This window comes from Pongo pygmaeus, chromosome 16 (assembly GCF_028885625.2).
Source record: "Pongo pygmaeus isolate AG05252 chromosome 16, NHGRI_mPonPyg2-v2.0_pri, whole genome shotgun sequence".
NCBI lineage: Eukaryota > Metazoa > Chordata > Mammalia > Primates > Hominidae > Pongo > Pongo pygmaeus.
This window is the reverse complement of record NC_072389.2, coordinates 107,060,256-107,347,445: the sequence shown is the minus strand read 5'-3', so window position 1 is coordinate 107,347,445 and position 287,190 is coordinate 107,060,256. Positions and strand designations below refer to the sequence as shown.

At 47.7% G+C, this 287,190-nt stretch overlaps 3 protein-coding genes and 1 pseudogene across 7 annotated transcripts; 3 read left to right on the top strand and 1 right to left on the bottom strand.

Moving 5' to 3' along the window:
• The first annotated feature begins 69,778 nt into the window (after positions 1–69,778).
• Positions 69,779–260,423, top strand: PCSK6 (proprotein convertase subtilisin/kexin type 6). 3 transcript variants are annotated; one of them, XM_054450430.2, is made up of 22 exons: positions 69,779–70,162; positions 116,405–116,509; positions 128,137–128,247; positions 128,771–128,914; positions 130,173–130,249; positions 132,255–132,343; positions 158,265–158,437; positions 163,397–163,609; positions 167,247–167,347; positions 172,689–172,792; positions 174,889–175,006; positions 186,566–186,754; positions 190,750–190,886; positions 231,767–231,946; positions 232,109–232,147; positions 237,321–237,423; positions 238,728–238,924; positions 241,179–241,266; positions 245,361–245,464; positions 250,257–250,386; positions 256,998–257,110; positions 258,999–260,423. In XM_054450430.2, exons 1-22 carry the CDS (start codon positions 69,794–69,796, stop codon positions 259,094–259,096), a joined length of 2,982 nt encoding a protein of 993 aa, XP_054306405.1. In that variant the 5' UTR covers positions 69,779–69,793; the 3' UTR covers positions 259,097–260,423. The 3 variants fall into 3 exon arrangements, with proteins under 3 accessions (XP_054306405.1, XP_054306406.2, XP_054306404.1); XM_054450431.2 differs by lacking the exon at positions 116,405–116,509; XM_054450429.2 differs by lacking the exon at positions 232,109–232,147.
• On the top strand, positions 255,644–256,845 carry LOC129013766 (uncharacterized; annotated as a pseudogene).
• A 6,324-nt stretch (positions 260,424–266,747) lies between the features above and the next one.
• LOC129013911 (uncharacterized) lies at positions 266,748–270,291 on the bottom strand. Of its 3 annotated transcripts, none has more exons than XM_063653080.1 (2): positions 269,375–270,291; positions 266,748–268,518 (listed from the first exon to the last, which is right to left on the bottom strand). In XM_063653080.1, exon 2 carries the CDS (start codon positions 268,498–268,500, stop codon positions 267,205–267,207), a length of 1,296 nt encoding a protein of 431 aa, XP_063509150.1. In that variant the 5' UTR covers positions 268,501–268,518; positions 269,375–270,291; the 3' UTR covers positions 266,748–267,204. The 3 variants fall into 3 exon arrangements, with proteins under 3 accessions (XP_063509150.1, XP_063509149.1, XP_063509148.1); XM_063653079.1 differs by having other exon boundaries at positions 269,357–270,290; XM_063653078.1 differs by having other exon boundaries at positions 270,020–270,290.
• Positions 270,292–270,334: 43 nt separating this feature from the next.
• Positions 270,335–284,433, top strand: SNRPA1 (small nuclear ribonucleoprotein polypeptide A'). Its single transcript, XM_054450428.2, has 9 exons — positions 270,335–270,526; positions 272,809–272,956; positions 273,920–273,998; positions 278,249–278,295; positions 278,940–279,042; positions 279,657–279,736; positions 280,149–280,224; positions 280,871–280,964; positions 284,161–284,433. Exons 1-9 carry the CDS (start codon positions 270,445–270,447, stop codon positions 284,217–284,219), a joined length of 768 nt encoding a protein of 255 aa, XP_054306403.1. The 5' UTR covers positions 270,335–270,444; the 3' UTR covers positions 284,220–284,433.
• Positions 284,434–287,190: the final 2,757 nt, after the last annotated feature.

Below are 287,190 nucleotides of genomic sequence, written 5' to 3'. Positions count from 1 at the left end.
CTTGCTCTATGTGGCCCTGGCAGTGCAATCCAGCCTTCTTTATTGGAGGTACCTCACGCACAGGAGACCGGCGCTCTAGAGCAGGCTTTGCTGAAGCTGTGAGCAGAGGAGGGGTGATGCCGTGGACCAACGTAGCTGGAACCTGGAACCCAGAGCCCTCTATGCCCCAAGACCCTGGTGGCTCTGCCGCTTGGAACCTTGCTGGGCCACCAAGCCTGTGACTGCTAATCATCTTTGCACTCCTCAAGTTTTCTAACTGCTCTCCCGCCTCCCCACACCTGCATCCTGTTGGCCACCAAGCCTGTGACTGCTAATCATCTTTGCACTCCTCAAGTTTTCTAACCGCTCTCCCGCCTCCCCACACCTGCAAGGTCCCTGGCTTGTTTAAGCAGAGAAATTTCACCCCCACTACTCACTGCACCTACCTTCGTGTATCTAAATACTCACCAATGGATGCTCAGCTAAAGTAGGGACAGCATCTAGAGGAGTTGGGGGTACAGCAGAAGCTCTGAGGAATCCGTTGTTCCTTCTCTCTTCCTCCTACTGTCCCTGAAAAACAGGTAGAGATCTGACTCACAGAAAGGAAGGATGACACTCCACATCAAAGGTGGAAGTGGACAGGTGTTTTTAAATAATCATTTCCAGCTGGGTGTGGTGGCGCACGCTTGTAATCCTAGCACTTTGGGAGGCCGAAGCAGGCAAATCGCCTGAGGCAAGGAGTTCGAGACCAGCCTGGCCAACATGGCGAAACCCCATTTCTACTAAAAATACAAAAAATTAGCTGGGCATAGTGACAGGAGCCTGTAATCTCAGCTACTGTGGAGGCTGAGGCAGGAGAATCACTTGAACCCAGGAGGCAGAGGCTGCAGTGAGCCGAGATCTCACCATAGCACACCAGCATGGGTGACAAGAGTGAAACTGTGTCTCAATAAATAAATAAATAAATATAATCATTTCCTTTCCCACCCAAATATCCTGCTACATCTTTTAATGCATTTTCACATTCTCTGAATATTTCCATTTACATCTGCCTCTTTCACCAGACTGTAAGTAAGCCTGGGATAGTGCACAGTTCTGGAAACACCAGAGGCCTCCCTCAGCCTTGAACTAAAAGGGTAAAGTGCAATCAGGAGAGACTTCCTGGAGGAGGAGGCAAGGCGAGGTGTGAGTTAGGCCTTAACAAATTTAGATTGGCAGCAAAGAGGGAAGAGGCGAAAGAACGCTGTGAGACACAGAGGGCATGGAACTATTTTCCCTGAGTCAGGGAGGCTAAACCACAAGGCTTGGATTCACTGAATTGGGGGCCTGAATTAGAAACATGTGTCTCCCCTCCTGTGTAGGGCTGCCAGATAAAATACAGGATGCCTGGTTAAATTTAAATTTCAGACAAACAACAAATAATTTTTTGTGTAAATATGAAGCCATGCATTTTTGGAAACATACACTAAAAAATTATTCATTGTTTCTCTGAAATACAATTCACATCAAATTTAGCTGGGCGCAGTGGCTCATGCCTGTAATCCCAGCACTTTGGGAGGCCAAGGCGGGTGAATCACATGAGGTCAGGAGTTCAAAACCAGACTGGCCAATGTGGTGAAACCCCATCTCTACTAAAAATACAAAAAAAATTAGCCGGGCGTGGTGGCAGGCGCCTGTAATCCCAGCTACTCGGGAGGCCGAGGCAGGAGAATCCCTTGAATCCAGGAGGTGGAGGCTACAGTGAGCCGAGATCGTGCCACTGCACTCCAGCCTGGGCAACAGGAGCAAAAACTCTGTCTCAAAAAAAAAAAAAAATTAACTGGGAGTCCTGTTTTTATTCCGCTTGAATCTGACAACCCTCCTCTCGGAGACACCAACAGGACTCGCCGTGGCTCCTCTCGGGAAAAGAAAGTCCACCCGCCTCGGAGGCCCCTGGAGGACTTGACCCTACTGTGTTTCCTGTATTGCCCTGCTGGATGGCGACTTGACATCTGAGGACAGAAAGCAGTCCTTTCCCGGGGCTGAGTTCCAGGCTCTGTTGTGCTGTGGCCACGGCGATGTGCTTCACGCCACTCCATAGAAGAAGCCTCCTCTCAGGCTGAATACGACTGCCTCACTCCAGCAAGGTGGGAGTGGGGTCGCTCAGAACTTTTAAAATTTTTTTTTGAAAATTTTTAAAGACACATGCACACGTATGTTTATTGCGGCATTATTCACAATAGCAAAGACTTGGAACCAACCCAAATGTCCATCAATGATAGACTGGATTAAGAAAATGTGGCACATATACACCATGGAATACTATGCAGCCATAAAAAAGGATGAGTTCATGTCCTTTGTAGGGACATGGATGAAATTGGAAATCATCATTCTCAGTAAACTATCGCACGAACAGAAAACCAAACACCACATGTTCTCACTCATAGGTGGGAATTGAACAATGAGAACACTTGGACACAGGAAGGGGAACATCACACACCGGGGACTGTTGTGCGGTGGGTGGAGGGGGGAGGGATGGCATTGGGAGATATACCTAATGCTAAATGGCGAGTTAATGGGTGCAGCACACCAGCATGGCACACGTATACACATGTAACTAACCTGCACATTGCGCACATGTACCATAAAACCTAAAGTATAATAATAATAAAAAAAAGAAAAGAAAATTTTTTTATGAAAGTTTTTTACGGGGGCCCCAGTGCACAACCTAACAGCTTCCACAAATGCCACTGGGATCTGCAAGTCACACAGAACCACGTCCGGTTCCTTGAGAAACGTGTCATCCTTGGCAAATAGCAGCTCGAGCCCCTGCCTCAGCGGTGGGAGGCAGCTACGTGGGCCCAGCCCCACAGCCTCCACCTGAGGATTTCATGACACTTAGCAAACACTGAGGAGTAAAAACAGACTTGGCCAGCTCAGCATTTATAAACAGCAATTCCTCAGAAAATTCCAGGTCTATATTAAGGTTTCAATATTGTCTTTAAATAAACAAACCAAGAAGGCTCATAGTTTTTGCTGAGTTGTGTTACTCATGCGGACTAGCCTTGGCTTCTAAACCGCTGCTCTCTGCCTCACTTTCTTCATCTGCCAAGTGAGGATAACCATAGTATCTGCCTTGTGGATTTGGGGCTGGGGCAAAATGAGATAATCCCTGTAAAATGCCCAGTTCAACACTGACAATAATAGCAGCTGCTCAATAAATGGGAGTTATTAGCATTGTGGGAAGTGGAATCATGGCCCCCTAAAGATGCTGCCCCCAACCTTATTCCCAGAGACAGTAACTAAGTCATGCCGTGAGGCAAAGTGGGCTTTGCAGACGCAGCTGAAGTTCGGGAGCTTGAGGTGGGGTGGTGATCCTGGATTTTTCAGGCAAAAACAATCCAATCACACAATCCTTAAAATTGGAGATCTGTTCCCAGTCGTGGCCAGGAGAGGATAGGACTGTGGACGAGAGGCACAGAAAGACTTGGAAGGTGGATGAAGGGGCCAGGCGCCAAGGAATGAGGGCCGTCTCTAGAAACTGGAAAAGACAAGGGCCTGGATTCTCCTCCAGGACCGCCAGAGACAGCACAGCCTGCCAAGGCCTTGCCTTTGTTCCACTGAGACCCATGTCTTTTGACCTGTTGCACTGTAAAATAATAAATCTGTGCTGTTGGCTGAGCAAATGGCTTTTACCTGTAATCCCAGCACTTTGGGAGGCTGAGGCAGGAGGATCACATGAAGTCAGAAGTTCAAGACCAGCCTGGCCAACATGGCAAAACCCTGTCTCTACAAAAAATACAAAAATTAGCTCGATGTGGTGGCACACACCTGTAATTCCAGCTACTTGGGAGGCTGAGGCACGAGAATCGCTTGAACCTGGGAAGTGGAGGTGGGTGCACAGTACAATCAAAACAGTGAACTAATCCGAGTGTTCACAACAAGATAATTTTTAGAACTATCACAGGAAAGAACAGAATAATTGAGGGTCAAGGGCAAATGACTTTTCAGAATAGTTTTCAATTTAAATGTCCAACAACAGAGTACTAGCCTGATTGTAATAATTCCAAATACAAAATACTCTGCAGCCAAAAGTGTTAAGAATATTGAATAATGTGGAATTTTCATGCTATTGAATGAAAGACGCAAAATATACAACTGTGTGTAGGGAATAAGTTCATTTTTCTAAAAAAAAAAAGCATAGGGATTTTATACGTACACACACACACACACACACACACACACACACACACACACGAAAAATCTCTGGAAGGAGAAATAGCAAAAAAAAAATTATGAAGAATTTATTCTTTAGCTTGCTTGGGGCTTCTCCACATTTAAAATGTTTTCTACCATGATCTTGTAATGCTTTAGATTGAAGGGAAAGTTTATGAAAAGGCGCATCCCCGAGGGCTACAAAATGGAATAGTAAGGACAGGCTGCGATGGAACCAGAGCCCCCTGGGTGTGTGCTGGAGAGCAAGGGTCGCACTGGGGAGGCTGGTGTTAAGGGAGGGGCCGGGAGGCTTCCTCTTCTGAGCTTCTGCTGTGGGTCCCTGCGTTAGGAAGGAGGAAAGAAGAAGCACCCCTGTGCCACCATCTTTCTTTAATCAATTGTATTGATTTTTCTAAACCCTGGGCAGGAGAACCCCTGGGAGAAAGACAGTTCTCTCTTACTCCTCTGGAGGCCAAAATGCCACAATGGGGTGCCAGGCAGAAGGAGAGTGTCCCCTTGAGGACTCTCCTTGGCTCACAAGTTCACGGGCCCACAGTCTGAAGAACTAAAAACTGCACTCGTCCTTTATTCTCGGCATCCACCCCCTCTCCTTCGAGCCACAGCTCAGTCACTGCTGGGTGCTGGGGTGCCCAGGCGTTCAGACCACTCCCTGTTCTCCTGGGGTTTAAACTCCTGCAGAAGCAGCCCTGTCTGCAAACCGTCACCTCACCATGGTGCAAGTGTTTGGGAGCTGGAGGGCCCCAATGTCCCCGACACCCTGAGGATGGAGCGGCTGCACTCAGGCTGTTCCTCTGAGGGGGTAAAGGGGCCTCAAGTCCCATGGCAGAGATTGCTCCAGCGCTAGCCTCCCTCTTCTCCTGGTTTCAGAGGGTTCATGGGCAGCCATGGGGTTTTACAGTTACCCCCGCTGGCAGAATTTAGCAGCACAAAATCCGATCTCTCTTGATTCTAGTTAAAGATGCATAATGCTTGACTTGCCTCTGAGTTGCTTTGCCCCCGCTGGTACTACCCACATGGGTGTGCGATGCAGATCACTCTGGATGCCTGCTCCCTACCTCAGGGTACAACAAGAGCCACAGGGGCTTGTGGGAGTGCCCTAGGAGCTGCTCAGGCCACGTGTGGGGCTGCTCTGTGAGGCCACGCAGAGCTGCTGTAGGGTGTTGGTCTGCCAACACCCGCCTGGCCCTGCAGACTCACCTAAGTGGCAATACTGCCTCGCACTGAGCTCAGCCACAAGAGTCTTGCCTGGAGCTCAGGCCCTTACGGCCCCCACTCAGCCTGGACAGCTATGCTATTTCAGAGTCACCATTTGCACAAGGCACACTCCTGAGAACCTCTTCTGTCCCAGGCCCCGAGCTCCAACAACATCCTGGGATTCAGGCGCTCCCTACTCCAAAAGGCCAGCCGCGCTGGGTAAGGAGAGAGTGGTCAAAATCTGCCCAGAGCTCATTCCCTTCGTCTCAGCTGTGATGACACCACCCGACCACCTTTCAAAAATCCTCTGCACCCTCTTCTGAGGCTAGAGGACTTACCTCCACCCCTCACATGCCCAGGTGCCCTTCCAAAGTCCAGAAGAATCTCTCTCCCTTGAAGCCAGGAGGCATCCGTGGATTCTTCTCTTTCTAGTCTGAATCGTGTTTTCTGATCTCAAGGGAGAAACATTCACTATTTCATGATTAAGTATGATGCTTGTTGTAGGGGATTTTGTGTAGATACCCTTCGTAGCCCAAAAGGTGTCTGAGAAAGGTCTCAATAAATTTAGAAAGATTATTTTGCCAAGGGTAAGGACACACCTGTGACCCAGCTTAGGAGGTCCTGATAACACGTGCTCAAGGTGGTCAGGACACAGCTTGGTTTTACACATTTTAGGGAGACATGAGACATCAATCATGATATGTAAGATGTACATTGGTTCGTTCTGGAAAGGCAGGACAACTCGAAGCAAGGAGAGGGCTTCCAGGTCATAGGTAGATAAGAGACAAATGGTTGCATTCTTTTGAGCTTCTGATTAGCCTTTCACTCAATGTACAGTGTACAGGGATAGTCACTTATGTCTTAGTCTGGCTCAGTGAAACCACAGGGAAGAGGAAGCAATAGGATATGCATTTGTCTCACGTGAACAGACGGATGACTTGAGTTCTGTCTGTCCATTGTCCACAAGGGATTTCCTTGTGGGCAAATGGTGAGGGAGGGAGGTAGCTTTTTATTAATCTTTGTAGCTATCTTATTTAGGACTAGAATGAAAGGCAGTTCCCAGCTTGACTTTTGCCTTTGTCTTAGTGATTTTGGGGAGATTTATTTTCCTTTCATGCCTCTATGATTAAGGAATCCCCTTCCATTCACAGCTTCTGTAGTTTCCACTATGAACAGGTGTTGGATTTTACCAAACCCTTTTTTCATCCAGTGATATAATTACTATAGGACGTCCTTTTTAATTCTGTTAATGTGGTGAATTCCATTGCTTTCTGAACGGTAAACCAATTTCATATTCCTGGAACACCTTTTTATCTACCTTGGGTTTGCTTAACTAATATTTTGTTCCAGATATTTACACCTATGTTTGTGAGAATGATTGACCTGCCGTTTTACTTTTTCGTAATGACCTCATCAGATTTTGGTATCAAAGTTATGCTTGCCTCATGATAAGCAGGGCAGTGTTTCCTTGTTTTCTATTCTCTGGAAGAGTTTTTATAAGATTAGTATTATTTCTACCTTAAATATTTAGAAGAATGCACTAAAGTCATCTGGGCCTGGAGTTTTCTTTATAGGAAGGTTTTCTAATTATACATTTAATAGATATAAAATTATTCAGATTTTCTATTCTCGTGTTCATTTTAAAAACTTGCTTGGGTGAGAGGATTTGTTCATTTCATCTAAATTTTCAAGCAGATAGGCCTGAATATGCCCACAAAATCCTCTTGCTTTCTTTTCAGTGGTCTGTAAAACCTTTCACTGTCCCCCATTGCTTTCCTGATATTGGCAATCTGCGACGTCTTTCTCCACACCCTGCTCATGAGGTGAAGAGCTACCAGAATCCCCCTTCAGAAATGAAGTGCTCATTGCTCCAGCTGCCCAGAGTGCTGGCAACTCCCAGTGTCATGCGTCCTTTCCAGGGCAGCCTACAGGGTGACTGCTCACTATGGGACATAAAGATCTGCCTCTGGCCCCGACTTGGGATGAGTCTCAAGGGTCGTGTCAGCTTCCGTCCTCCCTGAGTAGCTGGCTGAGGCATCCTTTGAGGCTGAGTTACAGCTCAACCTCTTCCTTTACCCAATCCTGGTTTCTTCCCATGGTTTTCTCTTCTCTTCCCTTCCCTTTCCTTGGATTCCAAGAACACTCCCTCACAACCGTTCAGCATTGTGCTCTTCATCTCAGAATCTGCTACCCAGGAAACCCAACTTACTACCAACTGTATTGCTCGTTTCAAAAAGAAACTTTAACTTTATTGAACACCTCTATTTGCAAATTTGTTTTCTATTTCATTAATTTCTGCTATTACATTTTTTACCCCTTTCCTTTTATTTTCTTTAGGTTTAATTTGTTATTTTCCCAATTCCTTGAGATGGATGTTCAGCTCATTAATTTAAAAAATGTTAATTGTCAGATACACATAACATGTATCATCTTAACCATTTTGAAGTGTAAGTTTCAGTAACAGTAAGTACATTCATAGTGTTATGCAGCCATCACTACCATCCATCTCCAGAACTCTTTTTATCTTGCAAAACTGAAACTCTGTACCCACGAAATACTAACTCCTTTGCCCCCACCAGCCCCCAACAATCGTCATTCTACTTCCCGTCTCTATTAATTTGACCACTCTAAGTACCTCATATAAGTGGAATCACTTGTGTTTATCCTGGCTCATTACATTTTAGCCTCTTTACTTCTCTCACGTATCCACTTCAGCATAGCTTTGTTTCATCTCAAGGTTTTATATCACATATTTATCATTCAGTTCAAAAAAAATTTTTTTTTTGAGACAGAGTCTTGCTCTGTCAGCCGGGATGGAGTGCAGGGGCGCAATCTCGGCTCACTGCAAGCTCCGCCTCCCGGGTTCACGCCATTCTCCTGCCTCAGCCTCCCAAGTAGCTGGGACCACAGGCGCCGCCACCATGCCCGGCTAATTTTTTGTGTTTTTAGTAGAGACGGGGTTTCACCGTGTTGGCCAGGATGGTCTCGATCTCCTGACCTCGTGATCCGTCCACCTCGGCCTCCCAAAGTGCTGGGATTACAGGCTGGAGCCACCGCGCCCGGCCTCAAAATATTTTTGAATTTTTATTTGAGTTTCTTTTTGACCCGGGGTTATTTAGCAACGTATCACTTAAGTTAAAAACATTTGAGGATTCCTAGTTTTGATTGCCGGCTTAATTTTAATGTGGTGAAAGAACACAGTCTGCATGATTTCAGTCATTAGAAATGTACTGAGGTTTGTATCATTTCCCTGAATATGGTCAAATTCAGCCAATGTTCCATGTGCAATTAAAAAGAAGGCACATTCTGCAATTTGTGGGTGCAGAGTTCTGTATATATCTATTAAGTCAAGTTTGTTAAATGTGTTGTTTGAATTTTCTGTATCCTTGCTGACTTTTTTTGTCTACTTGTTTTTTCAGTTACTAAGAGAGTTGTGTTAAAAATCTCCCAGGATAATGGTGGATTTGTCTATTTTTCATTTTAGTTTTGTCAATTTTTTTCTTCACAATTTTGAGGCTAATTTAGAATTACTGTCATACAGTCTTCCCAAACATGATTATTGTTGCTTTGTATAATCGGTCTTGATTCAGATTTACCTGCATATTAAATCTTTGTATTTCTCTTCATTCTTCTCTGCATCTCTGTGCTTTCATCTAGGATCATTTTCCTTCTGCCTCAGGAGCTCTTTTGCTAGTTTCTTTAGTGCAGGTGCTCTGGTGAATAATTCTTCTAGTTTTCACTTGTCTGAAAAGTCTTCACATCACCCTCACTTTTGAAGGATATTCTTGCTGTGTCTATAATTATATGTTGGCAGTAATTTACTTTCAGTGCTTTGAACATATGGTTCCATTGTCCATTAGCTTTCATTGTTTTCTTTGAAGGAAATGTGGCTTTTTTTCTATGGCTGCTTTTGGAGTTTTCTTTTTGGTTTCCAGGAGTTTTACTGCTATGCATCAAGGTGTGTTTTTTTAAATCTGTACTGTTTGTGCTTTATAGCTCTTCTGAAATCTGTAGTTTTCTGTTTTCCATCATTTTTGTCATCTCTCAGCCATTATCTCTTCAAATATTATTTCTATTCTCTCTCCTCTCTCCTTCTTGGACTCTAATTACATATTTTCTCTTAAATTCTTTTTGTATTTTTCATTTTTTTCTCCTTGGGCTTCAGTCTAGATATATTTTTCTAACTATCTTCACAATTACTTATTTTCTTCAGCTATGTCTAATCTGTATTTAAACTTAACTATTCCCATAAGTTTAGTATCATATTTTTAAGTTCTTAAATTTCCATTTATTGCTTCCAGGATGCTACTGAAAATACCTATCTAATTTCTGGAATATACTAATCTCAGTTATTTTAGTTTTTAAAAGCCTCATAACACCAATATCAGAATCTCCAGAGGGTTTTTTCTATTGTTTATTTTTTCCCTCTTGCTCCAACCTTATCATTTTTCATACCTGGTTAGTTTTGATGGAATGTTAGCTATTGTGTATGAAAATTGCAGAAAAGACTCGAGACCCTGGGTGTTATCTTTCCCCAGAGAATATTTACTTTTGCTTCTAGTCATCATCAAGGAAGGGCAGATCACCTAACTTAATTAGGGCCTGAGAGGATTTGAACCTGGGTGTCAGCATGAGTTCCAGGGTTTATTTAGGGTGACCATCGTCATATGTTCTCTGTTCCTATAATAGAATACTCAGAGTGGGTAATTTATAATAAAAATAAATTTATTTCTTACACTTCTGGAGGCTGGAAATTCTAAGGTCAAGGAGCTGCATCTGCTGAGGACCTTTTTTTCTGTCTTGTAATATGGCAGAAGGCATCACAGGGTAAGTGGGGTACACAGGGTAAGTGGGGTGCACAAGAGAGAGCCAAATTAGCTTTTATAACCGACCCACTCTCAAAATAACTAACCCACTCCTATGACAAGCCATAGTCCATTAATCCATTCATAAGGGCAGAGACTCATGACCTAATCACCTCTTAAAAGTCCCACCTGACCCCACCTCTTAATACCCTCACAAAGGTAATTCAATCCCAGCATGAGTTTTGGAGGGGACACTCAAACCACAGCAGTTACCAAGAACCCTGGCTTGCCTTGGACTGAGGGGATCCCTGGGACAGGGGACCTTCAGTGCTAAAACCAGGACAGTCACAGACAAATCAGGGTGGCTGGTCACTCTAGCTCTTTGGGCCTCTGAAATGAAGGCCTGGGGTATCTACCTTTGACTCCTCCTTTGCATACCCTCTATGCCAATTTTTGTTCCCTTGTCTTATGAGATTGTCAGCAGTTCACCCACTCTTTCAGCCCCTCCATCTCTGCTTGTTGCTTAGCTTCTCAACCTCTCAGCTGCAGCTGAGAGAGAACCAGCAACTGCCTTGAGAGAGAAATAGGTACGAACTTCCAGCTTATCCTCCTGTGTTTCTCTTCTCTCCAGGACCTGGACTTTTCAAGTGCTCACTGCCCTGGGGCTACTCCCACAACTTCAAGCAGGTGATTTCTACATTTGTCTACAGCTTTTCTAGTTGTTCTTGATAGGAGGGTTGATCTGAAATAAGCTAGTCCAACATTGTTGGAAGCACACATTGGTTCACATGTTTTTAATGCTTTTGAAAACAGTGCCAAAATGCCCTCTGGAAAGATGGCATCCATGTTTACTCTTAGTTGTGGGCAAGAGAAGCCGTTTCTCCACATCTCACCAACACTGGGTGTCACCGTCTATACCAAAGACAATTTATCTTTGTATCTTTTCCACTTGCTAGCTTCAGAATGGGTGAAGCTTTAGGGACCACCTGGTCCCTAGTGAGGTGGGGCTTTATTTTGTGTGTTTAATGGCCATTTGTATTTACTCAACAGAATGTTTTTAGTGCAAACCTTCACTTGGATCTTATGCATTGAACATTGCCCTATGGATACGATAGATGGAAATTGGAAAACACAAGCTGTTGATGAGTTTTTGGCCAATAGCCTCTTGGTTACAGGTTCACCCAGTGACCTGGGCAATTGAAATGTCTCCAGACTTCAGGGCTCACTCCTTATTAAGGACTCCAACATCAGGTCCCCTACTGATGGGAGCCACTTCACAGTTAAGTCTGTGGGTCTCAAGGTGGGCTCAGGGTGCTGCAATCCTGACCACAAAGGCTGGGTCCTGACACAAGTTGGGTGCCAGGTTCTGGAGGGTCAAGGACTCTAATAAATGCGGTGATAAGAGAAGAAACAGAATCAATATCCCAAATCCTGTGGAGAAGAGAAACAAACCAGCCTCAGAGTGGACAGGCATCCCCATTTCCACTCTTCTTTCCATCTCAAGGACCATCACCACCGCGGGCAAAAGGAGTGCTGCTTTTGCGAGAGGATTGTCTTAACCCTGACTACATCCTATGCCAAGCAACATGCGTGGCACATACAGTCTCAGAAACCCGGCTTCCTCACTGTCTCACGCAGAAGGTGTATCAGTAGCATCTCCTGCAGCAGAATGAGTTTGTGACTGGGCTTAATTTCGGTGTTTGCCTTCTAAACAGTTTCCTGTGCCAAAGCGCTGCATTTGGGCATTTAACTAATAATTTTTACAATAAGAGAGCAGGTCAAAGCATTCTTAGTGAAGGAGGGGGAGAAAGAAACCTTTCTGTTCTCCTCAATCCCACAGCGATTCTCTTTGGGCTCCCTGCGGTCACAAAGGCAGCAGCTCTAGGGCCAAATTTGGGCATCCCACAATGATAGGTTCAAAGAGGGATTTTCACATTTAATAACCCCCCCCCCCCCCCAGGTAGCGCCTGTATCTTTATCAAGTAAATGTGTAATTGGGAGTTCCTGCTTGGAGACTGGAGTCTCTGTCGACAAGAACTTAAAGACCAGCTTCCCACTGGTTCTAAATGGTCTTTTATAGCAGGAGACTCCCAGATACAGGGTTTTTTCAAAGGCTTTCTACAGCAATTAATGGCTAAAAGCAAATAGCCAAACCTCAGCTCCTGACTGTGTGCCAAATCCTTCACTGCTGGGGGAGTCTCTCACAGCAGTATTTCTTCTGTTAAGTTGCTTGAAACAGGGACTTTTACACCCAGAAATAACTGTTTTTGCTGGGGAAGGAGGGACAGGTGAGCTACAGCAATATTTTTTTTAAGAAAAGGAACAGTAAACTTATTATGCCTCAAGAAATTTCCAAGGATGTCCCATATTCCTTGCAGGAAATACTCTGTAATTTTCCTTATTCCCATGCCAATTTTCCTTCCTCCTTATTTTAATGAACGAGGCTTGCAGGGATCCCAGGTTAGCCCTCGCCTCTTTAACATATTTTCCATATTGTTATTTGGAGACTGGCTTTGCCTTCAGACTCCTTTCCACCCACACATATGGCCACTCGGAAATGGCCGTCCAGACGGTCTCCGTGGGCAGGGAGGGCCGTGACACTGGGGGACAGTGGGGAGAAACAGAGGGGAGCAGCCACAGGCTGAGGCCACACGGATGGGTGGGAGGTGGGGTGGGGGCTGGAGGGCAGCAGACCCGGGAGACTAGGGTGGGAAATAAAGCTCCCCCACCGTCCTGCCAGGCGGCAGAGGGCTCTGGGCCACCTGTTCCTGCTGGGAGCAGGAGCGGAGCTGGAGGAGGTGCTGTGGGGACAGAACCGGGGAGACCTGCAGGCGCGGGGCAGGGGGCTCCTGGGCAGTGCCAGTTCTGTGCTGGCTGAGAACGTCCTTGGGAAGTCCTGCTGGCCGCAAGCAGTGCTGTGAACCCGGCTTTCTAAAGTGAAGCCTTCCCTGTTCTCATCAGCCCGGCGGCATGAACGTGAGCTTCTCCGAAGCCTGGGTCTTTCGGGTTCCAGGTCGTTGCTGAAATTCTCCATCGCGGTGGAACAGGAACAACCTCGGCTCAGCTGCTGAGGCCCTCGGGGACAGGAGCCCGCTCAGGACCCCATACAATAGAAGGTGGCTGGCCGTGACCTCTAGATGTTTTCCTTTAGAGTAAAATCAGAAACACCGCGCACTAAGCCCAGGCAGTGTGGGGTCTGGGTTTGCTGCGTGGGCTCCGGCCTGCCTGGCCCAGATCCCATCTGTCCCACCTGCTAACCCAGATCCCATCTGTCCCACCTGCTAACCCAGATCCCATCTGTCCCACCTGCTAACCCAGATCCCACCTGTCCCACCTGCTAACCCAGATCCCCTCTGTCCCACCTGCTGGCCCAGATCCCATCTGTCCCACCTGCTAACCCAGATCCCCTCTGTCCCACCTGCTAACCCAGATCCCATCTGTCCCACCTGCTAACCCAGATCCCATCTGTCCCACCTGCTAACCCAGATCCCCTCTGTCCCACCTGCTAACCCAGATCCCGCCTGTCCCACCTGCTAACCCAGATCCCGTCTGTCCCACCTGCTAACCCAGATCCCATCTGTCCCACCTGCTAACCCAGATCCCGCCTGTCCCACCTGCTAACCCAGATCCCCTCTGTCCCACCTGCTAACCCAGATCCCGTCTGTCCCACCTGCTAACCCAGATCCCCTCTGTCCCACCTGCTAACCCAGATCCCGCCTGTCCCACCTGCTAACCCAGATCCCGTCTGTCCCACCTGCTAACCCAGATCCCGTCTGTCCCACCTGCTAACCCAGATCCCGTCTGTCCCACCTGCTAACCCAGATCCCGTCTGTCCCACCTGCTGGCCGAGCCGCTCCCCGCCCGACCTGCGCCTGCACCTCCCCAGCTGCAGAAGGACGAGGGTAGCAGGTTCTCCCTGTGGGGAGCGCGTCAACGTTGGGAAAAGGGCCTGGCACACCGTATGTGTCTGGTAGATGTCAGCCGTGGCTTGTGTGACTTCCTAGGATAAGAGGAGGAACACAGCACCCGGTTTGGTAAAGGCACCGAAGGCGGGAGAGCGAGGGAAGCGGAAGGAGGGAGGATGGGGTTGCCCCCCAGGCCCTTCACTCCTGTCGGCGGAGTCCCTGCAGAATCCAGCTCCGCGGGCCTGGCAGACACTTGCCCCTTGGCTCTGGCTGCAGGCTCAGGTGAGGTCTCCTGTGCCGGGCAAGGACCCCGGTCCCGCCGCCGTGTGTGAGGCTTTGGGAGGAAGGCGGTGCCCGAGGAGTCCACCCCCTCTGAATACACCCACTCCCAGACACACTCCAGATGTGGGTATTCCCGGGGGAGGCCTCATTACGGGAAACTGCACCCTGAGGGACCACAGGCAGCGCACGCCCAAGGCCAGTGAGGACTACAGTCCCTAGAATCCCCCCGACCCAGGCTCCAGCGCCCCCTCCTCCTCATGTCTGCAGACAGCAACCACCAAACAAGAGTCTCCCAAGTGGGTCTCCTCACCCCAGGACGGTGGCTTTAGGTGCAGGAGACGGCAGGGGAAGACTGGGAGAGCAGTGCTGGGGCTGGGTGGGGGGTGGGGGGAGAGCAGTGCTGGGGCTGGGTGGGGGGTGTGGGGGAGAGCAGTGCTGGGGGGTGGGGGGAGAGCAGTGCTGGGGCTGGGTGGGGGGAGAGCAGTGCTGGGGTTGGGTGGGGGGTGGGGGGGAGAGCAGTGCTGGGGCTGGGTGGGGGGAGAGCAGTGCTGGGGCTGGGTGGGGGGTGGGGGGAGAGCAGTGCTGGGGCTGGGTGGGGGGTGTGGGGGAGAGCAGTGCTGGGGGGTGGGGGGAGAGCAGTGCTGGGGCTGGGTGGGGGGAGAGCAGTGCTGGGGTTGGGTGGGGGGTGGGGGGGAGAGCAGTGCTGGGGCTGGGTGGGGGGTGGGGGGAGAGCAGTGCTGGGGTTGGGTGGGGGGTGGGGGGGAGAGCAGTGCTGGGGCTGGGTAGGGGGTAGGGGGGAGAGCAGTGCTGGGGTTGGGTGGGGAGTCGAGGAAGTCCTTCAGCCTCAGGCGGGGGAAAGAGCAAAATCAAGTCCCTCAGCTGTGTGTGAGGACAGACACCATGGCCGGGACCCAGGGGCTGACAGCTGCAGAGGTGGGCTCCCCTGCAAACCTGGGAGTGTGGGCTGTGGCGGCTCTTCAGGGGCCGCTGGGGTTCCCCCAGTTGTGGGGAAAGTGCGGTCCTGGGGATTCCCGTGAAGGCGTAGTGTCCGGCAGGAGGACAGCGAGGGAACCTAGGAGGAGGAGTAGGATGGAAGGGAGCTTGAGGGTGCAGGGAAAACAGCGCTGGAGGCCTGGAGGCTTAGATGAACCCGGGTGGGTGGGCCTCAGCCTATCCTGTGCTGTCCTGCCTCCGTGCCATTTCCACCCTACAGCCCAAAGTAAATGCTCTTTCCTTTACTATGTCCATCAAAACCTTACCCAGAGGCCATGTGCAACCCCGCCACACCCCTGCCTAGTGCCTGAGAACTCCAGCCAGAAACTCCTCACCCACAGATCTGCCATTTGTTGAAGGTAACTGGGTAACGTGCACAGCCTCCTGAGCCCTTTAGGACATTAGTGGCTGTGTTTTATTCATTGCCACATCACCTGCACCCACCTTAGAGCCTGGGTCACCCACTGGCTCACTGCCCCCAACAAAGATGGTGTGGGCCCTACCAGGCTGTGTGGGCATTGAGCTGTGACAGGCAGGCCCCGGCCCACAAGTCCTCATCTTCATCAAGCTGACATCCAAGAGGGAAGACGGATGATGGACGAGCAAACAGGTGGACCAGGGGATTTCAGAACACTGGGGTGCTGGGGAAGAGACTGGGCCTGGGAAGCCAGATAGGGCCTCCCTGGGGAGGTGGTGCCTGAGCTAAGGCTGGCATGGAGAGATGGCAGAGACAGCCTTCAATAAACCAGTCAGGTGAAGCTGACGACAACAGGCAGTGCTGGGAGAGGATTGTGGATCTCCGGGCCTCGGTGCACTTGCAGGGACCACCACTGTCTCCGTGCCAGGCCCTGTCTCCCGGTGCCCTGCCAGGCTCCCTCCTCTGCCACCTGGAGAGATCCCAATCAAAGGGGAAACCGAGGTGCTTTCAGGACGGGATTACGTGAGGCTAGGATGCTCGCATCCTGGAGAAACCATCTCAGAGCTCACTGAGCCCAGGGAGTCCCCGACCTTGGGAAGTTCCTCAGGCCTCAACCCCTCATCAGAGTCCCAGTGCTGAGTCAGGTGGAAGAGGGGACGGGAGGCCCAGCCTGACTTCCCCGAGACCCTGATCTGTGCCTCACAGGGAGGAGAGGCTCCAGGAATGAGATGCCAGCCCCACCAGGAGCCTTGGGGTCTTGGGCCATGCCCACTGGAGAGGACACCAAATCCCACGGGTGACTGCACTGCCATGGAAAACTTCACCCAGTTTCCCCTCCAGAAGGGCCCAGGAGCATCTGGATGGTCTTATCTCAGAGACCCCCAACCCTGCTCCCAGCCTCCAGGCTCCCGGGGTCCTGGTGGTCTCTCTGTACCAAGGGCCATGCCCTCCTCACCCCCAAAGAGTAACCTGGATCTCTTCCTGTCTGTCCACAGAGACCCTGGGCTGCCCTGGGAGCTCTGCTTGTTGTAGGCACCAGACTTCTGTGGTATGTAGGGTGCATGGTGGGCGTGGGGAAAAGTGTCCTCAGCTGACTCCTGCAGCTGTTCCTGGACCCCTCCTCCCCTCCACGTGCCCCCACACCCCCAGCAGCCCAGGCCAGTTTGGGTTCATTCTAGTTCCTGCCCAGGGAGTAGCACCTCCCCAGACTTTGGCTGCTCATGCCTGCATTCTCAGCCCCTGCACTGGCCCTGGGCCTACAGAGAGCTCCAGCTCCCCTGCTTCTCCATGGGATCCCTGATCCCTGATGCACCTCAGAGACCTGTGCTCCACTCCCAGACCAGCCCCAACTAATGAAATGTGATGCCACCTGTCTCCAGGCTGGATCCCCGGGGCTGGCTCCAGACCTCCTCTGTGGCGGCGCTCATCCTCCTAGTTGGAGAGCCATGACCCTGGGCACTCTGCACTGTTACCCTCCGGGGGCCCCTGGTGAACAGCACTCCTAGCATCTGGCCGGAAGTGGACTTGCTGATGGGCTGTCCCCAGCACCCCCACATCATTGCCTGCAATCTACCTTGGGAACCCCGGGTGGACACCCACTTTTTAAATAGGCTAGGCATGGTGGCTCATGTCTAATCCCAGCATTTGGGGGGGCCAAGGCAAGAGGATCACTTGAGGACAGTTCAAGACCAGCCTGGGCAACATAGTGGGACCCTCGTCTCTAAAAACAAAAACAAAAACAAAAGAACCCAAGTACTTGGAAACCAAAGTATGGTGTTTCTCCCAGGCTCCATGCCTCACACCAAGTGCTTAGGTCAAGAAGCAAACCCACCTTGATTGGTTCAGGTTGTTTGGAAATTCCAACCTGGGTAAATGAAGGAGGGCAAAGGAGGATGGAAAGACAAGGAGGCTTCAGGTTCCTCTGTTCCTACTAAAGTGTGGATCCTGAGCAGAGGCTTCCACGGTTCATAAGCTTTCAGTGGCTATTCGACCTTTGAAAACTGCGAGGGTGGGATGCTAGAGGGAGCTTTAGGAAGCGGGAGGCAAGGACAGGGATAATGAAGAGTCCGTACAAGACGCCACCCTGGCTTCAGGAATCAATGGCCAGGGCCCGTTGTTTCTCCAGATACTGCAAGGCAGGCCCTGGACCCGACTGTTATTTCACGACCAGGGGCATGTTGAACACACTGTATTTTGTGTTGAAGTCTCTTTGAATCATCACCCGGTGATTTGCATTCCTAAAACTCAAGATGTGGGTGTTTATATGAATATTTTAATACTGTTCTTAGAGGTAGCGTTCAAGGTCACCCCTTAATTAATTTGATTTTTGGAATCTGGAGAGAAAAAGTTTTGCCAGGAATGCATTATTGGCCTAGCAGGGGCCGCCTTCCACCTCTGCAGGCACAGGCACATGCACCCGAACCCCCTCCACAAAGGCTGCTTGCTGTTCAACAAACACAGGTGCAGAAGCCACTCCAGCTGGAAGCAGGGTTGCAGCAGCGTCCTCTCGGCCAGAGCTCACTCCGTCCTTCCCAACACTTCCATGGACTTGTCCCAGCGCCTGGAGGGCAGCAGGGCACAGGCTGACCTGGCACAGTATGCTTGAATCCCCGCTGCGGTCCTGTTTCCATTTGAGAAGTGTATTCACGTTGTTTAAGTTTTATTTTTATTACATGAATAGTACCAGCTTATTGGAGAAACATTAGAGAATAGGAGAAAACAAATGAACAGCAACTCCAATTCCTCTGTCCAGATATTCAGAAATTTTCCTATGTGTGGCCATAAGCGTGCACGTGCATGTGCACACACACTTCCAGTTACAATAGCTGTGTAACAAACTATCCCCAAAACAGAGTGGCATAAAACAACCATTTATTATCCTATGAGAGGAATTTGGATGTGTGCAATGAGGATGGTTCTTCTCTGCCCAGTAATGTCTGGGGTCAGCAGAGACACTTGGAGGCTCAGTATCATCTGAAGTCTCGTTCAGGCCAGTGGTAGGTGTTGGTGGCCAGTTGGTGCTGTTGGCCTCTTCAAGCGGCCAGGGCTTCCTCACAACAACAGCTTTTCTGACCTAACTTCAGGAGTAATGGGCATCTCTTTTATCACCTCATTTTAGCTGAAAGTTGCAAAGACCTGCCAGGCTCAAGGGGAGGGAAGAGACACTCCACCTTCAGACAGAGAGTGGCAGAGTTCTGGAAATGCATTCAGGACCAGACATATTGTTATAGCCATTTTTGGAAAATACAATCTGCCATGTTAAAATTTCATAATATTTTCATGCTACACTTACAGCTTCTCTTCTGTTGAGGTATAACATTCACACAATGCAGGGCTCAAATCTTAAGTATACAGCTCAATGATTTGATAAGTCTGTAATCCTTTGTGTCCCCCCACCCATCAAGACAGACAACATTTCCGGCATCTGGAGGGTTCCCTATGCCCCTTGCTAGTCAATAGCCACCCTCTTCCCCACCCCTGCACACTCTCTGACTTTTGTCACTAAAGATGTGTTTTCCCCAAATGCATTATTAATGGTTAACCATGCCAGTACTCACTTTGAATTGCTGTACGGTTCACACGCATATGGAATTATCATCGTTTATTTAACCAATAACTTGTGGTTGGGACTCTAAGGGCTTTACAACATCCATGAGGGAAAATCAAATGATCGTATACCATGGCTCTGCCCAAGGGCCCTATCACCACAACCACCTCGTGAAAACAGTTGGCTGCCTTCACCCCCAACCTGGGGTTTCCTGGGGACAGCAATGGGGACAGCTGCTGGCCAGACAGCGCTGGTCACTAAGGGAAGATGGGCCCTCCCCAAGGCATATATATGGCTTGATCCTCCTGGGGTTGGCCTGAATGACTTGGAAAGGGGATTTATTTATCTGCCACCATTTTAACCATCTGTCCAGTAGGAAGACCATGTCCCAGAGGCTGAACATACGTGGTGGCACGGTGGCCTGCCTTTCATACTGCTCTCCTGTATCTCTGCTTTCTCTGAATGGATAGCATTTCTCATCTGTCTGTGTCCCTTCAGAATGCCTGGGCTGAAATGTACTTTGCAATTAAGTGGCACGGGCTTGCTTTATAGACTTTCTTTGTCTGTTAGTTCTAAGTGTTTCCTATAAGGGTGTCATCATATTTGCCCACAACCAAACAAGAAGATGAAAGGGAGGAAAGGGTAGAGGCATGAGGAAGAGAGGGGGAAGGAGAGGGGAAGGACTGGCGGGAGGAAGAGAGGAGCCACTGTTCTAATTTTGCTAAGGGGGAAGTCAGGGTTTTGTGGGGTCATATATCATCATGTTGAGTTTACAAATAAAGACACCAGAGGCCACTGGTGCTCAAACACAGGATGCAGACGCTCTGTCTGCAAGGCATTTTTTTTCTAAGGAAAATTAAATTCCAAAAATATTTGCACTGACTTGAAAAAAAAGCTTCTCCTCACGTCTCCCAGTTTCAGCTGCATTCCTCATTTGTATGTTGAGTTTGAATCACTTTTTAAAAAGTTTAAATAAGAAACAGAAGCTATCCAAGATTGGAGAACACATTGTGTAAATGGAAAGAACACGCTAAATGGGAAGCAAGAAAAAGTGGAGAGAAAGCCCCTTCCTTCCCCATTAAGTGGCATGGAAAGGCAGCCCCCAGAAGCTCCCTCCTGATCATCCAGCCATCGGATGGCAAGGGAGAGGGCTGTGTAAGAAGTGCTGTGTTGTTTGGGGCACAGGTGGGGCCAGCATGAGCGAGGAGCCCAGGCAGTAACTCCAGGATGGGCTGAGAGTGCCATCCCCAGAGGCAGAAGGCAGCAAGCCTGCAGAGTTTCACTGTGGCCCCTGCAGATTTGTCAGAATGGCATCTGCAGGCAGCACATTGTAGGAACACAAGTGATCGACTGATCCTGGTGGCCTTCCTCAGCTGGGAATAACAGCAGAAGGGAATGTCTTGGGATTCAGAGATGGGACCAGCTAGCTTGCCAAGTGCTTCTCGGCCTCCGCCTGCCCGTGGAGCCATCGTCCCTCCCGGGTGCCTGCAAACCTTAGGGCAGTGCTGGGTGGTCACTGAGCTCCTCTCCTCTGCCAGACCCTGAAGAGCTGCCTCCCGGGAGGGACACCTTGCCATGAGCACATCTGCTGCTGCATCCCTGGCTCTGCACAGGAAAGATCTGCTCGCGAGGGCCCCTGGGTCTTATGCCCCATGACGGCACGGCTCTAGGAGGGTTCCCTGTAGGCAGCAGCAGATGGGGCGGGGACAGACCTCCAAGACTAAGAGCCCCAGGTGTGGCCTCAAGTCACCATTTCTGCTCCGTTAGGTGAGGAACTTGGGGAAACTGATTCACGTCAGGGAGATGAGAAATGACAGGCATTCCACTCCCGTTAGCTCATTGAACTCCTCGCCACTGCCCTGCGAGGAAGACCCAGACAATGAAGCTGGGGCCCAGAGGCCGAATCACTGGCCCCAGGACAGCGGTGAGCTGGGGACCACCCACCACCCGACTGGGGTTCTTTCTCCGCCACCTTCCCCGGTTCTGTCCCCACACTGCTCCCACAGCTCTGGGCTGGCCTTGGGCCCACCTAGCAGGAGGCTGTTCCATGGGACCTTCCAGTGCCAGAGGAGGCTGTGGACTCCAGGCCACCCCTTCTCCAGGGTCACCGCGAGGCCCCTCCGGTGACTTCCTCCCACCACGCCTGGTCTAGGGTCCACTTGGGACACCTTCCTGTGAAAAGAGAGCTCACATCCCACAGAGTGAGCAAGCTGTTTGGGGTTCGGGGCGTGTCCCCTCCTGCCTCCTCCTCTCTCTCTGCTGATGAGCCTTCCCCTCTCTGCCCTGGGAAAGCAGAGGCCACTGGAGAAGTCCCCACACCCCCAGTGCTGCCTGTGGGCCCCAAGGCTCTGCCCTTCCCTCTGTGTCTGGGTTGTGCCGTCCACCCCCGCCCCCGTCCCACAAGACCAGCGGCTCCTCCTGGCCTCAGATCCTGCTTCTGGAGGACAGCCCTCCATAGGCCCAGCAACTCCTAACCTTCCCCTGGGCCACGGCCATCAGCTAGAAACACATGGTTATTTCTCTTTTTTCATGTCTTAAAAGACAAACATCAAACAAGAAATCCTCCCTTGAGTCACTCCCTACCAACCCCCCCAGTTACTGCCCTAGCTCTCTCTTTCCCTTTCCGGAAAATTCCATGATAGGCTGTCTATCCTGCTGTCTCCAAGTCCTCTTCTTCCTTTCCCTGTAAAAAGCAGCCTGGCTTTCACCCCCACACCACCCAGCGGCTCTGGCAAGGCCAGCACTCGCCCCCAGGCTGCTCCACCCAGCACCGGTCTGGTCCTCATCCTTGTCTCTGCCTGCCTTGGGCTCCACTGGCTGCTGGTCTCTCCCTCCTCCTCTCCCCACTGAGAACCGGGGACTCCATGGGAGCCACTTCCCATATAATCAACACTCCCTCTACCCATGAGCCCAGAATTCTCCTGGCTTGAAACACCATCTGTGCAAACAACCCCACACGCGTCTCCCACCAGCCTGTCCTGCACACCTGGGCCTTTCAGGTCTCCGGCCCCTGTCTCCACCAGAGAACAGCAGTTCCTTCGCACACGCCATGCATTCGAGTCCTCTTGGCTCCCCTCTTTCCACACCATTACTCTAGGACACGGAAGTGTGCCCTCCATGGGACCACTATTGCCCCATGATTGCCACCACCCTGGGCCCTGTGGTCACCACCTCCCGCCTGGAACATTGCAAGCGCCTGGCCTCACCTCCCTGCCTGCACACGTGCCCCCTGCAGCCTCAACACGTGGAAAGGGTGGCTCTTTCACGTACAAGCCACGTGTCCCTTTGCTGTTTGAAGGCCCTACCCTCTGCCAGCTCCCTGTCCCATAGGAGACAAAGCCAAAGTGTTGATGCTGTGGCAAAAAAGGCTGCGAGATCCGGCCCTGTCACCCCAGTGCCCTCGCCTTCGTCTCCTCTGCTCCCAGCTTCGGCTCTTCCTCTCCTCACCCCGACTCCAGGGCCTGGCTGTTCCCTCGGGGTCCCCCTTCCTGGGTTTCTTCAATGTTTATGTGGATTTCTCCATCTTGCAGATGTCTTCTCTGGCCCGACTGTGTAAATTGCAACCCCTCAGCCCACCCCAGGCACTTCCTATACTCTTTACCTGCTTGGTTTCCCTTCTTATCTGTGTGTGTGTCCCTCTGTTCAAGTGTAACAGAATGTCCTCTCCATGGAAACAGGGGGCTGTGGCTGTCTTGTCTACTGCTAACCCCGGGGCCCTGATGAGAGCGGACACAAAGCCGGCTCAGTGAGGAAGTAAACGACCTGTACAGTTAGTCCTGCTCCAGCATCTCCAGCCTCTCGCCCTGCCCGTCACTCAGCGTCAGTCGATCTATAGGAGACGACGCCCGGATCTCATGCATGGAAGAACACAGTGTGACCTGGGTGAATCTATTGAAAAGCAAAGTGCAGAGTGGGCAGAGCTGCTGGGGTCACACACGAAAAGCAAGTCCAGGAGGCAGGTCAGTGACAGCCAAAGAGGAGAGAAGTGACGAAGATAGTGGCTGGCCCAATGCGCACTTCCGAAGGGAGCAGCTTCCAAGACACAGCGTCAGAGAGGGCCTGGGGAAAAGCCACGAAGCCTTTAGGGTTTTGTGAGATGACCCTATTCATGATCAGATGCCGAAGTCAGAAACTTAAAGGACACAGCAGAGCCCAGGGGGGTACGTGCTCAGACCCCAGCCCTCCTAACACTGGCTGTGTGACCTGGTAAGGCACGGAAACTCTCTGTGCCTCAGCTTTCTCATCTGTGAAATGGAGATAGAAATGGGATTTGTCTCTGTGAGTGCTGTGAGCATTAGATGAGTGTAGATACACATCCATGGTGCCTGGCACATAGTAAGTGGTGTTAAGTATTTGCTATTAATTTTGTAAGAGCATATACAATTATGCCAAAAAAACTAATTAGTAATAGCTTCCTTTCCTCTTTCATTCTAAAAATTGGCTCAGGGTTGCATATCAAGTAATTTATTTAAATACAATTTTTCACAATATATTGATACATAATATATAAATTTTCACAAATGTGCTTCATTTTTTACGTAGGTTCCAGTCAAACACTGTGTTTTGTGTTTTTTTTCACTATTGACTGTGAAATTTGCTCTCCATTTAAGCAGACTCACGTTAGGTGACTTGACTCAGGTCCGGCTGTCCTTTGCCTGGCCAGGTAGGTGGGAGCTGATGGAGGAAATTAGTTTGCAGAAGAGGACGGAGCCAGGAATGAGGGGATGAAGAGGCCCAGTGTAGGGAAGGCCCTCCCAGGAGTGCTAAAGGTGGGCTCAATGGGGAGTCCTTGCTTCCTTCCTTCTTTCCTTCCTTCCACCACCATTTGGATGAACAGAAAATACAGGTGGTCCACAGGGATCCTGTCAGCATCCACCATGGGCTTGAAATCGGGTCAGACTCAGTGGAGGTACCGGAAGAGCCACAGGCTTCAGGGAGAGCACGGGCTGCACCCCTGCCTGGCTCCACCCTGGAGACACCTTGGGGAGAGGGAGCATGAAACCACAGAGCCCCAGGGAAGCCTGAGGCCACTGGGACCCGTGACGGGTGTGGGTGGGAGCAGCCCCAGGGCCAGGGTGGGGAGCAGTGGTGGGGAGAGCTTGGAAGTCCTGCTCCTGTGTCCACCCCACTTTATTCCATTCCTCTGGGATAGCAGCATTCCCAGCCCAGCCGCCTTGTGTTGGTGAGGGTCCAGTCCCAGGCTTGCATGGGTAGAGGCTGGGTATATTCCTATCACAGCCTTCCTCGGGCACCCCTCCTGGCTGCCCCCCTCTGCTCCCCAGGGCTGGTGGGCTACAACCTGAAAAACCCACCTCTTCTCAGGGCCACCTACAACTGTGAGTTAGGGAAAGTGCTGGCAACAGAAGCAACCTCATGGTCTCAGGGCTCATCCCCATCTCATAACCCCCTTCACGGAGGCCACAGACACCCCGGACCTGAGCTTCAGCACCTTCCCCATTACCTGTCCCCAGGAGGACATGCACCTAAGACCAAGGAAAATGCAGGCCCCGGAGCATTTCTCTCTCCCAGGGAGAAAACTCACTGAAACACAGTCACCCATGGAGCAGAAGCGCCAGGCGGGTCGGAATCTAAACTAAGTGTAATAAGTATTCTCAGCTAAGGGGCAGTATTAATAATGGAAAGCAGACAGAGGAACCGTAAAAGAGCCAAATGGAAACAAGAAGGATGGGAAACATAAAGCACGGAAACACAAATAACGATAAACGAGACCTGCACACTGAGGCTTGCGGCAGGAACGTCCCAGGCTGGGCGCCTGTGTCACGGCTCAGAGGGGAAGTCAGGTGCAGAGGGCACCCGGGATGCCAGGCCCCCTTAGAAGCGATGGTCTAGATGTGCACAGAGACGGAAACTACTGTGTGGTTCTGGTGCTGAGTGAACATAGAAACCCATCAAGGCCAAGAGTGAGATAGTCCTTATGTAAGTCAAGAGTACAAAACAGTACTGAGTGACAAGGAATAAGTGGATAAGCAAAGCGTGGTCTATGCAGGCAAGGGAAGACGATTCAGCCTCGAAAAGGAAGGAGATTCTGACAGGTGCTACAACATGGACAGACCTTGAGGACCTTATGCTGAGTGAAATAAGCCAAGCACAAAAGGACAAATACTCCATGATTCCACGTATGTGAGGTGCCTGGAGTTGTCAAAATTATTGGGACAGAAAGTAGAATGGTGGGGGCCGGGCACGGTGGTTCACACCTGTAATCCCAGCACTTCAGGAGGCCAAGGCCGGGGGATCACCTGAGGTCAGGAGTTCGAGACCAGCCTGACCAACATGGTGAAACCCCATCTCTACAAAAAAAAAATACAAAAATTAGCTGGGCATGGGGGCGGGTGCCTGTAATCCCAGCTACTTGGGAGGCTGAGGCAGGAGAATTGCTTGAAGCTAGGAGGTGGAGGTTGCAGTGAGCTGAGACCGTGCCATTGCACTCCAGCCTAGGCAACGAGAGCGAAAGTCCGTCTCAAAAAAAAAAAGAAAGAAAGAAAAAGGAAGGAAGGAAGGAAAGAAAGAGAGAGAGAGAGAGAAAGAAAAAAGAAAGAAAGAAAGAAAAGAAAAGAAAGAAAGAAAGGTGGCTTTCAGGGGTTGAGCGGAGGTGGGATGAGGAGTTAGTGTTTAATGGCAACAGAGTTCCAGACTGAGAAGATGAAAAAGTTCTGGAGGTGGATAGCAGTGACGGTTTTACAACAGTGTGAATATACTTAATGCCACTGAACTGTACATATGAAAATATTTAAAATGGTAAATTTTATGTTACATATATTTTACCACAATAAAAATAAAATTAAAAAGATTCAATCTAGTAAAGAAATAATTTTAGAAACCGAAATAGAATAGTGTGTCTTATACTGGGACACAAGCAAATAAAAGGATACACATTAAAATACTAGAATGCTGAGGGGGGAATGAGCACAAAGGAAAATTAAACCGGCGAAGGGGCCACGGACCGCAGCACGTGGCAGACAGTGCCCTCTGCCCAAGGCCAGAATGCGGGATCAGGACTGAGCAGTGGGCAGTGTGGTGACAGGTGATCTCAGGGTAGGCTCCCAAGGCTGCAGGAGAGTCACCATCCCACAGCCTAGCCGCTGCCCCAGCACACCCAACAGCCCTTCCAAACCCCCAGCTCCCAAGAATGCCCTGACAGCTGTCTGGGTTTCCCCTTCCCCTGTGTGGCCTCGTGGAGTAGAGTCCAAATCCCAGCTGCCCTGGACACTCGTCCCAGCCTGGCTGGCCCGTGGCCCACCCACACTGGGCTCATGCACACAGTAGGTGCTCAGAGAGGTTCTGTTGAGTGAGAATAAGTGATGGGAATTGAGAAGGCGGAGACCTCTCTTAGCCAGGAGAAATGACACAATGCCCCTTTGGGGAAGCCCAGTGGATGATCCTGCAGATCCCCGGGGGGATAAACCTCACTTCCGATCTCAGGAGCATAAAAGTGGCCCTTTCTCTATTTTCAGTAACTGAACTCAGTTTTAATTTTAAGCGTCTATACCACCAGGTAATGAGGACTTAATCTCCACCAGTGCAGGGGCTCAAGCTCGCAGGCCAACCGGACCCTCTCTAAGCCGCCTTCTTCTCTGACCAACTGTCTGTGGCATGAGGCTCAGCCGGGGACACAGTGGCCCTGCAGTAACTGTGAGTACGCCTCGTCACCTGGCCAAGCATGAGGACCGCTGCCGCAGGGAGCAGAGCAGGCCCTGCTGTGGCCTTCAGAACAGGAAAGGTGGAAAAGCCGTTTGTACACTGGCTAAACCCTGAGTTTGCGAAACCCCTTCCAGGCTTGTAATCCACACTCCAGCCCACGGTGACTGACAGCTGGCACACAGCAGCACTGCGGGCGCCACCCGCCCTCCATGAGTGTGCTGCTGGTTTAATTGATGTGTGCAATTTTGGGGACCACTGAGTCCATCAGAATGCCAAGAAGGAAGGGGGTGGGAGGGACGGCAGGGCAGGGTGTGCCTTGCATTGGCAAAGAGGTCAGAAGTGAGCATTACATCAAGCAGGCCCGCGGCAGCTTTGAAGAGCGCTGTCAGGGCAGGAGACAGTCCTCAAGCAGCAGCACAGGGCAGACCCTGACTGTGCGCACCAGGCTTCCCGCCTGCAAAGCACTTCTGGTTAATCATCAGAAAGGGAATATTGTAAAAGGGTATCAAGTGGCTCACAGACAACTCCCTGCTGAATCACTGTGGGGAAGGGTCAGGAACCCGGAGGTGCCAAGTGGCCACAGCTATAGCCCCAAGACATGTGGCTAGGACACTGTTGGTGCTGAGCATGCACTAGCCACTGCTCTTTGCACCCAGGACACTGAGGCACTGCTCTGGCCACTTGGGAATGGGGGGATGGACCCTGAAGTCTCCATGCTTCCTGGGCATGTGACTGCAGAGCCCTGCTCCCCCCACCCAGGTGTCAGGGAGTGCACATTCTTGGCCTTTTAGGCTTCTGTAGAGGGAAGCAGGGTTTTGCCTCCCACCAAGACAGTTCAATTCTCAAATGTTAAAAGGCTGTCCTGATGCTGGATAACCACAAAATAACAAGCATCCACAAGGCCAGGCATGGTGGCTCACGCCTATAATCCCAGCACTTTGGGAGGCCGAGGCGGGTGGATCACTTGAGGTCAGGAGTTTGTGACCAGCCTCACCAACACAGTGAAACCCCATCTCCACTAAACATACAAAAATTAGCCAGGCGTGGTGGCTAATGCCTGTAATCCCAGCTACTTGGGAGGCTGAAGTGGGAGACTCACTTGAACCTGGGAGGCAGGCGTTGCAGTGAGCCGAGATCACGCCACTGCACTCCAGCCTGGGTGGCAGAGCAAGACTCCATCTCAAAAAAAGCATCCACGAGAATGGCCAAGTGACTGCTCAATGGCCATGGATGCTTCTGGACCCTGGGGGCCCCTGTTTTGCTGAGATGGAAATCATTGCTGACTCCTTTAATGTTGTTTAATTTTTTAAAAACCTCTTCAAGCATTCCTCTAGATTTCTAGTATTCAGAACTATGCTGTGAACACAGAAAGATTAAGGACTGTTCTTCAAATGCCTTAGACAGCCTTGTGCCAATTGGTCTCAGAGTAGAGAAAAATATATTTATGCTGTGAAACCTAAATACCCAAACTAAATTCATTTTAGCAAAGATTAATACGCAGAGCCCCAATTCTTGTACAGATTCCTCAGAGCAGCACGTGCTGTCCAGCGCTTCTTCCTTTTAATAAATGGCCAGGTGTGCAAACAACTGTTTGAAGAGCCATTAGAGAGTCAGTCAGCTGTGGTGTGGGCAGAGTGGGCAGTGGCATGCCAGAAAGTGCCCAGGGTTGCAGGTCTAGGGCATTGTGGAGAGAGCAGCAGCATTCCTTGGTCCTGAGCTGGGATTCTGCATCCAGCTGGGCCCAAGCGTGATCTGTGTGTAGTTCCATGAGGCCTGGGTGGAGGGTGCTGGGAGTGATCGAATGTTTGGAAGGAAGTACATGGGAGTGAGGCCTGCTTCAACCAGGCTATGGGGCTGGGTGAAAATGGCCAGGCTCTTGAAGGTTTGGCACACAGAGGAGAAAACTGTCATGAACAAGATTCGCATCTCACAGCCCCTGAAAATAGGCAGCTTGTCTTCTCTGTGAGACGGCCTGGCTGGTGTCCCTGCAAGCCCAAGTGTGAGCTGGACGATTCGCAGGCAGGCTAGTGATGCTTTCCGTCAGTGGGAACCCCTCTACTTTCGAGCACCTGCCCCCGACTTCATGCAGGGAGTGCACGAGGAGTCTGCCTGGGACTGTGGATGGGCCTGAAGGACAGCCCAGACTGGGACTGTGGGACGCAGCTGTCCAGCGAGGTGCTGGCCGGCCGGCCAGCAGCCACCACCCAGGCCCAGCTGCAGGGCTGGGTTTCCTGCAAACCGTGATTCTGGAGCAGGGTAGGTGACCCCGAACTGCCTGTTTACAGTTTTCATGCACCCTGGGGACACCATGAGCCTCCCCAGCCCTGTGGCCTTGAGCTGCTGTAATCTAGAAATACCGGCAGCTGCCTGTCCCCTGAAGCCTCCCCACAGCTTTGAGCAATGGTGAATATTGGTTAATCTCTCCTGTAAACAGTTGTTTTCCCGGCAACTGCCCAGCTCCTGTTAAATATTAACAAAGAGCCGCCTCCACAGCCGCTCACAGGGTGTCTGCTTTAAATATTTAAGAAATTGCTGTTCCTGTCCCTGAGTGACTCTTTGGCTCAAACTGTTCTGTAAGTGTTCTTGCCTCCCTGGCAACTGCGTCGTGTGAAATGTCCGACATCCCTGCTTGCTTGCTTTTTCTTCACCCATTGCTCTCTTTGTCTCTGTCCTTCCGTGTCTCTATCACTGTTTCTCTGTCTCTCTCTCTCTCTGAGTGAATAGCACTAAAAAATGTAAACGCTGAGGGATGCACTCAGTCCTGGGTGCTCAGCCAGGCTGCCTGGAGATGCCCCGGGCAGGCTCCTGCTCCACTCAGATGCTGCGGAAAGCAAGTGGCCTTTAAGTGTTGCTGCCTCACAAGCTCATGGTTAGGTGTGAATAGCTGGGGCTCCCCACCCCTCGCCCCCATCTGGGGGTGTGTCTGCACACGTGTACTCAGGTGCCCAGAGGGTTGTAGAAATGTCGCGACTGTGTGTAAATCCTTTACGTCTAAGTCCTTCTCGCTGTTGGCACTTCCCATTCCCTTCGGGGTTTGTGGAAGACACGCCTGTTTTCTTCCCTGGGTTAACTGTGAAGCTCAGAAGAGGATGAAGGGCCCCAATGGCAGATGAACCACACAGGGCTGTGCGGCCTCAGCCCCACAGCTGGGGAGCTCAGTGGCCTCCTGGAGGAGAAGCTGACTTTGGGAGTTGGGGCTGTGTGGGAGGCTTCTGTCTCTGTGTGGCATTTGGTCATAACCACTGGACTTTGGAACATTCTGCTTAAAACCACAACTTTGGCTGGGCTCAGTGGCTCACGCCTGTACTCCCAGCATTTTGGGAGGCTGAGGTGGGCGGATCGCTTGTGCTCAGGAGTTCAAGGCCAGCCTGGGCAACATGGCAAAACCCTGTCTCTACTAAAAATACAAAAATTAGCTGGGCATGATGGCTCACACCACTTGGGTGGCTGAGGCAGGAGAATCACTCGAACCCAGGAGTTGGAGTCTGCAGTGAGCCGAGATCACACAACTGAACTCCAGTCTGGGCGACAGACTGAGACCCTGTCTCAAAGAAACAAAACAAAACAACAAGAAAAACCCCCACAGCTTTACCTAGACTCATCTGTGAAAACTTCAGGGAATCCGGCCTCAAATTGTCACTATGGAGGGGGGCCACTGGCAGGTGAGTTTGTTTAGATTCCTCCTTCCTGGGTGAGACCTGGGGTTGGAAACACCATTGAAATTCCCTCTAGAAATGGGCTCTGTCGTCCAGAGGAAAGGGCAAGGTTCCCCCACCCCCACTTCTCACCTCTTGCCCGGGGTCTCTTCTCCCGTCCTGACCAGGAGCCTAAGGAAGGCCTCAGGTAGAAATAGAGAATCATCTTCCTCCACCTGGGGCCAGAGATTTCCCGCTGAGTTTTGTGAGACTCCAAGACTGCCATGTGTATCCTCAGAGCTACTGAGATCATCTCAAAACAAAACCCATTTAAAGTCACTTTCATTTATTTCAAGAGCTACTGTGAAGCTCTCAGGGTAAAATGAAAATGAACTTCAATTCACTTTAATTTTTAAAAGATATGTTCTTTTAATATCCTTTTTAAAATAAAAACAGGGAAAAAGAGGTAGTGGTTTCAAGTTTTGCGATTCCCTTCCGGCCCAGGTGAGGCCACAGGGCCATCTCCTGTGAGAAGAACATGGCCTCAGGAGGGCAGGTGGCACAGTGCACGAGCCTGCAGCGAGTCTCGGGCTCCACCTGGGGCGGGGGGAAGGGCTCTCTGCATCTCACTCTCCCCAGTTCTAAATGGAGAAAGTAGTAGTACCTGCCTTAGGGTGTTGGTAGAGAACTGACTTAGATCTTGCCGGTAAAACTCAGTGCCTGCAGGCGTGACCTTACAGCAGGTGGGCTACAGGCACAGTCCTGGCTACAATCTGGGCAGCTGTCTTGTCCCAGGAGACCAGGAAAGCCTCCAAGACACCATGGGACTATGGGTAGGGGACAAGTGGGCTTCCCTGCCAGGTGGCCTGGTGACAGGGTCATTAGCAGTTGAAAATTTTGAGAAAATGATTCTGCGAGTTGGAGGGCAAATGAAAAGGTGAGGATGGAGGAGAGAGACAGAATCCGCAACTCAGATCACTGTCAGGGCGAGGCTGGGGGTGGGGGAGTGGGGATCCCTCCTGAACCCCAGAGGAGCACAGGCTGCAAGCTGGTGGCCTGGAGGCCTGGGGGAGAGGAGCGCAGCCAGTGCAGGACTGTTGCTGGAAGTCTGTGAAGGAAGCTGCCTTGTCAGTCAGCCTCCCCACCCCAGGCACACAACGACTATACCCTCGCGCCAAAAAAAAAACAAAAAAAACAAGGCTCTTTTGAAAAGAAATTGAACAAACTACCAGACTGGGCCCCATCCTTACACCTCATTTAATTTTTTTTTTTTTTTGAGACGGAATCTCACTCTGTCACCCAGGCTGCAGTGCAGTGGCATGATCTCGGCTCACTGCAACCTCCACCTCCTGGGTTCAAGCGATTCTTCTGCCTCAGCCTCCCGAGTAGCTGAGATTACCGGCATGCGCCACCATGCCTGGCTAATTAGTATTTTTAGTAGAAACAGGGTTTTGCCATGTTGGCCAGGCTGGTCTCAAAACCCCTGACCCCAGGTGATCCTTCTGCCTCGGCCTCATAAAGTGCTAGGATTACAGGCATGAGCCCCCACATCCAGCCTCATTTAACTTTAATTACTTTTAAGAGCCTTGTCTCCAAATACAGTTGCATTGGGGGGCAGGGCTTTGACATAAAAATCTGGAAGGACACAAACATTCATTCCATAGCACTCAGAGAGCAGCAGCTACAGGAGGCCACTGACCCCCTATAGGACTGGAGAATGAAATGGAAAGTGGAGCTACGAGAGCTCCTGAGCACGACTGCCCCTCATCCAGAAACCAGGAGTCACCCTCTGGCTGCTGCTACGGAGCCTAAACATCAACAGCTCCACCACTACTGCAATACCCACCACCAATCTGCAGACTGCAGTCACTCTCAGCTGCCAGCTGCTCCCGGAGCTGGAGAAGGGGACATGCTTTCTCCCATGATCCAGCCTTCCAGCCTCCAGTGCCTCTCATTGGCCAGAAACTCGCATCAGGAGAAGCTGGGAATATAGTTCATCAGCTTCCAGCCCTGGCAGTTACAAATGGGAGTACAGAGTGACAAGTTAGAAGCTATGTCGACAGATAAACAAACAGCATGGATTGCAAGACAGAGAAGCACAATCAAGAGGCAGTTATTCTCCGTCCATGAGAAAAATGAAAGGTAAATCAAACATGGGGGGGATATCAAAAAGTTGTCTGTGAAAGCCACAGTCTAACCACGAAAAAACTAAAAATATGTTATGGTTTTCTGTTTTGAGATGGAGTCTCGCTCTGTTGCCCAGGCTGGAGTGCAGTGGCGTGATCTTGGCTCACTGCAACCTCCACCTCCCAGGTTCAAGCAATTCTCCTGCCTCAGCCTCCTGAGTAGCTGGAACTACAGGCACCTGCCACCACGCCCGGCTAATTTTTTGTGTTTTTGTAGAGACGGGGTTTCACTGTGTTAGCCAGGATGTTCTCGATCTCCTGGCTAACAGGATCCTCGTGATCCGCCCGCCTTGGCCTCCCAAAGTGCTGGGATTACAGGCATGAGCCAGCGCACCCAGCCATGTTATGGTTTTGAGCAAGAAGAAAGTTTGTGAGAGACAGAACACATTCAGCCTTGAGGCTGAAGTCATTCTCTCGTGTGGCCCCGGGAACGCCATCATCCACAGAGAAGACCACTTGGCTGCTATGAATGGTACTTACAAAGCTGTAAAAATGAGAATGCCGTTGACTTGTTTTCAGCACAGATAAAACTTAACAAAGAACAGAAAACTTAATTATGCTCATCAAACAGAATGTTATGCCATCCTTGGCGCTGCAAAAGAAAAACCCACAGGATCGAGGAAGAGAAGGGGAAGAGGGGAGGGGAGATGGAGGACGGGACGGGGCTCCAGGGGCCTCCACGGTGTGCTGAAGATTCAGCAGTCTTAGCTGGATGGAAAAGCAGTAAATGCTCAAGTCTCTATTGACAGGTGCGAATCTAACAAACGTGAAAACTAACAATCATGACTGAGAGGAGGTGGGGGAGGGTAAATGAGGGAAATTCTCATTTTTAATAGTGCAGAATCAGTAGATACTATTGAAGGATGACAAATGAAGAGGTGATGGAATAAGCATATTGACTAAAGTTATGATGGTGGATATATTGATTTTTTTTCTTTTGAGACGGAATCTCACTCTCTGTTGCACTCGGTGGAGCTCTTAGATGTGTTGACAGAGTCTAATCGCACCCCTTTGACCTGCAAAGCTCTGAGGAGGGAGGGTTCCAACAGCCACCTGTGACCAGAGTCCCTGTCTCAGCACCCTGCAGGGTAGGTGACCTTATGGCCGATGAGACACAGGGAACATTGGCTTTTCCCTCCCTGATGAGCAGGAAGGAGCAGTTTGAGGCCATGATGCAAAGAACAAGGTGGCCGTGCTGTGACTGGCAGGGAGGGAGGAGCCACCAGCAGCTGATGGGACAGAGGAGAAGGATAAAGGAGAGGTTCTGGTGACAGTACTGGGCACTGTGCATGGCGGGGGACTGCCTGCCTCCCAAGTTCTTGTTGTGTTGACAGAGATGACAAAATGTCATCATTGTTTAAGCCGCAGCTCACTGGGTGCTTGGCAGACCACTCCCGCAACGGGCCCAGGAGCCTGGCGGTACCATGGCTCCTCCTAGCACAGGCGCTCGGCTTAGTCTTCCTCATGGAAGGGCTCCAGCGGGCCCTGGTCTCACAGGGTGTCCCAGCTGGCTGTCAGGCTTGCTCCTGGGGACACCTCAGGCAAGACAGGAGAGGTGCTCTCTGCCCTCAAGCTTTCACTCGTGCTCTGGTTCTATTGGCAAATGTGTTGACACGTGCCACACCATGCTGTGTGGTGTGGACCCCATTACCTGTCGTCTTCCTAAGTTGACTGCAAACTTCATGAGGGGAGGACAGTGGCCTGTGTGACCCAGATCCTCAGCGGCCAGCCCTAGGAACTGCTCATCGTCTAGGGGAGGAAACAGACTCTCGTCAGATCCAAGCCCAGCTCCTAGGGGTGGTGATGCTGCTATCTAGGCAGGGCCCTCTCACACACCCCCACCCCCACCCAGCTGCATGGCTGAGCCACGTGGCTGGTGGCACTTTGGCCCCTCCAACAGGGTCTCCTTTCTTCCAGGGCCCTGACTTCTCGTGGAGACACTGCCTCCCACATCTCTCCTTGTAAGCAGTTTCCCCAGCCCTTCCTTGCTCCTCTCTCTCCTCTGCTGCAGTGCCTTCTCCTAATACCGTGGGAATGCTGAAAGAGGTCTCTGGGGAAGCAGTGCCTTGTCACCTGCAGGCCCAGCAGCCTCAACTCAAACACATTGGCACGAAGTTGCACTTCATTTACTCCACTTGATTTCTGGGATTCCAATTCCAGTCCAGGAAGACGTGTAAACAAGGACGTTCAGATGGTGGTTGCCCTGGAGGGTGGGTGTGGGGACAGGTATTGATGGCAGTGGGGCACAGGGACGCCTCCTGGGAGCTGCTGATGTCTTTCTTCTGTCTTGGTCTGGGTGCAATTTACAGGGGTGGACTCGGTTTGTCAAAATTCATCGAACTGTACTCATATGATGCGTGAACTTTTTTTGCTATATGTAATATGTCAATAGATGGAAAGGTTTCTGTGTGTGTGTGTGCTTTTTTAATTTTCAATTTAAAAATAAGGAACACTCAGAGTAGCATTTCACATTAGTGAACGAAGGTAGCACAAGGCAGTGCTTCCCTGCAAGTTGAGTCCTTGCCCTTTTCACGGGGGCCCTGCCTCTGTCTGTACCCTGGCTGGGGTTCCCACTCCGTGGCAGCAGCTGGAGGGAACCTGTGGGTACCCGTCTGTCTTTGCCGTCGTCCTTGCTTTTCTTTCCCTGGCCGCCTGCTGGGATTGTCGCTGGATCTGAAACTGGCCTGTTTACTGCTCTGGAGTTTCCGTTTTGATCATTCTTTGGGGTGGTTGCTGCAGTCCTGGGGCCGTTGGGCGTGGGTTTCACCAAATGCAGTAATGTTTATATCCATCCATGCCTTTGCGACATTTATATGAAGGGAATGAAAACCAAAGCATCTGCCACGAAAACTGCCATAGCCTTGGTTCCTACCAGACCTTCCTGTAGAACTGGAGCCTGGCTCAGTTCCAAGAAGGATAAACTTAATATTAATGATAATAATACTTTGCACTTGGTCTAGTAAAAACATTTTGAATATAGCAGAGGCAAGGATATGAATGTTTGCTTGGCGCTATTTATCAGGAAGTTCTTCTGCTTGTTTATTATGTTAGGGCTTTGTATACAGAAACTATTTTTTCCTCTCTTACCACTGAGGGCCATATTTCTTGTTGGTTGCTACATCCAAAGTTTAACAGGAAGTTGCTGTTCATATTTAAATGGTATGCTTCTAAAACATATCTGTAAATAGCTGAAGACGGAATGGCTGAAGGTGTGGAGTTAATATTCTCACTCACAGACATTTTTGCACTTCAAATTACCTCTCAGTCGTTGTGAAACAGGAAATTTGAAAGCACCATGTTCAGGAGGTTGTGACACTTTAATGCTTATCTGTCCTTGAATCTGTGGAGGTTTAGAGATACTCAGAAAATAAGGAAGTTGTTTTGTTTAATTGCAGGGTGGATCTGAAGAATTACTTTGGTTATATCTGAACATATTTCACGAAAGCAGAAGAAATAACTTGGGAGAAGCAAAGCCAGTATCTATATTCTTTCCCAGTTGACGTGGGAAAAAAAAAAAAAAAGACCTTTTCTATGTAGCATGGTAGCTGTCTTCTCTGCAATAATTATTATAGAGTTTTCTTGCAGATCCCTCATTTCCTCCGGGGGCCACCTCCTCGGTGTGTAATGCATCACCTGTGGGGACTCTCTGGCATCAATAAAACAGCAGCACTGGGATGATGGGATGGCGCTGCTCTCAGGCAGCAACAGGTCCCTTGGTTGTGTATTGCAGCAATCTGTCTCCAGCACCAGGCCTTGGATAATATATTATTTGCAGGGTAGAATCACCCAGGGAGCAATATTCTCAGGCTCTAACTCAGTTTAATTCTGTGATGCAGCTTCGGGTTGCTCATTGGGTCCACACTGCAATAATTCAGTATTTGTAATCCTTTGGAGTCCCAGATCCTGCTACAGCAAATTTGGCCTTAGATCCATCCCAGGTGACTATATTACTGCCATAAACTAGTGGACATAGAGTCTGTGCATCACAGACCCATGGCACCGGCTGGCTCAAGAACTTGGAAAGCCTGTTGAATCCTACTTAGATGTCTCTCTAGGTTAAGAAAAAAACAACTATGGGTTGATTCTGCAGGAGCTTAAGGGCTTGTAAAACTAGGGGTAAAAAGAGTTCTGGTTTAAGATGGTGGATTTTACACATGGATTTTTCTTTTTCCTTCCAAATCCCACTAAAGAAGTACAGAATGAAATAATCTCCCAAAACAGGAAGGAGAGGTGAAGAAGGGGTTATATGAAAGCAAGGCATGGGCACAGGGAGGTGGAACGCAGAGGGTGCGGGTTACAAATGTGACAGAGCCAAGGACAGGGTGCCAGATCAGAGACATGAGCAGCGGGGGCACAGCAGTGGCCAATTCTCCCCACAGAGCTCAGAGAGGCTGCAGGCTAGAGCTGGGAGTAAGGGAAGGGATCACACAGAAGGTTTTAGTAAAAGGTTGTCAACAAAACACTTGTGCCAGGCAGTCCTTTCCCTAAACCCCTCCCTACTTCACAGAGAGACTGACAATCAGATCTTTACCCCCAGGCAAACAAAGCAACAAACTAGAAGTCTCTCTTCTAAAGACACAGACCATGGAAATCCAAGGTTCTAGTGGAGGGGTTGGTGCACTCCTGTTCTAATATCAAAGGATGCTCCCAAGACCATTAAAATCCTACAAAGTCTACTGGTGTGCAAGCGCCAACACCACACATGAGCTCCCATTCAAGTGTTTTATTAGCTCAATGGTGAGGCCTATGGAAGACACATAGCATGCCAGCTACCGTGAGTGTGATCCTTCATCCTCACATATGAACAAAGGACAGAGGACCACCAGGCACACGGGAACAGTGAGCCATCCGAAAGAAAAAGACCAAGAATATTAAACAGAATAGCTGACCCCATAGGAAAGAAAGGTAATCAAGGGAACATTTATACAAAGAGATACAAATAGGAGAGAAAACATAAGAGACCCAAAGGATTACTCCAAGAGGGGGCAACACCCAACTAACAGTTTCAGAGACAGAAAATGGAGAGAAAGCTGTTATCAAAGACAAAACAGGGATTTTTATAAAGAAATCTACCTTCTGGCTTAACATGGCAAAGACAACACCCAATTTACGGCTCCCTCTAAAAACTTCAGCAAAATGACAATGAGAGGATAAACCTGTGAAGACAATGAGAATGGGAAGACAGTCTGAAACCACCCACCTGGAAGCTGGGAGGCAGATGGATAAGTGGTGACTGTTAACAGGGCCAGGAAAGCTGAAGCCCTCACTGGCTCTGAGGAAAATCCAAAAATGGGAGAGCCCTAAAAGCTGGAAGCGTTAGTTAACTGAAACCGAAGGGGTTGAGTGAGGCTCAAAAGAGGAAGATTGACTGAAAATCTGAACAAGAAATAGGTAGACCTCCCGGGATCCACTACAATAAACCCATTAAAATATAAAGATACAAACAGGTTCGAAATAAGAGTTGAGAAAAGGCATAAAATAGATTTAAAAATATATACTATTTGAGCACTCATTCAAAGAAAGCAGCAGGTGCTAACAGGTATAAAATTTCAGAGCAAATGATATTAGCAGAGGTAAATCAGGAAACTTCATAAAGACAAAAGAGGCAATTTACCAAAAACATATAAAACAAACCTAAACATTTATGCACATCATAGCAGAGTTTCAAAATACATGAAACAAGAGTGAATAGAACTATAATGAGAAATTAGCAAGTCCAAATTGTAGTTAGAGATTTCAACATTTTATTCTCAATAATCTGTGGAACAAATAAATAGAAAAATCAGTGAAGATACAGAAGAGTTGCAAAATACTTTCAACCAACATGATCTAATTGATATTTATAGAACATCCTACCTAACAACATAAGAATACGTTCTTTTGCAGTGCATATGGAGCATTTACTAAGATAGACTATATTCTCAGCAGAAAAAAAAAAAACCCTCTATAAATGTATAAGGATTTGAATCAAATAAAGTATGTTATCTGGAATAGTTTGTGGAGAATTAGTGTTAGTCCTTTTTTTTTTTTTTTTTTTTTTGAGACAGAGTTTTGCTCTGTCACCAAGCCTGGAGTACAATGGCACAATCTCAGCTCACTGCAACCTCTGCCTTCTGGGTTCAAGCAATTCTCCTGCCTCAGCCTCCTGAGTAGCTGGGACTATAGGTGTGTACCATCACACCCAGCTAATTTTGCTATTTTTAGTAGAAACAGAGTTTCCCATGTTGGCCAGGCTGGTCTCAAACTCCTGACCTCAGATGATCCACCCACCTTGGCCTTCCAAAGTGCTGGGATTACAGGCGTGGTTAGCACTTTATTAAATGTTTGGTAGAATTCAGTAGTGATGCTATTAGGTCCTGGACTTTTCTTTATTGAGAGACTTTTTATTACTGCTTTAATCTCCTCTCTCACTATCAGTCTGTTCAGATTTTCTATTTCTTTGTGATTCAGTCTTGGTAGGTTGTATATGTCTAGGAATTTATCCATTTATAATTTTTTTCTAGCTTACATGGCTTTTTGGCATATAATTATTCATAATAGTCTCATGATCTTTTGTATTTCTGTGGTGTCAGTTATGATGTCTCTTCTTTTATTTCTGATTTTATTCATTTGAGTTTTTCTCTTTTTCTCTTGATTAGTCTAGCTAAAGGTTTGTCAATTGTTTATCTTTTTTTAGAAAAAACAACTATTTTGTTGATCTTTGGTTTTGGTTTTCTAGTCTCTATTTTATGTACTTCTGCTCTAATCTCTACTATTTCTCTCTTCTAATCTTGGGCTTAGTTTGCTCTTTTTCTATTTGCTTGAAGCGTAACGTTAAGTTTTTAATTTGCAAACATTTTTTCTTTTTTGGTGTAGGCATTTATTGCTGAAAACTTTCCTCTTAGAACTGCATATGCTGCATCTCATAAGTTTTGGTATATTGTGTTTCCATTTTCATTTGCTTAAGATATTTCTAAATTTCCCTTTTAAGTTCTTCATTGACCCATTAGTTGTTCAGGAGCATGTTGTTCAATTTTCATGTACCTGTGAAATTTCCAAAATCTATTTTGTTATTGATTTCTAGTCCAAAAAATTAAGAAGAAAGAATACTTACAAATTCTTTTTATGGGGCCAGCATTACTTTGATACCAAACCAGAGAAGGACATCACAAGAAAGGAAAATTACAGGCCAATATCCTCAGTGAACATAGTTGCAAAAATCCTCAACAAAGTTGCAGCAAACAGAATTAAATAACACATTAAAAGGTTCATTTACCACAATCAAGTAGAATTTATTTCTGGAATGCAAGGATGGTTCAACATATGCAAATCAATAAATGTTATACACCATATTAACAAAATAAAGGACAAAAATCATATGATCATCTCACTAGATGCAGAAAAAGCATTCAAAAAAACTCAGTGAAATTTCATGATAAAAACTCTTAATAAATTAGGTATACAGCTTTATAAGCTATTACCTCATACCTGTTAGAATGGCTATTATCAAAAAGACAAAAAAGGCTGGGCATGATGGCTCATACCTGCAATCCCAGCATTTTGGGAGGTCAAGGCAGGTGGATCACAAGGTCAGGAGATCGATACCATCCCAGCTAACACAGTGAAACCCCACCTCTACTAAAAATATAAAAAATTAGCCGGGCACGGTGGCACATGCCTGTAGTCTCAGCCACATGGGAGGCTGAGGCAGGAGAATCACTTGAATCCAGGAGGTGGAGGTTACAGTGAGCCGAGATCAGGCCACTGCACTCCAGCCTAGGTGACAGAGCAAGACTCTATCTCAAAAAAAAAAAGACAAAAAAGTGTTGGCAAGGACATGGAGAAAAGGGAACCCTTGTACTTGTTGGTGGGAATGGAAGTTATACAGTAATTATGTAAAACAGTTCAGAGGTGCCTCAAAAAACTAAAAATAGAATTAACATATGATTTAGCCATCCTACTTCTGGGTATTTACCTGAAAGATTTGAAATCAGTATGTTGAAGACATGCCTGCACTCCTATGCTCATTGCAGCACTATTCACAATAGCCAAGTTATGGAATGAACCTAAGTGTCCATCAAGAGGTGAATGGATTTTTTAAAATGTGGTAGAAACACACAATGGAATGCTATTCAACCTTTAAAAAGGAAGAAATTCTGTCATTTGAGATAACAGGGTTAGAATCAGACAACATTATGCTAAGTGAAGTAAGCCAAACACAGAAAGACAAATGTCACATGTGCTTACTTATATGTGGAATTTAAAACAATTGAACTATAGAAGGTAGCAGGATGGTGCTTATAAGAGCCTGGGGTATGGGGGCAATAGGAAGATAATAGTCAAAGTGTACAAAGCCTCAGTTACACAGGAAAAATACATTTGATTTGTGTGTATACAAACAATTGCACAGCATAGGAAAGATAGCCCATAATTAAGTCCTGTACATTTTAATATCACTAAGAAAGTACATTTCTAATGTTTTTATCAAAAAAACTTCAAATATTTGAGTTGATGGATACGTTAACTAGCTTAATTTAATCTTTTCACATTGTATTAAAAGATAATAACACCACTTTTTCTCCCATAAACATATACAACTATAATCTGTCAATTAAAAATTTAAATTAAAAAAGTGTTCTCTGACCACAGTGGAAGTAAATTAAAGGTTAGTATTACAAAAGTATCTGGAATATCCCCCCAAATATTTGGAATTTAACTAATACATTTCAAAATAATTCATGGATCAGGAATAAATCAAAAGAGAACTAAATCAAAATGAAAATTCAGCCTACCAAAATGCATGGGATGCAGCTAAAGCAGTATGCAGAGGAAAATATATAGTCCTACAGGCTTATATTAGAAAAAAAGAAAGGTTTTATATATACAACTTCAGTTTCTAGCATAAGAAATAAGAAAAAATAAGAGCATATTAAATTATTAAACTTAAATAAAGCAGAAGAAAGGAAACAATAAAGGTAAGAGTATAAATAAATAAAATAAAAAACAGAAATACAGTATAAAAATCAAGGAAACCAAAAGTTTACTATTTGATAAAATCAATAAAATTGATAAGCTTCTTGACAGAAAAATCAGAAAAAAGAGAGAAGATACAAACTATCAACAAGAATGAGAGATGTGACATCACTACAGACTTTACAGATATTAAAAGGAAGATAAGAAAATATTATAGATAAAATTATGCCAATAAATTCAACAACTTAGACAAATTTCTTGAATGACACAAGCTATCAAAGCTCACCCAAAAAGAAATCAAGAGCCATAAAAAGGAATAAAATTTGGATACATGCCACAACGTGGATAAACCTTGAAAACTTTATGCCAAGTAAGCCAGACACAAAAGGACAAATATTGTATGGTTCCAATTATATGAGGTACCTAGAATAGACAAATTTATATAGAGGAACAGAGATCACTAGGGGCTGGGAGGAGGAAGATATTGTTTAATGAATACAGAATTTCTGTTTGGAATAATTTTTTTAAGTTCTGGGAATAGTGGTAATGGTTACAGAACATTGTGAATGTACTTAATGTCACTGAATTATACACTTAAAATGGTAATTTTATGTTAAGAATATCTTATCACAATAAAAAAATAATCTGAATAGGCCTGTATCTATTAAAAAATAAAATTTGCAAGTAAAAACCTTTCCCGAAAGAAAACTCCAGCTCCACATGACTTTCCTAGTGAATTCTACCATACATTTTAGGGAATAAATAATACCAGCTCTACACAAACTCTTTCAGGAAATCAAAGAGGACAGAATACTAACTCATTCTATGGAGCCAGCATTGCCCTGATACCAAAATCAGAAAAAGACAAGAAAATTAAACCACAAGCAAATATCCGTCATGAGCATAGATGCAAAATTTCTTAATGAAACTTAACAAGATGAATCTAACAAGAAGTAGAGTGAAACTACTTCATTACCAAGTAGGGTTTAACCCAGAAATGCAAGGTTGGTTTAACATTTGAAAATCAATTGATGTGGCCAGGGACAGTGGCTCAAGCCTGTAATTCCAGCACTTTGGGAGGCTGAGGTGGTAGGATCGCTTGAGCCTAGGAGTTTGAGACCAGCCTTGGCAATATAGCAACACCTCGTCTCTACCAAAAATTAAAAAAAAAAAAAATTGACTGGGTGTGGAGGCGTGTGCCTGTAGTCCCAGCTACTCAGGAGGCTGAGGTGAAATGATTGCTTGAACCTGGGAGGTCAAGGCTGCAGTGAGCCGTGACCACAGTGCTGCACTCCAGTCTGGGAGACAGAGTGAGACCCTGTCTCAAAAAAAAAAAAAAAAGAAAGAAAGAAAAAGAAAAAGAATTAATCATATTAGCAAACTACAAAAGAAGAATCACTTGACCATCTCCATAGACGCAGGAAAAGTATTTAACAAAATCCGACTTTAATTCCTGATAAAAACTCTCAGCAAACTAGAACATCATACTTCATGGTGAAAACAGACTGTTTGAAACAACAAGAAGATAGCACTGCACACCTAGAAGAGTGGCGCAGATCCAGCGCACTAACATCACCAAACACCGCTGAGGATGCAGAGCAAGAGGAGCTCGCTCACTGCTAGTGGAAATGCAAAATGGTACAGCCATTTTGGAAGGTAATTTGAGAGTTTCTTACAAACTAACCACATTCTTACCATACAATTCAGCAATTTCACTTCTTGGTAGGTACTCAAATGAGGTGAAAATATTTACGTTGGTACAAAAACCTGTGCACACATTCATAGCGGTTTTATTCATAATTCCCAAGTTAGAAGCAACCGAGATGTCCTTCAGTAGGTGAATGGACAAATAAACTGTGGTACATTATACAATGGAATATTATTCAGCACTAAAAAAAATGAGTTATCAAGCTATGAGAACATTTTTTTTTTTTTTTGACAGTGTCTCACTCTGTCACCCCACTGCAGTGCAGTGGTGCAATCACGGCTTTTTGCAGCCTTGAATTCCTAAGCTCAAGCAACCTCCCACCTCGGCCTCCTGAGTAGTCGCAACTACAGACACGGGCCACCATGCCCAGCTAATTTTTATTTATTTATTTATTTAGAAATGGGGCCTTGCTATGTTGTCTGGTCTGATCTCAAACTCCTGGTCTCATGTGACTCTCCTGCCTCAACCTCCTGAGTAGCTGGGATGACAGATGCAAGCCACCACGCCTGACCGAAGGAAACTTAGATGCATATTACCAAGTGAAAGAAGACAATCTAGAAAAGCTACATACTGTATGATTCTAAATATATGACATTCTGGAAAAAGCAAAACTATGGAGACCGTAAAAATGATCAGTGGTTGCCAGCAGTTCGGGGAGAGAGGGACGAATATGAGAAAAGCGGATTTTTAGGATGGTGAAGCTACTCTGTATGATTTTATAATGATAGATACATGTCATCATACACAACTCTAAGCCCACAGAATGTACAGGGGTGAATCCTAATGTAAACTATGGACTTTCGGTGATAATGATTTGTCAATGTAGGTTCATGGATTGTGACAAATGTACCACTCTGGTGGGGGCTGTTGATAATGGAGGAGACTGTGTGTGGTGTGGGGGCAGGTATATGGGTAGTCTCTATATTTTCTGCTCAATTTTGTCTGTGAACCAAAAACTTCCTAAAAAATGTCTTTTTTAAAAAAAATTAAAAGCAGCCACCATGTTTCAGTACATTGTGTTGTATCAAATAAATTCACCACTCCCTCACAAGATTTCTTTTATGATTATGACTTTGTACCTCTAATAAGAATGATCTTTTGAATGAAAAAAAAAACCTGAATGCTTTTCTTCTAAGATTAGAAGCACACTAGGATGTCTGCTTCTGTGCTTCTGTTCAGCCTTGTCCTGAAAGTTCTAGACCATTAAATAATGCAAGAAAAAGATAGATGGGAAAAAGGAAGAAAAGTTGTATCCAAATGGAAATAAAGAAGAAAAACTGTCTTCATTTGCAGACATGATCATCTATGTAGAAAATCCTGATAGAACGTACAAAATAAACTACTAGAACTAAGAAGCAAGTACAGCAAGGTTGTAAGATATAAGATTAGCACAAAGCAGAAACTCAAATGCGTTTCTATACATTAGCAATTAATAATTAAAAATTGAAATTTTTAAAAATAATACCATTTACAATAGCATGAGAAATACAAAATACTTAGGGGAAAATCTAACCAAAGTTGCATAAGACCTTTCCACTAGAGACAATAAAACATTGCAGAAAGAAATTAAAGAAGATCTAAATCAGTGGAGAGACATGCCATGTTCATGAATCAAAAGACCCAATATTATTAAGATGATACTTCTCCCCAAGCTGATATATACATTTAGCATCAAAATAATCAAAATCCCAGCAGACTGTTTTGTAGAAATTGATAAGCTATTTCTGAAATTTATATGGAAGTGCAAAGGACCTGGTAAAACCAAACATATTTTGGAAAAAAAGAACAAATGTGAGGACTTTCCCTACCCAATTTTAAAACTTACTATATAGCTCCAGTAATTAAGCAATTTGGTTCCTGGCGTGAAGACAAACAAGCAGATTAATGGCAGAGAGTAGAGTCCAGACATAAATTCATGCCTATAAGGGCAACTGACTTTTGACAAAGGTGCCAAGGCTATTTAAAGGGAAAAAGATAGCTTTTTCAACAAACGTCATAGAAACAGTGGATATACACATGTGAAAAAATAATGAATCTTGATTGTTGGTTCATATTGGATCATAGATCTAAATATAAAACCACAAATCTTCTAGATGGAGAAAACAGAGAAAATTTTTGTGAGCTTGAGTCAGGCAAAGATTTCTCAGCTATGGCATCGAAAGCACAATTCAGACAAGAAAAAAACTGGTAGTTTGCACTGCGTTAATGTTAAAACTTTTAAACTTTTCTGGTTTTTTTTTGAAGAAAAGTTAAGAAGTTCTTAACTTTTCTTCAAAAGATGTTGTTGAAAGAATAGACAAGGCACAGACTTGGAGAAAGTATTTGCAAATTCATATCTGATAAAGGCTTGGATCCAGAATATATAAAGCAGTTTCAAAATGTGATAATAATCAACCTACCCATTTTATTTATTTATTTATTTATTTATTTATTTATTTATTTATTTGAGACTGGGTCTTGCTCTGTCACTCTGGCTGGGGTGCAGTGGTGCAATCTCAGCTCATTGCAGCCTCAACCTCTCAGGCTCAAGGGATCCTCCCACCTCAGCCCCTGGTGTAGCTGGGACCACAGGCATGCACCATGACACCTGGCTAATTTTTTATTTTTAGTAGAGATGCGGTCTCACTCTGTTGCTCAGGCTGGGTGTCCAACTCCTGGGCCCAAACGATCCTCCCATTTTGACCTTCCAAAGTGCTGGGATTACAGGCCTGAGCCACTGTGCCCAGCCCACCCATATATATATATATATATATATATTTTTTTTTTTTTTTAATGGGCAAAGGCTTTAAACAGACCACCATAGAAAATATTCAGGCCAGGCGCTATGGCTCACGCCTGTAATCCCAACACTTTGGGAAGCAGAGGTGGGCAGATCACTTGAGCCCAAGAGTTTGAGCCAGCATGGCTCACATGGCAAACTCACTGGCCAACATGGCAAAACCCCATCTCTACGACTAAAAATATAAAAATTAGCCAGGTGTGGTGGTGCGTGCCTGTAGTCTCAGCTACTCAGGGGGACTGAGGCATGAGAATTGCTTGAATCCAGGAGGCAGAGGTTACAGAAAAAAAAAAAAAAGAAAAAGAAAAAGAAAGAAAGAAAACATACAGATAGAAAATAAGTACATAAAATTATGTTCAATATCATTCATCATTAGGGAAATGCACGTTAAAATCCCTAGTAGATACCACTACACACTTTTTAGAATGATTAAAATTAAGTAGTCTGATGACTCAAAACGTCAGTGAGGATAAGAGCAACTGGAAATCTCAAAAGCTTCTGGCGGGAGTGTAAATGATGCAACCACTTTGGGGAAATGTTGGCTGTGTGGGAGGTGTCTTCTGACTTGACTCCCAGTGACCCCAGCACCTAGTATTCATGGCTTTGTGTAACCCTCTCCTTGAGTAACTTTCTCCTAACCAATATAATACAACAACACTGAAGGGATGGCACTTCCATGTCTAGGTTACAAAAGATGGTGACTTCTATCTTATTAACAGACTGTCTCCTCCTAGCTTTCAGGAAGCAAGTCACCGTACTGGAGAGGCCTACGTGGGAAGGAACTGAGGGATGTCTCCAGCCAACAGACAGAAAGAACTGGGGCTCTCAGCCCAACAATCCTCAAGGAACTCAATCCTGCCCACAATCACGAGTGACTTTGAAAGTAGATCTCTGCTCTGTTGAGTCTTCAGATCAAACCTCAGGGCTGCCTAACGCCTTGATGGTACTCAGCTAAACTATGCCTGGATTCCTGACCCACAGAAATTCTGAGATAATGCATGTGTGTTATTTTAAGCTGGGGAGTTTTGGGGATAATTGCTTATGTAGCATTAGATAATTAATATAGGCAATTTCTTAAAAAGTTAAACACACCCCTATCATATGCTATAAGCATTGTACTCTTGCTATTTACCCAAGAGAAATGAAAACACATGTCTACACAAGCTCTTGTGAACAAATGTTCATGGCAGCTTTATGTGTAATAGTCTAAAACTGGAAACAACTCAAATGCCAATCAACAAGTGAATGGATTAAACAAATCGTGGTATACACAATATACAATGAAATATCATGTAGGAATAAAAAGGAATGAAATGTTGATATGTAGAGCATGGATAATTTCAAACTCATTAGGCAGAGTGAAAGAAGTCAAATAATAAAGAGTACATAGTGTATGATTCCATTTATATAAAGTCTAGAAAATGCAAGCTAATCTACAATGAAAGAAAGCAAATCAGTGGTTATTTGAGGATAAGATGATGGGGGATGGGGTGGGGAAGAAGATGTGAGAGGGATTATGAAAACACATAAGAAAACTTTGGGGGATGATGAATATGCTTACACTGATTATAGGGATGGTATTATGGGAATATATAAATATACATATATAATATGTCAAAACTTAGCAAAGTGTACACTTTAAATGTGGGGAGTAACATATTAGTATACATCAGTGAGGCTGAAAAGGGGAGTATTGTTGTAGAAAGGGACATTGAGAAAACAAAAATGATTTTGGAATTTTAAAATCCAAAAGCAGAAATGAAAAATTTAGCAGAAACCTAGAAAATTGAGGAAATTTCCAAGTAACAAAAATGATTACAACAAAGAAATGGAAAATATAAGCTAAAAAGCAAGAAAATTAGACTAAACAGGAAATATGTCTTAAATAATAGGGCTTTCAAAAATAGAGAAAAAAAATGGAAGGGAGCAATTCACCAAAGAAACAATTCAAGAAAAATTTCCTGGATCCCAAGGACATCAATTTCTAGGCTGAGAGGTTCACCAAGTGCTCAGTACAATGAATGAAAACAAAGCCACACAAAGCACATTCACATGAAGTTTCAAAACACTGGGAACAAAGAGAAGGTACTAATGCTCTTTGAAAGAAAGAACAAGTCGCACACGAAGGTCTAGAATTAGTTCTGCGTTAGGCTTCTCTAAAGCAATGGTGAGCGCTAAACGATAACAGAGCAAGGCCTTCAACATTCTTATTGAAAATGATTTCCAAATTAGAATTATATATCCTCAGCCAAAGGAGTAACGTGCTCTTGGGCTAGAATAAAGACTACTGGGCATTTTCAGAATGCAATGTCTCAACTTTTAAAAATTGTTCCTGCTTTTTTTTTTCTCAGGAAGGAGACTTTTCTCTGTTGAGGAATTTGGAGATGGATTTGTGATAGGTACATAGTGAAACCAAACAAATGGGATAAAGGTTGACTCCAGTGAAAACAAAAACTATATAAGAAAATAAAGGAAATTAGAATGCATATAACTATAGCCTCAAATAGTATTTCCATGGGCATAATAAAATAAATGCTAAATATTGATTTGCCCTAAAATTGTGCCATTCTATTAGAGGAATGGGATGGAAAAGAAATATATTTAAGGGTGTGGGAGTAGAGTGGAAAGCTAAACCCTTATTGTCCATTGCCTGAAGTAAACATATTCTATTTAAAACTAAAAATATTAATAAACAGGAATTTAAACTTGCTATTTAGAAATTTGGAGGCAAATACAAGAAAACTAAAAGCACTGAAAGTCATGGCTTCCAGGGAGTGGGAGGAAAACTGCTAATATCACTTGTAGATTTATAGAACTGTTTAATTTTTTTAATTATATAAATGTACACTTTATTAAATTTAAAAGAATAGAGACATGGTAGAACAAAGTTTTCCAGAAATGAAGAAAGATAATTATCTCTAGACTAAAAGACTCTCCAAGTTCCAAGTAGAATAAAGAACTAAAGACTTATGCCCTGACACAGACTCAAGATATTTTAGAACGTTGAACATAAAGAGAAATTCCTAAAAGCTTCCAGGAAACAAGAAAAGTCATTCTCAAAAGACCAAAAATAATCCTGGCCTCAGACATCTTGTCAGGAACATTGAATACTAAGAAGAAAAAAAATTCTGGGAAATGTGATTTAAAACCCAGAATTCTATACCTAGAAAATTGTTAAGCATGTGAGCAAGAGTTTTAATTTTACAAGTACTCAGAGAATTTGCCTCCAAAGCACCCTTTCCTTTCTGTGACCGCAAAATATAGTCCAGCAAAAAGCTTCAAGAAATAGTATGATTAAGAGGTTCGGTAATTCTGAGGATCTGACAAAAACACAAGTAGTGCAATTTAAAATCCCAAGAAAAACAAAAAGCTATTTAGGATATTTATGTCTGTGCCTAAATATAAAGGAAATAAAGATGTGACATGAATTTAATAATTAACCTTTCATGTCACTTATGGTTAATGATACTGGACCTAGAGAAAAATAAATAAAATCCTAACATACTGATTGACTTTGAAGGAACAATATTTACAAAGTCATAATTATGTACACAGTGTTTTTTTTTTTTTTTTTAGATTTTTAGAATCAACCGGTGGACAAAGCATGAAAGCCTTATGTTTATAAGACAGTATATAAAATGATCACCTCTGACAGTATAAAAGTTAAGGTATGGCTAAGAGAAACTGATCTATTATCTGAAAACAATAGAACAAGAAATGATAGTTAGATAAGAGATTGCAAGTTACAAAGGCAAACAACAGAAAACTAAAAATAACAGTGTAACTGTGAAAATTTAGGGGAGGGTGTAGTGTAAGTCAGCTAAAGCCTTGTGTTTCATGGCAAGGAGTCAATAGACAGAGCCCAAGTTGAATATCAACATAGAGATGTTAGGATGCCATGCAGAATGAGGATGCTAGCCACTAGGAAAACAAAATGCAGAAATGCTGAAAGGTGGTGGCCTCTGGGACTATGGGTAGGACAAGGGAATGGAGTGGATGACTTTCGCTTTAATAATATGCCCTTCTCGACCATGCATATTCTGAGAAACATTTTTTAATGCTTTAAATGAATAAACTAAAATGTTGAATTGTGAATACATTTATGTTCTGAAAACCAGATATGAAAACATGCTGATAGTGAAAAGCAATTTTTTAGGCAATCAAGACAGGAGGATATTCAGCATCTGTCATGCATTTGTCATCAGGTTCCAGGATGGTGGCCTTGCCAGAGGATGGGAACAGTCCCTTCCTCATTAGTACTTCCAGCCCCAAAATTCAGCCCTAAAATTAAAGATAAGCTTACAGTGGATATGAAGTATTAGTTTGATGGCAGTGTGCGTGTGTGTGTGTGTGTGTAGTATTAGTTTGATGGCTGTGTGTGTGTGTGTGTGTATTAGTTTGATGGCAGTGTGCGTGTGTGTGTGTGTGTGTGTGTAGTATTAGTTTGATGGCTGTGTGTGTGTGTGTGTGTAGTATTAGTTTGATGGCAGTGTGCATGTGTGTGTGTGTGTGTGTGTAGTATTAGTTTGATGGCTGTGTGTGTGTGTGTGTGTGTCTGTATAGTATTAGTTTGATGGCTGTGTGTGTGTGTGTGTAGTATTAGTTTGATGGCAGTGTGTGTGTATGTGTGTGTAGTATTAGTTTGATGGCTGTGTGTGTGTGTGTGTGTGTAGTATTAGTTTGATGGCTGTGTGTGTGTGTGTGTGTGTGTCTGTATAGTATTAGTTTGATGGCAGTGTGTGTGTGTGTGTAGTATTAGTTTGATGGCAGTGTGTGTGTATGTGTGTGTAGTATTAGTTTGATGGCTGTGTGTGTGTGTGTGTGTAGTATTAGTTTGATGGCAGTGTGTGTGTGTGTGTGTGTGTGTCTGTATAGTATTAGTTTGATGGCAGTGTGTGTGTGTGTAGTATTAGTTTGATGGCAGTGTGCGTGTGTGTGTGTGTCTGTATAGTATTCGTTTGATGGCAGTGTGTGTGTGTGTGTAGTATTAGTTTGATGGCAGTGTGCGTGTGTGTGTGTGTCTGTATAGTATTAGTTTGATGGCAGTGTGCATGTGTGTGTGTAGTATTAGTTTGATGGCAGTGTGCGTGTGTGTGTGTGTCTGTATAGTATTAGTTTGATGGCAGTGTGTATGTGTGTGTAGTATTAGTTTGATGGCAGTGTGCGTGTGTGTGTGTGTCTGTATAGTATTAGTTTGATGGCAGTGTGTGTGTGTGTGTAGTATTAGTTTGATGGCAGTGTGTGTGTGTGTGAAGTATTAGTTTGATGGCAGTGTGCGTGTGTGTGTGTGTGTTTGTGCAGGAAAATTACAGGAAAAATGAAGCATCTGTATTTTGAATCAAAATTGCCAAGTTGTTTTTGTAAAATGTGATTCAGAAGACCTGAAAAATATCAGGTATAAGAGAAGTTCCATTATTATGACCTTTAGCGATAGAGCCAACTAGCAGGTGTGAGCCTCCATTCTGACGGAATTCTGCAGAAGCCTCTGGTCAAGAGAGGCCCTGGTGAGCTGTGCTGGGCTTATGAGAGAGTTGTGTGATGGGCCCCGGTTTCATTCAAGAGACTTAGCATCCTTTTTGTTTCTCCTTTACGTAAGCAGTTCGCCACCACTGGGTGCCAACAGACAGACCCTCTATTGAGTTGTCCACCTGCTTTCCACCTGGCAGGTGCCAATAGCTTCTTGTTCTCCCAGTTCTCCCTGCCCTACCCTTGTGGGAGAAGGATACTATTTTGTATTACTTATGAACATTGTGAGCAAAATGTTCCATGGACCTCCCAAGCAGTGCAGACCACAGGCAGCGTCCCAGGGACCCGGAAGCAGCAAGGACGCGGGTGCAAACACCCAGGGTGAGCCTACCCCATCCTTCACACCCAGGGTGAGCCCACCCCATCCTTCACACCCAGGGTGAAACTACCCCATCCTTCACACCCAGGGTGAACCTACCCCATCCCTCACACCCAGGGTGAGCCCACCCCATCCTTCACACCCAGGGTGAGCCTACCCCATCCTTCACACCCAGGGTGAACCTACCCCATCCTTCACACCCAGGGTGAACCTACCCCATCCTTCACACCCAGGGTGAGCCCACCCCATCCTTCACACCCAGGGTGAGCCCACCCCATCCTTCACACCCAGGGTGAACTTACCCCATCCTTCACACCCAGGGTGAACCTACCCCATCCCTCACACCCAGGGTGAACTTACCCCATCCTTCACACCCAGGGTGAACCTACCCCATGTCTTCACACCCAGGGTGAACTTACCCCATCCTTCACACCCAGGGTGAGCCCACCCCATCCTTCACACCCAGGGTGAGCCTACCCCATCCTTCACACCCAGGGTGAACCTACCCCATCCTTCACACCCAGGGTGAACCCACCCCATCCTTCACACCCAGGGTGAGCCCACCCCATCCTTCACACCCAGGGTGAGCCCACCCCATCCTTCACACCCAGGGTGAGCCCACCCCATCCTTCACACCCAGGGTGAGCCCACCCCATCCTTCACACCCAGGGTGAGCCCACCCCATCCTTCACACCCAGGGTGAACCCACCCCATCCTTCACACCCAGGGTGAACCCACCCCATCCTTCACACCCAGGGTGAACCTAACCCATCCTTCACACCCAGGGTGAACCTACCCCATCCTTCACACCCAGGGTGAACCCACCCCATGTCTTCACACCCAGGGTGAGCCCACCCCATCCTTCACACCCAGGGTGAGCCCACCCCATGTCTTCACATCCAGGGTGAACTTACCCCATCCTTCACACCCGGGGTGAACCCACCCCATCCTTCACACCCGGGGTGAACCCACCCCATCCTTCACACCCGGGGTGAACCCACCCCATCCTTCACACCCAGGGTGAACTTACCCCATCCTTCACACCCAGGGTGAACTTACCCCATCCTTCACACCCAGGGTGAACCCACCCCATCCTTCACACCCAGGGTGAACCCACCCCATCCTTCACACCCAAGGTGAACTTACCCCATCCTTCACACCCAGGGTGAGCCTACCCCATCCTTCACACCCAGGGTGAACCTACCCCATGTCTTCACACCCAGGGTGAGCCCACCCCATCCTTCACACCAGCTACCCTGGCAGCCATATTGCAAGAACAATGAGGGCAGCCTGGGGAGCCCCCCAAATTTCAGCATCAGTGAGTGCTCTGACCTCACTGATGACAAGATCCCATAGATCACTTACACATGTCACATAGAAAATGTTCTCCTGTGACCAAAAATGCAAGCCATCTGACAAACAGTTTCAGGCTATTTTCAGTATCATTATCTTCTCCACCAACACTGACAAATTTACCATGGTTGTGGTTTTCTTCGTTTTAATGACTCTTTGGTTGTGTTTTCCTTTGGGGGCTGGTGGCTCTGCTGGCATCTGTGGCAAGGCCCTAGGAAAGTGGATTTATGCGGTGGTCACTGTGCCTTGCTGCATTGTTTAAAATGAGACTTCATGGGACACACACAGCGAAGATGAAAGAGCAGAACCGTGGCATGTGAGGGACGATTAGGGCCAGGATGGGCCATTAAGGCCTGGTCTAAAAGGTGCCCAGACACCTACTGACGTGACGTGTCCTACCTGCTCCCCAGACACCAGGATTAATCCACTGTGTCAGTTTGGTTCGTGTCCCTAATGTCTGTCAGCAGGAGCCTCTTCTTGCCTGATGGAGCTGGGGGAGGGGAGGATGTCAAGGTGGATGCTCTCGGCTGGAAATCTCTCCAATGATGGGCTGTAACTAAAGTTTGTGACATTTTGATAGCTCTTTGCCTTTTAATGTGCTCATCTGGGGACAGCCCGTTACCTGCTTTTCTGCCTTGATCCATCATTTTTCTCTGGACCAAATCACAAAATAATACAGAACAGAAAGAACTCTGGGTTTGAGATGGCAAATGCAGCCTGCTCTCTGTTAACCTGACAAAGTGTTGATGAGTCAAAACTTCTGGGTAGCACACAACACTGCTGTGTATGGCTGACAAAAATGTCCAGCTTGTAAACAATTAGGAAACAGTTCAATAAAATATTCATGGGTACAATTTAACCCATGACTCGGGCAGATTCCTTACAATCTTGACATTGATAGTCTGAACATTGTCATTCTTCTATACATCTCCAGAAGGGCTGGTAAATATTGAACTACAGTTAATAGGTTGTCGGATAAGCCAGCTTTGCAGGCCCTTAACCTCACCCTTTCTCCCTTTACCTCCATGACCTGATGTTTGAACCTAGAAGACAGGGTTTTCAACATCTTCTCCACCGTGCCGGAGCCCTCACTGCAAAGAGTGGTGGGCGTCCCCGTGGCCTCCTGCCTGGGGTCTGAGCTGCTGCACAATCCATTTCTCACCTCTGAAGTGTATCTCACCGTGGGCACTGGGAGCAACAAAGGTTGTTCTGTTCTTACCTGCTTGATCCACACAAAGCTGGGAAGGTTCGTGGGTGCCTAATCTCACAGGACAGACATGACGACACTGTGAATTCGCATAGGGTCTCATCAGGGATTTCCCTGTTCTTCCAGAGAGGACAAATATCTTACTGGCCACCAGAAAACATTTTTAGGGGAGGGGGAAATAACTAGAAAGTGGAGCAAAGGTAAAATAGAAAATTCAAGGACAAATAAGATGTTAAAGAAAATGATGAATGAGAATGAATGAGAACTGTTTGGAAGGGGTGCCTCTGGCTTGGATGGCTGTCCATTTTGCTGACGTGTCTGGGGTTGAGCACGGGAAGAGGAAAGAAGGCTGAGCGGGGAAGACCAAGCATACCCAACTAATGGTGTGGGTGACGTGATATTCCTGCTGGCCCTCATCCGTCCTGGGGCATGGCTCCTTCTCGCCTTTGCTCTTCCTGTCTTGGAGCAGATTGAGGCTGGGACGAGAAGGGAGATGGGCCAGCAGAAGGGCTCTTCCCCTGTTCCCCCAAACCCTTCCTGAAATACCAGCTGGCAAAACTTCTCGAATGTGCAGTTTCGGAACTATCACAGCTTCCATGAATATCAGATGTTCCATTTAGTTCTTGATCTTTCTCCCCTCTGTCTCTTTTGTCACTTTTATTTTTGTTATGTTTTAATCTTCCTGGATGCCTAATGGACTGTATTTGAGATCAGTAGGATACTTTTAATGGTTTAAGTTGCCATGATTCCAGGCCCCAAGAGAAAATGTTCTGTATTTTTTCAACCAAAACCTGCGCCTGCCACTTCTTTTTAAAATATTAGGGATGCATTTCCCTAGCCAGTTCCAGCTCGAGCATTTGGCTCTCCTGCCCACCCAGAGTTGCCAGATTTAGCAAATAATAATACAGGACAGACACTCAGGTAAATTTGAATTTCAGATAAATAAAACATAATTTTATGAGTGCAAGTGTATCCCAACTTTTGTGTGAGTATGCTTAAACCAAAAGTGTTTTCATTGTTTATCTGAAATTCAAATTTAACTGGGCATCTAGTATTTATCTGGCAATCATACCAGCTGATTCCTCAACCATTCTTTGGAAACATTTAATCCCAAGTTCTTACACAGCAGACACATTTAATCATGTTTTGTTTTGTTTTGTTTTTTGAGACAGAGTCTTGCTCTGTCGCCCAGGCTGGAGTGCAGTGGCGTGATCTCAGCTCACTGCAACGCCTGCCTCCCAGGTTCATGCCATTCTCCTGCCTCAGCCTCCCGAGTAGCTGGGACTACAGGCGCCCGCCACCACGCCCGGCTAATTTTTTGTATTTTTAGTAGAGACGGGGTTTCACCGTGTTAGCCAGGATGGTCTCGATCTCCTGACCTCATGATCCGCCCATCTCGGCCTCCCAAAGTGCTGGGATTACAGGCGTGAGCCACCGCGCCCCACCCGTATTCTTTGCTCATGGTGTCTCTACCTGGATGCGTGCAGGGTGTCTCCGACAGTGAGCTCCAAAGAAAGTCCCTCTGAGTGGCTTAGAGGGCTGTACTCACAGTAGGGGCTGATGGCACAGATTGCTTTAGGAAGGTGGTGAGTGGGAGGTGGTGGTGGGGAAGAAAAGACTTACCAGTTTACCAGAGGCAGGGATCAGGGTGGGATCGGGAGGGAATAGGATTTGGCTGTGTTTTCACTGAATTCTGGAATTGTGGTCTGGCCCTGGGAATCCCCTGGAGGGGAAAGGCAGCCCCTCCTCAAGGTCTGCGACAGGTGCCCTCCTACGCTTCCCAACCCCTCCCAGTGTGGGCAGTTCCCCAGCTCACAGGCAGCACACGCAGGTGGAAACAGCTCTACCCGTTGGCTTGCCCTCTGGGTCCAATTCTACTTTCAGACCAGGAAAGCAGCCGAGAGGGGTGGAGGGAGCCTCGCTGAAGTCACACCTTTCTCCACTGGACCCCGCTTGTTCTTTTCAGCCTGTGAGAAGGCCACAAACAGTTGCTACTTTTTCAAGCCAAAAAGGGCATGTGTCCCAAAGACGTGATCAGAGATGTCATGAAATGTGCGTGCGTTCAGGGCGGAGTGAGGCCCAGGAGGTGGAGTGCTGCGGCTCTCAGGTCAGGGACATGGAATTCCTGACTCTGCACGCTCCCGGCGGCCTGCTGGCCTGTCAAGGGCAGAGCGCAGTGAGTGACAAGAGGATTTATTTCCGCCAGCCAGAGAATGGCTCATAATTTACAGCCCGCTGAGCCAGCCTCTACCACGGCATTAGAGCCTTCCTTTTGTAGACAGTAATAAATTGTCTTATCACCGGTGCTGACACAATATGCTCCTTTTTAAGTGTGCCATAATTTTTATTTTTAAGAGAATATTCATATTCGATGGCAGAGCTCATGGGCATCTGAATACTTCTCTGGAGAGAAGCTTTTTTTATCTTTTTAAAAGAAGATATAATTCAGCTCCCAAATGCCACTAGCAGGGATAGGCTTGACTTCTAAAGCGACATTACGGGCAGAATTTGGGGACATTGTAGACCCTTCATAGACAGTGACTTGTCCCTCATCAGCAGGCATCAAAAGGATCAAGCCCCTGGAGGACGCACGTCCTTCGACTGTCCGCCTTGCTGCCTTTGCACGATGGTGGCCAGGGAGCTGCTGCGGCCTCGGGCTTTTCCATCCCAAAGCACGGGCTTCCCCGCCACCAGCGGGGACTCACTCCCTGGAGCTCCCCCTGGCAGGAGGGGCCTGGGGGTGTGACAGGCAGAGAGTAAAGGAGTCTGAAGCCTGCCCAGGGGTTCCCAGCTTGGGATCGCGGGGCTGGCGAGTCCGGGCACCGTGTCTCTCTTCTTCTGCATCCTCCAGGGGGCAACAGTGCAGCCTGCTGATCCCCAGGGAGCTGTTCTTCCCGGGGCACAGTCCTGGAGGGGGATGCCACAGATGGTCCCTGGTCACCAGGGAGTCCTCAGGCCTGTCTCCCGTTTCTGCCGACCCGTGGGGATGGGCCAGCCGGGGTGTCCTTCTCCCCTCCCGTCGAGGCTCTTGTGCCTGGGTCCTCATCTGAGGATGCCCTCACGGCGTGGCAGGAAGAGATGGGGCCGGGTGGCTGCCCAGCCTCCTCCCTCTGCCTTTGCCTTGTGCCTTTACAGCCACCCATTCCAGAACCCTAACTGTTCACCTGACAAGACCTTAGGCAAAGCCCTGGCTCCCTCGGAGGATCGGGCCTTTCTTGTTTGTAAAACAGGAGACAGGGGCTTTAGGAGCTCAGACATGAACGGATGCAAAAGCCTTACAGAGGGTTCAGGAGAGGTGAGATTTTGTCTCTTCCTTTGCTCTTTCTTCCTTCACTGCCTGTTTCCCTCCCTTCACCAGGCACGTACAGGAAGGAGCTGAGGTCCCCAGGCTGTGCAGTCCTTCTAGGTCTGGGCTGTGGAGGGAGAGGAGAGGCTGGCCTGGGGGTCTCTGCTGGGGGAGATACAAGGCTGGCCTGTGGGGCTGGCCAGCCTGGGGCATGTCTGTGTTAACACAGATGCACGCACACAGACACTTCCAGAACCAGGCATGTTTACAAGTAGCAATGAGGTATTGCTAAACCTCTGGCCTGATGAGAACAGCTCTCACATAATGCTGTCTGACTGCCAGGCCCAGGTCAAGGCACTGTACACTAATTCATTTAAGGTGGACACATATGCCCATTTTATGCTCAGCTGGGAAGAATGAGGCCCAGAGAGGTCAATGGACTCATCTGAGGTCAGGCACCTGGGAGGTGGCCGAGCTGGGATGAGAACCCAGGTGGTCAGCGCTGGAGTCTCTTCCCTAACCACAGTGCTCCTCTGCCTCTTCTCTTCCTGCCTGAGCAATCCCACTTCACTTGGACCATCCCCTGCCTATTCTAGGCAACAGGACTTGAGTGTCACTTCCCCTCCTGCTGTCTCGTGGCCCTGCCATGCACTGTGGCAAGTCTCCTGTTATCTTCCACCTGAGAGGCCGTGACTAAGAAGGTTCCAGACTTCCCGTCTATCAAAGGTGAGGACTGAATTAGACTTTCTTCTTGACAGTGGTGATCACCTGTGACCTGTGACTGGTACATGCTCAGGAGGGAGTATACTGTTCCACTTTGCTGATTTCTAATGAAAGATTACTTTTACAGGATGGAGGGAGAAAGGGCTCAGAAGGAGAAGGAAAAAGAATAAGGGAATTGGCCCCAGTCCAGATGAAAAGACCCAGATGCAAAATCATTTGGGCCACATATGTGTTGTTTGCTTATCCAATTTTCAACCTTTGAAAAATCACAATATTGGATGGTGGGAATCAGTAGCATTGCTGGAGTTCCTATGGGTGGCAGGAGTCGGACATTGTGGCAGGCGACCCTGCAAAGGATAAAGACAGAACTTGTAGAGGGTAAAGGATTTCCCAAGTCTCACTCCTGGAGGGAGGGGAACAGGCATGAGCAGCCTGTTGGGCCCCATGTCATGCAGCTATGTTCTCTGCTGCTGGTGAGCTTGGCATCAAAAGAAAACATAGCAGGAATGATTTTGCCTGGGTTGGGGATTTGGGGGAGTTTAGACTATAAATAGTGAGGAGGATATAAAAAGCCTTAAGAGGATTTTTGGAAGCCCTAAATCCACCACGTAGACCCAAGCAAGTTAACAGGAACCACTTAGGTTTTAGTGAGGTCTAAATGTAACTCAGCATAGCGCCGTCCCCTCCACTGTTCCCTTCCAGCTGTCATGGTTCATGTGTCCGCTGTCACCACAACCCTTGCCAGCATCTGCCAAACCAAGGGCACGTGTGTCAGGAGGTCTGCTGCCAGCATGCCAGCTGCCAGGTGCTGCCTAGCCTTGAGTTACGGCCTGGCTCACTCCCTAAGGGAAAGCATCATTGGCAGCCTCTTCTACAGCAGAGAAAACGGAAGCATAGGAGGGTAGGTGCCTGGTCCAAGGTCACACAGCCAGCAAGTAGTGGGCTGGATTCCACACTCAGCCGAGGCCCACTCTGCTGATTCTAACATAATTTCTTCAGGATCACCTTTTGAGTGGGCCTCCACTGTGTGTGGGAAGGAACCTGCTTGCCTCTGTGCCTTGCTTCTTGGACAGCTGTGGTCCCAGCCTTCTCTTTTCTGTGGGCCCTTATTTCATTTAATACATGGACTCATCATAAAACCCCTTTGCACTCCTGTAGCCCCAGCTCAGGAAGCCTGAAACCCACCCCGGTCACCCAGGTGCTCAGAATTGATGGAGATCCAGAGTTGAAACCTCCCTACCTTTGGTCCCGTGTCCCCAGGGTCTGCTGCCGGCTCCTAGATACCTACAAACAGGTCTTCTATTGTTGACTCTTTTAGGAACATCACTGTGGCCTAATAGTGAGGGAGTGACATTTAGGATGATGGCCGACCATCTCATTTATAGGAAAGATCCAGGGCTCTAACACATATTTTAAAAATCACTGCACTGCTGGCACAGCCCTGCCACCCAGCATTGCATTAGCCAACTCCTTCCCAAGGCTCTGGGAGAGGCTGCAGTGGGAACATTCCAGATCAGAGGTTCTGCCTTGTTTAAATAGGGGTGGAGTGAGATTGCCAGGTCTGAGGCTTCGTCTTGCCAATGAGAAATAGGGGTGCAGGGAGCTGCTTTAGATGGGGGTGCAGGGAGCAGCCGCTGAGGCCTCACCGTGAGTCACACACAGGGCTGGCAGGGAGGCCACAAATCACAGTCGGGACCCCAAACATAAGGTCCTACAGCCAGGGAGAGCCATTCTGCCTGGAGACCGAGAAGAATCCAGTCAGGAAGATATAGTGGAAGCTAAGGTGCCCGGGCCTGAAGGGCCAGTCCGTCTGGGAGCAGCAACTGGCCCTATGGTGGGACAGGAAGAGCAAGAAAAACAGTGCCAGCTTGCTAAAGGCCGTGCCCCTGAGTTTCATCTCCACCCTGCTGGCTGAGAAGACTCACTGATGGTCTAAGTCGTCTCACGGGAGTGCCTGGGAACCAAGACTCTGGAGACGGCAGGGAGGGTGATGAGGGGCAGCGGCTGCAGCCAGAGAGACCACCCGGGAAGTTAACACCACAGACAGTGCGACAGGGCCCTCGGCTAGGGTGGGAAGCCTGGGGACGGGTGCGGGGACTGGTGAGAGGTGGGAGTCAGGCCGAGCCCACGCTGGGTCAGGACATGAAGGCAACAGCACGCCCTTGAGGCCAGGGTCTGGTTCGGGTGGGGGTGAGGAGGTTAGAACAGGCTGCTCTGGATTTCAGAGGCCAGAGAGAGTGGAGATATTGAGTAAGGAGGTGAAGATGTGGGAACCAAGGTTCCTGGCCTCCTGAAGACAGCGTGGAGCTGCTGGTGCCGGTCTGAAGGCCTTGGAGGCCAGGTGGGTTGGAGCTGCGGGAGTGCCCCTCCTCCGCTTTCCATCCTTCTTGGGATGGAGTCCAAATTCTCGCCAAGGCTGATGAAGGTGTCACAGCCTGGCCTCTGGCCGTGCCTCTCGTCCCCTCTCCCACTATCCTCCTGTCACTGCCAATGCCCCTGCCGCCCTGCCTGCCCTCTAGCTCCTCCACCACACCAGGCTTCGTCCTGCGCCGGGGCCTTTGCACACGCCGGTCTCAAGTGAGCCCTTTGCCTGGAGCTGGGGGAGGGATGCCTGCACCCAGGGGTGGGAGAAACTGTGCTCCTTCATCCCTGAGTCACCAACTCCCTGCACTGCAAATCCTCAGTGTGATCTCTGTTTTCTTGCTTAGTCCTGACTGATGGTCCACCCGTCTGGCTACCTCCTGTTTATGTCTTCAAATTCAGGTTAAAAGTCGCTTCTTCCAGGAAGCCCTAACCATCTTGCTCAATGCTCTTCTCGTTTCTGACAGCCTCCACTGTGTGCTTGGGGGAGGGTAGAGAAAAATCTTGCATTTTTCTCTGTGTGACGTTGGAAGCCATGGAAGAACTTAGAGCTGAGGAACGGCCTGATCTGACTTCCATTTTCACGCAATCCTCTGTGTTGAGGATTGATGGCAAGAGGCAAGGCCGGAACAGGGAAGGCATTTAGAAGGCTGTTGAGTTTCACCAGGTGACAGGTGGGGGTGGCTTGGCCCAGGGACGTAGCAGGGGGTGTGGTGAGAAGTGGCCGGACTCTGAATGGATTTCAAAGTAGAAACAACCAGACTCACTGACAGTCTAGACACGGGTGTGCTGGGGTGAAGGGGAGGGGTTAACAATGACCTCAGGCTTTAGCCTGAGCAGTGGAAATGTGGAGTTGGCATTTGCCGTAGTGGAGAAAGCTGGGGACAGGGCAGGGCGGCGGGGGCGTTCTGTGGTGGGGATGGGGAGGACCAGGAGCTCAGCTTGTAAAGTGCCTTAGACATCCAAGGAGAGAAGCTGCCGGCCGCCTGGAGTTTAGGAGTCCAAGCCAGTGACAGGCACCGGCAGTCACCCACACATAATGTGCACCTAAAGTTAGAGAATGACTGAGAGTGTCGCAGGAGTGAGGGTGGGTACAAAAAAGAAGCCGCCCAAGAGTCGGGGCTTGGGGCACCCCGATGCTAAGAAGGAACCAGCTATGGAGACCGAGGAGAAGCAGCTACACAGGTGAGAGGAGAACTGGGATAGCAGGGGCAGCTTGGCAGCCACAAGAGGAATGTGCTTCCAGGACAAGGGGTGTCAGCTGTGTCAAAGGTGCAGGAAGGCCTCCAACAGGAGGTCAGAGAGCGGCCCCTGGAGTTAGCAGCGTACAGGCTGTGGGTGATGGTGATGAGCTGTGGGTGGGCAGTGAGGGCGTGGCTTGAGTGCAGGAGAGACTGAAACAGTGGGTGGGGAGACTTGCTTGAGGAGTTTTGTGTTGCTAAAAAGGGAAGAATGGGAGAGTAGCTGGCGAGAGTCCTGTGGGTTTTTAAAGATAGATGGTATAACCACATGCTTATACTTGTACGTGCATGGAGGTAACTCAGCAGGAGAAAGGGTGATATGGTGAAGCGGTGGCTTTGGGGAGCTGGGGGAGCTTGGGATCCAGCAAGTGAGGGAGGGGAGGTCCTCAGTGGGCCCCACCACCTGCAGCAGTGCTGTGAGGCAGAGCCCGGCGCAGGCACAGGTGCAGATGGAGGAGGAAGGTCTCTTCCGAGAAAGGAGGTAAGAAGGAAGCAAGGCTGTCAGCTGAGGGTGAGGATGGAGGACGCAAGTTGGACAGGAGGGGTGGGTATTTGGAGAGACTGCCAGAGGTGTGTAATGACGGCTGCCAGGTGACAGCCGCCGGGGTGGCTGCGTTTCTTCTCCACCTGCACTGAGTGCAGGTGCTGAGTGGAGGGAGAGGCAGAGGAGGACACGGAGAGGCCCGTGAGTGAACAGCGGTGTCATGTGACCTTTCCTGGAACCCCGGGGAAGTGAAGGCAGGAGGTCAGAGGTGATGTGAAGGGGCGGCAGGGACAGGAAGGTATAAGGAGCCTCCTCAGAGTCGGGTGGGGGAGCTCTGGCACACGTCCAGCTAAGGGGGAGGATCTGGGGACAGGAAAAGATTAGAGCGTTAGGAGTTTGGGGAACGGCCAGAGCAAGACCCTGCAGAGGACAGGATTCCCTGGGGACCAGGGCATCAAGGGAGAGGCAGCTTTGGAGAGGGACAGGGCAGGGGGATGCGGAAGCAATGGTGTTTGTGCCTTCTGTGCTCTTGAGGAAAGAGAGCAGCTAAAGGGCGGGGTCTATAGGAACTCGAAATTCCTCAGCCCCACCCAGCCTGGCCACTTCGTATACACCACAGCCCAGCAGGTCCCCCGCAATGCCCATTTTCCCATGATGTATTTCTACACTCAGCTTCCCAAAACCAGACTTTTGTAGAAAGGGATAACCTGCCAGCTCTTCTCTGCTTGTCACTGCAAAGACCCCACTCCCATCCCGTCTTCTGCTTTGCTCTTTGCCGGGACTAGGGAGGGAGCCCCAGCTCCCAATTCACCCTCACTCGGGAAGAGCACTTAGGCCACAAACCCGAAACCCACCCTGGAGCCAAGGGGTGTCTTCACACAGGAAAAAGGCACACCCCGCTGCTGGGCTTGCGCACAGTGCAACGCCATCCTTGCGCTGCTGGGCATGGGGGCAGGGAAGGTGGGTAAAGTCAGAGTCACCGCTGCTGAAGCTGATTTATGTTGTATTTAATTTATGGGACACATTAATTCTAAATAATACTTGAGCCTTCCTTCCCCTTCCCGCTTGTTCTTCCCCTCCTCCCTTCCCTTTCCCCCTCTTTCCCTCCTTCCCTACCTCCCTTCCTTTCCACTTTTCGATAAATATTTGCTTGGAGTCTGCTGTGTGCCTAAGAAAATCTATATGAAGGTGATCCAACAGAAACAGAGAGCAAGAAGTAGACCCCCAAGGAACTCGCCCAGCAGCCTCCACCGTGCTGCCCCTCGCTAACAGCATCCTGGTTTTGCTCAATCTGGGGCAGCAATGTACTCCGGGAGTGTTCCCCAGGAGAAGAGCTAAGAACAATCGAAAGCAACCTGAGCCGCCCTGCTCACCTTGTCTACGATTACCTGGTAGCAGAGGGTGGGCCCGTGACCCAGATCTGGTAGGTGGGGCCCGAGAGGAAGTGGACTGGAGGTTTAGGTGCTTCCTGCCCAGGGAGATGAAGACATTCAAGAGATGGAAAGTCGCTCCTGTGCTTCTTCCCTGGAGACTGTCTTGAGAGGATATGACCCTCCCATCTGCGGCAGTCATATAAGAATAGGAGAAAGGCAGGTAAAGTATAGAAAAGCTACCTTGAGTCCCGGCATCACTGAGCTGCTGAATTAACAACCCTGGGTCCACCTACTACCAATTTCTTGTTTGCAAAATAATGAATTGTCCTTATTGTCTGCACTCATTTCAGTTGGGCACTCTCGTATTTTGTAACCAAAGGCATCTTACCTATTGCAGCAAAGAAGAAATAAAGAACTACGATTTTTCTATCACATGTGGCTCTGAGCCTCCTGGATGCTGAGGTGAAAAGGGAAACGAGATGAATTGCCAAGCTCTCATTCTTAATCAGGAAGAGCTTCTCAGGGAGTTTCAGCTTTTTTGCCCCTAAATTCCTTGTTTGACACTAAATTTCCACATGGGAGTTTAGGAAAGGAACACTGGGATACATAATTGCTAGACCCACGGTAATTGTTTCACAGGAGAAGCAGTTTTCAACGGCTCTTTCTTAAGAAAACTAGGATCTAAAGAGAGTTTAAGCAGAGAGGAGAGTAGAGTGGGAGCTGCTCCATGCCCTCCCCACCCCAGATAGTCACATGTCCCCCCACCCCAGCAGGGAGTAGGGCTCAGTATGAATGAGCAGATACTGAAGAGGCCGCTGAGAAACTGTGAACACCGAGCAGAAGGCAGAGCCCAGAAGGACGCCGCCTGGAGCTACAGGGGACCAAAGGCCCCTGACCCACCACTGCTCGGGGCAGCAGCTGTGAGGGGCATTTGGAGTGAGTAAAAAGGAGAGAAAAGAAAAGCGTGAAAGGGAGAGAAGAGGACCTGGCTGGGGAAACCCCTGGTTTGTAGAAACCTGGGCTTGGGTAAAGGTTTGTCGGGGATGGTGGGAGGGGCTGGTGGGAGGCAGAGGTGTAGTCTGCCCCGGATTCTCCATGTCTTAGGCCCACTGGCTGTGTGCGACCTGCATCACACCTCCTGTTCCTGGGGAACTTGGGTGTTTGTCTGGGCTCAAGAAGCACTGTCAGGTCTAAGGAATGACTGTACGTCCCATCAGTATCTCGCCTCTGAGTGCTGTCTGCCCAAAGTATCCGAGGGTTCTCCCAATAGAAATGTATTTGAAAATTCAACTGAGCCAGACAATTACTTTGAAAAAGCCTTTACCTTGCTGAGGATTCACAACAGATTTTCATGAAAAATGCTGTACTCTCTGTACCTTTTCTGTAGGATATCAATAGATGCCACACTCACACATACACAGACACAGCAAATATATTTGGAAGAATTCAACAAGTTTCTTTACTGCAATATGTCTTGAAGGCATTAATATCATATGTCATCAAATCTAAGATATACCCTCAATTGGAAGATGTGTCATTATTTAACATATTACTAAGAAAAAAAAATGTCCAAGATGGAAAGTCTCACAGGAGATGCCTCTCTAGAGATGGAACAATGAAAGGCTCTACTGTTGGCCGGGCCTGGTGGCTCACACCTGTAATCTCAGCACTTTGGGAGGCTGAGGCAGGTGGATCAGCTGAGGTCAGGAGTTCAAGACCAGCCTGGCCAACATGGTGAAACCTCACCTCTACTAAAAATACAAAAATTAGCCAGGCATGGTGGCGGGCACCTGTAGTCCCAGCTACTCAGGAGGTTGAGAAAGGAGAATCACTTGAACCCGGATGCCAGAGGTTGCAGTGAGCCAAGATTACACCATTGCACTCCAGCCTGGGTGACAAGAGTGAAACTCCGTCTCAGGAAAGAAAAAGAAAAAGAAGGGAAGGGAAGGGAGAAAGAAAGAAAGAAAGAGAAAGAAAGAAAAAGAAAGAAAGAAAGAAGGAAAGAAAGAAAGAGAAAGGAAGGAAGGAGGGAAGGAGGGAAGGAAGAGAGAGAAGGAGGAGGAGGAGAGAGAGGGGAGGGGAGGAGAGGGAAAAGAAAGACTCTACTGTCAGTACAGGAGAAAATGATAAATAAACCCACTAGGGAGAGGAACAGCAAGGAATCATCAGGTTTCTATCTTGGCCCTGGCGAGGGGACGGAGAAATAGGGAGATGTCCTGCACTGATCATTAGAACCATAAGCTGGTTCTCACTCTGGGGTCACACCATTCAGCAGATCCCCAAGGAGTTTCAGGAGCTGTGTCCCCAGATCACTGGCAGAAGCAAAAATAAACCCTCTCTGGAAGAACTCAATTTCAGCCCAGGCCAGCGGCGATTGCAAAACACCAACTGTGAGATGTTTCTTGATTTGGGGATGTTAAGATGTGAGAAAGTGTGAACCCAGGCATAGATGAGGACAGTGAGCCCTCATCCAGAGAAGGTCAGAGTATTCAGCCCTAACTACTCTATCCCACTGGAGAGCTCCTGGTCAACAGTGGTCACTGTTACCACTATTTACGGAGTGCTGACTTCATGCCAGGCTCTGGGTGCCAGGCTCTGCTCACATCAGCTCCTGTCATCCTCACAGCACCTCTGTATGGGGACAGCAGCGTTACTATTATTTTCAGTAGGGCAAACTGAAGCAACTTTACTGAGGCTGCACACGAGTAAATGACAAAGCTGGGCTTTGAGTCCACGCTCATCTCCGGTATCCTGAAGGTGGTGTCCATCAGATATTTTTCAAGGGATGCTACTCTGGCCGGCTGAACCTAGCGTATTGCCAAAAATGTAATTTTTCAGTAAAGTGTCTACTCCCTACGCAGAGGCAATTTCTGCATCAAAGTCTGTCTTATCACATCCTAGAAGGCTGTGCAAACGCTCTTGCTGTCCAGTGGTCTTGGCTGTATGGGTGTTCCCGGGCTCTGGCTGGACAATCCTGTGCTTGCTGTAAAGGGATCAGTGGCGGGCATGAGAACACATCATTCAATGTCTTCTCCTCTTTTCTGATTTTAGAAGATGTTACTATAAATATCACAAAACTTCTGAAATATGACCAGGCTCCAATCACCTTTCTGGTCCATGTCCTGTCCCTCCTGAGGCTCAAAGACCTCAATCTAGGAAAGCAGCACCCCCCTCCCTCCCCACAGAGCTGTGTGTACCTCAGGGGCCATGTGGAGAGCCAGAGCCTGAGTGAGTAATAAATCCCCTCCCTGCAGGACGACTAGCCAAGTTTTATTACAGATCCTATCACAATGAAAAGGGCTGGTACTCCTGTGATTGAGCTAATCCTGTCACCGTGTAAATCAACAGGAAACCCACAGGAGGCGATTTGATTCAGGATGTTCATTTTGGGAAACTGGTCTTCCTACAACATTGGAGTCAAGATATTGCCAGGGCACTTCCATGACAAATGGAAAGTTCAGCCCAAAAGGACCAGACTTGTTAGTAAAATAAATACAGATCTCTCCAAATAAAAATTCAGATGCATTTTAGTCTCCCCTCAGTACAGCAGGCTGAATCCCTTAATCTACCACATTATTATGGAAACACCCTTATCTCTGCCTGTCAAAATCACTGCCGTTGTGGGGGCTCCGTCTTGGGAGGCACTAGCTGCTTTATAATTATTTAGCTGATGTGCAGTGTACATTATCTTGAAGCAGGCCACATATTTGAAGAAGAACAGCACCAGATCCAGGATGAATCTGAGGGCCATCCAGCCAGCAGGGGAAGGGGAAAAGAGGTAAGACATGTTGCCCAGACATACTACTGCTAGGTGACAATGCAATGCCTCCAACCCTGTCCCCTTGATTCAGGCCAGTGTCCCTCTTCTGCAAAGCCAGTTGGCTAGGCAGCCAGGGCCACGTCAGGCAGAGGCAGACTGAGGGTTCTGGGTACTGTTTCTGTCCAACAGGTATGGCAGGTTCTCCTCTAGGGCTGCCAGTTTGCATGAGGGCCTCATGTCTCTTCATTGGCAGGGGCTGGTGACCATCCAGTCCATCTGTAGGAGGGACAATGGCTGTCTTCCGCAGCGTGGGCAGGCTTGGAGTGACTGCCCAAGCAGCTGACCCCACCTGCCAGGGGAACGCAGGGAGGTGAAGTTACATCTAGCGTAGCAAAGCGAAGGCCGTGTGGGACGTTGATCTCCAGGTTCCAAGATGGGCCCTTGGCAGGAGCCCTTGTGAACATGGATGTGGCCTGTTGGGATGGGGCCTCCCACCACGCCTCTTGTTCTCCCACCTCCATTAGGGGTGACTCACACCTGCAGAAATGATGAATCATGTGGGTTACGAAACCAAAGGGCTCCTGAGAGGGAGGCTGGAAAGAGCCTCGGAAAGCATCTATGCAGATCCTGTCCTCTGCCCATCCCCTCTTGCCCCAGCCTCTCACCTCCAGCTGCCAAGCCACAGACTCCAAGTGAATCCTGCACGCTCAACAAGAGACCGCTCCTGGAACTGAGCATCAGAGAGGCAGCTTCCTCCCCACCTCAAGGCCTTCTCGACCTTTTTGTTTTACTTCCTATATTAAGCAGGTGGATGGCTTGCTTTCTGGAAGTGGGCCAGTAGGACTAATGGGTCCTGGGAGGGATGACGGAAGAGATCTAGCAGCGATCCTCACCCTTCACAATTCCTTGGTTATGGCGTGAACATTTCCATACACCCCCAGGGTGCTTCTCCAGGGTGCTTCAAATCATTATCCACTGGATACCAGGCTGCTCCAGGCAGCAGGGGTGAGGATGATTCAACTGACGTTCCCACTGCTGGCCCCAGCTCAGTGGGTGCTTTTAAGAGTGGACATCGTCTAGTGAACACCTCCCACATGGCAGGCCCTGGGCTCATAAAAACCAACGTTTATGGACAGCTTATTGTACAGCAAAAGCTGACCTCATCCTCAAATCAGCCCGACGGGGTAGATCCCACTGTTCCCCCCATTTTACAGGTGGGGCGCCTGCCCTCAGCCAGGACAGTCATTTGCCCAAGATCACAGCGATGCTAAGTGGACGGCCTGGGGGTTCACCTGCACGGCCTCTGCCTCCTAGGATGGGCTGTGGCCTCCGCGAGGGGCTCTGGGCGGTGGTTTCTCGGGTACACGCTGGGGAGCCCGGCTAATGCGCCACACGCCTCCGCCCTGTTCAACAGGTCCCTTCAGCCAGGCTTGGTCCCGGGCGATCCGCCGTCTTCCCGGCAGCCGCTTCTCCCCGGGACCCCGCACACGGGCGAGGCCTCTGTCTCGGGAGGCGGGCGGGGCCCCGCCAGGTGAGTGCGGCCTCCGGGTGTCCGGCCGGTCTCGGGAACAGCGGACTCACCTGCGACGCCAGGGCCTCCCCGCTCCCGGCACAACTCGCGGGGCTCGAGGGCCCCAAAAGTCGGCGGAGAAGCTCCCCCGGTGGGGGGCGTTTCGGGCCTCCCGGACGGGTCTCGGCCCCCGGAGCTCGGGCGCAGGAGCGCGGGCCCGGGGGCGCCGCCGGGACGCGCGGGCGGGAACGCGCCGCGGCCGCCTCCTCCTCCCCGGCTCCCGCCCGCGGCGGTGGCGGCGGCGCTTCCCCGGCGCGGAGCGGCTTTAAAAGGCGGCACTCCACCCCCCGGCGCACTCGCAGCTCGGGCGCCGCGCGAGCCTCTGCCGCCGCTATGCCTCCGCGCGCGCCGCCTGCGCCCGGGCCCCGGCCGCCGCCCCGGGCCGCCACCGCCACCGCCACCGCCGCGGGCTCGGGGAGCGTGGGGTGCTCGGGGAGCGCGGGGGGCGCGGGGCGCGCGGGGGGCTCGGGGCGCGCGGGGGGCGCGGGGCGTGCGGGGGGCGCGGGGGGCGCCGTGGGGCCCGGGCTCCGGCCGCTGGCGCCGCGTCCCTGGCGCTGGCTGCTGCTGCTGGCGCTGCCCGCCGCCTGCTCCGCGCCCCCGCCGCGCCCCGTCTACACCAACCACTGGGCGGTGCGGGTGCTGGGCGGCCCGGCAGAAGCGGACCGCGTGGCCGCCGCGCACGGCTACCTCAACTTGGGCCAGGTGAGTGCGAACGGCCCCGCGCGCCGAAAACTTTCCCGGCGGCCTCCGGCGCGCGCGAGGGGGGCGCCTCCGCAGTCCTGTCCGCCGGGCCCCGGCGCCGCGCGTGGGAAGGTTCGGGGACCGCGGGGGGACGCGGCCGGGGCGCCCTGCGGGGGGGGGGGGTCTCCCGGGAGGGCGCGCGCGCGCGGGACACTCGGCGAGGGGGGGACTCGGGGTCCCGCGTGGGCGCCCACGCAGGTCCGGCTCGCCCACCGCAAGTCCCCTGGCGGTGCCGCCCGACCCTGCGCTCGGAAGTGTGGCCTCGGAAGCCGGGGCGGCGCGGACACCTGCCGGGCCCCGGGGGAGTCGGGGCGTCGCGCGCCGTCCGCCGCTGGGTCCTGAGCGCCCACCCAGCTCCCCCCCGCGGGGACCGGCCCCTCTGCCCTCGACGGGCGGCGCGAGCTCTGGATCCTGTGCGCGCCGGCGGCTGCGTGGGTGACACGAGCGTGGCCCGGCGTCTCGGGGACTCGCGCTCTCTCGGTGTCCGCCGCTCCCGGGGGGGGATGGCCCGGAGCCTGCACGCTGGAGCCCGGCCACCGCCGGAGAGGCTTTGGGACAGCGCAGGGCCGGGGGTCCTGGGTTTAAAACCTCTCCAGGAGCGGAGGGAGGGCGCTTCGTTTTCGGGCTTCTGCCGCGGTTCTGATGGCGGAGCGGTGTGACCTTTGGCAAGTCGCTTCCCTGACAGGCTCCTTTGCAGTCAGTGGCGATGTCTACACTGTTGGGTCGTCGGAAAGATCGAACGTTGCATTGCCACAGAGCCTGGACCGGGGCCGGCGAGGAGCCCTCCCAGCCCCGCACCCGACGGGCTTGGCTGTCACCTCTTCTGTCAGTGAGCAGGCCGGCCACGCCCTGGGCACCAAGGCGGCACCACCCTCAAAGGCCCCCCCGGCGGGTCCCTTTTTCCTCTCTCAACCAGCTGCCGGGCTGAGGGGCGGTGAGTTGGGGTGGATCCAGGTGTATGGCTCCTGGAGAGGCCATTATTTTGGGGTCACACCAGGGGACCTCTCAGTGCAGTTAACAAATCTACAAACTACACACGCAGAGGATTAAGTGACAGGGAAGCACCGACTCCTGACTCTAAACCTTAGTGCCAGGCAGTGTTAAATTTAGTTTCATCGTTATCCGTGGCAGAAGCCAGCAAGGTGTGGTGGCGTCCCTGATAGAAATGACATTTGTTCTGCATCCCAAGCCCCACGTTGATGTGCTGTTAGGTGTGTGGCCTGCTGGAGGGGTAGATCTACCATTTGAATAATAGAATCTTCACAAGGCAGGTTCGAGTTTATCTGAAAGAATGCTAGCACATCTTTGGAGACCTTTTAAATATATGCATATATATATAAAATGTTACATATATACACATGTACGTACATACATATGCACACATGTATATCCATATATATATTTATTTTTTTAACCACTCAAGTCCCTCTAAACATTCCTGTGATTTCAGATTTTGCCTTTGGGTAGCACTGACTTCGTTTGTCTCTGTAGTTCCCGACTCTCCCTGGCTGCTTGTCCAGGCTAAAGAAGGTGTTCCTCATGTTTGCGTAGTGCCCCTGGCTCCTGCCACACTTCGCTGCTGCGCCCAGGTGGCCCAGCAATTTGTCTTCGCTAAAAGTGACTCTTAAACTACATGATAAATTACAAAGTGCCTGGGTTTCGGGATTCTAAAATTAAATGAGCAGAATGGAGCTGAAGTTGAGCTGTGAGCTCACACTGCAAGAGAGAGGCAGAGAGGCACAGGTAACTCTCCCCGGAAATTTCTGTCTGTGGGAATAAAAATGCCTAACCCTTGGCCATGCCGCCCCTTTGAGACAACCTCTGTCAGACTCACTGAGTTCTTATGTGCAGTCTGCTCTCCTGATTTTGCAGATGGGAGAGAAGATTCCCCCCGATGCACACTCCGTACCCAGGATATTCTGGGGAGTTAATCGGTGTCTCCCCAGCTCTGTCTAGTGCAGCCAGCATGAATGCCACGCAGCCTGGTCACTCAGGCATGGTGCTGGCAGTGGCACTGCGGTGACATTCACTAACAGAGAGATTAGCTGGTTGGGGATAGGAGCTGTCTCAGAGGCTTGTGTGTGATTACTCACGGAGGGCCTATTACTCTTTATTCCAAAGCAAGCTTTTCTTTCCCCACTCTAAGTGCACTGCTAATGTGGAAAAGGCCTGGAGCATTTGAGCCTCTACCCACTCAATAAGAACTCTTTAAAAACCTTATTTGCCTTTTTTTCAGCCAGGAGAATTTGTGACTCATAAATAAGATGTAGATATTATTAGCTTTGACTTACAGATGAGTAAATGGGGCTGAAGTGAGGGAAGGAAGCTGTTTGTGTTCACATGGTATGCATATGTCACCTCTGACAGTTCCATCCCTGCTCATTTTCTTCTGCTGTATTCTCTGGTCTGAGATCTCCTTTGTGAAACTCTTTCTTCAAGCTCTTAATGGGCAATTAGTGTTATGTTCTGTACTTGCCTGAATCACAGCCCTGGTTTTCTCCCAGATAGTTGCTGTGCTCCGAGTTCTTGCTTGCTTGTTTTACTTTCTTCCATACAACTAATAACTGGATTCAGTTTATTTTACATGGTCCAGAGGTAATTTAGACTGATGGTTATTCACCTTTCTTGAGTCATGGCTCCCTTTCAGCATCTGATAAAGGCTGTGGATCCTCTCTGTTGTAAAATATGCATCACCAGGGACAAGACAAGATAGCCTCTCTTGTCCCTCTACTCATCATTCCAGGTAACACCACAAGATTTCAAAGGGAATAAAAACGTGGAAATTTCCAATGTCATTATCGGCAGATGACATAACTACATGGATAATCCAAAAGAGCCTGGAGATTAACCCCCAGAACTAATAAGGGAGTTGATCAGCATCAGCCACCTGCATGTGAGAAGACACATCTGAGAAGCACATCTGAGAAGACAAAAGAAACCATTCTTCATTCTTGCATAAAAGCTGTGAGATACTTTGAAATAGGTCTTTTAAAAAGGTGAGACTTTTATAGAGAAACATAAAATATTTAGAAGAAGGACTGAGAAAAGAAAGTTTAGGTTGGGCATGGTAGCCCATGCCTGTAATCCCAGCACTTTGGCAGGCTGAGGCAGGCGGATCACCTGAGGTCAGGAGTTCGAGACCAGCCAGACCAACATGGAGAAACCATGTCTCTACTAAAAATACAGAAATTAGCTGGGCTTGGTGACACATGCTGGTAATTCCAGCTACTTGGGAAGTTGAAGCAGAAGAATCGCTTGAACCTGAGAGGCGGAGGTTACAGTGAGCCGAGACCGCACCATTGCATTCCAGCCTGGGCGACAAGAGTGAAACTCTGTCTCAAAAAAAAAAAAAAAAAAAAAAAAAAAAAAAATTTAAATAAATGGAGAGATGCGTTGTGTTCATGCATGGGCGGGCTGGCTCTCAGAGTTGCCCCAATTTAATCTGCAATTTCAATGTAATCTAGTTTAAGCCACGACAAGATTTAATGTGGAATATGAAATCACACAAATGACTTATAAAATTCATATGGAAGGGTAAGGTCCAAGAATACCTCAGACAACTCTGGGAAAGAAGAGGAGGAGGGGAGTTGTGGTAACGATAGTCCAGCAGTAGAGTCAACTCAAACCCGAGCATGTGTGGGAACTTGTACGTGTGAGCTGAAGAGTTACAAATGGATGGGGAAGGACGGGCTATTTACTAAATGGTGCTGGGAGAACAGGCTCTCCCCGTGGAAAAACAATTAGATCCTCACATTACACAACAGTACATTCCAGATGGGATTAAAGACTGTATATAAAACTTTTAGAAAGAACTACAGTGGAATACCTTTGTCACACTGGGAAAGGAGTTCCTAAACAAGTTATGAAAATAAACAAATTTTAAAATGAAGAGATTGATACATTAAGATAAAAATTCTATGTAAACAAAAGCATCATAACAGAGTTAAAAAGCAAGAAATAGACTGGGAAAGTATTTACAATATATAACAAATAAATTAGTACACAGATTATTTTGAAAACTATAAATCACTAAGAAAAACATACATGCCAGGTAGAAAAATGGGGAAGTTTATGAATAGAGAAGTCAATGAAGATAAATCCAAATGACAAGTAAACATAAGAAATGATGCCCAGCTTCACTCAAGCTCGCTGGGGGTTATTGGAGCCCTGCAATTTAGCCGACGATGAGATACCATTTCACACCTATCGGATTTCCCGACACGGAAGAGTGTTAGCATCACGTGCTGGCAAGGATATAGAGCAATGGGAACTTTCAGATGCTGCTGGTGGAGATTGGTATAGTTTGGAGAGCAATTTGGCAATACACGGTGAGGCTGAACTGCACCAGCTGTGGACAGCTAGACATATCCTGGAAGAACTCTCCCGCGTGTCCGCAGAGAGACTTGTATAAGAATGTCCATGCAGGCATTTTTTTTAAATGAAGGAAAACCCACCTTCCTTGAAGTAGAATAGATAACTAAATCAAAATAGTCACACCATGCAAGACTCTCCAGTGGTTAGAGATGAATAAACCGGATCTAGATCTACACAGATGCATCTCTCAAATAGTGTTGAGAGAGAAAAAAGCAAATTGCAGATGTCCAGTGTGATCATATTCATGTAAACGTTAAGAAACACACAAAGCAGGCCGGGCGCGGTGGCTCACGCCTGTAATCCCAGCACTTTGGGAGGCCGAGGCAGGTGGATCATCTGAGGTCAGGAGTTTGAGACCAGCCTGGCCAACATGGTGAAACCCTGTCTCTACTAAAAAAAATACGAAAATCAGCTGGGCATGGTGGTGCGCGCCTGTAATCCCAGCTACTCAGGAGGCTGAGGCAGGAGAATCGCTTGAACCCGGGAGGTGGAGGTTGCAGTGAGCTGAGATGACAGGACTGCACTCCAGTCTGGCCGATGAGTAGAGTGAAACTCTGTCTCAAAACAAAAACAAAAACAAGCAAAAACAAACCACAAAGCAATACTGTATTAATTATGGATGCTTATAGATATAGTAAAAGTATAAAAGTGTGGGCTGTAAGGATCTGCATCAAATTCTAGTTAGCAATGGCCTCCAAGAATGGAAGGAGAGGAGAGGAACTTCAAACTTTATCTGCAGTGTACTACTTTACAACACACGCTTATGTGTGTGGGTGTGTGTATAAACATACATGGATTATATACAAAATTGTGCCTAGACATTTTGTACTTTTTTTCTTTGTATCAGGGTATATTACATATGGTGATGTGTACAAGCGTGTATATATACACACATAATATATAAACACATGTATATTGATGCATATACCTATATACATAGACATAGATACACATAAAACATTAAAGAGAGAAAAAAGAAAAGGGAAATGCACATTGTACACATACCCCATGGTGCTTCTGGACCATCTGAAGCGCACTGTTGGAGACAGGTGCCTGCAAGCCCAGGTTAAGAAGTCCCTACTTTAGATGTCCAGACTGGGCCGATCCACTTGTCAAGGAAATGGTGACAGAGAAACAATGTCTGGCTGCAGGTCGCATGGCCGTTTGGACAGAGCTGGACACGGAGCCCAGGAACCCTTCCCTTCTCGCCTGCTTCTTTCTCCTTCCAGTCACCCTCACTCTAACCTGTGTGCATTATCACCTTTGACATTGTGACTCAGAAAAGACAAGTTGCTTGTGTGAAGAGGATGGCAGCAAGGTATTCTCCACATACCAAATCACAACAGCTCAGCGTCTGCTGCTCTTGGAAATGATGTTTATCTTAAGGGTGGTTCTTGGATGCCATGCTTTCCCTTGGGTTTTTGCCTTGCCTGGGGTATTGAGCTAGTTTGTTGCTTCTGAGTCTGAACATAAAAAGGCAGGCTGGCTGCCAGGGCCCTAAAAGATCTAAGAGCCTTAAATGATCTTGAACTTGCCTTAAATAGTTTTACTTAAAATAGCTACTGAGCAGGACATACCTGGCCCAGAATTTCAGGTGAGCCTGCACGATTCATCTGTCAGCAGAGGAAAATTGTCATGCTGCAGACAACTTGTTCTTGCAATGAAAAACAAGCCGAAGCCTTAACCAGGTGTTAAAAAAATGGGCCAGAACTTGTTCCAGCCAGAGTGTCAGGGGTTTGGTGGGGACAAGGGGAAACCCGGAATAGCAGTCACCTGTGACCTAGTTCTCTGGGATTGATTTTCGGTCTAAGGCTGTCTTGGTTTTATGGTCTGAGCCAAGCTGGACTGGCTGTGCACGGCTGGCCTGCAAGAGGTTCTGGGTGTGAACTGAGGGACAGAGACAGATGAGGGTTGTGAAGCTCGTTGTCTTAACCCTCCTGTCTGACGTCTTCACCCGGATGGTGATGCATTTAGGTGGGCAGGATTTTAATTGACCGGACTGCCCTCCTGAGTCATTGGAGCTGGAGAGGGGAGTGGTGATCGAAGCTCAGCCAGCTGCCATCTGTGGAGCCAGAAAAGCTCCAGAAGGCAGCATCCAGGGGCAGATGCAGAATCAGGACTGAGCAGGTGGCTCAGCTGACTGGACCATTAGAAAGGCTTGAGTTTCTCTAGGTGGAAACCAAGGAAGCAAATGAGAAACACAGAGCTGTTGATGGGCTGGGGGAGGCTGGGACACTGCCTGATACTCCTGCCGGCTTTGAGCTTTGGGTGGTGACAGGGACACTCAGGGCTGTCCGGACCCTGTTCTCCAGTGTCTGCCAACTGCATGCCAGCTGGGGAACATCCTGAGCTTTTTTGGCTCTCTCAGCCTCTGCACGGATTTTGCCATCTAGAAAGTAGTTCCTCTGATCTTCTGCAGCTCAGCCAGGCTGCCAACACCTCTCCCCCTCCTTTTACCAGAGCCCTGCCCTGGGAAGGCTTCCAGGTTGTACTTGCCGTGGGTGGCTGGCCTCCTCCTGGCTCCTGGGACTGGGTCTTGGCCTTGCCACTGACCAGAAGCCCTGGCCTTGCTCCCCCCAGCTGATGTTTCTCCTGACTACTCTTGTTCTGAAGGCCCTCACCAGCCCTGCAGGGAGGTGTCACCAGGTCTGTTTAATGGTGATGAGGCCTTAGATCCAGTTACCTTCTGACAAACCAGTGACTGACAGGCCAGGGCCGGACCCCACACCCTCTGACTCACCTTCTACTGCTGTCACCTTGTACCTGCTTCCCAGACAAAGGTAAATCATCAGACAGAAAGCCTTTCAGCTCTCTGCCAAAATGAACAAATGAGTGACATAGGAACCTCCTCAGACCCCACCAGCCACTGTTTCTCCCTCTCTCCACCTGGTGCGTGCACATGCGTGTGCCTGAACATGCACAGACTCAAAAGGCTGCACACGAGCATCGCTCTGTCTCAGAGAATCTACTGGCTCCTCATCAGCATTGAAACCACTCACGCCTCTCTCTATTGGAGGGAAAAAGAAAAGCCCTCCAGTCGTTCTAGGAAGCCACTCAAACTACACATTTGAGTCACTCACATTTCAGTCACTCAAGCTGCACATTTATCAGCTGGACTAATCATCTTTTGCTGAAACCTCCTCCTTGTGTGGGTCCCTGTCTACGAAAAGAGACCCCTGTCTACCTTAGTGGCAGAGCTGGAGGCCTAGAGGCCACCATCGCCTCCTCCTGCTCCCGTGCTCCCCCAAGCCTGTCTCATTGTCTCCTGAATGGCTCTCAGGCTCCCTGCGTTGCCCCTGCCACCGCCCAGCACAGGCTGTGGCCTCTACCTGACTGCACTGCCTCAGGGCCTCCTCCTGCCGCACCGCCTTGAGCCCTGGTTGTAGCTCCAGCTCTGCCGAACCCCTGTCTTCATGCTTTTGCTTCCTTTCAGGCTTGCTTCTGCTGTTCTTCCTGCCCAGAACGGCTTTACCTGTCACCAGGTTAGCCCCTCAGCCTTCCCAGTTCTGCTCCACTGTCAGTTCCATCAGCCGACTCATCCCGATTTCCCCAGCCCACCGGATGTGCCCTTCGTCTGGGCCCCCAGGCCCCCTGCCACCTTGACGTTGCCTGCTGGCTTGCCTGTTTCTGACACTGGGCTCTGGGCTTCCTGGGTGAGTCAGCCCAAAGTTAGTCCTCTGGCTGCTCTCTAAGGTTAGTTCTGATTCTGCCACCTCTCTGATGGCCGGCGGACGTGCGTTCATTTATTCAGCAAGTATGGCTGTGTGCTCTCACTGGCGTGGGCACTTCGCGATAAGAAAATGTGGCCCCTGCCTTGCAAGAGTCTTAAGAGACTCTTGTTTATGAGTCTTTGTGAGGGACCAAGGCCGGGCTCCTGTGCTTTAAGTGTCATTTATTGAACCACCCCCACCATCGCTTTCTCATCCCGATCGTTTGCTTTTTAGAGTCACTTGATAGGCCCTCCCACGTACATACTTGTGCATGAGGCATGAGGACACCCTCTTTGTGATGCTGTAGTTTGCCTCTTGGCCAGGTCAGCTCCACACTGATCTGAGAGCCCTGTGTACCCTGAAGGCCCCACTAACGCCCTGGAAGCCCCACTAGTGCCCTGGAGCTCACTGTGGATGCTTCAGACCCTGCGGGTCCCGTCATCCCATTAAGCTGTGGTTCTTCCTGATGTCCTTGTGCCTCTGCCCTTTGAGCATCTTGAGGACCCAGCAGCAGGTGCAAGGCCCCCTGTCTAGTCCCGCAAGGAAGGGGGATGAATAGCCATCAGCTGTCAGGAGCCTCACGCTCCATGGGATGGGATCAGCAGCCTAGGGTTCCCATGGCAACCAGCCCATCAATGCCCTCAGTGTCAAGACAGTGGCACCGTGGAAAGGAAGAAAGTCTCATTGTCTTGCCTTGGCCGCTTGGGCATAAACAAGCTGCGCTCCACAGGGCCCGGCAGCCACGCCCGACCTGTGGCTCTGCCCAGCCGCACACGGACCCATTTACTGAATTGGGCTGGGAAGAGGCCATCACTGTTAGTTCTCTAATCTTCCTTGGGGGCTCTTGAATTTCTGCCACCGGCCAGCAACCATCACTTCTAGAGTCCTTGTTGGGAAAATCCATCTTCTCGGTGAGAGTGGGCAGAAACAGCCCAAATGGAGCAGACTACCGAAGCTCTGAGTGATCAGCCAGACCGCCTTGCGGGGAATCCATCAGTGGGTAATGGCATCACTCGCGTTCCTGCAAAGAACCTGGACTTCCAGACTTTCCCCCTTTGGTTTCAAACACCCTGATGACAACTCTCAGACACATCTCCTGTGATCATTTAAGCGGATCACCTTGAGATGACCACTGCTGGGCTCGCCACAGGCGGACAGTCCAAGAAGGTCCTGTCCCCCTTCCTGGACTGTCCACCTGGGAGGACCCCAGCAGTGGTCATTTACAAGAGCTTCCTTCTTGCCTTCAAAAGGCCCAAGTTCACCTCCATAATCATTGCCGGACTCTTCCCTGGGTGGAGATCTGGGAAGGTGGTGGAGGGGAAGGGAGGAGCTGCCTCTTGGATAAGGGCCCTCCCACCAGAGGTCAGGCCTGCTGTTCCCTGTCTAGTAGAAGGCTGCATGGGGGTGCTCCTGTGCCCCAAACCGGTTCTGCTCACCTTTCTTGTACCCTGTCCTCCAGATGGATTCCTCCCACCAGCATCTACATGCACCGACCACAGCCCTGTCCGACCAGCCTCTGGGTCTTTCTCCCCTGCCACCCAGCCGATGGCCGCAGCCCAGGCCAGGCCTGCTCACTCATACTCTTACTGTTGGTGAGTGTCCTGGTGACTGCCTCAGTGGCTTCCCTGACTCCCTTCCAGGCCATTTCCCACACTGCCATCCGTAGGATTCTTCAGAGCCCCACTGCTCTGTGCTCACCCAGAACCCTTCACTTTTACCACACGCTTCTTCATTAAGTCCGGGCCTTTGATGTTCAGGAAACTTTCCATGTGCTTTTTCTTTCTTTTGCACCTATCTGTTGCTGTCGTTTTAACCTGGGGGCCCCTTCCTTGTGTGGTCTACCCGGGCCCTGCCCTTCTTTGGCATTAGCCAAAATGCTGCTTCCTGACCTGCCTGCAGCCCTGTCCTCTCCGAGCTCCATGGAGGGGCTCGGCCATGGCATGTGGGGTGTCTCTCTCCCCTCTAGACCCTCTGGACCACAGCGTCTCATAGTCCGCATCTTTACGTGACTCATTTTGCTTCCTGAGGCCCTAGCGCAGTTCCTGGCACTGAGAAGGTTTAATGAATGAGAAATTGTTAGAATTTTTTATATCAAGACCTGTGATGTCCTGATTCCATTCACTAAAGACAAGTGATCCTTACAGCGTGAGTATGGAGAAAATGCTGACCTTGTTATCTTCACTTCTGCTGAGCTCTAGCAGGTTTGTGGGCAGCAAATATTTGTGATGTTTCTGTATAGTCAAATATCGCTTGTGCTTTCCACCTTTTGACATCTCTTGGTACCTTGTCTTTGGGTTCTGTGTTTCCTGGGACTGAGTCTGGCTGAGTGATTCCAGTGTCACCTGCAGGGACTCTGCTCTCAAGGCCAAGGCAAATGTTCAGTCATCTGTGCCACGTGGCTACTCTGAGGCAGAACGGGCAAATCTGGACAAACCTAGCATCCTAGCCTAGTGTTCTGTGAAGCTCAGAATGAGCATCTTGCTCCTTGGTGGGCAGAAGAACAAGAGGAAAGGAGGGAAAGTGGGAAGGAGGACTGAGGCCAGGCGGCATGGGTGTGTCCTGCAGCCTTGGTGGAGCCTGTCCTCTGGAAGGTTTATTTTCTATAAAGAAGCAGTCTGGCTCGTGCCTGTACTCAGCCTCTCTGTCCCCACACATGACTGTCCTTAGAATGGCAACTGGGTCCTCGGATTCCAGTACCCCACCGTGACTGCCGCCAGCCGCTCCTATGTCAGTCTTGGCTGTCTGTCAGGCACTGCTGATGATTGCCCCCAGAACCCTACTGTTAATCCCATTACACAGATGAGCAAACTGAGGCCCACAGAGGCTGAGTAACCTGCTGTAGTAGGAAGGGTCAGAGCAGGGCTTTCAACCTGGGCAACTTGCATTCCAGGCCGTCCTCATAGGCAGAGTCCGTGTCTATCAGGAAAGGCTACAAAGAGCAGGTGGCATGTGAGCCGCCGCAGAACTTGGCGTGGGGCTTTCTGAGCGGCCATGGCAGAGGGGTGCAGTCCAGGCAGATGGAGGGCTGGGGCAGAAGGGACCTGTGAAGGAGTCCTACTGTACTATGGGATCCTCCCTCCTTATCAGGGCTTCCGGCCTGGAGCTCACTTCAAAGGCTTATCTATGCAGGAATGAAGGCAGCATTCTTGATATGGAGTCTAAGAGTCTGAAGGTCGGGGAACCTTTCTTGGATCCCCTCCTTTCTGCCTACAGAACCCTGTGTTTCCCGCCTGCTGGGAGGCAAGTGGAACACAGTAGAACCAGATCCCAAGAGGTGAGAAGAGGCTGGAGGGGGACCCGCAGTGCATAGAGGGTAACATGGCCTAGTTATAAGACTGTTTACACTACTTGATTCTTCTCAGTATAATACAGAAAGGATATGTGGATACAGAATATTTTTGCAACACAGAAAAGAACAAGAAAACTATACAAATCACCCATAGTCCCACCACCCCAAAATAATCACTGTTGACACTTTGGGCCATGACTTTTTGTTTTTTGATTCTGTGTCTGAGTGTGTGTGTGCACACTCATATGCAGGCTGAATATCCTGTATCTGAGATGCTTGGGAAAAGAAATGTTTTGGATTTCCAGTTATTTTAGATTTTGAAATATTTGTATTATGTTCACTTGTTGAGCATCTCTAACCTGAAAATCTGAAATTGGAAATGCTTTGAGTGTCCTGTTGGATTTTGGAGTATTTTAGATTTTCAGGTTAGGGATATCCAACCTGTGTAGGTATGCATGTACACACAGACACACAGACACACACACATGCACACACATATGTTCACCAATGTCTTATACAAATAGGATTGTCTACTTTTGCAACTTGTACCTCCCAAGTCAGTAAGTCTTCTATGGCGTAACTTGTAATGGCTGCTCAGTGTACCTTTGCGTAGCTGGCCCATCATTTATGTAATTCTTTCCTGACATTTAGGTCAGTGAGTTCTTTATCACTGCTTGGGGAGGTGGATAGTGCTGCAGCTGCTCTGGAAGGTCAGGACCATGCAGGGAAGTGGAAGAGGCTCTGCCACTGCGCTGCTCCCCGCCCCACGTGCCCTGGGTCGCTGGTTATGGCGTCTCATCCCACCTCCCGGCATCTCCCATCTGGCGTCACCAGCCTTGCAGAGGGTCCACACTTGATAACATTTGTTCAGTTCAACTCATTAGGATTTTATTGAGCATTTTTATTTAAAAAATTATACATTACATATAAATTTATAAATTTAGAGTATTATATAAATGCTCCCCCATTGTAAAGAATTCAAACAGTGCAGGTGTACAAAGCAAAATCCAAAATCTCCTTCCTCCCCTCATCCGACCCCTGATTTACTCCTTCCCTGAGATGTCACCGCTGTTCACGCATTAGTATATGTGTCCTGTTTCTGTGCCTTAACAGACAGATACGTGCACATATACACACAAAAAGAATCTTTTTTTTTTTTTTAAATATAAATGGAATCACACTAAACATGTTTTTTTTGGACCTACCTAGATTTTCTTCACTAACAGTGGGACGTCTTGGGAATCTTCCCATGCTCGTACATAGAGACCTACCTCATTCTTTTTAAATAGTTTTATGTCATCTTAGAGATGCAACATGTTTAGAGATGCAAAATGTTGTTGCATTTTAGAGATGCAACAACCACACCTATGACTGTTCCTTTGATTTGCCTCCAGTTTTTTCTGTTATAAGCAGTGTTGCCGTGGTCATCCTTATTCATGACTGTGTACTTGTGAGAATTTCTGTAGGATCCATAATAACAAAACAAATACTAGTTATAATAATAAATGATGATTGCTGCCCCTTACTGTGTACCAAGTAACTTTTCACATGCTTTCCTTGTATTGACTCATTTAATTGTAGAAACTCTATGGGGAAGGTGTTATTATTACCCCATCTTACAGATGTGGAAACAAAAGCACAGAGAGGTTAAGTAACTTTTTCCCAGTTACACAACTTGTAAGTGCCAGAGCCAGGATTTGAACCCAAATAGTCTGGCTGCAGAGAGGGGACCTGCTGAGTCAATGTATGTGTGCAAGTGACATTGTGTTAGACATTGGCTGTGGCTCTCCAAACAGATAGTGCCGGTTGACACTGCCCCCAGGAGTGTGTGTGGGCCCCGCCGATTTTGTGTAGTCATGACCAATTGTCGTATTTGCCAGTTCCTATAGGTGACAAATGAGATCTGGTGGTTGTTTTAATATGCTTCTTTTCCCTCATTGTTATTCAAGTTAAATGTTGTTTGGCCGGCACAGTGGCTCACACTTGTAGTCCCAGCACTTTGGGAGGCTGAGGCTGGAGGATCACTTCAGCCCAGGAGTTCGAGACCAGCCTGGGCAAGATGGCAAGTTCCTGACTCTACAAAAAAAAAAAAAAAAAATTGGCCAAGTGTGTGGTGTACACCTGTGGTCCCAGCTACTGGGGAGGATGAGATGGGAGAATTCCTTGAGCCCAGGAGGTTGAGGAGTCAGTGAGCCAAAACCACATCACCGCACTCCAGCCTGGACGACAGAGCGAGACCCTGTCTCAAAATAAATAATAAAGTTAACTGTCTCTTTATATATTTATTAGCCATTTTAATCCTTCTCTGAATTGCTTATTTATATTCTTTGCCCATTTTTTCAGTGGGGCTGTTTGTCTTTTAATGATTGCTTTCTCTGTATTGGAGATATTCATCCCTTGTTTTTAAGTACGTTGCAGATATTTCTTCTGTCGCTTTTCATTGAACACTGTTCAGAGTGTTTGTTGGCTTTGCCTGTTGTTTTTTGAAGTAAAATCTGCAGCACCATTTGTTTGCCAGGCTTTGGGCTCATCACTCTGTGTAATTCAGAGATGAGTAAGACAAAGTCCCCACCTGAAATAGACAGCATGTAACTCTTGCGAGAGGAGTAGTGAATGGAATATAGAGGTGGAGTCCAAATGCTTTAGGATAACGGAGGAGAATGGGGCAGCCTCTCAACTGGGGATTCAGGGAAGCCTTTGTGACCAGTGGCATTAGGGCCAGACCTGGAGGGGTCCATAGAGTGTCCACAGAGGAATGGGAAGTGGGGATGTGTTTGGGCAGATGGATCGTGAGTACTTTAATCTGCGTCCCATCCGAAAACAACTCACCTTCAATGACCCACTGGAAAAGAGTCTCGTGAAGAGGCTACTTACAGGGTGTGCATGGGGACAAGGGAACCAACAGAGGGTGTTGAGGTACCCGGAGACTGGGTAGGCAGTGGTGGGGAGCTGCTGCAGGGATGGAGACAGAACAGTGTTAGCAGATCCTATGGGAGCTGGAGCTGAGTAGGGTGCAGCCTCCTTCTGATGCCTCCATTGGCCTGGGCAGTACTGCCTGGAGGGCTTAGTCTTCTGCAGCACAGAGCAGGGCAGAGAATGGTGGAGAGTGGGTCAGAGGTGTCGGGGGAGGTGGAGGGAGAAAAATCAGCTCAGTAAGGATAAAAGCAGAGATAGAAGTTCTGGATGTGTGAAGGCCTCAGCAACCCTCGATGCCATTAGAGGGTAGGGGGTTCATTTGCTGCTGCTTTTACTTAGCAAACATTTATTGGATGCTGGCTCAAAGCCTGGCCCCGGGCGAGGTGCTAAGTTATAAAGATGGGTCAGGCAGGCTGCGCACCCCAGTGATCACCGCCGTGGCGCCAGTTTTAGCTTTCCACGTGTCCTCTCCAAGGGTCACGGCAGAGGCCTGTGGTTTTATGTCTGTTAGAACCCATGTACCTGGATCTGTGCCTCCTTGTCCCAGTTGGAGTTTATTTAGGTGTGTCTGTCTGAGGACAGATTTTAACATGGAAAAATAAGTCCATTTTTGGCCGCCATTGAATTCAGTCTAACATACATCTTGATCTTCTGCTGTTTTTTTCTAACTTAAGCAAACAAACAGAAATCCCAATTTGTGTTCCTCTTGATAAAGCCCAATTTCTATAGAAAGAAAAGAAACCTTATTGCTGTCCTATCAAAGTAACCATTTATGACTGAGCTCATTAGCGGTCTTATGCACGGCCCTGTTTCTCATTTGCAGGAATATGATACCGTTAGCCAAGAACAAGAAGTTAGATTTGTTTCAGAGGCTTAGACAACTTTATGTATCATCACTTTGATAATCTAAGACCCTCACAACCATTCATTCATTCATTCATTATTTATTTATGTATTTATTTACTTACTTACTTATTTGAGACAGAGTCTCACTCTGTCACCCAGGGTGGAGTGCAGTGGTGTGATCTCAGCTTACGGCAACCTCTGCCTCCCGGGTTCAAGGAATTCTGCCTCAGCCTCTCTGTTAGCTAGGATTACAGGCGCATGCCACCACATCCAGCTAATTTTTCTATTTTTAATAGATATGAGGTTTCACCATGTTGGCTAGGCTGGTCTTGAACTCCTGACCTCAGGTGATCTACCCACCTCGGCCTACAACCATTCATTTTAGCACAAGATGCAAAAGCCTGTTTGTGGGAATAGATGCTTTCTCTTCCCCATGGAATTTTGTGAACTCATTAGTACTTTCTAGGTTTTTTGTTTGCTTGCCTGCTTTTTCAAGGAACTTGCTATTCTACCTTGTTCTGATATTTGGTCAAAACAGAAATGTTAGAAAACCACATTGATTCTTTCTTACACTAAATAATCTTAAAATCCAAATGAAGACTAGGCATGGTGGCTTATGCTTGTAATCCCAACACTTTGGGAGGCCGAGGCGGGAGGATCTCCTGAGCCCAGAAGTTCGAGGCTGTAGTGAGCTGTGATCATGCCACTGTACTCCAGCCTGGATGACAGAGTGAGACACCCTCTCTACAAAAAAATAAAACAATTAGCCAGGCATGGTGGCATGTGCCTACAGTCCCAGCTACTCAGGAGGTTGAGGCCAGAGGATTGCTTGAGCCTGGGAGGTCAAGGCTGCAATGAGCTATGATCACAGCGCTGCACTCCAGCCTGGGTGACAGAGCAAGACTCTATCTCTAGAAAACAAAACAAAACAAAAACCAATCCAAATGAAACCTCAGAGGTAGGTATGGACACATTAGCTCTGGGAGACTGTCAATATGAGGCTCACATTGAGGGACCGGAACTAACAGACCCACACTTATCACAAGCCAGGTCTTAACAGCCTTCCTTTTCCAACCAGGGAAGAACAGCTCTAAAACCTAACCAGAGGATCTTTCCACTTTCTATTTTGTTTCTTACTCATAAAGAGCCCTGGATGTATTTTCTATTTTCTTCTGTCAAAAGTTCAATGGCTACAGAGAACTATAGAAAATCCTGTCTTAACCCAATTTATTTTCTTACTTCAAGTTGGTTCTACTTTCCAGCAATTGGTTCCTTTCCTGGAAGTTGTTGCTTTGTGCTTGGTCTATGCTGATGGCTGTGCCAGCCCGGGCGTCTCATCATGCCAGGGAGCTGCTCAGCCTCCTCCCTGGTCTCTCCTGAAAACTGACCTCCTCAGTGGAGTCTCAGTGACCGGGCGCCACCATTGAGAGATCCTTTTGTCACTCCAAGGTTGAGGGAACCTGTTTGTGCACTTGCCACTGTCATTCTCCCCACAGCGTCAGTTTTGTTTGAATCGTGCTGTCAGGTTGCATGAATTAGATTGCAAGTCTCGAGCTTGGGCCATGTTTCTGCATGCACCGTGGGTGTGAAACTGATGCCCGGCAGATTGTCCCATCGTTAGAAACAGTGGACACAGCCGGAAGGGAGCGGCCATGCTGCCCAACCCATTTTCAATGCCATGACTTTGTCCTGAGGCCTCTTCAGGGAGCTGTGTTAACATTGAGCCCAGTTTGATTTCTGCGTCGGCCCCTTCATAGCAGAAGACGACCTGCTGACCGGTGTGGCCAGGCCACCTGGCCATGGGGCTTTGAGGAAAGAACCAAGCCAACAAGTGCTGTCAGTCAGAGCATGTCTCTAGTCTGCCTGTCCCCTTGCTGGGTTCTCAGCAATCTGGGGTGATGCTTCCATTTGATTTTTTTTTTCCTCAGAGGATTATGGAGTTTTCTGGGTCATTTAGCTTTTTTTATCACAATTTTATGTTTCTTAGGTCCATCCATAGGAGAATGGAAAAACAAACGTGATACATTCATTCAATGAGCGCTCTTTTATTCAGCAATAGAAAGGAACAGACAACCAGCGTGCATAACAACGTGCATGCGTCTCATAGACAGGCCAAGTGAAAGAAGTCTTATGTGAGGGTGGCCTGATTCCATTCAGAGGAGGTTCTAGAATTGGCAAAACCAGATGTGGGGGAATGAAAGCTGGAGGTTGACGGCGAAGGCACGTGCGAGACTTTCTGGAGTGATGGCTGTCTTCTGAATCTCAGTAGGGGTTTGAGTTATACAAGTGTGTACATATATCCAAACTCAACAAATGTGTAATTTACATTTGCTTGTTTCATCATATCTAAATTTTATCTCAAAAGAAATAAATCTATAAGCAAATAATGATGTGTATGTTGAAATCTTTAGGGAGATGTATGTTGTATTCTGATACTGCAGTTTACTTTGGAATGCACCAAAAATAAGACGTGTTGACAAATGGATAGAAGTATGGATGGGTGGAGAGAAGTTTGATCAAGTGATTTTAGTGAATATGTTAATGATGGATAGAAGGATGGATGGACGGAGAGAAGTATGATCAAGTGATTTTAGTGAATATGTTAATGATGGATAGAAGGATGGATGGACGGAGAGAAGTATGATCAAGTGATTTTAGTGAATATGTTAATGATGGATAGAAGGATGGATGGACGGAGAGAAGTTTGATCAAGTGATTTTAGTGAATATGTTAATGATGGATAGAAGGATGGATGGACGGAGAGAAGTTTGATCAAGTGGTTTTAGTGAATATGTTAATGATGGATAGAAGGATGGATGGACGGAGAGAAGTTTGATCAAGTGATTTTAGTGAATATGTTAATGATGGATAGAAGGATGGATGGACGGAGAGAAGTTTGATCAAGTGGTTTTAGTGAATATGTTAATGATGGATAGAAGGATGGATGGACGGAGAGAAGTTTGATCAAGTGATTTTAGTGAATATGTTAATGATAGAAGGATAGAAGGATGGATGGACGGAGAGAAGTTTGATCAAGTGATTTTAGTGAATATGTTAATGATGGATAGAAGGATGGATGGACGGAGAGAAGTTTGATCAAGTGATTTTAGTGAATATGTTAATGGGCATGTGGATGTCTGTCATACAGTTCATTCAACATTGGTGCATGTTTGAGAAATTTCATAACAAGCTGTTGGGAGAAACCCCATGTTGTCTTTGAAGACATAGTCATAAATTTATGTTTAGAGATGAGGATTAGAAGCCTTTCTAGGGATTTAGTGGGGCAAATGATGTCATCAAAGAAATCTCCTGGAATCTGGGTTCAGGGGCATTTGCTTTTGTGGAGGATGTTCTGGGGCTACACTGGCATCTGAAAGGGTTACTGTGGCTCTCTGAGCCGCTAACTTGCTAGGCTTTCCCCAGGCAGAGTTTCAGCCCCAGGGAGAAGCTTCCCAGTAAATGTAAATGAGCGGAGTCTGCGGTTTAAGGACCTTCCTGCCGAGGAGGGATAAGCCTGCTGCAGACACCCCTGGCACGGCAAGGTAGCCTGGGTTGCTTGCCTGCTAATTATCTTCTCGGTCTTGCTCCGCGGTGTTTCTCTAGTTTCGGAATTTGAATTACTGACTTTGTGTAGAATTTTCAGCCTCTTGAGTTGTTGAATTGAAGGGCAGCACCGCAGCCATTCCCTACAGAGTCCTAACGGACAGGCGTCCTATGTCGGAATCCTGATCCTGTGTAACCCCGGGGATGTACCAGGGCAAATGCAACGAAGACACAGCAGTCAGACTCCTTGTGGGAGAACCCCTGCCTAGGAGGAGCTGCTGGTAAATTTAGGGCACGTTGGAGAAGTGGGGGTAGGGAGTGAAGAGAAGAATGAAAGCATTATTCTAAGGAGCTACTTTTATTTATAGATTCTCCTAATTCTATTAAAATGAATGCCAGAGGGATGTAAAACTTGGAACACATAACACATAATAGAAATGAAAGGACATTAAACTAAAATAGGGAAAAATGGTAAAATGAGAAGAGAATCTTAGTACCAAGAGGAAGATGTGACACTTTTCTGAAATAAAATAATCTTACAGCACAGTGTATGGGGAAAGTGAATTAAATAAAGTAAGGACTTGGTTAGCAGAAAACTTGGAAGGAAACAAAATATTTCATAATGAAAAGGAGAAAGTGTTAAGCTGACTCAACGGGAAAACACATACAGATATTACACTAATTACATTGTAAAGACAGATAAATAAGATGTCATTGTTGTAAAAGGAAATAAAACTAATTAAATATTTAATGTGCTTTAAGAGACATTGGCGAAATAAAATATATTAAATATGGTAAAATATGTGAATAGGCATAATTCGCCTGCCTTGTCTGGCAGCCAGCACAGTACCTCATCTCCTATGTACAAAACAAGGGACTTTTGATCCCTGAGTTGGCACATCAATGGGACAAGATACAAAATAAATAGGCACTTATATTACAGAAGCTGGAATCAAACAAATGCTTTTAGATGAATGCATTGATAAATGAATGAGGATTCTATAAAGTGAGGAGTTTAAAAACACTCATTCAAAGGAGAAAGGAATGGAACTACCTTTTAAGATTTAAAATCCAACGGAATTAAGCTATGAAAATGGTTCAGCTCTTTCTTCAAAAAAATGGCAGTTAGGAGCACCTCCAACAACTGAATGTTTGCAATAATGCCAGTCCCGAAATGAGCACTCAGTGCGTGTTGTTGCTAGTCATATTAATATTGTCATGGTGATTATCATTAGTCCTGGATGAGAGAGAAATAGCATGTCCTTCCAGCGTCAGGCCTTGGAGTCAGACTAGGAAAGCACTATTTTTAAAGTAGGAATTTAAAGCTAGTAAAAAGTGTCACGGAGAAGATTTCAGATCCACTGTTTCTTTTACCTTTTGTGTTGGCCGATTTGAAAAGCTTAGGATGGAAAAGGCAGAAGTTAAGCCAAACTAGGAAACAAACTGCTGAGCCATGATTCAGCAGCTGGGACATTTCCAGCGTGCACACCATCCTCACCGGCTCCCAGCGAGGCGCCTGGCTCTGGCTGCTCCGTTCAGCAGCAGGTGGACACCCCTGTTCAGTCCTTCGCCTGCCCGGCATGTTCTTCGGGGCTCGTGCCCACTACCACTGATGCAAAAGAGGACCCTCTTGCCTGAAATTAGTTAAGGATTCTCTCTTAAAGATGAAAGAAAATAAAACTTTGGGTTAAGATGACAGACAGAGGGTCTCTCAGCAGTTCACCCATGTCGGCATCTTGGAGCCAGCATAGGAGGCTATGAAGGAATGGTTTCTCGCCCGCGCACAGTCACACAGGGCATCATGTAGCAGCTCTCTACACACGTGCATTTGCCTGTAAACTACAAATGCTCACTTTCTTCGTTCCCAAGAGACTGATGTGCCTGGAGAGGCTGGATTATTATCCTTTCCCCCAGCTTTTCTTGCTCTGGGCATCCCTTGGGATGGATTGTACAGAAAACTGACCATCTTCATTATGAGTAGGAGTTGTAAGGCTGCTCTAGAATGGGAGGGCAAAGGTGGGAGTGTTTTTTCTCCCTGTAATAGTCAAATTTCCCCAGAATGCCTTAAAAAAACACATGTGTTTCTCATAGCGCTATTTTGATCTAGTAGTTCTTGCAAAAAGAGCTAGTGACAAAATGAGAACTTTGAGATCAGAAGAGCTGGGTACGAATCCTAGCACTTTTGACTACACATTGATCAGCAGTTGGGAAGCCTCTAACATCCTTGGATGTCAAATCATTCATCTGTAAAATATGATTGCAACAATCATTGCCAAAATAGAATTCTATATCCAGCTGTTGTGAGGATTGCAGCATCAACTTAAACCTCTGTGAGACGAGCTGTCATCATTAGTACACATGTGAGGTCTGTCTCCTTGCCTGACAGGCACACTCCATGCTGATCCTAGAGAGAGCTGTGCCTTCCCGTGTGGACACCTAACAGCAGTCCATACTGTGACCACTGGCCCAGCATCGAGGACGTGGATGGCCACTCCCAGTTATTAGTACCAACTGCTGTCTCCCTCATCGACATTTTGCCTGGGACGGGAACCATAGAATTCTGGGTGTTTGTGGAGTCCTGGAGTCATGGCCCACCTTCTGACACAGGAGCTGAAATTTGGAAGGATCAGATTTCTGCAATTTTATTTAACCAGTAATCTAAAAGCTCCTGCTGGAAGTGGAGAGTTTGCATCCTGCTAAGGAATAATATGCTGGATGTCACCCAATTCCAGAGCATCATCAAATAGTAGCTAGGAATGTATTCAGATGCAAAAAGTAGATGATAGTGGCTTAAACGAAGTGGGGCTCACTGTTTTCGCGCAGTGAATATGGAGATGGACCATCCAGGGCTGGCGCTGTGACGGTGATGATGATGGTGACAGTGACAAGGATGACAAACTTACTGGGCGAGAAACTGCTCTGAGGGCTTGATCTCATTTACTACTTACTGCTACCCCACAAACTAGGTACTTTCCCTGTCTCCACATCACAGATGAGGAAACTGAGGCACAGAGCATTCAGATGACTTAACCCAATTAGAAATGGCAGAGCCAGAGCTGACACCACACTTTTTTCTCCTTTGTTATCTTTAAAACATGTTTAACATTTAAAATCTGTTATTGACACATATGAAATATTTCCCACAATATATTTGTTAGTTATACAAAGTATAACAATAGAACCTGTGAAGCCACCACCCCAACCAATGACTAGGCTATTACCGGTATTACCTACGCATTCCTTACACCCTACCACCTGCCAGACACCTCCAGCTCCCACAGGAAGCCACTGTCTGCGTGGCTTGTGTATCTCAGGGGTAGATGTGCATAGACAATGTGTTGCTTAGTTTTGGTTTTGAGCACTGTAGGAATGATGTACTGTGTGTGGTATTCTTAGACTTGCTTTTTTCCCCCCAGTTTAACATCATGTTTCTAAGGTTTAGCCACAGTGTAGCTATAGCCCCAGCTTAGCTGTGGTTCTCTTATTTTCACTGCTGTGCAACGTTTTTTGGCCAGCAAATCTCAATGTATCTGTCCATTCTCCTGGCATGTTTGTAATTCTTTTTTAAGAATTGTTGTTGGCCAGTTGTGGTGGCTCATGCCTGTAATTCCAGCACTTTGGGAGGCTGAGGCGGGTGGATCACCTGAGGTCAGGAGATCGAGACCAGCCTGGCCAACATGGTGAAACCCTGTCTCTACTAAAAATACACAAAATTAGCTGGGTGTGGTGGTGGGTGCTTGTAGTCCCAGCTACTCGGGAGGTTGAGGCAGGAGAATTGCTTGAACTGGGAGGCAGAGGTTGCAGTGAGCTGTGATCGTGCCATTGCACTCCAGCCTGGGCGACAGAGCAAGACTCTGTCTTGAAAAAAAAAAAAAAAAAAGAATTGTTGCTAAGAACAGCCTTGTACAAGACCGCTAGTACACAAATGCCAGAGCTTCTTTGGGGTATATGCCTAGAATTGGGATTACTGGGTGTACATATACTGCATATGAATCCTTTGTCAGTTACAGGAGTGGGAAACCGTGTTTCCTAGTTTGTGATTTTTTTTTTTTTTTTTTTTACCTGTATGGGTGTCTTCTGATTAAACTGGAGAGTTAACTTTTACATAACTGTATATAAAAATTTATTCTCTTTTAATAACAATTCTATTAAGTTGTAATTCACATAGGATGCACCTATTTAGAGCATGCAACTCAGTGGTTTTTGGTATATTCACAGAGTTGTACAACTGTCACTGCAACCAATCTGATAACATTTTCATCACCCCAGAAAGAAATGCCATACCCTTATTAGCAGTCACTCCCCATCTACCCCACTCCCTTAACCCTAAGCAACCACTCATCTACTTTCTGTCTCTCTAGATTTGCCTATTCTGGACATTTCATATAATGGAATCATACAATAATATAGGGTCTTTTTGTATCTGGCTTCTTTGACTTAGCATGTTTTCAAGGTTCATCCATTTTATAACGTATTAATATGTCATTATTTTTATCACCAGATAATATTCCACTGTAATGAAATACCCACATTCATTTGTCAACTGATGGACATTTAGGTTGTTCCCAGATTTTTTGCTATTGTGAATAACGCTGCTGTGGATATTCACATGCAAGTTGTACATGGACATATGTTTTTATTTTTCTGGGGAGTATATCTAGGTGTGGAGTTGCTGAGTCATATGGCAACTCTATGTTTAAATTTTTGAGAAACTGCCAGGCTGTGGCTCCACCTTTCACGGTCTCACCAGCCATGTCTGAGGGTTCCAGGGTCACCACATCCTCATCAACACTTGTGATTATCTGTCTTTTTTTTTGTGCCCGTCTCATAGATGGGGCAGTTTGCATTTCCCTTATGGCTAATGATGTTGAGCATATGTTCCGGTGCTTGTTGGTCATTTGTATCTCTTTTTTACAGAACTATCTGCTCAGATTTTTGTTCATGTTTAGTTGGTTTATTTGGCTTTTATTGTTGTATATTCTAGATATGAGTCCTTTATCAGATACGTGACTTGCAGTCATTGTCATCTATCTGTGGGTTGTCTTTTCACTTTCTTGATGGTGTCCTTTGGAGCACTGACATTGTTTTTTTAATCCACTCTGACATTCTCTTTTGATTGGTGTATTGAGACCATTCACATTTAAAGTGATTGTTGATGTTGTTGGATTAATATCTACCATGTTTGTAACTTTTCTATTTGTTACATTTGTTCTTTGCACCCCTGCCCCTCCCCAACCCCACTCCTTTCTGCCTTCTCTGGTTTTAATTGAGCCTTTTAGATAATTCCATTTTATCTCCTTGCTTAATGTATCGATTACACTTCTTTTAAAATTTTTTTAGTGGTTTCCTTAAAGATTACAATACAGTACATACTTACTGATTTAAATCCACCTTGAAGTAATACCGTGCGGCATCACGTGTAGTTCAGGTACCGCAGAGCATTACCAATCTCCCCCTCACTGCCCCGTCTCTTATGATACCATTGTCTTCTTTCATGGTTAGTTCTTCCTCTGTTCTTGTTTAAGAAAAATCCTTCCTACCTCACGTCAGGAAGATCTCCTCTAGTGCCAGTCAGTGTCTCAGGAGGCAACAGGTGGCCCCTCTGCCCTCTTCCCACCAGTTCAGAGCCAGAGTGGAGCCTCAGCCGTTCCTGGGTGTGTCCGCACACTCTGCTCTGGAGCTGGGGAATGACCTCAGGAGGGGCTGAGCTGCACTGGACGCACCATCAGATGGTCCTGTTTCCATGAGCAGAACAAGACGTGCTGTTTCCACCCAGCTCAGGACCTGTGCGTCTCAGTAGCACATCAGGGCTGTGGAATCAGTGCGGGTTCAGGGCCTGTGTTTAGTAGCCAATGGGAGGTCAGCATGTCTCCCTGTCCCCAGCACACAGCCGCCCGGCAACAGCCGCCTGGCAAGTGGCCGTGCGAGTCTGGGGAACGTGTGAGGACAGGCTGAGGACAGGCTCGCCACACACGCTGATTGCCCCTCGCAGGGCCCCTTCTTAAAGAGCCCCAGCCTCCCTGTCATTGGTCTGGACACTGTGGATGATGTTGCAAATCCCCACTATGGTTCTGCTCAGCAGACCCAGTAGATCCCAGCTTCTGTGTGTCAAGCAGCATCTGATCAGGCTTGCCCTCTTTTTCATCTTGGAGCCTCTCCCCAGGTCCTGCGAGTCAAGTACACTGAGTAGCCCTCTGCCCCCTTGCTTAGGTGATCACTCTGGTGTGCCCGCTGCTGGCCTTTACTTCCCAGGGTCCCGCTGTTCCGTGGAGAGTGGGAACCTGGTGCTGTGGGACTATCCCTTGTCACCCACAGGATAGAGCGGACGCCTCCATGGAGTTCTTCAGGAGGCTGCTGCCCCTCCCCCAGGCATTTTCCTAACCCCTTGGTGAGGAGACCGGCCTCCAGGCCTCCTCAGGGAGTATAGGTCAGGTGGCTTAACAGGTGTCACGCAGCAGATCCCTCCAGCCTCCCATTTCCCTGCATTCCCAGCAGATCGGCAGCAGCTACATTTGGGACCTTGTTAGAAATGAAAATCCTTGGACCCCACCACAGCCTGCTCGATCACAGACTCTGGGAGAGGGCCCAACAATCTGGCTTTAATAAACCGTCTGGGGCTGGAGAACCACAGCTCTGCAGGATGTCCGGGAGGTCCAGTGTACTGACCTCATCAGCGATTGGTTTTTATTAATTCTAGACTTGGATTAGCCAATCTTGTAGACTATACACACCCCTCGATGTTCAAGGTTCACATTAAATGACCAAATTGTGAGGGAACCACCTTGTCCACACATGTGGGTACATATGACCTACTTACATTTTGTCCCCCTTGGAGCCCACCTCCCAGGCTCCTGCCCCCACACAGAGGACATCTCCTTCCGACGCAGTTCCCGTGCCTCGGGATCTGTCTTGTTTTATGGGCCTAGGTGGAGCAGGATGTGGGTGAGTCTGTGGAGAAAGGGCACCAGCTTGCAAGGCAGCAGCTCCAGGAGCAGCCTGGGCTGGCTTTGTGCAGAGGAGGGCTGTTTCCTCCTCCGTGTTGGGAGAGTTGTCTCTGCAGATGGTGGGTGAGAGTTCGCTGCCAAAACCACTGTCTTCCCTGCCCCACTGATACTTCTTCCCCACCTTCCTAAAACTGTAAGAGACCTGGAGGCGTTGAGCATCAATGATGCTTTGACTCAGGAATCTTAAAAAATCACACCCTGGGGCTACCATGGGGACCTTCTGGTTCTCGTTGTGTATTACTAGTTGAATGTTTATAGCTTTCAATTTCTTTTTCCCCTTATATATGCTCTCTAAGGACATAAGAATCTACCTGACCTCACAACTTTGGTAGGCACCGTTATTACCACACCCTCTTCTCCCAGTGGGCACCCCACACCCCAACTCCCCGGCACTTTGTTCAATGGGACTGCCAGTATCGTGTATAATCATGAATGCTGTGGATTTGCATATAATCCAAAATGCTGTGGATTATCCTTATTCACACACAGAGACTCACACACTCACACCCAGAAAGGCAGCTATCCCAGTGCTCCCAGAATAGATGAACAACCTAATCCCAGAATCCCTTTGTGAGGATTTATTTGAAGACCACTTTCAGTAACAATTACTTTATCAGTGGAGTCTCAGCAGGAAAGATGCGGCACATAGTGGAGCACTTTGAGGAAGGTTACTAGACCGGTTCCCAAGGCATGGGCGGAGTTCAGAGAAACCACCAGGAACTGGTAGCAGCAGAATTGTTTCAACCCTTGGCCCCAAAGGAAGAGGGGAGGGAATGTTGATGGAACCTGGAAGGAGAGGTTGTATTGACAAGGCTCCTTGATAGAGCAGTGATATTCGGGGAGAAACACGGCCAGCCAGAAGTTACCCTGTAGAAGGAGGCAGGGGAGAAAACAAGCCAATTTTACCCTCCTCCCGACCCGCCTCTCGTCTCTCCCGTTTTCTGTTTCCAAAACCAACCCACAGCCAGAGGGCAAAGGAGCCAAGCAGAAGGCCCCCGTGTGTGATTTTTAAGATTCCTGAGTCAAAGAGTCATTGATGCTCAACGCCTCCAGGTCTTTTACAGTTTTAGGAAGGTTGGGGAAGAAGTGTCCGCAGGGCAGGGAAGACAGTGGTTTTGGCAGCAAACTCTCACCCACCATCTGCAGAGACAGCTGCTCCTGGGGCTGCTGCCTTGCAAGCTGGTGACCTTTCTCCACAGACTTGGGCCCCCATAGCCATGTGCCCGGGGCTGAAAGCAAGGTAGAGGAAACCGGAAAGTGGATTTAGAGGGACAAACAGAATATATCTAGCCCACTCTCAGATGTCCTCCTGAAAGTTTTAGTTTTACTTCTCACACTTAAGTATTTAATCTAGCTCAAATTTGTTTTGTGTTTGATGTGAAGTAGGGATTTTATTTTATTTTTTTCTCATATGAATTACCACCTTTTCCCAGCATCATCAGTGGATTAGTTCCTCCTTTCAACACTGATATTCTATCAATAAATCAAGTTCTGTATTTGCATACAGAGCATCCAGATTTGCACACAGATTGTCTCCCTTTTCTGTTCCATGAGTTAAACTTGTCTGTCTCTGACCCAGTGCCTCACAGACTTCAGTACTGTGTCTTCATAATAAGGCTTGATATGTGGTGGGGCAAGTCTTATTCTTTTTCAGGAGTTTTAGGCTATTCTTGGCCCTTTGTTGTTTCATATTAACTTTGAATCAACTTGACAAGTTCCACAAAACAAAAACTGTTGGGATTTTGACTGAAATTTTATTTAATATATACATCTATCTATCTAATGTATCTTTATGATATGGGACCTTCCTATCCATGAGCATGGTATCTCTTTATTTAGGTCTCCTTTAAGTATTAGTAAAGTTTGTAAATTCTTGTATACACAACTTACACATCTCCGATAAAGGTATAGGTACCTTAAGTGTCTAACAGTTGTTGCTAGTATATAGATGTGCCGTTGAGTTTTTAGATTGGTCTCACATCTAGCCACCTTTCAACAAAGTCCCTTATTTCTTCCAATAATTTGTCTATTTTTTATGTAAACCATAAACCATAGATTTGATATGGTTTTCTATGTAGATAGTCATATCATCTGTGAATAATTGTAGTTTTGTCTCTCCCTAATCAATCTTTAAGCTAATTATTTATTTATCTTGGCTGTTGTTGACTAGAACTTTCAGTATAATGATGAATAAAAGCATTGATTTTGGGCATTCTTATCTTGTTCTTGATTTTAAAGGGAGTGCTTTCAGGGTTTCCACATTAAGATTGATATTTGCTGTTTGTTTTTTGTAAAAGCCTTTTTAACAGGTTAAGAAGGCTTCCTTCTTGTTTTAATTTGCTAGGAGTTTGTAATCATACGGGTTTTGAATTTTATCTAATGCTTTTCCTGTATCTTCTTTATTCTGCTACTGTAAAAATTACACTTATTGACTTTCTAATGCTAAAATATCCTTGCATTTCTGGAATAAACTCACCACGGTCATGGCAGACTATCTTTCTTCCTCATTGCTGAATTTGGCTTTCTAATATTTTAGTTAGGAGTTTTGCTTCTATATTCTGGGTAAAGTGGACCTAGAGTTTCCCTTTCTTATACTGTTCTTGTCTGTTTTTAGGATTAAAGTATTCTGGCCTCATAAAATTTTACTTTTTCTATTCTCTGGAAGAGCTTGCTTAAGACTGGGATGATCTATACCTTGAAATTTTGGTAGAGCTTACCTGTAAAACTGTCTAGGCCTGTTCTGTGTGAGAGAGATGGGTGTTTAAGCACTGTTTCAGTTTCTTTAGTGGAAAGTTTGACAAGTCCTGTATTTGTTTTTTAGTTAGTGGTTTCATAAATTACAATTTTCTAGGAATTTTTTTATGTCGTCTGTGTTTTCAGAATTATGAGTGTAATGGCGTTGGTAGTGTTTCCTTATTGTTTTTAAACCTCTGCTTGATCTGCAGTTACATCCTTTTTCCACTTATCATGTTATTTATTCATTTGTGCCTTAATTTTTTTCTTTATCAGTGGTGCCATGGGTTTGGCTCTATTGCAGATTTTTAAAGAACTGCATTTTGCCTTTTAAATTCTATTGTAAATTTGTTTTCAATTTTACAGAGTTCTGGTCTTAATTATATTACCTTCTTCTCATTTTTTTTTCTTTTAACTTTTTAGTTTGATGCTTAATCCCATGAATTTTCAGCATTTCTCTTGCCATGAACACCTCAGGTTACACACATCTTTTCCGGGGTCATGTCCACAATGCTCATGAGTTGTCCTAAATAGTATTTTCGTTATCATTCTATTCTAAGTATTTTTTAATCCCAATTATGATGGTTTCTTTTACCATGAGTTATATAAACATGTGTTTGTGAATTTCCAAATGTGTGACATTTTTAATCTTTCTTTGCCCTGTTGACCTCCAGCTTAATTGCATTACAGCCAGAGACTATGCTTTCTTGGACATCTTTGACATTTGGGGGGTTTGCCTGAAGTCCTGGTACTGGGGTCAGTCTTTGAAAACGTTCTGTGTCTCTAGAGAGAAATGTTATTCTGTTGTTGGGCGTGGAGTTCTAAGTCTGCTGGATTACACCTCTTGACAGAGTGGCTCAGACCCTTTCCACTGCTACTGGCTTTTTGTCTAGGTGGCCCTCTGCTACCCCTGTCCCGTGTGGCCCCTGGAATCAGGGAGCTTATTTAGGAGGAGCAGGTGTTTGGGCTGGCCCTGGAGGGTGAGGGATTTGGCTTGATGGAGGTAGGCAGGGGGCCTGGGCAGAAGGGACAGAATAATACTGGTGAAGGAAGGCAAGGGAATGGTGTCGCATCTGGAAAGGGCCAGAGGGCAGGAAAAGGCTGGGGCAGGGACCAGAGGCCCTGGGGGAGGCCCCTCTTTAGAAGACGGACAGGAGAGAGTTTTCTGAGGGGAGACGAGAGAGAGCCCACAGAGAGGAGGACACGGAGGGGTGGGGTTGGGTAGGCCCAGGCCATCGTGGGGGGTCTTCCTGGGCAGGACAGGGACCTGTGTGACGGTTCACAGGGGCATAGTGGTGGCTATGTGGCTGTGTGGTGAGGAGGCCCTCAGTTCAGTGTGGGGCCTGGGAGACTGGGTGGCAAACATCAGATGGAATTTCGCAGAACCTAACACACATCTCTCTCCCTCGAGGTGAATTTTTCTTTACAGACCTTTGAATCCAAGAGATGATGTAACGCCTGAACTCATTTTATAACATCAGAAGTTTGCGACTTAAAAATGTTTCAGAAGGTGGGGGCGTGGGCTGTCTAGGGTTCTAAGGAGAACATGGTTGAAACAGCTGCCTAAAGGGACTGAGGGGGTTGGAGGACCCGGTGGCAGGGGCATGGATGGGTGGGAGGCTTCAGGGTGAGGGAGGGGTGTTGGTGAGGGGCCCAGCTGGGGCTGTGTTCACAGTTGCTGGGATGGAGGGGACAGGGCAGGATTCAGGGTGTCAGTAGAGTCAGTTACCTGGGATCCATGGCACAATGGTGATGGAGGAGGGGGAGCCCAATGACAGTGCAGTGAGGAATGGTGGGGGGGACGGGAATGGTGGCAGCAGGTGGTGTGGAGTTAGGGAGAGGAGACGCGGAGCAAGCCGTGAGAACTGGGTGGGCCTGGATTCGTCCTTTCCTAATAGGATTACTGTGCCCACAGAATTTATTGTGCAACCAGGATGTTTCTAGGAAGTAAAAGGGAGAGCCTGGACACTTAGAGCTGGGCAACAGGATGGAGGAAGCCAGCACACACATGATTCCCTGTGTAGGCACGTAGGGGCTTTCAGCTAAGCCAAGGGTGTGTGAGGAAGTACCAGAGGCGCAGAGGAGTTTCTCACTTGCTTGGGGCTTTAAAATATATGCTTGTATATAATAGGGATTCCCAAGGGCTCAGTGGGTGGAGCTAGCAGTGAGGCTGGGAGAGGAGAGGTGGCCTGGAGAGGGTTTGTCTTCTGTCCGGAAGCCTTTCTCCCTTGGCTGAGAGAAGCTACACACACACCCCTTCTCTCTGAACACGTGGCTCGTGAACCACAGTCCTACAGCTGTCAGTAGTGAAATCCAGGCCCATCCAGCACCCCTGCGAGATGTCAGGGTCATTAAATGAAATGGAAGGCAGTTTGTTTCTTCCAAGTGAGATGGATGTGAAGGAATTAGGTAGAAGCTGACAGAGGTATACCCAAAACTGCTAAATTTAGCCTGGATTCAAGAAAGAGGTTAGAGAGGTGGCATTGTGAGTAATTAGACGCGTCACTGAGAGCGTGAATGATTGACAGAGTTTGTGTCTGTGGTTGCCGCTGGGGAGAAACAGAGCAGAATGGGAGTCTTTGGAAGGAGGGAGGAGCCAATCTGCTGGGTATGTGGAGCCTTTGGGACTGTCACGTGCTTCGGGTGCTGGGGTCTGTTTCTGCTGGAGAAGAAACAGCGGTGAAAGGGAGAGTGAGGCACAGTCACTGGAGACAGACGATGGTCTGTAAATGGTGAGCAAACAACAGTCAGGAGCCTTGCTGGAGTCTGTACCAAGGGCCCTCCTAAGAAGCTGGGTCCTACGGGGGTCCAGTGACTGTATAGCCCGGCCACATTGCCCAGCTGGGGTCTCTACGGCATTTGGGTTTGTGCCTCAGCTCAAAGCCTTGCGGAAACCCCTTTCAACATGTGTGCTGTGTGCTGCAGAGACTCAAACCCACTGTGGCAAAGCGACCACACAGCCCTGGAGTTGGGTTTCACGTCCCTATCACCACGACCTGTGTCCACCCACCCAGAAATAGTTGGGTGAACTTGCTGGTCATTTGCTGAGATAGTGCACATGGCAGTCCCCTAGGTCTTTACTGAGTCTTGCCTGATAGCCCAGCATGAGTAAAACAGCCATGGAGCCCTCTGAGAGCAGAATGAATGTGTCTGACCACCTTGTTGGAAGCCACCTAAAACGTGGCTGGGCCCAGCTCCACCTCTGGAGGGACGTACCTCGGGCAACCATCCGTGAGGGTATTGGAGACACCAGATGTCAGCGCTGGTAAGGGGTGGGCAAACATCAGATGGAATGTGAGCATAAGAGATGACATAAGGCCAGAATGTGTTTTACAGAATCAGAAGTTTTGGACTTAAAAAACGTTTCAGTCTGGAATTGGACAGATAGTGCAGGCTCATTTTATGGATAAGAAATAAGTTAGTTTCAAGAAAATGGATTGCTAGACACCAGTGGTATTGCACACCCAGAGGGGTGGCCAGGGCTGCCTGTGTGTGGACTGTCCCCAGCACAGCTCCTCGGATCCCACCTGCCCTGCACCCTGTACTGTTCACCTTGGCCCTTTATGGCTCTGTCCAGGTGGGATTATCTTCCCCACAGGGACCACTGATAAAGAAGTACTCTATATATTTTTAAGAACTGAAATCAAAGGGCAAATGGGTTTTCTCTAACTTTGCAACTAGCTTTATTGCGATGCCCACAAAGTGAGCTGCATCCTTGTTCCTTTCTTTAAGAAATACTATGAAAAAAGCCAGCTGACCAGCCTGCGCCTTGGGAGGCTGGGGCTGCTCTGTGTGTGCCAGGCCCTGAGCCGAGCATGCCATATGCATCACACCTCATTTATCCCCCCAGAAACCTTGGGCAAGGGGAATGCTGCTAATCCCAATGCATGGAAAGGGAAGCTGGAGAGACATTTAGGAACTTGCTCAGAGATCCTTTTCACTTAAACAGGGGAGTTGGGATTCAGATCTGGGTAGTCCCTGGCTCCAAGGCCCAAGACCTCAACTGCTGAGTTGAGATTTTTATTTATTTTTATTTATTTATTTATTTATTTTTGAGATGGAATCTCACTCTGTTGCTCAGGCTGGAGTGCGGTGGCACGATCTCGGCTCACTGCAACCTCCGCCTCCTGGTTCAAGTGATTCTCCTGCCTCAGCCTCCCAAGTAGCTGGGATTCCAGGTGTGCGCCACCGCACCCAGCTAATTTTTTATATTTTTGGTAGAGACAGGGTTTCACCATGTTGGCCAGGCTAGTCTCGAAATCCTGACCCCAGGTGATCTGCTTGGCCTCCCAAAGTGCTGGGATTACAGGCATGAGCCACTGTGCCTGGCCCAAGCTGAGATCTTGATACTCCCTCTGGAGTGTCCTTGGTCATGCAAGGCAAGGCCTGGGGTCCCTTCATTGCTACCTCCTTGTCTCCCTTTGGCCCTCACCTTGTGTATTCCCCCTTTCTCTCCCCGGCTCCGTCTTGCCTCAAAAGACGAGTAGAGAAGATGTTCTCTACACTGCTAGGATTTCAGCCTCTAAGAATGTGGGTCCCTGTTTTTATCCAGGGGTGTATCTGGCAGATTGCAGTTCCTTGTTATGCCCTCTGAGAGCCCGGTAGGCAAAGCGGCTTCCTATGTGCCTCCTTCATCTTGCTGTGTCATACTCGCTGCTATCAGCCTGTCCCCTGGATCCAGGCCCTGGGCCCATGTGGGCCCTTCTGGGTCCCTCATGTCTAAAATACCTGGCTCGAGCAGCTGCCCAGATACTTGTTGAGGGAAGGAATGAGGGAATGGACAGACGCCTCTGGAGATCTGCAGTGGCTTGAGAAAACAAGGACATGGGTTCCGGACAGAAGAGGAAGGAACGGTTGGAGCTGCCCAGGAGTCAGGGTGGGCATCACTATTGATAAACGCACAGACAGTGACTGCACAGAGTCTCGTCATTGTTGGTGGGTCTTCACCAAGTCCCTGTTTATAAGCTGCTGTTACGTGCAGTCTTACTGAATCAGCCGTGGAGGGGACCATCCATCCTTCCATCCCTGGAATAGGATGATCTGTCTTCTCCTACCCTCCTTTCAAGCAGTTACTTCTCATCTGTAAATTAGTGCTGCTGAAGTTTTACTTTGAGTATGAAAGTTCTGTTGAAATCATTTATTGGCAAATATGCCATAAGCCACAGATGTTAGTGCAAATGGGATGGAGAGAAAAGGCAATGTAGCGCCTCCCCGATAGAGTAGAAACTGTGGCCAGCAAGGGTGCAGAGATGGGCAGGGACCTGGTCCCCTGACTTCTTAGCATACAGCTTGCGGAAGTCCCAAATGCCATTTTTAAAGAGCCGTATGAAAATTGCACAAAGTCTATTTTTAGTTTACAAACCAAGATATGCTTTGCAACTGGGAAAGGGTGTCCCTCAGTTGTATTTTGGTGAAATCATGACAGCTGCCTCATCAGTAGCTTCTTCATTTTTAATTACCAGCGTGGGGTTCAGTCACAGAAGCCGAATGACAGTGCATGTTTCTCTACGCCTGTTTTTAATTGGTGTTATTGAGTTGGGGCATTGATGCAGCTGGATGAAAGCTTTCTGTATCTTCATGCCCTGGGAGCTGCCAGTCTCAGCAGGGCAAGCTGTCACAAGGTCAGCAGCATAGGAGCTTGGTCACTGTGCCACCTGGTCAGCAGGCCTTTGAAGCCATCATTTGGGATAGGCTCCAGGATAAAAGGAAGCTGAGCTTGCATGGTGTTTGGCTGACACTCTCACCACCCATGACTGTCAGTCCCGGTCAGGTGACTCTGGCCGTCCCTGAGATGATTGCCACCTCCTTCCTGTGTCCTTGTTCCCTTTAAGGGACACCACACAATAGAGAGGGGCCAAGGATGGGAAGCGCTTCCCGGAGCTAAGAGCTGTTAATAATCACAGTTGGGCAGCTCTGCCGTGCTTGGCTATGCCTGGGGGTCGGCTGTGCCTTCTCCCTCTCAGGCCTCCAGATGCTGCTGGCACACTGGAGCCATGGTCCCCACATCCTGAGTGACACAAGAGAGGTGGGAAGGGTGGGGGACAGAATGCAGAGGAGAGTTTTTTGTTTGTTTGTTTGTTTGCTGTGGTCAAATACACATAATAGAAAATATGTCATCTTACCTGTTGGTAAGGGTATAGTTTGGGGCATTTAGTATTTTCACATTGTTATGCAACCATCACCACTGTCCATCTCCAGAACTTTTTTATTTTCTCAGACTGAAACTCTGTACCGTTTTATGTATTTATTCATTCATTCATTCATTCATTCATTCATTTTTTGAGATGGAATCTTGCTCTGTTGCCCGGGCTGGACTGCAGTGGTGTGATCTTGGCTCACTGCAACCTCTGCCTCCCAGGTTCAAGCAATTCTCCTGCCTCAGCCTCCCAAATAGCTGGGATTACAGGCGCACACCACCATACCCAGCTAATTTTTGTATTTTTAGTAGAGGCGGGGTTTCACCATGTTGGCCAGGCTGGTCTCGAACTCCTGAGCTCATGTGATCTGCCCACCTGCCTCGGCCTCCCAAAGTGCTGGGATTACAGGCAGAAGCCACCGTGCCTGGCCTGAAACTCTGTACCCTTTACACACCAACTCCCCGCTCCTCCCTCGCCCACAGCCCCTGGCAGCCACATTCTGTCTCTGAATTGGGCCATTCCAGGTACCCGCATACCGGGAGAATCGTTCAGTATTCGTCCTTAGTGCCTGGCTCATTTCACTGAGCACAGTGTCCTCCAGGCTCATCTGTGTTGTAGCGTGCATCAGAGTTTCCTCCCTTTTTCAGGCTGAACCGTATTCCACCGTGTGTCCCTGCCAGGTTTTGCTGATCCCCTCAACCAGCCACAGACACCTGGGTGGCTCCCACCCCTTGGCTTTTGTGGAAAATGCTGCTGTGGACACGGGTATGCAGATATTTGTTCAGAAACCCGTTTTCACATCTTTGGGTACAGGAGGTATATATTTTTAAGTAAAAAGTTTGAAGATTAATTTTTCTGTGCAGCACACCAGCATGGCACATGTATACATATGTAACTTACCTGCACATTGCGCACATGTACCATAAAACCTAAAGTCTAATAATAATAATAATAATAATAATAAAGTTTAAAAAAAAAAGTTTGAAGATTAATTTTTCTAAAATTCCTTTTGATTTCCCTTGGGATAACTGCTCTCAAGTGATGGTGTTTTAGGTATTAAAATGTGAATTTCCAACATTTCTTTCATAAAGACAAAATCTTATTTTAAAAAACCTTGTAGCCTCCTCCAACGTGACCTCCCTTGGTCAAGTAGCCATGAGCTGCAGCCCAGCACTGACCCTTCTTTCTGGGGAGCCCAGGAGGGGGACTGGCAGGAGCCAGATGGGCTTCCCCTGACTGCCTTGGGTGCTCAGTGTAGCTTTGTTCTCTGATCCGTGATGTAAGCAGCCTGCCCAGGTGTACTGTGCACAGCCTTTGGTGCTCAAGGTCACAGACACAGTCCACTCTTCACGAGCAGAGCTCGTCCACAGTCCACTCTTCACGAGCAGAGCTCGTCCACAGTCCACTCTTCACGAGCAGAGCTGCCCTGTGCTGAGAGCAGACCTGGACTCGTACTGGAGCCTCTGTCCCCTGGCAAATTCTCTAGATGAGACTTTCTTGAGGCTAAGGCACCCCCTACTTCTCGCATACGCAGAAAGAAAAAAGTAAACAGTGGGCCTCCTCAAGTTGGGAAAGTCTGAACCAGATGTCTCGATCCCCACTTTCCAGGACGACAGGCTGCCCGTAGCCTGCAGGCATGTGTTAGGCAGGCGACACAGTGGTGGTAACATGTACAATGAGTTGCCATTATTAAAAACTCGGGAGAGCGCATGTCGGGTCTGAATGCTGGCTTCTCTGGAAGAGTTCAGGAGATCTTGCAGTTCTGGGTTCCTGGAGCCTCCACAGGCTCACCTCCTCCCCGACGTGGGGTCCCAGGCTGGGCCCTGTGGGCATCGGAGGTACCTCACCCAACTAGAGAGACCAAACACGGCACAGGGAAGTTAGCGAGCAGCAGGGAGATGTGGCTCAAATCCATTCCCACTAACAATCAGCTGCACAGGGGCAGCCTGCAGGGAGCAGGGGCGTGTGCTCTGCCTGGGGGTGAGGTATGGGCCCTGGGTACATGGGGCAGGGCCAGGCCTCAGGCAGCCTCCCTACCCCAGAGGTCACCTGCCCTTGCAATACACCTCATTTTCTTTCTGTCTCTTTTACAAAATAATTCCTGGATCCCGCGGGCCCTGCTTTGATGGAGGAAGGAATGGTGCAGCTCTGAGAAGCTGCTTCTCAGCATGTGGTTAGAGGAAGAGTTCTGTCTTCAGTTTAGACCATACATTCTTTAAGCTTTATGTGGGAAAGGGGCTAAAAGGTCTGGTTACCTTGTTTTATTACAATTAAACATTTCTTTTACAATTTTTTGAAACAATCACCAACTTACAGAAAAATTGAACGCGCAGGGCAAAGCTCATCTGACCCAGTGCAGAGAACCTGGTGAGCCCGGCCCCGCCAGCCCCAGTGCCCCAGTTTGTCCTTCGCACAAACAAGGACGGCGTCTGCAGAGCTGTGCGGTGCAGCCACGCAGACACCAGGGGATTACCGTTGGTCTCTTACAGTTGTAATGGCCGCTAGTGTGGTAACGTGTTCCATCCGTCCCCTGTGGGTAACCAATCTGCCATGTCCTCTGTCTTCACTTTCCCTGAGTGGGCACCCTGGTTATCTGCCTGGACCTTGACATCTGGAGTAGCCTGTTCCCACCCGTAGCCCCACGGGCTCAGATTCCACTTTCCCCAGTGTGAGCGCCCTCCTCACCTTCCAGATTCCAGCAGTGCCTTGTTCTGGGCCACCCCAGATCTTCCCACCCCACACACACCATGTTCTTCCTCATATGATAATGGCTTTAGAATGGAATTTTTCAGGAAAAAGAGTTTTACAGCTTATTTTAAAATTAAAACAAAACAAAACAAAAATGAATACTCAAGAGGCATTGGATTTAGGAATCTGGTAAAACAACGAATTCCAGACAGCCATAAAGAAACCTGTAACCAGGAAATGATTTAAAATGGAGATCTTCAGAGTCAGGACTGTGGAGTTTCTCAGGCAGCCTTTTGTAGACATTGAAAATATAGGCCGAGGCCACATATAGAAATTAAACGTTCTCATCCGAAGCCGGACCATTTGGTTTGGCGACTTAAGGGAAGAGAAAAATGAAGTTTGCTAAGTAAGGATTAATGATTTCTCAGGAATTTTTAGGATGTTGAACAGCTTAATTGCATAGTTTGGGTGGATATGTGTTGAAGAAAGTAATTTTAGGAGACTGGGAAATTGTGCAGTCATCTTAACTTGGGTCAGGATTGTAATTATTGCAATAACAGAATGTTGCTATGTGTATATGTGACTGAAATGGGAAGCAGTTTTTAAAAAATGCTTTAAGAAATAACAACAAAATGTCCATTCTCTCTCTCTCTCTGGACTTCCTTAATTATAAATACCAGGTAACCCAGTGCTGGCTAAATACAGGTCCAGTGGTCATCTATATTTATAACATTTTTCAGGCGGAAGTCACTAGAGCAATACAGAAGTAATTTGGTGTGTAGGTTTTTATAGAGTCTAATTAGTTGTGTTTTTCTTAAGCAAACCAACTGGGATCAATAACATTATATAACTGAACTCAGACGACCATGACTTTTAGACATAGACTCTTCCCAGAAAGCCAAGGCCCTCGGCAGATGCCGGCCCTGAAGACAGACAAGCGGCTCCGGAAGCAGGCACGCTGCAGCTGCGGAGCGGACGGGGTTTGGAACATCTGTTTCCAGCCAAGGGCAGGCTTTGGGAGTGATAAAGTACAGTTTTTTTTTGCAAAGTCAGAAGCCTCATCTACAGTCCATTCATCACTGAGGCCTTGAATTGAGACATTTTGTGGCTGCTTATCAGCTGTTCCCATGTGGCAGGGTTTGGCTGGGCTGGCCTGGGGAGGTGGGGTGGGGTTTTTGCTGACTTACCAAAGTATGCACTTGGCCAACCCACCCCCACCAACAACGCAGCCTGCTCGAGGGCTACGAAAGGCACCTGTGTCTGCAGTCACGTCCATTGGAGAGCTGAGTGGGCGGGTGGACCTTTGGAACTATTTGATGTCATTTCGGGTAGATTCGGTGTGCTTCTCGGTGACTTTGCTGCAAATTAAACACGTAAAGTAGATTGGGCTTTCCTCCTCCATTCCTCAGGATCTTCAGAAAACATTAAGTCTTTTCTGGCAGAGTGAACCTGAGCTGGCAGCACCCACTGAGATTTTGTTTGAAGACAGCTGCACTCACATTTAAAGAAAAGACATGATGGAGGAGGCCCTTTCTGTAAACCCCAGGCCAGGCCTTTCCCCTCGTGCGGGTCCCTACCCCTCCCTTGGGTGGCCCTGCAAAAGCCGCTTCTGCTCGTGCACACCTGCGCCCGAGAGTTCTTCTCATGGCTGGTGCATGCCATGAATGAAGGGCACTGGCCAGTGGAAGGGAGTGCCCGGCCGGGCCTTGCCTGCGTCAAGTCCTCAGACCAGAGAGGCCGGTGGGGGTCTTGCCCAGACCATGCAGCCGGCAGGTGGTCTGCCTGGCTGCATAGCCTCCTCCCGACCTCAGAGCTGTCCTGGGACGGGGAATGAGAGAGAGCTCAAAAACAGGACAGTAAAGCCTGGGCCAGAAGGCACTGGGGGCATGCTCACCCCGCCTCTGGACGTGGGGCCTCACTGGACAGCTGGATGCAGATGGGATGGAGGGAGACCTGTGTATCCTCCCAGTGTCGTTTGGAGACAGAAGTCTGTTCACTTCATCAGGCAGATTTCAAGCTCCTCTGTGTTCCAGACACAGCCAGGCCCTGAGGATTGACAGACAGCGTAGCTCCTGCCCTTGAAGGCTTATGGTGGAGGGAGGGAGGACGAAGGGTGTGATAGCCATGTCTGGGCATACAGGGCCTGGGAGGTCTGAGAGGGCTTTCTGGAGTCAGTGACAGCCGAGGGGATGGTTAAAAGCAGAGCAGGCATTGAGGGGACTTGAGCAAGCACAGGGGTGTGAAACGGTGAGTGACGGCAGGGCCCCTTACACTGGACGACAGAGGGCAGTGTGGGCAGGGCCAGGCCTATGGCTGGAGAGGGGTCCTGGCCGGTCGTGTACCCTCTGAGACAAGGAGGAGTCAGGGCGGGAGTGTCAGTGCAGTGGTACGGGAGAGACTAAGAGGCCAGCGAGGGTGGGGCTGCCTGCACTAGGGCTGGTGCGATGGGGGGAGCGGGTGTGAGAGCCATTAAGAGCCTCCTTTGGGAAGGTTTGGTGGTGGCTTTTACCAAGACAAGGAACGCCTCAGGAGGAAAGGTTTGGGGTGCAGGATGGCGAGGGTGCACATTGTTGTTGATGCTGCTCTGGTGTGTTGGAAGTTATGTGCTGACCTAGGGGTCCTGCCAGGAGCCAGTGGATAAAGATGGTGCGGATCCGGCCCAGCCCCTGGAGGACTCAGCCATTATGGGGCAATGTGCTTGGGACCCACTTAGGCGGGAGAGGCTCCCCAGAGGAGATGATGCTGAGCTGAGCCTTGAAGGACCCAGGATTGGCTGGCAGGAAATGAAGAAACAGCCTTCTGGGCCTGTCTTCTCGGTATCTCATGCAGTTCCTGGATACAGCTCAGCTTCTCCCGCAGAGGAGTTTCAGAACCCACCTGCCCACTGGCTGTTCAGACCTCTGGAACCAGAACGTCTATCTGGGGCCAAGCCCCCACCCACGTGGGGTTGCTCAAGCCACTCAGGTGAAGCTGACATGTACGAAGGTGACGAGCCATAGATCCGGAGTTCTGAGTTAGGGCAACCCAGCAGTGGCCCCAGGAGGCTCACTTGGATGTGAGAACTGTGGGAAAACCAAGGACCTACCTGGTATGTTTCAGAGTCATTTGTTTATGAATCTTACATAAACACACACACCTGGATATGTATATACACGTGTTTATGCACAAACACACACACACACCTGAATACATAGGCAGTTGGCGGTCTCTATCCACAGGTTCCACATCAATACATTCAACCAACCTCAGGTCAAAAACATGAAAAAAAAATGTATGGTGGATGTAGAAACTATTTTCTTGTCATTTTTTCCTTAAACAATATAGTATAATAACTATTTCCATAGCATTTACATTGTATTAGGTATTATAAGTAGTCTAAAGATGATTTAAAGTATTGGAGGATGTGTGTAGGTTGTATGCAAATATGATGCCATTTTATATCTGGGATGTGAGCATCTGTGGATTTTGGTATCTGCAGGGTGGCCTGGAACCAGTCCCCCACGGATGCCAAGGCATGACTGTATGCATATATATACATCTGTATACAGACCCTTGCACATCCATATACATATGCACACACACACACCTGCATACGTGTACACACGTGTGCACAACACTGACACATTCTATACATCCACACATATGCACACACACTCGCATACAGACATAATGGAATAATATGTACATGAAACATAATATAGGCCTCCCATGATTTCCTTATTGAAATGAAGGAAAGTGCACACATGCTGAGGGTACTGGTTCTCTGGGAAAGAACCTGCCGCAAAAGACAAGGACCAAGGTGCCTGAAATCCTCCATGGCAACTAACAGTCTTAACCATGCCAAGAGGCAGAAGGTTCAACAGTGAAGAATCCTGACTGTTCATTGACTAAATGAATCTTGAACAGTTAGTTTCACTGCTCTGTGCCTCAGTTTCCCCATCTGTAAGATGAGGATGGTCATAACGTCTACCCCCTACAGTTGTTATGAAAATCAAACTTACTAATTCATCTGAACTCCAAGCTTGCTGCCTGGAATGGGGCATGTGCCCAGCAAGCATCAGCTGTTCTTGTAATGAGCCGGGAGCACTCGGTAATAGTGAGGACCCCTGGCTTGGGGACAGGTGAAGGAGGGGAAATTGCTGTTCCCCACTAACTCTGTACCCTTTTGTACCTTCCATGTTTTGTATCGTGTGCACATATTACCTATATTTTTTTAAATGTCAGAGCATCTTGTTAAAGAGGATTACAGTACATTAAGCTCTCTTCACTGTGAGTCCTTTGATCTCATTTCTTCCAGTGTTCTGGTCAAGAACATTTAGCAAGGTTTGTAATGATGTTTTAATGGTTATCAGTTTTATCAAGTGATGCGTATAACCGCCTATCAATGTTGAGTGAAGAAACATACAATTTCCTGTATTCAGCAAATTGTTTATTTTCTTGAATGGTGCATGAGACGGGCTCTAATTAATTCACTGTGAAGATACCATGGGCACGAAAGAGAACAAGAACATATTCAAATTTCATGTTATGACATTACAAAAACAATGTCTTACGGACTAGCAGTCAGATTCATTGCTGAAGAGCAGATGGAGGTCGGGGAGGACACGGGGCTGAGCAGGACTGGGAAGCAGCCTGGGATGGTGGAGGCAGCGCCTCCCTTCTATAATCGAGGGAAGGAGGAGGAGGCTGCCAGGGCCCTCCGATAGCGGCGGTCCGTGGAAGCCACCACTCCTGGTTCTAAAGGCGGGCTGCTCAGGCACTGGCTGGAGAAGTGGTGCGTAGTCGATGAGCTGTGAGCACAGGAGTAGAGCCAGCGCCTGGTGTGGACACTGTCCAAGGCCACAGCCAAGCAGCAGCCACCCAGGACGTCCAGGCTGCTGAGCAGGGAGGAACACCTGCCATCAGGGCAAATGCCAGATAAAAAAAGAACCTCACTTTCCCTGGAAGATTATTTGGAATTTTGTCTTTAGGCCACCCCCTTCCTGAGTCCAGCCCTGTCCATTTAACCCTGAAGAGGTCCTAAAAGTGTGGCAGTCATCTTAAACCCTACTTGTGTATCTATATGTCATTTAGTATCAAATTTTGTCACCTGCTTGTCTGTGAGCAGAATGGGGAGGCTGCTGGTTTAGGAACTGGGAGCCCCATAGTGTGACATAGTCTTAACCTCCCTGGGCCTCAGTCTACTCGTCTGTGAAATGGGGACATCTCTGTGGGTCCTTGTCACACCCTAATCTGTGAGTCAGGGCCAGAGGGCAGCCAGGTATCCTTCATGTTGAACCAGGCCAGTGGCCACATCCCCACAGGTGACCCCATGTGAGCCTGGGGACCTCACAGCCTGGCATCCTGTCCCCCTTCCCCATGAAGGCACCCAGAGATGAGAAGGAACAGCCTCCCTCATTGGGGAGGGGCAGGACCTCCTCGTACCTGGGGTGGACCCTGCTGTGGTAGGTCAGGTGAGAAGCCTAGAAGGGCTTAGGTGGGTGGGGAGGACGAGAGACAGCAATGGCTGTATCATAAATGCAGCATCATCCGGGCCAATGAGACTTTCAATGGGCCTGTGTTCCTGGGCAGCTGCCCCCACCTCCTGCTGTGTCACCTTTGATTCTCTCACTGGTTTTGCCCATGGTGAAAACCTCACACTCCTGACCTGATGCCTGATGTTGCAAGGGGAGGGCAGAGGGCAGGACCACATGAGTCAGACAGAAGGACGGGGCCTCTTGGAGCATCTGACAAGGAGGTTTATGGAAAAAGCACGGCTCAGAGACTCAGTGAGATGCTGAAGGTCTAGGCTTGCAGCTGCACCTGTGTTTATCCGCAGAGTCACTCCGTGTATGGACCGCCACTTCCCAGCCCTAGAGAGCCCTTGCTTGACATCAGAGACTTTGGTGAACTCCCCAGATACTCTCAGCAGCAAATGCTGTACATCACAGGCTAGCAACCTTTTCTGTTTCAAAGTTCACGTATGAACTGTTTTATCCTTGTGGGCTCTAGGGTCTCTGTTGCAACTACTCAGCTCTGCTATTGCAGTAGGAAGGCAGCCATGAACGGTAGGGAAAGGGTGGGTGTGGCTATGTTCCAAGAAAATTTATCAAAAAACAGTAGGTGGATATATACCCAAAAGAATTGAAAGCAGGGACACGAACAGATATTTGTACACAGCAGCATTATTCACAGCAGCCAAGAAGTGCGAGTAATCCACGTGTCCATAAATAGATGAATGAATAAACAAAATGTGAGGTGTGCAGATAATGGAAGATTAGTCAGCCTTAAAAAGGAAGGAAATTATGACACATGGTACAACACTGATGAAACTTGAGGACATTATGCTGAATGACATAAGCCAGTCACAGAGGACAAATGTTGTATGATTCCAGCTTCTTCTGCAGCTGGCTTTGCAAGGGCAGCCTTGGCTGGTGTCCCCTTCTCCTCTGCAGTGGGAGCGTCCCTGCCCAGCCCCCCAGCTCTCATGCTAGGCAGGATGTAAGTGTCCAAACAGATGGAGTTCTGGCCGCTGCTACCTCCACAGGTGGTTGGCCTGGTCAGCATTCTGGGGACTGTCTGTGCCTTTCCTGGATCGTTCATGGAGAACAGTTCACATCAGCCCAGACCCAGGGGCCTTTGCAAAGGACAGTCATGGCGGCCCCGGGGCAGGGGGCTGGATGGCTTTGGGACTGGCCTTTGAGGGGAAAGGTGGCTGCCCCAGGCCTGGATTAGCTGGTCAAAGGCCAGGTGCTGCCCTGAATGGCTTCCAGGGCCACCCTGACATGGGCCTACTAAGGGTCAGCGCTGCTGCAATTAGTCTGTTTCTTTGCCAGCAAGTTTTATTCAACTCTTAGTTTCTCCATGTCCCTGACTGGGAATTGACTTGAATGCCCAGAGTTAAAAGACCAAAAGTTATGTAACGTCTCCCAGGGATGGTGGCAGCTTATGAGCAAACATGTTGATTAAACACTGTGGCAAGTTGAGACCCCGTGATTGCCTCTGTTGCTAAATAACAGCTCTAGTGTGGGTGAGGAGGAGCCTTTTGACACGTGTGGCAGTTAACTTTGTCGAAGAAGTGAGCAAGGTGACTTATCTGTAGGAAGAAAAAGAAGAGTGCTTGTGAGCAAAATAGGGCAGAAATAATGAGGTTTATGATGGCAGAAAAATGTGAGAATCAGAATGATTGCAGAAAACCGTGTATCAAGCACTTACTACCTACCTGCTGGGTCTCTGCTAGCTCTTTCACACATAAATATCTCATTCAAATTTTGGAGCAACCCTTCAGGGTGGTGGTTATTAGTCTTGTAAGGAAACTGAGAGAGGGTAAGCCCAGGTCACCCAGAGGGAAGGGGTCACATTAGGTGCAGACCTGGATTTGGCCAAAAGCTAAAGCATCCCAGACCCAGAGAAGGGAGTGGAGGAGCCAGAGAGAGAATCCCAGCTCCCAGGACCACCAGCATTTGTTGAATGCCCACTAGGTTCTAGACACTAAACTAGGCTCTATATAGGTGATTCCTATTGATTCCTCATGACTATCTTAGTATTTGGTGTTCTGTGGTTGTAAGCAACAGAAACACACTGGAGCAAGCTGAAGTAGAAAAGGGAGCTCTTTATTTCAAGGACAAAGTGGTGTCTCCTAAACTCAAGAACAGGAGACAGCAAGGCTGCCAGGATTGCCAGAAAGGAGAACTGAAGGGTAGTAAAAGGGCTGGGAGGCTCTCTCTTGCACTCCTGCCTTATCTTCTTGTGCAAAGATATGAAAATGGCCACTCACAGCATCCAAGTCCCTCCAGGTCTCCGCCTGGGCCAGTCAACTCTATTGAGGTCAGACTATAGCAGACTAAATGGCTATGAATAAGGTGGAGGCAGTCAAGGAGTTGTGAGTCGGGTAGGCTTTAGTCCTACTTAACTTTTAAAGGTAAGTACCTTTATCCCCATTTTACACATAAGGAATTGAGAGTCCCATGAGTCAAATGTCCTTGCCTAAGGTCACATGGCTAATCTTGGTGGAGGAGTAGGAAGGGTTTGGACCAAATCGATCTGACTCAAAACCCGTGTTTGTAATCATCATATAGAACTGCTGTAGAGGACCATTAGTCTTAAATTTACCCTTTAATCAAGCTAGAAAAGAAACTAGGATGGTTTAGCCTGAGAAGATCAACTTGAGAGTCTGTATGATATTCAGTTCATCTTGATTTTAAAATCCTTTTTGGAAGATAGTGATCAACTAGCACTTCTCTACAGCCAAGAAGCAGGCCTCCGATAACAGTGTCCCCATGCTCAAGCCCAGACAGACGTGAGGACAAGCTGGTGCTACAGCGAGGGCAAGCCCTTCTTGAAGGTCAGGGGCAGGGCCCCAGGGCTGCTGTTGGTTCCATCCGGTCCTCAAGCTGAAATCTGTCCTGACAAACTGCCCCTGGCAGAAAATTGGAACACCTCGGGGGTTTAGATGTTCTCATTTGACCCTTTCACAATCCCCAAGCAGATGGATCCACGTGTTTTCTTTGGCTGTCCCATTGCACTTGAGAGTGAGTGTTCATTCTTCGATATTTCAGTTTACCCATGGGGTGGAGAGGATGGAGTTTGTTTATAAATGAATGTTTCGGTGTAGACCTGACTTGACACCAACTTAGCTACTTCAGGGATTCTTGGCCCTAAACAAACATTCATTTCTGTCTAAAAAACTTGGCCATGATAGTCCAAACTTTAAATGATGTTAATTTACCGTGAGATGTGATGGAGTATGTGCTCCATGGGAAATATGACTTAGTGTTGTTTATCTAAAAATGAGTGTCTAAATCCACCTTCACGTTTATAAACACTGCACACATGCCAGAGATGTGAGGAGCAGTGTGGTGGAGGGTATGTTTCCTCTGGGAGAATGAACCCCTCAGATAAGGGGGAGATTCTTGTGGGGTGGAAGATTTTGGAAGCAGTTCGTGAGACTATTAATTTATGGTATGCTGCTTCTTGTCTTGCAGATTGGAAACCTGGAAGATTACTACCATTTTTATCACAGCAAAACGTTTAAAAGATCAACCTTGAGTAGCAGAGGCCCTCACACCTTCCTCAGAATGGACCCCCAGGTACAGAGTGTCAGGATGCTTTCCTAAGGGCTGGAGGGTTTGGGTCTGTGGTCCTAAAAATGGCGGAGTCTGGATTTTAATGTGATTCTAGCTAGACATGAGTTTTCCACATTCACTTGAAATACAACAAGACAGGCGTAGCTACGTATCAGACCATCTGAACTAAATCGTGTGAGTGAGGATCTCTCAGCATTTTAAAATCAACAAAATACAATACTTACAGGAGGTACATATATAAATCTTACCCATGAAACAAAAACTCTAAGCAATTCAAGCAAGTATTTTAATAATGAAATTAGAGATCAGGCAGGTGGATGTTTTTGTGGTTGTCATAGCATGTATGTTAATGGTTACTATGAATTTGAAAACTGAGGCAGTAAGTATGACTTTTTTTCCTCAAAGATTCACGTGATCTTCAGGATTAAAACAAATGTGATTTGAAAGGAGGCTAACATTTTAAATTTCAACATAATCCATATTTATTGGGTGGTTAATTATACTTCCTTTCTGCATAGATTTGAAATTAGTATTTGAGAAATATCATTCAACAGGTATGTGCCAAGATTAAAAATTTAAGATGGCCAAGTGAGCCTCCAATGAGTTCATTCATTTGGCAGGTATTTTTGGAATACCTTCCATGTGGCTGGCTGTGTCCATAGCAGGGCCTGTGGCGCTGGCGGCGGGGCTGACAGAAAATGAAGCAGGAAATAGAAAAATATGTGATACGTCACAGGGCAGTGAGTGCTGAGAAGGAAAATGAAGAGTTCACGTGAGAAGCGGTAGCAGCCCCACCAAGGAACGGAGGTCATTGCTAAGTCATAGTTTTAGGTCACAGAAATCATCTTCTCTTAAAAGTTAACGTATGTGCTAAATGTTTGTTTGGGCTCCCTGGCTGGTGCACAATATCATTTCAGCTATTTCCAGAAAATACTTAGAGTAAAGTTTTTATGGAAAAATGGGTTCTTGGTGTTGCCCCAACCCACCTACTTCAATGACAATCAGGGCTCTTTTTGTATTGGCTGAGCAGGGATTTGTTGGAGAGACGTGTTATCTCTGGGCTCTGTACCTGAATTATCCTTCTCTGGGGCATCGCATGGTGAGGGTTTTGATTTGAAGCACGTGACGAGGTGGCCCTCATGGAGCTCACCCATGGACCTGGGCTGTGAAAAGGCAGACTTGTCTTGAATATATTTCTGGATTGGTTTTATAGGTGGATGGATGGATGGATGAATGGATGGATAGATAGATACGGATAAGTCGAATGAGATAGATATAAAACATTGTGCTAATTCCATTATTCCTTCATAGCAAGGGAAGGAGTTAAGTGTTTACTAAGGGATGGCTGTGCTTGGGCACTTTACATGCACCATCTCACCCCATCACATGGGGGTGAGATTACGTCTACTTGTGCTTACACCATGGAACATGAAGGAATGTTTTTCAAAGGGGCCAGTATATTTAATCCTCTAGGAAAAAAGCCAGATTGTAGTTGCTCATTCCCAAAGAGTGGGGCACTTGGGGAAGTGTGGATCAGTAGAAAACTGAGCAGCAGGGGGTCTCTGTACAGGGTGCATAGGCTGATCCCAGAGGAGGCGTGAGTTCTGTGTGGTTGAGAGACTGTCATCTGTCATCTTGGAGGAAATTCTAAGCTAGGAAAGAGGTCGACGCAGCATCCCTCCACACTTTCACTTTAAGCAAGCACTCTATCTGCCGTGCGAAGAAACATCCTCATTCTTCAACTGAAGTCTTTTGAGTTGTTGAATTGCTACCACGCGGATAGTTACAATGAAAGCAAGCTGTTTGCATGCAGGAAGCCCCTCTCGTAAGCATGCTCTGAGAAGAGACGGGGACCGTGGATTTCTTGGTCTGCTTTCCATGAGGCCTTCCAAGAATTAATAAAGCAGATTCTTAATTGTTAGAACTAAGGCAGAGTCAAAATAGGAGACTTAATCTGTGTTTTGACTACATCCTCTATTGTTGGTGACTATATTTTAAAACTTTTAAAGGTACTCAGGTCAACTGTTCATCCCTTCCTTCCAAAAATATTAATGGTGCACCTGCTAAGTGCAGGACCCTGTGCCTGAGTGATGCAGAGCTGCCCAGCAGGTCTCTGTGTTGCTGAGTTCTCGGTGAAGATGGGGATGAGAGACCCGTGCATGAGCAAGGCAGGCTGAGGCAGCAGAGACAGACTCTGTTGGGGGCTTGAGGGCCACCATGCCCTGGACCTGCCTCCTCTCTGCAGCACCTGAGCTGCTTGATTGACCCATTTTAGGTGTGTTAAAAGTCCTATATTCAGTTTGGGTCTGAGGGCAAAGCATTCCCAGGCATTAGTTGTCTCCTTGAAGCCAGCAGAAGGAAGAATAGAGACTTCCTAGGCAAAGGCTACCATAGCAGTTAAATTTTTTCAAATAAAAATCTCCTTTTCACAGAGCTTCTTAATAAGCTCCTGGCAAGGCTGCTATCAATGCATCCTGCCAGTAAAGAAGAAAGGAAGAAAGGTAAACAGCCTGGGCATCCCAGGCCTCCCTGGAACTTTCATAGGATTGGCTGATTGTTTCTTACAGTTCTAATTAAATTGTTAGCCCCAGGGAAAGCACACAGACATCTGAACCAATTATGAATTCAGAATCGCAACTGAAATACCTCTGTTTAAATTTGTCTAGCTTTAATGCAAACCAAATCAATTAGCTGTCAGTCTGACTAATATTTACTCTGCCCAGTCATTACAATTAAACACTTGGTGAAATTAGCTGTTTTATGTAAGTATTTAGTGTTATCTTTTATTGCAGTGCATCAGAACATTACCCTACATTGGCAAAGCATTTTTGTGATACCGTCACATCTGGAGAGTTGTGTAATTAATATTATTAACAAAAGGAAAAGATGATTTAATATTATTCAGAGACTTCGGAATGTGAGGCTGCCATTGTGTTCAAATGACCAAACTGGAAATGAATGTTATGGGGCTTAGGATAAAGTTCAATCAAATGCAGACGGTATCTTATTTTAATTAGTTCCAGTCCCTATTGTATAAAAGTGCTTTGATAAGTGATGGAATGTACAGTCCACCCCACGTCACATAAAAGCAGATAGAATGTACATTTGTGCAAGCAAAACAAAACTCAAGGGGGGGTCAGCAGCGGACTCTGTTAAGCACGTGTGTGCACGCACACGTATTTGGCATCTTCTTCGCACTGATCCTGTACCAGAATGGTACAGTCATTTTCCTTGCATTCTTAATTACCTTTACTTGATGTTTTTCTTACCATCTTTGAAAAGGGCCATTTTGCTCAGATTGCTTCGTTACCCAGCCCTGTCCTTGGAGGAACAGCCCAAGTGTTCGCAGTGTGCAGTTATCGGTCGCTGGGTTTTTCCAAGGCTTGTCATTTAAGCAAACTGAAAGCATTTGTTTTTAACTTGTTCTTTTGCCAAAAGTCTGGAGAAGGGTGGATATTACAGAAGCGTCAACCAATCACTGAAAGGGCTCACAAATTTTTTTAAAATTACTTGTTCTGATTATGTTCCAAGCTGGCTTATAGTTAGTCGTTGCTGCCTGTGTCTTCCAGACCTTACATTTTAGCATGATGACTTGGGTTCAGCTCTTTCCTTCCCTACAGATCTCAGCCAGATTGGTGATGGAAATGGAAGGATAAAGATGTTCAGAGGGAGCCTTGGTGGCTCCTTCCAGGGCCATAGGAGGCTTCGGTTTGATGCTTCATTTCAGTGCTTTAAAGCTTAGAAGTTGCAAAATGATTGCAAGGACCAGAGGAGGCATTCTGTTTTGTAGGATGGGACTTTGCCCCCAGAGTTTAATCAAAGCTCGGGTTTCCTTCCAGCAGTGATGCAATGTTGAAGCAGATCTTTCCATTAACCACAGATGGAATTTTATCTAACAGTTTTGTGTGCTAGAGCAATTCAAAGTGCAAACAAACAGTAAGTTCCTGACAAGAGCACATAGACAGTGAGTGACCACATTGGTCTCAGGGGTTGATGAACTGTGTCACGGGCTGAGGGCAGGGCCAGGCAGTTGCCCAGGGCCCAGCGGATTTGCCCACGTGGGGACGGTGGACTGCTCCCCCATGAGGGTGATCGAATGACAGTGACAAGTTGGCTGTTCACATTTTCGGCACCACCCAGCTGGTTCTAGTGGCATGGCTGCTAGGAATTGGTAAAAGGTTTGAATGTGTAAATATACCTTAAAAGACAGCATTTTATTATTTCACCACGTGCTCTGCCCTTCCACTTAGATGTCTCAAAGACAATCCAAAGTCAGGATGTCCGAAACCCAGCTCACTGTCTCTGACCCTAGTCTGTCTCAGAGGGAAGCACTCATCCGTATTCCACTGCAGCGCCAGCAACCTCTCCTTCCCCCCTTCATTCGTTCCACCTCCTGTACAACCCGGCCCTGCCATGTCCTGTGTCTCCTGCCCTATGCCCAGCTCCTGTCATCTCTTGCCAGCACCACTGCACTGCCCTCCTTGCTGGCCTCGTATGGGCATCCTTGCCCCGGCCAGTCACCTCCCATGCTCCTGAGGGATCCTCTGAAATACATGCCTGATGGTGCCACAAAGCTGTATCTACACCTCCCAAACCCTGCTTGTTCTGGCCTCCTGTGGCCCCCTGAGTCCCAGCCACCACTGGCCTTTAAAGTCCTCCTCGGATGACTCTGCTCTTTCTCCCTCTGCAGAGTTTTTCACAGACGGCTCCCCACCTTCCCCTGCTGTTGCTCTCTTCCCCACCTTCCCCTCTGGGCTCCAATATCCCTGCCACCAGGAAGCCTGCTCAGAGGCTGTGGACTTGGCCTACTCTTCTAGCAGTCGTATGTTTGTATTCTAGATCTGGCCCTAGAGTAGGAGCACACAGCAGTGTTTGCTGGGAACGATGACTAGTTCAGTTTGTTTGGGATCTGTCAGGGACAGACAGAGTCGGCAGGGGAGCTGCAGGTGGTTCCTGGGGGACCTGGATCGTCAGGCTTGGGAGGGCGTTCAGTATTCCAGAACCAGAGGAGAGGCGATGGGAAAGCGGACTGACCCTGCTGTGCGGATGCCTCGGGAGAGAGGAACTTGGAGTTCAAAGCATGCAAGCCCATCTCTTGCCAATGCAGCAGGAAGTTATCGAGGGTCAAGTCCACATATCATTTGCTTTTACTCCCTTACAAGTCCAGCAGCGACCCAGAGAACAGTAGACAATGCTTCCTGAAGCGTATCTCAAGTTCCAGAGATGTGGTTCATGTAAGCAAGTTATGTGTAACATAAGCAACTTCTTTCTATATAAATACTTTAGAAGTAAATTCTGACCCACCTTGGCTAAATTAAGGAAAAATCCTAAATATAGTTTTCAATTGACAAAGCTGTTTCCTGTATTGCTGGAGCTAAAATAACAGAGGTACTGACAGTGACTGGGTATCAGACACGTTGAGCAGCGTTGGACTTCATAGTTTGTTAGTCTGCCGGGGCAGTTGTAACAAAGTCCCACAGGATGCGGGGGCTTCAACCACAGAAATGTATTGTCTCACACTTAGGAAGGTTGAAAGACTGAGATTACTGCGTTGGCAGGGTTGGTTTCTTCTGAGGTCTCTTGCAGATGGCTGAATTCTTGCTGCATCCTCATGTGGTTGTCCGTCTCTGCGAGTGGTTCTGTCCTAATCTCCTCGTGGGACACTGGCCAGATTGGATTAGGGCCCCCCACATCATGACCTCATATTAACGTAATTACCTCTTCAAGGCCCCTATCTCCCGTTACAGTCACATTCTGAGCTACCCAGGGTTAAGATTTCAACATAAGAATTTAGGGGTTCACAGGTCAGCCCCTAGCAACAGGTGAAGCTGGGCTCCGGCTGCCTCTTCTGTTGTCAGTGAGTGGAGGCGAGTGGCGGGCGGTAGGGAGAGGAGCACCCTCCGTCCCTTTTCAGCAAAATAAGAACTAACTTACAAATGAATAGCTTTACTTTCCCAAAGAGCTGTCACACGCACTGTCCCATTTCCATCATCGGCAGAGCAAGGACTTCCCTCTCTCAGGACTGTTAAACAGGGGTCTTCTGGCACCTGTAGTTCAGCTTCGATGGGAAGAATTCAAGAAATGGTGTCTACACTGTTACAGTTATGGCTGCAGGTGAGGCAGTGGGGAGGGAGCTGGTGAGGCAGTGGGGAGGGAGCAGGTGAGGCAGTGGGGAGGGAGCAGGTGAGGCAGTGGGGAGGGAGCAGGTGAGGCAGTGGGGAGGGAGCAGGTGAGGCAGTGGGGAGGGAGCAGGTGAGGCAGTGGGGAGGGAGCTGGGCTTGCAGCTGCCTGGATGACGCGGGAGGTGGTGGTGGGGGTGGCTTTCTAGGCCGAGTTAGAATGTGCTTTTACTTTTCTTTCCTCCTCCCCTCCTCTACTGCCCAGGCTTGCTCCCTGGGTTCCCGCTGTGTGGTTGCCATGGCAGCCTGGTGTTTCCCCGGCCCCACCCCAAGGTGAGCCAGTGCAGCGCCACAGGTGGGCCTGGGCGTCTCACCATGATGGGCTCTCATGAAACCATGTAATCATCTCTCACTTGTGGCGATGGTCCCCTTGCCCTGCTGGAAGATGACAGCCGTAGGACCAATCCCTCCCTCAGGGAAAACTTGGATCTGCTTTCTGCCTCTGTCTAGCTTGGTTCAGTGTTTTTTAGCCATTTGGGGGGATCACAGGCCCCTTTGAAAAGCTGATGGAAGAAGTTGTGGGGCCTCTCGCTCTCCAGAGGAAAAAAGACATCATGCTCATGCCGGCACCATTTTGCATACAGTTCTGGGGTTTCTGGGACTTGAGCCTGTCCTTCCTTGAGGGACTGTGGGATCCAGGGCAAGAAGGCTCCAGTGTGGTACATTAATCATTGCCTGTCAGTGAGAGAAGGGCCACATTGCACATTATGCAGTGACAGGCACTTGTCAGGGAGTGGGATTTTTCTTTCTTTAAATTCGCCACTCCGCCTTCTCATCTAGCTCTTTAGCTGGCTGGATGTTGGCCCAGCAAGGTGCTCAGAGTGGTCAAGGTTGATGGGGATCGGGATCTAAGTGCCACAGACTATTGAGTGCACAAGCTCTCAGAGAGGGACTGGTCCGAGCCCCTGCATTACAGTGTGGAGGCAGAGGCCCAGGCAGGGTGCCCACCTCCCACACAGAGAGAATAACAGGTTTATTTTCTACGGTGCTCTGATTGCTCTCTCCTGGAGGAGGCTTTAGAGCTTGGTGGCTCCTGGGTGCTTAGGTGTGGCCTCTGACTCCCTCCCTTGATATGCCCTGGTGGACAGTCAGGTCTGGCTTGCAGTCCCCTTGTTCTTTTCACAGTTACAGAATAAAGTAACCTTCACTTTGATGAAACCAGGGAGAAAAGAGAAAAGAAAGAGCTGGCCGAACTGTCTCCCTTGCTTTGGCTACAACTGTGCAGAACCTATGTGAACCTAGTGTCCCCAGCCCTGCCTGTGTGTACTTCAAGGAACCTCAGCAGCTTGACTCCCTCGATGCTGTATGGGACCCCTGGACACCTGGGGGAGGGTCTCTGTGTATGCCCTTTGTGGCCTTCACTCCATCTCAGAGCAAAGACTCTGAAGCCCCTCTCCTTTTAGGACTCTCCAGCTCCCAAGAACTTCTAGGGGCCTTCCTGAGCCGCAGCAGGGCCCCTCTGAATAGGCACGGGCTTGAAGTTAGGGCAGAAGGACGTGGTGGCTTTGGGTGGACGAGCAAGTGGGAAAGATTTCATGCTGTCTTTGGTGACACTGGCTCATGAGTGAAAGTTTCAAAACACCTGTCCCTGTCGCTTGTCACACCCGGGAATGATGTGTCAGCAAGCTTCTGGCCCACCTGTGGCCCACAGGGAAGAAGACAGGGCCAAGGCTGCCCGTGGCTGCTCGCTGAAAGGACGCTTGGATAAGGATCACAACTCAGTGGCACGGACAGCCTGCACCATGGCAGGCCATTTACTGGAACGTGGGCAGGGCCCCCTCCTGGGTCTCTGCTTGTTTATGTTACCCTTTAGGAACATCCTTAGCTTTTACCTTGTCTTATCAACAGAGGGACAGTCAACAGATGCCTCATTTTAACTTGACTTCTCAAGAAGAAAGCTGGAGGAAGCACACACCACAAAAGAAAGTGTTGCTGTGCACTTGTCTTGAGAAGACGATGAAGCCTTCTTCATGATTAGAACTCCCTGCCTCAGAGCGTAGCTTATCTATAATTATGCTGCATGTTTAGCAGGAAACATACATTTGGAAAATAGAGAAAAGGAAAAAAAGATCAGAGTGAAGTTCTATCTTCAAAGTGTGACTTTAAAGAAATCCTGACACTTTCTACAGATTTGCAGAGAAAGATGGTTTGTGTTTGGGCTAGAAGTGGCGTTTGGCAAACCTTGCCTTTGCCCCAAATCACTTTTAGTTGATCTTCCACAAAAAAAGTCAACAGATGTCATCTAGCAGTCATTAAGACCTAATCACATTTTCTTTTTTCTTTCTTTCTTTCTTTTTTTTTGAGACAGAGTCTCACTCTGTCGCCCAGGCTGGAGTGCAGTGGTGCAATCTCTGCTCACTCAACCTGTGAGGGTTGCTTCCATTCCATGGGAGAGCTGGAGTTTTAGTCGCTTGGTTTGGGGCTGATGACACACCTCTGACCTCCACAGGGTGTCCAGGTGGCTCCCGGTTTCACCCCGAGGGGGCATTGAAGGCAGAGCTTTGCATCCCAGCTCGGGATGGGAGGGGAGGCGCTTTGGTCCTGGCCGGGAACCAGGTATGTTCATGCTGATCTTCGCAGAACCTAGCGCCAGACACACAGGAAGACTCAGTGCCACGGCATAAATGACCCCAGGATGCTGCTCTCCGGAGACACTGGGGAAGGTGAGCCTGGAAAATGGCTTTCTCTTTGTGATGGGTAGGAGGTGGGATCCGGGATCCCCTTGTGCTGTCCTGGAGCTGGGTGAGAAGCAAGGGAGTGACTGGAACCCAGAGGAAGGGACGCAGTGGGTGCTGGGCGAATCAGCCTCTGCGACCGCGCTGTCTGCCTGCATCCCATCTCCATAGAGAAGCCCCCTCGCCTGGTCAATCATCTGTTGTACAGTGTTCAGTTCCATTGGCCCGACAGCACCTCACTTGCCGTCAGAGACTTACAATGAGCAGGTGTGTTAGCAGAGAGAGGGCTGCCCCTGCGAGCACGCCAGAGAGAGAGCCCCAAACTGTGCTGCGGGCCCCAGGCTATCACAGTCCCCCTCAGAACTGTGTGCCAGTGTTGTGGGGTTTTGCCCAGAGCCCAGCAAGGGCCAAGGGCCGGGATGCCCAGGCTCTTCCATCCTACTGAGGAACGCTCTTATGACTTCTGGCTCTACGCTTTCCCACGTCTCCCAGCTGATTAGTGGGGCGTCATCCACTTGGGCTTGGAAGGGCAGAGTGTGCCTCCTCCTCTGACTGGAAGTGTGTGGTCTGGTGGGTACAGCAATTGGAAGGGGCTGGATGTTGTTAGAACGGAAAGTGAGTTCAGGGCCCCTTAGCACAAACAGGGCTCAGCCTGGCAGGAGGGCGGAACATCCCTGGGAGCTTTGGGCTGTGCGGGATCTACATACCACTGTATTTTATAATAGGGTGCTTAACAGATTACGAAATATTGTTTGCGGCATCTTAGACCAGGTAAAAAGCTTTCTAGTTCAGGCAGTAATATATGGGGACATTGCAAAATGCCATCAGCCGGTGTTAGGAACAAAATATCTCATTTTATAGTTTTATTTTCTGTGGAAGTATCTATTGGCGGCTGTTATAAATTATCTAGGACTTGGTGCTGAGGATTTTTTAAGTGTCTGACGTGAAACTGATTTTGAGCCCTTTGCAGTGTTTCTAAGGCGTCTGGTCTGCTGGTGTTTTATAGACAAATTACATCGGAGTGGGACAGGCTGGGATGCCTCTCTTCTGGGATTTTGCCCTGTACACCAAGGGTGCCTTGGAGACCATCCTCAGCCCTAAATCTGAGCTGTGTATGCAGGTGCTCAGCTCTCCTTGCTCAGGGTGATGTTGGGAGGCCAAGGCTCAGGGAGGAGGAAGGGAAATCTTGTCCCTTTGCTCTTGGGTACCGTTACTCCCTGCCACTCAGCCTCAGGTAGCTCTGTTCTGGTTTCCAGCACGACCCTGGGTCACCAGCCTTGGGTCACCTTGGGGCCCCTCCCCCTCCTCTTGTTCCTCCCCTTCCTCCAGCTGCCTCCTCCAGGCAGCCTGCCCTGTTTGGAACTCACATCATCCTCTGATTGGTGGGATCCCCTGAATGTAGTGCAGACTGCTCGAGAGCACGGCCCTGGTGCCCATCCTTACCCGCCCATCTCAGGCCCGAGAGCCAGGCTGAACCCCAGCTTTGAGCATTATTCAATCAGGTGGAGCTACCATGGTAAGACCAAGGAAAACATTCCCACTCAGGGCCCAAGAAGTCTTTACCCCAAGATTCTTTTAAAATGAAAAAGCTTTTCCAGCTTGAAAAGAATGTGTACACAGGATGATAAGCAGGTGTGCTCCAGGCACTGGTCTGAGGGCTTTAGATGTGTTGTTTCTTATATTAACCCTGTGGCAGCCCATGACTGTCCCCACTGTGTGGGTGGACACCACCCTGAGGCCATGGATGTCCACCGTCAGCTCTAAGTCACACAGCTGGTGAGCACGGGGCTGGGTTTTATTGCAGGTGGCCTGGTGCCTTGATCCTTGGTCTTAAATATCAGTGATACAGCCTTGTGAACTTTTTTCCTTGACCGTGAAAACAAATCATGCTGATTGAAAGACATTTATGACATCCTGAAAGTAATTGTAAAATTTTAAATTAGCAATAATGTCACCACCCAGGAACTGATGCTACTACTATTTTGCTGTATTCCTTTCTAGATTTTTCTCTGTGCATGTTTTGGTACCATGTTGCTGGTGGCTGCATATTTACTTATGTCCTTACTGTAAAGCAAATTCCAATGCCAATTAACCAAACACTTTCTTCATTCATTGCTTTCCCATGTGTGTATTTCCTTTTCCTTCAGGACAAGGGTCACCAGATAATTTATTGGCAATTTCGCAAGGCTGGCTTCCTTCCTTCTCTCCCTCTCCCTCCCTTCTTTCTTTTCTTTCTGCCTCTCTCTCTTTTTTTTTTGGCAGGGTCTTGCTGTGTTGCCCAGACTGGAGTACAGTGGCACAATCATGGCTCACTGCAGCCTGGGCTTTCACCTCAGCTTCCTGAGTAGCTGGGACTACAGGCGTGCGCCATCATGCCCAGCTAGATTTTTTTTTTTTTTTTTTTTTTTGGTAGAGGTGGGGTTTCACCGTGTTGCCCAGGCTGGTCTCAAACTCCTGGGCTCAGGCGATCTTCCTGCCTCGGCCTCCCAAAGTGCTGGAATGACAGGCGTGAGCACTTTCTTTCTTTCTTTCTTTTAGTACAGCGACTTCAAAATCTATCAGAGTGGTGTTATTTCTTCTTCTGTATACACAAACAAGTTCTCATCTTTCAAATGTAGTCACTTTGAAGTGAAAATGTCCCCAGGAATTTACCATCTAAAATATCTACTATGACACAGATATTCATGCACAAGAAAGGCTGTAGCACCTGCAAAGAGGCTACATAAAATCAAGAAATCGTTTCTAATATAAACAGTAATTGCATTTCTTCTGGTAGGTGAAATGGCTCCAGCAACAGGAAGTGAAACGAAGGGTGAAGAGACAGGTGCGAAGTGACCCACAGGCCCTTTACTTCAATGACCCCATTTGGTCCAACATGTGGTACCTGGTGAGTAGGACAGGACCTCTCTCTGCCCCAGGACACTTGCACTGCCAGGTCTCTGAAATGGGTTAATTTCCCTCAACGAAGCTAAATTCAAACAACATCTCCAGACAGACACACTTCACCTTAAGGGTGTAAAACCCCTACTGCAAGGCAGTGCAGTACCAGCTTTCTTGTGGATTTTTTCTGAAACTATGTGCAGCACACCCTGGGGTGGGGGCTCTTTGAGAAGGGAAGTGATTTGATGCAGGCTGTATAACTGAATGGCAAAGCCCAGCCCATGGACAGAGCTCCTGTTGGGAGGCGATGCCCTGGGAAAATGATAGATTGCAGGTGCAGAAAAAGCAAGGGAGCCCTCTGCATGATTCTCTGAGTGGGAAAAAGGAGCTCTGCTATGTAAGGCAGGGATAGGTGTTCCCTCCTTCTTTACTCGCCAGCCTAAGCACCTCCCTGTGGGGTGTGCACCGAGTGTCAATTCTGCATCTGGAATGTCCATGTCGGGGGGACTTTGTGTCTTTTGTGCTTACAGCATTGTGGCGACAAGAACAGTCGCTGCCGGTCGGAAATGAATGTCCAGGCAGCGTGGAAGAGGGGCTACACGGGAAAAAACGTGGTGGTCACCATCCTCGACGATGGCATAGAGAGAAATCACCCTGACCTGGCCCCAAATTATGTAAGTCAATCCTCGGAACTGACATGCAAATATATTCAACTGTGCTGGTCATTAAGTAAATGCAAGTTTCAAAACAGTAAGGTCCCGATCTCCCCCAACCCCTATTAAGTTAGGCAGTAAAGAAAACTATGCTGGAGAGAATTAGGAAAATGAATATTCTGCTACTTGCTATTGTCAGGGGCAAGGGTTTTGCAGAGGGATTCATCCACATGCTTGCACAGTCATGTACGCTTTTAGGAATGGAGCCTAAAGAACTAAGAAATGCACGGAGGGGGATCATCAGCATACAGATAGTAGCAACATGAACAGTGACAGGGTGACAGCGTGAAAACACGGGCTCTAGGCCCAGAGTACCTGGGTTCCTATCCTGGGTCTGCAAATGATTAGCTCTGAGATCTTGAGTAAGTTACTTAACTTCTCTGTGCCTCAGTGTCACCATCTGTAAAATGGGTTCATAAGAGAGCTACTTTCTCATGGAGTTATTGTAAGGACTAAATTAGTTAAATGTACGGAAGCAAGCTTGGCATATAGTAAATATCATAGATGCATGAAATACTCTAAGGGACCTGGGCGCCTACCAGTGATTAAGTAACCCATGTTGTATCCATCTTACAGATCATTATGCAGCCCTTAGAAATGAATTTTGCAGACTACGTCAACAACACTGGAAAGCTTTTATCACGTATTTTAAAAGGAAGATGTAAAATTATGTGAATACTGCTGTTACAGTCATATAAACAAAAGCATACCTATTGAAAATATAAAATGAAGGAAATCCTAACCCACGTGGAAACGTGGATAAACCTTGGGCGTTATGCGAAGTGAAATAAGCCAGTCACAAAAGGACAAATACTGCATGATTCCACTTACACGAGTGACTCCGAGTAGCCAAAATCTTAGACAAGAAGGTGGAGTGGGGGTTGCCAGGCCCTGGGAGAGAGGAATGGGGAGTTAGTGCTTAGTGGGTGTGGGGTTTTGCAGGTTGAAAAGAGTTCCGGAGATGGGTAGCAGCGATGGTCGCACAACACTACGAATGCACTTAATGCCACTGAACCGTACACTCGAGAAAGGTTAAGGTGGTATATTTCCTGTCACGTATATTTTACCACGATAAAAACGTATATGAGATTATAGCTATAGTAAGAGAGGAACCCGGTGTGTGGTTTCTCTATTTGCCAACGGAACGTAAAATCCGTTTAAAACAGAGCTGTCATATGCCACGCCATTTCTCCTCACTCACCAAGGTTCCATTTCTTAGGATTCCTACGCCAGCTATGATGTGAACGGCAATGATTACGACCCATCTCCACGATACGATGCCAGCAATGAAAATAAGTACGTCGCCTCGCCTCGCCTCGTCTCCCCAGCTTCTCTTCCCTCCCTGCAGAGTCGCTATTGAATGTGTGTGCGAGGCAGCCGGAGAGGCGGTGGCTGCCGGCATATCTTCCCTGCCTGGGCGCGAGGCAGGCTTATCCAGGAGTCACAGGCCATGCCAGGCACGGCCCTCGGGCACGGCCAGCTTCTGTGGAGTTAGCCTGTTCCTCTGGGGTGTCACCGCTGCCAGGCAGCTGGAAATGGGTGTTTGACATCATTCCTGTTTCCAACTTTCTTGAAATGTTTTAAAAGAGAAACCCTGAAGTCTAACGGCCTCCGTGACCTGCTGTGTGAAGACAGCAGTTTGTTCTATTTGAGCACACACGTCACATGCTGAGCTTTTGTGACTCTGTGACCTTAGGAATGAGGTGGAAGGGGCATGAGTAATGCTGGATAGACCCAGGTTCAGATCCCAGCTCTCCCGCTTACTGGCTGCGTGCATGCTGGGTGAGCTGGTTGAAACTTCATGTCTTGGTGTCTTAGAGGCTCGTCCAGGCCAGTGATGTCCCCTACCTCACAGGGCTACATGAGGGATCAGTGAGATGATGCCTGAGGAATGCACCCAGCAGATTCTCCCGAAATGGTGGGCGTTTTTGTGTCACTGTCATTTTGCAAGTGGAGGCAGTGGGGTCCGGAGAGCCCAGGTGACTTTGCAGTGTAAACGGCAGCCTTGGGCTCAGTCCTGGGAGTTCATTTGCTGTCTCTTTCCTTTCTCCATCAGCATGCCCCATACCCTGAGCTCTTACCATTGCTCTAAAAATATTTAGAGGGAAATAATAAAAGCTTTTTCTTCCTCCCCACTGTTGACAAGATTCTTGCTGAGGGGCGTCTCCCAATTATAGTCTTTTAGTTTGTGGTTGCTTTGATTCTGAGATTCACAAACGGGAGCACAGGCAGTGCTGTGCAGGAAGCCTCGGCCACTGGAGTTCCACACAGCAGGCTGCAGAGCTCCCGGGAGCCTGCAACAGCCCAGTCTCATGCACGTCCCAAGGTGCCCTTCCTGCTGCCAGTGAGGATGCCTGGGGCAAAGGAGGAATGATCCACATACCACTCAGTGACCCTTGAAGGGTAGGGTTCAATCCCATCCTGAGCCGTCCATCCAGCTCTGTGACCCTGGGAACAGCGCTGGCCTTGAAGCTGTGTGGCTTCCAGGGAAGGACAGATGACTCTCTTCCAAAGGGCTGCTGCCTGGGGTGGTTTTTAAAGGCAGCTTTAAATTTGAATCAATGATTCCCATCCTCTGTGGACTCTTCTCAAAGATGTGCTATTTCAAGTTGCTCCTATTTTGGCCCCCGCTGGAGGAATTGACCCGACGTGGCACATCAGAGAATGGGGTCGTTACTGAGGAAAACGCAATTTGTTTTTCTGGTCATTTCTTCATAGTCCCCCAGCTGCTGAGTGTTTAATTTGGAGCGTTCTTCCTCAGCTCCAGCTTAAATGGCCTCAGAAGCACAGGAAGGGCTGCCTCAGGGTGAGCATGGTGTTGTAGGTGCATAGGGGATGAGGCAGGTGACATCAGCACCAAACTGTTCCTTCTTTCATCCTGCCAGGCAGCAGGTGTCCATGCTGCCAGCCACAGGAGACATGAGGCTGAGGTGGCGCGGCACCCACCCTACACAGCAGTGGCCACGTGCCAACTACACGTGCTGGGAGGAGGAAGGTATAGGGCCACGGGCACTGGGGCAGGCACCTTCCTTCCACATGGGGGTCAGGGAGGCATCCGGGAAGAGGTGACCATGAGTGAGCACTTGCCACATTCAGGATGCCAGGAAGGGCTATACCCAGGCTGACTTGGTGCCTTCTCCCAGAGTGGGGTTGGTGATGAGAGGGGATGCAGGAAATGGGCTTTAATGACATCTCTGGGCTTTGGACAACTGACTCTCTTGTTGCATTGAACTGAGCCATGCACTGAATTCGCTGAAACTTGCTGGGCTGCGTCCTCACTTGGTTTTTTCCTTTGTTTCAGACACGGCACTCGTTGTGCGGGAGAAGTTGCTGCTTCAGCAAACAACTCTTACTGCATTGTGGGCATAGCGTACAATGCCAAAATAGGAGGTAAGACCGGGCGCGGCAGCCTGCGAGCCAAGGGGCCTGGGGCGGGGCAGCTGGGAGCTCCCTGTCCGCTGGTCTCAGCAGCCTCCTGTTTGTTGGCTTTGGCCATGTCAGCAGACCCCTGGGCCAGACGCAGCAGTGCCCATAGCTTCAGTGGCTCCCTGTCACTTCCCAGACAGAGTCACAGCTTTTACCTGGGACCAGAGCCTTCCCTGGGTTCCGACTCCCACTGAAGCCTGCTGGCCCACTTCTCCTGCCACTGCTCTGGCCTTAGAGGACATTTGTCATAGTGTCCCTTAGACACATCTGGTCTTCCCGATTTATGCATGGGCTTGAACCATTCCCTTCCCCGCCTCCCCCTGTCTTTCCACTTGGCCCTGTCCGCCTGTGCCTTATGGCAGCTCATGCCCGTTCTGTTCTGTGAAGTGCTCCCTGGATCCAGCTGTCCCCCATCTCATTCACCAGGGAGTCAGCTCTTCTTGGTCCCTTTACGGAGCAGCAGCTGCCCCTGATCCTGCGTGCATCTGGTCTTGCCATTTAGCTTCTCACACCGGTCAATCAAGCTGCCCTTGCTAGGATGAGACTTTGGAGTAAAGTGTTGAATGTCTTTCTGTTCCCCACGGGAGCCCGGCAATGTGACAGCTCAGTCACCAAGTGCTCTGAAGGCCCCTCTAGGTGCATGTCACTGACCTGGGAACTGAGCAAGTGGGGGCAGCAGAGAAGAGTGCCAGAGAGCCTCCAGGGACTGCGGCCTCACCCAGGAGGCCTGTCTGCCTCTCAGTCCGAAGGTGCTCCTGCTCACTCAGGTGGCTGCAGTGGGAAACCACTTCCCGGGGCACTGCCGTCCTGCCACTGAGCCTTGGTGAGGGTGGCTGCAGCTGCTTTGGCTCCACTTATGAGCAGTACCAGGCAGGGAGGTTGGGCCAGGGTTCCCTGGATCACCAGTCCTTGGGGGAATTTCTTGTGTTTTGAAAAGAGGGTTCTTAGCTTTTACTTAATTAGGACTCTGCCTGCCTTTTCCCATGGAAATCCTGAAAGTGGCTTGGATTTTCATTTTATAACAGAATTAACCCCCAAGGGCGCGTTCTGCAGAACAAATCAGGAGACTCTGTCAACTGGCCTTGCTCCTTTGTGGATAGTTCTTGCAAACTGAGATATATAAGTTCTCCCTGGAGGCTTTGATGATGAGCGCAGAGCCCTGAGACGTCTCTCCAGGATCTGTAGAATCGGGCCAACCTGGGTGCCAGTTCCATATTCCCACCACTCACTGACTGTGTGTCCTTGGACAACTTACATAACCTCTCTGAGCCAAGGTTTCTTTACCTGTGGGGTGAAATGACCATGAGGCAGCTGCCTCCCCAGTTTTGTTATGAAGATGAAGTCAGATACCGTGTGTGAAACCATCGGTGTGGGCTAAGTCTGCAGGGGATAGCTGAGCTCCTCCTTCCCTCTTGCTGAGACTCTCAGTGGGAGAATAAAAACCATTTGTGTTGCTTTGAGTGAGGGGTGGACTCCACCTTTGGAGTTGCTTGAGCCTTGCTCCCCCAAGTCCCTAGACTTTGAGCATGGCATCCTCTGGGAGCCGTTAGAAATGCAGAATCCCCACCCCAGGCCTACTGAGTCAGGTCTGCATTATAACAAGATCGCAGGGGATTTGTCTCCAAGTGACAATGTGAGAAGTGCTGGTTTAGAGAACTCCCTGGGATCACACAGGTAGGTGACACCTACATCATGGATTGTGGGGAGGACTCAGTGGAAGTAACATGCTTACAGATCCTCCCAGATGAGGTGCACAGTGAATACAGCGTTACCGTTAGGTAGCTCTACACTCATTGCCAAACTCTTTCCCTACGTTCCCTAAGTCCTGCAAGTGAAGGTGCTCCCTCAAGATCTGGCAAATGTAGGGATAGAATTTGGCATGTGTTTAAAACAAGAATAATAGCAATGCACTGTGAGTTTATAACGTATGAAGTAATATATATATATATATAAACAACAGCAGGAATGGTAACAGTCATGGTGAATGGAAACACTCTGTCTTAGATTTATACATTATACAGCAAGTAGTATACTGTTAATTCCAGATAGACTGGCATAAGTTAGGATATGCATTAGAGTCTCTTGAGTGACAACTAAAAATAAAGACATGAAAAGGAAGAGCTCTATGGTCAGCTCCAGGGACATCCCAGAGAAATTCCCTGTTGTGTGCCAGCACACTCAGAGAGGGAGCTGTGTTAGAGCACCCCACCCAGAGGTGGGCTTGGAGGGAGAACCAGGAGGAAGGGGGGTAGCTGCCTGTGTGGAGAGGCTAAAGCTGTTTGCAGCAGCTTTGGAGCCAGTGGCTATCACCAGATCCTTGGGTCAAGGCCAGCCTCAACCCCACACCTACCTTCCAGAGAGGTGTGAGCTCCACCTCATGTCCTCAATCTTTATGTGGCATGCTCACCCCAGCCCCACGCTGCAGACCTAATTGTCTCCTCAGCACTCTCACGGGTAGTCAAGTCCTGCCGCGTCAAGCTCAGCCATACCCTCGTGCCCTGCTCTCATGGAGTGCCTGCTGTGCCACCCCTGGGGCTCCTACCTGCCCCTTTAACTTCAATAGGTGGTCCTGTGCCGTCTTCCTTGTTGGTTCCCTCCAAAGACATGCTGAGCTCCTAGAGGCCCAGAACTGTGACCCTCATCTCTTTCGTCTCTCTGTCAATGGCATATCCAGTATTATACATGCAGCACGTGCTCAACCATATTCAATGCATTAATTAAACAATATCCCTGTTATCATGCATATCCTAACTTATCCCAGTCTATCTGGAATTAATAGTGTACTTTCTATATAATGTGTAAATCTAAGATTGTTTCCATTCACCATCACTGTCATTGTTTGTGCTGTTGTTTTTATATATTTTACTTCACATGTTATAAACCCACAGTGCATTTCTATTCTTGTTTTAAACATGTAGTTGACTGCAAACTACTTATGAAAAGAAATACACTTAACTGCAAGTGTACCATTCCACCGACTGGTCTTCCTTACTTTTTCTAGCTTCAGATTTCCATCTTTCCATTTATCTTCAGCCTGTCTCCAGGCTCTTTGGTATTTATTGAGGTTATCTCTCACCTCTTTTGGTATTTGTTGAGGTTCAGGTATGCTAGTGAAAAATTCTCTCCAATTTTATCTGAAAGTGGCTTCTCTTCATTTTTCTTAAAAGAAATTGTGCTGAACATGACCTAACTTTTTTTTTTGTCTTTCAACACTTTAAAGATGTTATTCTGTTGTCTTCTGGTATCCATTGTTTTCGATGATGAGTCGATTGTTAATTGCCATCCTTATTGTTGTTCCCTTTTAAGAAATATGATTTGTTCCTATGGCTCCTTTTTTTTTTTTTTTAAGAGATGGGGTCTTGCTCTGTCACCCAGGTTGGAGTGCAGTGGCATAATCATAGCTCACTGCAGCCTTAAACTCCTGGCCTCAAGTGATCCTTCCACCCGAGCCTCCCAAGTGTCTGGGACTGCAGGTGAACACAACCTTTCCCAGCTAATTAAAAAAAAAAAAAACACACCTTTTTCCTTGTAGGATGAGATACTGCTATGTTGCCCAGGCTGGACTCAAACTCCTGGCCTCAAGTGATCCTCCCACCTCAGCCTCCCAAAGTGCTGGGATTACAGGCATGAGCCACCATGGCCCGTCCCTGTAGCTGCTTTCATAGTGTTATTTTTTAAAATATCTGTGCTTTGCCTGTGGCTCTAACATTCTTTTGTGTCGTTTTCTTTGTATTAATTCCATCTTGGGTTTTCTGTGGTTCTTAGTGGGTTATTCTTTTTAAAGAAAATTTGGAAAAAAAAATTGTCAGTATTTCTTCAAATTTTTTTAAGTTCCATTTTCTTTCTACTCTCTGTGGGCACAGTTTTAGTTGTTAGATTGCTTAATATACCTCACAGGTTACTGAGGCACTGTTCATTTTTTTAACCCTTTTTTCTCTGCTTCAAATGGGATTTTTTTTTTGAACTTCAAGTTAACTAATCCTTCATTTTGTTGTGTTCAGTCTGGTCTTTAAAAAAAATTTCAGGGCCGGGCGTGGTGGCTCACGCCTGTAATCTCAGCAGTTTGGGTGGCTGAGGTGAGTGGATCACCTGAGATCAGGAGTTCGAGACCAGCCTGGCCAACATGCTGAAACCCCATCTCTACTAAAAATACAAAAATCAGCCAGGTGTGGTGGCACATGCCTGTAATCCCAGCTACGCAGGAGGCTGAGGCAGGAGAATTGGCTTAAACCTGGGAGGCGCAGGTTGCAGTGAGCTGAGATCATACCACTGCATTCCAGCCTGGGTGACAGAGCAAGACTCCATCTCAAAAAAAAAAAAAAAAAAAATACAGATATTTACTTTTCTGTCTTATGATTTCCATTTGACTCTTTTTTTACTTTTTCCAAATCCCTCCTGTGTCTCCATCTCTTCAGTCATGATGTCTATCTTTTATTCTAGACTCTTTAACATGTTTGTAAGAAATACTTTAAAGTCGTTTGCACTTAATTCCAATAGCTAGGCCATTTTAGGAGTATGTTTATAATGACTGATTTTTCTCTTTACAGTGGGTCATATATTTCTCTTTCTTTGCATATGTCTAGTAATTTTTTATTGTATGGTAGGTATTGTTACATTGTAGAGACTCTGGATTCTGTTGTCTTTGAATATCATGAAGTTTTGTTCTTGACCAGGCGCGGTGGCTCACGCCTGTAATCCCAGCACTTTGGGAGGCTGAGGCAGGTGGATCACGAGGTCAGGAGATCGAGACCATCCTGGCTAACACAGTGAAACCCCGTCTCTACTAAAAATGCAAAAAATTAGCCAGGCGTGGTGGCGGGCGCCTGTAGTCCCAGCTACTCGGGAGGCTGAGGCAGGAGAATGGCATGAACCCGGGGGGCAGAGCTTGCAGTGAGCTGAGATCGCGCCACTGCACTCCAGCCTGGGCAACAGAGTGAGACTCCATCTCAAAAAAAAAAAAAAAGTTTCGTTCTAGCAGTTGGTTAAATGTGAGCTTGTGGAGACCTGATTATTCTTTTTTTTAATGTTTCTGATTTGCCCATAGCCTTAGGGAAAATCCGTTAGCCCCAGCATATAGTCTTTACTCCTAGACCATGACCCTTTTGGTATTTCAGTGGAAAGCCTGAAATGTTTAAACCCAGACCTCTAACTTAGCAAGTCTCAAACTCCAGATGGACTGCCCTGTAGTGGGCAGCAGCTGAAATACCTGCTCAGCTCATCCAGCCTCTCAGCTGCTGTTTTCCTACTGGACTTCTTAGTGGGTTGCCCATGTATACTTCAGGGTTCAGCCAAGTGGTTGTGAGGAGTTTATGTGTTCTCTTCTGTAGATCTCTCCTTTCTGAAATTTCTCCTCTCAATTTCCAGCTGCTCTGACAGTCCCAAACTCTATCCCCTGACTCCTCTGGAGAATAAGATGACATTTTACTGTACCTTAGTATTTGAGTTCTAGCCTCTCTGCACCAAAAGAAATGAAAAGTTCCCTCAAGAGGAAAAGTCATGTCAACTTGGATCATACCCAGTATGGTTTGTCAAGAATTGAATCCCCTGCCTACCTCTGCCTTTTTTGGTTGTTCTTCAATGCTCTTAAAAAGTTAATTTTTTCTAAGTAAATATTTTTTCAGAGTTTATAATTATTATCTTTAATAAGAAGAATTAGTCTGATATAAGCAACTCTGTCATTGTTGAACTTAAAACTTGTGGTTTATAGTTCTTTATCAATTAGATTTTGTATTAGTTATCTATTGCTGAGTGGCAGTCATTCTAAAAATATAGCTGCTTAAAACAACAAACACTTGTTTTCCAGCACAGATAGTGGCTTTGCTGAATGTTTCTGGTTCAGGGTCACTTATGAAGTTCCAGTCAAGCTGTTGGCTGTGATTGTAGTCTGAAGACTTGACTGAGTCTGGAGGATTCACTTCCAAGATGGGTTACTTACGGGGCTGTTGGCTGGAGTCCCTGATTCCTCACCATGTGTACCTTTCCAAAGGGTTGCTTGAGTGTCCCCATAACATGGTAGCTGGCTTTCTTTATAATAAGTGATTCAAGAGAAAAAGCAAAACCAAACCAGCAATGTCTTTTATGACGTCGTCTCAGAAGTCACGCACCATCTCTTCAGCCATACTCTGTGCATTAGAAATGGATCATTAAGTTTAACAATACACTCAAGGGGAGAGAAATTTGCTTGCACCTTTTGAATAGAAAGGTGTCAAAAAACCTGTGGACATAGTTTAACCAATTTTCTTTGTAAAACTGCATTCCTTATAAATGTTGTCACATAAAAATAATTAAATCAAATGAAAGAAACAGAGGAACTGTCCAAATTATATATTAAGAAATAGCCAGGCATGGTGGCTCATGCCTGTAATCCCAGCACTTTGAGGGGGGCGGGTGCGCAGATCACCTGAGGTCAGGAGTTCTAGAACAACCTGCCAACATGGTGAAACCCTGTCTCTACTAAAAATACAAAAATTAGCTGGGTGTGGTGTTAGGGACCTCTAGTCCCAGCTACCTGGGAGGCTGAGGCAGGAGAATTGCTTGAACCTGTAAGGTGGAGGTTTCAGTGAGCCAAAATCGTGCCACTGCACTCCAGCCTGAGCAACAGAGCAAGACTCCATCTCAAAAATAAAAAAATGAAAAAGAAAGAAAACTCCTGCAACCCCCAGTTTCCCTAGGTGTGTTGCCTTCAGATGCATTAGCACCTACCCTGGGGAGAAATTTTACACTCTCAGGAATCCACAGAGACACGTGCCATCTTCATTGTTTCCAGAGAGGAGAGTGGGGTACCCCTGTGCGTTCACTGTCCCTGATGTCTTTCATTTTAGAGATACTTTAATTTTATATTAAGTTGTCAAGCTGTACATTGATGATTTGTGCCCCCTTTTCATGTATAATGTTTTAATAAAAATCTGTTTTTATGGGCTGGGCATAGTGGTTCACACTTGTAATCCCAGCACTTTGGGGGTCGAGGCAGGAAGACCTTTTGAGCCCAGAAATTTGAGACCAACCTGGTCAACATAGTGATACCCTGTCTCTACAAAACAATTGGAAAAATTTAGCCAGGCATGGTGGCACGTGCTTGTAGTCCCAGCTACTTGGGAGGCTGAGGTGAGAGGACCACGTAAGCCTAGGAAGTCGAGGCCACGGTGAGCCATAATTGCGTCATCGTACTCTAGCTGGGTGACAGAGTGAGACCCTATCTCATAAAAACAAAGTAAAGTTTTATGATGTCAAATTTGTCCATGTTCCTTCATGACTGTTGAGTTTGGGGTCTTGCCCAATACAGTAAAGCTATTCTGTATTTCCTCGAAAAACTTCGTTTTAGGACAATAGTTGGTCTTAAAACTTTTATGGTTTTCTCTTTTCTGTTTAGCTTTTTTTTTTTTTTTTTTTGAGACAGAATCTCACTCTGTCACCCAGGTTGGAGTGGGAGTGCAGTAGCATGATCTCAGCTCACTGCAACCTCCACCTCCTGGGTTCAAGTGATTCTCCTGCCTCAGCCTCCCGAGTACCTGGGATTACAGGTGCCCACCACCGTGCCTGGCTAATTTTTTTGTATTTTTTATGTAAAGACGGTGTTTCACTATGTTGACCAGGCTGATCTCAGACTCCTGACCTCAGGTGATCCACCTGCCTCAGCTGCCCAAAGTGCTGGGATTACAGGTGTGAGCCACTACACCCGGCCTTTCTGTTCAGCTTTTTGATCCATATGAAATTTATTTCTGTGAGTAGTATGAAGGAGAGATCCCCCCAAATCAGTACTTGGTGATTGCCACATGTGGCCCTCATCACATCCTAGATCCCCATGTGGACACTGGGTCCGCCCTTACGTTTCCTTAGTCAGTTCCTTCATAAGCCCTAACAATACCACACTTTGAATTATTACAGTTTAAGAGAGTTTTGGGGTTTTGTTTTTGTTTTTTTGGTAACTGATAGGGCAAATTTTCTCTTATGGTTCCTTTTCAAAAATTACTTGGCTATTCTTGCACATTTTCTCTTTCCGATGAACTTGAGAATCTGCTTGTCAAGTTCCATTAAAAAAAAAAAAAAAGCCCTTTTGGGATTTTGGTTGGGATTGCTTGGAAATTATAGATTAATTGGGGGAGAATGACATCTTTATAATATTGAGTCTTCCCACCCAGGAGCATGGTATGTTTTTATTTATTCAGGTCTTTTACATCATTTTTTAAAGTTTTATCACTTTCTCCATATCGATTTTATACATTTCTTATTAGATATATATCTAAGTTTTCAAAAATTTATATTTCTAATTGGTCATTATTGAAATGGATATACGAAAGCTATTGATTTTTGTATGTTGGGTTTTGTTTCTGGTCACCTTATTGATCTCTGTGGGTGCTGTTGTTTTTCCCTTGGATTCTCTTGGCTTTTCTGGAGAGATGTTAAATAATAGCTGTCTGTAAATGTAATGGTGGTTTTATCTCTTTAATATTAATAACTCTCATTTCTTTTTCATTTCTTTTTCTTGCCCTATTTGAATATGTAGGAGTTCCTGATGAATGTTGAATAGTGGTGGTTTATAGGTTCTGTTTGATTTCCGACATACAGGAATACTTCTAATTTTATGCCATTTGTAAATGTCTTCCCTGTAGTTACCCTTTATCGAGTTGAGAAAATTTTATTATATTCCTAGATTTCTAAGAGATTTAATCAGGAATGGATGTTGAATTTTTAAAGGTATCTATTGAGATTATTATATTGTTTTTCAACTTTGTTGTTTAATCTGTGTAGTGTAATAAGTTACATTAATAGATTTCCTAAACTGGGCTAGGCACAGTGGCTTACGCCTGTAATCCCAGCACCTTGGGAGGTCAAAGTGGGTGGATCACCTGATGTCGGGAGCTCAAGACCGGCCTGGCCAAAATGTTGAAACCCTATTTCTACTAAAAATACAAAAATTAGCCAGGCATGGTCGCAGGCACCTGTAATCCCAGCTACTCAGGAGGCTGAGGCAGGAGAATCGCTTGAACCTGGGAGACAAAGGCTGCAGTGAGCCAAGATGGCACCACTGCACTCCAGCCCCGTAAGACTTTGTTTCAAAAAAAAAAAAAAAAATCCTAAATTGGAGACTTTTTCTTTCATTTTTGAAATAAGTTCCATTTGATCATGAGTATTTTTCTTTTAATACATCTGCATTCAACTGTTGATATCTTCTGTATGGTTTTACATCTTTATTTATAAAATGGATAGAATTACATTTTCTGTGTTTTGTGATGTTTCTCCCTAGCTTGTTTATCAGAGTTATGCCAGTCTCGTAGAATGAGTTAGGAAACTTTCTTTTACTGTGCTCTGGAACAGTTAATATATTGTGGATAGTGCCTGATTTCTGAAGTGTTGGTAGAGCTGATTAACTAGTCTGATTGGATATGGTGACTTTCAAAAAGACTAGACCTATTCAGGTTTTCTGTTTCTTCTTGAGGAGATTTTTGTAATTAAATCTTCTTAGAAAATCATCAGTTTTTCAAGATTTTCAAATATATGACATAAATTTAATATCATATTCTCATAATTTAAAAATATATCCTCCGTGTTTACAGTTATAATTGTTTCTAATCTTATTTGTGACATCTCCTCTTTTTTCCCTTGATTGATGAAAAATTTCTATTTTTAATAAAATAGGTTTTTTCACCTCAGTGTCACACAATATACCCATGTAATAAATTTGGACATATACCCCCTGAATCTAAAGGAAAAGTTAAAATTATAAAAAATAGTATAAATAAAAATAAAAAAAACAGGCTCTTGCAGAGAACTAGGTGGTTTTTTTTTTTTTGAGTTCCTTTGTTTTCTACGTCATAAATTTCTGCTTTTCCTTATTTATTAATTACTTCAGCTTTTAAATTTGTTGTTGTTGTGTTCTAATTCCTTGAATGGAATGTGTATTTAGTTCTTTATTTTCAGGATTTTATGTGTTCTAATAAATAAAAAAAAATCATACATTCTTCTTTCATCACCTATTACTAGTTTAATTATATGGTGCTTTTATTGCTATATATTTCTGAATAATTGTACGTTTCAGCTTAGATTTCTCTCTTTAACCCAGGAATTACTTAGAAGAGATTTATAAAATTTTTCAACTGCATAGATTTTCCGATGCTCCTTTTGTTGTTAATTTTTAACTTTATTACATTGGGTTCAGAGAATGTTCTGTATAATTTCTGCCTTTTGGAATTTATGGAGAATATCTTTGTGTCCTAATACATGTTCAGTTTTTGTAAATATGCCAGTGGGTGTTTGCGTTAGTCCGTTTTCACACTGCTGATAAAGACATACCCAAGACTGGGAACAAAAGGAGATTTAATTGAACTTATAGTTCCACATGGCTGGGGAGGCCTCAGAATCATGGCGGGAGGTGAAAGGCACTTCTTACATGGCGGTGGCAAGAGAAAAATGAGGAAGAAGCAAAAGCAGAAACCCCAGATAAACCCATCAGATCTCATAAGACTTATCCACTATCACAAGAATAGCACAAGATATAGTAGCTTTTCCAGGCACATGGTATAAGCTGCCAGTGGATCTACCATTCTGGGATCTGGAGGACGGTGGCCCTCTTCTTGCAGCTCCACTAGGCAGTGCCCCGGTAGGGACCCTGTGTGGGGGTTCTGACCCCACAGTTCCCTTCTGCACTGCCCTAGCAGAGGTTCTTCATGAGGGCCCCACCCCTGCAGCAAACTTCTGCCTGGGCATCCAGGTGTTTCCCTACAGCTTCTGAAATCTAGGTGGAGGTTCCCAAACCTCATTTCTTGACTTCTGTGGACCTGCAGGCTCAACACACATGTGGAAGTTGCCAAGGCTTGGGTCTCCCACCCTCTGAAGCCACAGCCCGAGCTGTACATTGGCTCCTTCCAGCCACAGCTGGCATGGCTGGGACACAGTGCACCAAGTCCTTAGGCTGCATACAGTACGGGGACCCTGGGTGTGGCCCATGAAACCACTTTTTCCTCCTGGGCCTCTGATGGGAGGGGCTGCTGTGAAGGTCTCTGACATGGCCTGGAGACATTTTCCCGTGGTCTTGGGGATTAATGTTAGGTTCCTTGTTACTTATGCAGATTTCTGCAGCTGGCTTGAATTTATCCTCAGAAAATGGGTTTTTCTTTTCTACTGCATCATCAGGCTGCAAATTTTCTGAACTTTTATTCTCTGCTTCCCTATTAAAACAGAATGCTTTTAACAGCCCCCAAGTCACCTTTTAAATGCTTTTCTACTTAGAAATTTCTCCTGCCAGATACTCTAAATCATCTTTCTCAAGTTCAAAGTTCCATAGATCTCTGGGGCAGGGGCAAAATGCTGCCAGTCTCTTTGCTAAAACATAACAAGAGTCACCTTTGCTCCAGTTCCCAGTGAGTTCCTCATCTCCATCTGAGACCACCTGACCATGGATGGACCTTATTGTTCGTATCACTATCAGCATTTTTGTCAAAGCCATTCAACAGATCTCTAGGAGGTTCCAAACTTTCCCACATTTTCCTGTCTTCTTCTGAGCCGTCCAAAGTGTTCCAGCCTCTGCCTGTTACCCAGTTCCAAAGTTGCTTCCACATTTTTGGGTATCTTTTCAGCAATGCCCCACTCTGTGGGCACCAATTTACTGTATTATCCATTTTCATGCTGCTGATAAAGACATACTCGAGACTGGGAAGAAAAAGAGATTTAATTGGACTTACAGTTCCACATGGCTGGGAGGCCTCAGAATCATGGTGGGAGGTGAAAGCCACTTCTATATGGTGGTGGCAAGAGAAAAATGAGGAGGAAGCAAAAGCAGAAACCCGTGATAAACCCATCAGTTCTCATGAGACTTATTCACTATCACGAAAATAGCACAGGAAAGACTGGCACCCATGATTCAATTACCTCCCCCTGAGTCCCTCCCACAACATGTGGGAATTCTGGGAGATTCAATTCTAGTTGAGATTTGGGTGGGGACACAGCCAAACCATATCAGTGTTTGAAGAGTATTTTTATTCTATGCTCATTGAGTAAAAAAATCTGTATCAGATTAGGGATTGCAACTGGTAGCCCATAAGCTGCCTTTGGCCTGCAGACATGTTTTGTTTGACTCACACAAGTGTATTTTTGAAAACTTGAGCAAACATTTACAAATCACAGTATTTTATGTAAAAATATGGATTTGGGGCTTTCTATGAAAGCTTTGAAGCTCTGGCTGTGCTGGGCCCTCATTCCTTAATAGCAGCAGTCAGCTACAATTGCTCCTAACTCAAAGGGCAGTCAGCCTTCACAGACCTGGCTGCTTCAGCCATTTACCCTGCCTGCCTGATACCTTTAGGCATCAGCCTCTATCACCTGTGTGTTCTATCAAGTTCATTCAGAAGTTCTGGAGTCTTTCTTACTTTTTGTCTACCTGATCTATTTCTGAGAAGTGATGCTGGTTTCCATGATGATTACAGATGTGTCAGTTTCTTTCCGTTTTTGCTGTACACATTTTATAGCTATTTACAAGGTACATTACAAGGTATAATGAATCTTCGTCAATATAAGATCCTCTCTGTCTCATTTTTGCCCTTTAATTGTACTTTGGCTGATATAACACCTGTACTTTGATTGATAAAAGTAGCACAGTTGCTAAATTATTTTATCATCCTTTTTCTCATATATTCTTTATTTCTAATGTTGGTTTTATAAGCAGCATGTATCTGGATTTATATTTTAACACAATTGAAGAGTCTCTTTAAAGGACTTTGTTATATTCATACACGTGCTGATTTCAGATATCTTTGGATTTATTTCTATTGTATTTGTTTTTATCTATTCATCCATCCATCCATCCATCCATCTGTCCGTCCATCTGTCTACCAATCTGTCTTTACCTTCCTTTTGCTGGTTAGATGTAGTTTCTTCTCTTTTCTTTCATTCTAATGGGTTGAAATTCGTACATTCTAAATCTGTTTTTCTGTTACTCTTTAAACATAGTTATTGGGATTTATATTTCTCTACGGTGTTTAGCAGTAATCAATACTTAACTCTTTCGCCTGAGCAACATAAGAAACTTACCATAGCTCCACTCCTCTGCCATCTTCTGTCTGTCATCACCTCCTTGAATTGGGATCATTCAAAAATTTAACTCCATATTATTTTTAACAACTTTACATTATGCATCAACAATTGTGTGAGCTTAAGTATAAAGTCTAACTAATTTCTTTGGTCACCATTGTTTCTTTTTTCTGACATCTTTTTGTTATGTGAATTTTTTATTTTACTAGATTTTCTCATCTATTAAATTATTCATTCTCTTAAAAGATATTTTGAGTGCTTGCTATAGGTATGAATGGTTATATAGATAGTAAATTTTCTGAGTCCTTGAAGTCTAAAAATGTCATTATTTTCTCGCTACAAATTTGGCTAGGTTTTGACTTTAAGTTCAAGATAATTTTCACTCATAATTTAAAAAGTATTACCCCATGGTCTTTGGTATTCAGTGTTGCTGACAAGGGGCGTCTCTTTGTCTCAGGTGAATTTTTTTGCTCTGAAGTCTACTTTATCTGATATTAATATAGCTACTTCTGCTTTCCTTTGATTAATGGTGGTACAGTATATATTTTTCCATCCTTTTACTTTCAACTTGCCTATATTGTTATTTGAATTGAGTCTCCTGTAGATAGCATATATTTGGGCCATGTTTTTATTTATTTATTTTTCTTTTATAAAAATTTTATTAATTTAAAGAGTACAATATAGTAGAAATTGCCTCTTTTTTCTTTTATTGATAAACAACATTTTACATATTTATGAGGTACATCTACATGCATAGAATGCAGAATGATCAAGTCAAGGTATTTGGGGTATCCGTCATCTTGGGTATTTATCATGTCTGTGTGTTGGTAACATTTCAAGTCCTCTCTTCTACGTCGAAATATTTAATATATTGTTGCTAACTATAGCCCCCTGGTCTGCTGTCAAACGTGGGCCATGTTTTTAGATTCACTTGCCAATCTCTTTTAATTACTATATTTAGATAGTTAATATTTAATGTAATTATTGATACATTAGGGGTTAAGTCTGCCATTTTAACTTCTCTATTCTTTTTTCTCTGTATTTAGTTTCTCATGGCATGGTATCTGCTGGCACCATGCAAGTGGGCCCCTTTTGAGGTTGCTGGAGGTAAAAGCCCTGCTTCCTACCTGCTGTTTCCTGACATGCCCCAGCAGCGGGGTCGGGCATCTCATTTCGTCCTCGCGTGGGTGGAGGTCTAGGCTCGCCACTCAGGCTGTGCTGCCATAGGTGGGGGTGGTGCCACGGTTCTTTGCCGTGGCATTTGGCCTGCATATTGTGTGTGGTTTTTTCCATTTGTTCTATTGGCCCTGTCTCCTCGGGTCCCTCTGGTTTTGTTCATGTTGCTTTTTAATTGGGTGCCCCTCTTTCTTGGGATGGGTTTTCCTCAAACATGGGCTGCTTCTTGGTCGTCCACCCCTGCATGAGCTCACAGATCCCCATGTGGCTGTGGGTGGTTGTCTGGTCTGACGGCAGGGGTCTTTCTGTGATGTGGAGTGGAGGGAGCTGTTGCTGGATAGCATTTCTTCTGAGAGGGTGCTAGGCGGACTCCCCGCTCCCAGGGTATCATCCTGGTGCTCTGGCCTCAGGACCCTGTCTCACTGCACCAGCCTCAAGATGACTCTGCTGCTGTCCCCACTCAGCCTGGAGGCTGAGACCTGCCACCCTAGCTCCTTACTCCAAGGCCTGTTTGGGGTTCCTCCTGTCGTTGCACACCCAGCCTGGCACCTTCCTCAGCTCTGGAATCGTTCCCCACTCAGAAGTCCTCGCGCCAGGACACCGCCTCCTGCTGCTACCTGATGCCTTCCGCTTCCCGTCTTTCCTCACTGCCTCAAGACAGCTCGTCTGTGCTGATCTTGTTTCCCAGGGCTGCTTCAGATTTGTTTGTTTTAAGTTTTATTCCTAGGGATCCAGGCCCTGGGGAGAGGTAGGCTGCGTGCTCAGTCTTCCTCCTGGGTCGGGTCTCCTGAGTCTTTTCACTGTGGTGCAGATGGCGACACCTCTTGCCGATTGCTGTTGGTTGCCAAGCACTTGTAGTCATCTTTGCATCCAGTTCTTAGTGTGCCTCTGTGCGTTGGACATGATCATGGCCATTTCCCACCAGGGGAGACTAACAGAGAGATGAATTGCCACGTCTGGGTTCACACAGCTGCCAAGAGGCAGCACAGAGGCTTGAGCTCAGGCCTGTTGCTGCCCTGAAGCCTGGATTCCACCTTTGCAATCGTAGCCTTCTGATGCTAGGACATAGCGGTGACCAGATGAGAACAGCTGCCACCAAGCCCAGTGGCCAGAAACAGAAGCAGAAGGGGAAGCCTTCACAGTGTATGACTGTATTCTTCTTGACTGAATTCTGATTCCTTCCAAGCATATTTGACCTCACCTCTTCCTCCTGGCCTAAAAAGGTATTAATGGGACAGCACAGGAGGGAGCGAGACAGGGCAGCAGGCGTTTCCTAGCCCCTCTTCTCATTCATCCTTTCTTTGCTCTCTTGCTCTGTTCACCTTTTTGTCTTTTTAATTTTGGCCTGGCACATAGTTCTCCTTCTCTCTCTCTCATGTTCCTTCCCTCCCAGCCCATCTGCTTCAGGGTGGCATTGGTGGTGGGGGGCTTTCAAACTTGGCTGCCTCCACTGCCATCAGCTCACCTCCAAGGTGAGTGCAGGCTGAGCTGCATGGCAAGCCCTTCCTGCTGGGGCCTGCAGAATTGTAAAGGCCCTGGCCAAGCACAGTGGCTCACACAAAATCCCTGCACTTTGGGAGGCCAAGGCAGGAGGATCACTTGAGGCCAGGAGTTTGAAACCAGCCTCAACAACATAGTGAGTCCCTGTGTCTACAAAAAATTTAAAAATTAGCCATGGTGGCTCCTGCCTGTAATCCCAGCCACTCAGGAGGCTGAGGCAGGAAGATCTCTTAAGCCTAGATGTTTGAAGCTGCAGTGAGCCACGATTGTGGCACTGCAGTCCAGCCTGGGCAACAGAGCAAGACTCTAACTCAAAAAAACAAACAAAAAAGTGTGAAGCCCAGAATACAGGCTGAGGATGTGAGCCCATCCACTGCACCAGGTCCTCCTGGCTTCCTGCCCCATGCATCATCCTTTGAGAAAAGCTTGCTGGGGAGCCAGGTGTGCTGGCTTGGCCGGAGCGGAACCTGCTCTCTCAGGGAAGCTTGCAGTAAGCAGGGCAGGTGAGTGGAGCCCTCGCCCCTTTAACTTTACCAGGCTTCTACCCTTTAGCAAGTTCCTCACGTGTGCTGATACTTAACCAGATTCAGACACTTTCCTAAGGCAGGAGGGGTGTCATGAGGGACACTGCATTATGGTACAGTTTCCCTGCATTTTTTTATAAGATGGAGTCTTGCTCTGCTGCCCAGGCTGGAGTGCAGTGGCACCAGCTCGGCTCACTGCAAGCTCCGCCTCCCGGGTTCATGCCATTCTCCTGCCTCAGCCTCCCGAGTAGCTGGGACTACAGGCGCCCGCCACCACGCCCAGCTAATTTTTTGCATTTTTAGCAGAGACAGCGTTTCACTGTGTTAGCCAGGATGGTCTCAATCTCCTGACCTCGTGATCCGCCCGCCTCGGCCTCCCAAAGTGCTGGGATTACAGGCATGAGCCACCGCGCCCGGCCTCCCTGCTTTTGAGAAGCATCGCCAGCCCACAGGGCAGCATCCCTGAGGCTGGTCTGGAGTAGGCTGCATTTGGGGCCTGCAGCAAGGGAGCAGGGCGGCTGGAGACCGCGGGGAGCCCTCCCACCTGACAAACAGAAAAGCTCCCCTGCTCAGGCCCCTGGACTTAGGTGCATCTTTTCAGACTGTGTTTACCCTGTTTCTGGGAAGGAAAAGTAAACAGCAGTGACCAGATTCCTGTTGGCGTTTTTGCTCCGTATTTTGGTTGGGGAACTGAATCATGTTTTTCCTTTCATAAACACGAAAATGTTAAGTACATAACAGCTAAATTAATCCATGCCCATAAATTGGTTAATTATGTTAATTCTGAGTCACAGAATTCAGTCTCATTAGTGTTTCCATTAAGCAGTTTAGGCCTGTGAGCATTTTAAGAGAACAGTTTAAGCTGTAGATTAATCTTCAAAGGTTCCTAGTGCATTTTCAACTGCAAGAGGCTTTTAAATGCACTGGGGGGCTTGGGGGGATTTGGTGAATGTTAGGAGCTGGTGCTGTCAGGGAGCGGGGTTCCCTACTTCCTCCTCCCTCAGCTCCCCCCAACACATCCAAGGCCCCTGCCTGCCAGATCTGAGCATCGCCAGGCTAAGCAGGGCCATAGGAAGGAGATGCGCAAGAACTGGCATAGCCCCTTCTGCCCTGTGTCTCCCTAGTGGCCATGCCCTCCCCAGGCCGCCCTGCTGCAGACAGACACCCGCAGAGGATGGGTGAGGCCCCAGGCCGCCCTGCTGCAGACAGACACCCGCAGAGGATGGGTGAGGCCCCAGGTTGCCCTGCTGCAGGCACCCGCAGAGGATGGGTGAGGCCCCAGGCCGCCCTGCTGCAGACAGACACCCGCAGAGGATGGGTGAGGCCCCAGGCCGCCCTGCTGCAGACAGACACCCGCAGAGGATGGGTGAGGCCCCAGGCCGCCCTGCTGCAGACACCCGCAGAGGATGGGTGAGGCCCCAGGCCGCCCTGCTGCAGACAGACACCCGCAGAGGATGGGTGAGGCCCCAGGCCGCCCTGCTGCAGACAGACACCCGCAGAGGATGGGTGAGGCTGGCTCTTGAATGCTGTGGGCTGCATAGATCTGGGTTCCCGAGATGGCTGCTGAGGGGCTTTCTTCCTGGGTGTACATAAGAAAGAAGCAGAGAGGCAGGAAGAGAGCATGCTGAGTCTTAGAAACAAGGTCCCGGGTGGCCTTTGTTCATGGCAGCATGAACGTCTCCTTTTCACCGTCCGTGTCCCCTTCAGAGGTCCATTCAGGACATGGGTTTGCTTTCTTGGCACGTGCGCCTCCTCTAGGGTTCCTTGCTGTCCTCAAGTGTGGTGCAGATGTACGGGTGCCCCGTCTGGCTCAGAAGCCTGCTGTCCTGTCCTGCGTCCCAAGCTGCCGGCTCTCACTGGCCATGCACTTCTGTTCTCCAGCCCTCCTTCCCTAGTGGGGAGACCGTGAAAGGGTCAGCCTAGATGTCAAACCTCTAGACCATGGCTAAGGCTTTTCCAGTTTTATATTGTTCTTTGAAGAATCAACAGGACCCGATTATCAAAGACAGACCTGTTTAAATATGCACAATCATTTTCGGTATCATTTAGGTTTGGCAAGGCCAGCAGATGAGGAGACCGCTGCCGTGCATCAAAAGGGTGGTTTGTTACAGTTCCCAAGAGGATGCGTCCCAGCACCGCACGCGGGGCCACACGGGGAAGCACCGGGGTCCATCAGGAGGCAGGACAGAGGGGAAAACACGGGCCAGAGGCCTTGTGGTGGTTTCTGTGGGAAGGAGTGGGTGAGGCAGAGAAGGCAAGTTCAGAATCAGCTAGTTTGAATAATTTCAGCAGACTCAGGGGAATAGGAGCTGTCCCTAGCCGCCTGACACCTGGCCTTGGGTGGTTAGGTTAGGGGAATAGTGGTGTGTGAGAGCCCGTGATGGAGGTGGCTGGGGTGTAGACTCTGGATTGGTTGGCTTGCATGTGAAAAGCACACACCTGATGGGTAGTTTACTATCCCGAGACCCTGGGTAGCCCCTGAAGGAACAGTCTCTCCAGGGTCAGCAAGCCCCAGATGTCAAAGCATCAGATACTGAAAATACAAGAGGAAGGAAAGTAGATGGAGCCAGAAGAGAAGATGGATAATACCAAAGTTATCCCAGACGCAGTGCCAGGGCCTCAACTTCTTAGCTTTTCATTAATCTTCTCGACTGCCTCGGCAGATAAATATTGTAGAAAACATGATTTAGAGAGGCTGAGACTATGGCCCAAGGTCGTGCAGAGCCGATCTTCCACTCCAGGACTCTCTGACCTCAGCTCTCTTCCCCCTACCATGAGCTGCTCTGTATCTTGCCAGGGGCCATACCCTTGCTGGCTGAGAGAGCTGGGCACCTGTGTCCATGACACAGCTGTGGAGATGGGACGCCAGACACATGGACCACAGACTCGGGGCCCAGTCTCAGTTATCACAGGACCCGACCTGGCACAGACCTCGTCTCCTGGATCCAGGGCTTCGTGCAGGACACGCCCATAAGGAGTGTCGCTGGCTACAGCTGTGTTTCCTCTCTAGAAGGAGGTGGAGTGGCTCCATGAGGGCATCAGGAACAGAACAGGAAGCAGGAAGAGATTTGGCTTGGTGATCCCCCGCGCATCCCCACAGACTTAATGTCACAATGGCGAACGTAGATCTGCCTTGACAGCTCGGCAGACCACAGCTCCCTGGAGTTCCTAGAACAAGGCTGTCCTGTGGGGGCATAGTTAGCAATTTGAGAGCCGTGTCTATTGTCTTAGGTGATAATGAGGGTTGACGGAAACCTTTTAGGATTGTAGCATTTCTCAGTAACTGTTGAAACCTTGCTTGGCCGGGAATGGCTGCTCATAGAACAGAATGTGCTATAGTTTTACTGAAAAAAACAAAACAAAAACAAAACATAATTCTCTGTGGACTTACTAAAATAAACCCAGGGCTAATGAGCAAAATGTGTTGGGGAGGCCTATTTGTCACACTCAGGAAGCGACAGTCTAATTTTATTTGCTCCTGTTCATTGCTTCTGCGTTGCCATTCATTTGCTGAAGGCAAAATACATTACTTCTCAATAAACAAAAGTGGGCCCAGCATGTCCCGCTGCCTGCCTTCCTCCAGCCGTTAACCCCCCGGGCGGGAGGGCTGACTAGTATTGATGTGTGTGTGCGTGCGTGTGTGTGTGTGTGGGCGTGTAGGTGTGTTCTTCCCATTGCTGTTAATGTTGAGCTTCCTAGAAAGTTTTCAGGGGAAATGCTGTGTCTCGTGCTGACTGGGGCCGGCTGCATGTTGATAGGTTCACCTTGCCTTATACAAACCTGCTATTTGGAAAGTCGAGATATAAATTAGAAGCGGGGGGCCGGGTACGGTGGTTCATGCCTGTAATCCCAGCACTTTGAGAGGCCGAGGTGGGCAGATCATTTGAGGTCAGGAGTTTGAGACCAGCCTGGCCAACATGGCGAAGCCCCATCTCTACTAAAAATATAAAAATTAGCTGGGCGTGGTGGTGTGTGTGCCTGTAATCCCAGCTACTCCAGTGGCTGAGGCAGGAGAATCGCTCAAACCTGGGAGGCAAGGTTGCAGTGAGCTGAGATTGCGCCACTACACTCCAGCCTGAGCGACAGAGGGAGACTCTGTCTTGAAAAAAAAAAAAAAATTAGAAGCAGGGGAAAGGGAGGAAAGACAGGTCACTATGGAAAAAAAGTGGCTTTTTTTTTTTTTTTTTTTAGCTTTACTAAGTGACTTGTAAAATCATTCATTTCAGCAAGTTTTCCCGGGGCATTTAAAATATTATTGGGTTTAGGAGATTTTATAGGAATGCATGTATTATTTAAAGCAAGGCAGACTGGTGTGATTCTTTCCTGGATGGAGCTTCTGTGGGCAGCTGGAATTGTCAGTGGGGGGATTGGTTCCCATAGCACCCCGAGTTCTTCCCTCAAACACAAAGGCACCAGGTTCTCCAAAGCAACCGTCTTCCTTCCACTCAACACTCCTCCCGCCTCACACCCACAGACTCGTCCTTCGAGCGGACCGGGCAGGCGGGTTCATTGTGCTACGCTGTGCTCTGAATGCAGCATGCCCAAAAGCAGTCCGTTAGCAAGCCTACGACGGGGAGTTCATTGCCATCAGTGCCATCAAAACGATTTGCCCAAATCAAATTTATACCTGACATTTTATAGTAAATGGGCCTTTCTTTTCTCATTAGAGAAATCATTACTGTTTTTCTTCTGCTTGGCATTTCCAGAGAGCCATTCACATTTAAAGCTCGTGTTGGAACAGCAGGCTTCTACTGAAAATATTTACCTTTTCTTTGTTGGCAACTTGTCAGTGTTGGGGAAAATAGATGCTTCATTAAAATCTAAGCGCGTGATGCTTGCTTTCCCACACATCAGTCAGTCTTCTTCCAAGATGAAAAGCATGGTGAGAGGTGTTGGGAAATCATTCTGGTCATATGTTTTTATGTATTTTTGGATGTCTTCTGGCATCCCGTTCTTCTTGTTCAAAAATAGGCATTTCAACACCTATAACTTGTAGAGAGAATCCTAGAATAGGATCAGCTTCACCATTAGAGCATCAGAATTGGTCTTGACCCCCTAGGTGGCCAGTGAGGTCTCCTGCCCTGGAGAGTCCATGGCCAAAAGTAAGGGCAAAAAGAACCCTGCTGCCGTTTATCCAGCAGTTCCAGGGCCTCGACTTAGCTTTTCATTAATCTTCTTAACTGCCCCGGTAGATAAATATTGTAGGAAACATGATTTAGAGAGGTTGAGACCATGGCCCAAGGTCATGCAGAAGCAAGATTCCACCCCAGGACTCTCTGACCCCACTCTCTTCCCCTACTGTGAGCTGCTCTGTATCTTGCCAGGGGCCACGCCCTTGCCAGCCTCTTGCACTGGGCCTGGCCCTGGCCCTTCTCTTGGAGGTTCCCGGCTGAGAGAGCTGGACACTTGGGCCCAGAGTCCCTGACATAGCGATGGAGATGGGATGCCAGGCACATGGACCACAGATTTGGGAAAGACCCCACTTCATGTCCACCCAGAAAGGACGAAGTACAGTGAGCTGATGCCACAGCCCATGTGAGCTGGGCCTAGAGGTGGCTCTGCCCTGCCTATAAAAGCGGGAAGGGAACCTTACAATAGATGCCAGCAAACCCAGAGAAGGTTGGCCCCGTTATGACTCCTTTGATCTTCACAAGGAGGTGAGCTCTTGCTCTATTAAAATTAAGAACCTCTGTTTGTCAAGAGATACCATAAACACAGTGAGAAGACCAGGCATACACTGGGAGAAGATTTTTATAACCTGTATTGCCAACAAAGGATTAATTCTCAGTACAAGCAAAATTAAACAATGTATCACTTAAGCATATATACAATTGTATTAAACTAGTAGTATTTAAAAAGCAATGGCCCTGCGAGGTGGGCGGAGCACCTGAAGTCAGGAGTTCAAGACCAGCCTAGCCAACATGGTGAAACCCAGTTTCTACTAAAAAACACAAAAATTAGCTGTGTGTGGTGGCGGGCACCTGTAATCCCAGCTACTTGGTTGGCTGAGGCAGGAGAATCACTTGAACCCGGGAGGCGGAGTTTGCAGTGAGCCAAAATGGCGCCACTGTCCTCCAACCTGGGCAACAGAGCGAGACGCCGTCTCAAAATAAATAAATAAATAAAATAAATAAATAAATAAATAAATAAATAAAGGCAATGGCATGAATAATCCAAAAATTCTGATCATTTTCCTCTGAGAAGCTGGGGGTGACAGGGAGGACACAGAAGTAGAGGCCCCCAGTGGGTCACATTCTTGCTCTTGCATTGGGCTGGAGGGTTCACGGGTATCCGTTTTTTTAGTAGGCTTTATAACTAACGTGTATGTGACATACAATCTTTTGTGCTTATCAAGTCGTGTTTTTAGAAAACAAAAAGAAAAACCAATCAGTTATTGTTAACTACCTCCATTTTTACAGATGGGAAAACTGAGGCTCGGTGGGGTCAAACTAGCAGCAAACACACACGTTGAATGCTTACTGTGTCCCAGACCCTTTACACGGATCATCCGATTTCATTTGTTTGACATCCCTCTACATATGATAACTGTCATCATTGCAGTGTGCAGAAGACTGAGGCTTAGCGAGACGGGAGAACTTCAGAGTCACTACCTGGTCACAGTTGATGGTGAAGGCAAGGTCTTCGCCCGTGGCATGCCCCATGTCCCTCCTGCAGGCTCCGAGGCTCACTGTGAGTGACAACTCCACTCTGTGGACCTCCTCTTGGGAGCAGGCGTCGAGGCATCTAAGTCCACTTGCCTCGTGCCATCTCAGTGCCTGGACACTGGTGGCTACCCTGGGCCATCCTGCAGTCAGGTGGCTGAGGTAGGAAAGAGAGGAAGGGAGATAGGTGGAGCCAGAAGAGATAACACCGAAGTTAAATCTATTCCTACTGCTCATAGTAGGCTTTCAAGCTATGAAGAGATGGCTCTTCCCGTGACTTCAGCCCCATCCTCCATCACTGCCGATGCCCGCGTGGCTGGCACTGCCGAATATCTCTAGCACTTCTGATGTCTAGAACTTCATCAGAAGCTGTTGTTGAACTTCTGATGTCTCCTGTGCCTCAACCTTGCTATCGCCTTGGTGTAAATTTCTCTGACATTGATTTTGAATACAGTTCCAGGCTTTTGGAGCAGAAGTTTCCAGTTAAGCTTGGTGTCCCACCTAAGTGTTAAGGTCAACATGCCGAGCCCTAGAGTGGTCCTCCCTCTCCCACCACCAACTATCCTACCTGGCCTCCCAAGAACTGTCTGTGGTGACTCTTGCATTCTCTGTCTTGGTTCACACCTGGGAAATTTCAGGGCATATGTTAACGGGAAAACCTTAGGGAAACCTGAACCTTCAAAACTGGGTAGAACGAATGGATGGAATGGAAGAATTTACTGCAGCAAAATCGCTTCAAATTCCTTTTAGGTTAGAAGCTTCTTACCCTGGCAAGTCAAGAAGTACATTTAGTTATTTGTTTATAATCCATGTGCTACTGGGTGAAGGATTATAGGACAAGAACATTTGAAATGTATGTGTGAGGGATCTCTGCCCAGCAATTTCCATCAAAAGAGCACACCCATGATTATCGTATAAATGGATGGGACAGTAGTATTCTCCTCACATACAGTGTTTGTCCCTGAGCGCCTAGGGAGGGTGTCACCTCCAGGGTCTCCTTCCTGTGGCTTTTCTGCATGAGTCCTGCACCACCTCTTTTAACCTCAGGGAAAACTCACTATTTTGTTTTTTAAAGTCAATCATATTTAAAGTTGCTGCTTTTGAGTATGTACTATGTGTTGATGTAGATTCTGGGATGTAGAACAAACAGGCGCAGACTAGTATGGGTAAGGTGGGGAACCCCTACTTCAGAAGGTGAACCCCAGAGGGAAGGCTGCCTGGGCCAGAGGTGTGTGTGTGGTGGCAGGGAGCTGCAGCCACTAAGCCTTGGAAGAGTCTTTAACGGCGCAGGGAAATGCGCTGTATAAAGCTCAGTGGGGGGGAAAAAAGGATTTAGAAAGAAAGTATATGCTGGAGGCAAAGAAAAAGACTAGAAGAAAACAACCAGCCAGGTGCAGTGGTGTACACCTGTGGTCCTAGCTACTTGGGAGGCTGAGGTGGGATGATTGCTTGAGCCCAGGTGTTTGAGGCTGCAGTGAGCTATGATCTGTGTCACTGCATTCTAGCCTGGGTGACAGAGTGAGACCCCATCTCTAGAGCAAAAAAAGAAAAGAAAATAGCCAAAATATTATTGGTTATTTCTCTATTTCCCAAAGTTTGGGCAAGAGCATATACTATTCTTACAATCAGAAGAAGTCCTCTTTTCCATTACATCTTAAATAGCTCTAAGATTTAGAATTCGTCTTGATGAAGGCATGGTCATTGCACACACAGAGCTGGGCCCCGTGGGTGAGGGGCTCCAGGGGGCCTCTGAGTGGGGAGCTGTGGGTGTCAAGTGGCCTTGAAGAGAGCTGACCCAGGGTCGGGTGGCAAGATTCCCTGAGTCCCAGAGAAGTCAACTTTCTGTATCTACTAGAGTCCAGGAAGAGTGTGTCCATGGCTGTCATTACCCCCTGCTTACCCGTTTCATGCCAGATTTTTCTCAGATGCCTTCTCTGGGGGAGGCACTGTTGTTGGGGCGACTTTCTGGCTGCAGAGGGCAACCAGTAATAAAGGCAAATGCCAAGTATGAGGCAAGAAGGGAGGCCCCTGGCTGGGACGGCAGGCATTGGGAGAGGCTTATGGGAGCCCCTCACCCCTCTCTTTTTGGGGTGCTCTTGAGGAAGCTGGACTCCCCACCTCTAAAGACCCCTCCAGGGAACATATATCCCAAACCCAAATGGAGATGAGCTGGCCGGCGAAGTCCAAGACCCCAGTCCCCTCCATTACAACCTAGGGTGCGGGCTTCTGTCTTCCAGGTTGAAAGCTCATCATTTGGTTCATCATAAGTTATACGTCGGAGTGGAATTATAAAGGAAAGAGAAACAGATGTGAACTCTCAACAGCTTGGAGAGTTGGAAAGCCTCTGGAGTTCCATTATAGAAATGTGCATTTTGGCCGGGAGTGGTGGCTCACGCCTATAAGCCCAGCACTTTGGGAGGTTGAGGCAGGTGGATCACTTGAGGTCAGGAGTTCGAGACCAGCCTGGCCAACATGGCCAAACCCTGTCTCTATTAAAAATAAAAGTTAGCCAGGCATGGTGGTGTGTGCCTGTAGTCCCAGCTACTCGGGAGGCTGAGGCAGGAGAATCACTTGAACCCGGGAGGTGGAGCTTGCAGTGAGCCGAGATTGCACCACTGCCCTCCAGCCTGGGTGACTGAGTGAGACTCTGTCTCAAAATAATAATAATAATAATAATAATAATGTCTTTTTTTTTAAATAGAAAATAGAAATATGCATTTTTAGATACCAGCAGGACATCAGAGCACTGAGGGAAACTGAACCCTCTCTTTGGGAAGTAGCTTGGTTTCTTTTGTTGCCCTGGCCTGAGTTGTCGTTTTAATTCTTTCACATCAGCCAGCATGGAGAAGAGGAGCCAGTTTTGCAGAATGACTGGGAACAGCCCCTGCTGGGGAGGGACTCTGTGATGCAGTGTCCTCGTCCGAGCCTCCTGGGCCCGGGTTCCCGTCGCTGTGTGCCCGGAGCCTGGGCGCTGACACTGAGCCTCCTCTGTGCTTTCAGGCATCCGCATGCTGGACGGCGACGTCACAGATGTGGTCGAGGCAAAGTCGCTGGGCATCAGACCCAACTACATCGACATTTACAGTGCCAGCTGGGGGCCGGACGATGACGGCAAGACGGTGGACGGGCCTGGCCGACTGGCTAAGCAGGCTTTCGAGTATGGCATTAAAAAGGTGTGAGTAACCAGGGCTACAGGGGAGTGCTCTGGGACAAGGGTGACAGTAAACATTTTTAACAATTAAATATCAGAGTGACACTGGCCACAGCCCTGAAACAAGACTGGGAAGACTCTGCTGTGACAGGTGCCAGGGCCAGTGTGGAGGAGTTACTCGGGGAGTCTGAGAAGTGGCTCTTGACCAACGAGAGCAGAAGTGTTTTTGCCTTGTTCCAGAACAGCTGTTCCAGTGACAGCCAGGTGGTCACTGCTAGCACGACCCTCTCTGCCTTGGAGTTTGCCTATCCCTGGCTGAAGGGGGTACACAGGTGGGTGACAGGGGTCCAAGGCAGCTCACCTGGCCTGTTACTTGGACTCTGCAGGGACCTTGGCCTGCCCTTAGAAACACCCAGCCGTGGAACTTTCTGCATTCATCACGGGGTATGTGCTCACCCAGGCCCCGCTGCAGCAGGAAACAGTGGTTGGGGTGTCCCCTACCAGCACACAGCCCAGCCCAATTTGAACTTCTCCAGGAGAACCTCACAAGGGGCTAAGCAGGGCAAAGATGCTTCTCTGCTGATGGGCCAAGGGGAGGCTGGCAGGCTCCTGCGAGGCCACCCGCCAGCCACTCTGTGGTCTTTGGTTCCGGATCCTTGTGTGTCAGGAAGGCTGAGGAAGGGGGAGGGGGTGGCTGCAGATGAGCCAGTTCTTACAAGCAGGGTGGCAAGGCAGATTTCTGGGTGAGGACAGCTTCTTGGAGCAGGCAGACAGAGCTGCGGTCAGTGTCCAGGAGGCCCTGGGTGGCCGAACAGGCCCCAGCCCAAAGTACAATGTGTGGTCAGTGACTGCTGTAGGGAGTGGGGACGGGGAGTTCCAGCAGGAAGTCCAGGCTTCTCTGACTTCTCCTGTGGGGGATGGGAGAATGGGGAGGAGGTGGCAGGATTCAAGCCCATTAAATTTATATCATTTAAAATATTTTTAAAGTTCTCATCGTATTATAACCCATGCATAGTGATTACAATGTGGCTCTTAAACAGCTAATAAGTCAGTCGGACAGTAGGAAGAGATTATATTGCAGCCTTTCTCTGTCTCTCTCTGTCCACCCCCGGGTCCTGCCCCACAGAGGAGGAATCTGTTTTTAACTGTGTTCGTAATTTCCTTTCTCTAAGTAATATCATTTGATGGCTTTCCTGGGTGCATTGAGTTTGGTCACCATCTATTAATTTCCTCTTATAGGGATGAGCGTTTTTCTCTTAGAAGACCCCCAGCCCTGCTGCCCTGCTGAAACCCTGGAGTTTCCTCCACTTCTTACCTTTCCCGGGCGTCAGGCCTACACTGCATCCTCTGCCTCCTGCCAGCTGCACCTGCCTGCACCTCCTCCGAAGGACTTGGTGTCACTCTGGAAGTGTGAGGCGGAAGCTTCCTCCTCTACTGCCCCCACCCCCCAACCACTCAGGTCTTGAATGCCTGAGAAACCAATGACCAAATATGGGGTATCTACCCCCGTGTCCCTCCGAGTTTAGTACTCACCAGACGCTCAATGTGAGGAGGAAAATTAAGGAAGAGGGGCAGTGTAGACACACACACGCACGCACACAGCACGGGATCTTGCGGGCATCCTTGGGACACTGGACAGCTTCCTTTATCTCCATTCCCCCAAGAAAATACCAAGGCGGCTTCAATCAGGCTGCTGAGCACCCAAGCCAGGCCCAAGGCTGGGCTGAGTGAGTGCTGGCAGACTCAGGTATGACCAAGTCAGCTGCTGCCCACCAAGAACTGCCGAATACATAAATCACCCTTCCATTACTTAGCTCCCAGCTCCAACCCACTAGATCGCTTGGATCTCAGTCTTGATGACAAGCAAGACATCCTAAAAATTAAGCTGAATTTAAGCTTCGGAGAGGGTGGGTAAGCTGGAGGGCGGGTTTCCTGCGTAGAACATATTGCTTTGGATGGTGTTACTGCTGAGCGTCTGTCATTTCTACGGGATGATTTCCAAAGATTGAGCTCCTAGGATGAGGCACCCTCTGTCCAGGAGGGGACCCGGACAGTGATCGTTCGGGCTCTCTGGTTCGCTGAGCCTATGCGAGGTTTGGGGAGGTTGGAGCTGCAGAGAGGGATCTTTGCATTCTGAATTCTGAGCAGTCTTGGTTTCATCCAGCTGTCAGGGGAGTGGGGAAGTTGCAGAGGGGACCATGTGGTTTCCCCTCATTCTTGTCACAGTTTTGCGAAATACTGAGGTCATTTGATTTTTTTTCGTCATTTAGAAGTAAAATATGTCATACAGAGAACTTTAAATCGCAACTGTCTCAATCTGTCACTGAAAATCCTCCTAGAAATTTGATGATCTCAAACCAAACCACATTCCCCCATCTGTTTTTCCTCCTTGTGGCCCTATTTGTCACCTACAGTTGTCTTCTGTAAAATCTGACCTTATCTTTGGTAGATGATATGGTCCGGCGGTGGGAGACTGTAGAAGCTGTAACTTGGCACAAAGATCTGTTTAACGTTGGTCCTTAGGAGGCCTCGCTCCTCTCACACCTGGTTATTCAGAAGTGACGATTAGACATTGCTGTGGCTAAAGACACTGGCCGTGTCCAGGTGGCCGGTGTTTGCTGGCCCTCTGTCGCGGTGCTTCTGAGCTCATGAAATGAACTCTCCCTCCCCAGGGAAGACACCGAAATACGATTTGATTGGGTTGAAGTTGGGAGTTTACTGAAAAGAAGTGCAAGTTCACGGCTGGGGTTGAAATGTCCCTGCAGCGTCTGTCCATGGCTTCCATGAAGCCCCTGGAAGATCTGGGAAGTGAAAATAAAATCGTCAGAGACAGTTAAAACATCTCTACACTCCTCAGATCTGGCTGTTTCCTCGCCTCGTTTCCATGTCTCCTTCCCAGAAACCGTTCTAAGGAGGGGACAGGTTGTTGACACGTTGGTGCCTATGAGGATGGGTTGATCTCATAGCAAATGCATGGTGCATGCTGTAAATGCAAACCTTGAGCATTTCAGGCTCTTGGTATTCAAAGTGGGGTCCAGAGCCAGCAGCACTGGCGTCCCCTGGGAGCTTATTAGGGATGCATACTCTGAGGCCCACCCTGGACTTTGGGGCACAAGTCTGCATTGTAACAGGTTCCCAGGTGACTCCAGGGTGTGCACATTCAAGTTTGGGGAGAGCTGTTTTTGGCCTTTCTCTCTGCTCCTGAAGCAGTAAAGTTGCATGCTCCACCTTGCAAAAGGGCAACATTTTATGAGTCATTTCAAGTGGGGTGGGGAGTTAGGAGTGGCAGTGTCTAGGACTAATTCTCACCTGGAATAAGGACAGGCTCTGATGGGTTAAATACCTTTTGATTTGCATTGTAGTTGCTTTAAACTGGCTTCAGCTGAATCTCTTCCTGCAGGTAATCACATGCACACACACACCACCTTCCTGAGCTCTTTGTGCCTTTCTCTCAGGTTAGCTTTTCTGGGAGGGACCTTTCTGTTGAGCTCTTGGCCACCCCGACAGGTTCACCTTGCAGATGCAGAAAGCAGAGTGGACGCGGCAGCCTTAAGCAGCGGGGCTGTGTGAGCTCCAAGAACTTTCCCGTGGGCTTTCTTGGGAGCCTCAAGTTGGAGCTGGAGTCTCCTTGGTTTACAAACCCCCGTGGTGTGAGCGTACAGAGCAGGCGGGTCCACTCATTGTGCTCCAAAAGTGAGTGTGACATGTTTGGTCAGCAGCAGGCTTCGATTTGGCTCTATGGGGATTGCAAAATTGGGGTGTAAGTTATCTTTAAATTGGCTGATTGTTGAGCATAAGTATAAATTTCCTCTGTTTGTTTGGGAAGGAGGGTCCTCAGTAAGGACATGATTTCCAGCCAGTGGCTCCAGTTTCCCATGGAGGTGGAACGTTGGCCCTGCTCTCGGGCCGGCTGTGCACCACCAGTTCATCCAGCCATCTGGACTATATCCGTCAGTTCAGTCTTCCACTCGCTAATCTTTAGCTGGTATTTGTGGCTGGAATGATTCTCAGTGTGGTCAGAAATCATCCGTCCTGTGGGTATGGGATAGAGCAGAGCTGCAGGAATCTGCCCTGACTGGCTGCTGTCTTTCAAAGACTTGCTTTCGTGTGTACGTTCTTAACAATGAACACCGGTGCACAGCTGGGCATGGCAGTGCACTTCTGTAGGCACAGCTACTCTGAAGGCTAAGGCAGGAGGATCACCTGAGCCCGGGAGTTCCAGACCAGCCTGGGTAATGTAGCAAGACCCCGTTCTGAAAAAAAAAAAAAAAAAAAAAAACGGAAAGAAAACCTACACACAAATGAGGCCCTGGCCTTGGCTAGTGATGTGAATCAGACCACCCTGATACTTACCCTCAGCAGAGACCACAGGGAGCTCTGACAGGACACCCGCAAGCTGCTACCAGCTTCCTGGACATAACCCTTTTCACCTGTTCTGTCTTCACCCAGAGTTCACGGTCCTATCCCTCTTTGCAAATTTAGCTCACTCTGCAAGAAGGGCACCTCTGCAAGTATGTTTTCCAGAAAAATCATTCTTTTCCCCACCAGACCAGCTCTTTCAACCCAGAAAAATTAAAGTTGTAAATTCCGCCATCATCTGTAATCTCAGTGTTATTTGCAGCACTGCTAGGTCTCTTTGATCCTAGGCCATTGCAATGGAAATGACAGGCATGGCTGTGGAATAGAGCAGCTTGTGTTGGGACCCTTGATTTTCCTGTGAAGAACAGGAGTCTTTCTGGCCCCTCTCCCTCGTATGATCCTGTGATTCTGCAATTTTAAGGCTGCTGCCACAGGCAGAAGCACACCATTAAAATCCAAACAGAGCCCCCAAAACCATGCTCTCAGCAGCATCCAGATGGTCTGAATGCAACCTTCTTATCCCTTTGAAGGAACATCTGGGAGATGGGACTCTAGGTTGGGGGGAGACCCACCCTACGAGGTTCTGCTGTGGGGCTAAGCCTTGTTCCTCTTCTCCCTCCAGGGCCGGCAGGGCCTGGGCTCCATTTTCGTCTGGGCATCTGGGAATGGCGGGAGAGAGGGGGACTACTGCTCATGCGATGGCTACACCAACAGCATCTACACCATCTCCGTCAGCAGCGCCACCGAGAATGGCTACAAGCCCTGGTACCTGGAAGAGTGTGCGTCCACCCTGGCCACCACCTACAGCAGTGGGGCCTTTTATGAGCGAAAAATCGTAAGTTCTCTTGGCAAGTTGGAGTGCTTACAGTGAGTGCCTCAGCCCTCTGGGAATGAGTTTCTTCTCCCTTTCTCAGAAAGATGGGTTAGATTGAGGCCAGATTGTTCTGGATCCCAGGGTCCCAGCCTCACCCATCGGCGAACAATTTGAGCCTCGAGGTAAACCCCAGTCTCTTGGCAGCCTTCCTCGGACACTGGCTTTCTAATCTTTGCACAGAAATAGCAATTAAACCCCTCTCTGGTTTTAGAGATCTAAAAATATTATTTAAGAACGAGGTTCCTTCTCATGATGTCTTGTTTTAACTCTGAAATTCTGTGGTCACATCTCTTGGAATCCAATGAACCCGTCCAGTTCCAGCGTGTACAATAGAGTAAGAGAAAGACTTGGTTTTATACTGAGACGTTCTAGAAATCCAGGAGTTCTTGTAGGCATTCTGTTGCTACAGAAGCACTTTTCCTGGACACTTTTAAGTCGAGCAGTGGTTTCTGTCTGTTCCGCTTACTTAAGTGAACATGAGCATGATTTGTCTTTTAAAAGGTAACTGTTTTAGTACTCAGGTAGAATTTGTGCTTTTTCTTTCCCTACATACTTTCCTACTTAAAAAAAAAAGGAAGGGAGGGTTTCCAGTTCAAATTAATGCAGAATTGAAATGCACAGTCATTAAGTTGACTTGTAGACATTTTAAAAATGGGACTGTGGAGCTGGCCAGACGTGGTTAAATTTTAAAGCTCACTAGCATCTTTTCATTTCTGCGGCTGCTCAGCCACATCTTTAGAAGTTATTCACAAATTTATTTTTACACTTTTCTGTGGGAGCATACAGGCTTCCTGTTCTCGGCTTTGCTCCCCACCAGTGAAAGGTCAGCTGCCATCGTTCTGTCGCCAGCCTGGTAGTGGCTCGGGCTGGTTAACTAAGGTATTAATTTGTTATTTTCCTTTTCTGCTGGAGTACGCACCCCTGGGACGGGCAGCTGAGATGCTGAATGGTGTCCTGTTTACGTAGAAATCCAGCTCATTTGATCACGGACTTGCTGGGGTCTTATCAGACAGACACTTGGCCAAAACCCAACCTAGTCTTGCTGGCCGAATGGGTGCAAGTTCGAATTTGCGAAGTTATGGGACAGTTTGTAACATGGACTGTGTGCAGGCAGGATGGTGTCTCTCAACCCTGGAGGCAGGGCTTGCAGCTTTATTTGCATCACGAATCACGTCAGCGTGTGATTCCAATGCCATGCATGTGTGCGTGCCTTGGCTATAAAATGCTTTTCTTCCTTTTTTTTTTTTAAATTATCTTCCCTGAGCAATAATATGTGGGTAAGAAGGGCATAGTTTGGAGAGGGGTAAAAGAGAAAAATACTTTGTCTTGGTCACTGCCCAGGAAGTCTGCTCTGACAGTATGAGGGGTGTTATTTTCAGGTCTACCAGAGCCCAGCTTTTGTTCTGAGTCCTCTTAGACATCCTCCAGGGAGATGAGTGCTGCTCAGGACAGTCGACATATCACAGTCCCAGCATTCAGGCAGGCCTGTGATGGCAATCACAACCCTGTCCGCCTGCATTCTCTGTCCCTCTGAGTCTGAGGAATGTGAGCAGGTGTCCACCTGGAGCGAGGGATGTCCCGTGGTGAGACGTGACTCTTTATAGAGGAGTAAAACCTAAAGAAAGCATCTCTCACCAGAACAGGAGGATGTGTTCGTTCACTGAGCACGAGCTGTGTCCCAGTGGCACTAGGACTCAGCAGGGGCTGTCCACCTTGGTTCAGCCATCCCTCCCAGGGTAGGCCCCTCTGCTCGCTCCCCAGAACCCCCTTCTCTGAAGCTGGAGAACCAGCTGTGAGCCTCACATGCTCTTGGGAGCATGGCCTCCTGCCCAGCCACCCCTAGTTTCTCCTCCTGGCCACCATTTACCAAGCACAGGTACATTCAGGTGCCTGGCTGTGATCTGCCGAGAACCCCTGAAATCTATATCATGGTGTCCATTTGCATATGAAGATGCTGGGGTCAGAGAGGGGACATTTTTGTCCCTTTTCCCATGCCGTCAGCTGCCCTCCCCATGTTGAGGTACCCCAGCCCCACTGAAACGAACAAGGAGGAAACTGGTCTCTGTTGGCATTCCCGTCACATCTTCCTGTGTGTGACACAGGCCAGACCCCCACCTTCCCTAGACAGTTGGCCCAGCTAAAACGTGTGCAAGGAAGGTGCTGAGTTTGGAAGAGGATCTGGGTTGCTCCCACTGTGAAATTGATTCTCACAGGTTAGGCACATTGGCTACTGGAGGCCTGTGGTGGGTGGATGGGTGTGACTTTCCTATTCCTGCCATAACAAATTATCACAAACTTAGCAGCTTAAAACAGCACAAATTGATATCCCATGGTCCTATAGGCCGGAAGTCCAGGAGCCTCAACCGAGTCTCTGCTTTGAGTCTCACAAGGCTAAGACCAAGGTGCTGGCAGGGCTGTGGTTCCTTCTGGAGGCTCCTGGGAGAATCTGTTTCCTTGCCCACTCGGGCTGTTGGCAAAACTCAGGTCCCTATGGTTCTGGGACTGAGTTTCCCGTTTCCTTGTGGACTGTCAGCTGGTGCCCGTTCTCAGCCTCTGGAGGCCACCCACATTCATTGGCTTACTCCTCAGCTCCCTCTTCAATGCCAGCAGCGGTGGGTCCAGTCCTTCTAATGCTTCCTCTCTCCGACAGCCTTGCTGCCTTCCTCTTCCAAGGTGAAGGGCCCTGTGGTGGCACCGGGTCTACTCAGATAATCCAGGATAATCTTCCTGCTTTAAGGTCGGCTGGCTACCAACCTTAACTCCATCTGCAAAGCTCATCGGAATAACACCAGAGGACAAAGATGATGGGGGCCACAATCCCACCTAGCACACCTGAACCCACACAGGCTGAACCCCCAGCACCCGCTTCGCATTTCAGTCCAGAGGGAGATACACGTCAGCCTGAGTGGTAGTGAGGTCCAGAATCCATCACACACCCAGCCTGGGCCAGTGCTCCGAGGAGGGCAGGCAGAGCCCCCAGCTAGCAGTACCTGCCTTGTTTCCCTGCGCAGCAGGCCTTGGGAGGTCAAGAACATGCCAGGTTGATCTGCTTCTTCAGGAGGACATCCTGGTGGAGAACCCAGCTTATGACCCGCTGGCTAAAGGCAGAAGCTCTCTCCAAGCCACCTGGGCACCTCTAGCTGCTCTGAAGTCGGGGGGGGGAACTTAGGGATCACTAGTGTAGACTCTGATGCTTTTGCCATGGGCACTCTTGGGCATTGGTGACAGGGCACAAAGTCCAGCAGACCCAGTGGGGAGGGCTTGTGGGGTGCGTCTTGGTTTCATGTTTTACCATTTTTTCCACATGCACTTCTGCAGTGGAGAGGGAACCAGCTGATCTATTATTATCGAAGCTTACGGTCTGTGCTCCCAGCTGGCCTCCTTGCCTCCGCCCGTCTTCCTGCAAAGTGATTTAGCGGGAGCACCAGATGTTGTGGAAATCTGCGGTTGCTGAGATGCATTTGCCTAACACCTTATTTGTTCCTGAGACCCAGGGTCACGCTTGCCAGTTAGTGGCACCTGAAGTAGCCTTGCCTTCTCCAGAGAGTGAATTAGCCTGTCTGCCATCACTGCCTCACTGTGCTTCTCTCTCACCCAGGTCACCACGGATCTGCGTCAGCGCTGTACCGATGGCCACACTGGGACCTCAGTCTCTGCCCCCATGGTAGCTGGCATCATCGCCTTGGCTCTAGAAGCAAAGTAAGTTCCCACTTACCTTTTTCTAAAAAAATGTTTATACTGTGGTAAAATACACATAACATTGGCCATTCTCACCATATTGAAGTGGACAGCTCAGTGGCATTAAGCACATTCACTGAGTCGTGCCCCCTGCACCAGCATCCCTCCCCCAGAGCTTCGTCGTCTTCCCAGGCTGAAACCCTATGCCCATTAAACAACAGCTGCCCAGGTTAGTCAGCTCAGGCTGCTGTAACAGAGTCCCACGGACCGGGCAGCTCAAACAACAGAAATTTAGTTTCTCAAAGTTCTGGAGCCTGGAATTCCTGGATCAAGGTGTCAGCAGGGTTGGTGTCTTCTTGGCTTGCAGAAAGCTGACTTCTCCCCTTCTGCTGTGTCCTCTTTTTATAAGGACACTGGTCATATTGGATTAGGGCCCACCCTAATAATCTCATTTTATGTTAATTACCTTTTTAAAGGCCTTCTCTCCAAATATAATCATATTCTGAGGTACTGGGGCCTAAGACTTCGATGAATACATTTTGGAGGGGACATAGTTCAGCCTATAACACTCCCCATTGACCCCCCACCCTATTTCTGTCTCTACAAATTTCACTACTTTAGGTGCCTCACGTAAGTGGAATCACACAGGATTTGTCCTTTTGTGCCTGGCTTATTTCACTTAACATAATGTCTTTAAGGTTCACCCATTTGTAGAACGTATCAAAATTTCCTTCCTTTTTTTAGGCCATCCTGATGGGTGTGAAGTGGTTTCTTCCTTTCTTAAAGCCCAAGTCTCCTGCCCTTTGTAGGACACTGTAGGACACGGGGGCTGGCTGGGCCAGAGTCCAAGGCCTGACTCTGATTCTGCACCTCACACCAAAACCACACTTTAGGTTGCTCTAGCTTCTTTTTAGGAACTTTCACTTATAAATTGACAGTCAAGAAGAACTCTTGAGTTGTGTATGTGTTGTTGGTTCAGAAAGAAAAGCAAGTTAACTGCACATGCAGTCATAGAGTCAAAACCAAATTGTACTTTAGTCATCAAAACTGGCAGAGAACAAACCAGCCCTCTGCAGTAGTCATCTGTTGTAGATGAGTTTTTAAATAACTCAAAAAGAATGGTTGGGATGCCTCAATGCTTGTAATTACGTATGTTTGCATGTGGATTTGCACAAGACAAACTGAGCGTAACACTCAAATGCTACCAATGTAACAAAGAAACAGTTTGGTATTTTTAATTTCCAGGCCAAAATGTTAGCTTCTGTGTCCTGAGGCTCTTTTTAAAAATTCTTCATAATTAGTTGCTTGTGTGGAAACTCACATTCGCATACTTTACCCTTCCTTGCGCTGTATTTTCCTCCATTCCTTATTGGAAACATGCAAAGAGCTAAATGGAAAACAAACCCTGCTCCGGGACGCGTTGTCCCCTTAAACTTGTTCAGTGGGCACATGAAAGCTCAGACAGTCATCTTCCTCATCATTTTAGCTCCTCCTCAGAAACATACTGGTGGCAGATCAGGCAAACATCATTTGGAACAATGTCAATCTAGAGCATTTGACACTTACAGGATTGGTCAAGGAAGGAACGGTTGATGTCTGGAATTTGAAAGCCTGTGTTGAGCAGATCTGCAGCCTGGGGTAGCTCTCGCCTGTGCAGGTTGGCCTCAGGCCGCCTTCTCTGTCTGTTCACTACTGCTGTGGAAGGAACTGGGGCAAAGCCAGATGGTTCTGGGTGGAGATGCTCCCGGAGAGTCTGGGGAGGGCCCCCAGACAGCGTGCAGCCAGAATGAAGGAAGACCCACACGTGTTGGAATTCTCTAAAGGGAGTCCCATGGTTTTGGGACAGTCTTGGTACTTTTCAGACATCCGTTCTTCATCAAAAAACATTTTCAACATCCTCTTAGACATATTTTCCATGCGGTTATATTTGTGATTTTATTGCTAGAGTCAAAAATAAAATAGATTTTTTTCATAAGAAAATGGTTCCTAACTTTCTGACTCCCTGGACCCGTTCTGTCCTCCACTCGAAAGGTCATCCCGGCACCTAAATTCAAGATTTCCAGGAGGACTGGCTGTAGCCATCTTCGAGTACGCCCTGCTGACACACAGCAGTAACTTGCCAGGTTGCACGGGCAGCATGGGGTGTGGCCATGTCAGCACTTGTCTGAACTCCAAAGCCTGCACCTGTGAAGCCTGCACCTGTGAAGCCCGCACCTGGGACCTCTCTACCAGGGTGCACGGCCAGGGGCTACTCGAGGCCTCAGAATCCTCTCCTAACAGTGAGGTTGGCTTGTGGGCCGCAGGAAGGCTAGTGGATGCAGGAGGAGAACAGGTGTGCCTGGCAGGGAAAGGCCTGGAGACTGAGCCACTGGACACAGACGGGGAGAGAGAGTGAGGAAGCCAGTGACCAGCCAGGAGCAGCAAGAACACATTGGAGAAGTCAGGGGAGGCCAGGGCTGGAGCCTGGAGAGGGTGAGCCCAGGGAAGGGGTATACCCAAGACTTACGCCATGGGTGAGCTTCTCGTAGGAAAACAGGCAAAGGGGGGAGAGGGTGGGAGTGTGCAGAGCAGCCGCCACACGAAACAGTATAGCGCTTTCTTGAAAAAATTAAACAGACTCCCCAGACGATCCAGCAATCCCACTTGTGGGTGATCTCCAGAATTGAAAGCAGGGACTCGGGTAGATATTGGCCCAGCCATGTTCACGGCAGCTGGTTCACAACTGCTGAACAGTGGGAGCAACCTGAGTGTCCACGATGGATGAAGAGATCAGCAAAGTGTGCTCTGTACACACCTGGAATATCATTCAGCCTTGAAAGGAAGGAGATTCGGATACAGATTATGATAAGGCCTCTCAAGGACATTGTGCTGAGGGAAATAAGACAAATCCCGTGTGGTTCCACTTACATGAAGACCTGGAGCTATCAAACTCATAGAGACAGAAAGTAGCATGGTGGCTGCCAGGGGCTGGAGAAGGAGCAAAGGGGACTGAGTGTCCCATGGGACAGAGGTTCAGTTTGGGTGTGGTGAAAAGTTCTGAAAGTGGGTGTGGCAGTACCAGAGCAATGTGAGTGTACTTAATGCTACTGAGCTGCACCTTTACAAATGGTTGAAATGGCAAGTTTTGTGTTCTGTACATCTTCGCACACCCACTCACAGAGTGGGCCACTTGAGAGACGCCTGTGACATCCGAGCAGGCACCACTGGGGGGGGCGGGGCAGCTGGGCACTTCAGCTCTCTCTCTTCTGCGTCCCCAGTCCCCCTCAGCTGGGCACTGCAGCTCTCTCTCTTCTGCATCCCCAGTCCCCCTCAGCTGGGCACTTCAGCTCTCTCTCTTCTGCATCCCCAGTCCCCCTCAGCTGGGCACTGCAGCACTCTCTCTTCTGCGTCCCCAGTCCCCCTCAGCTGGGCACTTCAGCTCTCTCTCTTCTGCATCCCCAGTCCCCCCTCAGCTGGGCACTGCAGCATTCTCTCTTCTGCGTCCCCAGTCCCCCTCAGCTGGGCACTGCAGCTCTCTCTCTTCTGCGTCCCCAGTCCCCCTCAGCTGGGCACTGCAGCTCTCTCTCTTCTGCGTCCCCAGTCCCCCTCAGCTGCAGCAGCTCCCCCGATTTTACTTAGTCCGTGTTCCTAGGGTCGCATTCCCTGAGGCAGCACCTGTGGCACGGCGTGCATTCCTAGTAAACACGCACTGAGATAAGCCTGGGGCTTGTGCTTCTGGTCACCTCCATCCCAGCGAGCCCTGGGAAGATGGTCTGGAAAGAAAGCGTATGTGTTTGTGACATTAGGGAGTGAGAGTCTTGGACTCGAGAGATGTAAATTTATTCTTGGTTAATTTTCTGATTGAGTAGAAAGTCCTAGGTATGCGTCAATTTAATCAACTAAAAAAGGAATAAAAGATCTATAAATATTTATCTGTCAAATTGCAGCCAGAACCATGAGCCCATACATCTTTCTTTTCACTCAGCTGTTTGATAGGGCAAAAATATATTCCTTTCATTACTGATTCACATGTAGGTGTTATCTTTACCATGTTTTAATGCAGCCTCGCAGAAAGCTTGTATGTTCAAATATCCAGATTCCATAGCAATTAATACTGATTAGAAGAAAGGAACAATGCTCTTATTTTCTACTACTCTCTGTGTACAGATAGTATGAAAAATACTATATTTAATCGAATCCAAGATGCCATAAAGTTGTAAGATGTACCCTTTTTATGTACCACAGAAACCAGAAGTGCTACCATTATACAATACATCCATATCTCTTAGAATTTTTGTAACTATTGAAGAGTTCTTTTAGGCTGAGAGTTGTTTAGACCTGGAAATGACACTGTGAATAGACAGCACCAAGTTCAGCACCTCCAGGCAATGTAACCCGTTCCCGGTTGCTGTGGGCAGAGGGGCTTATAAGAGGTATCAGATCATAGATGGATCTGGATTTCAGAGGTGTTAAAAAAAAAAAAAAAAAAAGGTGGGCCAGGTGTGGTGGCTCACACCTGTAATCCTAACACTTTGGGAAGCCAATGCAGGAGGATTGCTTGAACCCAGGAATTCAAGACCAGCCTGGGCAATATAGCAAGACCTTGTCTCTACAAAAAATGTAAAAATTAGCCGGGCGTGGTGGTGCACACCTGCAGTCCTAGCCACTTGGGAGGCTGAGGTAGGAAGGTCGCTTGAGCCCAGAGGTTGAGGTTGTAGTGAGCCAAGATCACACCACTGCACTCCAGCCTGGGCAACAGGGCGAGACCCTGTCTCACACACAAAAAGCAGAGGTGAGCAAATGTGCCTTAGAAATTTAAAAAAATCATCTGTGTATTTAGTTACATTAGTGGCATGTTGTATTCTTTTGATGAAATGTTTCTACTTCCCCAAAAAGAATATTTTGCAAATTTAGAATCATATACTAAAATCTTGAATTATAATCTACACCAGCGGGTCCACACAGGATGGAATCTCGGCCAATCATGGTTTGAACATACTCTTATGCACTGTTGTATTTGCTTAGAATGAAGAATAACCCCAAGTATTTAATAAACATTTACTATTATGTTAAGTGTCTTGTATTTTCAGAATTTCCCATATGGCTCTGGGCAAACTCCAGCAGAGCTTGGCAGCAAGGCTAGGCTTTAATGCTTATGAATTTTAGGTCACCCATTGAACCTTTTTTTCCCTCAGGATTTAGTTGCTGGAAACTTGTTTACAAAGAGGTGGTGAAATAAACCCTCGCCAAGGAATGCAATCCTTAGCCTGAGGGGTTTGCTCAGTTCAGACATGGGTTGGCTCCCGACCCCCTACCTCTGAGTGGCCTGTGTGGTTGCTGTTGTTGAGCTGTGTGGACTCTAGGGTATGTTGTGTCATTGCAGCAGCCAGTTAACCTGGAGGGACGTCCAGCACCTGCTAGTGAAGACATCCCGGCCGGCCCACCTGAAAGCGAGCGACTGGAAAGTGAACGGCGCGGGTCATAAAGGTGCGGCAGTGGCGTTCTAGTGGACCATTGGGTGACCCTGGAATGTATAGGAAGGGGTGTCGTGAATTCCTTAAAAGGACTCTCCAAATAGCATTAATTGTTATTATTAATTGTGTGTCACAAGAATTTAAAACACATGTGCAGCTATTTAAGAAAAGTATCCTGGAAGCTCGCACTGACATTACGGAAGAACCCTCAGGTCACAAGAGTCTAGGGTCTCCTAAACTCTATAACTTTTGCCACGGAGACACCACCTATACCAATATTTACTCATAGTTCTCTTTAAGCCAGGAGCAATGATGTGTGCCCATAGTCCCAGCTACTAGGGAAGTTGAGGCAGGAGGATTGCCTGAGCCCAGGAATTTGAGTCTAGCCTGGACAACACAGCAGGACTCCATCTCTTAAAAAAAAAATTACTGCCCCCACTACTTTTTTTTGACATAAATGTATTTTAAAAGGAAACTGTACTACATCTAGCTAATCGTAGGTTTGGTATGTAGTTATGTATTTTTTCTAATGTGCATTAAAACAAATCCATAATTATTAAAATAAACGCTGTTTGTGTGCCACCTAAGGGCAGCTTGCATCCTTAGCCCTGAGTAGCTCTGTGATTTTGAAACTTGCCTTCAGTGTCCTCATCTGTACAATGAGGACATTGAGATAGTTTTGTAAGTTACTTTCTAACTGTAAAACTTCTGTTGGCCAGTCCCTATGTCATAAAAGTAAAGCATAGGACAGTGGAGCCTCTACCCGCAGCCCAGCCTGGTACAGACCTAGGTACCATGAAATCAACCCATGGTCAGGGCTTCGTTAAGCCGGCTGTCTGCGGCCTTTGAAGCAGGTAATTTTAGGACAGTGCTTTGTTTGCCTGACTTTTTTTTTTTTTTGAGACAGAGTCTCGCCTTGTTGCCCAAGCTGGAGTGCAATGGCACGATCTCGGCTCACTGCAACCTTTGCCTCCCACGTTCAAATGATTTTCCTTCCTTTTAAGTAATCCCTCCCAACTAGCTGGGATTACAGGTGCCTGCTACCACGCCCAGCTAATTTTTGTATTTTTAGTAGAGACGGGGTTTCACCATGTTGCCCAAGCTGGTCTCGATCTCCTGACCTCGTGATCCACCTGCCTTGGCCTCCCAAAGTGCTGGGATTACAGGTGTGAGCCACTGTGCCCGACCTGTTTGCCTAACTTCTTATCAGGTATACTGAAAAATATTTCATTTGGCCGTAGTATTTATGTTAGGGAGGAATCTTTTTTTAACCTTTTCTGAAGCTCAGGTCTAACTAATTTGACACTAAGTCTGATACTACTATCTGGAAAATATAGGTCAAGCATAGTTACCCTAAGTGCCGAGGGACATTCCTTTTAATAAGGAGGACATCGATTGGGCCTAGTTCATCTTTGTTTTGCAGGAATGTCGGTGATAGTGGTGTGCTGTAACAAGAGCTGACCTCCATTTCAATTTTGGCCTAATTAAATAGGAGAATAGATTGTATGTAGTTCTTGACCTTGCCTCTTATTAAACTTTGAAAATCTCCTGCCCTGGCCAAATTAAATACTGGACCGGGCCAGTTCGCAAGCCTGCCTCTGTGCTGTGCCATGCTGCTTTCCCGGAATGCTCTGGGAACTCAGCAGGGAAATAAAATGGCAAAAAAGATGAGTACAGCCTTGTGTTATTGCATTTCGGGCACGTGGTAATTGTGTGAACCAAGAGGTCTCAGATTTTGTTTCTCTTGTCTGGTCTAAGATTCAGGGAGCATAGATGCTGACAAGCCCTTTTAATGTAAAGAAACCTGTCCTTGTCTCAAAAAAAGAAAGTCCTAGACCTTCTCAGCACTTCTACTCTGTACCAAAGCGGGACGTGTTTCCTGACCCAGACTCCTAAATTTAACAGAAGGAGTTGGTTTCAGAGAGAGAGAGGCAGCTGGGACCTTTGAGCAGCCCTCAGAGGGACCCATCCTGCAGCCTGGGGCCCCCAGGAGACCTCGAGTCTTATAGTCCATCTGTCCTCCGTGGGGCCCGGCAGATGCAAGAGCCAGCCTTGCTCCCTTCCTGGAAGAGGCAGGAGAGCCTGGCTCTGAAGGGCCTGTCTTTTCAGTTAGCCATTTCTATGGATTTGGTTTGGTGGACGCAGAAGCTCTCGTTGTGGAGGCAAAGAAGTGGACAGCAGTACCATCGCAGCACATGTGTGTGGCCGCCTCGGACAAGAGACCCAGGTAAGGCTCTGCTGTGGCATCGGTGACGCCTCAGGCATGTGGGTTTGGAGCTGACTCTTGTAAGGTGTGGCTGGGGGAGGTGTTCACACATGCGTTCTGTGCACATGTGCGTGTTCACGGTGCATGCCTGCACATGTCTGCATTTTCTCTTGTGGATTGTACGGCTGGGAAGGGAATCACTTCTTAAGCCACCACTGTTTTGAGGCCTCTTCCCCTTTTGTAGCAGATTGCTCCATGATAGGGGATCAGTTCCTCAGCCTGAACCGCTCAGCCTAGTATTGGAAATTCTTACCCATGTTTAGCATATCAGACCGAGTCAGGAATCTGCTCCTCCCAGAAGGGTGAAATGAGGAGTAGCTGCAGGTGTCCTTTCTGTCACCACCTGCTACAGATCGGAGCTGTAGCCCCAGCCCAGCCTAACCGGCCCTGGGAGTCTGCAGTGTGAATCCAGCGGGCCTGAGCAGGAGCAGCTGGGTCAGCCCCTTCTTTGTTGCAGGTTGTGGGGTACTGCTTATTATTCACGGTGCATAGCAGCTTTGTGTGGCTTTTATCTGGTCCTGTACAACCTTCTTAAGGCTTAAGCGCTGGGATTTTTTTAACAAGTCTTGAGCAGAAGGGCCCTGGCTTCATCTCTCTCTCATGAGCAGGGCACACCCAGAATTGCTCTTTGGAGTAAGTTTTTCTAAATCTGTCATGTTTGTTCATTGATTGATTGATTGATTGATTGATTGATTGAGACCGAGTTTTGCTCTTGTTGCCCAGGCTGGAGTGCAGTGGCATGATCCTGGCTTACTGCAACCTCCGCCTCCTGTGTTCAAGCCATCCTCCTGCCTCAGCCTCCCGAGTAGCTGGGATTACAGGCACCCGCCACCATGCCCAACTAATTTTTTTGTATTTTTAGTAGAGACGGGGTTTCACCATGTTGGCCAGGCTGGTCTCAAACTCCTGACCTCAGGTGATCCACCCACCTTGGCCTCCCAAAGTGCTGGGATTACAGGCGTGAGCCACCGTGCCTGGCCAAAATTTTTATTTAAAAAAAAAAATCAGCTGTAAAGTAAATCAGAAAGCAAGAACCCTACCTAGCCCACTAGGAGAGAAAATCAGATTATTCCAGTTCTGCCATCACAGCTGTTTTTAAGGAGAACGGTGTTTCTCTGAGCCTTGTATCTGATACAGAACGGAGTGCATTTTTTCCCATAACTACTTCTTCCCTTTGGAAGACGTGTGTTTGAAAAAGAAATGATGGGATGACTAAAAGTGATATATTGCTTTATCAACAAATACAGATCACTCTCTTTAGATGCTCTTCCTTGAATATGCCTCTACTCTTGTAATACACTCTTTTGCCACAAATAGTTGAGAAAAATGTGTCTGGTGGAGGGCTTGCATATGGCAGGAATGCAGAGAGTATGTGTTGGCTGAGCAGCTGGATGAATAGCCACAGAAGGATCTATTGAAAAATTACCTTTTTCTCCCGTGGCTAATTGCACACTGACCGCTGAGCGATCACTCCAGGCCCCGGTAGGTCGCCCGGCCACCCGACAAGGCTCAGTCTTGACTTCTTAAGGCATCAGTTTCTCTGAGGAGCCTGAGACTGTCAAATTTGAAACAAAGTGGGAGAGTCTCTGAGATAAAGGAGGTTTTGCCTTCTCTGTCTTTGTTTGCTGGAAAACGCCTGCAGCCTGGACCCTCCAAGGCTAGGTGAGGGAGGTGGGCTCCTGGGTCTGGTTCCTGACCTGGGGGCTGCCCTCTGCCCCGGCGCCTCCGCTCGTGTCCCCGTCAGGGCGGCTCCTGAATGGGGCATTCTTCTCCTGCCAGAAATCGTTTTAAGATGGCAGAGTGGTGCCTAGGTGGCGAGTGGTTGTTTTTATTTTTATTTTATTTTGTTTTTTAAGTGAAAGCACACGGAGTCTAGACAGCACAGGTTGAGGGAACCCACCGTAACATACAGTGTAACATTGTTCCTGTCCTTTGAGGAAAGTAAGGACCCTCTAAACTCCGGGAGGAGAAGAATCAGACTTCTGTTTCTAAAAAAAAGTCATCTTTACCTTTAGCGGTTTCAGACTCTTTCTGGAATATTCAGCCAGCCTACCGTCTCACACCACTTGCTTATCAAACCACTTGCGTAACTGTGTAACATGGTTGTTGCAGAGGACATTAGGGCCTCCAGAGAGAGTGGTGTTGCCAAGCAGAGTTCGATGCCTCACGTCCACCTGGGGTCTCCCCTCCTGGCAGGGAGCTCCAGCCAGCTCTGCCACTGTCAGGGTCATCTGCACCTGAGCTGCGAGTATCCCCACAGCTGTGCGAGTTTTCCCCATCGGGGTTCCCAGCTGCTAGGATCACGTGGCCGAAAATGAAAAGAAGTGTTCCCACACAGCCATTCTCCCGTCTTCTTCTAACTGCCCCTCTCCGTGCACATTTCTGGGTCCAGCTGTCTACTCTCTTGGCCTCATCCTGATTTCTTCCTCTCGGTGGAACCCTAGAGCTTCCTGAATGTCCTGAACCTGCCTCAGCTGCTTCCCATGGTGAAGAGCAGAGCAAGAGGGAAGACAGAGTGTGTGTGCGCCTCTTCATACACCATCTCATGTGCATCTGTGTGCACTGCATGGGATATGGTGACTGTCTTTTCTCTTGAACAGGAGAGGATGCTACCCTGGTGTGACCAGAGGTCAGACAACTGTGTTCACTGGATGTTAAGTACAGGAGTCCTCTAGCTGGGTCATGTGTCCACACCTGTCAGGTCTATGGTAATGTCACACATGGTCCTGAGGGAGAGGGGCTGGGGTGTTCATACGTCCACCCCTCTAGTCACGTGCAGGGGCAGGAAACCTCTGTCTACCCCCAGCCCTGGGCTGGGGTATGGTCATTGTTCAGGGAGACTGTCCTCATGGCAGTGACTGACAGGAAGAGTCAAATGGGCCACCCCTTCTGCAAGTCCCTTCTGTGCACCCAGCCTGTGTTCCCAAACTAGCATTGCATCCAGTGCCCCCGAATGACTGCGCAAAGATTGTGCCCCGTCACCCATGGTGTCCCCCTGCTGAGCTGCTGTCTCCAACGCTGCCCCAGTGGCTGGCATCACAGCCCCTGCCTGCCCGAGTCATGCTCAGGCCCAAAGGTGCAGAAAGGCCACCAGCACAGCACAGTGAGGGCTGCAGAGGAAGGAGCTGGGGCCACGATGCCAGACCCACCAGACGCAGTCCCCTTCAGGAGGCAGCTCCGTCACTTGAAAAAAGGCCATCCATGGTGTGAAAAGGACTAGCCAAGAGGGGATCCCAAGTGATACGTTGGCATTTCTCACCTGGACACTGCACATCTGGGGACTGTGGGGTTTGAGCCTGTCTGTGTCTGGATCCACCCAAAAGATAAGAAGTCCCTGGAAGGGTAGAGAAAATCAGGAGAGAGAGGACCTCAGGTAGGGCTGGGCCTGGGTAAGAATCAAGGAGCCAGGCCCCCTGCTCCAAGGCACCACGGGATCGTGCTGGGCAGTCTTTACTGCCTGGTGTTTACCCTGCCCTAGAACAGTCTGAACCCCAGAACTGAGGTAGTGATGTCTGAGCCACCCCTCCAGGAGCCCACACGGGGTAGGGCCCATCATAGGCGGCTTTCAGGAAATGCTAAATCTAAATGCAGAGGCGAGAGGAAATCACTTAAACTGAATGACAGCTACTGTTAGCAAAAGAGAGTGACTTGCTAGAGTCCTCCAGGATAGCACTGGACGAAAGTGCCAGCTGTGCCTGGGCCTCTGTCGTGATCGTCAAACTGTAGACGAGAGGCACATTGACCTACTCCTGGGCACAAATGGTTTCCATCTGTTTAGAACCTTTGTCAATTAAACGAAGGTACATAGGATCATGACCAGTGGCATCTGCCTGTGCAAAATGATTTTAAAATCTGTGTGTATTAAATAGAAGGATAAAGTTGATATTGTATATCTTTTCTTCAAATGAAAAAGAAAATTAAGCTTAGTATTATTCCAACAAATGAAATAGAGGCCCAGCTATTAAATATCCTCTTTGACTCTTGATTTTTCTAGCCAGTACTTCTGTCGCTGCTTTGAAAATCCAGGCTCCTGGGAAACAGTTTATGATATGGATGACCCCCACCTCAATGCTGGGAAGACCAACAGGGTCTTTTAAACCAACACGAAGCAATAACTTACCTGCACATCTTTAGTTTGTGCTGGTTTGGAAGGTTACTGTCCAGACAGAGCTTACAGTTTAGCTTGGCCTGTCTTTTAATGAACTCTGTCATACACCCACACCCACACAAGATACTTCAAACCCAAAAGCCAATGCGTTGCTTTGACTATCAGGAATTATCTGTAGAGCAGATAATCTTTTTATAGATGTTCAGGAATTAACTCTGGATTATCCACATATCACCTACTTTTCTGGAATTTCGTGAAACTAGACTGCATATGGTGGTCATTTTAAAACAACTCTATTTATAAAGACATATGGCTGTGGATGAGAGAGACTGGATGGTGATTATAAAGGCACTTACTGTGTACCAGGCATTGCTCTAAGCACTTTATAAAAAAGTCCCCAATAAACATGTGCGGTTGGAGTTCTATCTTTATCCCCATTTTATAGAGGAAGAAATGGAGGCACAAAGGAGTTAGGAACTTAGGCCCAGAGGTGGGGTGCTGCCAGGTTGAACTGCTCCCGCAGGCTGCTTGTCTCCAGAGTCCACCTTGCCCCCCTAGGTAGGAACTCAGGCAATACTGAGACAAGTAGAGTGACCTGCCCACCCGTTAGAAGACCTCACCTCTTTGACCTCTGTGCCAGGAGCTGGCTGGGCGCGCCACCTCCAGGGATGATAAAGTGCCCTGATCCTGGCTGCCCAGAGCTTCATCCAGCCTTGGCCAGGTGCCAGTGCCTAAAAGCACAGCTGCTGGCGGCTCATCTGCGGCAGGTCAGCTGGGCAAGCAGGTGAGGCCAGGAGCCCAGCGGCCTGATGGAGTGCCTGTGCGTATCAGACACAGGTCAGCCCAGCTCCCTACTGTGCTCAAGCACACAGCCTGATTTGACATCTTTTTAGGAAGCCAAAAGCCCTTCCTTTCTTTGGGCTGTCTCAGAATATGCAGATTTCTGCCACCCTCCCATCCCCTCCTCACCTTACCCAGCCTCTCCCTCCAGGGCATCTGCCCTCTGTGTACACCTGGGTAGCACAGGAGGCCCTTATTCCTGGTTTCTCCTCTTGGGCTGTTGTTACATAGAGCATGCCTGGGTGTCCTCAGAATATCTGTGGGGTGCTGTGCAGTCCCGCCCTGGGGGTAACCACAGTGGGCCCACAACACTTTTCCTGCCTGCTGCTACCCCTTGTAGCTGCGAGCAAACTTAACCAGCTGGCGGTGTTCCTGCCGCCCTTTCCCTTCCTGGCTTAGTTTTGAAGCAAACTTGTTTTCCCCAGATTGTAAGGGCTACTTATTTCTAAAATTAGGATTTGAATTTGAATACAGTTGATTCTCCCTATTCATGGTACTGTTCTCCAAAGTGACCACGAACACTGAATTAGCAAATACTGAAGCATTATTCCTAGGAGAGATACAGGGTTAAGTTCCTGTGAGCCTCCGGTCACATTTTTGCCAGGCTGTCAATAGAGACCTTGTTTTATGTGTATGTGTTTAAAGACAGCTTATTTAACATAGATTATTGATTCATTCACTTTAGACTCACAGCTGACAGCACCAGCGCTCGTTGCTGGAACAAAGCTTGTCTTACACATGTGTTTTCTCCGTAAGGCACGTCTCAGCTTTCTCGTGCTATTTGACACTAGACAGTGCTTCAGCACTGCACTTGGGGCCAGATCAAACACTGAATTCACCAACAGGAAAGCACAGAGCCAGGCATGGTGGTTTGCACCTGTAGTCCTAGCTACTTGGGAGGCTGAGGTGGGAGGATCGCTTGAGCCCAGGAGTTCAAGGCTCCAGTGAGCTTGGATTGCACCACTGTACTCCAGCCTGGGTGACAGAGTGAGACCCTGCCTCTAAAAAACAAAAAACAGCACAAAAATGTGAAAAATACACTGTGAAACAGACACTTGTTTTTATTTGAGATGGAGTCTCACTCTGTTACCCAGGCTGGAGTGCAGTGGCGCGATCCCGGCTCACTGCAAGCTCCGCCTCCCAGGTTCAAGCAATGGTCTTGCCTCAGCCTCCTGAGTAGCTGGGATTACAGGCACACGCCACCACACCCGGCTAATTTTGTATTTTTAGTAGAGACGGGCTTTCACCATGTTGGCCAGGCTGGTCTCAAACTCCTGACCTCAAGTGATCTGCCCACCTCAGCCTCTCAAAGTGCTGGGATTGCAGCCGTGAACCACCGCACCTGGCCAGAAACGGACACTTATTTACGGCATGAGAGCTGCACCAACAGGCAGTGTTGCCTTGTTTGGCCTCAGCTGGGAGTGTGCTCATTGGGGGACTCATTATGTTGCCACTCTGCGCACATCTGCACATGACACCAAAGTGCCACAAGTGTTAGTTTGGGGGATACAAATAAATGTCAGCTGTAGGTGAATATGCAAATACAGCATATGTGAATAATGAGGATTGACTGTATATTTTATTTTCTCTTTTACTCCCCTTCGGGTTGAATTGTAGACTGTTGGAATTGGAAGGCATCTTTAAAGCCAGCTAATTCAGTCCCCTGATTTAACATAGAAGAAAAAGTGTGCTGTAAATTTAAGCATTACATATTAAAGCCCCTTATGACCCAATTAATTGTGGACAGCATCGTGTAAGTTAATGTACTGGATTCGCTTTTTTTTTGTTAAATTTTATTTCTCACCTAAGTGATATGCTATGGTTTGATCATCAAAAGTAATTTTGGCTGGGCACGGTGGCTCACGCCTGTAATCTCAACAGTTTGGGAGGCCGAGGCGGGTGGATCTTCTAAGGTCAGGAGTTTGAGACCAGCCTGGCCAACACAGGGAAACCCCGTCTCTACTAAAAATACAAGAATTGGCCGGGCGTGGTGGCACATGCCTGTAGTCCCAGCTACTCAGGAGTCTGAGGCAGGAGAATTGCTTGAACCCAGGAGGCAGAGGTTACAGTAAGCTGAGATTGCGCCACTGCACTCCAGCCTGGGGACAGAGTGAGACTCCATCTCAAAAAAAAAAAAAATGCAATTTCATGTGAGGAAAATTCTCAGTCTGAACTCATATGAATAAGGATGCACACAGATGAATGAAGCAGCTAACCTCAGAGCCTAAAGGCCATCTTGTTGAGAGCACGCATCCTGGAACACAGCTCTGAGAAGTGACCTAGAAGCCTCTTGCCACCTTCACACAGGTGCTCTGTGCCCTCCGACAGACCTGCTGGCTTTCCCATTGCTTAATTTAGCAAGTCTGTCCCAATTAACTCTTGCCACTCCACTCACTCCCATTAGCGGATCTGTGAAAGGGTTTCCTGGATGACCTTCTGCTGTAATGGGCCTCAGTTCTTTAGCCTCTCCTCCCCAAGCCAGGTGCCAGCGCAGCAGCTGGCAGGATGCTGCTGGCTCCTGATTCTGGAGAGTCTCTCAACCTGGCCCTAGAACAGTCATGGGCTCAGTGAGGAGCAAAGCAAGTGCTTTGTGCAAGGATCCGGGTTGGTCCAGGAAGCCAAGCTGGGGAGAGGGCTTCAAGGAGGGAGTGAGAAATACTGACATGGAGTAGCTTCCCAGGTAGAACAGGAAAAGTGGAGAGCTGGAGGCGGAGGGTTTCAGCCTGTGGCCCGCCTTCCTGCTTCCCCTGGCACTTGGTTACTTGAAAATATTTATTTTTGCTATTAGATAGTATTATGCATTGGAAAAATAATAGGAGGAGGCCAACATATCTGTGGTCTGGAGTTCCTAGGAAGTCAGCAGGGTGGCTGCTGTCGGTGAGCCTTCACCTCCTCAGGAGAAGGAAGCAGTTGGAGAGCATTTAGGATGAATGGAGAACATCTGAAGTACCAGAGTAATTAACGTTGAAATGTGGCTCCGTGGCACGTGGCATTTGCTGTCATTAGAGATCTTTTCCAAGTCTGGCCATCTCCCAGGTTTTAACAACGCTCGGTCTCCAGGCAGGTCCTGCAGGATCAGTTAACTCCTTGGAATCCCTTAGGGTCCCAGGAAGATGGCTTTATGTACATAGACCCCAATTTCAGAAGTTAATAGCAGAAGACACTTTTCAGTTATTCTGGGGACTTTAAGATCTTTCTAAATCAATTTTCATCATTAAAGTACAATGTAGCTGTATTCATGTGACAGTGATAATCTCTGCACATTGTTTAACTTGAAAAATAAATTACTTGGCAGTCGACTTGCATTTTCAGTGTTACCTTAGAAATAACTGTAGAGTGGAGAACCACTTCTATTTTTTTCATTGACTGTTCTACTTTCTGTCTTGGAGTTAATTTTTTGAAGTGATGACTTTTGATAGGTGGCTTCCTTATTTTCTTCCTGGAGTTTCTACCTGAAATACAGAAAAATTCGAGCACAACGATCATGAAACATTTTGAAGCCTCCTCTTTTATTTCTCTTCTTAATAAAAGCACTCTAATTGGGGATGTGAGGTTAATGGTTTCAGTAGCAACCACAGAAATAAAATGTGTGGGGAGACAACTGCATGTCAGGAAGGTGGCAGCGTGCCCTCCTGTAATAGCTGTCCTGGGCTCACGCGCTGCCCCAGAACTTACAGGAATGAGGAGTCCTGGTGGCCTGTAACTGAGTGATTTAGCAGTTAAGAGATTTCACATAAAAACTAATTGTTACAGTTAGCCTTGTTCCAGGAGGCCACTGGGCTCCTAGCCCCCAGGTGAAGGTAAGGGCTTGGCTTTGAAAACCAAACCAAGTGAGGCCATTAACTCCTGCAGGAGCTGGGTGCTCCCGCCCCCAGCCAGCCTCCCTGCAGGCAGCAGTGGGGCTGGTGGAGGATCGCACCCAAGCCAGCCTTCTTTATGCAGTGGCTGGAGTCCCTTAGCAGGAATAAAAAAGTCAGATGCAAGAGACTTTCATACTCTGAAATGACTTTTTTTTTCTACGTGTTCGCTCTGTGGGTGGGGCTCGGAGTGGCAGGGCAGGTGAGGGGTGGGGCTTGGTTGTCTTTCACTTGTAATTACCCCGCTCCTGTTCTCTCATCCCTGTGCTTTATCAATGGGATTAAAGCTTCTTCACAAGGATTCCAGGTCTATTTCTAGAGCAGATTGATCACTTCCCCTGCCGATGAGCGATTGGTTAGAGTGTGGGGACCGTGTCTTCAACTTGGTTAAGGCTTTTGTGTCTGTTTTCCCGTGATCTTGCTATTCAGCACTGGAAAGGTGTTGAAGTATGAGAGTGTAGGGTTATTCCTGGTTCTTGGGGTTGACTGGGAGCTACGTTTTGAAGCCCCAGGGGAGCACTGAGTAAGTCTGCCGGCCTAGGTGTTTCTCTGCCTCCACACCTTGCTTCTCCCCAACGCACCCACCTTGCATTCTTAGTGTGGGGTGAAGGTGGGGGAGGGGGGACACTCACCTGGAGATACACATGGGCCCTGCAGGACCTGGAACTCTCCAGAGCCTTCTGTTGTGTTCAGCATCGACCGCAGCGGGGGCTGCTGACCAGTAAACACTGGCAGTACAGCTTGGGAGAAGGCAATGAAGGAAGTCAGCATCTCTAAATCAATTTATGGTGCATGCAAAGCATGTTTTCAAATATTTACAGAGTCTCCGAGGGAATTACGTCACTGTTTCTAACTGTTTTGATTGTTTTTTATGACTCAGACCCAGTAGAGCCAAGCAGTGTAACTCCTGAGAGGCTCTGAGCAGAACGCCTCACGCCTCCCGGGAGGAGAGTCCAGGCATAATGGGAAAAGCGCTCCCCGTAATAAGCCGAGTGCCGGTCGTGTGGTGGGGAATTATTAATGTGCTGCTGGGCGGCGGTGGGTCTGGACCACAGAATGCCATATTTCTTCAGCTGCAGATCACTGGGGTGGGTGCAGGGCTGAGTTCAAGGAGGCGTGAACCCTAGTGGCCTGGAATCGGCGGGATGGTCCAGCCTGGACACAGGAGCAGCCTTGGGGTACAGATTTTGTATCTGCTTGGTCTGGGGAGTATGTCAGAAAATTCTAGTAGAAAGGAGTCTTGAATGATTGAGACTTTGTTTTTATCCTCAGACTCCATCCCATATGGTAAAGCTGCCCTGAGTTTGTAAAGGGGACCATCGTCCATTTCCATTACAGGGCAGGAAAGTGAGGGGACCCCGGCTTCCTGCAGGAGAGTTGGGAGCACACAAGCTTGGCACCCTCGATCAGCATGAGAGGGCAGCCTCCGAACTCCGAGCTGTGTCCTCGACTGTGGGTCCATGCAAGCTTCCATTTGAGGCAGCGAGGCCTGGAGGTGGAGGCAGCGAGGCCTGGAGGTGGAGGCAGCGAGGCCTGGAGGCGGAGGCGTGGGCTGTGGGGCCCCAACTCCCAGCTCTTCCCCCCATTAGCTGCACCTTGGGTGCAGTCCTTAATTTCCCTCTGGATTAAATGGGTTAATCCTTGGAAATTCTCAGGCCAGTGCCTTATGCTCAGTGCACAGTCAGCTTGGGAAATGTTTGCTGATTGCTGTTATTTGGCATTGTGACTTCTATTTTCAATGCTAGTCTTTGAAACAAAGTAGTGGGATTTTTTATTTGTTTGTTTGTTAAAACATTTAATTATTTTTATATATTTAGGGGGTCCAAGGACAGGTTTCTTACATGCACATATTGCAGTGTGGTGAGGTCTGGCCTTTTAGTGTACCTGTCCATAGAGGTCGTACTAGGGCAACTGAGAAATGAGCTGGCCAAATGCCACCGAGGAGAAGTCACCTTCTGGTCACCAAAGGGAGCCCATCCCTGGGGACATTCACCCGAGTCTGCCCAAGAACTCATCTTTTATTTTATTTTATTTTTGAGATGGAGTCTCGCTCTGTCTCCCAGGCTGGAGTGCAGTGGTACGATCTCGGCTCACTGCAACCTCCGCCTCCTGGGTTCAAGCGATTCTCCTGCCTCAGCCTCCCGAGTAGCTGGGATTACAGACACCTGCCACCATACCCAGCTAATTTTTGTATTTTTAGTAGACAGGGTTTCAACATATTGGCCAGGCTGGTCTCAAACTCCTGACCTTGTGATCTGCCCTCCCCCTCCCCCCACTTTGTATAAGACAGAGTAATTGACTCAGCAGCAATGCAAGGCAGACAGGGCCATCGTCCAGAGGAATGGGGCCTGTGCTGTGCACCCCACAGCACTGCCCAGCAGCCTGGTCTCTCCACTGTAAGCAAGCTGGAGCGGTGTCAGGCGGTGCCTCGGCCTCCCAAAGAGCTGGGATTAAAGGCGTGAACCACAGTGCCCAGCCGAACCGTCTTTTAAATCTCTGTAAGCAAATTCCAGAGGCATAAACGTCTTCAGGACAGGTGATAAAGTTCACAGTGGAGCACCGCGTGAGGCATTCAGAGGCTGCTGCGACTCCCTGGGGCCCCCAGGGCCCTGAGGCTGCAGCGGGGACAGAGTGGACGGGCGCTGGAGCTCCTGGCTGTGTGGGTGAGACTTCGTGATTCCGGTGCCGAGTGCTGAGCCCTCCCTCCTCCCCCAGGAGCATCCCCTTAGTGCAGGTGCTGCGGACTACGGCCCTGACCAGCGCCTGCGCGGAGCACTCGGACCAGCGGGTGGTCTACTTGGAGCATGTGGTGGTTCGCATCTCCATCTCGCACCCACGCCGAGGAGACCTCCAGATCTACCTGATTTCTCCCTCGGGAACCAAGTCTCAACTTTTGGCAAAGAGGTAAGGCGAGGCAGGCGTGGGGATGGGGGCTAGGGCTCACTGAGATTGACACTGCACAAGAGCTTCTGTCCAGTCTTGGGCCCACAGTGTCTCTGCAAGGCCCTCTGGCATTGGGGGCTCCCACTGGTTCTGCTGGCAGCTTCCTTTCTCTTGGAGACCCTTGCATGTAGGCCCCAAAAACCTTAAAAGTTGCTCCCTGAAACCTTGCCTTCCAAAAGGTCCTGTAAAACTTTCCGTTTCAGAGAGAAGTGACAAAAGAGTTGTTGTTTCGTTTTGTTTTGTTGTTTAGCGGAGGGATTTGTGGAATTCTGGCTATGCCTTCATTGCTTAGAAGTGCATTGAAGGTCATTTTAATCCTATTCAATTGGCCTTTGAATCGAGCATGTGTACCACAGAGAGCATTGTTTATCCCCCCGCCAGCTCTCCCACCCAGTTGTGGGCTGCCCTGCAGGGTCCTGTCCCTGGAATACAGACAGGCTCGGGTGGTGTGCGGGGAAGGTGCTCCCAGGCTGCTCTCTGCCAACTTCTCTTGCACTCAGGGGCTAGGAATTCCAAAGCTTTGTACATGGTTTTTGGGAGGCTATGGAGTCATTTCTTTAACAAACTTAGAAACAAGGGGAAATACATTGATGCAAATATATGACTTACAGGTAATTAGAATGAAGGTGTTTATAGGAACTTAAGAGGGGCCAGGGTGTTCTGGTACCTTCTGTCTCTTTCCAGCTAAGAGGTAGAGAAAAGAGATTTCATGGACAAATCAGCATTTCCAGCTTCTCTCAAAAACTAGAACTGGCACTGTGCCCGCATCGCCTGCAGGAAGCCCCCCAGGACCAGGCCTGCTCTGTCTACTGGGGTGTGGTCCCCATCCCCACGTACCCACTCTGGGCCCACTTGACTCCTTTGGTGACCTGCCTGAGGCTGTGGCCCTTGTGTGGACTATAGGGAGCTGTAGAGATTCAGAAACGGGCTCTCAGATGGAACCAGGCAGAAGTTGGGGGTTGTCCTTTGCTTAACCCTTCCCCTCCCCGCCACTTTGTATGAGACAGGCTAATTGACTCAGCAGCAATGCAAGGCAGACAGGGCCATTGTCCAGAGGATTGGGGCCTGTGCTGTGCCCCCACAGCACTGCCCGGCAGCCTGGTCTCTCTGCAGTAGGCAGGCTGGAGCTGTGGCAGCAGGCGGTGGCCACCTTTGGACCAAAGGTCCAGCTTTGTCCTCGGTGCACTGGAATCAACCCTGAGGCAGACACTGGCACCAAGCTCAGCCCATCCCACATTCTACTTTCATAGCACAAGTGCCACAGGGGCATCTCTCCCTCCTGCCGGGAGGCCAGGCCGTGCTGTGCCTCTGCCTGTGGGAAGCTACACGGGCATGAGCAGTTCCGGTGTCAGCGGACAAGCTGTAGCCTTTGATGCTATGTTGCTCCCCGTGGTGTTTTTTATTTTATTTTTCTAACTCTTAAAGATTTTAAAAGTCCTCATTTCTGTCATTTCTTGGAAAGTTGGAAGCTGTCTGACACCAGCCCCATGTTCCTGTGTGCACTGGGCCGGAGCTGAGCAGGTGGGCGAGTGTGTGTCCATGTGCTCCATGTTTTCCGTGCTGGCAGCCCTGAGGCCAGCAACGGGCTCTCCATTCACTCCAGCTGCACACCTAGGGGCACCCAGGTTTGTGACCCCTGACTCAGAGCCAGAGCTGGGTGCAGGCCCAGGTGACCGAGAGCCTATGGTGAGGCTTAGAGGCTGGGGCAGCAGGTAGCAGGCAGGCGGGTGGCAGTGACCCTGGAGAGTCGGCCCGTACCCTGCTCTTCCACTCCTGGCTGGGCTCCCAGGAGCCAGTCACTTTGCCTCTCTTTATTCCTCATCTCTGAAAATGTCACTTCACTTATCTGTAAACATTAGGACTGTTACAAGACTTGAGTGTGATAATATATGTAGATTAAAATGTTTGGCATCATCCCTGGCGCAGGGGCCTGGTTGCCCTACATGTCCTGCTTACGTCCAGCTACCTGACCCACAAGAACCTTCTGGTGCCCCAGCCTCCCCTCTCCTGCTCCCCTAAGGCCCTGTTTCCCTTCCCTGGAAACTTTCCTCCTCCTGCTGCTGCCCGGTGTTGCGCCCTTGGGATAATAGAGGGCAGGTCCTGCCAGGCCTATTGGGAGCCACCCCTTGGCTGGGTAGTGCTGTCCTTGTGCCATCAAGCATTTTAAAAAACTACCCTAGCCCAGGAAGGGTGGCTCACACCTGTAATCCCAGCACTCTGAGGGGCCAAGGTGGGTGGATCACCTGAGGTCAGGAGTTCGAGACCAACCTGGCCAACATGGTGAAACCTTGTCTCTACTAAAAATACAAAAATTAGCTGGGCGTGGTGGCACGCGCCTGTGATCCCAGCTACTTGGGAGGCTGAGGCAAGAGAATCACCTGAAGCCGGGAGGCGGAGGTTGCAGTGAGCTGAGGTCATGCCTCTGCACTCCAGCCTGGGTGACAGAAAAAGAGTCTGTCTCAAAAACAAAAAACAAAAAAAAACTACCCTGAGGCTACTCCAGCTGTCATCTGAGTCTTGGGACTTTGGTTTTTTTCCAAGGCAGATTTTGTGATTATATCAAGAATTTTGTTTTAGGATCAATGACCTCCTATCCTACTGCACATCTTACTTAATTTGGCAGCTTTATCAGGTTGCCAGTTTCTTCACTAAGAAGCCATTGATGTGCCTGAGCACCTCAGCCCTTAAAAGACAGTTTGTCCTTGTTCTGTCCCCAGTGTGTTGGGTTCAGCTTGGCACTGAGTGTGCAAATCAGCCTTGACCTTTGCCATTTCTTAGAAGAAAGCACAGGATGCTTCCCTCTCACTCTTCTCCATTGCAAAGAATGTTCCCTAGATAAACATTTTCCTACACTGAGTGTTCAGAGAACCCCCAGATTGGAAATTGAATCTTACATCATTCAGAACTTATGTATTTCAATTTCTGATGAGCAATAAAGATGCCTATGTTAAAAAAAAATGTTTATTCCAAAATCAAGATAGAAAATTAGACTATGAAGAAAGAATAAGAGGGAAAAACCTAGACTTGATTCCATTACGGAAAGAGCCACTTCTGAGGATGGCACTGGGTGCAGGAAGAGATTGGATGTTGATTAGTTGTTTCCTGTTTCTGCCTAAACCGAGTGTGAGGCAGAAGGCCCAGGGGCTCAAGGGTACAGTTGGGAAAGGCCTTCGAGTTGGGAAGGGCAAGGGGAGGCTCATCAGGACTTGCAAGGAGGGGACTGCTGGGGGTGCGGGAGCCGTCTCCTCCTCCCGGCTCTCCACGGGTCCCTCCCATTCCCACTGAAAAGCAACCAACCCTGCCATCATCATCTCCCCCAAATGCCCCTGTTGAGACTGGATCAGCCCTGGAGGTGAAGGGACAGAACTTTCCCCACAAGCTTGAGTAGCTGCTCCTCTTTCCTTATTAGTGTCTTCCAGAGAACAGTGCACACAGCTGGCTGGAAGTCAAACATGGAAGTTTCATTCTTCCACAAACAAGCACTTTCAAAGGGCGTCCTTAGTGAGCACTCTCTAGGCTTCAGTGAAGGTACCCAGGGGGGCCCCCGCCCCTGTCTGCTCTCCTGCATCCAGGCACTGGAGTTATGGGCTTTGTAAGATTGTTTCTGGGTGGGAAGGAGCCAACCACCTTCTGCAGGAAATTGTTGGGACTGGGGGCGTTTGTTGGTGAGCTTGTAAACATCTTTCACCGGGTTATATGAAACCTGCCTGCCTGCCTTCCTCTCAGAATGTTAGGGAGGTTCAAGGAGGTGATGGAGGAGATAGTCTGTGTAAGAGCTTAAAGACAGTCCCATCTCACTGTGCCCTTTGCCCTCAGGTTGGCTGGGGCCAGACCCCTGCTACCCTGGGGGTCCAGCCAGATCCTACAGTCCCCTGAGAGCCCTCCCTGGCCAGTCCCCCCGCCCAGCCGCTCGGTGCCAGCACCTTCATTTTCTGACACCACGTCTCCAATTGCAGGTTGCTGGATCTTTCCAATGAAGGGTTTACAAACTGGGAATTCATGACTGTCCACTGCTGGGGAGAAAAGGCTGAAGGGCAGTGGACCTTGGAAATCCAAGACCTGCCATCCCAGGTCCGCAACCCAGAGAAGCAAGGTCAGTGGCTCTTGGGAATCTCATGACAGCTTTTGTATCTCAACCCTCTTTTTACCTCTGGGCCTTATTTAACTACGGAGTCTCTGATAATTCTTTGTTTTGTTTTGTAGAGGTAGAATTTCCATAACAGAAAATTGACCATTTTAATTATTTTTAAGTGTACGTTTCAGTGGCTTTTAGTCCATTCACAGTGTTGTGTAACTGTCACCACTATCTAATTCCAGAATGTTTTCATCCCCACAAAAAGAAACCCCATACGCATGAAGCAGCCGCTCCCCATTCCCTCCTCCCCTCCCAGCTCCTGGCAACCTCTAATCCACTTACCGTTTCTTTGGATTTGCCTCTCCTGGACATTTCATATAAATGAAATAATACAACACCTGGCCTTTTGTGTCTGGCTTCTTTCACTTAGCATGATGTTTTCAGAGTTTTTCCATATTGTAGTACGCATCAAAACTTCAGTACTCTTATGGCTGAACAATCCATTGTTGGATTGACTTTTATGGCTGAACAGTATTCCATTGTCAGATTGATGACATCCTGTTTATTCATTCACCTGTTATGGATGTTGGGTTGTTTCTACCTTTAGCTGTTACAAATAGGATGGCTATGAGGATTCACGTACAAGTTTTTTTGTGGACCTATGTTTTTGTTTCTCGTGGGTGTATATCTAAGATTGGAATTGTCAGGTCATATGGTAACTCTATGTTGAACATTTTGAGGAACAGCCAAACTGTCTTCCACGTTGGCTGCACCCTTTTACATTCCTGCCAGCAACGTATGAGAGGTCCAGCTCCTTCACATTCTCGTTAACACTTAATATTCTCTGCTTTTTAAAAAATTATAAGCGTTCTAGTAGGTGTGAAGTGGTATCTGTGGTTCCTCAATTGCATGATGGTGCACCTTGATGCACAAAAGTTTTAAATTTTGATGAAATTCAGTTTATTTTTTCTTCTGTTGCTTGTGCTCTTGGTGTCACACCTGAGAAACCATTGCCTAACCCAAGGTCACAGAGATTTACTCCTGTGTTTCCTTTTAAGAGTGTTATAGCTCTTACATGTAGGTCTTTGATCCATTTTGAATTATTTTTGTATATGGTGTGAAGTAGGGGTCCAAACTCATTCTTTTTTACCCACTTGTTCCAGCACCACTTGTTGAAAAATACATTCTTTACCCGTTAGGTGATCTTGAGACTCCTGTTGCAAATCAACTGTGACCACAGAAGAGAGGTTCGTTTCCGCACTCTCGATTCTGTTCCGTTGGTCTATATATCTATCATGGAGTCAGTACCGTATTGTTTTGATCACTGTAGCTTTGTAGTAAGTTTTGAAATCAGAAAGTGCAAGTCCTCCAACTTGGTGGTTCTTTCTCAAGATTGTTTTGGCTATTTTGTGTCCCATGTAATTCCGTATGAATTTTAAGATAAGCTTGTACATTTCTTTTTTAAAAGGTAGTTGGAATTTTGATAGAGATTGGATATGTAGATCATTTTGGGGAATATTTCCACATTAACAATATTGTCTTCCAGTCCATAAACGTGGGATATTTTTCTGTTTATTAGCTCTTCTTTAATTTTGTTTAGCAGTGTTTTTTGTAGTGTTGAGTATATGTCTTTCGCCTCCTTGGTGGAAGTTGTTCCTAAGTATTTTATTATTTTTATGCTATTGCAAATGGAATGGTTTTCTTAATTTTTCTTTTGGATTGTTTATTTCTCTGGTAATTCTTGTACCCTTTTAAATCCCTTTTACTTAATGATCAATCATTTATTTAACCAATCTTTATTAAGTACCAAACTGTGATCTAGGTAATGGGGTTACAACCAGGAAAGAAAACTGGAATAATCAGCACATCTTACTTTGCAGTTACCCACAAAGGTCTATAAACACCTGTCTTTGTTCTCTGGGTCGAATGCATAGTAACATTTACAGAATGTGCTGGGATTTTGCTTTTCTATGGGCGAGTTTCCTCAAGGTTTGCTTTCACTGTTCTGTCATTCCCTGTGCCCTTTTCTGTGAAGATGCAGTCTGCTTCTTGGTCACCCTAGGAGTGCATGAGAACCTTCCCCTGCCCTGGTTCTTTTCCAGTTCTCCATCAACAATCCAAAAGCAAAATTAAGAAAACCATTCCATTTGGAATAGCACAGTTTTAGGAGAAAAGAAGAGTGTTGACTTGCCTTATGCGGAAAATTGACTTTAAGTCATCAAGTCATCTACAGGGATCTGGGACCTCCCCCAGTTGTATTCTTTCTGGTTTTAAAATAGTAAATAACTATTTTAAGAAAGCGTTGTCCGGGCACGGTGGCTCACGCCTGTAATCCCAGCACTTTGGGAGGCCGAGGCAGGTGGATCACGAGGTCAGGAGATCGAGACCATCCTGGCTAATACGGTGAAACCCCATCTCTACTAAAAATCCAAAAAAAAAAAAAAAATCAGCCAGGCGTGGTGGCGGGCGCCTGTAGTCCCAGCTCTTAGGGAGGCTGAGGCAGGAGAATGGCGTGAACCCGGGAGGCGGAGCTTACAGTGAGCCGAGATCGCACCACTGCACTCCAGCCTGGGTGACAGAGCGAGACTCCATCTCAAAAAAAAAAAACAAGTGTTATAACAAATCCTAAAAATACAAAAATGTAAAATTTTAAATGACTGAAATTTACACATTTTAAAAGTGGAAGCTCCTAAATTCTTTCTTTTAAAAGCCCCAAAGTGTATTGGCCTAGTGTTAAAACGTCGACTCCTCGTGCCAGCTGCATCCTCAAGCATTCACTGCTTCGTGGCACAAGGCAGAGTTCTCATGCCAGCCTGCATGGCCTGCTTGCCTGGGAGGCTGGTGCTGTATGCAGGAGAGCACGTGGAGGCTGGGGCTACTGCTCTTGTGTCCTCATGGCATAGCCCTGGAAACCGGGCACACCATTTATCACTCTAGGCCTGTGATCTTTACTCTGTGTCATGAGCCGAATACAACGAGCCCCACCTATGTCCCAGGGCAGCTTCAAGGGGACAGTCAATCCCCCGTGGAACTGTGCCGCTGCAAGCAGCCTTTCTCATGCACCTCATGCATTCTTCTCTTTCCCCTTCCTGTTAGGCCAACATGCGTGCACTGATGCCTCTCCCCTGAGTCCACATCCCCTCCTGCCGCCACCCACTTCTCTGCTCCCCTTTATGGCAAAGCTGGCAGAACAAGCTGCCTGCCATGGCCATCACTGGCTCACTCCCAGCCCACTCCCATCCACTGCACAAAAAACCGGGACTTGTCAGGGTCCCCCACCATTTCCACACTGCCCAAGCCTATGGTCCCATCTCTGTCCTCCCCAGGTTGTTAAAGCCAGGGTCTATGGTTCTAACAAACTAAGCACCGTCTCTGGGGACCACAGGGTGCAGTGGTTAAGACTGTGGGCTCAGGAGCCCTTCTCCCTGGGGGTAGATGCTGGCTCTAACTCTTACAAATACCTGTGAACTTGGCAAGTCACTTAGCCTTTCTAGGCCTTGGTCTTCTTATCTAGAAAATGGGGATAGTACGCAAGTTACTGGGTTGAGGTGGGATGAAATCAGGTAAGACAGGCTGGATACGGAGAGCAGGGCCCAACACACAGTGACGTTGGCAGCTCACCCGCTCTAGAAGTGCCCTCTTGCACAGCTGCAGTGATGCCACACCTGGGGGACCCTCTCCACCTCACAGGCTGCCCCTTGTGCATCTCGTTGGCTGATCCTCTCGCACACACCCCTGCACATGCCCCTGGGTCCTCTGTTCTTTGTTCCCATCCAGGGATCTCACCCAGCCCCATGACACTGAGCACCTTGTACCTGCTGGTGGTGCCCAAAGCCGCCTCTCCCTGCCCTCGTTCACCCAGACCTGCTCTGCAGCAGCCTCCTGCTTCTGGACGTGGGTCTAACTGGCTCTGAGCTTGTGCACCTTTAGACAGAACTCCCAAACTGCCTCTTCCTGCTTTCCACATTAATGTAAATAGCTTTGGGCGGGGCATGGTGGCTCATGCCTGTAAATCCAGCACTTTGGGAGGCCGAGGCGGGTGGATCACAAGGTCAGGAGATCGAGACCATCCTGGCTAACACGGTGAAACCCCATCTCTACTAAAAATACAAAAAGTTAGCCAGGCATGGTGGCGGGCACCTGTAGTCCCAGCTACTCGGGAGGCTGAGGGAGGAGAATGGTGTGAACCCGGGAGGCGGAGCTTGCAGTAAGCTGAGATTGCACCACTGCACTCCAGCCTGGACGACAGAGCAAGACTCCGTCTCCAAAAAAAAAAATAACTTCACCTTGCACTCCATTGCTTGGCCAAGTCCCAGGAGTGAACCTTTAATTCTTCTTTGTCTCCATCATCTGCCTCCGGTATATATCTCAGTCTGCCCACTGCCTCAGTTCAGTCCCCTGTCGTCTCTTACCTCCTCATTCCACTGCCGCCCTGCCTCAACCCCTGCTGGCTAGAGCCACTCTCCACCCAGCATCCAACGATCCTTTTAAAATATAATTCAGATAATGATGCACCCCTGCTAATTTTCATGACCTCCCACAGCTCTTAGAGCAAAACCCAAATCTCTTAGCCCGACCTGCACATCCTGCCAGCACCTCTCTACCATGAATCATTTCCTGCGCCTCATCACTGACCTCCCTTCCGTTCCCCTAACATGCCTGGTCTTACCTCCATGGGGCCTTTGCACGCGCTGCTCCCTCCTTGGGGACAGCTGTCCCTGGGGCTTCCCATGACCGCAGCTCAGACCTGGCCTCATGGAGGGGTCTTATCTGAATGCCTGTGGTGGATGTCCTACCCACTCTCCCACCTCATGCTCCTACAGAAACATAAAGGCAGGGGATGAGAATGGGGAGGAATAAAAACTTGCCGAGATTCTCATTCTACATTTAGTGGGAGGGGTGATGGATTATGTCTTACTCTTAGCACTGATGGAGACATATAAACTCAAATATCTTCTTATAATAGAGAGATAAGCAAGATTTAAAACAGGATGCCAACCTTCCAGATCACTAGAGGGAAATAAGATGAAGAGAAATTGATCAATGTGACAAAAAAAATTACTATAGGCAAATTTGAACAGGGATACAGAAGTCTTAAATAAAACATTAGGGAGTGGAACTCATCAGTTTATTCAAAGAAGAATACTCCCCTCCAAGAACACAGCCTTCACTCAGCAGATACTGAGCATTTACCAAGTTCTAAGCACTGGGGATGCACCAGTGAACAAAACAGATGCTAAGCTTATATTCTAGAAGGCAGAGGAGTCCGTGAAACAAGATTACCAGGCAGGAAGCTGTTGTCCGTTAGATGATGAGAAGCTCTAAGGAGAAAAATGAAGCAGGGCAGGGTGACAATGGCATTTCAGGGTGTCCCGGGAAGGCCTCAGGGAAGGGACACTTGAGTAAAGCTCAAAGAAGATGAGGGAGTGAGCTCTGCAGACATCTGGGAAAAGGGCATTCCAAGCAAAGCATTCAGGGGATGCTGAGGCCCCCAGGCAGGAGTGTGCCTGGTGTGTTCCAGGGGATGCTGAGGCCCCCGGGCAGGGGTGTGCCTGGTGTGTTTCAGGGGATGCTGAGGCCCCCGGGCAGGGGTGTGCCTGGTGTGTTCCGGGGGATGCTGAGGCCCCCGGGCAGGGGTGTGCCTGGTGTGTTCCGGGGGATGCTGAGGCCCCCGGGCAGGGGTGTGCCTGGTGTGTTCCGGGGGATGCTGAGGCCCCCGGGCAGGGGTGTGCCTGGTGTGTTCCGGGGGATGCTGAGGCCCCCGGGCAGGGGTGTGCCTGGTGTGTTGCAGGGGATGCTGAGGCCCCCGGGCAGGGGTGTGCCTGGTGTGTTCCGGGGGATGCTGAGGCCCCTGGGCAGGGGTGTGCCTGGTGTGTTCCGGGGGATGCTGAGGCCCCCGGGCAGGAGTGTGCCTGGTGTGTTCCAGGCACAGCAGAGAGGCCCCTGAGGCTGCAGGGGGCAGCAGGAAGAGGAGCAGAATAGGACAGGGCCAGGCATTGAGAACATGGGGACCAGATCGCACTGGGCTTCGTCAGCCCCCACAGGGACTTGGTTGGAAGCCGCTGAAGGATTTTAGGCAGAGGAGAGAGGTGATCTGAACTTCTGTGTTAATAGGCTGACAGCTGGTCAGAATAGATGGAAGTGAGGGTGGGAGAGGAACAAAGGCAGGGAAGCCAGTTAGAAGGTCATTGCAATATCAGGTAAAGGTGACTCCGATGGGGCGACATCAGTGGAGTATATGAAGCAGTCAGATTCTGAAAGCAGGGTCGAGAGATTTGTAGATGGATCCGATGTGGGCTGTGAGAGGAGAGAGGAGGCATGGATGACTTCAGAGTTTTCGTCCTACACAGTAGAAGAGTGGAGTCCCAGTTTCCTAGATCTGGAACATTGCAGGGGGGGAAAATGCTGGAGATAAGATCAGGAGCTTGGATTTGGGTGGGTTAAATCACAGATACTTGAACAAGTCCAGGCGGAGATACGTACCTGGAGGTCAGAGGGAAGACTGGGCTAGAAATCCAAATTCGGATTAGGTATATTAAGTATCGTCAGCCATTCAAGCTGTACGGGCAATGGAAGGAGATCTGTTTATATAACAATGATTAACACGTTTGGAGCCTATTGCGTGTAGGTGCTGAGCGAGCTTTAGGCTTAGGCTTGCAGTGGTGCACAGCACGGAACCGCATGCCCTGCACACCTGTGCACCTGCCACACTGCTTCCTGCCCAGCCAGATGCTGCCGTATCAGCTCCCTGCTTGCTGCCTGCATGGCACTCAGCAGCTCTGGCCTTGGCCTTAGCACTGATGGGCTTGCCATCTGCAGCCTTCCTTCCTTCCGGTCCTGCTGTGTCCCGAGAGCCTCCTGCTGCTGGTGTATGACAAATGCACAATAGGTGTTGGCGGATTAATTAGTCCAGTTGGAACCCTCTGTAACCACCACATGACCAGATGCTCTGTGTGCTACAGAGGACACAGGATTAGTGGATACAAGAATACTTCCTGAGGGTAGCCCCAAATTAAGTCTTGACACAGGCCGATTTCCACCCCTCAGCATGGGTAGAAACTGGATCTTTGCTTTCAGAAGGTTGAGACGGGTGCAGAGTAAACACCTTGTGGTACCTTCCAGCTCTGACCTTCTGTGGCCTACTGGAATTTGGGTGGCGGGGACACATTCCCCAGTGTCATCACAGAGAGTACGCACATTCCTGCAAGGGCGTCTGGAGTCAGTTCGTTCCATGCAAGTTTTACCCTGTAGAGAGCTGCCACTCCTGAGCATGGTCTTTGCCAGAAACAGCAAGTACAGGCATGCGTCCTGCCACAGCTGACGCACGGCAAGCACTCCCTGCTGTCTGTGGGGAGGATGCGCTCCTTGCTGTCACCCACAGGCTCTGTGCATCTTCCCCAAGCACAGTGAGAGCTAGCCTGGGAGCCTGGGTCCCAGCAGCATCTCTCCACAGTGGAAATCCATGTGGCCCTCAGATGGGACACTGCAGTTGCAACTGAGTCTCCCCAGCCTGCCCTGCTCACTTCATTCCAGGGCCAGCCTCTGAGCGTGTTGTTCAGCATGGCGGCTGGATCCTCCCAGGGTGGGGAAAGGGGTGATGGAGTGAGGCCAAAAGGGGTCAGAGGAACTCAAACAAAGGCCAAGCGGCCCTTTCCAGGTTGGTGTATGGGCCCAGTGCTTTTGAGGTTGATCCAGGATAAGCCCTCTTCAGCCTCCAAATGAATGGTGCCTCTTCTGGCTGTTCCTGAAATGTCAAAATGGGAAGGTCTGTGTATCCTAACAGACATGTCTCTGATGCATTTTGCAGAGGTCCTGCCATGTGCCAGATGCTATGCCAGTGCTCAGGGGCACAGAGAGGCTCCAAGACACAGTCGCTGCCCCTGAGAAGCCCACAGGCTAGTTGGGAACCTTTCGGATTTCAGGAACCGGTAGTACCATGCACAAGGGCCGCCAGTGACCCAGAGGAGTGCCCCAAGTTCAGTGGAGCAAACAGGGATTTCCAGCTGAAAGAAACAAGGAAGGGCTTGTGAAGAAGGGTCTGCCTAAGGCCAAATTCTCAGGAGTTCCCCAGTGTCACTTCGTTTTTTTATCTTAGTAGCACAGAAAATACAGGCCATTAGGAGATGGAGACTGCCCTAAGGGTACGGCTGTCTTTTCGTTTTGTAGAATGAAGTGCCAGGCAGTGCCCACATATGACCTGCTTTACTCCGCCCACCCCCAGGAGTGAGACTTCTCAGGGCTGACCTTGCTCCCCAGGCCCTGGGAGGGACCACAGAGGGGCTCAGCAGCGACGAGCCAGGCTTCCCCACCCAATCCGCTGGGCAAGCGACGGGGATGTCAGGCCGAGACAGTCCTCAGTGATGACCTACCCTAACTCCCCTCCCTCCAGGGGCAGGTCTGGGCCCTTCCATGAGTGCAGAGCAGAGGTGGGAGCTTCCTGGCCAGGCCGACATGAGGAAAGGGCCTGCTGCCTCTGAGAGGATGCTCTGGTGCCCACAGAGGGCGTCAGTGTGGATGGGGGCCTGCAGTGGACGGGCATTGAGGTGTAGAGGAGAGTCTGAGAAGATCTCTATCAACCACCAGAGAGCCAGGAAGCACCCCCTAGGAGGAAGGGTGAAAGGATGCAGTAAGAACAGAGAACCGTGTCTACCCAGAGCTCACCAAGGCACTGGTTATGCTGTGCCCATAGACCCGGGTCCCAACGTAGGCATTGTTCTCAGTAAGACCAACCCCCAGAGCATGCCTGCGAGGCCACGCCAGGCGGGTGGGACGGCCGCTGGCAGGGGCTTCTCATCAGTGCATGGGTGGAGAGGGGAGCCCGGCCTGCCTGCACGCTATGACGCTATTGTGTACGCAGGGAGGCAGGACCAGCCCCAGCACTGAATGTTCGGGTCAACCCGGTAGTGCCTGTTGGGGACCTCAGCCTAGGAAGGTGACAGAGATGACCTAGGTTGCCCTCTAGCTCCAGGATTCAGAGCTCTAGAGGCCAGGAAAATGCAGGGCTGGTCAGCATCGGTGGAGTCAGCTGCCTGTCGGCCTCGTCGATGCCGAGGTATGAACTGATCCCAAATGGGCAGGATCTTCCACTCCTTGGTTGTCTGGTGAGGGTGGCCTGTGAGTGCACAGTCACCACCAGCCTCAGTGCCAGGCACAGTGCAGCACACACACAGGCGTAGACCAGAAAAGCAGGCAGTCCTCACTTCTCTACAGGCATTCCAAGAACCTGTGCTTAGGGCAGGGTGCTTCGTTTCTGTGGTGTTCATTTCAATCTCCTGCAAATCTCTGCAAGTTAATTGCTTTAAAAAAAAATGAAAAGAAAAAAAACTGCTCCAATGGTGTGCTGTGTAAAAGTGTTTTAAAATCTATGCTAAGACCCAGGGTTTATGAAGTAATTAAGTGATCTGACTGATATGCTAGCTTGAATAATACTCACCTCCTGTCAGATTGAACATGGCTTATGTAATTAGTTTTAGAACCATTTTTAAAAGTTGAGTAGCAGATCAGTCATCCATTTTCCTCTTCAGTTCCCAGGCCAAGGATCTGGGTCCTCCCAGGATCACTGTCTTCCAGGAGGCAATTTAGGAATGGAATCGAGTGTGAATCCTGCTTTGCAGTCTTGCAGCATTTGCAGATACTAACAGCTCTTCATTTATTCCTGCACAACTATATTTATTTATTTATTTTTTTTTGAGACAATCTCACTCTGTTGCCCAGGCTGGAGTGCAACGGCGCAATCTCGGCTCACTGCAACCTCTGCCTCCCAGGTTTAAGTGATTATTCTGCCTCAGCCTCCCAAGTAGCTGGGATTACAGGTATCTGCCACCACACCTGGCTAATTTTTTTTTTTTTTTTTTTTTTTTTGTATTTTTAGTAGAGACAGGGTTTTGCCATGTTGGCCAGGCTGGTCTTGAACTCCTGACCTCAGGTGATCTGCCCGCCTCGGCCTCCCAAAGTGCTGCAATTACAGGGTGAGCCACCGCACCCAGCCCAGCACACCTTTATTGAACTCTACTTAGCTCCAGATTTGGGAACACTAGGACCTTGCCCTTGCAGTGCACAGTGTGGGTGTGGAAGAGCGGGCAGCTTCCACCGTGGGTGAGCTTGCTACTCCAGCCGTTACGCACAGAGCCTGCAAGGCTACGAGACGGAGCTGGTGACAGTGCAGGCAGAGCTGGGGCGATGGCTTGTCCTGCAGAACATGTCGGAGAAGTTTGGCTGCATTTTAGAGAGTTGCCATCCAGAATGCAGAAAGTGTCTATTCTCTGAGAAACATGTATGCTTCATTCTCCCACCTCAGACATTGGACAGGCCTGGGGTTGGATCCTCCTGCCTCCGCTTTTCCTGTCTCTCGCTCTGGGCTCTGTGCTGGGTCTCCCCTCCTGTAAGACAGGGTTGTGCAGACGTGAGACCCAGACCAAGTCACTGAAGAGAGGAGCCTTCCCAGCCCGCCCGCCCTTACCTCGGAGCCTACATTGGTGGTTGCACCTGAACGACAAGGCAGAGCCTGTGCACCTGCCAAGGTCAGGCCAGCCTCCCCACCCAGGGCCACATCCTGCTCGGCACCCTCAGGCGCAGGAAGGTCCCTGCACCTCCTCATGACCTGGGGCCCCCATGGGCACGCCGGACATATGTGAAGTGCTCTGCAGGAATCGAGCTTGGCTTTGTCAGCACTAAGGAGCATCTGCGTGGTGCTTCTCCTGTTCATGCAGCACACACTTACCTTGTCTGCACACCTGCCCCATGCCAGGTCTGCTGGGTAGGCATGGGGGTGAGAGGCGCTTCCTTGTTCTTCACCTTTTCCACCCCAAGAGCCCAGCTGAGTGCCCTGCAGGCAGTTCGACCAGGAGTATGTACAGGGCCCAAACTTTACTGAGTTGGCCTAGCCCTCCGTTTGTAACCAGGAGCCTACCTAAGGTGCTGGGGCACCTCCCACAGTCTTCCCCTGCCAGGGAGAATTGTGAGGCATCAATGTCTAAATAGAAGAAATAATCAGGCATGCTTTCCAATCTTCTCTCTATAATTGACACCATGTATCTTATTTCAGGGTTCCAAAGGGTTTTACATACTCGGTATTCACATAGTAATAAATAGACTATCTGAGACAATTGATGGCACTTTTAAAAATCCTGTGTCACTCTTGAACTCTGGGAATTCACTTTCTCCCTGATTAAAATTTCTTTTTTCTCTAATCTTTCATCTGTTTCCAAAAGAGCAGCAACCCACATGTGCTGTGTTTTTCCAGATTATTTCGACAGCATTTTTTCCAGATTCCCACCAATCTAGGAAAGAAGTCCAATTTATCAAAAGAACGAGAGAGGAATAGGACAATGATTAGCACCTACGTGTTCTCCAGCAGGCACTGGGTGCTATTTTATCTCGCTGTTACAAATCAGTATAGAATCAGGGGTCTTCGAGTTAGATGATAATAAGGAATTAAAGTTTCGGGAAAAGTTATTCTTGCTAGTGATGCAGATCATGGTATTTACAAATGAAGACATGACCACGATGCCTGTGACTTGTGCTTTAAACTATTCCAGAAGGTGAGGGTGGGGAGTGGGAGAGTAGGAAGGGGGTGGACGAAATCAGATTGAGAAAAGGTTGGGGATTCTTGGGACTGTGTAATGGGGCACGGGGACTCATTATACTGTTTTCTCCATTTTATGTTTATTTGAGAATTTCCATTATGCAAAGAGTTTTTAAAAGCACATGTATGGGAAACATTTCTTCCGAAGAGGTCAGAATGCAAGACTGTCTAAGAGATTTAGATGGCACAATTAAATATAACAATGTAAAGATTTTATTGCTCTACAGCAAATACACTTGAGTTCTTCACTTGTGAGGAGTAAATGCTCAGTGTGCCGTGGGACACATAGAGACGGGTTTTACACTTTGTTTAAAGTGTAAAAAGACACGTAGTTTCTTTTACGTTTGACTGAAGGTGCTCTAGACAGTTACTGGACGTGTGTATGGGAGTGTGTGCTTGGGTGTATATATGTGTGTATGTGTGGGGGAGAGTATTGTGTATAAGTAGGTATGTGTGTAGGTGGGTTTGTGTGTATTTGTGTGTCCATGTGCTTGTCTACGTGGATATGTGTGTGTGTATATGTGGGCATTAGGTATATGTGTATACATGTACAGGTATCTGTGTGTGTGTGCACGTGGATATGTGGGTGTGTGTATGTGTGTGGTGCATATTGGCTTGTGCTTACTTTTCAAGACCCAGCGTAGCACAAGGTTGAGCTCTAGAGCCGCCTGCTTCTCAGATCCATCTTCCGCCACTGGTCATTGCAGACCTTGGCAGGCCGTTTCCATGCTCTGAGCCTCCAACCCGCCCTCTGCCCAGGGATGGCGGGAGGATTCAATGAAACAGCGCCCGAGAAGTGCTGAGCCTTACCAGGATGAACATGATTCTCTTATTGTGAGTGTTTAGATTCTCCTTTTGTGGAAGAGGAAGCTGAGTCCAAGCTCCTCCACCCAGAGCCTGACTGAGCTCACCTGCCTGGAATGGGCAGAGCCTGGCGTCAGGGCCATCTTCCAAGCTCAGTGCCACCCTCACCTCAACCCAACCTGGTGAGGTCTCCAAGCCTCTCCAAGGCAGTACAGGCAGCCCATAGTTGATCTGATCTCTTTAGCCCTGTGGCGAGTGGTTTTCATGTGTCTGGCTTTAGGATATTTCTGGTTGGATTTTTTTGTTTAAAGTGTTGTAATTAGAAGATAAAAATTAAATGAAATATTAAAAGCTGGGAGTTGCTCCTGAGAGGCTGCCTCACTTGGCTGAAATCCAAGAGAGCAGCAGGCCTTCTGAGAACTTGCTTTGACCAGTCCACAGGAGCAGGGGTCCCCATCCCACCTACGGGTCCGTGGTCCATGGCCTGTCAGGGACTAGACTACACAGCAGGTGAGCAGCCAGCAAGCACTTCATGTATATTTACAGCTGCTCCCTGTCACTCCCATTACTGCCTGAACTCTACCTCCTGTCAGATCAGCAGAGGCACTAGATTCTCAGAGGAGCACGAACCCCATTGTGAACTGCACGTGCGAGGGATCTAGGGTGCGCGCTCCTTATGAGAATCTAATGCCTGATGATCTGTCACTGTCTCCCATCACCCCCGGATGAGACCGTCTAGTTGCAGGGAAACAAGCTCAGGGCTCCCACTGATTCTACATTATGATAAGTTGTATAGTTATTTCCTTATGTATTACAATGTAATAATAATAGAAATAAAGTACACAATGATTGTCATGTGCTTGAATCACCCCGAAACCTTCCCCACTGCTCCCCACCGGATCCCCAGCTGTGGAGAAATTGTCTTCCAATAAACTGATTCCTTGTGCCGAAAAGGTTGGGAACCACTGCAGTAGAACATTTGAAATGCAATAGGTACTTGGAATAGATGCTTGGTTTTAAGGATTTTTCCTATAGACTGTGTTCCTGAATGGGAGGATTCAGTATCATTGAGATATCTCTTCTCCACAAAGAAGGGATAGCCGTCACTTTAACACAGTCCCCATCAACATCGCAAGAAAATTAAAGGAATGCAAGGAAAACCTATTCTGAAAGAATGGGCACAGATAATAGCTAGAGAAATTCTGAAAAAATGAATGCAGGTGTTTAACTGTGTTTTTTAACTATAGTAAAATGATGTGGCGCTGGTGCTAGTATAGACCGATCAAGGGAACAGTACGGTTAGTCCATTAATAAAGCTACAGAGATATGCTAAGGATAACATTTTAACCTGGTGGGAAAAGACTGAAGTCTTGAATAAGAGTTATTGATAATTGGCCAACCATTTGGAAAGAAAATAATTATCTTGATGCATACACATAAAATTAGAAATTTCTGTCTGGCAGAAAACATCATAAAATTAGAAAAATATTCCTGTAATCCCAGCACTGTGGGAGGCCAAGGCGGGCGGATCACAAGGTCAGGAGATCGAGACCATCCTGGCTAAGATGGTGAAACCCCGTCTCTACTAAAAATACAAAAAATTAGCCGGGCATGGTGGCGGCACCTGTGGTCCCAGCTACTCGGGAGGCTGAGGCAGGAGAATGGTGTGAACCCGGGAGGCGGAGCTTGCAGTGAGCCGAGATCGAGCCCCTGCACTCCAGCCTGGGCGACAGAGCGAGACTCCGTCTCAAAAAAAAAAAAAAAAAAAAAAATTAAAAAAATATTTATAAAATATTTTGGACAAACTCAAGTGATTCACAGATGGCCTTTTCACTTCTCTCTAGCCCATGAGTTGGCAAACTTTTTCTGTAAAGGGTCAGATAGTAAATGTTTGAGGTTTTCTGGTCTCTGAGACAACTACTCAACTCTCCCATTATAGTGTAAAATAGCCATGGAAATTGTGTAAATGAGAGGCCGTGCTGTGTTCTGACCTCACTTTATGAAATAGGCGGTAGGTCCTGGCCTTAGTTTGCTGTTCCCCACTCTGCCCTGTTTACATGTTCAGTTGAATTGAGTCTTCTGTTTCATGGTAGTTAAGAGGGCTGTTTATCTGGCTTTTATCTGAGGCATCCCATCCTGTCCCCATTCTCCCACCACTCATGAAGTTATATTGTCCTGCTTACTAGTAAATATTTAACAACTAGTGCTCTGGGGGAAATTATATAGAGATATTGATATATCACATAAATTCATTATTAATTTTTCTGATATAAAGGATGTGAAGCCAACAATTTACAAATAATAAAATATACTCTGCTTGTGTTATAAATTCCATTTAGCCAATTGATTCTCAGAGACTGCTTTCATTGATTTTTGCCAAATTCTTGTTCCATAACCAACCTATGGTTGCAATGCATGAACAGTTGTCTTTCCAGCATAAATATTGGGTAATATTTTCGCCACAGAAACAACAAAGACATATGTCAGAACTTCATTCACTCACCAGTGATGGGAACAACTTCCTTGCTAAATCGGAGAATAATTTTCAAATACTGAAAGAATATCTCTTCAGTTGTGTATGCTGTTCACAGTGTAATACATACAGACACGAAACACTTTTAAGTTATACCTGCATTATTAATGCTTTCTCCATCACTTTCTTAAGTCTAGAAAATCAACAGCAAACCCAGCCCTTGTTTGTAGCATTTGTCGATTTCCACATGGGAATATTCCCACCAATTTCAAGGTGCTCGTGTGACATCACTGAAGACGGGTTGGTAAAAGAGGGGTCCAGTAGCCACCGTGAGACAGTGCTTCCCCTGTGTAGATAGAACAGATGTAAGTAACCCCAAAGCGTAGATAATGACAAAATATAGTGAGATCATGAGGAAAGGGTAATTTGTGAATATTCATTACCTTGGTTTTTAATATAATTTATTCAATTGTAAGCTTCTATAATTTAATTTTTAATAAAGACTGTGTTTAACAACCAGCTCACCAAGTTTCTGAAAATGTTAACAATCAGTTCCATTAAGCCAGTGCTGGTCGGCTCCAGCGCACCACTGCATATTGGGGATTGAATGGGTAGAGGGCTGTCTTTCTCTTGGGATGAGCACACTTTAAGGGGAGCGTATTCATTGCAGGACCAAGGCTCAGACAAAGTGCACTGCTCCCCACCCGTCCCAGCTCCTCTTTATGCTTGTGGAGCCAGCCCCTCTGAGTAGAGCCTTGGGCCCTCCCCCAGGACTGTACGTCACAACCAGGCGTTCTTTTTTCATTGGCCTCATTCTTCCCAGGGCCGGCTCAGAGGCCCCCGGTCTAATTGCCATTGGTTTGACTGCTGTTTAATAAATCAAACTATTTTTCTGACTAAATCTTGCTAATCAGTAAATAGTGATCATCTGAATTCTCCATATGCTAAACAGTCAAATACACAGGTAGACACCTTTATCTCCAATATCTCAACTCTAGAGGTTAGATAATCACAAAGTGCTATACTGTGTTATAGCCCTAATATGTAGAGTGCTTACAGATCACTAAGAAATATTTAAATAATATCACTAAATAGGCCAAAAGCCTGAAAAGCAATTCATAAAGAAAACATACAAATAACCAGTAAACACAAGATATTCAACATTTGTAGTATCCAAATAAAATATAAACTAAAGGCCAGGTGCGTTGTCTCACGCCTGTAATCCCAGCACTTTGAGAGGCCGAGGCGGGCGGATCACGAGGTCAGGAGTTGGAGACCAGTCTGGCCAACATGGTGAAACCCCATCTCTATAAAAATACAAAAATTAGCCAGGCACGGTGGCGTGCACTTGTAATCTCAGCTACTCGGGAGGCTGAGGCAGGAGAATTGCTTGAACCGGGGAGGTGGAGGTTGCAGTGAGCTGAGATTGTGCCACTGCACTCCAGCCTGGGCAACAGAGTGAGACTTCGTCTCAGAAAACATAAAAATAAAAAAATATAAACGAAAACACAACAAGGCAAAATCATGATAGAAAGCCAACAAGCAGGAGTTGCAGAGATGGTAGAACAAATGTGTAAAACGAATCTGTATGGCACTCTGCACTCGGGGCCACGGAGTGATGTGATTTAAAGAGCAGGAATGCGGAGGCAGAGGAGCCTGGGTCCCACGCTGGCTCCACCGGTGGCGGGCTGGGAGACCTGGGACTGATGACTCCCTCATCAGCGTGTTGCCAGCACCTGGTGGACATAAATTTCTCACGCAGCCTGTGTAGGTTGTCACAGAAGCTCAGGCTCCTCTCCCCTCTCCCTACCTGCCGCTGCAAGTGTGTGTTTTACCACAGCCTTTAGGAATTGGTCCATTTGCTCTCTGGGAAAGTTCCAGCCTGGAGAAGCTGGTAGAGACCTGCCTCCGTGCCTTTGAGGAAAATCAAATTGGCTGTGACCTCTACAGAACCCAGGAATTTGGAATCCACTGAATCCAGGGTTACTGCACTGAAGGCAAAGCTGGGTTGCTATCGGGTTGGCTGGCCCTAAGGGAAAACTCTTCTGACTTTTGAACTCAGCAGGTACATTTCTATTCTTCCTTTCTTCTTCTTAGGCAACACTTTTCCCAAGAAAAACAAACAAAACTTTGCTAACCAAAAGCTTTGTGTTGAAACTGCCAGGAGGAGATGATAAGCCAAGCATTGACTTGGCTCCTCAGGACTTTTGCAGGCCCCTGGGCAGAGCCATTCAGGAAGTTCCCACAGGGCTTGGCTTTCTTTGGAGCTCAGCCCAGTGCACCTGACTCTACCCTGTGCTTCTGTGGAATCCCAGCTTTGGTTCTCTCCTTCCCAGAAACCTGAAAGTTGAAGCCGAGACAGGATCAAGGAAGGTCTAGTCAGAACTGTAGTGCTTTTGCCAAAACTTGCAGAATAAGCTATCGGGGCACAGATCAGTTACGAAAACCAAACTTGACCCGCTATCCAGGCAACTTGAGTGAGAGGAGCAGGAGGGTGGCGGGAGGAGACCAGGCTGCCGTAGACACTGGAGCCCCTGAACGGGATTTGGACCTCAGGGTGGTGTTTAGGGAGAGCCCAGAGCAGAGCAGCTGGCAGGTGTGGTCTGAGTTCAACTGGCCACTTCCTGGCCTGGTCACGGAACCTCTCAGTCTCTGTTCCTGCGTGTGTGTGATGGGAATAATAGTGTCTACTTCAACGGGCCTGGGGGATTCAAATGGAGGAAGGTTTCATATGAGCAAATCCTTTATGAGGAGTTTTAAAGGTTTCAGGATTACGATCTTTGTCCATAGTGCCTATAACATCAAAAACACCAAGAAGTGTTTCTTGATATTGAGCTTCCTTGAAGCCAATTACACATGTCAGTTACATATCGAATTCTGTAGTTCTGCCTTGTGCTGTGACAGAGTGTCTCACAAAGGTGCTGCTATACCTTTGGAAGACTCCAGAAAGCCCAGGGAAGCAGGTTCTTTTCAAACATGATAGTTCACACTTTATACCTCGAAGCATGTATTTTGATGATGTTTTACTCCACAAATGTCACACTGGCCCCGTTGCGTGTCTCCCCAGACTGGCCCAGCCCCGCTGTGGTCAGGCCTTGCCTCTTGCCCAGTAAAGAGATCTAGCCCTCACTTCCTTGCCTCGGCTCCCCCAGCCTGCCCCACAGTGAAGCCTGGGCGTTGGAATGGCTGCTGACGTTCCCACCAGGGAGGAGCGGCGGAGGCATAGGGGTCCAGTCCGACCCAGCAGGACCTGGGGGGCGGTTGTGGCTTTTCTCTCCACTTCCAGGTGAGGCTTGGCATCTGGCCTCCCCAGCATCTGGCTGCCTGGAAGGGGCAGGTAGCACAACCCAGAAGGAAGGTTTACCCAGTGAAAGACAGGAGATAAAGTGCATGCCCTTCATGTCTGACGGCACATTGGTCTCACAAGGCCTGTTTGGAAGATTTCCCCTGGCTAAGCAACCACCCCGTTTCTTTGTGGAGCTGCAGCCAGCTTGAAACACAGCTCCTTCCATTTGTCAACCCTGGGCCCTTCCTCCTGCTGCCCTGGGATTGCACCTCCCAATAAAGCTTCAGCCCATGGGCTTCGCTTCAGACCCTTGTTTTCCAGGGAACCTGGACGAAAACACATATTCAGGTGGCAGATTGAACAAGAGCTTTGATAATCTCTATGAAATGCTGCAGAGGGATAGATGACCAAAGGCACCATGTTTAGAACTTTGGTTGCCTTTAGAAGTCCAGAACTGGATCTCAGCTCCCACCCCCAAAGGCTCAGCACTTTGAACATGGCTAACAAGCAGTTGTTGATTGACTGCATGAATGCATGCAAGCATGAACCTTGTTTAAATCAAGAGCTTATATAATTTTAACCAGTTCTGTCTTCAGCTGTGCGTACTCAGTAAAATGTTTAATGAAAGGGAAGAAATTAGTCTCTTCTGTGTGACCATGTTTTCCCTTTATTCATCCTAAAAAGTTCCCTGAATTCTTCATTTCCTTTCAGTGGCCCTTTCAACAATGTCTTTTTTCCCAAGAGCATAACTGTTCTCATTTTATTGCTAGCAGTCTTGATCTGTGTTTTATTGACATCTGTTTCGAGCTAATCTTCATTTCTAAGATAAGAGTTGAGATTTTGCAATCTGTGTTCGATGGCTCAATCTATCTTGTGCTTGATGCTAGAAAGGAAGACAGATTTAAAGCACATGCCTTCTGTGCCGGCTTTAAAGTTTGTCACTAAACTCTCATTTCTGGAAAGTGCAATTATAGAGTATCACTCCCACTTCCTTGGAAACAGAGCTGAAGAACTTGGCACAGTCTCCAAACAGTCACCATACACACTGTTGTCAAAAAGTTCCATTTTTAACCCGATTTGCATTAATATTGCAGTCAATCTCTTTACCTCCTTTCTCTTTCACGGGGCCGTTACAGTGACGCCTTTCCCCAAAACTCTCCTCGTTTGAGAAAAAAAGAAGTATGTATCCCCACTTATCTCGGGGAGAAATGCAACCAACTGCTGCTGTGCACATTTATGAATCACAGTATTGTTTAGTCGGTTCTGTATCTCCAGTAGAAAGCATAACAAAAAGATGACCTTTGTCTCACCTCATAGCTAATTTTTGCAAATAAAATACTAAATATTGATGAAAATGAAAATGACAGATCTGAGGAAGAGGGAGAGCTCTCTTGAAACCCCTTTCCCAGATTTGCCCTCAGTTTAGGAATGAGGTAGGCTTGGGCATTCCTGCTGCCTGCATGGTTTGGCATTCTGGCAACCAGGTTCGCCCCAGAGTAGATAAGTGTGTTTGATTTTCGAACATTTGACTTTATTACTTATTTCCAGAAATACTTCATGTCCAGACTATGTCTCTACAGGCATTTCTACTTGGTCTTTTTCTCCCCTGACATTTCACAGAGTCCTAACTGTGCTGCATATATAACTTGGTCTTTCTTTTTGTTACTTGCATAGCAAGCACGTTTCAATGTCATTAAATATCCTTTGTAAGCAGCATTTTATAGATTTTTATAATACTTCACCAACAGAAGCACCATAATTTATTTAAGCATCTCTCTATTGTTGGACATGTAGATTGCTTTCCATTTTTTCCTATTATGAGTAGACAGCTTAGTACAAAAAGCTTTGTCCTGAATTTAAAATTATTTCTTTGGGATTATTCACCAGAAGTAAAATTACTGGGATAAATAAGAGGTGGAAACCACAAATATGCCTGCTTTTGATACATATTGCCAATTTGCTTTTCGAAATAGTTGAACTGATTTGTAGTCTTACTGGGAGTGGGCAGTTCTGGAGGAGGTACATGATATCCTTCCTTAACTTACATTGTGATCATTACTAACAAAGGTGAACCCTTTTTCAAATGTTTGTGCACTGTGTTTTTTCTTTTGAAAATTGCCCTTTCTGGCACGGTGGCCCACGCCTGTAATCCCAGCACTTTGGGAGGCCGAGGCGGGTGGATCACCTGAGGTGAGGAGTTTGAGACCAGCCTGGCCAACAGGGTGAAACCCCGTCTCTACTAAAAATACCAAAATTAGCCGGTCATAGTGGTGGGTGCCTATAATCCCAGCTACTCAGGAGGCTGCGGCAAGAGAATCACTTGAACCCGGGAGGCGGAGGTCGCAGTGAGCTGAGATTTTGCCACTTCACTCCAGCCTGGTGACAGAACGAGACTCCATCTCAAAAAAAAAAAAAAAGAAAAAAGAAAATTCCCTTTTCTGTCTTTCACAAGAGCTCTCAGTGTTGCTATCAAGCTGATAAGTACGTAGTCTATGTAAAATATTGGTGTAATAACCCTGTGCGTGTCATAGTTCATATACATTTTTTTTCTGGCCTGCTGTTTCACTTTTGACTTTTTAAAAATAATTTTAAATTTCCCCTCCAGAGTTTTGATAATTATTTCCTTTTTAAAAAAATTCTCAATTTGTTTATGATTTTATTTTCTTCATAATCTGCCTTTTTTCAGTCTAAATATTAATGTCTCTAAAAAATAAATAAAAGATAGATAAAACTTTTTCTAAGTTGCTAACAAATTACTCCAAAACAAAGACAAGATCAAAATGTTAAAAGACGTTATGGACTTTTATTTCCAACAACAGAGAAGATGAGTGTCTTGAAATCTCCCTCCCACAGAAAAGAATTTTAAATGTTGGTTGAAATGTTCACAGCCAAAGAGGTGAACAGAATCATGATCCGGCTTTTGCTTGAGGGCATCTGCTGCATCTGTGGAGCCCACCTAGCAGACCACATAACCCTGGACTTCAGGGGCACCCAAGGAAAGGAGACACAGACAAAGCTGTGTAACTAGAACCCACAAAACAAGTGCTTACAAACAAGTCCAATAACGTCAGTAGTTTCACTAAAGGCATATAGACTCATTGCTCCCCTTGAGAGACCAAAGTTGTCATATTGGATTTTTTTTTTTAATGTATTTAAGAATGTATTTGGGCGGCCAAGGTGGGCGGATCACTTGAAGTCAGGCGTTTAAGAGCAGCCTGGCCTACATGGTGAAACCTCGTCTCTACTAAAAATACAAAAATCAGCAGTGTGTGGTGGTGTGCGCCTAATAGTAGTCCCAGCTACTTGGGAGGCTGAGGCAGGAGGATCACTTGAACCTAGAAGGCAGAGGTTGGAATGAGCCAAGATCATGCCAGTGCTCTCCAGCCTGGGCGACAGAGTGAGACTCCATCTCAAAAAATAAAAAAATAAGAAAAAGTATTTTCTGTAGTGCCAGGTATATTTCATTTACCCACCAGATCCATTCCCCAGTCCTCCACCCCACAGACTCCCTTGCCAGTGGCCTCTAGTTGAGTTCAGCGAAGGGGAAACTCCAGCAGGAGAGTGGAGGGAGAGAGAAGACATTTATTTATGAGTTAGTGATTCTCCAGTCCTTCATCAGCCAGAACTCCTCACAGTCATAGTTCACCCTTACCTGTGGAGCACTCGTCCCAGGGATCTGTACCATCCCTTCTGGCTTTGTTACCCTCTGCTCACACCTTTGTAAATAGTCTACTTACGAAAGCCTCTTTGGATCATCCTATTTTAATTATGCTGTCTGCTTCCTGCTGGAACTGACTGTTAAAACTATACACAAGAAGGATATCTAAAACTTAAGAAATCAGAAGAATTAAAAATAAAGTAGATGGGAAAAGATATACTAGGCAAATAACCAAAAGAAAGCTAGTATAGTTATATTAACATTAGGCAAACAGAAATGTTATGGCAAAAAGCGTTATTGGAGCTTTGTATGTAGCTCTGTGTATGTATCAATATGTAGAGGGTCTATACATATTGCTAAAAGGTTTAGTTCAGTTCTAAAAGTTCCACCTCTAATCTTTTATGCAATTTATAATGCAGCCTTAAAATACATAGAGCAAAAACTTGTTAAAACTACAAAGAGAAAATGACAAACTCACACAGGAGGGAGAGATTTAGCATACCTCGGATATATTTGATAGATAAAACAGCAAAAATTCTTAATAATAGAAGATGCAAATATCTCAATTGACAATTTAGGTCAAATGAACATTGGAACACTGTGCCAAACAACAGAATAATACACCAAATTTTTTTTTTTTTTTTTTTTTTTTGAGACAGAATCTTGTTCTGTCACACAGGCTGGAGTGCAGTGGCGCAATCTCGGCTCACTGCAACCTCCGCCTCCCACATACAAGTGATTCTCCTGCCTCAGCCTCCTGAGTAGCTGGGACTACAGGTGTGTGCCTGTATTTTGTATTTTTAGTAGAGACAGGGTTTCACCGTGTTGGCCAGGCTGGTCTCGAACTCCTGACCCGTGATCTGCCCGCCATGGCCTCCCAAAGTGCTGGGATTACAGGCGTGAGCCACCGTGCCCAGCCAATACACCCACTTTTCAAACACAAATGGAAGATTTATGAAAATTGGCCACATGTCGAGCTATTTGGCAAGCTTCAATGCATTTCCAAGGATTGGTAGCATATAAACCCTATTCTCTGACATTACACTTAAGTTAGACATCAAAATTAAAAAGATAATTAGAAAGTTTCCATACATTTGAAAATTGAAAAATACTTCTAAATAATTCATGTGTTAAAGGAAAAAAACATGATTTATATTAGAAAATATTAAAAACTGGGGGGGGAGGAGCCAAGATGGCCGAATAGGAACAGCTCCGGTCTACAGCTCCCAGCGCGAGCGACGCAGAAGACGGGTGATTTCTGCATTTCCATCTGAGGTACCGTGTTCATCTCACTAGGGAGTGCCAGACAGTGGGCGCAGGTCAGTGGGTGAGTGCACCGTGCGCCAGCCGAAGCAGGGGCGAGGCATTGCCTCACTCGGGAAGCACAAGGGGTCAGGGAGTTCCCCTTCCAGGGGTGACAGACGGCACCTGGAAAATCGGGCCACTCCCACCCGAATACTGTGCTTTTCCGACGGGCTTAGGAAACGGTGCCCCAGGAGAGTATAGCCCGCACCTGGCTCAGAGGGTCCTACGCCCACGGAGTCCCGCTGATTGCTAGCACAGCAGTCTGAGATCAAACAGCAAGTCGGCAGCGAGGCTGGGGGAGGGGCGCCCGCCATTGCCCAGGCTTGCTTAGGTAAACAAAGCAGCCTGGAAGCTTGAACTGGGTGGAGCCCACCACAGCTCAAGGAGGCCTGCCTGCCTCTGTAGGCTCCACCTCTGGGGGCAGGACACAGACAAACAAAAAGACAGCAGTAACCTCTGCAGACTTAAATGTCCCTGTCTGACAGCTGTGAGGAGAGCAGTGGTTCTCCCAGCACGCAGCTGGAGATCTGAGAACGGGCTGACTGCCTCCTCAAGTGGGTCCCTGACCCCTGACCCCCGAGCAGCCTAACTGGGAGGCACCCCCCAGCAGGGGCAGACTGACACCTCACACGGCCGGCCAGGTACTCCAACAGACCTGCAGCTGAGGGTTCTGTCTGTTAGAAGGAAAACTAACAGAAAGGACATCCACACCAAAAACCCATCTGTACATCACCATCATCAAAGACCAAAAGTAGATAAAACCACAAAGATGGGGAAAAAACAGAGCAGAAAAACTGGAAACTCTAAAAACCAGAGTACCTCTCCTCCTCCAAAGGAACGCAGTTCCTCACCAGCAACGGAACAAAGCTGGACGGAGAATGACTTTGACGAGCTGAGAGAAGAAGGCTTCAGACGATCAAATTACTCCGAGCTACGGGAGGATATTCAAACCAAAGGCAAAGAAGTTGAAAACTTTGAAAAAAATTTAGAAGAATGTATAACTAGAATAACCAATACAGAGAAGTGCTTAAAGGAGCTGATGGAGCTGAAAACCAAGGCTCGAGAACTACGTGAAGAATGCAGAAGCCTCAGGAGCCGATGCGATCAAATGGAAGAAAGGGTATCAGCCCTGGAAGATGAAATGAATGAAATGAAGCGAGAAGGGAAGTTTAGAGAAAAAAGAATAAAAAGAAACGAGCAAAGCCTCCAAGAAATGTGGGACTATGTGAAAAGACCAAATCTACGTCTGATTGGTGTACCTGAAAGTGACGGGGAGAATGGAACCAAGTTGGAAAACACTCTGCAGGATATTATCCAGGAGAACTTCCCCAATCTAGCAAGGCAGGCCAACATTCAGATTCAGGAAATACAGAGAACGCCACAAAGATACTCCTCGAGAAGAGCAACTCCAAGACACATAATTGTCAGATTCACCAAAGTTGAAATGAAGGAAAAAATGTTAAGGGCAGCCAGAGAGAAAGGTCGGGTTACCATCAAAGGGAAGCCCATCAGACTCACAGCGGATCTCTCGGCAGAAACCCTACAAGCCAGAAGAGAGTGGGGGCCAATATTCAACATTCTTAAAGAAAAGAATTTTCAACCCAGAATTTCATATCCTGCCAAACTAAGCTTCATAAGTGAAGGAGAAATAAAATACTTTACAGACAAGCAAATGCTGAGAGATTTTGTCACCACCAGGCCTGCCCTAAAAGAGCTCCTGAAGGAAGCGCTAAACATGGAAAGGCACAACCGGTACCAGCCACTGCAAAATCATACCGAAATGTAAAGAACATCGAGACTAGGAAGAGACTGCATCAACTAACGAGCAAAATATCCAGCTAACATCATAATGACAGGATCAAATTCACACATAACAATATTAACTTTAAATGTAAATGGACTAAATGCTCCAATTAAAAGACACAGACTGGCAAACTGGATTAAGACTCAAGACCCATCAGTGTGCTGTATTCAGGAAACCCATCTCACGTGCAGAGACACACATAGGCTCAAAATAAAAGGATGGAGGAAGATCTACCAAGCAAATGGAAAACACAAAAAGGCAGGGGTTGCAATCCTAGTCTCTGATAAAACAGACTTTAAACCAACAAAGATCAAAAGAGACAAAGAAGGCCATTACATAATGGTAAAGGGATTAATTCAACAAGAAGAGCTAACTATCCTAAATATATATGCACCCAATACAGGAGCACCCAGATTCATAAAGCAAGTCCTGAGTGACCTACAAAGAGACTTAGACTCCCACACATTAATAATGGGAGACTTTAACACCCCACTATCAACATTAGACAGATCAACGAGACAGAAAGTCAACAAGGATACCCAGGAATTGAACTTAGCTCTGCACCAAGCGGACCTAGTAGACATCTACAGAACTCTCCACCCCAAATCAACAGAATATACATTTTTTTCAGCACCACACCACACCTATTCCAAAATTGACCATATACTTGGAAGTAAAGCTCTCCTCAATAAATGTAAAAGAACAGAAATTGTAACAAACTGTCTCTCAGATCACAGTGCAATCAAGCTAGAACTCAGGATTAAGAATCTCACTCAAAACCGCTCAACTACGTGGAAACTGAACAACCTGCTCCTGAACGACTACTGGGTACATAACGAAATGAAGGCAGAAATAAAGATGTTCTTTGAAACCAACGAGAACCAAGACACAACATACCAGAATCTCTGGGATGCATTCAAAGCAGTGTGTAGAGGGAAATTTATAGCACTAAATGCCCACAAGAGAAAGCAGGAAAGATCCAAAATTGACACCCTAACATCACAATTAAAAGAACTAGAAAAGCAAGAGCAAACACATTCAAAAGCTAGCAGAAGGCAAGAAATAACTAAAATCAGAGCAGAACTGAAGGAAATAGAGACACAAAAAACCCTTCAAAAAATAAATGAATCCAGGAGCTGGTTTTTTGAAAGGATCAACAAAATTGATAGACCGCTAGCAAGATTAATAAAGAAAAAAAGAGAGAAGAATCAAATAGATGCAATAAAAAATGATAAAGGGGAAATCACCACCGATCCCACAGAAATACAAACTACCATCAGAGAATATTACAAACACCTCTATGCAAATAAACTAGAAAATCTAGAAGAAATGGATAAATTCCTCAACACATACACCCTCCCAAGACTAAACCAGGAAGAAGTTGAATCTCTGAATAGACCAATAACAGGAGCTGAAATTGTGGCAATAATCAATAGCTTACCAACCAAAAAAAGTCCAGGTCCAGATGGATTCACAGCCGAATTCTACCAGAGGTACAAGGAGGAGCTGGTACCATTCCTTCTGAAACTATTCCAATCAATAGAAAAAGAGGGAATCCTCCCTAACTCATTTTATGAGGCCAGCATCATCCTGATACCAAAGCCTGGCAGAGACACAACAAAAAAAGAGAATTTTAGACCAATATCCTTGATGAACATTGATGCAAAAATCCTCAATAAAATACTGGCAAACAGAATCCAGCAACACATCAAAAAGCTTATCCACCATGATCAAGTGGGCTTCATCCCTGGGATGCAAGGCTGGTTCAATATACGCAAATCAATAAATGTAATCCAGCATATAAACAGAACCAAAGACAAAAACCACATGATTATCTCAATAGATGCAGAAAAGGCCTTTGACAAAATTCAACAACCCTTCATGCTAAAAACTCTCAATAAATTAGGCATTGATGGGACGTATCTCAAAATAATAAGAGCTATTTATGACAAACCCACAGCCAATATCATACTGAATGGGCAAAAACTGGAAGCATTCCCTTTGAAAACTGGCACAAGACAGGGATGCCCTCTCTCACCACTTCTATTCAACATAGTGTTGGAAGTTCTGGCCAGGGCAATTAGGCAGGAGAAGGAAATCAAGGGTATTCAATTAGGAAAAGAGGAAGTCAAATTGTCCCTGTTTGCAGATGACATGATAGTATATCTAGAAAACCCCATTGTCTCAGCCCAAAATCTCCTTAAGCTGATAAGCAACTTCAGCAAAGTCTCAGGATACAAAATCAATGTGCAAAAATCACAAGCATTCTTATACATCAATAACAGACAAACAGAGAGCCAAATCATGAGTGAACTCCCATTCACAATTGCTTCAAAGAGAATAAAATACCTAGGAATCCAACTTACAAGGGATGTGAAAGACCTCTTCAAGGAGAACTACAAACCACTGCTCAAGGAAATAAAAGAGGATACAAACAAATGGAAGAACATTCCATGCTCATGGGTAGGAAGAATCAACATCATGAAAATGGCCATCCTTCCCAAGGTAATTTACAGATTCAATGCCATCCCCATCAAGTTACCAATGACTTTCTTCACAGAATTGGAAAAAACTACTTTAAAGTTCATATGGAACCAAAAAAAAGCCCGCATCGCCAAGTCAATCCTCAGCCAAAAGAACAAAGCTGGAGGCATCACACTACCTGACTTCAAACTATACTACAAGGCTACAGTAACCAAAACAGCATGGTACTGGTACCAAAACAGAGATATAGATCAATGGAACAGAACAGAGCCGTCAGAAATAATGCCACATATCTACAAGTATCTGATCTTTGACAAACCTGACAAAAACAAGAAATGGGGAAAGGATTCCCTATTTAATAAATGGTGCTGGGAAAACTGGCTAGCCATATGTAGAAAGCTGAAACTGGATCCCTTCCTTACACCTTATACAAAAATCAATTCAAGATGGATTAAAGACTTAAATGTTAGACCTAAAACCATAAAAACCCTAGAAGAAAACCTAGGCATTACCATTCAGGACATAGGCATGGGCAAGGACTTCATGTCTAAAACACCAAAAGCAATGGCAACAAAAGCCAAAATTGACAAATGGGATCTAATTAAACTCAAGAGCTTCTGCACAGCAAAAGAAACTACCATCAGAGTGAACAGGCAACCTACAGAATGGGAGAAAATTTTCGCAACCTACTCATCTGACAAAGGGCTAATATCCAGAATCTACAATGAACTCCAACAAATTTACAAGAAAAAAACAAACAACCCCATCAAAAAGTGGGTGAAGGACATGAACAGACACTTCTCAAAAGAAGACATTTATGCAGCCAAAAAACACATGAAAAAATGCTCACCATCACTGGCCATCAGAGAAATGCAAATCAAAACCACAATGAGATACCATCTCACACCAGTTAGAATGGCAATCATTAAAAAGTCAGGAAACAACAGGTGCTGGAGAGGATGTGGAGAAATAGGAACACTTTTACACTGTTGGTGGGACTGTAAACTAGTTCAGCCCTTGTGGAAGTCAGTGTGGCGATTCCTCAGGGATCTAGAACTAGAAATTCCATTCGACCCAGCCATCCCATTACTGGGTATATACCCAAAGGACTATAAATCATGCTGCTATAAAGACACATGCACACGTATGTTTATTGCGGCATTATTCACAATAGCAAAGACTTGGAACCAACCCAAATGTCCAACAATGATAGACTGGATTAAGAAAATGTGGCACATATACACCATGGAATACTATGCAGCCATAAAAAATGATGAGTTCACGTCCTTTGTAGGGACATGGATGAAATTGGAAATCATCATTCTCAGTAAACTATCGCAAGAACAAAAAACCAAACACCGCATATTCTCACTCATAGGTGGGAATTGAACAATGAGAACACATGGACACAGGAAGGGGAACATCACACTCTGGGGACTGTTGTGGGGTGGGGGGAGGGGGGAGGGATAGCATTGGGAGATATACCTAATGCTAGATGACGAGTTGGTGGGTGCAGCGCACCAGCATGGCACATGTATACATATGTAACTTACCTGCACATTGCGCACATGTACCATAAAACCTAAAGTATAATAATAATAATAATAATAATAATAAAATAAAAAAAATAAAAAATAAAAAAAAAAAAGAAAATATTAAAAACTGGATAATAAAAATACTATATGTTCAAATAAGGAAGATACAGCTAAAGCTGTAGTTAGACAACTTTATGGCCGTAATTGCATATATCAGAAAAGAGAAAATCCTGAAAATTAATGTGCTAAGCATCCAACTTAAGATGATAGAAAAAAACCAGCAACATAAGAAAGAAGGAATTTTTAAAATAGCAGAAATTAACAAAATAGAAAACAAACATATGTAGAGAAAATTAAAAAGCCATAAGCTGGTTCTTGAAAGAAACTAATAAAATTGATAAACTTGTAAGTGGACCAAGGAAAAAGCTGAAACTATATGATTTCAGGAATGAAAAGAGCATGATTATAGATCCTATGTACATTAAAATTATGCGACAAAGGAATTTTAAGTGAAATGAACAAATTCCAAGAAAAAATACAACTTAACAAAATTGACACATGTTTACATAAAATTAAAATTGTCCTATTAAAGAAATTGATTCTATAATTTAAAAGAAAACTCAAGGCCAGAGCAATTTACCGGCAAATTCTGCCAAACATTTAAATGGAAGAAATAATGTCAGTGTTCTGTAAATTCTTCTAGACGGTAGAAAAATAGGGAAACAGTCCCCACTTTGTTGAATGAAGCCAGAGTATTTTTTTTTTTTTTTTTTTGAGACGGAGTCTCACTCTGTTGCCCAGGCTGGAGTGCAGTGGTGCAATCTCAGCCCACTGCAACTTCTGCCTCCCAGATTCAAACGATTCTCCTGCCTCAGTCTCCCAAGTAGCTGGGATTACAGGCATGTGCCACCACACCCAGCTAATTTTTGTACTTTTAGTAGAGACAGGGTTTTGCCATGTTGGCCAGGCTGGTCTCCAGCTCCCAACCTCAGATGATCCACCCACCTCAGCCTCCCAAAGTGCTAGGATTACAGGCGTGAGCCACCATGCCCAGCTGAAGCCAGTGTATTCTTGATACCAAATCCCAAGAGCACATATGAGAATGGAGAATTTTCAGCCAATCTCACTCAAGAACATAAATACAAAAATTCTAAGCCCAATATCAAGAAAACTAAATCCAACAGTATTAAAAAGATGAAATACTCTGTTCCTCTTTTCCTGCCTTGTTTTAGATTAATCAAATATTTGTCAGTATTCCACTTTATCTCCTCTATTGGCTTTTTAGCTGTACTTTGAGTGGTGCTCTAGGGATTACAATATGCATCCTTAATTTATTACACTTGACTTAGAATTAATATTGAACAGCTTTACACTTCTCAAATAAAAGGATCTAATAACAGTGTAATTCCATCCCCCTCCACTTCGTCATTTGTGCTGTAATGGTGTTGTATATTTTACTTCTGTATTTGTTACAAACTCCTTCTTAAAACACTGATATTATTTTTTGCTTTAAGCAATCTTCTTTTTTTTTTTTTTGAGACAGGGTCTTACTCTGTTTCCCAGGCTGGAGTACAGTGGCACAATGTCAGCTCACTGCAACCTCCGCCTCCCAGGTTCAAGCAATTCTCCTGCCTCAGCCTCTCAAGTAGCTGGGATTACAGGCATGCACCACCATGCCCGGCTAATTTTTGTATTTTCAGTAGAGACAGGTTTTCACCATGTTGGCCGGACTGGTCTTGAACTCCTGACCTCAAGTGACCCATAAACCTTGGCCTCCCAAAATGCTGGGATTATAAGGGTGTTGTCTTTTAAATAAGGAAAACAGCTACTCTTCAGTGTGTTTACTGACATGTTTACCATTTCTAGTGCTCTTTATTCTTTCCTGTAGATCTAAATTTTCATCTGCTATCATTTCCCTTAGCCTGAAACACATCCTTTACCATTTCTTATCAAGCTGGGCTTCTGTCAAGGACTTTGCTCAGCTTTGTTTTCTATGAAAATGTCTTTACTTCAACCCATTTTTGAATGGTATTTTCACTGGATATAGAATTCTGGGTTGGGAGTATTTATTCCAGCACTTTAAAAATACCAAATTTTTAGGACGGGCATGGGGACTCATGCCTGTAATCCCAGCACTTTGGGAGGCCAAGGTGGGCAGATCACCTGAAGTGAGGAGTTCAAGACCAGCGTGGCCAACATGGTAAAACCCCATCTCTACTAAAAATACAAAAATTAGCCAGGCGTGGTGGCAGGCGCCTGTAATCCCAACTACTTGGGAGGCTGAGGCAGGAGAATCGCTTGAACCCAGGAGGCAGAGGTTGCAGTGAGCCGAGATTGCACCATTGCACTCCAGCCTGGGTAAAAGAGCAAGACTTTGTCAAGAAAAAAAAAAAAAAACCCACACTTTTGGCCAGGCGCGGTGTGGCTCACATCTGTAGTCCTAGCACTTTGGGAGGCTGAGACAGGTGGATCATCTGAGGTTCGGAGTTCAAGACCAGCCTGGCCAACATGGTGAAACCCTGTCTCTACTAAAAATACAAAATTTAGCTGGGTGTGGTGGTGGCACCTGTAATCCCAGCTACTCGGGAGGCTGAGGCAGGAGAATCGCTTGATCCTGGGAGGTGGAGGTTGCAGTGAGCTGAGATTGCACCACTACACTCCAGCATGGGCGACTCTGTCTCAAAAAAAAAAAAAAAAAAAATTGGGAGAAGCACATAAATGCCTTAAAATTAAAAATATAAGTCAAAAATTCAAAATTCAATAGATATGTTAGAAGATAAACTTGAGGAAATCTCCCAGAAAATGAAAGGGTGGTGGGGGAAAGACAATAAATATTGGACCCAGTAAGAAATTTTGTTAGAAGAACATTGGAAGGTGGGGAGGGAGAGGGAGCACGTGAGTATGTGGAAGATAGTGTAAGAGAACTGAATTCTCAGCTTCCTAGCTGAGACATCACTGGACAATGTCTAACATCAAGAAACCAGGACATAGCATATGAGTATTTTTATCTAGCAATGTAAGGGTAAATGCCAGAAAAATAACTCAAAGTGTTAAAAAGAGGCGGGGAGTCAGGGGGACTCCAGGAGGTAGAATGGAGTGAAGAAGGACTGCTTTCTTTGTTATAAACCTTGTAAGAGTTTTTGACACTCCAGACATTTAATTTATTACTTTGGAAAAGCTGGAGCATCTTAAAAGATAGAATGACCTTATAGATGCCATTAAGAAAAGTGCTGTGTTGTACATTGTACACACAGGTGATCATTCTTTCCTGAATGGATATTTGTTTAGGATTCTTCGATCCTTTTCCTGGCATTTAAAATACTGTCTTTCAGGGTTTTTGTGGCTACAGGAGCACAGGGAAGCCTTCTATCTCCCCTTTCTTAGCCTGGGTCTGAGAGTTCATGTGTGTATGTGTGTGTGCTCAGGTAAGTACGTGAGTGTGGGTGTGCATGTTATGAGTGCCTTGTGCATACATGGACGTGTGTGTACATGGGGAGCACATATATATGTGCTCTTTTTCTTATCCTCTTTTCCAAGCCATTCCTAAATTCCTCTTTACGTTTCTCTTACTTGCCATAATGTGAACTTAAAGTGTATTTTTAATAATGTGTTAAATCTATTGAGTAAAGGTTGATATTTCTGTTTGTGTGTGTATACATATACATATAATATACACAAAAAATTACTGTGTGTATGTGTAATTATTATATATATATATTTATTGAGAAAGGGTCTTGCTCTGTCACCCAGGCTGGAATGCAGTGTGCAATCACAGCTCACTGCAGCCTCCAACTCTTGGGCTCTAGCAATCCTCCCAACTCAGCCTCCTGAATGGATAGGACTACAAGGACACACCACCACGCCTGGCTAATTTTTCTATTTTATTTTTTGTAGAAATGGAGTCTCACTATGTTGCCAGGCTGGTCTCGAACTCCTGGCCTCAGGAGATCCTTCCACATCAGCCTCCCAAAGCTCTGCAATCACAAGCGTGAGCTACTGTGCCTGGCCCCTATACGGTATTTTTAATAATAGCTTTATTGAGATATAATTCACATATACTGTGAAATTCACCCCTTTTAAGGAGTAAATTATAGGAGTATTCAGTATGTGAATTATAGGGGTGTTTTTGTATATTTTTATAAATGGATGGAAGTAAGCTTTTCTATTCGTTCCACCCAAACCTCTGCATTAACCTTTGTGACTTGAACATAGCCATGGGTGGCTGGTTCACCGAATCTCAGAAGGAAAAAACTTCCACTGGCGTTTTAAACTGAAATATATTTATGTGATTTTTCTAGGGCTCTGTTACTTCACTGTGTTTCAATTAAGGAATTTCTTCCTGCATATTTTAAGTATGGGGACATAGGGGGAGAGTTAATTAAACTCTATATTGTTAATAACTTCTCTTATAGCCAAGAAAACCCAGAGATCCAAAAGTATTAGCTCAGAGTCCTTAATCTAATAGAACTTTCCCCCACCCCTACTTGCTTTGTCTCCAATTGTAAATTTCCTTCGCAAGGATTTTAATGCTTACCTCAAAATGCCAGGCATAGGAAAGCTTCATTACTGCTGGTACTTTCCTGTTGGCAAATTCAACCATAGTCTCCCCTTAATTCTGGTTCTTTCCTTGCATAATGGGAATAATCCTGTTTGTTCATTATGAATTTAATTCATTGAGGGGAAATACTGCATTGGAGATAGTGAATGATGATAAAGCCATTTATTGGCAGCCTCAGTTGGCATTAGCTGCGGATTATCCTCTGCCTCTCACAATGACATTCCGCTGGCCTTCGTTGTTGACATCTGGAGGCAGCCTGCTGGCATTGCTGGCCCAAGTGTTTAAACAGGTGGATTTGTGATTCTTCTACAGGCTCAGGAATCTGATGGCAAAAGATTTGATTGGGCATCTTTTAAGACCCCCTCCTTTTAGAAACTAAGGAACTCATGGTGCTAGTTGGGTTTGTACAACAGTAAACTTGAACAGGCTTGTAGAGTATCTTGAATAGTAAATAACACATTCTTGCTAAGTGGTTTGCTGAAAGCAGGGCCAACGTTCTAAAATCTGACTGCCTCTGGGTGGCAGTTCTGTTGAGTGTAGACCCTGGTCTGGCCTGGGGTGTCCCTGGACACGTCTGCCTGTTCTTCCTCTTTGCTTCTTCTGCATCCATGTGGCTTACCTTCCCAAAGAGAATGTGGCCTCTTGGGGGTGACCGAGTGTGGAGGGGCCGGCCTGGGGAGCCTGTCCTGGCACATGTGCTGCTGCTGTGGGGGGCCGACACTGTGGACGCAATGAGAGGAGGTGGATGCCTCCTGAAAACTAAAGCCTCCAAGAAGCTCATTCCTGTGTGTCTCTGCCTTAGTCTGTTATCCTAAGTCACCCATCGGCATCTGACCCTCCTGCCTCAGGCTTGAGCTGTGGTTTGGAGAAGGGACTGTGTAGAGGGGATGATTCTTTTTTTTTTTTTTTGTGGGGGGGAGACGGAGTCTTGCTCTATCGCCCAGGCTGGATTGCAGTGGATTGTCAAGATTGCAGTGGTGCAGTCTCGGCTCACTGCAAGCTCCGCCTCCCGGGTTCACGCCATTCTCCTGCCTCAGCCTCCCAAGTAGCTGGGACTACAGGCGCCCGCCACCACGCCTGGCTAATTTTTTGTATTTTTCAGTAGAGATGGAATTTCACCGTGTTAGCCAGGATGGTCTCAATCTCCTGACCTCATGATCCACCTGCCTCGGCTTCCCAAAGTGCTGGGATTACAGGCATGAGCCACGGCGCCCGGCTGAGGGGGTGATTCTTATAAAGGAACTGATTGGCCCAGGTGGCCTGTGGTCCCTCGCCTGGCCATATTTTGCAGTCAAGCCTCATGGGACACCAAACACTGTGGTGGGATCATGTGGCATTACCGTTCATGATAGACATAAGTTGGCATTACCGTTCATGAGAGACATACAGTTCAAGATGAGACATTAACAGTGTTGTATCACCTGACCCAGTGGCTCCACTTTGGAGACTTTACTGGGAAAAAGTAATCCAGACTGCATCAAGTAATTTTTTTTGGCAGATTTATGTATTTCAAATAAAGGGAACTGGACTAAATGTTCTGTCATAACCTGTCATAAGAGACTGTTAAACAAATGGTCACATTCACAGGGTGAAGTATTTTGCTGTCGAAAAAAATGTTTTAATGGATTCATTCATTCAACAAACATTTATTGGGTACCTACTGTGTGCCCAAAAGTTGCTACACACTGAAACTAATGCACCAAACAAGAGAGACATGTTCCCTGCCCCTGTGATGCCTCTGGGCTGAAGGGAGAGAAAACAGTTGACAAGAAAATAAATAACGTCGAATGCAATTAACATGACACAATGCTAAGTGGGAAAAGAAAGAGAAAACAGGGTGCTGTGTGTTTTCAACTACGCAAGAAATACACATGCATAGGAAACAGCCCAGGAGGAAATATGCCAAAAGAGTTATAGGTGATTTATTTTTATTTTTTCTTTAAATATCTCAACATTTAATAATTTTTATTCTAACTAGGGAAAAAATAATTTTAAAAAAGAATCACACTTCAAATTTATGCCATACACTCTATGCCATAGGTATGGAATTCTCATTTTTACATCTTCCAAAGGCAGGAAAACCAAAGTGACTCCCTTGGTTGAGAAAGTGAAAAAAGCATTTACTAGAAAAGGGAGCTAGGCCAGGTGCAGTGGCTCGTGCCTGTAATCCCAGCACTTTGGGAGGCGCGTGGATCACAAGGTCAAGAGATCAAGACCATCCTGGCCAACATTCTGAAACCCCACCTCTACTAAAAATACAAAAATTAGCCGGGCGTGGTGGCATGCGCCTGTAGTCCCAGCTACTCAGGAGGCTGAGGCAGGAGAATCACTTGAACCCGGGAGGCGGAGATTGCAGTGAGCCGAGATGGTGCCACTGCACTCCAGCCTGGGCGACAGAGCGAGACACCATCTAAAAAAAAAAAAAAAAAAAGATAAATGTCTCCAAAATTACCATTGTCTAAACCTTAACCTTAGGTCAAGTGTCGCAAATCGCACCTATTAGAAAAGGAAAGGTCTCTTTTGGAGGCACGTGCAGGAAGGGGTTGCTTTGGGCCCACTGCTGGCTTTTTTGGAGCTCTAGCTCTCAGCTCCGCAAGTTGTTAGCTCAGTGCCTGGCCCCTCATAGGCTCTCATGAGTATCTTGCAGATAGAGAGAAAGAACAAAACTACAAACCATGTGTGAGCAAAACACCATTTCGTTCCACCGGCCCTTGCTACGAATGCAGCTAAGATCTGCTTCTATGCATCTTAGACGTCTCATCCCTTGTTCCTAGCAAATATCTTTGGTAAATTTACAAGTTTATAAATTGCTTTTAATTTCATCAAATCAGAAATTTGTCTTGCTCTTACTTATATGAAAAGGATGCTCAGTTTCTCATATAATGAGAGAAATGCGACGTTAACCTTTCTGAGTTATCGGATTGGCAACGGAAGCCATAGCTCCAGGCTGCAAGGGAGCCCATTCGTTTTGACGTGTGACATGTGACATGTGACGAGTTTTACGTCTAGTAATGTAGCCTACAGGTACACATGCACACAGCTGAAATGACATGTGCCGTAGATTTCCCTTAACAGACAGCTCCTGTGTGCCAGTCTCTATTCTAAGTGCTTTACCATCATCAAGTCATTTAATCTCCAAAACAACCCTGTGAGGTAGACATTTGGAGACACTATTATTATCCCCACATTACAAATGAGGAAACTAAAGAGCAGAGGTGAAGTAATTTGCTAGTAGGGGCAAAGCCAGGTTCCAGACCCTGTTGTTCCAGGGCCCTTGCTCTGCTCCCCTCAAGTAGTTGCTCCCTGTGTGACCAAGGGTAGAGCACTATTTGTGTAGTCATGTGCTGCAAAATGACATTTCCATCAGTGGCAGACCCCATATGCAATAGCCATTGCATAAGATTCTAATGTCGTATTTTGACTGTACCCTTTTTATGTTTAGATATGTTTAGGCACACAAACACTTACCGTTGTGTTACAGTTGCCTACAGTCTTCCATACAGCACCATCCTGCACAGGTTTGTGGCCTGGGAGCAGCAGGCTGTATACCCTATAGCCTAGGTATGGAGTAGGGGTACCATCTAGGTTTGTGTAAGCACACTCTATGGTATTCACACAACAACAAAATCACCTGCATTTCTCAGGAGGTATCCCCATAGTTAAGCTACACATGACTATAATTGCCAAAGTCTGTAAACAACCTAAATGTCCATGAGTAGGGGATTGTTTGAGTCAACAACACTGTGTCTCTCCTGTGCAGCCACGGAAGGGTCATCAGGATACTCTGTTAATGGAAAACTCAAGGTGCAGAAAGTGCTAGCAGGTGTGTTACCAAAAAGGATGGGGGAAACATATGTTCATATGTTCATATTTGCTTGAATAAGAATAAAATGCAGCCGGTCGCAGTGGCTCACGCCTGTAATCCCAGCACTTTGGGAAGCTGAGGTGGGTGGATCATGAGGTCAGGAGATCAAGACCATCCTGGCGAACACAGTGAAACCCCGTCTCTACTAAAAATACAAAAAAAAAATTAGCCGGGCGTGGTGGCAGGCACCTGTAGTCCCAGCTACTTGGGAGGCTGAGGCAGGAGAATGGCGTGAACCCGGGAGGCGGAGCTTGCAGTGAGCCGAGATCGTGCCACTGCGCTCCAGCCTGGGCGACAGAGCAAGACTCCATCTCAAAAAAAAAAGAATCTTCAGAAATGATACACAAGAAATGGGGAACCAACATTGCCCATGGGGAGGGAGACTTCGTCATATGCACTTTTATACTTTTGCATTTCTGAGCCATCCTTGTACATTACTTATTCAGAAACAAAAATCAAAACCCCAATTACTACTGCTTTTTAATGGGGGTTTTTTGACCATAAAACCACTTTATTCATAGATTTTAAACATTAAACTTTTAAAAAGTTTTAATGTTTATATATGAACAGGTAATATATGCTGTGGTTTTAACAAAAAGTCAAACAGGCTGGGCGCGTGGCTCACACCAGTAAATCCTACACTTTGGGAGGCCAACGTGGGAGGATCGCTTGAGCTCAGGAGTTTGAGACCAGCCTGAGAAACATAGTGAAACTCCATCTCTACCAAAAATACAAAGATTAGCCGGGCGTGGTGGTGCGCACCTGTAGTCCCAGCCACTTGGGATGCTGAGGTGGGAAGATGGCTTGAGCCTGGGAGGTTGGGGCTGCAGTGAGCCATGATGGTGCCACTGTACTCCAGCCTAGGCAACAGAGTGAGACCCTGTCTAAATACATACATACACACACACACATACATGAAGTCAAACAGAGAGTGTAATAAAAATGAAGTCTCTCTTCCATTCAGTCCAGCCTCCTTCCCCTCCCCTCCCATGAGGCTGCCTGCCTGCTGATTCCCTGGGAATTCTTCGTGCTCTTTTTCCACACAGTACACACCACTGACCCTGAGTGTGGAGCAGCCCCTCTTGTTTGTCCCACCAAAACTATATCTGAAAATAAAAATGCAGTTTTGGTGACCAGGCCTTTTGTGGGTGTTTTTGGAGACATCCTCTATAATTGAAATAAACTTCAACTCAAATTATAGCCTCTAGAGCCCTTGGTCCCTGTCCTACCGTCATTACAGCCCCAGCGTAATCTCAGTTCACCACTTGGTGGTCAAAGTGCTTGGATTCCTTTGTGGTTGGAATATGGCTGTAATTGGATCCAAAGGAGTTGAGGAGAGTCAGAGGTTCCTCACCAGGGCTTGTTTTCTGCACCTGCAGCGGTGAGAACAATTTCCTGTGTTGCTGTCACCACACATGTAGGCTGGGTTAGGAACTGTGTCAGGGAGGGGAGCTACTGTGGGTCTCAATGAACCGAGCCCTGTGGAAGACCGACCGCATGCTAGAAATGCTATGCTGGGGATGCTGTTTCAGGTAGAAGGGCCTTGCTTACCTCTTCCGGCCCTGGCCAGGCCAAGGGAGGCTTGGGCAGTACAGAATCTGACTTGGGACAGTGTGGAGGCTCCAGCCTTTTGCAACCTGGTACTTAGCCAATTGAGGCTACGGTTAAAATGAAACAGGGCTGCCACATGCCACATTGTGTAAATGGGTCAGTGTTGAATGCCATTTCGAATCGCACCAGTGGGGCCAGTCCTGCCTGTCTTTCAGCTGCCCGCCCACCCACTCAGGATGGTGTGGATTACAGCCTATGGGCTTATGGTATGAGGATGAGCAGGAGCTCCTGTTCCGGAATTTAGAAACGCTAAGAGATTTCCAGAATTGGAACAAAAAGTAAAGAGGTACTGGCAGAGGGGCCTACATTGCAGAAACAGTGCATAGGCAGGTATGTAAAGACAGACAGGCTGCCATTCAGAGCCAGCGGGTGGATTACTGAGCATGGGCAGAGGTAAGTGTTGAGAAAACACAGTCAACACCGAAGAATCAGAGCAGTATTTTTCCTCCCCAAAACCATTCTGATTGCCAAGAAACCCCGTGGCAGGAAAGGAAGAGGAAGCAGGGATTTTTCAGCCAACAGAGACATTGAGCCAGCAATGGCCCTGTCCCCAGCTTGGGTCACAGGAGACAGTCATGAGGGCCCACTGAGGGGGTTCACAGCTGAACATGTGTGTGCATGTGTTTCCTATTGAGCCAATCCGGTTAGAAACAAACACTGAAAGGCTGGGGCGTCTGGGAGCCCTGTCAGCATGAGCAGCTGTCCTTGGGCAGGTCACAGTGGCCCCTGGCCCCGTCAACTATGTCGGGTGATGACCTTCTAAACAGTTAGCCTGCTCTGAATTCTGGGGATGCTGTGGTTAAAAAAAAAGAAGAAGAAGAAACTTAAACCAGTGGCCAGCAGCAGAGCCGGCCTGCAGATACATGTTAATTAATTGCATAGATGCTCTTTGACTTACAATTGTAAGTTGACTTATTTCGATGATATTTTCAACTTATGGTGGATTCATCCCAACATAGCCCCATCATTAAGTCTGGGAGTGTACTGAATGCATCTGGCTTCCACACCATTGTAAAGTCAAAAAATTGTAAGTCAAACTGTCATAAATTGGGGACTGTTTATAATGTGTTTTAGAACATCAGGAATTCACCTGGAAATTGCTACCAGGATTTTCACTTTGCCTGATACCTGAGAACAGACAGCTGCATGGGCCATCACTCCCTGCGGAGCCGTCGATGGAGCGGGACCCCTGCTGCCCCCATGTTGGCTGCGAGCTCTCCCATCAGCACTGTCTTTCCTGTGTCTGTCTGTCTCTCATGTCCCCCATGGAGCCTGGTGTCTGTCTACTCATCCCCCTGCTTTCAAAGATGTTCCCCTCCACCCAGCTTCTGCAGACATTTGGGTTTTTACCAGCACTGCTATCCCCCAGAACATCCCTCACTGTCCTGGGCTAGCTGTGGAGGAGAGAGCCCAAGACCGTGTCTTCCCATGATGTAGGATCAAGGATCCAAACAGCAGTACTCCTCCATGCAACCCAGTTATCACATTTGGAGGCTGTGGGGTAAGACTCACAGCCAGGCCTGGCACCAGATTTACCCACCGGATATCCCAGGACGGGAAGGTGGCTGCTGCTAGTCATTGGGGAGGCAGCATCGAGGGAGGCTGCAGTGAGATCAGCAGGGCAGAGGACAGCCTCCAGGACAGTGGAGAGTCCAGCCCGGCTGACCTCCATCCCAGCAGGGACAGGAAGCGGAGGGCAGCTCGATAGGACAGGAATAAAAGGGCACCGGCTTGCAGGAGTGAGACACCAGGGAAAAGCAGCATGTGGCCTGGGCGATAGGTGCACACCTGGCCAGCAGGTAACCAGGAAGTGAAGGTAGCAGGCCAGAGCCCAGCTATCAGGGGAGGAGCCAGGCAGCATCTGGCTTATTTCCGTGAGTGACAGAGGTCTTGGCACAGGGAGGTAACTCTGTGGGTTTGGTGCCTTCCAGGGAAGTTGAAAGAATGGAGCCTCATACTGTATGGCACAGCGGAGCACCCGTACCACACCTTCAGTGCTCATCAGTCCCGCTCGCGGATGCTGGAGCTCTCGGCCCCAGAGCTGGAGCCACCCAAGGCTGCCCTGTCACCCTCCCAGGTGGAAGTTCCTGAAGATGAGGAAGATTACACAGGTAATGAGTCTGAAGTAAGAGGAGACGGCCAGCTTCCACGAGCTTTGATTGTCCAGAGTAGCTCTTACAATGTGGGGCTGCTCCTGGCAAAGTGGGGCTGATGGTTGTGTGTCTTCTCTTGCCTGGGAGTCATAATAATCGTGGCAATTTGCACTCACACAGCTCATTCCACCCCAGGCTCTGCTAATATTTTACAGACCAGTAAGTATGCTTCAAACCAGTAAGTATTTTCCAACCTTCCCAGCTGGGAGAGCAGGGTCTATATGCCCAACCAGAATGGGGTCTTGCCCCCTGGTAAATTAGCCACTTCCAGGAGCACCCCCTTTCCAAAGGCCCCCATCTCACAGCTCAGCCTCCTGACTCCCTCAAGTACATCCACTTTCAGTCCTTGAGGTCAGGATGTGGGAAGGACACAGTTACTCCCAAGGACCCAGGAAGGTTGGGTTCAAGGAGCACAGCTGGGAAAGGAGCTCGTGGCAGAGATCCTGACCAGCCTGGAGGCCTAGGGTTAAAGACCCAGAGAGGATCTCAGGAGATGATGTCAGCAGATACTGATGCTTCACAGACACCTTGAGAATCTTACAGGATCTAACAAGGCCCTGCATGAATCCTTTTTCTCCAATCATCCCATTGCCAAGGTGGGCCCTGGTTTGGGGCCACCAGTTCAGTCCACAAGGCGGCCAAAGCCACAGCTGCCCAGAGAGGCTCCAGCCCCTGAGCTGGACACGGCTTTTATTCGTGTGTTAGACTAGAAGCTGTTCTCCTCCCTCTGAGCCCTCCTGTAGCATTTTGTACGAGAAGAGGTATTTCTGGTTGGACATATTTTCCTTAGCTAAATACTATGGCTAAATGATAAATGATGGGTGATATCTAAGAACATTGATGCTTTAAGTTACCTAATGTCTTCTGTGAAAAACAAATAACAAATGGAGAATTCCACCAACACATATCAAGTATAAATTATGGTCGATTCTATTTTAAATTTCTTCTACTATTCCTTTAAAATAGAGCATTGAATTATGTATGGACTAATCTGCTCTGTTTCCCCCTGTGATTTATAAACTGTGGCAAGATTCAGTAATTATTAATAAAGAACTGATTTTTTTTCTTAAAATCTGCTACTGACTTCAGCCTTGCACAATGGAACCTCACTGTAATACCATTCTGCAGTCCAGCAGTCTACTGAGCAGGGCTTAGGTGGAGAGAGGGGGTCTCCATGGGAAGGAGATGCATTCCTGGCTCTCAGGGAAGCCCCCTCAAGTCTCAGGGGTGAGTGGGATGGGCAGACCAGAGACAGCGGGAGAGCCTATTCAGAGACCAGGACAGAGTGACAGGAGGTGAGAACCAGACGGTGCCAAAGTGTGGAAGCTAGAGGAGGAGGAGCCACGTTAGAGTCCAACACAAGGTCAGGTGGATATGAGACAGGGTGTGCGGAGCCGGCCATGGGCATGGTGCATTGGGAGTGACGGGCCCAGGCCAGTGGAGGCTGCACCTGGACGCTTTGGGCAAGAGAGCAGTTGCCAAGAAATAGAGGAGGTGAGCGAGGGGGACGAGGGAAGCCTAGGGAGTACTTGCAAATGGCCAGGGTCCCAGGACAGCAGCAGGCAAGATGGTCCCTGGAGAGGAAGGTTGAGGACCAGAGCATCTGGCTGGGAGAAAGGGCAGCAGCTGCAGTGGGCAGCGTGGGGCAAAAGGAAGATGTCAGTGCTGTGGTTCTGAAGGTGGACAACTTTGTGGTGACAGCTAGCCTGCTAGGCCAGAGCCGTCTGATGGCCAAAGTGCAGGTGGAGGCCGCCCCAGGGACTCCGCAGGGTGCTGAGAGCAGACCCTGGGCTGCCCCCACCGCAGAGACTGGGATTCAGCAGGTGTGGGATGCCTGGGGGTCTGCACCTGTAGCAACCACTCTTAGGTGCCTGCAGGCAGCGTGGGCTTAGGGAGCTGGCAGATACTGAAACCAGCGAGGATGGGAGCAGGAGGCAGGGAAGGGCTTGGGTTCCTGCAAGAGAGTGGCTGGGAGGCCAGGGCAGTACTGGCACGGAAACACAGGGAAGCCTGGGCCTCAGGAAAGAAACCATCGTTGAGCAAAGGAAACGGAGTGGGCTGAGATCAGCTCAGGACACTGTGGTCATCCACACAGGACTGCAAGGGAAGCCAAGAACCCACGTGGCATTGTCTGGAAGACGGGGTTCCAGGACAGCTCCACAGGTACAGGAGCCAGTTCACAGGATGAGGGTGATGTCTGGAGCAGGACCATGTGTGCTCACAGGCTCAGCACATCTGTGCTTACTCGACAGGCTCAAGCAGAGGCCCAGAAGCCTCAGGTCACTTGCTCAGGGCACAGCAGTCAGGAAGGAAACCAGACTTGTGCTCAGTGTGCTCTTGTTCTCGTGGGCACCTCTTGTCTGCAATTAATCGGCCCAAGTCTTGCATGCCTCTCGGGTCTGATACTGATCCAGTGAGGTTCCAGTGTGCTGTTCTTGGATGGCGTGAACGGTGGAGAAGATGGTGATACCAAACTCTCCTATCCATCGGCAGTTGGTCTGAGTGCACAGTGGCGAAGCCTGTGGAGAACTGCCAAGTTGCTTCTAACATTTATTTGTTTGTGTATTTTTTTAAAATCCGGGATTTCCTCCACAAAGGATTGAAGGTGGAGTTTTCAAATAAACCCGTGTCAGTCTAAGCCCATCTAGAGGGGCATCAGCCGCTAGCCAGGCTGTTCAGCACGTGAACGGAGCCCCCCTTGTATGAAGAGACCCCTGCTAGGAGTTACGGGAAGTGACACAAGAAGGCAGTGGGGCTTGGAGGAACTTTCACGCTAATTGAGGCAAAGGGAAAAGCAGACATAAGTACAAATTGCAACACAAACATCATGCTCGCCCAGAGAACGAGCTACAGCTGGACCAGAACACGCTCAGGCGGTGGAGTGATTGGGACCACGTGGACAGCCAGGTGGATTTAATTTAAGAACGCTTCATGGGAGAGACGAATCTGGATATTTGGCTTTTAAACACAATTCAAGTCAACAGCCGTACTGGGGAGGTTTGTTTACAGATATTTATCTAGGCATGTCCGCCCTTGGATGGGCATTGTCTTAACCTGACCAGTGGGTGACCTCAATGCAGTGTGGGGGCTCTGCAGCTCTGTTGAATAGCCCCCAACCTTTCATTGGGCTCCTTGCAAAATTATTGAATAAGCTTTCCACTGCAAAGAGACCCCAGGAATGGAGGTGGGGGGTGTGAAGTCCATGCACCTGGACCAGCCGCTGGGACCACTGCGCCAGGACCCTCCCCAAGGCTGTCCCCCTCCGAGGACATCCTAGAACATTCTTTCTGGAGATGGTGAGAACATCTGCACTTTCCCTGTTCCTAGCCACCCTCCTCTCATCTGCTCAGCAAATAGTGATTGAGCACCTGCTCTGTGCCTAATGCCGGGAATCTAGCAGTGAACACACCGAACGAAGCCCTGCCCGCCCATCTCCCATTTCCTGTGCCTAGAAAGAGTGAAAAGATTGGTCTGCTGCCTCCCTGTCCCACTCCTGCCCTCATCTTCTTAAGATGAAGGAAATTGTTCACTTTATCAAGCAAGACAGACCTGCTGCCTCCTCAGGGAGAAGGCGCTGCAGGAAAAGGCAGGAGAGAAGTCCTTAAGTCACCACGACAGCCCCGCGCTCGCTGGGCCAGCTGCGAGGGTGGGAAGGCGAGAGCCCAGTGGCTGAGCTGGAGTTTTGGGCTCAATGGGTAATTTAAAGCAATGGTGCAGGAAGTGAGGATTTTGGAGGCTGTCCCCATAGATGACCCAGGATGAGGTGGGCAAAGAATCCAATCAGTTGGGAATTAATCCAAAATATTATAGTAAACCCTCTGGAGCTGGGGGGAGGAGTTTAGCAATGAGTTTTAGAAATGGTGGGTGGCATCTGGAACCCAGGATACCAGCACCGCCCAGGAACAGCATCTAGAGTGTCCTCGTGGATACACACAGCTCTGAAAGGGGTTCACAGTGGGAACCGGGACAGGCGAAGCCCCCCCAGTGAAAACTAGGGAAATAACACCAGAGAGCTTTCGGGGAGGGAAGCCGGCCTCACTGGGTCTAACACTGAGAAGGTCTGGAGACTTCAAGACGAGTGAAGAGGGCTTTGTGTGCCCCAGCAAAACCCCATTGTGGGCAGCAGAGAATGAGGACTTTTGTCTTTTCCTCAAGTCCCCACCCAATGAAGGTGGCCAGCAACTCACTAGTCTTTGCTCTTGAGCTCACTCCCCATCCCCTCTCATAACTCACACCTCGGAGGAGGAGGTTTTTCTTCCAGTAACTCAAAAGCCTTCACATGCCCCACTTAGTCCCTGTGTCTCAGAGCTGTCGGGGTCCCCTGGGCCATTTCCCAGCATAGGAGGGACAGGTGGGCAGTAGGCTGGAGTCCACCCCAGCTCTGGCTTCAGGCGTCACTCCTGCCAACCAGCGTGGGGAGGACCCCTGCAGTGTGCCCCGCCCCTGCCTGAGGGGTAGACCTTTAACACTGGGTTCATCTCTGGGATACCTGGGAAGGACCTAGAGGGTGAGGTTTGCTGGCATCTACTCAGCTCCCCTGCAGTTCTCAGTTGTTTAGTTCTCAGTTGTTTTTCCAACACACCAGCCTCCAGAGTGAGAAGCTGGAGACCCCTGGGAACTTGAGGGAAGACACAGCTGCCGTCCCACCAAGGGCTCCAAGGAAAGCCTAAAAGGGATGTTCTGAAAGGGGCTCAGCCCTCAGCACAGAAAGCAGCAGTCCCCCCACCCTAGGACAGCACTGTCAAGCTCTGTCCCTGCCCCACCCCAGACCTGCCCAGCGACAGCCCCACCAGGTGGTCCTGAGCACGTGGAGATCCATCCCCATTCCCACCACAGCAAGTTGTGGGGGGAGCTACCTAATTCCTCGTAGCTCATCAGCTTGCCAGCAGCTCCCCCGACACTCAGCACCCCCTCTTGTGTTGCTCTGTCCTCCACGTGGAAGTCAAAGGTGCTGGCTGGTCCCAGCATGATGACGGGTGCAAGTGAGTGAATGAAACGGCTGTTCCAGCCTCTCACTCCCCGTTACCCCTCCAGGCTCTCACAAGCCCCATCTCCTCCCTGCTCCGGGCGGCATACCCACCGTGCATGTTTCACTCCTCGTGCCGTCCCTGTCTAGAGTGCTCAGACTGACACTGGAGCCCAGCAAGGCTCAGCTGTGCCTATTACCCACAGGGACGGCTGCTCCCACCTTGTCTGGCCGTCCAGCCCCAGCGGGGCCTGGGAGCATCTCCCAACCCTGCCAAGCTGCGATATCCTGACACAGGGATCCGCGGGACTGCAGTAGATGGAGAAGGCATCTCTCTGGATGAAAGGCAATGCTTGTTTCTTTAAGGTGTGTGCCATCCGGAGTGTGGCGACAAAGGCTGTGATGGTCCCAGTGCAGACCAGTGCTTGAACTGCGTCCACTTCAGCCTGGGGAGTGTCAAGACCAGCAGGTAATGCGTGTCCCACAGCCCTGTGTCTCACCACTCAGTGACTTTCCGGTTGTATCCTTAGCGCCTCCATGTCCTGATGCCCCAGTTAGGAGTTAATGTAGCACCCCCAAGCAATCATCACACTGAAGTTAACTGCTTTGGAGGTTTTAAATCTTTAGTAACTTGGCATTCCTGTCATGCAAGTCATACATGTCCATTATGGAGAAATCAGAAGCTGTTGCACATTGGCGTCCGTGCTTATAAAGCCTTTTCTATCCATGTTGTCAAAGAGAAATGGGTCATGTTGGGCATGCCAGGGCCGCCCCAGAGGGCCTGGAGACGGATGCGATTCACAGACCAGCTGGGGGAACATGGCTCTTGGACAGGCTGAAGCCTGTTCATGGTCTTTCTTTCAGTGTCTCTGGACTCTGGTTGGGTGTGGGGCTTTCACAGAAGCTCTCCTGGCACCTCCCCAGAGAGCCCATGAGGCTGAGTTTACCCCGAGAGGGGATATCGGGAGCTCTGAGCTGGGACCCCAGGTATATGGCCAGTTGCCCGGTTCAGGCTGACCCTTCTGTGATGAGTGTGCCCTCCTGTGTGGCCTGCAGTCAGGCCCTGAGCTCTGTCCACTGAGCTCCTCCAGCTCCTGGCATCACCACTTTCTCAAATTCTCTTCCCTGCCAGTCCTGCAGCTGCTCTGTTGTCCATTCTCATTTCACAAACTTCCCTGAGCACCCATTATGCCCTGCACGTGCCAGGCCTCAGAGGCCACCATGACAGGACACTGCTAGGCTCCCCAAAGGCCTGGGTGACAGATGTACCCACCAACCACTGGTGCACACCCGTGAGGGCTCAGGCACGGGTGCGGCCGTGCAAGGTGGAGCCAGGTGCCCATGTGGCTCTCGTGGCATCCTCGAGCTCCCAGCCACAGTGCACTCACTGGCCAAAGTGCAAAGGCTGTCACCCTGCAGGCCTCACTGCCCACAAGACTCACTCCCTGAGGGCGCCCGAGAGAGGGTTTTGCCAGAGCCGACAGTTCCAAAAGTCAAATACCAACCTCACGATGCCCTTGGGAAACCATGCGCACCCTCAGGACCTTCCAGTGGGGCCAGCTTTGAAAAGAAAGGATTCCCAGGTTCTATGCAAGGCCTCCAGCCTCTCCACCTGTGTACGTAGGAACCTCAGAACTGCACTCACCAAGACAAAGGGCATCGTGTTTGACATTCACTCCTGAAGCCTTCATTTCCTCAGAGGAAACAAAGGGGCAGGCATGGGGCTGGGGCTGGGTTGGCAAGGCCCTCACCCTCCTGCCTTTGCTCCTACAGGAAGTGCGTGAGTGTGTGCCCCTTGGGCTACTTTGGGGACACAGCAGCAAGACGCTGTCGCCGGTGCCACAAGGGGTGTGAGACCTGCTCCGGCAGAGGTGCGACACAGTGCCTGTCTTGCCGCCGCGGGTTCTATCACCACCAAGAGATGAACACCTGTGTGACCCTCTGTCCTGCAGGATTTTATGCTGATGAAAGTAAGTGGCATGTTTGTGGGCACAAGAACTGATGAGCAAGCCCCAACTTTCTGGGCCCGTGTCCTCTCTCCTGGGAGAATTTCCCAGCCTTCTGCTCCCTGTGTATTTTGTTGTTCTGAGTAAGGACTTTCAACAGGGGAAGGAGGCAGAGACGATGAAATCAAAGCACCCAGACCTGTTAGTTAATAGCACTTCACCCACAGACCTGGCCAGAAGAAGTTCCCAGTGATGCTGAGAGACATCCTGGCTGTCCAGGGAATTTCACCCACCTGCACCAGAGTCAGCATCCACTACTGAGCAAGGGCAGAGGGGTGGCTAGGGCCAGCCACTCTTGAACTCAGTCTGATTTCAGGTACCAGAAGAGGAGGTCCTGCTGTCTGTGCTGTAATTTCTCCTCCAGGAAAGACTATGCCATCAGCTTCTCTGTAACACAAGATGTGTGCACTGGGTGTGGGTCAGGGCATATGGGATTGGCGGTCAGAGCTGGGGGAGAGCCCTCCTCAGCAGAGCTGCGGAGATGAAATTGGGATTTAAGTGTGGGCAGAAGGTTTGCAGACCTCCAGGAATGAAAAGGAGCTGCTGACCAACGTCAGCTGGGCTAGGAAGGGATGGGTTTGTCTTTGCAGGGCATTTCACAGGTGGCACCCACACCACTGAACACTAGACAGGCAGTGTTTTCCTCGTCCTACAGATGGGGAATCAAAGCTGAGCAAGGGCAAAGGCCACAACTAGTCATGATGGAGGTGGGACTCGAACTCAGAGCCACAAGGCCAGGTGTCTTGCTGTCCTGCTGTCCCAGGAGGGTGGGGGGATGGACAGGAGTTCTAGGCCCAAGACCCCATGCCATGTTTTAGTAATTCACCTCGCCCTGGGAGACAGAAAAGCAGGGCTTGGGTTAAATTGACGGGGGATAGTTCTCAAACACATTAAAGAAGCTACCGTTTGGCACTCGTGGTCTTCCGGGTAGCAGGCCTCCCCACAGCCCTCCTCTCTGGGCCCTTGCTGCTCAGGATGGGTCATGGATCCGGCCTGTCAAGGCACGGCTGTTACGCCTGTGGACAAGATCCAGGAAATCTTTAAAGACGTATAAAGCCATCAAATAACAAGACTCCCTTTTTTTTTTTTCCGAGATGGAGTCTCGCTCTGTCTCCCAGGCTGGAGTGCAGTGGCATGATCTCAGCTCACTGCAACCTCTGCCTCCTGGGTTCAAGCAATTCTCCTACCACAGCCTCCTGAGTAGCTGGGCTTACAGGCCTGCACCATCATGCCCAGCTAATTTTTTTGTATTTTTAGTAGAGACAGGGTTTCACCATGTTGGTCAGGCTGGTCTCAAACTCCTGACCTCAAATGATCCATCTGCCTTGGCCTCCCAAAGTGCTGGGATTACAGGTGTGAGCCACCTCACCCGTCCCAGACTCCCTTTAGAGGGGAAACAAAAAGTCATGCAAGACACATTTCACAGCCTTTGCAAACGCTTGCCCTGGGCTGCCAACCAGACCTTTGCAAAGGACGGAGGCACCTTCATCCCCACCCCCTTCCCAAGGGCACAATTGGCCGCCCTTCTTCACCCCGACATCCTCACTCAGCACCTGCTTTATGGCATATGATGCCACCTGTGGGGGCCCTGAGGGGGACACGCACAGGTGCGACAAGCAGCCGTTAGCTCCCAGGCCCAGAGCACCCCAGCCACTTAGGAGTGGTGCTTGGTGGTGTTTCATGAGGCGCCAACCCAGATAATAACTTATGACATTACAGGTGGGAGTTGGGGTGACCCAGAACTTCCCCAGGAGGCACGCTGACTCGCCATAGGTTCCTGTCTCATCATCTAGAGCAGCCAGATCTTCATACATAGGTTTCCCTGAGAAAGCACTGTCGGGGGCAAGCGGCAGCCTCAGGCTCCCCAACCCCCACCTGCTCACACCTGGCCACGTTTATGAAGATTTCCACCTCGTTAAACTCTACTCAGCCTGCCAGGAATTGGCCTCCATCCCTGTTGAAATAAGCAGAACCACCTCAGAGGCCTGGTGGTTGTCTGAGGACCTTAATTTACCTCAGAAAGGGGAGGTGAGAAATCTGTGACCCCCACACCAGGTACAAGCGGCCTCTGGCTGCTTTATTTCCACCCATTCCGGAGGTGGACTCGGGGAACAGCCCACCTGCACCCCCGCTTTGAAATGCCGGGGGCCTGCTTGCCCAGATTTCATTCCTGTCAGTGCCGTCCCTTCTCTTTTCTTATCTTGCTATTTTTCTCCAGGTCAGAAAAATTGCCTTAAATGCCACCCAAGCTGTAAAAAGTGCGTGGATGAACCTGAGAAATGTACTGTCTGTAAAGAAGGATTCAGGTAAAACCCCCTCGAAACCTGAGGAATGCCAGGGCGGTGGCGCTGCTTTGAGTATGTTATGGATTTACTACGTTTGTGCATTTCTCCTAAAAGCTGAACTGCCAGAGGCCCAAAGCCATTGAGGGTAAAGATTCTGAGTCCTGGAAGTTGTGTGTCCACTTAGAGATGCTGTGTAGGATGGAAAGGGAGAGGATGGGTGGAATCTCTGTGTTTTACACAACATGGGCGAATTGGGCAAAGCAGCACTTGATCACATCACATACAGCACAGGGCTGTGCCCAGATCCGCCTCCTTTCGCTCCAGCACCTGCTCCAGTTCCCCTCGCTGTCTGGGCCGGGGGTGGGCTGTAGCAGCTCACCCACCCTCTCTCGTCTGCGTCCCTCGGTCTTCTCTTTTTCTCCCAGCTCCTGACATCTTCACTGCTTCCTGAGGGTGCTCTTTACATTCCTGGTTCTCCCTGTTCATCAGGCTCAGCCCCATAAAGCTCAGCATGCATTTTCTTTAAAATCATTCTACTGGGTTAATGATTGTTCTTGGAATATTTTGAAATGTTTCTTCAGCCCATTTAATGCAATCAAACTGCATTTAATGCAATCAAATATACATTACCTTTTCTTCCGAATTGCTGTCTAAAATCTTAGAACATTCTGTTCAAAATTTTTTGGGGGACACTCCCATAGTACGGAGACTAGCACCATGGTCCACACTGGAAGGATCACCTCATGTTCAGATGCAGGTTCTGATGTAGCGGGTCTGGGTAGAGCCCACAACTTTGCATTTCCGCAGGCTGGCAGTGATGAGGATGCTGCGGTCCAGGCAGGGAGCTGCTTTTGCAGGGTGAGGCGGTGGAGGGCTGCAACACACCCCCAGCGCCGTCTCCCTTCTCAAATGCTGTGAGGACTGGAATTCTCCATAGAAGAAGTTTCTTTTTTGGAGTAAAGAACAAAGGAAGAAAACTTACTGAGCATATCTTCTCTTATTCCAGGGGCTTGCACCAATGTTGCCTCATTTAATCTTTGCAGCAACCTGTGAGGTAGACATAATTCTTGCTCGCATTTTACAAACAGGGGAGATGAAGTTTCCTCAGGAGGCACTATCCTACTGCCTTCATTTCCTTCAGCCTGCCCCTTTCTTCCAGATCAGAGTACTGGGGAGAAGAGGACCCCAAGCAGCCAGGAGTCCAGGAGAGGGAAGGCAAAGCAAGGCTCCCAAAGTCATGCATCACATCTGCTGTCATTTAAACCTGTTGGCTGGACAAGGCAGGATTAGGAGTGAAAGGATGAACTGCCCCAGGAAAGGGATCCCCCCAAAGATAAAAGAGTTGGAAGAGGAAGGAGACATTCAGCTGGCGGCCTGGGAGAGGCCAGCTTTGATGTCCCAGGCTCTGCAGGTCAGGCAGCCCAGGAGTGGATCCTCAACCCAGGCTGGTAGCTGGGGGTATCAGGAAGAGGAGGCTCTGTGTTCCCAGCTCCCTGGAACCTGCCTGTTTCCCAGCAGAGAAGTGCTGAGGGATCCTCGGAAATGCATTTATGCATCCTGTCCCATCCTGTAGGAGAGGGAAATCGGATAGTCAATTTAGGAATAGTGTGCTAAAGAGAAAATGCACACAGTAGCCCCGCCACATAGAAGCAGCGGTTCCATCACTGACGAGCTTTCAGAGAGGCATGCAAACTCCAGACACATCGCCAGCCGGCAGCCACAGAAAGCTTCCGTTTATTGCCCAATATCCTCTTAAGCTGTGACTTCAAATCACTGCAGTCATGTTAAAGCAGCAGGAGAGCAGCCGAGCCGCCGCCTCTGGCCATCCATCTCTTCAGGGGGATCAACACAGGAAAGGTTTGCAGGGGAATGTCAGTTATTAAAGACGTGATTTAACTGCCATTCGCAGTGGGCATGGCACCATGAAGAGGAAGGGCGCTGGGTGGGTGTCCGCCATCTATGCAGAGGAGCTTGCCAACATACAGACGTCTTCCTGCTAAACGCAGGTGTAAGAGATAGGAAAAGACAGTGTTTTCTCCTACTCTTGCACACAAAATACAACACACTTCACCTCTGGTAGCCAAAACGTGTGGGTTTTTCCCCACACACCAAGCAGTTCTCCAGTGAACTGTAAGATATATATAATAAATATATAGCTCAGGCTGAACGCGGTGGTTTACACCTGTAATCCCAGCACTTTGGGAGGCCGAGGCAGGCAGATCACCTGAGGCTAGGAGTTTGAAACCAGCCTGGCCAACATGGCGAAACCCTGTCTCTACTAAAAATACAAAAATTAGCCAGACATGATGGTGTACACCTGTAATCTCAGCTACTCAGGAGGCTGAGGCAGGAGAATCGCTTGAACCTGGGAGGTGGAGGTTGCAGTGAGCTGACATCGTGCCACCGCACTCCTGCCTGGGTGACAGAATGGGATCCTGTCTCAAAAATAAATAAATAAAAAATAAATAGCTCAATTCTGACACACTAGATAGTGTCAGATCCTACAAATTGAGGGCTCAGCCCAAGACTGCCCCGCTTTGATGCCAGTCACGAGTCCCACATGGTGACCTGAGCTTCTGAATGACCAGCTACAAATCGGATTTCCCATGATCCCCTCCTTGGGTTCGATTAATTGGCTAAAGCAGCTCACAGGGAAAGACTTTACTTACATGTGCCCATTTATTACAAAGGATATGACACACATTCAGATAAGAGATGCAGAGGGTGAGGTTTGGAAGGGTTGAACGCTGGACCTTCCACCCCTATGGGGCTGGGCTGTGCTACGCTCCCAGGATGTGGATGTGTTCTTGTTCACCAACCCAGAGCTCTCCAAACCCTGACCTTTTGGGTTTTTATGGAGGTTTTGTTACATAGGCATGATTGATTACATCATTGGCCTTTGGTGATCAATTCAGCCTTCGGCCCCTCTCACCTCCCAGGAGGGAGGTCAGAGTAGTAGGGCTAAAAATTCCAAAGCTCTGTTCAATGGTTGGTTCCCTGGCAGCCAGCCCCTGTCTAGAGGCTACCAGGAACACCCAGCTATCAGTTATTAAAGACATTTAGCACTTTGGTAATTCCAAGGGTTTTAGGAGCTGTGTGCCAGGACAAAGACCAAACATACATTTCTTTTTTTTTTTCCTTTTTCTTTTCATATATTTTTTATTATAAATCCCAGTGTCATAGCAGGAGTCTCCGGATCTGACAGATGCACCCCAGAGCCCTTGCTCAGTATGTTTAGTGGCAAACCCATTTAGAACATGTACATCACAGATCGTACACAGTATAATCTCAGGAACTAAAGAGATAATAGTAGGTGATATTGATTCACACTGCTGTGTGCCAGACACTGAAATGTTTATGGGGATTAGCTCATTGAGTCCTCCAAGCAACTTTATGATGTAGAAACCAATTAACAGGAAGGGAAACAGAGATGCTTCGGGTCGAACACTGGGAAGTGGCAGAAGCCATCCACGTGGGTGGTCTAGCTCAGCATCTGTGCCTTTGTCCAGCACTCGGCTGACTGGAGTGAAGTGAGGGCAAGCACAAATGGGGTGAAAGAGGAAGGCAGGAGCTGCATCTGACAGGCCTGCTAGGGCTGCAGAGGGCATCTTATTTCAAGTTCATTGCGAAGCTGCAGAAGGTTTCAAGGTTTGAAGCAAGAGAGAGGCAAGAGCGGGTTGGGGTTCAGGGCCAGCCTTGCAGCCGACAGCCCCGTCAAACGCCATAAATGCCAACACTTCAAGAGGGACTTGACACTGAGACTGAGCTAGCATGCCACCAGTGATGACCCACACAGCTCCACTTCTCTTCATGGGGTTTGGATTCAAGTTGGAGAAATGACTGTAAGGAAAAGCTATCACTGGGTCAAGGACGGAGCCCAGCGCCTGCTGCCTGATGATGGGAGCTTGGCTTCCCAGGCCCTCATGGCCATTGCTGCTGGGCCCCCAGTGGACTGCGGGTTGGCTTTCCCAACTTTCCTTAGCTGAGAACTTTCAGTGACACAAAGAACTGTGCCTCAGCCACTTACATCTCTTGGGAAAGGTGTTAGAGGGCAAGTCGTAATCTAATTAGACTTTTGGAATGGATGTGGAAATCTGCCTCTTTCTTTTCAACAGCCTTGCACGGGGCAGCTGCATTCCTGACTGCGAGCCAGGCACCTACTTTGACTCAGAGCTGATCAGATGTGGGGAATGCCATCACACCTGTGGAACCTGCGTGGGTGAGTTCACCGCCTGCGGAGGCCTCGAGGCCTCAGGCCAGCGTCACCCAAGCGTAGGCTAGCTGCCTTGAGCCTGAGAAAGCCCTAGGACTTCGTGGGCTTCTGCATTTATTGCAGCATTAAAATGCAAAGGCAAAACAAGGTACAAAGGCCCTACCAGGGACTGGGGGCAGGGAGAGTGGAGATTTAATGTTTAATGATTACAGAGTCTCAACTTGAGAAATGACAATTCTTCTAAGGATAGATGCTGGCGATGGTTACGTAACAGTGTGAATGTACTTAATGCTGCTGAACCGTGTACTTAAAAATGGCTGAAATGGTAAATTTTATGTACATTGCAGTGGCTCATGCCTATAACCCCGGCACTTAGAGAGGCAGAGGTGGGAGGATAGCTCGAGCCCAGGAGCTCAGGACCAGCCTGGGCAGCAAAGCTGTGAGACCCCGTTCTCCACAAAAGGAAAACGTTTTGTTGGAAATTTTTTTTAAAACCATGTTTTTAAATTTCAAACAAAATCCCAAAACAATGCAAAGGCCCACTTTGAACACACAGCCTGAGTTTCTTATTAGAAACCCAGCCAGGCAGTGGCTTATTTCAGACGGGGAAAGGGATAAGGGATGCTCAACCACTCCTAAGCCATCTTGTCTCAGAGCTCAGCTCTTGCTGTGGAACGGCGTGGACAGAAACACACCACCATAAACATTGAGAGGGCTTTGGGAGAGGCGGGAATGGATCCAGGTGGGGATGGGGATGTTTTCAAACATAGCCTTAGTTCTTTGTGCCTATCTTCACTTATTTTGAACATTTTGTTCAAAGAGGAAAAGAATTCTGTAAACAATTTTACATGTATTATAATTCCCCACAAAGATGATGGCACAGGTGTCTCCCAGGCACAGTTTTTATGTGGAATAGCAGAGAATTCATTCATTTTATTGGATTTTGTTTTGCAGAGCTATTTGCACAAGTAAATTGAAGTGCACCATCAGTCTGTGGGCTCAGATATGTTTTGGGTTAAGTTTTCTCCTCTCTCCTTTCTGTCCTTGGTACTTTGGTCCTTTCTAAGAAACTCACATCATATGAGTTTTTTCTGCAGTAATAATTTAAGAATTAAGTTTCTACTGGTTGGGCAAAGTGGTTCACGCCTGTAATCCCAGCACTTTGGGAGGCCAAGGTGGGTGGATCACCTGAGGTCAGGAGTTCAAGACCAGCCTGGCCAACATGGTGAAACCCCATCTCTACTAAAAATACAAAAATTAGCCGGGTGTGGTGGCGGGCACCTGTAATCCCAGCTACTGGGGAGGCTGAGACATGAAAATCGCTTGAAACCGGGATGTAGAGGTTGCAGTGAGCTGAGATCACACCCCTACATACTTCAGCCTGGGTGACAGAGTAAGACTCTGTCAAAAAAAACCAGAATTAAGTCTCTGCTAAATCAGTTTCCATGATACTACTGTGCCTCAGAAATGCTGCAGAATGGGCACACCCCTCCCCATGTGGCCGGCCATGAGCACCCCATGCAGCTCCCTGCCGTATGTCCTGGAATAGACAGACCTGATGAACAAGGCTGTGGCCAAGGCCGGTGTCCTCCTGTGATTGCCAGACTGACCTCAGACCGCCCAGGGGAGACATGTCCTCCTCAGTTCCCTCCTGGGACAGCCCTCAAGGCCACAGTGCTCAGCATCTGGATGGGTTCCACCCACTGGCAGCTCAGCAGATTTCCCTAGCAGTTTGCCTGTCACCTTTTTGTCTATTATTTTTATTGTTTCTTTGACTTATTTAGCCCAGATTGATTAGGAAGCATCATTGATGTTGCTTATTTAAATTTCATAGTCACTTGAATCCATAACATTCAGGCATACAGTTTTGCAATGCTTTGATATCAATAATTCACTTTCTTTCTTTGAGTCCCCAGATTGCCTGATGGCAGAAAGCTTTGTAGAGTCCCTTGGAATTCTCATCTCAAACCAGTGACTTCTCCATCACTTCAGCTATTAAATTCATTGGTGAGCAGGTGCTCAGCTCTAGGAGGTCTCCCCTGCACCCTATGCCCTCTGGCCTGGGGTTCTTTCTAAGCTCCTGGGAACGTGTACATCTATCCCCTGGCAGCCTCTTGGGAGACAGACCTCATTTTCCTCCTCTGAGTCACTGGAGGCTTCTTGCTCCATGTCAGGTGTGGACCTCATTGGAGGCAGCTGTTCTCAGCTGCCCACTTCCTGTGCCCTGGAGACCCAGGTCCACCTGGCATTCCCCTCCCTGTTCCCATTCAGTGATCACTGCAGCCCACCACCCACCCAGGGGCCTGGGCACAGTCGTGGGGAGGGTCGGAGTCAGGCATGGGTGCTTGGGGTTAGGGCATGGTGGAATCTGTCCCCACCCTTGGCTCACAGTGCTCCAGTGCACTTGGCAGGCAACTCGATCGAGATGAGCCTCTCATCCTCCTGAGTCCAGGTGCCCCGTATGTCCTGGCATGGAGGTTGTAATCCTTCAGGGCTGCTGGCACAGCTGGGTTAATGCAGTGGCCCCGTGGGATGCGACTTACCCACCTGGGGCATGGCATGTGGATTAGCAGCTGACAGCCTGCAGGGCACACACATACCAAGTTGCGGGGCAGTGCCCCAAGCACCTGTGACGGTCAGCCCTCATGCGTGAGCATCCTGTGCCTGAGACAGCACTAGTTGAAACAGCAAATGAGAAACACTACAACAGACAGAGAGATTCAAAAGAAAGGAAAATGCTCTCTGTTTTAGTCCCTGTCATGGCACATTTTTCCAGCTTTTTGAACAAAGGCTCCATATTTTCACTTTATACTGGGCCCCGCAAATGACATAGCAGGTCCTGTATAAGCACAGCCCATTCTGCTCTTATTGCTATGATTGTGGGTGCTTTTAAAGTGTTCAAAGTCTATAGAGACTTGCGACTTAATGGAATCCTTAAAAGACTTCCACTGAGTTATGAAATTCATATTTTTTAGTAGTTGAGAAAATAGCTCGCTTAGAAAATCAACCCACTTTAACAGCTTTTTTATTGTGGTAAAATACACATCACATAAAATTTACCATCTTGACTATTTTTAGGCATACAGTTCAGTGGCATTAAGTGAATTTACATTTGTGTGCCACTATCTCCAAATAAATGTGTTTTAACAACTTTGAAGCTTAATACATTGAGCAACTAAGTACAAACAAGAACAAGCTTTCTTTCCCACTTTGGAGGCTCCGCAGGTGTTAAGGACCCTGGTGCTGGAGGAAGGATAGTGGGGAAGACGGGTTCAGCAGGTGAGGCACAAGAGGTACAACAGCAGGCCCTGAACAGCTCCCAAACCCCACTCAGAGTGGCACCCCGCCTTGTGCACGAGACCCACCCACCAGATGCTCCCAGAGATCAGCGATGGGGAGGGGCGGCGTTGGCCAAAGCGAAGAGCAGCCTCTGCTCCAGAACAACATAAACCAGACAGAGTCCCGACCCTGGGGGGCACCTCTTCCACCACACCTCAGGAAGAGAGGGAGACACCCGCCATGAAGACGGTGGTCCTCAAGAGGCCCCTTGAGGGCCCTACATCTGCCTCCTGCTCAAAACCCTGTAGCCTTCTCAGCTTCACTCTTGCTGACTCTCAAAGGAGGAGCTTCTCCTGCATGAGCTCAGAATTCCCTCCCAGGCTCACAGCTGCGGTTCTGAGGTGTGGAGCCAGCCCCAGAGCCCAGGGCCTTGTGCTTGAGCCCTCCAGGCTCCGGAACCTCTGCAAAGGGGTTTTCCCTTGACGCAGTGAGAGGCCCCATCTGAGTCCAGAGCAGACTGCAAGACCTCAATCTAAGACACAATCGAACTGAAGCAGTTGTGGGGAGATTTACTTGGGCATTGTGATTATCACAGAGCCCCTGAGATAATTTCCTCCCTGCCTGTAACCCTCTCCGCTGTCAGCGGCCACCTCACTGCCCCTCTCTGACGTCCCATCAGATGCTCCCTGGAGACACCTGGCCCAGAGGAGGTGCTATCTAGTCATCGTGTCCAACATCTCACCCAGGTCGACAGGTCGTCCTCGGACCCTGAGCCAACCTGAAGGTTTTCCTCCATGACTCGTGGCCCTTTGCTCAGAACTGTTGTCTCTTCGAGTCCCTCCTCCCTGCCCTATAAACCCTTAGTCTTAGGCATTTTTTCCCTATTGTGGAAAACGCCCTGGCTGTACACACCAAATACCTGTCAACACCATTCCCAAAGATCTCTTCTTTCATCTTCCCACGTCATCTTCTGCAGCATTCTGTGCAATGGAAGAGCCACAAATGCAGGCCACGGACGCAATTTGAAGTTGCCTAGTAACCATATCTTAAACAGTCAAACGAAACAGGCAAAAATAATTTTAGTAACATATCCTATTCAACCTAATGTGTCTAAAATATTGCCATTTCAACATGTATCCATATAAAAAATAAATGAGCTGTTTTATATTTTTCATATGAAGATTTTGGCACTGGATTTCCAAGTGTTCAGGGAGCAGAAGTGGGCCTAGGCCTGTTGGAAACAGGACCCATCATCGTGGCATGGCCAGTGGGCAGGTGTGCTCCCTCTGAGATCATCTCATGCCTTGATGTCCCCGTCTGTGAAATGGGGATGGCGATGCCCACCTCCTGGGAGTGGATGAGGATGGCCCAGCTCACAGAACCTGGGAAATGGCAGCTGTGGTGGTGGCCTGGGGGGTCCTCAGTGGTACCCCTGATCTCACAAGGCCCTGAAGCAGGCGTGGGGCATGGTCTTCTGCCAGCCATCCCTGATACCTGCTTCTTTTCCTGTATCTCTCAGGGCCAGGCAGAGAAGAGTGCATTCACTGTGCGAAAAACTTCCACTTCCACGACTGGAAGTGTGTGCCAGCCTGTGGTGAGGGGTTCTACCCAGAGGAGATGCCGGGCTTGCCCCACAAAGTGTGTCGAAGGTACGGTCCTCCTGGCGGGGAACGGCAGGCAGCTGTGTCCAGCAAAGGAGTGGTTGGAGGGCAGAGTCTGGCCGGGGGAGGGCATGTTGCATCACCCCACTATGGACAGGAGCCCATTTACAGAGCTGGTTAGGGGCCTTCGTCCGTTTGTTCACTGAATGCATATTTGTTGGGTCCCTGCTGTGGGCCAGACACTGTGCAGCAACGGGATAGGTTGGGAAGCAGAATAGCAAGGTGCTCACACCCCAGTGGTGGATTACGCGGGATGCCCCTGCCCATGTCATGCTCAGCATGCATCTTTGCACTGTCGATAATCAGAGAAACCATGTTTTGGGTTAAAAAAAAATTTTTTTTTGGAGACACAGTCTCACTCGGTCACCTAGGCTGGAGTGCAGTGGTGTGACCTCAGCTCACTGCAACCTCTGCCTCTGGGGTTCAAGCAATTCTCATGCCTCAGCCTCCCGAGTAGCTGGGACTACAGGCACCCACCACCTCACCCAGCTAATTTTTTGTATTTTTAATAGAGATGGGGTTTCACCATGTTGGCCAACCTGGTCTCAAACTCCTGGCCTCAAGTGATATGCCCACCTCAGCCTCCCAAACTGCTGGGATTACAGGTGTGAGCCAACATGCCCGGCTTAAAAAAATTTTTTTAGTTAGGTACTTTTGAGAAAGTAAAAAGATCCTGACAATTTCCTCATTCTAAAGCTGTTTTCTGCACAATCAATGCGCATGTATTCCACCTTTCCTATCCTCCTTTCCGGAATGCTCCCTCCCGTGCGTCCGTCCACAGAGTCACCATCCTTCTTTGATGGCCCTGGACCCTTCTGTTGTTGGACATGAGCTGTTAAAGGAGGAGCTGTTTGCTCTGGTCTCCTCTTTTCTGGCTGAATATTGCCCTATGTTGGGAGATCATGAACTCAGGACCCAGAACAGGGCAGGGCAACCTGTCTTATTCAGGATGGGAACAACATTGAGGAGTTTGAATGGACCTGTGAGGGGGTGATGATGGGTGTGAGCTGTGAGGTGTGATGATGGGGTGAGCTGTGAGGGGGTGATGATGGGGTGGACTGTGAGGGGGTGATGATGGGTGTGAGCTGTGAGGGTGTGATGATGGGTGTGAGCTGTGAGGGTGTGATGATGGGTGTGAGCTGTGAGGGTGTGATGATGGGTGTGAGCTGTGAGGGTGTGATGATGGGGTGGGCTGTGAGGGTGTGATGATGGGGTGAGCTGTGAGGGTGTGATGATGGGGTGAGCTGTGAGGGTGTGATGATGGGGTGAGCTGTGAGGGTGTGATGATGGGGTGAGCTGTGAGGGTGTGATGATGGGGTGGACTGTGAGGGGGTGATGATGGGTGTGAGCTGTGAGGGTGTGATGATGGGGTGGGCTGTGAGGGTGTGATGATGGGGTGTGAGGGTGTGATGATGGGGTGGGCTGTGAGGGTGTGATGATGGGGTGTGAGGGTGTGATGATGGGGTGGACTGTGAGGGTGTGATGATGGAGTGGGCTGTGAGGGTGTGATGATGGGGTGAACTGTGAGGGGGTGATGATGGGTGTGAGCTGTGAGGGTGTGATGATGGGGTGAGCTGTGAGGGTGTGATGATGGGGTGAGCTGTGAGGGTGTGATGATGGGGTGTGAGGGTGTGATGATGGGGTGAACTGTGAGGGTGTGATGACGGGGTGGGCTGTGAGGGTGTGATGATGGGGTGGGCTGTGAGGGTGTGATGATGGGGTGGACTGTGAGGGTGTGATGATGGGGTGGGCTGTGAGGGTGTGATGATGGGGTGTGAGGGTGTGATGATGGGGTGGGCTGTGAGGGTGTGATGATGGGGTGTGAGGGTGTGATGACGGGGTGGACTGTGAGGGTGTGATGATGGGGTGGGCTGTGAGGGTGTGATGATGAGGGGAGCTGTGAAGGTGTGATGATGGGGTGTGAGGGTGTGATGATGGGGTGAGCTGTGAGGGTGTGATGATGGGGTGAGCTGTGAGGGTGTGATGATGGAGTGAGCTGTGAGGGTGTGATGATGGGGTGTGAGGGTGTGATGATGGGGTGGGCTGTAAGGGTGTGATGATGGGGTGTGAGGGTGTGTTGATGGGGTGGGCTGTGAGGGTGTGATGATGAGGGGAGCTGTGAGGGTGTGATGATGGGGTGTGAGGGTGTGATGATGGGGTGAGCTGTGAGGGTGTGATGATGGGGTGAGCTGTGAGGGTGTGATGATCAGGGTGGGTTGTGAGGGTGTGATGATGGGGTGGGCTGTAAGGGTGTGATGATGGGGTGTGAGGGTGTGTTGATGGGGTGAGGTCTGAGGTGTGATGATGGGGGTGGGCTGTGAGGGAAGTGGCAGGTGTTAGCCTGCTTTCACAGTGCTAAAAAGAAATACCTGAGGTTGGGTAATTTATAAAGAAAAGAGGTTGAATTGGGTCACAGTTCTGTAGGCTTAATAGGACACATGGCGCCAGCATCTGCCCAGCTTCTTTACTCCTGATGGAAGGTGAAGCAAGAGCAGCACATCACGTGGCAATAGCAGGAACAAGAGAGGGAAGGAGGCTGGGCACGGTGGCTCACGCCTGTAATCCCAGCACTTTGGGAGGCCAAGGTGGGCAGATCACCTGAGGTTAGGAGTTCAAGACCAGCCTGGCCAACATGGCAAAACCCCTTCTCTACTAAAAGAAAAAAAAATGCAAAAATTAGTTGGACTTGGTGGTGTGCCCCTGTAATCCCAGTCTTACAGGAGGCTGAGGCAGGAGAATCGCTTGAACCAAGGAGGTGGAGGTTGCAGTGAGCCAAGATGGTGCCACTGCACTCCAGTGTGAGCGACAGACAGAGACTCCATCTCAAAAAAAAGTAAGGAAGGAGTTGCCACACACCTTTAAACAAGCAGCTCTCACATGAACTCACTCATCACCAAGGGGATGGTGTGAGGCCGTTTATGAGGGATCCACCCCATGATCCAAACACTGCCACCAGGCCCCACCTCCAACACTGGGGCTCACATCTCAACATGACATGTGGAGGGGACAAATGTTCCAACCATATCGGGGGGCTTCCATCTGAAAAAGACTTAAAATGAGGGAGCCCTCAAAGGCTTGTGTCAGAGCAGGGGAGGGGTGCCCATGCCTGGCTCCCAGCTGGGTACCTGTTAGCACTGGCAGATTCACCCCACAATGGGTTCTGCCTCCCAGGCTGTGTGTAAGAACCACTATGGGTTGTAACCTATTCCCCTAGAAACAAAGCCCTACAGTGAGCCCATGAGGGACCACTGAGTCCTTGCACTTGTGTGACCCACAGCAGAGGGACGTGGTGGCGGTTACGTATCTCTGCAAGCATCGGCCCCTTCTACTGAGTTGCTGTAAAATAGGAAACTTGCCACCCGCTTGCAAGGTGCAGCCTTGCTGAGTCCTGCACAGGGCCCTGGGCATGGTTGTCTGAAGTTAAACCCTTCATGTTAACCAGTCAGCTGGTTCTCAGATAATTAAATATAGCAATCCAGGGAGAACTTGGAATTAAACAGTGATAATCACTTTCATTTGTCAAATGCCCTGGATTTCAGGGCATGCTGATCGTGCCCACAGCTGTGCAACTGGACCCCTGCAGGCAGCCAGAGCATTGGCATACCCCGCCCCCCAGGAGGCAGCAGGCAGGCAGCTCCGCTGCAAACCTCTCTTTGGGCAGTGGAGGACAGGAGTTTCCTGGGTACTTGTTCCCACATGAGGGGAAGCTTTCGGCCCTGCAGAGGCTGACAGTGCTGGGGCTGACACACCGGGTCTTGGAGAAGCACCCCCAGGAAGAGCATCAGTGTGGATGCCTCCCAAAGGAAGCAAGGCCTTGGTCCGATTGGTTCTGCGGGGTCTCTCCCCACTCGGACAGCCTGAGCTGGTAGAGAACCACAGGCATCCTCCGGCCCCAGAATGCTGGTGGACGCCGCGGCCGTCCGCTACTCTTGTGCCAGGCAGTTCCGAGGGAGCATGTGGCCAGATGGGGGCTGCATTGGAACATGCAGGCCAGGACGCAGGCCTGCTGGGTTGGCAACTGCAGGTGGAAGCTGAGGCCCGACGCTGAGAACAATGCATGATAAGTTCCCTAAGAGAGGGGCCGGACACCCTCAAGACCTAGTGAGAGGACCCAGCAAGAGCCAGCCTGGACAACTTAGAAGAAAAAGAGGCCTCTGTGTAGTGCTTGCCAGCGGGGGAGACAAACTCCTCATGCCCTGGCCCTGCCTCCACTTGCCCCCAGGCTCAGCGGGGGCAGAGACTCCCAGGGGCACAGCTTGAAGGGGCACGCCTTCTGCCAATGCTCATTCTGCATCCAGCTGGAGCATGAAAGCGTCAGTCTTCTGCATCCCGCTCCTGAACAGGCAGGAGGCTGATGGGAGTGGCCTCTGCAAGGAGCAGGGAGAGAGGGCTGCATCAGGCATCCCTGTCCTTCCAGAATGTGGCAGGGCAAAGTGGCCATGGTGTTTGGGGGTAAACTAGGTACCATAGATGGTTGCAGAACCAGAAGCATCTTAAAAGCCGCCCTGCCCAAAGCTGGTGCTGCCCACGAGGACCTGCTGCTGGGCACAGTAATCCTGACGGAAAGCAGGAACTACACAGCAAACACAGGGTCTCCCGGGGAGAGCCGTCTGCACTGGCCTAACGGGGACAGGGCATCACCCATCTCCCTGAGCAGCATGGTGATGGATTCTTTCCCCAAACCTCCAGAGGAGAGCCCAGCCTGGCCACCACCTTGCCCTGAACCTCGTGAGACCCTCAGTGGAGAGCCCAGCTGCGCCTGCCTGGACTTCTGCCTGCATAACGGGGAGCCGCTGAGGGGGTGTTATTTTAAGCTGCTAAGTGTGTGACAACCTGGTATAGAGCAATGGAAAACCGAGGCCCCTGCCATCCTACTGAGCTTGGTGAGGTGGTATTTGAAGAAGCAAGCAAGCCATAACCTCCTGGCTGTCCACCGCAGCCCACTCCTCACCACAGTTCTTCACTGATGAAGCAACCCTCAGCCATGGCCTGGGGGCACTGGGCCCCTGGGTCCTCCAGACCACTGACATCTCTTTAAATAACTCAGCTCGGCCCTGGTTCTCCTCTCACCGGTGGCGCTGTCTGTAAGAGCAACCAGAGGGTCTGTGGGGAAAGTCATAACCTGTACTGGGGCATCAGGGTTTGGAGGCTGGGCCACTGGAATGTGCAAGGGCAGGTGTGGGGAGGGGGCAGCATGATGGGGGCGGGCCCATGGGGCTTCCCACAAGTGCACAACCCCCTCTGGCAAGTCCTGTAACCCCGTCCTTTCCTCTGGGGCGGCCTGGATGGGAACATTAGAAAGGCTCCTGGGTGTGAGTTTGCCTGTGGGGTTTACACATTTACAATTACAGACCAAGGGCTTGAGCTCTAGGCTCAGCATCCTCAGACACACTAGTAATATAACCCACCTCCCACCCAGGCTGAAGCGATGCTGCACCTGGGGCTCCAGAGCAGCGGAGTCAGTGGTGAGACCAGACACCATCAGAGGGATGCTCTGCAAAGAGCCCCACAAGGAGGCCTGGCATCTGGGCATGGAAGGCTTCACATAGCAGGGAGGGGGCATCTATATAAAGCAAAGAACTGCCCCCCAGGGAGGCCCAGGCATGAGCACAACAAAGCTCCAAGCCCTGCCTATGGGGCCTGTTCCACCCTTAGCTGGCAACAGTGGGGAGGTAGGCAGCTGATGCAAGCACTGTGGAGACTGAGTCACTGAGCCCTGGACTCAGGACAGGCAGCAGCATAGCCGGGGTGCGCTCATGGCCCCAGGATGGGAAACGTGCTCCTTCAAGCACTCGGCCCACATCGGCAAGTGCTTTCTGTAAAGGGCACAATGGCCAGTCATTCAGGCTTTTGGGGCCACACTGCCTCTGTCACAGCTACTCAGCTCAGCCACTGCTACACAAAAGATTGTCAATGAATGAGTGTGATGTGGTCCAGGATAAATGCGGGATGTGGCCCTTGGGCTGTAGTGCACCAACCCTCCCCTGAGGTCACGTTTACCCTTGCATTAGAAATAGCCCTGGCTGGGGTCCATCTCTGCACAGGCTGGGCCAGGACTGTCCGAGAGGGGCAGGAATTGTGGGGCATCTCTCCCACTCCCCGAGGGTGAGCAGGCATGGCCACATATAGGTGACAGCAGCCTTCTGGTCAGCTCAAGTCAGGTGTGTCACATCCCTGGGTGGAGTCTGGCCTGGACCCCAAGCCTACAGCCATCGCAGCCCGGCAGCCGCTGGAGAGAGAAGACTGACACAGCTCTGGGAGCCATGTGTGGTTGGGGGGAGCTGGGTGCCGGGGCCCAGGTGGGTGTCCAGGTGAGCTGCGGGAAGCCTCGGAGGCCTGGCCCCTGATCCTGGGCTTGCTCCTGCCAACTGGCCATGGCTGTCTCTGCCCTCCCAGGGCAATAGTGAGGTCAGACAGGAGAAAAGACACGCAGACACTTAGCCCCTGTGTCAGGGAATGGTGGGGGACACAGCCTCTCCACAGAGGACCGAGGCTGAGGGGGTGGGAAGGAGGTACAGGGAGGTGAGGGTTCTGGGAAGGGAGCCCAGAGTGGTGGGGCCTCTTCCCCAGACTTCAGCAGGAATGGTATCTTCCCACAGGTGTGACGAGAACTGCTTAAGCTGTGCAGGCTCCAGCAGGAACTGCAGCAGGTGTAAGACGGGCTTCACACAGCTGGGGACCTCCTGCATCACCAACCACACATGCAGCAACGGTGAGCAGCAGCAGGGTTACCCTGGGGCTGCCTGTAGAGGAGCTCAGCTGGCCAGCTTGTGCTCAAAAAGAGAAAAGCAAAGCCACACAGGCATGGCGGCTCCACAGACAGGCATTCGTGCCCCTGATCCGATTGACTGTTTGGGATTCCTCTAGCTGATATGGAAGACAGCTGCCCTATCTCCCAACTTCCCTCTAGGCCTCTCACACATTGATCAGAGAGGCATCCCAGCCACTGCTGATCTGTTTATTGAGTGACTCCTAAAAATGATTTTGTCCTTGTACTGGTCCCACTGCCATGCCATAGGCCCCCAGTGGCCTGGATGTGACGACATCCCATAAAAGAAGCCTGACGTTGGGGTCAAAGCCAGGAAGCCTTGAGGGTCTCTGCCTCAGGACGAGGGGGACAGAGCCCAGAGTAGAGCACACGCTCAGCAGCAGCAATCCCAGCTCCGCAGGGATCCAGCATGGACCTGCATCCGTGCTGCAGGAGAGCCCTGGCTCTGCAGTGGGATGGGGGACAAGGACAAGTTGTAAAAACAGAACCTTAAAAGGGGACCAAAGCTAAGTGCCCAATTTGGGAATTCCAGGCAACAAGGAGGGTTGGCAGGACTCGGGCCTGGAGGTCCAGTGCAGGAGCCATTATAGACTCACGGGCAGGGAAGGGGACTCTGGCCCAGTAAGCAGCAGGGTGGAGCCACATGGGGCCAGCTCTGGGCACCACATTCTGACAGCCAGGAGAGGAAGGCTCTCTGCTCCAGTGTCCAGGGTCAGGGCAGGTGGTCCTTGGGCATGAAGCTGGCACTGGCCCTGCCCTGGCAGAGATGGAGCTTTGTGGAGGGCCCTGGGATGCCTCCTTGCCTTGTTACTGGTTATTATTTTTGGGGGGGAGGGGGGCGGGAGGGTTGTCTAATTATGTCCCTTCAAAGGCCCGGAAACTGCCTCTTTAGGAAGTCACCTGCCCAGGTTATGTGTCTAGCCCAAAAAAGTGTGGTTGCCACCGGAGGGCCTCCCAGGTCCACGGATGATGCATCCTCAAAGGCCTCTTCCCCTTGCCGCAGCGGCGTCCTCAGCAAGTCCTGTCCATGGCAGCTCCCTTCCTCCCATCCCCACTCCTCCCCGTCCGCCCCCTCCACCCTGGAAGCAGCTTCCATTTCCGCCTGCCTCCAGGCCTGTCCTCTGGCCTCCCCTAGTCTTCCTCCTAAGTTCCACTGCCAGCACAGTTGTCCGAAAGACAGGTGCACGTGTGCCCCACGGGCCCAGGCTGGGTGTTCTCCTGAGATCCCTCCCACACACCCCCACATCCTGCTCATGAATCCCCTTGTCACTTAGACTCAGCAAGAGCCCCATACACCAGTGCCCTCCCGCCACACAGGGCTCCCAGAGTCAAGTGCATTGCAGGAGAGGGACTTCAAGGGCTGCCATCCTGCTGCCAACCTCCGTCTGTGTCCCTCTTGCCCAGGGCACCACTGATGCCCAGCATATGTGGAATGATTGAAACAATCTTTATTTTTTTATTTTTATTTATTTATTTTTGAGACGGAGTTTTGCTCTTCTTGCCCAGGCTGGAGTGCAATGGCATGATCTCAGCTCACTGCAACCTCTGCCTTCCGGGTTCAAGTGGTTCTCCTGCATTAGCCTCCCGAGTAGCTTGGATTACAGGCGCCCACCACCATGCCCAGCTAATTTTTGTATTTTTAGTAGAGACGGGGTTTCACCATGTTGGTCAGACTGGTCTCAAGCTCCTAACCTCAGGTGATCCACCCGCCTTGGCCTCCCAAAGTGCTGGGATTACAGGCATGAGGCACCGTGCCCGGCCTTGAAACAATCTTGACAGGCACCGAAGACTGACCTTTCCCTCCTTTTCCTTTCCTGATGCGGGGCCCCAGCTGACGAGACATTCTGCGAGATGGTGAAGTCCAACCGGCTGTGCGAACGGAAGCTCTTCATTCAGTTCTGCTGCCGCACGTGCCTCCTGGCCGGGTAAGGGTGTCTAGCTGCCCACAGAGGGCAGGGACTCCCATCCATCCATCCATCCACCTTCCTCCAGACTGTCGGCCAGAGCCTGTTTCAGGGGCGGTGCCCTGCACCTGACAGCTTTATCTCCCCAGGAGCAGCATCTCTGGGCACCCAAGCCAGGTGGGTGGTGGCTCTTAAGGAGGTGTTCCTAAAATGGTGATATCCTCTCAAATGCTGCTTGTCGGCTCCAGTCTTCTGACAAACTGTAACAGGAACAAAATGAATTCTGGGAATCCACAGCTCTGGCTCTGGAGCAGCTTCTGGGACCATAAGTTTACTGAATCTTCAAGACCAAAGCAGAAAAGAAAGGCGCTTGGCATCACACATCACTCTTCTCCCCGTGCTTTTCTGCGGCTGTGTGGTAAATCTCCCCGGCCCAGCCGGCGAACCCTGGGCCATCCTCACATGTGACAAAGGGCCAGCAGTCTACCTGCTCGTTGCCTGCCACTGAGCAGTCTGGGGACGGTTTGGTCAGACTATAAATAAGATAGGTTTGAGGGCATAAAATGTATGACCACTGGGGCCGGAGTATCTATTTCTACATAGTCAGCTACTTCTGAAACTGCAGCAGTGGCTTAGAAAGTCAAATTCCAAACCCAGACCAGAAGATTCTATCCCTGCAGCGTTCTCCTTTGAGCGAGCCGAGCTTTCCTTGTTACCGTGTTCTGTCTGTGTCTTCAGGAGTCTCATGGCCTGAACGACCACCTCAGCCTGATGCAGAGCCTTCTGAGGAGGGGCAACAGGAGGTATTCTGTGCCAGCCAGGAGGTGCCCCGATGGCCAAGCAATTCCTCTGAACAAAATGGAAAGCCAGCCCATGCATTGTTCATCATCCATCACTTCCCATTTTATGGAATTGCTTTTAAAATACATTTGGCCTCTGCCCTTCAGAAGACTCGTTTTTAAGGTGGATGCTCCTGTGTCTGTATATTACGAGCCTACATGACACAGTTGGATTTATTCTGCCAAACCTGTGTAGGCATTTTATAAGCTACATGTTCTAATTTTTACCGATGTTAATTATTTTGACAAATATTTCATATATTTTCATTGAAATGCACAGATCTGCTTGATCAATTCCCTTGAATAGGGAAGTAACATTTGCCTTAAATTTTTTCGACCTCGTCTTTCTCCATATTGTCCTGCTCCCCTGTTTGACGACAGTGCATTTGCCTTGTCACCTGTGAGCTGGAGAGAACCCAGATGATGTTTATTGAATCTACAGTTCTGAAAGAGAAATCAATGAAGCAAATACAATGTTAACCCTAAATTAATAAAAGAGTTAACATCCCATGGCACAGGAGCCTGTATTTCTTTCCAAGGCACACAAAATGAAACATGAGTGCTGACCAAGTATTAAGTGGACGTTACTTTAATTGTGGTTTCAGGTCTGTCTGATGTCATTATGTGGAAGGTCTTTTGAGCTTTAGCAAATGTTGATGTAAGGAAGCAATGGAGGAAATCCCAGATCCCAACCCCAGAATGTCATTTGGCAAAGACCACATTAGCCTCATGGGGAGGAGGTTCTAGAGCCTCTCCAGATGTAGGGACCCCTTCCATCTGTCACGGGGGAGCTCCCCACAGCCCAGACTGCCAGCCTCTTCACCGGTTGCTGCCAAGTGTGACTGAATTAGGTTACAGCTTGTCTTCTACGCGGTGGCTGAAATCCCTGAACCCATGGCTTCTGCACTCCTTGGGATGTTTACCATGGCCCCTCTGTGGGGTCAGAAGCTTGTACTTGCCAGGAATCCTTTGGCTGCAAGGATTGGTGCAAAGGAAATGCACCAAGTAGAAATGCCTTAGGTGGAAACGAGAGTGGGTGAGGGGCGTTGTTTTGAGGATCCAGAGTGGATTCAGAATTTCAGAGAAGGGTGCAGCAGAGCCTTGGGAAACCTGGAGCCAGCATTAAGTGTCACCTGGACCCTCTCTGTACTGCAGCACTGCCCTTCTCTCCATAGCCGCCTTCTCCAGTTGATGGGACAAACGACAAGACCTCCAGCATCTTCCAGGTAAAACTGGTACAAATCCAACCCCTCAAGCCAACTTTCTGGGTCTGTTTCTTGGCTCTTCTTTTCCCAGGGACAGGACTTGGTCAGCCTGCCTTACATTGGTCCTCTCCCTGTGTCATCAGCTGTGGCTACAAGGACAGGCTTGTGCAGCAGAATATGGCTGCAGGGAGCTCTGCAGCAGAGGAGGGGAGCAGTGCCCAGCTCTCAGAAGGCAGGGCAGGCCACACAGCCCAATAGCTGGCCACCACAAGCACCAACTGACCAGAGTTGGGCATGTGAGGCAGTGAAGGAATAAGTGTGTTTGGGATAAAGATCCAACCCCTTGCCCCGCCCATGAGACTGACATTGAATTAAAACCAGCAACTTGTTAAGTACCACTGAGGCAAGGCAGCTTTTTAGACCCTAGAGCTCGGATATCAATAAATCCGAGCTGTTTGCCCACAGAGAGCTTACAGTCTACCATGTTTGCAGCTGAATCAGAAATAAACTCCTGGCCGGGCATGGTGGCTCACACCTGTAATCCCAACACTTTGGGAGGCCGAGGTGGGCGGATCACCTGAGGTCAGGAGTTCGAGACCAGCCTGGCCAACACAGTGAAACCCCATCTCTACTAAAAATACAAAAATTAGCCATGCGTGGTGGTGACACCTGTAATCCCAGCTACTCGGGAGGCTGAAGCAGGAGAATCGCTTGAACCCAGGAGGCGGAAGCTGCAGTGAGCCAAGATCGCACCACTGTACTCCAGCCTGGGCAACAAAAGCAAAGCTGCGTCTCAAAAAAAAAAAAAAGGGAAGAAACTCCCTTTATCTCCCAAAGGACACCAACTACAGGAAAGCCAACCAGACAGCCTCGTCGAGTGGCTGAGCCAGGCAAGCCCAGCTTGGGGCTGACAAGTCGGGTGGGGAGTTGAGAAGTTGTTCACAAAGTCCTAATGACTAAACTCCACCTTGTTGAAAGAGACCAACTACATATAATGTCTGCTCACAAGTGGTCCGACCTTGAGGTTAAAATTGTCTGGACTCTGGCAGGATATGTGTATGGATTTTAAGTGACAGGATCATGGATCACCTCCTCTAAACCTGTCATTTCCCAGACAAGGACACTGAGGCCCCTGTGTCCAGGGAAGGAGGCTGGCTGGCTGCAGGAGGGGCGTCGTTCTGCAGCTGCCCAAATGCAGCCATGATGCATTTGTTTTAAACTAGCTTTATTTTCAGGGGGTGATGTTTATCTGACCTTATCCCCAAATTCTTTGGCACCTCACAGTGGACCCCATGTGTACATCCCCATCCCTCCCAGGCCACTACTCACTTTGTATCTTGTGACTCTTCAAAGGACTGGTGAGAATTGCACTTTGTATAGAAGACACACCTGAAATGGGAGGGGGGTGGACAGAACTTAAAAAAATAAAACCGCCAGGCACAGTGGCTCACACCTGTAATCCTAGCATTCTGAGAGGTTAGAAGCAAGAGGATGGCTTGAGCCCAGGAGTTTGCAGCCAGCCTGAGAAATATAGCGAGACCCTGTCTCAATCAATGAATCAATCAAAAACGACAGAGATAGATAGACAGATAGATAGATGAGAGATAGATGAGAGATGATAGATGATAGATAGATGATGATAGATGAGAGATATAGATGACAGATGATAGATGATAGATAGATAGATAGATAGATAGATAGATAGATAGATAGATTAGATAGATGATAGATAGCAACATGGTCTAAATGAGTCCAGGAGTGGAGTGTCCTTGAACTTGGGGAGACCACCCTCCGCTGCATTTGCATTATTGATAATATGGCTGGAGAGGGCCTTTTGCTTAAAAGCTTGGAGTATGTTGGGGCCCCCGAGAGCAGGTGAGGGGCAGAGGTTCAGATCAGAGGATGGAAAGAGGAGGTGGAGAAGTAGGAAAGAAAAACATTTGAATAAGAACAAGCAGGGGTGATGGAAAGTCATACACCAAGGCCATTCTCTAGCATCTTAAGGTTCTGCCCAGCCAGCTGGGAGGCCACTGGGCACTGGCTGCTGGGGGGAAAGGAAGAATCTGCTCCCCTACCCCAGCCTTCACTGTTGCTTTCCTCGCACGAACTCCAGACTCTATCCTTCCTGGTTGGCTGTTTAAGCCCTTTCCTGACGCCCTAGGCTTTGTGGCTTATCTGAGCACAGAACAGCATCCTTAGATGGTACAGCACTGAGCACCCACCTTAGATCCTAGGGTTCAGTCCCACCATCCAAAGCCCCTCACCACTACAGACCAGCCACACTAAGGGTGACCAGATATCTTAGCCTCCCTTTTGAAACAACAGGAACCAAAGTACCCAGGGAAGAGAACATCCTGTTGCCAAAATAGTGGTTCTGAACCAGGGGTGATTTTTGTCTTCCAGGGGACATTTGGCAACATCTAGAGACATTTTGGGTTGTCACAGCTGGAAGGATGTACTCACATCCAGTGCATGGAGGCCAGGAATGCTGCTAAGCACCTTGCAATGCACAGCAGCCCCCATGACAAAGAACTGTCCAGACCAAAATGTCAACAGTGCTGAGGTTGAGCAATTCCAGCCAAAAGAAATGGAATCAAAAAAGAAAATTGTTTGCAACTTCATAGAGATACCCTAAATAAATAAAACCACATATGGTTTGATTTCTGTCCCTGTTCCTATGCTGAAGGGAAACTTGTACAACTTTCCCTTTTTAAAGTAAAGAGATACCACCCTACTCTATTTTTTTTTTTTTTTTTTTTTTAAACACAGCAACAGAAGGGCCCCAAGTTAAAACCAGCTCTCCAGCCTAAGGACTCCACCTGGTGGTCCTCTATGGAATTAAATGAAGTTTAGGTTTTATTTTGTTTAACTTTTTTCATTATTTAGTTATTTTGTTTAACATTTTTAGTTATTTTGTTTAATTTTTTAGGTATTTTGTTTAACTTTTAAGTTATTTTATTTTTTAGTTATTTTAACTTGTTGTTTTAATTTTTTTAGTTATTTTAACTTTTTAAAGTTATTTGAATTCTTTATTTTGTTTAACATTTTTAGTTTTTTTAGTTAAACAAAAGTTGCAGTGACCGGGGCAGGTGCTATGGCTCAGGCCTGTAATCCCAGCACTTTGGGAGGCCGAGGCAGAGACGGGGCAGGGGAAATCACTTCTTGAGGTCAGGAGCTCAAGACCAGCCTGGCAAACATGACAAAACCCCATCTCTACTAAAAGTATAAAAATTAGCCAGGCATGGTGGCGAGCGCCTGTAATCCCAGCTACTCGAGAGGCTGAGGCATAAGAATCACTTGAACCTCATGTGATTCCTCATGAGGCGGAGGCTGCAGTGAGCAGAGATTACGCCACTGTACTCCAGCCTGGGCAACAGAGCGAGACTCCATCTCAACAAACAAAAAAGTTCCAAGTACAATACAAAGAAATTCCCTCCCAATTTGAGAGTAAGTTGCTGATATACCCTATGACCCTCCCCCCCATACTTTAGTGGGTATTTCCTATAAACAACGACATTCTCCTGCACAGCCATCAGACTCAGGAAATTAATATCGATAAGTTATTACCGTCTAACCCTGTGACTGAATTCTAGTTCTGCCAGTTGTCCCAGTGAAGTTCTTAGCAAAACGGTCTGGTTTAGAAACACACTTTTCACTTAGTCATCATGTCTCTTTAATGTTCTTCCATCTGGAACAGTTCCTCAGTCTCCTTGCCTCATGATCTGGAACCTTTTAAAGACTATAGGCCAGTTATTTGTAGGTTGTCCTTCAGTGTGCACTTGTCTGAGGTCTCCTCACGTTTTGAGTCAAGTCATGCATCTTTGACAGGAATCTCACAGGCTGATTCTGTGTTCTCACTGCATTCTAGCAGGGAGTACACGATCTGTTCCATTATTGGTGATGTTAACGATCATTGGTTAGAGTTTTTTTCTGGGCTATGAAGTGATGCCTGCCAAAGCATATCCACTACCCCCACTGTTCAACATTGTGCTAAAGATCCCAGCCAGTGTAACAGGGCAAAAAATACAGAACCAGTATAATAATTGGAAAGGAGGAAATAAAACTTATCTTTTTTTTTTTTGAGACCGAGTCTCACTCTGTTGCCCAGGCTGGAGTGCAATGGCATGATCTCCACTCACTGCAACCTCCGCCTCCCTGATTCAAGTGATTCTTGTGCCTCAGCCTCCCAAGTAGCTGGGATTACAGGTACGTGCCACCACACCCGGCTAATTTCTGTATTTTTAGTAGAGGCGGGGTTTCACCATGTTGGCCAGGCTGGTCTCAAACTCCTGACCTCAGGTGACCCACCCACCTCAGCCTCCCATAGTGCTGAGATGACAGGCATGAGCCACCACACGCAGCCAACTATCATTATTCTCAAATAGCATGGTTATGTATGTAGAAAATCCACAAGAATGGTTACAGATAAAAACTATCATAATTAATAAGTAAATTTCACAAGATCGCTGGATGTAACGCCAATATACAAAAATCTGCTGTATTTAAATATATCAAAACTAATGATTAGAAAATGGAGTTTTCAAACAAAGGATACTATTTACAGTAGCATCAAAAACTATCAAATATCTAGACAATCTATCAAATATCTAGACAATCTATCAAAGGATATACAAGGCCTCGACATAAAATCTGTAAGATGCTACTAAAATTAAAGAGTACCTCAATAAATGTAGGGTTATAATATGCCCATTGATTGGAATACTTAATATTGTAAAGATATTAATTCTCTCCAAATTCATCTATAGATCCAACACAATACAAATCAAATCATGGATGCTTTTTCAGATACGAGATATATCTATAATTTATGTTCACATGCAAAGGATTAGAATAACCAGATAACTACTAGATAATCTGAGAAAAAAATGAGAGCTTTTTTTGAGGGACAAATACCAAGTCTTTTTCTAAAGCTTGTATTCTGCAACGATAGCTGACTAAAGCCATGGAACAGAACAGCTAGTTCAGAAGCAGGCCCTCACATATTTGGACACTTGATTTTTGAAAAGAGTTGCTCTGCACAGCAGTGGGGGAAAAAGATGGTCTTTTCAATAAATGGTGCTGGGTCAACCAAATATCCATATGGGGAAAAATATATCTTCTTCCCTACCTTAGACTATGCACAAAAATCTATGCCAGAGATTGCAGATCTAAATGCACAAGGTGGAAGACGAAAGCTTTTAGAAGAAAATATAATTTTGGAGTAGGCAAAAGTTTCTCAAAGCATACTCGAAAACCATTAACTGTATAGGGAAAGGTTCATAAATCAGACTGTATTAAAATGAAGAACCTCTGTTCATCAAAAGATACCATTAAGAGAGTGAAAACCCAAGCCACAGGGGGAAGACATTCCTTACAGACACAGGTCACAAGGTTCCTATTGAAAACATATAAAGAGCTCCTACAAATCAGTTTAAAAAAAAAAAAAAAAGCCCAATAGAAAAACGGGCAAAACACCTAAGCAGACACTTCATTAAAGAGGTTATCCAAATGAACATAAATATATTTTTAAAGTTCTCAACTGTGTTAGTAATTAGGGAAAAACAGTTAAAACCACAATTTCATACCATTACCTATCTACCAGAATGGCTAAGATTAAAAAGACAGACAATACTAAACGTTAGCAAGGAGTTTAATTGGTACAACCACTTTGGAAAACTGTCTTACTTAAGCTGAACATAAGTAAACGCTATGACCCAGTAATTCCATCCCCGGGTGTATATCAGTATATGTGTTCACATAAAGATATATATTATTGTGTTTGTAGGTACACTATTTATAATGTAAAAGCTCGAGTGAAAATTACCCAAATGTTCATCAACAGCAGAATGGATAAGTAAATTGTAAAACATCCACAATCAAATACTATATTACAGTGAGAATAAATGAACTACATCTACACACAAACATAATGTTAAGCAAAAAATATGTAAGGTACTTCATTTGCATAAATACAAAACTAGGTAATGCAAATCTATACAAGATGTCAGGATAATGGTTACCCTTGGGGCAAGGGTGGTGACTAGATGAAGGCAGGAGGAGGGCTTCTGGAATGTGGCAATGTCGTGTTCTTACGAGGATGCTGGTTGGTTGGGTGTGTTCAGCTTGCATTCTTCTATATGTAGTTGGCTGGGCGTGTTCAGCTTGCATTCTTCTGTATGTAGTTGGCTGGGCGTGTTCAGCTTGCATTCTTCTGTATGTAGTTGGCTGGGCGTCTTCAGCTTGCATTCTTCTATATGTAGTTGGCTGGGCGTGTTCAGCTTGCATTCTTCTGTATGTAGTTGGCTGGGCGAGTTCAGCTTGCATTCTTCTGTATGTAGTTGGCTGGGCGTCTTCAGCTTGCATTCTTCTGTATGTAGTTGGCTGGGCGTCTTCAGCTTGCATTCTTCTGTATGTAGTTGGCTGGGCGTCTTCAGCTTGCATTCTTCTGTATGTAGTTGGCTGGGCGTGTTCAGCTTGCATTCTTCTGTATGTAGTTGGCTGGGCGTGTTCAGCTTGCATTCTTCTGTATGTAGTTGGCTGGGCGTCTTCAGCTTGCATTCTTCTGTATGTAGTTGGCTGGGCGTCTTCAGCTTGCATTCTTCTGTATGTAGTTGGCTGGGCGTCTTCAGCTTGCATTCTTCTGTATGTAGTTGGCTGGGCGTCTTCAGCTTGCATTCTTCTGTATGTAGTTGGCTGGGCGTGTTCAGCTTGCATTCTTCTGTATGTAGTTGGCTGGGCGTCTTCAGCTTGCATTCTTCTGTATGTAGTTGGCTGGGCGTGTTCAGCTTGCATTCTTCTGTATGTAGTTGGCTGGGCGTGTTCAGCTTGCATTCTTCTGTATGTAGTTGGCTGGGCGTCTTCAGCTTGCATTCTTCTGTATGTAGTTGGCTGGGCGTCTTCAGCTTGCATTCTTCTGTATGTAGTTGGCTGGGCGTGTTCAGCTTGCATTCTTCTGTATGTAGTTGGCTGGGCGTGTTCAGCTTGCATTCTTCTGTATGTAGTTGGCTGGGCGTGTTCAGCTTGCATTCTTCTGTATGTAGTTGGTTGGGCGTGTTCAGCTTGCATTCTTCTGTATGTAGTTGGCTGGGCGTCTTCAGCTTGCATTCTTCTGTATGTAGTTGGCTGGGCGTCTTCAGCTTGCATTCTTCTGTATGTAGTTGGCTGGGCGTCTTCAGCTTGCATTCTTCTGTATGTAGTTGGCTGGGCGTGTTCAGCTTGCATTCTTCTGTATGTAGTTGGCTGGGCGTGTTCAGCTTGCATTCTTCTGTATGTAGTTGGCTGGGCGTGTTCAGCTTGCATTCTTCTATATGTAGTTGGTTGGGCGTATTCAGCTTGCATTCTTCTATATGTACATCATACTTCAATAAAAGTTCAAGGAGAATCATCCCCGGTGGCTTGTAGAACTAAATGTGAAAGGCAAAACAATCGTCTAGTAGATCACATAGGAAAATACGGTGGGGGTAAGGGAAGATTTCTTAAGGCACATGCGCATGCACACACACCCAATCCACTAACCTAAAGAAAACAATTGAACTACATAAAAATTGGAAACTTCTCAGCCAGGCGAGGTGGCTCACACCTGTAATCCCAGCACTGTGGGAGTCCGAGGCAGGTGGATCACTTGAGCTCAGGAGTTGGAGACCAGCCTGGGCCACATGTCAAAACCTTGTCTCTACAAAAAATACAAAAGTTAGCCAGGCCTGTTGACCTGTGCCTATAGTCCCGGCTATTTGGGAGGCTGAGGTAGGAGGATCTCTTGAGCCTGAGAGGTTGAGGCTGCAGTGAGTCCTGACGGCACCACTGCACTCCGGCCTAGGTGACAGAGTAAGACCCTGTCTTAAAAAAAAAAAAAATTCTAATCATCAACACCATTAAGAGTGAAAAGGCAAGCCACAGAGTGTGTTCATATCCCTAATATATAAAGAAATTCCACAAATCAATAAGAAAAAAGGCAGACAAATCCATAAGGAAAAAAAAATGAGCCAGGGACTTGAAAGAACACTTAAAAAAGGAAGCTATCAGAATGGGCACCATACACATGAGAAGGTTCTCAGCTTCATTAGTTATTAGAGAAAAGCAAAGCAAAGCTGTAGTGCAATACCACCACACACCCATCAGAATAGCTAAAGTTATAGACTTAAAATGCCAACAAGGCTGAAGCTGGAAGCCATGAAAACCCTTATACACCGCTGGAGTGTGTATATTATTTCAGCCTCTTAGCATAACTTGGGCATTACTTACTGATGATAGATATCATACCCTATGTCCCAGCAGTTCCACTCCGGGAGAAACTCATACAAATGTGCATCAGATCCACGTACCAGAAAATTCATAGCAGCATTACTCAGAATAGCCCTAAACTGAAAACAACTCTGATGTCCATCAACAGCAGAGTAAGTAATTTATGGTATAATATATACAATGGAATTCTCTTCAGCAGTGAAAGCAAACAAACCATCTCTGTATGCAACCTGGATGGACTCCAGACATAATACAGACTCCAAGAAACTAGACCAAAAAAAAGCATACTGCATGGTTCTATTTATATCAAAAGCAAGCAAACCGAATCTGTAGTGTTGAGTTCGCGGTTGCCTTTGGGAAAGAGGGAGGCTTTCAGAATAGTGGTGTTTTGGATCCCAGTGTCGGCTACGCAGGTGTGTTCACTCCACTCATTAATCACTCTGTAAATTCCTGATATGCACACTTTTATGTATATCACACTTCATACATATGAATATTCAGAAGTCTAAAGGTCACAAGCTTAACCGCAAACCCTACCGTGCCCAAGGCCGGGTTGGACTTGCGGGGCAGTGAGGCTGTCCCGGCGACCTGCCCCAGGCAGGCCACCTAGCCCGGGATCTCACACTGCAGCCCGGAGCCAAGGCCCAGGCCCAGGACGGGTACCTGCACTCCTGGATCCTTCACTGAACCCCACTGGCTTCCCGCGACGGCTGGTGGAGGGAGGACAGTCACAGCTTCCCCTCCCACCTCAAGGTGCGCTAATGCATGAGAAAGTTCCCCTCGGGTGTTTCCACATTCGCCTTAACTTTTAAACACCAACGTCGGGAATCAGAGGTCCTCCAGACTCCAAACACACCCTGGGAAAGAACCCAGAACCAGACACATCCCCTGTGCGCGCGCCACGACTTCCGGCAAGAACGACCCCGGAGGCGTGGCTCTTCGATTGCTTCGGCCTGGCGGTCGAGCTGCGCGCGCACTCGGCCGCTGCGATTGGTGCTGCCTGGCGGCGGGGCGCGGGGCACGCTGGGACGTCTCGCTGGCGGGAGGCCACGGGCTTTCCACAGCGCGGGGGAACGAGAGGCTGCAGGATGGTCAAGCTGACGGCGGAGCTGATCGAGCAGGCGGCGCAGTACACTAACGCGGTGCGCGACCGGGAGCTGGACCTCCGGGGTGAGTCCGGGGGCGTGGGCGGCCAGTCCCCAGGCGGCACGGAGCCGCCTTATTATCCGCGCTTTGCCGCGTGCACCGAGGGCCGGAGCTTGGCCCGCTGGCCGGTTGTGTGGGCTCCGACCGGGCTGCGCAGGGAACGCCGGGCCTGATTCTTGCCGTTGTTGCCAAATGAGCATCCCGTTAAGCTCTTGGGAGCCTTGTGTTAGCGCCGCGCCTCTTGACAGGCACGGGTGACTTCATTACTTCCTGGTGCCTACTCGTGGGGCTCTGTTAGGCCTTGCTTGGCTGTTTCGCCGCTGGCTCTGTTTGAGGGCCCGGAAGAGCGGCTCATTAATGGTTGTAACGCTAGTGCAGGGCGAGTGATTGGTTCTTAATACTTGCCGCCAGATGATATTTTGAGCGTAGACAGGATATGCGTTCATTATTCCTAATGTGAGGGAGGAAACTAAGTCCCCGAACAACCGCGATTGTTTCCCAGTATTTTCTACTTAGTAGCTTTAATTGTCTCGCGTTTCCCCTATATGTAGACGTTTTAAAAATTGAACTGTCACCCAGGCTTGCACCGCCGGGTGCTGTGTGTAAGTTGTGGCAGCCCTCGCAATTATTCAGATTCCTGTACTATTTCAACCTTAGCAAGACTTGGTAAGATACTGGGAGGGCGGCTAGCTAGTTGGCATTTCAGGAGACTGCTTTAAAAAGGACGTGATAGAGCAGCTTCTCTGAGGATAAGACCATGCTGTCGGAGCCTGAGATTAGTTCCCACGGGGACCTATGGCCTCGGAGCAGCATCGCTGCGGGATCTGCTTAGATTTCTTGCTGACCTTTGGGAAATCCCAGTGTTTTGTTTTGTGTTGAGATGGAGTCTCGCTTTTTCGCCCCAGCTGGAGCGCAGTGGCGTGATCTCGGCTCACTGCAACCTCCGCCTCCCCGGTTCAAGTGATTCCTGTGCCTCAAGCCTCCCGAGTAGTTGGGATTATAGGCGTGAGCCACCGCGCCTGGCTGATTTTTGTATTTTTAGTAGAGACGGGGTTTCGCCATGTTGGTCAGGCTGGTCTCGAATTCCTGACCTCAAGTTATCCGCCTCCGCTGGCCTCCCAAAGTGCTAGGATTACAGACGTGAACCACCGCGCCCGGTCCCCAGTATTTTTATTTTGTTGAAATAAAGTTTCTTAGAGAAAGGTTCAGTTAAAGAGCAACTCACCACTTTTTTTTTTTTTTTTTTTTTTGAGACGGAATTTCGCTCTTGTTGCCCACGCTGGAGTGCAATGGCGCAATGTTGGCTCACTGCAACCTCCGCCTCCTGGGTTCAAGCGATTCTCCTGCCTCAACTTCCCGAGTAGCTGGGATTACAGGCATGCGCCACCACGCCCGGCTAATTTTTTGTATTTTTAGTAAAGACATGGTTTCTCCATGTTGGTAGGCTGGTCTCGAACTCCCGACCTCAGGTGATCCTCCCGCCTTGGTCTCCCGAAGTGCTGGGATTACAGGCTTGAGCCACTGTGCCCGGCCCAACTCACCACTTTTGATGATCTCTGCCATTTCTCTTTATGGAGTACGTGCAGTGTTGAGAATACGTATTTTGATGCAGTACGTGTAGTACAACTCTGAATTGTGTCCGTTAACTTTGGGTAAGTTCTTTTTTTAGTAGACCTTGCTTCTTCAGAATATTTCTTTTCTTATAGTGCCTAACACAATAATTATGCCCAAATTAGACAAATTAACATTTGAGTGTTCATAGATTTATTACTGTATGTAAACCATTGATCTTCAATTCTGAATTGGAGCAGGGGGAGGGGAGAGAACTGTCGTGATATGTTGAGGCTGTTCTGATGGGTTCCAAGAATCTGGCCTGTGGAGATGCAAGAGTGGAGAACTGTTGTCCACCATGTTTGAACGCTGTTTGGGCACTGAGACTAAGCAGCACAAAGTGTAAATTCCTGTTGTGCCGATTCCACTTAACTAGCCCAAACGACTTAGAACAGTGTAAGGCACCTTGTAAATGTTCTTATAAATGTTAGCTACCTATATCACCCATTATTATTGTCCTTGTTGTCATCAGATTGTAAGCTTCATGGCACTGGGGACTTGAGACTCGTTCAGCGTTTTCTCTCTAGTATCTTAAACAGCGGCAAGTCATGCGTGACATGACATAGATGCTAGGTAATACTTCCTGAATAAATCAAAGCCTGGAGTCAGATACTATGAAATACTGCTAATGCTTTAAGGGGCAACTGTTTAGTTATATTAATACCTCTTGTGTGTTTTTTTCCTCCATTTTATAGGGTATAAAATTCCCGTCATTGAAAATCTAGGTGCTACTTTAGACCAGTTTGATGCTATTGATTTTTCTGACAATGAGATCAGGAAACTGGATGGTTTTCCTTTGTTGAGAAGACTGAAAACATTGTTAGTGAACAACAACAGAATATGGTAAGTGTCTGTAGGGGAAAGTAATTTTTTCCCCCAGGGTAAATGTTGCAGTGTTCCCTGAAGAAGTTGTAGCATGTGCTACCGGTTAAACCTACATGTTTCTTTTTCTTTTTCTTTTTTTTTAAATATTTTTTCCATGATGGAAGCCACATTTAATACATGTTTTTTCTTAAAATGAGAAATGAACTTCACTTTTCCCATAGAGATCCAGAGATTAACCTGGCATTAGTCTAGTCTTACTTGTATCTGTTCAGAAATCATGTATTTTTATTTTCATGGTAAGTTTCTAATTAAAAACATGTTGCTTTGATTACATTTTGGCTTCTAAAACAATTATCAAAGGGGTCATAGTAAAAGGATATGTAAAGGTAACAATTATACTTTTGACTGAGCGTCTCTGCTATTTTTTTTTAACTGCAACTAATTTCTAGACTTTTGCTTATTGAAATTGAGATCTTTTTTGACCCTGCCTTCATCAGCTCTGTGTAAACTTTATTGGAAAAAAAGCACTTGGTGTATAGATAATGTCTTTAAAGGTACTGGGTGGTGAGTTGGATTTCCTTCAGATAGAAATATTTCTCATAGGTTAACCATTCCCCTATAGTATAGTTGTTGTGTCTTGTACCTGAGCTGGGAATCCAGAATTATTTGTATTTCTGTGCTGCCTGCACAAAAAATCATGAAGTGAGTTAAGTAGTTTGTGCCACCCAGGAGTTGCACCTTTTCTCAGGTTCCACTAGATGGTATGACAGTAGAATTAGCCCCCGGCAGTGTCTAAAATCCCACTTCTGTTGCTGACCCTGTGGCCTCAGAAAAGGGTTCTTCTTTTTGCTTTGTTTCCTCTTTGTCAGGGTGTTGGAAGAAGGATCTCTAAGTGTCTCTCTGAGATCCTCTGAGCAAGGAGGTACATAAAATTGTTAGCTTATTTAATTTTCACTTTTACTAAGACTATTTTTATTTTAGCCGTATAGGTGAGGGACTTGATCAGGCTCTGCCCTGTCTGACAGAACTCATTCTCACCAATAATAGTCTCGTGGAACTGGTAAGTTGCACAGAAGGAAAATGTATTTGGTGGGTGGGGTTAAAGGTACTATGTGCTTCCTACAGAAAATTTACAAAATCTAGAAAATCTCATAGAAAATGATCTCAGTATCCTCTTTCTTGTCTTTTTCTTAATTCAGGATCTGGGCCTTTTGGGTTCTGCAGCTGTTTGTTGCAAATATTTTCCTACTCTTACTTGCCTTTTGACTTAGGATGTCTTGTTAGAGAAGTTCCTAATTTAGGTGCAGCCCAATGTATCAACTTCTTCTTTATTGTAGCCCTTTTGATGTTTAAATTTCCCCTATTCCAGGGTTATAAACTCCCATGTTGTTTTCTACAATTGCAGTGTTCAGCATAGTACCAGTAACTACAGGTGGCTACTTAAAATTGAGATGTGCTAGAACTATAAAATACACACTGGATTTCAAAGACTTAAGTGCAAAAAAAAAAAGTAAACTATCTCAGTAATTTTTTTATATCGATGTTGAAATGATAACTTTTGGATAATAGGTTAAATGACATTATTAAAATTAGTTTCACCTATTTATTTTAACATGGCTACTAGAAAATTTTAGATTACATATCTGACGTGCATTAAATCTTGCTGAACAGTTCTAGTCTAGAAACCTTGTTTTACTCTTCACGTTAGATGAACAATCCACTTGGAACTGTTTTTATGCTTTTTAAATTTCTGTTCTGTGTATCCAATTTTTAACATAATTGAGACACTGTATATTGTCTTGTAACCTAAATTCTTCACTTGAACACTGGATGCTTAAATTTATATTGTAGGCCAGGTGCCGTAGCTCATGCCTGTAATCCAAGCACTTTGGGAGGCTAAGGTGGGAGGATCACTTGAGCCCAGGAGTTCTAGACTAGCCTGGGCAACATAGTGAGACCTCGTCTCTCTCTATAAGTAATTTTTTTTAAAAAGGCCGGGTGCAGTGGCTCATGCCTATAATCCCAGCACTTTGGGAGGCCGAGGCGGGTGGATCACGGGGTCAGGAGTTCGAGACCAGCCTGGGCAATATGGTGAAACCCCGTCTCTACTAAAAATACAAAAATTAGCCGGGCGTGGTGGTGGATGCCTATAATCCCAGCTTCTTGGGAGGCTGAGACAGGAGAATTGCTTGAACCCAGGAGGCAGAGGTTGCAATGAGCTGAGATGATGCCACTGCCCTCCAGCCTGGGCAAAGAACGAGACTCTGTCTCCAAAAAAAAAAAAAGCCAAATGTGGTAGCGTGCATCTGTGGTCCTAGGTATTCCAGAGGCTGAAGTGGGAGGATCGCTTGAGCCCTAGCCATCAATTGAGGCTGCAGTGAGACATGATCATGCCTCTGTACTCCAGTCTAGGCAATAGTGCGAGACCTCATCTCAAAAAAAAAATTGTATAACTTAATTTTGTGACCTAACCTTCCTCCCGTATTTTCCTGATTGTTGAGAATGAACTGTGTTCCTTTCCTTGTGGACAAGGTCCATAGCATCCTTCAGATTCTCCAGGAGATGCTTGACTACAAACATAAGAAAGCACTGGTCCATGGCCATGTCCTTTCTGAAGTGTGTGAAGTATTCAACCCGACATACATATTTATAGGCAATGTGTGTCATGATAGGTGCTGTTAGAGAAATTATAGTTGTATTTAAAGCTCTTTGCAAAAATGAAGACTATTGGGCTTATCAGTTATTGAGAGAGATACGTTAGAATCTCACAGCATGGTAGTAGATCTGACTATCCTTGAAGTTCTGTTGATTTTAGTTTTGTATATTTTGAAGTTGCCTTATTTGATACATACAAATTTTAAATTATTCATATGTTTCTGGTGAACGGAAGCTTTTTATTATGTTGTGACCCTCGATCTCTATTAATGCTGTTTACCTTGAGGTTTCTTTTACCTCAAAACAATCTTTGTTCTGGTTAGTTATATGCATGATAAATCGTTTTCCATCCAAAATTTGCTTTCAGCTTTTCTGTACCTCTTGTAGTTTAGATTTATCTCTTGAAAACTGTGTGGTTGGAATTTTTTTTTTTTGAGACGGAGTGGCTGGAGCGCAGTGGCGAGATCTCAGCTCACTGCAACCTCTGTCTCCCAGGTTCAAGTGATTCTCCTGCTGCCTCAGCCTCCCGAGTAGCTGGGATTACAGGTGGGTGCCATCACATCTGGCTAATTTTTGTATTTTTTTTTTTAGTAGAGATGGAGTTTCACCATGTTGGTCAGGCTGGTCTCGAACTCCTGACCTTGTGATCCACCTGCCTCAGCCTCCCAGAGTGCTGGGATTATAGGCGTGAGCCACCACACCCAGCTCTGGTTGGAATTTTTTACAATCCAGTCTGAAAGCTCTTTTAAGTAAATTATTTATGTTTAGTCTGTTTACGTTTATTGTAATTACTGGTGTGTTCCAGTTTGTCTTCTCTCTGTTCTGGGGCTTTCTGTTTGTCCCACCCATTCTTCAATCCTTTTTCTCTCCTTTACTGTACATGCTCTCCTTCTGTCATTCCATTTTTCCTTCTAATGGTTTAGAAATTACTTACTCTCTTTCAGTCTTGAGTTAGCATCCTAGGAATTAAAACACACATATTTATAAAAGTTTAAAATTAAATGTTAAGATCACTGTACCATGACCTTCAACATTTAATTTTAAACTTTGACACCTTTACCCTCCTAAAAAATACAGTACAGTGACCGTCAACATTTCAGCACCCTTCAGCTTGTTACATATTTATTCTTTTTTGAAACCCATTACTACATCACCGTTATGTTTTACACTGTGTATGTAACAAATGTTACCACTTTGTTCTTTATTCCTTTTTGGATCATCTTCAGTGGGGGTAAAACAGTATCAAGCTCTAGAGCTCCCTCTGGTGGTTTTTGTGACATATTTGAAGATGGCAGCTTGCTTTTTGAGAATTTCTGGCTCTGCTCTCCCTGTTTTTATCTGTACTTTTTTTCTCACTGTGCCTCTTACACACACACACCCCTTCCCCATCATCTACCCAATTTGTGCCTGTTCCAGCAGTTTCTCTTCAGGGCAGGGCCATGTTGGGACATGATTTCTATTAAGAGTGAGGGCCCAAATTGCTCTTGCCCCTGCAGCCCTTATCACAGACCCCTGTAGTCATTATTGGAACATGCTGGTCTTGGGCCTGCTTTTCTCAGTCACTGGAGTTCTCCAGTTTGTCAGATGGCTCCTCGCCTCCCCTCTGCTTCTTCCTGTACAAAGGCCGTCACCCTGCAAGCCTTGTTGCTCTCAAAATGGGTTGTCTCTACTTGTTCCTATTTTAGAGTTATTGGAGACTGTCTTGCCATCTAGCTTGGTTGTAGCTGTTGACCACAGATTTTTGTTTTTTTGCTATCTTTATTGCACTATGTTTTATGGAACAATTGGAGAAGATTAAAAAATCACCCTGCCGACCGGGCGTGGTGGCTCATGCCTGTAATCCCAGCTCTTTGGGAGGCCGAGGCGGGCGGATCACGAGGTCAGGAGATTGAGACCATCCTGGCTAATACGGTGAAACCCCGTCTCTACTAAAAATACAAAAAAAATTAGCCAGGCGTGGTGGTGGGCGCCTGTAGTCCCAGCTACTTGGGAGGCTGAGGCAGGAGAATGGCATGAACCCGGGAGGCAGAGCTTGCAGTGAGCCGAGATGGCGCCACTGCACTCCAGCCTGGGCAACGGAGCGAGACTCCGTCTCAAAAAAAAAAATCACCCTGCCTTCTTTCCATTAATTCGATCATTTTTAAACTATACTATTCCTTGTCCTTGCAAATTTTATTTAAAGAGATTTGCAGGGGTAGCTAGGATAAATGTACCTTCTTTCAAAAGACAGTATGCCTTTGTTGTTCTTAGACACTGAAGCTGGCGCTAGCAGGAAAGCCCACCTTACACCAAGATTCTGGCTTGCAGTTCCCAGTGTGAATAGGTTGCTCCAGAGTCCCATCAGCTTTGCCATTGTTTTCTTTTCCAAATCATTGCTCAGCAGCCACTTTGAGATTCCTGTAGGAAAGCAATTTTTTATCTCCTGCTATCGAGACAGAAGCTATTAATGCCAAGATTTTAAGTTTAAGAAGCTTAAATGTATTCACCAGTAGAAATTATTTAAACATTTGTGATGTGCTCGTATTGGGCTTGGTGCTAGAGAGTAAAAATTAAGTAAATAATTAAAAGACAACTTGCTTCAAAAGCACTCTCCATTTCAGAATCTCAAAATAGCGTGTGGTATTCGTGTTCTTACCTGTGGCTATTACTTGACAGGGTGATCTGGACCCTCTGGCATCTCTCAAATCGCTGACTTACCTAAGGTATGGGAATTACATATTGTGACAAAATGAAGCCCTTTAAAATAACATTACTTTTACCAGCCTTGACCTTAATGTAATCAGTTAATTAAAAAATGTGGCACATATGCACTATGGAATACTATGCAGCCATAAAAAAGGATGAGTTCATGTCCTTTGTAGGGACATGGATAAAGCTGGAAACCATCATTCTCAGCAAACTATCGCAAGGACAAAGAACCAAACATCCCATGTTCTCACTCATAGGTGAGAACTGAACAATGAGAACACTTGGACATAGGAAGGGGAACATCACACACTGGGGCCTGTTGTGGTGTGGGGAAGGGGGGAGGGAAAGCATTAGGAGATATACCTAATGTAAATGACAAGTTAATGGGTGCAGCACACCAACATGGCACATGTATACATACGTAACAAACCTGCAAGTAGTGCACATGTACCCTAGAACTTAAAAGTATAATTTTAAAAAAAAGTGCCTTTTCCAAAGAAAGATTGAATATATTTCCTTAATGTTAAATTGTTACAATGTTGCAATGTGAAGAATGTGAATGTTCCCTTGATTTATAGTTTCCTTAGACTATTCAAACAGACCTCTTGAGTGCTGTGCCATGAACAAGTTTGCCTTTGCGTTATTCCTTTTCTTGTAGTATCCTAAGAAATCCGGTAACCAATAAGAAGCATTACAGATTGTATGTGATTTATAAAGTTCCACAAGTCAGAGTACTGGATTTCCAGAAAGTGAAACTAAAAGTAAGTAGTAATCTGCTGCTTGTGAGTCATTATAGAGTTGTGTGTTTTTCTTTATATTTTTATTACTGATTATTAAAATTGTCTAAATGAGTAAATTTTACCATTAGTTTGTAATAAAAGTGGGAGAGAAAATGGTACATCAAATTTTTTTCTAATAGCAGAGTTTATGATAGAACTTTTAAGTTGGAGCTCTTTTATGTAATGCTGGCTATTCCAAAGTTTGCAAAATGTTGAGGCCACGGTGAACATTCTTAACAGTGGATTGTCTGCTTGGATACATTCCCAGTGGAGAATTTAATGTAACCCACTTTTGTGCAGCTCTGTTTGTTAGAATGATTTTTCCGTTTATTAGGAATTCATTATTTTATTATTCATTTAATTGCCTTCTTAGTTCCCTGGGATCCCCTCCTTGGAACTAGGAGAATGAACTTTCTTCAGGGAGCTTTACCAAAGAAAGAAGACTACTGTGTCTTCTCTTAATTTGAAATTGCTTTTTGGTATTTTCACCAGCCCGGAGTATTGTAGGAGAGTTCGCTTCCATGTCTTCTGAGGAATGCATCTAAATGCATGTGGTATTCCTATTTCCATTAACTCTGTGTGTGGTGTCGCTGTAGGAGCGTCAGGAAGCAGAGAAAATGTTCAAGGGCAAACGGGGTGCACAGCTTGCAAAGGATATTGCCAGGAGAAGCAAAACGTAAGACACGGATATCCAACTTAACTCTTCTTCACCTTCAGAAACATGATCTGATCTGTCTGGCAGTTCGTCTCCTACAAAATTAACCAAAAACTCTGACATATTAATGTGGTATTAAATTTGAGTGCTTATAGTCCATGTACATCAATGGTCCATACATCACAAGAAATTTCTACCAGCTTAGCAGAGCAAATATTTCAGTAGTCAGTCTTCATGTGATACCATGTACATCCTATTTTCTATATAGGAAGATGAACTGGATGGTGTTTCTGAAGGAGAGAGTTCTTGTATCAGTTTGTTAACAAAGATAAGATACTACACTGGTTGAATTACTTTCAAAAGCTTTTGAAAGTAAAAGAGAAGCAACTTCTGTTGGTCTAGGTTTAACAGTTATGTTCTTCCCCCTGTTAAGTTTTAATCCAGGTGCTGGTTTGCCAACTGACAAAAAGAAAGGTGGGCCATCTCCAGGGGATGTAGAAGCAATCAAGGTAATCATATGTTAGGATTCTTGGACTGGAACGAGCTAAGATGGGTTCAGAACACCAAGCTGGATAATAAACATGTTCTGAACATTGCAGATTTCATTTTCCCAGAGTTATTAGCATACAGCAATATTTTTGTTTAAGGAAGAACTAGCATAAAGTTATTATTTGATCAGACTTGAAATTACACAAGCTAATTAATGTGGAGGCAGCTTTGTCTTTCTGATTTTCCAGAGTGCGTTTATCACTTCAAACAGTTACTTACCTTGGTATGCGGTCTCAGTGTTTGCCTTAATTTTTACTTTCAAAGATTTGCTGTCTGGCAAATCCTTTTGACTGATCAGTAGGGACCCTAGTTTTATAATATTGCCTCCTTAAATTATTCAGTAACATAATTCCAAATAGTTTTAGAACATGTGGAATGATTATTTATAAGAAGGCCTGCATCTCTTCACCAATTTTAGAAATTTGTGGTTTGGCTTCTAGTTTTATTTTTGTGGGCCAATCACATTCTTCCCCCAACACCAAAGTGTTTAATATTCCAGATGGAGAAGTTGCTGTGAATTTCTGTAGGTGATTGATACTTAGTTTTCTGGGTAGCTGATACTTGGTTGAAGTTAATCATCCATCTCCATTGCCCTCTGTCCTCCAGAACGCTATAGCAAATGCTTCAACTCTGGCTGAAGTGGAGAGGCTGAAGGGGTTGCTGCAGTCTGGTCAGATCCCTGGCAGAGAACGCAGATCGGGTGAGCAAATGGTGTTCTTTGTGCGTTCAAATTAATGTTACACTCAAAGTGTAACTCACAACCATTTAGATGCCATGACTCTGGAATGCCAGAATAGTGCCTCCTTACATCAAATCTAATATATGAAATCTCTTTAAATGCTCTTTGAAGATAAAGTATTTGATGGGCTGGGTGCAGTGGCTCATGCCTGTAATCCCAGCACTTTGGGAGGCTGAGGCGGGCGGATCACCTGAGGTCAGGAGTTCGAGACCAGCCTGACCAACATGGAGAAACCCCATCTCTACTAAAAATACAAAATTAGCCGGGGGTGGTGGTGCATGCCTGTAATCCCAGCTACTCGGGAGGCTGAGGCAGGAGAATAGCTTGAACCCGGGAGGTGGAAGTTGTGGTGAGCCGAGATCACACCACTGCACTCCAGCCTGGGCAATGAGCGAAACTGCAGCTCACAAAAAAAGAATGTAAAAAAAAAGGTATTTCATGAAGAAAGTTAAGTCACAGCACTGTGGGGGGTTTTATGTAAAAGTTGGAGGTAGCATTACTTCAGCCATGGAGTGAACTGAACGCTAGAGGTAGCCATGTGGACTTCTACCTGTATATATTTGTGTGTGTGCGTAATAGCTCAGCAGTTAGGGACATAGGCTCTCGAGCCAAGCAGTCCGAGGCCCAAATCGTAGCTTCACCAGCTCTGCCTTTGGACAAGTTTCTTCAAGTCTTTCCTCATCTTTAAATCTGAGATAACAATAGTACCAAACCTCAAAAGGTTGTCGAGAGGCTGAGAGACTGAACTTAGCACAAGGCTCAACATGAGCGAGTTTTTGATAAGTGGTAATTGTTCTAACATTTGAATGCCTGCTTTATGCTAGGCAGCATGTGGGGCACTAGGGATATAAAATAAAGAAAATACTGAAATACGTCTTACAAGTTTTGATATGAATGTAACAGGACCGCCACTTAGACTGCTGTCTTGGGGAAAGTTTCCTAGGGAAATAATGTTTGAGCTGGGAGCTAAAAATGAAAAATACATTTTTTTTTTTCTTTTTGAGATGGAGTTTTGCTCTTTTTGCCCGGGCTGGAGTGCAGTGGCGTGATCTCAGCTCACGCCAACCTCCGCCTCCTGGGTTCAAACGATTCTCCTGCCTCAGCCTCCCAAGTAGCTGGGATTACAGGCGCCTGCTACCATGCCCAGCTAATTAATTTTTAGTAGAGACAGGGTTTCACCATGTTGGCCAGGATGGTCTCAATCTCTTGACCCCGTGATCCACCTGCCTCGTCCTCCCAAAGTGCTGGGATTACAGGCGTGAGCCCCGCGCCCGGCCAAAAAGAAATTTTTTAAGACCAGTAATTCTCTACTGTATGGTTTGTGGGCCTCTGGGAGTCTGTAAGGTGAAGACTGGTTTTTTTTGTTGTTGTTGTTGTTGTTTTGAGATGGAGTCTCGCTCTGTCACCCAGCCTGGCGTGCAGTGGTGGAATCTCACCTCACGGCAAGCTCCGCCTCCTGGGTTCATGCCATTCTTCTGCCCCAGCCTCCCGAGTAGCTGGGACTACAGGCGCCCGCCACCACACATGGCGAACTTTTTGTATTTTTTTTTTAGTAGAGACAGGGTTTCTACTAAAAACACATGTTAGCCAGGATGGTCTCAAACTCCTGACCTCATGATCCACCCGCCTTGGCCTCCCAAAGTGCTGGGATTACAGGTGTGAGCCACCGTGCCTGGCCGAAGACTGTTTTTATCTAAAAACACCAAGGTGTTACTTGCTTTTGTATGAACGTTTGCACTGATGGAGCAATAGTGGGTAGAACTGCGGGCACCTCAGTAGGAGTCAAGGCAGCAGCCTAAATAGTAGTTGTTATATTCTTCCCTGCTCTGGACTCCCAGTAGAGTGCGTACCACTTTCACTTAAGAGTGTCCTGGATGCAGCAGTAAAGATAATTAAGTATCCTCGGGCACACGTTGATATTCTGGGTGACAGAAAGCGGGTGCACATGTCTGCATTCTTGAGTTAGATGGTTATCTCCATGCACTGGTGCAGTTGTTTCAGTTGAGAGGCAGCTACCTGTCTTCTCAAACATGATGAAGTGAGCCTGTCACTTCAGGGAAAACAACTGAAAATTCAAGGTTTGAAGCAAAAATTAAAATTTAGAAAACTTGTATCCACTGCCGTAACCTGCCAGCTTCCCAGTACTTTTAAGACTTTTCTGGGGAACTCAATAGTAACGTTATGTGCATGTGAATTAATGGGTGTGACATTTTTGATGTTGTGTAGTTACATGGCTCAGCGTTTGGAAGATCTGCAAAAGTCGGTGAACCACAGTTTTCCAAATGATACAAAATCATGTACGGGTAAAAGATTCGTTCAAAGTACAAGATAAAGCAAGTAAGAGTATGAAAAGTTCATTGATAAGGTTTCAGACTTTTACACTGCCATCTAACCTTGAGGAAGCTACCATTTGTCAAGTTTTAGCATAGTATCTAAAAAGAGCATCCATCATTATCTGCACAGGCTATTAAAATCTTCCTCCCTTTTCTAACTACGTGCCTGTGTGGCCAGATTTTCTTCATGCCCGTCAATCAAAATACCATATTGCAAAGGATGGAATGATGAAACCAATACAATAATTCAGCTGACTGATGTTAAGTCAGACATTAAGTCAACAATAACAATTGTTTCCCAAACAATTGAAGGAGTTACAACTTTTTTTTCCCCCTGGAATACATTGAGCAAAATATCTGCCATAAATTGTTGAACAAATGTAACATTTTTTGGTAGTTGTTGCCATATTTCCCTAATTTAGAGACAATAAAGTCATTGAACTGTTGCCAGTATCTGGCATGTAGCAGGTGCCCAGATGTTTTTGAGTATTTCTGGTTTCTTTGCCTGTGGTAGTGCCATGAAAAGCACATGAGTATAGGCTTTACCTTCACCAAAAATGAATTATTATCAACTACAATGGGAGGCAACAATTTTGAAACCTTTGTGACGCTTTTCCTTTGAAATTGACCATCCCTTCCAGTACCTGCCAAAGACAGACTAGACTGTCCCTGGACGATAAGCTCCTCAAAGGCAGGGGCTGCTTTTGATCTTTTTGTACCTACTTCAGTGCCTAACAAACAGTGGCCACAGAACGAACACTCACATGCTAAGGGAATGGATTCTCTAAAATTGATACTACTTTTGCTTTGGTGGTTTTCTTTAGGGCCCACTGATGATGGTGAAGAAGAGATGGAAGAAGACACAGTCACAAACGGGTCCTGAGCAGTGAGGCAGATGTATAATAATAGGCCCTCTTGGAACAAGTCTTGCTTTTCGAACATGGTATAATAGCCTTGTTTGTGTTAGCAAAGTGGAATCTATCAGCATTGTTGAAATGCTTAAGACTGCTGCTGATAATTTTGTAATATAAGTTTTGAAATCTAAATGTCAGTTTTCTACAAATTATAAAAATAAACTCCACTCACTGTGCTACCAAGTTGTGTGTCATGGTGCATTTGCAGTGAGGTCTAAGGACATGTTTAAACTGGAAATGCAGGAGGGCAGCGTTTTCTCGGTAGGCTTCCTGGGCTGAATTAGAGTCTGGCTCCTGCAATGTCATGACACATGCCAGGAAGGCCACCTTTTCTACTCCCACACAGCCCTTCTGTTAATGCAGACTTACCTATTGCTCCGGCTTCTGATATGACAACTGAAATGATTCCATTTTTGAAATTGATTGGTGTGTCCCACCATACCTGGCTATGTTTTTTGTTTTTTTTTCCCCCCCAGGTTGGTCTCCAACTCTGGCTTCAAGTGATCCTCCCGCCTTGGCCTTTAGTTCTATATATGTACATAGTTACAGCCTTTAGTTCTATATATGTACATAGTTAACATAAAGGTGATATGGAGAGTCTACAAGAACATTTGTTGTTGAAAGGGGCATAAGTTATTCATATTTGAAGAACACTACTGTTTCATTGCCATCTCTCCGATCTTCCTTAGCCACGACAGTCTTAATCCCATCTTGTTGCATATACTTTTGTGAAAAGCTTGGCACTTTATCAGTTAGCTCTTGCTGCAATAATGCTGTATGACAATCCACCCAAAAACTCAGGGTTTTTTTTTTTTTTTTTTTTTTTTTTTTTTTTTGAGACGGAGTCTTGCTCTGTTGCCCAGGCTGGAGTGCAGTGGCGCCATCTCGGCTCACTGCAAGCTCTGTCTCCTGGGTTCACACCATTCTCCTGCCTCAGCCTCCCAAATAGGTGGGACTACAGGCACCTGCCACCACGCCAGGCTAATTTTTTGTATTTTTAGTAGAGACAGGGTTTCACCATGTTAGCCAGGATGGTGTCGATCTCCTGACCTCATGATCCTCCTGCCTCGGCTGCCCAAAGTGCTGGGATTCCAGGCGTGAGCCACCATGCCTGGCCAAATTCAGGGGTTTTAATCAACAACACTATTCTATAGTTGGCTCTGCTTATCACTGTAGGTCTGGATTAACTGGGGTGGCTTGGTTTCTTTACAGGTCTCAGATGAGCCAGCTCACCTGGCAAAGGCACAAGAAGTAAATACGAGGAGCTTCTTAAGGCCTACCTACACTCAAAACTGACACACTTATTTCTGCCCACTTACTATTAACCAAAGCAAGCCACCTCGCCAAGTACAAAGGATGATGGGGAAATATACTCCTTTCACCTTGCCATAGCAAGGATATGGCTGTGAGAAGGAATGACAAATTAGGGCCACTCGTTTAGCCTCAGCCAATCATTTAGCCTACAACAGTCAGTGACAGGTGGCAGCCCTGGTTACTGTCCACCTTTGTCCTCTTTTTGCAAATAATACCTGAGCAATTACATTGAGCAAAGTGTTTGTTGAAATACCTTTCCAGTTCTAGACAAGCCAAGCCAGGTGAGGTTATAACACCTGATTAAAGGGACAAAGGTAACAAATTCCTGGCTAGGATGAGTAACTTCTATCAATAGGACCATAAGAGCAATGTGCTAGGAACTGAAAACCATCATCCATGCATTCAAGTAATATCTGTTAGATTTTAGCGGAATATATGCATTATATGTACATACGTATACAACACTAGTTCACAATAGTTTACAAGGATACTTTGGTTTTCTGTATGCTTAGAATGTGCATTATTTTCATGAGTTAATACTGGTTTCCATTTTATGTCGCAAAGTCCTGAGTGAAAAGGATTGTTGCCTTTTTTTAATGATAGAACCTAAAATGTTACAATTTATTCCGTCTTTGTGATTACAGACATTACAGGATAAGGGAGCTAAACAAGGCAAATAAATGTTCCCTTCATTTAATCAGATGCAACATTTTGGCATTTTTATACTGTGCGTGTTGACTTTAATTCATTGACATGGATTGAAAGCCGGCAACAACAAATCTTTGCAATTTAGGATCTTCTTCCATAACTAAGTTTTGTGTGTTTTTTTTTTTTTTCTTTTCTTTTTTGTTTTTTAGACAGTCTTGCTCTGTCACCCAGGCTTGAGTACAGTGGTACAATCTTAGCTCACTGCAACCTCCGCCTCCCAGGTTCAAGCGATTCTCCTGCCTCAGCCTCCCTAGTAGCTGGGATTACAAGCGCCCGCCATCACACCTGGCTAATTTTTGTATTTTTAGTAGAGACAGGGTTTCACCATGTTAGCCAGGCTGGTCTTGAACTCCTGACCTCAGGTGATCCATGCACCTCGGCCTCCCAAAGTGCTGGGATTACAGGCGTGAGCCACCATACCTGGCCAAATTTTTTTGTAGAGACGGGATCTTGCTGTGTTGCCCAGGCTGGTCTTGAACTCCTGGCCTCAAGTGATCCTCCCGCCTCAGCCTCCTAAAGTGCAATAGGATTACAGGCAAGAGCCACCACTCCTGGCCCACTGCAACGTTCTTGAAGCTCTCAAGTCTTCATCTGACACCTTGTTAAGATGAGGAACTCTCGTGTTAAACCATCCTGTTAAGTTACTATATAAAAATAAAACTGCTCCCAAGCATTGATTGAAACTGTTTTGCTATGAGTTTCCTGAGAGAAGAGTGAGGCCCTAACCATTTTTTTCCATGAACTATGACCCCAGTATGGTATACCTAATGACCTTCACAGCCTAACAAAAGAGTTCAGGCAACCCTGCTCATCCTGTCTAGTTTATCAGTATTTAGATGTAAGGTGGATTTAAAGCTAATCTGGGACTGAGAATTGCAACTGTAATTCCATAGAAGTCATTCAATTTAGCACATAAAT

What these genes read in the sequence shown, in the direction of transcription:
- LOC129013911 (XM_063653080.1), bottom strand. Translation starts at nt 268,500, where the DNA reads ATGATTCTCCTTGAACTTTTATTGAAGTATGATGTACATATAGAAGAA.
- SNRPA1 (XM_054450428.2), top strand. Translation starts at nt 270,445, where the DNA reads ATGGTCAAGCTGACGGCGGAGCTGATCGAGCAGGCGGCGCAGTACACT. An exon ending in GTGAACAACAACAGAATATG is followed by an intron (nt 272,957 to 273,919) that starts GTAAGTGTCTGT and finishes TTTTTATTTTAG; the next exon opens with CCGTATAGGTGAGGGACTTG. An exon ending in ATTGCCAGGAGAAGCAAAAC is followed by an intron (nt 279,737 to 280,148) that starts GTAAGACACGGA and finishes CCCCCTGTTAAG; the next exon opens with TTTTAATCCAGGTGCTGGTT.
- PCSK6 (XM_054450430.2), top strand. Translation starts at nt 69,794, where the DNA reads ATGCCTCCGCGCGCGCCGCCTGCGCCCGGGCCCCGGCCGCCGCCCCGG. An exon ending in GAACGGCGCGGGTCATAAAG is followed by an intron (nt 172,793 to 174,888) that starts GTGCGGCAGTGG and finishes CTGTCTTTTCAG; the next exon opens with TTAGCCATTTCTATGGATTT. An exon ending in CCGCAACCCAGAGAAGCAAG is followed by an intron (nt 190,887 to 231,766) that starts GTCAGTGGCTCT and finishes GGTGCCTTCCAG; the next exon opens with GGAAGTTGAAAGAATGGAGC.